Raw genomic sequence first — 288358 nt, 5'->3', positions numbered from 1 at the left:
GCCAGTGTGTGGGTGCTCCTGCTTCTGACCAATCTGGTTCGTGTTTGCTTCTATCAGGTTTATTCTTATGATGAACGGAGTATAGAGCTGTCTGCGCTTCGCGGTTGAAAGCTGTCAAAAACGCCGCCGGGTCTGAGGGATTTCCTTGAATACTGTAGGAGTGCTTATTCGTAAAGAATAAATGTACTAAAACGTTATGCATGATGAGGCATTTTTTCACGTATCTCAGTACTTCTGGCGTCGTATCTCTTGAAAAATGTGTCGCACAACGATATATTTATGTGGGTGCATTCAGAAGCCTATGGAAATATCGTCTGCGAAATTTATTGCGAATAGAGTTAGTAGCACAGGAGTAATAAATTTAAAACGACATGCATGATGCGGTAATTTTTCATGTACCTGAGTGTTTACCTTTGCCGGCCGATGTGGCCAAGCGGTTCTAGGCGCTTCAGTCTGGAACCGCGTGACCGCTACGGTAGCAGGTTCGAATCTTGCCTCGGGCATGGATGTATGTGATGTCCTTAGGTTAGTTAGGTTTAAGTAGTTCTAAGCTCTAGGGGACTGATGACCTCAGAAGTTAAGTCCCATAGTGCTCAGAGCCATTTCAACCATTTTTTTGTTTACCTTTACCTCTTGAACTACGATAGGTAGGTGCTTCTTAAACCCAGTGCCATGTGTTCCACACTGGACTCGCATTCGGGAGGACGACGGTTCAATCCCGTCTCCAGCCATCCTGATTTAGGTTTTCCATGACTTCTCTAAATCGTTTCAGGCAAATGCCGGGATGGTTCCTTTGAAAGGGCACGGCCGATTTCCTTCCCAATCCTTCCCTAACCCGAGCTTGCGCTCCGTCTCTAATGACCTCGTTGTCGACGGGACGTTAAACACTAACCACCACCACCACCACCACCACCACCACCACCACCATGTGTTCCAAGTTTGGTTGAATCGGTCCAGTAGTTTAGGAGGAGATGTGGAACATACACACACATTCATACAGCCATTTTTATAGCTTGTATGGATGGTAAGCTTCACTGATTTTTAACTGATGACACTATTGACCCACAATAACAAACTTAGTGGTGCCAGAAAGTCTAAAAACATCATAATATGGTCGTTTTGGACTGGTATTCTTAATGGTTTCATTTATTGGTTGTGAAACAACTTTTCTTATACCAGTAAAACATGTGAAATGCTTTCTGTGTAAGTTATTAAATGTGCAAGAAGCAAATGCTTATAACAATATCGTGTGTCACTTTCACGGAAAAACACTAGAACGCATTTTCGTTTTCGGATTCATTCATACTGCCCTCGCTGAACATGGAGTTCAGCACCCAAATCCAAGTTGTAATCGAAGCTACGTCATCAACGCCAAATTAAAAGACAAGAACCACGCTTTGATTCGTCGCCGTTACTCTCCCTGCGTTCGTGACGTTTATCTAAACTGCTCCAACATAACACTTACCCGTCCTCATGGAATACGCACTAGATAACGGAGCGACAGCTGGCGCCACAGATAGGAGAGCAGGACCCTACATCAGCGCTCTTAGTGGCCTGGCAGTGAACTTCGAATATGAGAAATTACAATGCGAAAATCCGTATTTGTAATTCGAGATATGCGATGTGGATGACAAAATTTTTCATTATGGCTGAGCCTTGTAGCCTAGTAGCAAAATGCGTGCCTGAAAACCGGAAAGGTTTTGTGATCTTACAAAATCCCCCACATCGATCAATCAACAAAAAAGCTCGGGTTCGCAGCCACGTAAAATTTTGTAAATGATGTTGTGGTCGCCTTCTTATTGTAAAATTTTTAAAACGCTATATTGGTATACCGATCGTGTGGCCAGTATCAACTGGAAATAATTGTATCTTAGCACATGTCAGAACTTAAAAATGATGTGACATGACATGCCACAGGAGTTGGTTTCATCTCATTGTGTTCTTTGTACAAGGTGGCAGACAGTCAAGGAATATTTTAGGGAAGTTGTTTCAGAATTTTATTCCAAAGGGCCCAGTCAACTCTTTACAAGCTTTTTCCCAGAGTAACTTCGGCTGAGTCTATGTGTCGGCCTTTCAGAGAACTGAGGGAGTTCTGTTTAGTTAAAGTTGTTGACAAGAGACATCTTTGGCCCTCTCCTGAAGTTTGCTGGTGAACTCACGTCATCGATTTAGCCAGTAGCATTCGTGAGATGTGGGCCATGTGTGTGGATGCTGGAGAGTTCCGGAGAACAGAACTCAGTCGCTTCTCTCTTGTGATATAGACCTCGAGCAAAACAGACGTCTTTCTTGGGAGACAGAGTCTCTGGCTGTGCACCCCGTGACAAGCCACCAACAGATTTTAGCAATCTGTCCCATTGTCCACTTTCTTTAGTATGCTCAACCTCCTAGATGGGCCTACACCTTATGATTTCCTACCCGAGGAGCATCCTATGTATCCCATATACTTGCTCTGCGTTTGTCCATATTTCCTGTCCTATCATTTAACCTCAACCGTGGACACCCTCTCCCAGTCCCGACTGCTTGACCATATTGATTAGCCGGCCGAAGTGGCCGATCGGTTCTAGGCGCTTCAGTCTGGAACCGCGCGACCGCTAGGGTCCCAGGTTCGTATCCTGCCTCGGGCATAGATGTGTGTGATGTCCTTAGGTTAGTTAGGTTTAAGAAGTTCTATGTTCTAGGGGACTGATGACCGCAGATGTTAAGTCCCATAGTGCTCAGAGCCATCTTGATTACGAGTTCTTGTGTGTATGTATTGCAGTTTTCGAATTAAATTGTCAATATGTTGTGCTTCCTTTTTGCATGCATCCGTAATGTATGCAATAAATGATTCAATATTTGTTTTTGTTTCATATACAACAGAAGCTGGTTTCGTCGGATATTGTTCTGTGGACATTTGTTCTTGCCTACAAATACGTATGTGAAATGCTAGATTTGAATGCATTGTAAGCATTTTGTTTGTATTCTTTCAAAATGGTTCAAATGGCTCTGAGCACTATGGGACTTAACTGCTGTGGTCATCAGTCCCCTAGAACTACTTAAACATAACTAACCTAAGGACATCACACACATCCATGCCCGAGGCAGGATTCGAACCTGCGACCGTAGCGGCGCGCAGTTCCAGACTGTAGCGCCAAAGAACCGCTCGGCCACCTCGGCCGGCCTTGTATTCTTTATTTCAGTTCGCATCCGTATCTAGTACTTTCTCATATTGAACTTCTGTACCATAATCGAACTTCGCTAGGCTCTTGGGCTGGGACATATGTGTCAACCTACACGTCTGGGATACACACACATTCTGTTTTGCAAACTCTGCAGTACGAAATACGAGTTACTGATTTGATCTCTGGTGCCTGAAAGCTTCTGTGAAGTCGTCGATGGTTGCTGGTTTGAACTGGAGAGGGTCCTACTTGTAAAATGAGGCGAAAGCGTCAGTTTCAAACACGGCACTGCCCCTTTGCGATTCGTGACGTAACATGGTCTGGGGTGGGGTAGTTGTGTCTGCCGCTGACCTTTCCTGTTGGTGTCTAATTTCAGCGGCTTTCATGCTTTGTTATTAATATGAAAACACTGACTCACTTGCGGCGTTCAAAAGTTTTACTCCTGGTGACAGCTAAAGAAAGCTTGATGTTATCATGCAGTTTGTGGGAGTTTGAAAACTGAGATAATTTTATTGGCGCATAGACAGACTCTTTGGAAACAAAATCATCATTCTTGTCAGTTGTAACTTAAGAGCTAAACTCAGTATTTTAGGACAATTTCTGTATAGGAAAATGTACGATAGAAGCACTAGCTCTCATGTATCATGAGTGATTACATTATCTCGCATATAATAGATAAACAGTGATAACAAATGTTATCACAACAAACCTGCCATGCCATAAAGACAATGAAACTCTAAAACTCACCATCCACACTTGTTTAGCTTGCCATATATTAAGACAGATTAGAAGTTAAATGAATTACCCATATTTGAAGCTTAACACTTCGCAATAGCTGAAGACGAGAGCTGTCAATAAGATGTGAATGTAATGCTGATATAACAAGAAATTGTGTGTCTCTGAACTGTATTTGGCAAAATAAAACATTTTTAGGCCAAAGTTTTAAAGTGGGGCGCCTTTCCCTATCCATCTTTTCGGTGTTTGGAATCATTCATTTCGCTGCGACAATTCATTATTGCCAGAAAAAGTGATGTAACAATTGTTGCAGATTTGCCATGACACGATGGGAAGATATACATTTTAAACTGATGTTCTTCCTGTTACCTGATGAGACATTTATAAGCAGGCAAGTCGTTCGTATGTGACGCCACACATGACCTTGAGGAGAGATTTCTCTGTTGCTATGGAATTCAAAGCAATGCTAGATGGTAGAGCAGAATATGTCTGTCAATAATGCATTGTCCGCGGTGGCGCTAAGTCGCGTAATCTCGAGAAGACCTTCACTGGTTACTCTCAGATTAGCAGGAGACACAGACATAGCTGCAGGATAAAAGTGACTTTCGCAACATCAGACGGGACCCCTGTTGGATCAAATAACATAGCCTTCACTTAAAAAGATAAATAAACATACAGATACATGTTAACATCAATTGTAATCAAATAAGATATATTATGTAGCTTTGACATTTTCTGTCAATCAAAAATTGAATATAATGTGTACACGAGCTTTTTCTTGTTAGCAACATTGACTTTTAGAGTGACGGTCAACTGTTGGCACATTAAATTCTATCTCACGCAATCGTTAGCATCTCTGGCTACTACTTCCTTCGTGCTCATGTCATTTCGTACCGGTAGTGCGAGAAGCCAGCGCTCTCCACCTGGATTATAGCAAACCGGCAATCACAAAGCTTTCAAGTAGCAATTGAACTTAAATTCGTAGGGTTGCAAAATCTGTCAAATGCACTTTCTACGAAAGCGTGTAAATATTGGCTTATACCGTGTGGACCAGCATGCACGCTTCTCCAGTCACCCCCAAGTACACCACACCCTCTCTCGGAGCCAGTGTCGCGTTGCAAGCAACATGCGTGTCGGCACAAAGTGATCTGTAGCTACTTATTTATTGTCTCTATTGCATAGTGTTTTTCGTATCTCAAACTAATTGCGTGCAATGCAAGCGTTAGTTAGCGTTAGGTGACGTGTAGTTTCACGCCACCAAAGCGCCACAGCCTCTTGACCGAATTTGAGTAGCCAATAGTGCTACCGCCCTTGGCGAGAGAGCGGCAGCCACAAGCGGCTTAGCAATAATACTTGCAATATAAGCAGATACTTCTTGGGCTAGAAGTACATTTCTCGTCGTGTTACTGAGCGCAGGTAAAGATGGTTAGGGAATGTGTGTGTGAGTAAAGACGCTACAGCACTGACGACACTGTCAGTAGAGAGAAAGGAAATGATGTCCTCGTAGCGACGATGGTTACAAAAGCAAGGTCGCTGGATCTCTCCCCAACTGAGACCGTTTGGAGTATTATGGGCAGGGCCCTCCAACCACCTCGGGATTTTGACGAGCCAACGCGCCAATTGGAATTTGGCACGATATCCCTCAGGACGGCATCTAACAACTCTGACAGTCAATGCCAAGCCGAATAACTGCTTGCATCAGGGCCAGAGGTGGACTTGTTCAATCTGTGAAGCTCTTTCTCTTGAATAAACCATAATTTTTTTCTGAAATTGTGATCATCTGTTTACCTGTACGTGTACATCACATCTACCGATTTCCGTCCCACGCGGACAATTCCTTCGTGGTGTGTCCCTTGCTTTTTTTAGTTTTTTGTCTTACGGTGTCCACTATTGACAAAACATGTGAAGCACCACAAGGGGAACAAGAAACGAAACGAAACTTTACGAGTTCAGTGATAAGCCCACTCATCAGTAGGACTCTTGGCTACATTAATATTTTCTGTATCTGTATTCAGTATGCGTTCTGTAATGCATGAGTGTGTCACTGTAGTAAATGTGAGTTACATGTTCGTCTCTCGAAGCATTTAAAGTGGAACAACCACATAAAGACAACTGTGGGAAAGGTAAATGCCAGACTGATTCATTACAAGAATCCTGAGGAACTGTATCCACTCACGTTGGAGATGTAATGTAACAAATGGTTCAAATGGCTCTGAGCACTATGACACTTAACATCTGAGATCATCAGTCCCCTAGAACTTAGAACTACTTAAACCTAACTAACCTAAGGACATCACACACATCCATCCTCGAGGCAGGATTCGAACCTGCGACAGTAGCGGTCGCGCGGTTCCAGACTGAAGCGCCTAGAACCGCTCGGCCACCCTGGCCGGCTGTAATGTAACAACTCTAGCTCTTGTGTACGAGTATATGGTACACAGCTTTTAGTGTACTACCCGATACATTGTATAAAGACTTGTGTTACGGATAACTACAGTTTTATTTAGTCTTTTCGCATGTGTTATGCATTATTTAATATTATACGTCGGAATGGCAGAGTTATCTACATCTACATGACTATTCCGCGGTTTAGACTTGAGTGCCTGGCAGAAGTTTCATCGAACCGTCTTCATATTATATCTGGACTGTTCCAGTCGTAAACGCTAAACACACTGTCATTAAGAAAATTACAGTACTCAATAATTTTGAAATAAATTCTTTAGAAGTTTATTTTCGGTTAAAACAACATTATCAAACTTGAAACAACGATGTCTCAGTTACGTGACTATTATTTTTTGTATAAAATTATCGTTTAGGAAGTTGCAGAAAGTCAGGATTGACATATTGCTACATCCGCAAGTAGCCGAATACCGGTGCACACTTCAGATAAAACAGGAGAGAGACGATGCCTTGCGAGGCGGGAAGGCCGCCTGAGGTCGGGACTCAAATCCACGCCGTGGTCGAGCAAAAGGGCTGACCGAACTGTACGCCCGACACGACAAGAGCAAGTCAGCAGCATCCTATGCAACAATCGAGTGCTACGAACTCGCGGCACAACGCTGTCAACAGATAAGTACGAGCCATAATCCAAACCGACACGCGACAGCAAAACCGATACCCAAGCAAAGTCGTCGGCGAGTAGTCAGCAGTACGGCAGAGATAGCTACGGAAGCTATCAGACGATGCACACAACTGAAAGAGCGGTGGAGGTGCGGCGGTACTCTGCCAGCCGCGAGGGACCCAGCCGGCCGGCGTTATCACGTGGTGGGACGGCGGCGCAGTGCAGCGCTGCGGCTGCACTGTTTTCTACCGTCCACTGAGGTCCATTTGCACTGGCGGGCAAGCCCAGAGCAAACGTGTTACCCACATAGCCGGCCGTTGTGACCGAGCGGTTCTAGGCGCTTCAGTCCGGAACCGCGCTGCTGCTACGGTCGCAGGTTGGAATCCTGCCTCGGGCATGGATGTTAGGTTTAAGTAGTTCTAAGTCTAGGGGACTGATGACCTCAGATGTTAAGTCCCATAGTGCTTAGAGCCATTTGAAGCATTTGATTACCCACATAACCCAAGGCCAGCGGAGTCTCTCGACTGTACTGAATTAGAGCTCAGGACGCTCTCTCCAGCAGGCAGTGGCAGTGGCATTACCATTACATTAACGTATGATCATGAAAGACCCCAAGCAAAATTTTGTTCCACTACAATGAATGTTACTAGAGTATTAACACAATCAAGTTTTTCTGCCTACCTAACTTTGTGCAGGTATTATTCTACTAATGCAGTTAATCCAGTGTAGTAATCCAGTAAGGCCTAGTAGTGGTTGTTGTTGTTGTTGGTCAGTTGCTTCGCGGCAGTACCTGCTGCTAGAAGGGGCGCCAGCGCAGTTCCGCTACACACGAGCCTGCTAGCCTCCATGTGGTGGCTCCTGTGGGCACACCTTCGTGTCGTTTGAACAGTGATTCGACGTCTGCCATTTCAACTTTTGTTCTTCCTGTCGCTTTAATGCACGGCGTTGACATCCACGGAAGCTGCAAACAGGAAACTTCTTTGCTAGGAGTCTGGAAGGCCGTAAGTGTTGGGACACCAGGGCACGCCTCTGAATGCAGCCTCGACGTCGCCATTTCCCTTATCTTTTGCATTTTTCGCGGAATTATGCACATATCTGTCGTCGTCGGAGTCTGAAAACAGGAGACAAATTGATAACTTCTTTATCTGTTGCCTGAAGAAACCCGTAGGTAGCGGGCCGCGAAAGCATACCTTCACGTCATTCACGCAGAGCTTCATCTTAGCCGCTACCTTCATCTTTTGCTGTTCCTGACACTTTATACAGCCGGCTGTGGCGACCAACTCTGGAAACAGTAGGCGTATTCAGCATTTGTTTAGTACACGTATGAGAACCTGTATGTGGCGGGGCAATGAAACGTACCTCTGTTTTGGTCATTTGGAGCTTCGACGTAACCATTTCGCTCGTCTTTTGCGTTTGATGTTGCATTATACAGGGCATCGTCTTCGTGGGGACATCGGTGTATACCTCTGCATCATTCGCAAACAGCTTCGGCGTCATCACCACCCTTATCCTTGGCACTTCGTGCGGTGTTGCATACGGCGGTCGTGCCGTTGGACTCTGTGAACACGACGTAGATTGAGCGCGAGTTTCCCCTTGGGCAGAAATTAATGAAGGAACAATAAATTCATCATAAAATGAGAAGGAAGAACTACCGAAGATTGCATACAGATTTCTGATATCTTTGATGACCATATACAATTACAGCACAAAATTTAATCAGAAACCAAATTATTCCAAATAACGATGTGAAAATCCCCCAAAATGAAAATACAGAGCTGCAACAGAAGTAAGAAACGTAACCAGTAAACTAAAAAATAAAAGATCCACTGGTCCTAGCAGTATCGCAGGCAAGGCGCTAAACGAAGATCAAACATGTTTACGCTTTTCACGGGTATGCTGCGGGATACGATCGTCTTCACTAAACGATATTTCAGCGATCCACCTGGCCGCTATATTCTGGTGCGATCGCCGAGTACATAATCACGCCGGAACTGACCGAACATCTGCTGTTGCTGCTGTAAAACACTGGCGACATCTGCCAGCGCAGCTGCTGCTCCTGCTTTGACCTCAGCGTTGAACTGTGTTGCCTGTCTGATTGAGCTACCCTCAGTGAGCTTCTCTGACTATGGAGACGCACTGAGTGGCGTCATCGACACCGCGGGAGTTTGGCTACTCCCGCAGGAGGTAGGGCCAACGCGTTGTCGGCCTGTGGTGGACCTGGCGGCCCAGCCCACGAATCAGGCGACTGCCAGAGTGTTCTGCAGCGTCGTAGAACGCTCTGGCGACGTGCCGGAAGCGATACCGCAGTAGCGGGACGCCTGCTTCCTCGTGGAGCAGCCTCGTCGGGTAGCGAGGCGGTTTGTGAAGGGCAAGGCGCAGCGCCCAGTTTCGGACGCGCTGGAGCTTCGCGATGTGCGTATCGGCAGCGTTGCCCCACACCACGGCGGCGTACTCGAGTATCGGCCAAACCAGGGCCAGGCACAGAGTGAGGCCGTGGCGTGGAGGGAGTGTGGAGGGAGGGTTGAGCAGCGCCCCACTGCTCGCCCCCTGACGTCACGGACGTGAGGCAGCCACGTCAGGTGCCGATCGAGCGTCACCCCGAGGTATTTGCCGGTCCGCAACCGTGGGATGGGGCCTCCCGGGATCGCGACCGGCTGTAGGTCCGGAGGCAGCCTCTTCCTGCTGAAGACGACGGCCTGGCTCTCCGCAGCGTTAAATTTTAAGCGCCATTTAGTGGACCGGGCACCCAGGACGTCACATCCGAGTTGGAGGCGACGGCGCATCTCGGCCGCGTTCAGGCTACGGGTGAACAACGCAGTGTCGTCAGCACAAAGCGCTTACTCCACGCGTGCCACCCACGGAGCGTCGGCTGTGTAGAGGGAGTACGGCAGGGGGCCGAGAACCGACCCCTGCGGCACTCCGGTGCGAATCGGCCGATCGGTGGAGATGCCTCCGTCTGCTCGGACGTGGAATGTTCGTCCTGAGAGATACGAGCGCAGCCCCCCCCCCCCTTCGTACGAACCGAAGAATTGCAGCGCCGCCGGCGGTAGAAACTGGCGAAAGTGATAAATCGCAAATTAAGACGTAGCGTGTTGAAAACCAGAATGTTGTTGTTTTATATCAGATAAAATAAGGTTCCATATCTTGCTTAAAGGAAAACTTTTATCTCTATTTATAATGTCATCAGATAATAGTATTTCGATGGATTCTTTGAGCACACAATCCCAGTAACGAGAAGGCGGAGTAATAATTTGACCTTCATTGAGACAATGTTCGTCGACGGCAGATTTTTCAGGCTGGAGCAAACGTATGTGACACTGATGTTCCACACATGGTCATGAACAGTGCGAATAGTCATCCAATATAGGCCTTTCCAGAATGACAGGGAATTTTATAAACTCCAGGCTTTCTCAATCCCAAACCATTTAAACAGATCCAAACAGGGCTCTAGTCTTGGCCAAAGGCAAAGGAACATTTTTAATATCGTATTTCCCGAGAATTCTAGAAATTTTTGAAGAAATACTTCCAGCAAAGGGTAGAAAAGCACCTGATTTACTAGTATCCGGCGCTGGTTCATTTGATGGTCCAAACTGAAAAGCACGATTAATTTGGTGATCGGTATATCCGTTGAGCTTGAATACAGCCTTAAGATGATCCAGTTCCTGTGTCAAATTTTTGAAATCAGAAATGGCATAAGCTCTCTTGATCACTGTACGTAGAACTCCCACGCGCTGATGTGGTAGATGACAGCTCGTAGAATGAAGATAGCGGTCCGTATATATGAGTTTATAGTATACCCATGTCACAAGGTACCATTTTCTTTTTTGTGTAGTAGAACATCCAAAAACGATAATTTGGCATCTTTTTCAGTTTCCATCGAAAATTTGATGCGCGGATGAAGACTGTTAAAGTGATCTAAAAAAGCGATCAAAAGCTTCCATTCCATGTAGCCAAACAATGAAAATATCATCGACGTATCTCTAAAAACATGTAGGTCGAAGAAAAGAAGTCCTGAGTGCGATATCTTCAAAATCTTCCATAAAAAAAGACTGGCGACAACAGGGGAAAGAGGACTCACAATAGCCACACCATCAATTTGTTCAAAAAATACGCCATTAAATTAGAAATGTGTCGGTGTCAACACATGGCAACAGACTTCAGTAGTTTTATCATCCAAAAGTTGACCAATTAACAACAAGGACTCTTCCAAAGGTACCTGGGTGAAGGGAGAAACCACATCAAAACTAAAAGGTCACATGTTCCAATACATAAAGACTTCAGCCGTTGAATAAAATCAGTCGAGCTGCATGAATGATGCTCACATTTCCTAACTTTGGGGCTGAGGACGGAAGCAAGATATTTAGCTAAATTATAAGTAGGAGCGCCCGAATTACTAACGATACGACGAAGAGGAGTGCCAGGTTTATGCACCATCGGTAAACCATACAACCTGGGTGGTACGGCCGCCCACAAAGTTCAATCACATTTGACTCACAGCTAATTGATATTTTCAGTGTATCATTGTATTCAGGAATACTCCCACCAAACCTAAAACAGTAGTAGTGAAGCCACTTCACAAACAGGGTGAGATACAAAACGTACAAAACTATAGATCAATCTCGCTGATATCAAACTTTTCTAAAATAACTGAAAGATTCGCGCACGAAAGATTACCTGATTTAAAAAAAAATGCTAGTTAACGCCCTTTATACCTTCAGGTAAAAAAAAAAAAACCTATTGAAAACAGCTGTCTTTGACTTCCTGACGCAAGTGCTAGGTGCTGTAGACCGAGCCGAAGCAGAATTAGGGCTGTTTGGTGAACCTGTCAGAAAGCTTTGTCTGATCAGTCACAGTTACTTCTCTGAAAATGTGCCTCAGACACATGAGCAGTACTCAAGTATCGGTCGAAGAAATGCTTTTCAAGTCACTTCTTTAACTAAGTTTGCATAAGATCCTCCCAATGAACAACGATCCGACAACTGCTTTATCTACACTTTGTGGTACGCAGATGTTCCTCTTTAGGTTAAGTTTTTATGGTAGTTTCTGTTTCTAGTAATTTGTTATCAATACTGTAATTGAATATTAGAGGATGTCTTTGCGTAGTTATGCCCAAAACTTTGTATTTATATACGACCGAGGACCAAACGCCGGTAATTTGCCATGGTGTATTCATCAAATTACCTTCGTCTGTGGATTTTGTTTGTTGAGAACGATATATTAAGATCCATCTGCAAGGAAGTCCTGGATGCAATCGCAAACCTGATCCCACAGGCAGTGAGCTCGTATTTTGTTCGCTAAATGGCTGCGCCTTCCTGAGCTCGAGAAACAAGGCATCAACCTGACCGCCGTTCTCTGCAGCGCTACGGATCTCGTTCAAGTACAGAGCGAGCTGAGCATCGCAGAATATCTGTTTTCTGAATCCAAGCTGATTTCTAGAGGGTAGACTGCTTGAGCAAAAAACAAGTTTCACCATTTTACAACTGACAGACGTCAGTGAGACGGGCATCTGTTGAACTACCTGTGTTGGCAACGGCAATGATTCGTGCTTCTTTTTCCGACCGCTAGGTACTCTTCGTTGCTCCAGCGACCTACGATAATATACTTGCTATAAGGGAAAAAAGTTAATCTGCATAATTTCTGTACAGTACAACAGGTACTTCATACGGTCCGGGTGCCTACCACTGTTGAGGAGTTTTAGTTCATTTTGTGTTCCGCTGCGGCCGCCTACCCCCAATATCTGCCATGTCAGTGTTCTTGCGATGACTGAACGAGCATCCATACTGCGATCTCCGGCCCTGAAACCATACCCTTTCGAAATGACTTATACATATCATTATACAAAATGAGCAAAAGATGAATAACTTTATTATTATATTATTATTATGGGCCTGGAAGTCCAGAAATTGTGGTTTACCTTTATTTCGTTCACATACGACTTCGAAGGAGCTGACTCCCTCGGGTTTTGCGTTTCCTTCCTCTTTATGCATGGCGGCGACGCCGACGGTATCTGCGAAGACGAGACAGATCGTACACTTGTTTAATAGACAGCGAGAGCGCTGTACGTGGAGAGACAGTGAGACATACCTCTGAATCAGTCGCACAGAGCTTCGACATCACCGTGTCTCTCATCTTCTGTGCTTTCTGTGGCATCGCGCACCACGACGACGGCATCGGAATCTATAAACAGAAGACGGCGTGAGTACAAGTTAACTGTGAGGCGCAGGTGCCTCGAACTGGTGAGACGGCAAGCCGTACCTTCCTGTTGTCCACATACAGATTTAGTGGTATCGGTTCCGTGAGTTTTTTGACGTTCTTACACTTTATGCATATAGTGTCACGGCCGGTATCTGCAAACAGAAACTTCGGTGAGGAGGAGCTATCTAGGGGGCCTGGCAACGCGTATCTGGTGCGAAGGTGCGGCTTTCCTCCGTACTGTCCAGACCCTGCTTCCCCAGCTATTCCCATTTCTGAACCTTTATGCTTGCCAACGTCGTCGTTAGAACTTTCAAGTAGGAGATGGAGTCTTCTAGGTGGTCTATTTGTCTCTACGTGGTGGCACATCGGAGCAAACTTCCTTTGCTGGACTGCTGTGACCTTAGTGCCCTCAGCTCTGTTCTTCTGTAACTGTTAACTAATTAATAAATGTAGTCAATTTCACGTGAAAAGTCGGCTCGGAGCCCCAGTATCATACTACTAACGCTGGATGTTTCTCCTGCTTCTGTGGATGTGTCTGGTGTCAGCATTTCTTCACACAGCGTTCAAAATTTTGCTGTCAACATTGTGCATTGTGAATATTTTTATGAAAATATTTTTCTTCTTTCTGCGTGTCTTCTATTGCCATTTCTACACTCTTTCTTAAATATTTTGCCCACGTTCAGCACTGGTCTGAACCGTTATCACTCGTAACATTGTTTGTGAAAATGCTAAATGTTTTTCTTGTTTTTGTGTATATCGCTCGAACCGTCATTTATACGTTCATCGTTCAAAACATGGTACACCGTGCGCTATTTCTAATTATTACTATTATTGATTTAAGCCCACTAAGGAGCGCTTATAACTAGCTCTTCTTCGATGCTCTCTACCGTTCTCAATATCTCTTGAGCCCTGCTGATAATTTCTCCCTCCTCTCCGGTGAAAGGGGCTTGCGACGTTTAGGGACTCTAGGTGGTGGGGTCCGAGACTCTACCGTAGCACAAAATTTGGAACGATCTGCTACCTCAAGGTCAGAGATCCCAGCCTTCAGTACTTCACTGAGCCACAGGTCTCCAGTCTTGTAGCTTTTAACCAATGAGAAGGTTTTCTTGTTAAGCCTATTGTTGTTCATACGTTGCAGGTACCCATAGAACTTGAGCCTCCTACGTAGCATACTGGTGTTAGCTGATTCTAGCTGTTGGTACAGTTCAGAACTGGACTTCAATCGGTAGGTTCCATCTAGGAGCAATCTCGGGCCATGAATTTTTCTGAGAATATGTCTTTCGGATTTCTCCAAGTCATCCATCGTGTTTTCTTTCTTTTTTTTTTTTTTGTTCATCAAGAGGGTCTCTGTGGATACAGAAACTGTGGTCTGACAGCAGTTCTGTAACGACAGACCTTAGCATTCTTCGAAATGCACTTCTTGTTGTATAGATTGTGGGACAGATGGTATGCTGCATTGAGTTTGTTACGCCTTTCTAAGATGGAGTTGCCGTCTCTACCATTGGGGGGACCCGTTCACCAAGATAACGAAAGCGATTGATCCTCCCAATCGTTCCATGTATAGCCGTCAAAGGTGTGTTACTGGGGTGCCGGTTCTCAAAGTATTCGGTCTTGTCATACTATATTTGTAACCCTGACTTCACCGCTACCTCATGCAGGGCTTGGACAGCAATGACAGCATCCTTAGAGTTATTGGTTAAGATTGCAATGTCATATGCGAAAGCAAGGCACCTTATTTCGATTCTCCAATGGTAACTGGTATGGTTCCTATATTCCTCAGCGCACATTCCCAGGTTTTGATGACTTTATCAAGCACCAGATTAAACAGAATGGGTTATAGACCATCACCCTGTCGCACTCCCATTTTGATATTGAAACTCCGATATAGTTCTCCTCTGAACTTCACCTTAGAGGTTTTACCCGTGAGAGCCTGTTTGATGAGGGTGTGTGTTGTAATCCACACCTCGTTCTCGGAGTACTAAGGAGAGGGTTTGACGGTCAATGGAATCATAAGCTTTAGTAAAGTCGACGAAAACCACATGATGTTCGTACTACTTTTTTGTTTTAGTTGGGGAATGGTTTTCAGATTGAAGATCTATTTCTAACATTATTAACACTGATCATTTCATGTGAAAATGTTAATGTTTTGTCCGTGGACTACCTTCCTGCTTTTGTGGGCCTTTCTGGCGTCGGAATTTCTACAATCATTACTCAAAATTTTGTTCACTTTGAACATTGCCGTGAATTTTTGCACTGTGAACATTGTTCGTGAAAAAGCAAGATTTTGCGTTTGTGCATATTTTTACATTCTTTGCTCATCGATCAAGCATACTTCACTGTGAACGGTTTTTAATCGTTATTTCCTGTGAAAATGCTAAATGTTGTGTTTCTATTTCACTTGTTTTTGTGAATGTACTTTGTGTCGCCATTTCTTCGCTCACCGTTCAAAATGTGGTTTTAACATTGTTCACTGTGAACATTAATTCTGATAATTTTAATGTCGTGCTTATGAATCTTTCTCCTGTTTTCGTGGGTTTTCCTGTTGTCGATATTTCTACGCTCATTGTTCGAAATTTTGTTTACTTTGGCCATTACTGCAAACCTTTATCACTGCCGGCATTGTTTGTGAAACGCCAAATGATATATCTTTCTCCGGTTTTGGTGGATGTTTCTCGTGCACCCATTTCTTCGCTTATCATTCAAAAAATCTTTAGTACTGTTCTCTGCGAATATGTTTGTGAAATGCTAAATGTTGTTCTTATGGATATTTCTCCAGTTTTTGTGAATGTTTATTGTGTTGCCATTTATTCATCATCATTCAAGACGTGGCTCACTTTCGATATTTTCTTGTGAAAATGTTAATGTAGTGTTTCTGGATCATTCTTCTGTTTTTGTAGGTTTTTCTCAAGGAGGTTAGAAAATCCCTTGGTTTTTCTGGTGTCAACATTTCTACACTCAATGTTCAAAATTTTATTCACTGTGGACATTCCTGTTCAACTGTGAAAATACTTTGTGAAACGCTAAAAGAGCATACTTTGTGAAGCGCTAAACGTTGAGTTTGAGGATATTTCTCCTGTGTTGGTGAATGTCTCTCGTTTTGCCATTTTTTTTTTTTTTTTTTTTTTTTTTGCTCATCGTTCCAAACAAAATTTACAGTGAACAATTTTAAGATTGTTCTCAGTGAATATTTTTTGTGGAAATGCTAAATGTTATGTATGTGGGTATTTCCCTAGTTTCTGTGAGTATTTCTCTCGTCATCATTATTAAGTCATTAATCGTTCAAAACGTGGTTTCCTGTGATCAATTTTTAACATTGTTCACTGCGATTTTTTTTATTTGAAAACGTCAACTTAAATGCAGTGTTTGCGGATATATGTCCATATTTGTGAATCTTTCTCATGTTGACATTTCTTTGTGCATCGTTCAAAACGTAGTTCACTGCGAACAATTCTTAACGTTGTGCTTCCTTAGATTTTTATTTAATGACGTATTTTCTTAACAAACTAACTGTGTGGCTATGGGGAGCTTCTGGGTATCTCTTCAGGTGCTGCTTGTTTCGCTGTTGTCGGAATCTTGTAACGCTAGATATTTGGCACAGGCACGCATCTCTACGGTTATACGTCTCCCATTTTTCTCTGATTGTGGTTTAGATCCTTCTAGTTTGGTTGCCTTCAGGTTATCGTTTACAGATTGCTGCAGCCTCTTCTTGGGCTGTCTGCATGATGGTGGCCAGCAAGGCTGCTGTGCATATGACAACTTGCCTGCATTCACAGCCGCCTTTATTACAGCGGAAATCTAGTGTAACAAGTGTCCGACGGAGTTCCTCACATTTTCTGTAGCAGCGCAACCAGGCTGGCGGCTGAGCCGCGGCCGAGGTCGGCTCCTCCTGCCTCTTGTGGCTCGGCGAGTGAACAACACCGTCACTTCCGGTTCGGAGGGTTCTGGCTGCCAGGCGACAGCGCTTCGCCAGACAGGCTGTGGACGCTGGACTGCCAATGGCAATGGTAGCTGTCTCTGCCGCCAGGCTATTGTGGTTCTAGACGCCGTCGGCCATCCTAGGAGACAAAGTGAAACAGCAGCTCGTTACAAATCTGAGTGGTACTTGCGTTGCAATTCTACAAGTGTCTGGCAATTGAAGTAATCCAGCATTTCCGTGGTGCTCTCTGTACCGGTCTTCTTTGTGTGTATGCTCAGTATCCCAAACTAGTCTCATTTGGTGTAGGCCCTACACTCTTGACAAGTTCATTGAGGTGACAGAAGTCATCGGATAGCGATATTCATATACACAGGTGGCGGTAGTATTGCGTACACAAGATATTAAATGGCAGTGCATTGGCGGAGCTGTAACTCGTACTTAGGTGAGTCATGTGAAGAGGTTTCAGACGTGATTATGGCCGCACAACGGGAATTAACAGAACGGAGAATGGTATTTGGGACATTCCGTTTCGGTAATTCGTTAGGGAACTCAGTGTTCTCAGATCCACAGTGTTAACAGTGTGCTGAGAATGCCAAATTTCAGACATTATCTCTCGCGACGGACACTGCAGTGGCCGACGACCATCACTTAATGACCGAGAGCACCAGCATTTGTGTAAAGTTGTCAGTGCTAACAGGCAAGCAAAACTGTGTGAAATAACAGCAGAAATCAATATGGGACGTACAAGGAACGTATCCGTCAGAACAGTGTGGCAAAATTTGGGGTTAATTGGGAAGGCAGGAAACGACCGATGGGACTGCCTTTGCTAACAGCACATCAACTGCAGTGTCTCTCCTGGGCTTGCGAATATACCCTTTGGATCCTAGACAACTGGAAAACAGTGGCCTAGTCAGATGGGTCCCAATTTCATTTGCTAAGAGCTGGTGGTAGGGCTCGAGTGTGGCTCAGAGTCCACGAAGCCGTGAACCCAAATTGTAAACAAGGCACTGTATAAGCTGTGGCTGCTCCATAATGGTGTTGTCTGTCTTCTCGAAAGAACTGTGACAGAAGCCCGAACAGCAGGAGATTGGCATACTAAAACATGCATCCATACTACGAAATGGTGCATTGATCCGAAACCTAGATTTTCCGAATAAAACCTGCAAGAAAGGGACAACTGATTGCTGTGCTCTATCATTTGTAGATGTTTGTTGAACTTCCAGTGATTAAATTTCGTCCGTACTATAAGTGTCGTGAATCTCCTCTCCTTGACGTTTGTTCTCATTACACCATGGCACTCTTGGAATTGTGGGATGAATAAGTGCATAGTGGCTGCCTTTGACTTGAAGTCTCCTCAATCATTCCTCCTGACGGTCCGGTGACAGCCGCCTCCTAAGCACGGGTATCATATCTCTGAGAAGAAGTTTTATCATATTTAGTAACTCCGTGTAGAGACGCTTGTTTTGCTAGTACTTCTGCTTGTTCATTTCCAGCTGTCTCAGAGTGGCCTTTCATCCGTACCATCAATATGTTGAGACGATTCTGCTGCACCTGAAACACAACGTCCACAATCGCTGCAACTGTGGGAGTTGATACAAATGTTATGAAGGTGTCTAATCAGTTTCAGAGCTGACATCCTATCAGAGACGATGACTGCTGTGTAGGCTGTGGTCGTCTGTGCGACTAGCAGAGCTTCCAAAATGGCAATCAGCTCGGCTATCATAATAGCGGAGTGTGAATCCAGCTTGTGGAGGTCTTGTCGCTTACTTAGGGGTATGCTATAGCCGCTACCAGCGCCGTCACTGTATTTGGACCCATATCTATACACCACTCATGCATCATGATAGGTGAGCCTGGAGTTCCACAGTCGTTGCGTTTGTTACGGACGACGTCTCCTATGGCTTTCAGACACGGTGCAGCCCCGCCTCTGCTCCTCAACGTCGACGGCTCTGAGGCAGTGACGGCAGGCCTGGCATATCTGCAACCAGAGGAGACGTTAAGATAAGAGCACTGGCAGCGAGCTAGTTAGCAAGTGACGAGCTGTAACGGCATATCTTCAGCTGTTGTGCCTCCTGACACACTACGCGTAGTGGATGCTGCATCAGAATTTGCAAACGGGGCGTCGCGTCGTTCACGCACGGAATCGGCGCCGTCGCGGTCCCCGTGCCGTGCAGTTCCCTCAGTACAACGCACGGCAGAGACGTCATTGTACTCTGCAAACAAGAGGAGGGCCGAGCACAAGTTTACTGAGACCCTTTTGAGCCTGTAAATCTCAGGTTTTCATGGCGTACCTTCTACCTTCAAAGCAGCTAGCTGTTACCATAGTCTTTGCGTTTCCTGCCTTTTAAGCATGAAGGTAGTAATGATGGAATCCCGAAACACGAGATAGACCCAAAATTTATCTCTAGCGACATGCGAGCCTGTAGTTGGAGAGATAGTTTAGACATACGAGGTTTCTACTTGTAAGCTCGCGCGAGTCCATTTTGTTGAGATGCTGCATTATCATTCTTGCCCAATATTTGCTTGATTTCAGTCATTACTGTACTTTACCAAATTTAACTTTCTCTGGTTTTGGAGCTCGCGAACTTTTTTTAAATTTATTCTGCAATCTAAATTCATTCAGACAGTTTTAATACACAAAACTGAGGTTAACTACAACGAATATTTAACTTATTACCTTTGTTTTACATATCGATCCTTGTCGTGCACACTAAACACTCGTGTGATGACGAAGGGTGTACCTATCTATATTCTATCGGGAAGCATTGATGTTTGGATTCAGTGCCTTGTTTTCATTAATTACGGAACATTTGGTACATGCGTCACGAAAAAACCATTTCATACACCAGAGAGCATAGATTCGCTATCAAACTTCCGTATCAGTAACACAGGGCTTCGACACAACCACCTCTCTCATCTTTTGCGCTTCCTTTGGCATTGTGCACAGCAGTGACACCGTCGGAATACGCAAACACGAGACCGATTGGGCACTTCTTTACCGCTACCCTGGAAATTCATTGGTGACGAGATATCAGGAAATCCTCTTGCTGTTCACGTACGCCACTATCTCCCTTATCTCATTCCTCTGTCTGTCCCATTATCCACTTGAGGTGACGTTGTAGCATTTCTCTAATCGTTTAACGGAGTGAGGACAAGGCTTAGGAGACTTGAAGTTGTGAAATATCAAGCCACGCTTTGCTAATGTTCAAATAAAATTCCAGCTGCGCCGATTACCCCAGCCTATTCACATTCTGACACTCTGTACATATGGCGACGCCGTCGAAATCTGTAATCAGGAGCTTAAGTGAGCGGCAGCTGCCGGCCGTTGTGGCCGAGCGGTTCTAGGCGCTTCAGTCCTCAACCGCGCTGCTGCTACAATCGCAGGTTCGAATCCTGCCTCGGGCATGGATGTGTGTGATATCCTTAGGTTAGCTAGGTTTAAGTAGTTCTAAGTCTAGGGAACTGATGACCTCAGGTGTTAAGTCCCATAGTGCTCAGAGCCATTTGAACCATTTTGAGCGGCGGCAGTTATCTAGGCGGCCTCGGAGCCTGTTATACAGTGTGACGGTACACTGCGCCCGAAAACACTCTCGCACCACGCTTTACTCACGTACAGTCGATGATATTGAAACGAGGTTTTCGGCAAATAACATTACGCAAAGTGGCGAACATTTTGTTACACGGTAAATAATTAGAACATCTTCGTCCATCGAAATAAAAAATCGTCCATGGTGCCTTTCAAAATTTAGATGTACTTTTTTTAATGCCGTTCAATGTCGACTATGTATCTGTTCGCTTGTAGTTCACAAGGAATGCATTTTTACATGCAACATCTTTAGCTTCTCTGTTTCAGGCATTTATTGTAATTATCTAGATTATAAAGTCTTTCGTTTCGAGGCCTTACTGTTTGTTTATTTATTTATAACGACTCCGTTAGAGTACTGCACGTGTGTGTTGTGGGTGTATGTGGACTGGACCGTAATGTTTGTAGTGTATGACGATGATGGTAGAAGGAAGAGAGCGAAACCCGGTGCCGGCACACAGCCATCCCTTCGCGAGTAGCGGCAGCAAGGGGGCCGCCGTCCCCACCCGACGGACGGATAGCTATCAACAGGTTCACATGCCCTCACTTCATGACGCACTGCGGAGAGGTTTGATATTTAGAACAACACACTGGTGCAAATTCTGGCGATCAGCAACTTCACGCCACGATCCCTCCTCCTCTTGCCGGCCAAACACAGGCAGTGAAATGTTTTTCCGCTACCAGGATTCAAATCGGCTTACCTCCGGATCGAGCGCCATCGCGCAAACATGCGTTAGCGACCTCGGCCACTGAGGCGGATCTTCCGAGGCCTTATATGTACTATCTGTTTATTTGAGGTAATGAAGCAAAACTAAAAAGCGATAATTTATGCTTCTGCTACGTGAGGCACGAGGTTTGGTCGTAGGGTTCCGTGCCTCAGACTGTAAAAACGGAAGAACCTTAACTGCGATCGCTATGTCGTCCGTCAGTCTGTGTCTCTGTCCACATGTTAAGAACCATTTCTCTCAGGAACGAGTGCATGTATTAAGTTGAAATTTATATCACATGTTGAGGTCTGTGGTCCACTGGCAGTGTATAAATTTTAAGTTCCTAAGTCGGTACAGTGAAAAGATACGGCCATTTATATCTCACACTTTGATACTCAAAAATCAAAACCTATACGTACTTCCCGCTGACCTAGAATCATAAAATTTGGCACGAAGCAAAGTCTCACAGTACAAGTAAAGGTAAAAAATTCAGAATTTGTAATTATATCATATAAAAAATATCTTTTTTCCATTAGAACATACATTGTACTCATCATCCGTCAAACGTATAATAGGCGAACGTTATGTATGCACACATAAAATGTAAGTTGCAGTCATGTTTTAGTAAGTAAATAACAAAATTTGTATCAACTCTTCTACATCTACATCCACATCCATACTCCGCAAGCCACCTGACGGTGTGTACGCTGTATCCACATGTATAAACTCAAGTCCCTGGCTCACTTCTTTTTGTATGTTTGCGCTAGTCTGTGGAACTCCTGTAGAGATTTTGATATTTCTTGGAATTCGTGTATACAGAGTCCGCCAGAAAAATGTATACTCTCTTTGTCAGGCTCTATCGAGATATTGTCGTTCGATTTGAGGTACAAGTGTGTTGTATTATGGACTTTGGCTCAACAGATGTTAGTACTTTCATCTTGGTATTGAGATAACAAGATTACTGGAGCACGCTTGACATTCGAGCAACGAAAATGTATTGTGAAGTGGTTTTTCAAGTTTGATAATGACATCGAAGCGCTACGTAAGCGGAGGCGGGAGTTTGAAATAGAACCGCCAACCTGCTTACCAATTAAACGCATCATTTGAAGTCCTCTGCTTCTTCGCCTCGCTTGTTGGAAACACTTGTTAATTCTCCACACGAGTCTGCTACGCAGTGTGCAGTTTACATTTCACGATTACTGTACGCGATTTACGATGACGATCCTAATCGCCGAATGCAATTTTGCGTATGGTATCAGCAACTGGTAATTGATGACGAACAATTTGTGACGAAGGTACTGTGGAGTGCCGAGGCACAATTTAATCTTAATGGAACCGTGCACCGGCATAACAGTGTGTATTGGGCAACGGAAAATCGGCATGTTTATGTGGATAAAGCGGTCAATCTACGAGGGGTTCATGTGTGGTGTGGTCTATCATCTAGGGTCTTAGTACGATCTTCTCCTTTGATGCTGCTGTCACAGTAGAAGCGTACCTGGAAATGTTACGCACATCAATTTTGCCAGGTATACGTGCGCTTTATGGAGCTGATGAAGAGCTCTTATACCAATAGGACGGGGCATCAGCACACTACCACCTAGCTGTACGAGCTTTTCTGGATGACAGTTTTATAGGGCATTGGATTGGACGAAGAGGGCCCGTTGAGTTCCCTCCACGTCTGCAACCAATGGACGTTTACTTGTGGTAAACTGTGAAACATAACGTCTATCGACGTAAGCCAAACTGGAGGAACTTGGCCAGGAGATTACAGTGACATGTACAGTGATCTCCACAGCCGGCAGCTGTGGCGAAGTGCTTCTAGGTGCTTCATTCCGGAACCGCGCATCTGCTACGGTCGCAGGTTCAAATCCTGCCTCGGGCATGGATGTGAGTGATGTCCTTAGGTTAGTTAGGTTTAAGTAGTTCTAAGTTGTAGGGGACTGATGACCTCAGATGTTAATTCCCATAGTGCTTAGAGCCATTTGAACCATTTGTAACATTGACTGACGTAGTTGCGGCGACCGCTCGTTTTTTTGTTATGTGTACCGACGCCAACAGTGAACATTTTGAATATTTAAAGTAACCATGTGCTAAACTAAAAGTTGTACAACATGTATGATCAATTATTAAATTTAAAATGAACACATAAGTAATATTTTTCGTTTCATAAAGTGTGTATACATTTTTCTGGCGGGCTCTGTATAGATATGGCCAATTTCTTCCTGTTGGTTATCTCCAGTTGTGCACCTCTCAATGCTCTCTTTGACTAGTTGATGTAATTTATCGAAACACTTTTTTCTACATCTGAAAATATTTTTTAAGAAATTCTTCGAGTTCAATACAAAATCGACAGTACTCTCCTAATGTTTTTATCTTGATTAATATCAGCACTGTCCTTTCTTCGATCCGTCTCGCAACGTTAGTATGAGAAGAAGTTGTTCATCCTCGGAACTGCTCCTGACGTCTGACTCATCAGGGCCTGGCCAGACTGGACCCGTGACATCCATCACACGGGGATCGACTGCCTCAGCCGTCGCAATGCGAGAGCAGGCCATAACCGAGTTCTTGTTCCTTTCCATACACTGTCTTTGCTTTGCACAGTAACCCTCACGTGTAAATTTGCAGAGTTCGTCGTACATTCCGAATCATTCCGACTGTTTCTCTTGGGTAGTCTTTCTCAGTAGATTCACATCGTCACCTTTCGAAATATTTACGTTTCACAAATGTTTTTTACGTTTCCTGGTCTATCTGTTGGCTTTCCGCAGATATCTTATCTCTCCACTTTCATCTGTTCACTGACGCAAGTGAATACAAGTATTCACCTTTGTCCTCCTCGATTGAAGAGAAATCCGTAGATTATCTAACAGAAAAAAAACTGACAGAGCTGAGTACTGCCGCTTAAAGAGGAATGAGTACAAAAAGATACTAGTAAAGAAAGTGTCATCAATATGTTTTGTCCTCGGAGTACTGTAATGTATTACAAGTGCTCCATAGTTACATGCTGTTTCTGTCTACTCTGTCCTTAATTATGGCATCAATTTTGGGAGATGCAGTGCACAACATATGGCCACGATATTATACATATATATATATATATATATATATATATATATATATATAACTCCGCCTAAGCCGGTCCCAAGCCCGGTTGTAAAAGGAGGAGGGGGAGGAGTAACACCTCGTAAAAAAACCTTGGTTCACCTGGCCCGGGTGATAGTACCTTGTGAGGGTCCCTTGCCAGGGATACGGCGAAGACCTCAACGGTAGTGAAGACGGAGATGAAGATCATCGGTACGGCGGAACTGGCGGAAGAGGCAAGCATTATCAACAAGATAAAGCATATTGAAAAGCCCAGACACGTCTGTGTGGCAACCACCGGTACTCTGGCCAGCGTCTGTTCACCATGTGAGGTGCGGCTGAACACCAAGCTCCAGGAACTAACAATCCCTGGTTCTAACTACCCAGCATTAGCTGGAACTTAATTACAAGCAGTATGATTCGTACAAGTAAAATTAATATTACCCCAGGTGGCCAATCCACTCGCCCTGTGGCGACAACCAAGCTATCGGATTCTGGGGAGCTTGGGCTCGTACGACAGAGAAAGTCGGAGTTCTCTAGTAAACGTCCACGAAAGTCCCATACATTTATTGGCACTTTTAACATTCAGACACTAATTCAGACAGGCAAACTTCATAATCTTACAACAGAACTCAACAAACAGAAAATTCAAATCCTTGCTCTCCAAGAGACCAGATTCACTGATTCAGAAACAATAGACTACAACAATTACCGTATCTTTAAAAGTAAAACAGACAAGAAAATTGGCAAAGGAGCTGCAATATTTGGCATGGCTTTTATTGTAAATAAGGACACCCTTGACTCTGTTATAGACATGAATCAAATCAGTAACAGACTAATGACCATGCGAATCAAGCACACCAACAAAATATATACATTTATTAATGTTCATGCACCTACCAACATTGCCAACAAAAAAGAACCGGAGAAGACAGAAAAATTTTGGGAAAAACTCGAAACTGAAATGTCCAAAATTCCAAAGGAGGATGTAAAAATTCTTCTAGGGGATTTCAACGCGCAAATTGGCAAAGAGAGGAAATATAAAAAAACAGTCGGTAATTACCCTGCACACAAATTCACAAACAAGAACGGCATGAGACTCATCGAGTTATGTCAGCAAAACAACCTAAAAATCGTGACAACATCACTTCGAAAAGACCCCAAGAAACAAAAAACATAGAGATCACCAAACCTTCAGCTTGGTGAATTTCAAATAGACCATGTTGCGATCTCCTATGACTTCCAGAAAGAAATACACGACGTTCAAGTCCGTAGAGGGGCAAATATAGATTCTGACCACTACCTTACCAGAGTTAAAATTAAATTCACTCCAAAAAGGAAACGCCAAAGGAAATCACCACTAATTCCCAAATTTGACTTGAAAAATATCAAGGAATCAGAAATTACAGAAGCATGGGATAAACAACCAACAAACAACTGGAAAGATTTCCGAACGAAAATTATACAGAAAGCAAGAGATTTGATTCCGTTAAAGAAAATATCCAAGCATCCATGGTGGAATTCGAATTGTGATAAGGCATTAGAAGAGAGACAACAAGCCTTTTTAAATTACAATTGTGACAAATCAGAAACCACACAACAAACATTTTTCAAAGTGAGAAAACAAACAGCTAAAATACTTAGACAAACTAAAAGAAAATACCTTAATGAACAACTAAACACAATTGAAGAAAACTTTAAGAACCACAACACTCAAGATTTTTATAAAATATTCGCAAATCAAATCAAAGGATACACTCCACAAAATCTCTGCTTCCGGAAACAGAATGGAAAATTGGCACTAACTAACAAAGAAAATTGCCAAGAACTAGCTAAATATTTCTCACAACTCCTAAATTGCCCACAACCAAGTACAAGATTCCCCAGATTACAACCAGAACACACGAATGAGACTTCACTACCACCATCTCAAGAAGAAATTTATAGTCACATTAGAAAACTCAAAAATAATAAATCATCGGGAGAAGATGGAATTGTAGCTGAACTACTGAAAAACCTTGGTCCAAATTCGTTAAAAGAGATCACTAGCATCATCAAAGAAATTTGGCAGACAGAAAATATCCCAGAGGAGTGGAAGTGTGCACTAATTCACCCATTGCACAAAAAGGGAGAGAGATCAGACGTAAACAACTACAGAGGCATTTCACTTTTACCAGTTACCTACAAAATTCTATCTGCATGTCTCCTAAAGAGGGCACAAGAACAACTAGAACATACAATTTCAGACTACCAAGCAGGCTTTCGTCCTAATAGATCATGCCCGGAACAGATATTCAACCTTAAAACTATTTTAAAGATTAAAGCAATCAGGTCAAAACCAATAATCTGCACATTCGTTGATTTCAAAAAGGCATACGATTCCATAGACAGACAGTCTCTATGTCACATTCTCGAAGAACGAGGCCTAGACACTAAAACCCGAAAACTAATTGAACAAACACTAACAGAAACCAAATCAAAAATTAAATTCAGAGGGGAAATTTCGGAACCATTCTCAATTAAAACAGGAGTAAGACAAGGAGATGGGATCTCACCACTATTATTCAATATAGTTTTGGACAAAGTTATGAAAGAGTGGGAAGTAACACTAAGGAAACAAAGCTTTTGGAAGCCAATTGAACTAGGAAGAGGTAAAGGAAAATTGAACATCCCTTATTTAGCGTTTGCAGATGACTTGGCAATTATAACTGACAGTGAAGAAACAGCAGTAAAACAAATTGAGACACTTAAAGAATGTGCTGAGAAGGTTGGCCTGCAAATCTCCTTTGAGAAGACGGAATTCATCTGCTCAAAATTAGATATTTCGAAACTAAAAACAAAGTATGGTGAAATAACTAGAGTCAAGCACTTTAAGTATCTCGGTGAAGTTATTGAACCAAGAGGACTTGAGAAAATAGCACAAAAAAACCGATTACAGAAAATCAAGAAAGTATTCGGACTTATTCAAAATATATATAACAAGAAATGTCTATCAAAAGGCACTAAAATCAGACACTACAACACAGTCATCAAACCAACAGTCACATATGCAAGTGAAACACTCTCCCTGAATAGAAAATTAGATTTACACGAAATTAAGAAAGTAGAGAGAAAAATTATTAGAAAAATCCTAGGACCACGATACACACAAGATGGATACAGGCTGCAGACTACCGAGACAACCGAAAAAATATCAAACATCGAGGCAGATATCAGGAAGAGGCGGATGAAGTTTTATGGACATATAGACAGATTACCTGGAAACAGGTTAACTAAACGTCTATTGGACTATATGACATCACTTAAGGCAACAATACCCTGGGTAACTGAAGTTAAGAAGGATTTGAAAAAGGCAAAAATTGACATAACAAACACATCAGACCGGGATACATTCAGAAGAAAAATCGACAAGTGGAAGTTTACTCCAGAGACGGAATCTAAACCTTTCCGACCAAAGTGGACCGAAGAAAGGAAGAAGGCCTTTGGGGAGGCAATGAAGAAATACTGGAGAAATAAGAAGAACATTAAGAAATGTTAATCACCTGCTTATCGTTCTCCCATGGGGACATTCGCTAATAATAATAATAATATATATATATATATATATATATATATATATATATATATATATATATATAATAACTAAACACAATAATCCGGCTCATGGTAAAAATCAGTCCAAAGAGTGGAGGATTCTAACTGCACCAATAGGCTCTATCTACTAAAACATTATTCACTTACAGATCATGGAACAAGGGCCTGACTTAACACACACAGAGAAAAATTAAACACAAACCTCGAAACAATATTCTCTATCAGGAATCCTAGCTGTACAATAAACTGCCCAAAGAAATACAGCTGTCTGGTGGAACCAGTATGTAACGGAGACGCATCTGCTCAGAGTCTTTCACTACCTGTGTTTTTCTTCTCTCGGCTCGAAATGTCGACTCCGCTTTCCATCTATTGCTGTGTTATTTCCTTGTGAGCAACATTATACATTTATTTTTCCACTAAAGGGGTTCCCATTATTATTGTCAAGATCAGACATTGAGCGATTTTGTTTGAGTCGAAGTCGGGGTACCTTCTTTTACCTTATTCCCAGTTTCTTTTCTGAGTCCAAATTCTCAGATGTATGGAAATATCTTTCTAGATTTCGACAGCTGCAAAGTACCTTTTTCGTTATTGCATGAAAAAGCCTTATTTCTTAATAATGAGACAGATTACTGTAACAGTCCAATCTCTGAGAATTTACTTTGTTCTCCAGAGATCCACCCTGATTCTCTTTAAGAAGCATGTCTTACCCTTTAACTTCTTTTTTAACAGTCTGGAATTTGGTTGCTTCCCAACTGTCCTAAGACGCTCTGGGAGCTTCATATAATTGTGAAATCCAGAGTATATTCTTTGTCTTGTTTCAAACACACTAGAGAATAGCTTCCCACTTTTATTATTACTCTTCCTTATCTTTCTCGCAGTTTCCTTCTATCGGTTATTCTTTACGGTGTCTATAAGGTCCCTTACTTGTTGTCTTTTTTACATGCATATCTATCAGCAGCATTCTCGGTTATTCCTAATACAAGAGGTCACCAAATTGTTTTCACAGCGGTCCGAAAATGACGACTGTGGGTCCGCGTCGTCATCATTCTGCATAATACTTGCAAGCCAGAAAGAAAGCTCAGGGAGAAAAGACGAAAAACTGACTTCAGCACTGCGTATTAATCGTGCGTGAGCAGCATGCAATGCGCAGAAAACACTAGGGCAACCAATATATCTATTTACTAAAAACGTTGTCGAAGAAGGTTGCGTCAGCAGAAAGATAGTTACATCACACCTAGTGCGCACATATCCGAATTTCACAAACAAGGCTACAAAAACCGTTTGTGAGACTTGTGAAAGAGATGTTAAGCTCTGAAGATATCATCAATGTTTGATATGGTATTTCTCCATCCAATCGAGAGAACTGCATTCAAATGTTCATTAATCAATCTCGTACGATGTGCTGACTTCATAGACTTCATCTTTGAAAATGTTTGCTCACAGACTAAAGTTATTCCAAACACTGATGTCATACCGGCGTAAATCTCTTTAGTTTCCGAAACTCAGTATGAGGTAAGCAGCGGTAAAATTAATTAAGTTTTCCTTCTCTGTGCTTCTCTTTCAACAAGTCATTTGCTCGCACATCAGTGAGTTCAAATGGCACATCGTCAACGCTACAATCAAACCGATTCTGGAACAGAAGAATGTCAAACTCAGTTCTGTCACGACCTAAAAAAATCTTCAAAATGGCCGAGCGGTTCTAGGCGCTTCAGTCTGGGACCGCGCGACCGCTACGGTCGCAGGTTCGAATCCTGCCTCGGTCATGGATGTGTGTGATGCCCTTAGGTTAGTGAGGTTTAAGTAGTTCTAGGTTGTAGGGGACTGATGACCTCAGATGTTAAGTCCCATAGTGCTCAGAGCCATTTGAACCATTTATCTTCATACTGTTTCTTGGAGTGACGAATAATAATCCGAAAATCTTCGGGGATTGTACCACAAAACCCTTTCAAGCAGTGAAAATGAAAAAAGTTTTCTCCTTCCAGTTGTACTTCATACAATGATAGCTTTCTCCTTTGATGAGTCTGTAGAGATCACAGAGGAGGTTATCTTTTCCCTGAAGTTACAAGTTCAGTTTACCGATGTGGGTCGTGATATCTACAGAATATGACAGCCAGATAGGATCTGACAGCTGTTGATCTGCTCTATCTTTGTCAGTGAGAAAAAAATCTGTTTCGTTTTGGAGCTGATAAAAACGAAACAGGACATTACCACAACTGATCCAGCTCACTTCTGTCTAGTAAGACAAGTCACAGAATTCAGAACCAATTTCTTCAAGAAACGTCTGAAACTGTGATTGAATGCATGTTTTGGATGACGTTCATAGTAGATACGACTCGTTTCGGTTCACTTAGGCTAGGCGCAAATTGAGACGCGTATAGCGCGTGTGGCGCGACGCAGCGCAGCGCGCATTTTCGTAACTCCACAGGTTCAAATGGGACCGCGTAAATTGCGACACGACGCGGCTGGGACGCGGCACGCGGCTGGGACGCGGCACGCGGCTGGGACGCGCGCCGTTGTGGTTGAGGCACAGTTTCTCGCGCAGCGCGTGCCTCGCTAGCACCGTGGGAAACTTGAGGCGGGGAGCGGAAAAGTAGCCCGGCCACATGCTCACATCGGAACGATGCATATGAGCAGTGGTAGTATTGCCCATACGATAAATTTTGCCTTACTGTGTACTAAATTTCATTCTCTTTTGGTAGTGTTTCGTTTTTCGCCATTTAAACGCTCCATCTTTCTTCGTTAGTACATTATACTTTTCTGTTATTTATGTCTGTATAGTTTTGTTTTGTTTTTCTTCTGTCAAGAAAAATACATACTTCAGTAACTGATGAGCCATTGGCCGCTGGAATTGTATCATATGCCTCCGCGATGTTTTCAGAACGCAAGAAGGGACAGAGGGTAGTGAATAAGGAAGTAAGGAATATTATAAAATCATGTGATTAAGAATCAAGGTAGGAAAGTAAAACAAGGTTATCTTCTCGCTGCCTATTATGCTGGCGTATCTGTTACAAAAATTTAGAAAGGGATAATCTCCACAGGTGTGCTCCTGATAAAAAGCGTCCAAGATCTGAAGTACAGAAGTCTCACTGTGATTACTTGGATATGGATGTAATAATGTAATACGACACACCGTACTACATGGATGTGAACATCACATTTCCACTGCAAGCTAGAAACAGTCGAAAAGCAATCACAAATAACAATGTTTTAATTGGTTCGCCGTGATGAGAAAAAGCATTTCAATAGTTACATGCACATTATCAGCATTAATAAACTAATTATACAACAGGCTACACAAAAGAAGAAAATTGTCGGTATTATTACGAAAGTAGGAATATACTAAAAGAGTGTTATGATTTGATATATTTAATTTGTTGAAAAGTACTGCTGACAAAGGCAGATCTACTTTCATGACAATGTTTCTCGAACTCCAACTCACAAGGCAAGCTTGTGCATTCCTGTAGCGCGCATTATTCTCCGCTGCTGACAATACACTGACCATTGTGTTGTGCGACAGATCAGTTGTTTATTTTTCTCAATAACAACTATTTCATTCGCGATCACACATTGTCAGTTTGGCAAGCCGTAGGTGAGTAACCAGTATCTGGCATGTGAATATCATTCCGCCTGAAGGAACGTTCGTCATTATTTTAACACTGCTCAGATCAAGAGAAGGAATAAAATCCTTTGGTAAGTTTCCATTCGAGTCGCTCAGTGTTAAAAATACGATGGGTTACGTGAATTCCACCAAAATTCCAACGGAATTGCCAATCTATTTTTGTGTGAGTTGTTAATCTTTTCTCATTCGAAGAAGCATCACCGTTTGTGAGCAACGGCCACATTTCTCTTGGTGAATGGTTTAATTGCACTTCCTTTGTCACAGTGTAATTTGCCAAACTCATCTCACAGCAGCTATTGAGACAGAATTTCGAAACGGAGTGCCTCATTAAACAAGTCATTGGCAATCACAGAGCTCAATAGCTTACGAAAAACCTCATAGTGTCGGTTTGCAGTAACGTAAAAGCAGAAATTTCATGTTTATTTTCATACTAAGAAGCTCTTGTTTCGCTACCTGTCGATAACTCTCAAAAAATTACAGTCACTGGAGTGAAATAAATAAAAAGGGAAGTATAAGTACTGATATATAGCCATAGATAAGAAAGTTCCGTGTGTTTAAGAATTGACAAAACACTCTCCTCCTTGTGTGCTATCATTCGCCAAACATTCGTTTCGATGTTTAGGAGATACGAGAGATGTTGCGAGTATTTCATTCTCGCGGGCGTGAGATCGGAAGTGAGCGCGCAACATGGGATCCATTTTCTCGAGATCGGAGGCAGATAGAGACCTCCTCCCAAATCTAAACAAAAATTCATCATGTTAGCTACATTTCACACGCAGCAACATATGGTGTAATACGCACCAGACCCAAAATCATAGCGAGCCCTAATTTTCGTTGCAAAGTTTTTGAGTTTTGCGTAGTGTCTTACTGAAATATGTACATCACAATAATAATGGTCATTAGCGAGTTGATGGGCACTTCGTCACGAAGCTGACATATAACGCTACAAGTAAGGCAAAAATCATATATTTTCAGTGAATAGTTTCTGTTTGAGAAAGGTAACAGGTTGCGCGCGCTTCGGTTCTGTGAGCGCAGAGCGTCGCCAGTCGGCGCGTGCGAAGTACGGTGTACGCGTCGCAATATGCGCTGCAGCCGCGCGACCTATGCGGCACGTGCGTGTCGCGCTGTAGTCTAGTGTCACGTCACACGTGCTATACACGTCTCAATTGCGCCTAGCCTAGTCTTTCCCACAGAATGCTTTCGGATGTATAACGCAGTGTATGAACAGAGCACCTGGAATTTGCAAATCTTCCAGCTGAGTCCTCACGAAAGGAAAATATCCTTTTTCGACTTGTTCGACAAGCAGAGTGGATATACCAGATGACTCATCACGAATGCCACACCTCAGCGTTGAAGTTCGTTCTAGTAGTCTATACGCGCGAATTCATGAAAAAAGACTAGAGCAGCAACCATGGAAAAAGAGTGATACTGATTCTAGTTATTACCACTATGACGCAATATTTGCAGTCTAGGATCTTTTTCTCGAAGTTTAATGTTGCCTTAATGCGCTTACCGGGAAGTTAGACTTCAAGTTTCTATGCATACGTAAGACATTACGGGACCATTTCTCTTAAAAGAGCAGAATGGCTTTACCAGAAACTGATCACACGTGGAAAGTGTTCATAGTGTGATACTTTGGAAAGAAGTAAATTACCAGGTAAGAGAGATTACGATGTGTGTATCAGAATATACGTGGTCTTTTTACCCGTTCTTTTCGCGTACGAAAATCAGAAGGCAAAAGTAGTATTAAAAGAGATTTCTACCTTACTTTACGTATTTCCCTGTCTTGTGCTTAGTTTATCTCGTCTGACATCGCCGTTTTCGAAGTTTATTATAGAGCAGGATTCTTTAGCCACAGTGCGTGACTTTGTCGATTCTAAAACTGCGACACCAAATACAGATAGGCGGATTGTCACATGCATTACCTATTAAAAGTTTGTTTTTGTTGATAACTCAGTTTGGATAGATGCAGATTCGTTTTAGTAAAGCATTTACAACGACAACTACTTTAAGAGGACTGCATCGCCTTAGGAATTCTTATGACGCAAAAATTGTAATTTGGTTCTATACTTGTTTGCCGTTTGTTTTTAATTTCTAATTCCTAAATCATTATTTACTTTTTGAGCGACTTCCACACAATAGACTGACGCTCAATCTTTTTCACTTGTTTTCGTTTTAATACATTCATAATTTTATGAGGAATTTGAACAATAGGGGCAGTCAGATCAAAACAAGAGAAATTATTCCAAAAGTAATCGCCATAACTGTTAATACGTATATCCCACTGTGAGACATGATGAATAAAGCCTTCATAGAAAAATGATTGCAGTTCCCCACGGAACTATAATTGTACCCAGGCGTGCTCCTCTTGGTCCGAAGCACATGGACGGCCACGAACACCTTTCTTCAGCAATATTGAAATCGCATGGGACAGAGATCGGAACCTAATAGAGGATGCGTAAGGTCTTCAAAGCTAAACATTTGCAGAGTACTCGAAACTAGGGGCGGGTGGGCCCTCATGTTGACTACGGTGCAGAAGTTTCAGTGGAAAGTCCTTACACGTCCTCCATACAGCCGCGATCTCTCTCCACGCTATTTCTATCTTGTTGGAGCCCTGAAGGAAGACATTCGTGGCTGTCGATCTGCTTCAGACGTAGCGCAGCACGCCCGGGTATAATCAATTTTCTCATGAAGGCACTGGCCTCATTGCCCGACAGTGGGATAAATGCACTGGCAGTTAAGGCGATTACTTTTGAAGTAATTAAGTTTAATTACTTTTTACTATCCATCACGTTTTCGTTTGACTGCCCATGACACATAAAATATATACGAAGAAATTTTAATTATGCATGATTTTTTTTTATTTTGGAAGTATCTATTTTTTCTTAATAGGGTTTATTCATTTCCATTAAATAAGCTCCTTTACTGTGTTTTGCAAAGTATGACTGTAGATGAAGCTAGCACAAGCAAATGACTTTTGATGGTACTCGTGATACGTTTGTAGGATGACAGTGATTTCCTGAACATCCACACCACGCATCTTTAATCATAGACCATTGTAGATGCTCAGGAACAAGAACATGTTCGTCCTAACTGGCTGAATGCACGCATTGAATGTACTGGCGTTATAGCTTCTAGTTGTTACACATTATCTTCCGAATCACAATGTCACAGAACTTTTCTGGAACTCTGAAGGCGGGGGGGGGGGGGGGGGGGGGGGGGGGGGGGGGGGGGGGGGGGGGGGGGGGGGGGGGAACTGATAAAGGATATATCTCGGCAAGATAAGGTTATCCACAATACAACTTTTACAGCGACTATGAGTGGCAGTGACGCTGCTATCGTGTTTTAGTAACGGTAACGTGTACATTCGCAGAGTCTGTTGCGCAGTAGTAATTTGGCTGGCTCTGAGCACTATGAGACTCAACTGCCGTGGTCATCAGCCCCCTAGAACTTACAACTACTTAAACCTAACTAACCTAAGGACATCACACACATCCATGCCCGAGGCAGGATTCGAACCTGCGACCGTAGCAGTCGCACGGTTCCGGACTGCGCGCCTAGAACCGCGAGACCACCGCGGCCGGCAGTAGTAATTTGTTTGTTTTGAACGACCAGTAGCTATTGATAACAGCTCAGTCAGCCGTCGGTCTCCGCTGCTGAAGCACCTGAAGGCTTGCATGTCACACATTTAGTTTCTGTTTGTTTTGGTAGTAGTAGGATAGATAGGGTGTGTGCGTGGTATCTGTGTTGCCGCAGAAGGAGCTGGTCGCAGTTCGCGAACAGCTGAAGACGCTTATGGCCGCCGTTAGCCTTCTGCAGGCTGCTGCCCGAGGGTGTGGCGGCAGCGGAGAACATGGCGCGTCAGACGGGACACAAGTGTCGCTCGTTTCGTCCATTGGGTGAGTGACAATTTGTTAGGCGGTCACGTCGCTCAAGGCACCTGTCCGTTTGGCCTCGCCAGTGGGTAGACGCCGTTCCTTCAACAGGGTCCGAGCAGGAAACGGTGGGATAGGTTTACTAGTTATCGAGACCTCCAATATTAGGCACCTTCTGGAGCCCCTCTGGGAAATCGCCTCCAAGGCGGAAACGCTTCTATTGTGCACTCGGTGCGTCTCCCTGGGGGTCTCGTCCGAGACGTGGACAAAGCCTTTCCTGCAGCTATCGAGGGTGTAGGATGCAGTAGTCTGCAAGCTGATGCTCGTGTAGGGACCAGCGACACCTGTCGCTTGGGTTCTGAGGCCATCCTCAGGTGCTACAGGCAGCTGGCGGAACCTGTGATGGCTGTGGAGTGCAAGCATAGCTCAGAATTTGCGGCATCATACCCAGAGTCGACTGGGGTCCTTCGGTTTGGAGCCGAGTGGAGGGTCTCCGCCAGAGGTTCTACCAATTCTGTAACTGTCGTGGCTGCAGATTTGTGGACCTGTGTTATGGTGTACTTATCAACGAACCTGGGTGCACGAATGGCAAAACGTCATTTTTTCAGATGAATCCAGGTTCTGTTTACAGCAGCATGATGGTCGCATCCTTGTTTGGCAACATCTCGGTCAATGCACATTGGAAGCGTGTATTCGTCATCACCATACTGGTGTATTGCCCGGCGTGATGGTATGGGATGCAATTGGTTACACATTTCGATCACCTCTTGTTCGCATTGACGGCACTTTGAACAGTGGACGTTACATTTCAGATGGGTTACGACCCGTGACTCTACCCTTCATTCGATCCCTGAGAAACTCTACATTTCAGCAGGATAATGAACGACCACATGTTGCAGGTCCTGTACGGGCCTTTCTGGAAACAGAAAATGTTCGACTGCTGCCCTGGCCAGCACATTCTCCCGATCTCTCACCAACTGAAAACGTCTGGTCAATGGTGGCCGAGCAACTGGCGCGTCGCAATACGCCAGTCACTACTCTTGATGAACTGTGGTATCGTGTTAAAGTTGCATGGGCAGCTGTACCTGTACATGCCATCCAAGCTCTGTTTGACTCAACGCCCAGGCGTATCAAGGCCGTTATTACGGCCAGAGGTGGTTGTTCTGGGTACTGATTTCTCAGGATCCATGCACCCAAATTGCGTGAAAATGTAATCACATGTCAGTTCTAGTATAAAATATTTGTCCAATGAATACCCGTTTATCATCTGCATTTCTTCTTGGTGTAGCAATTTTAATGGCCAGTAGTGTAGTTAGACAACCCACAAGCAATCAAAATACGCTTGAACCAGCAACAAAAGAGCATTAGGTTTACATATGCAAAAGGGGGTCATGATATTGCAAACACTGACCAACAACTAACAATTTTACATAATGTTGGAAAAAGTAGATGGACAGTCATTTTGGAACTGGAGAATTGTGTCACAAAATGCAAAGAACCGGATAAACTCCTAAATCAACAAAATGAGTTGCCTACTAAAACATATTTTAATATTTACATTGATTTACTTAGCTGTAGTAGTTGCTGTTTCTTGCATACATGCTCCTTATGGACACGTGCCACAACGTGCAGTCCACACACATCTTTATTCTGTGTCCTAAGCATATGTACAAAGGCGTCAACTGCTAGCAGCCCAAAGCACAGTGCCACTGGACACTGAGGAGAGGGGAAAGGATTGCTGCTCTGTCTCTTTTATTGTAAGGACCTCACTTTGTTCTAAACAGATTTTGCTATTTCAAAAGTTTGTATTTACTTTCATATTTGATGAATAACTGATTGGAATATTATTGTAATAATTGTCATATTTTATGGTTTTTACGACTGAAGATTGACTTACAGAGGATGTTCACATCTACTGCAATGAGTGGAGAAGGAAAAGTAGACTAGGCTGTATGAATATAAATCCCTTATTTCTCATATCCTGTTTAGCTGACAATGCATGAATTCGTGTTCATCAAATGACACCTACGTTTATGAACCACGTGCTTGTTAATAGCACTTTACTAAATCCAGAAGTAGACCTATTGAAAATAACTGCAGTTGTTTTGGATCTTAATTTAAACTTTTCTGTTATCTCCTGTATCATGTGAAGATTGTCTCTGAAGGTTCAAACTGGTTGTAATTGTATCAAAGTGACTGTGACAGAAACAAAAAATAATACCTTGTAATAAGTAAATCACTATCTCCACAAATGGAATGTCATTTTTTTCCAAAAGAATAATATAATAAAATGTTTACTGCAGAACAAAGAAAAAAAATGTAAAACCAAGGAGTTGTGCGAATTTCACGCCAGTCGCATGAGTGGCACAAGTAGTGCCGGCTAAGAGAATGAAAATCAGCTTGGCTTTAAATATAAGGAGCGTTAAAAAAAAAAAGTCAGAGGCATAATTACAGAAACCAGTACCTGTATGTTAGAAGTATTGACCCTGGCTGTTGAGACACTTGTCGCACTGCGGCACAAGACGGTGAATGGCTCTCACACCAAATTCCCAGGGGTGCGATGTTAACCAGTTTCAAACGTACAGCTGGATGGCATCGTCCGAGTTCAATTGTTTGCCCCTCAGAGCCATTTTAAGGGGACCAAAAGACGGCCCTCTTCTGATTCACTTCCTGCAGCACAACAGTGAATGCCCAGCCGTACTCGCAAACCTTGGCCACTCTTCACCAAGTGATCAAATCAAAACGACCAGGCAATCTCACCTGTGGGGTCATTCTGCTCCACGACAATGCAAAGCCTAGTACGGCCAACACAGTCGCAGCTCTCTTGCAGAAATTCAAATGGGGGGTTCTCGGCCACCCTCCATACAGTTCAGACCTCTCTCCCTGTGATTACGCCATTTTTGGTCCCCCGTAAAAAGGTTCTGAGAGGCAAACGATTCGCCTCAGACGATGACGTCCAGCTGTACGTGCTGATCTGGTTAACATCACACCCCCAGGAATTTTATGAGACAGCCATTCACCGCCTTCTGTCACAGAAGGACAAGTGTCAACAGCCAGTGTCAATACTTTTAACATACAGGTACTAATTTCTCCGAATATGCCCCTGGTTTGTTTCTTTTTGAACGCCCCTTATACACGCTATAACGGTCATCAGCATTAGTTACCTTCAGGATTGAATGTGGTGAATTGATGTCAGTCAAGAATGCCTTTCAGGCGACAAAGACACCATTATCAACACTTCACTGAGGTTGAACGAGGTCGTGTAATAGGGTACGAGAGCTGGATGTTCCTTCCGCAAAACTGCAGAAAGACTTAGCACAAATGCAGCCTCTGTTCATGATTGTTGGGAGCAGTGGTCATGAGAATACGTGGTTGCAAGAAGAGCGGGCTCCAGTTGCCAAAATGGCACTACCGAGAGGGGGTACCATCATGTTTGGCGTAAGGCTCTGGCATGTCGTACTGCATCTACAGCAGCAATTCGAGCAGCAGCTGGCACTGTGGTGACACAAAGAACTGTTACAAATAGATTACTTCAAGGAGAGTTCTGAGCCAGACATCCTGTAGCATGCATTCCAGTGACCCCAAACGACCACTATTTGCGACTTCACTGGTGTCAAGTGAGAGGTCATTGGAGAGTAGGTTGTTTCCTAATGAAAGTTTGTTCTGTCTCAGTGCCAATGATGGCTGTGCATTTGTTAGGAGGAGGCCAGTTGAGGGCCTGCAACCAATTTGTCCGAGTGCAAGACACAATACACCTGGAGTTATGGTCTCGCAGCAAGAGCACTTTTCCTTAACTTATGCACCCTGATTGCAAATTTGTTCTGGTGATTGGATCTGTTGTACCACTGTTCATGAATAGTATTCCAAGTGTGTTTTACAACAGGATCACAGTCACCCACATACCACTGTCATAACCCCACATGCTCTACAGAGTGTCAACAAAATGCCTTGGTTTGCTTGATCAGCAGATCTGTTTCTAATTGAGCACTTCTGGATCATCTGGGTGAAACTCCAGCATCATTTACAAACAGCATTAACCATCGCTGTATTGACCAACTAAGAGCAACAGGCATGGAGCACTCTAAGCTTCACAAAACATGTTTATCACACTAAGACAAACTTGTCACAGCTCATGATTGACCAAATACTGCAATGGCAAGCCAAAAAATGGGCATGTGCCATGATTGTTACCTGAAAATACATTTTAAAGATTGGATTATGAACAAAAATACAATGTAGATGATACTTTAACATCCTTCACATTTTCAGATGACACGGTGTAGCGATTTAGACATGTGGCTGATTTGGTTTGGCAGCCACAGGATACATACAATGTAAAATAAATGGTAAAGTGTGGGTGTAATTTAAATAATAATTTTAATATCCAATGTACCATATTTCCTAACCTGAACATCATCTGTATGTAAGCATTTCAGGAAAATAAAAGGAAAAGCCACATTTGTGGTAAACATGTTTGAGTGTTAAATCAACGATTTGTATACTCATAAAAAGGTAGACCCATCCTTAATTCATTACCTTTTGTGGAGGTTTACAGTTTGCATATTAAAAGTTTGAAGTTATTTTGGGTAAAATCGCATGCTATTTTGCTGAAGTACTTATTACATAATATTATCTACTGAGATATTAGATACTTTCCATTTTCAGGTTTTAGACCAACACTTTTGCCACTGGCTTTGTGCTTGTTACATATCTTATGTTCCATGTGGTTTTTTTTTATTATTATATTTTATTTTGGATGGCATCATTAGCCTTCCTTTTGCATCCTCAACAACTTGGCAGATGCATTCATCATTACCCTTCTTCTTGCATCTTTAGCAACGTCATGGCGGATGGTGGTTTGTGGAATTTGGATATAGAGGAATGTTTGGTACAAGTCGTCAGCTTTGATCAGACACACAGGAAACATGTGACAAATGCCGTAAACAATATGGCACGTATAATGTTATGTTATTGGCAATTTTTACAAACAGGGATACCTGTTACCATAGCAAGGATTTTGAGTATCACTTCTGTTGGCTACACAAAACTCTCAACCAAAAAACAGTGTTTATGTGCACCAAAATCTGATGTGACATCAGCCATTAACATTGCCTCACTGACCAAAGCCAACAACTCATATTGAACATTCCTCATGACCCAAGTTTTTTTATAAGAATGCAGAAATCATTTCTTGGAACTGGATATTTTTATGCAAGTTGTAATATAAATTTTTTTCTCATCTGGTTTAAATGTATAATGTGTTAAGTGAGGCGGCTACATCAAAATATTAATAATTATATGTTCCATAATAGTTATTAAACACCTGTTTAATTGAACAGTGGATTCCATGTTTACTGGCTTAATCGATAGCTGAAGTTTTCTATATTACACCACTGAGAGCTCTGCACTCACATTTTGATCCATGCTATTTTTTCTAAACATAATTCCAATGTTAACAACAGCCATATGATTGTTGAAGCCCTTTTCTTCTACTATGAATAAAAATTTGGTCTAATGAAATTTTACAGTACATGGCGATTCTTGGCGACATATTTATTATGAGGAGTAAACTGAAACACTGTCATGTAGAGTAATTACTAATCTAAGTAATTTGCAGTTTTCAAAAAATCAGTGTTAAAATCATCTCAGATGGTTTTGTTTTTTGTTGGTTCAAGAACATTTAACATAATTTCAAATTTAAGGACATCATCAAACACTCCACCAAGAGATTGCACGGTTACAATAGGTAAGCATATGTCAGTATGTCCAGTAGCTGCCATTTGACTTCATTCCTTATCAAATGATGTATTTGGATTGCCTTGTATTATGAATTCTGCCTTGTAAAGATAGCTGTCCCTTCTTGTGGAACAAACTGGTTAGGAGAAATACAGGGACCTTTACAGATTCTATTTGCTGCTTTCTAGCCAGTGTTTTGTTAATTACGTAACATCAACATTTGAGTCAGAACCCACTATTATTTATAAGTCTTAATTTGTTGGCTGGAAACTAAACATAGTATGCTTTATTTGAAATGAGAAAAAGTTGATTTCATTTGCTTATTATTGCTACCACTTTCAGTCATTTCTGATGAACCACTTACCTCCAGTAAGATCCTGACAGTCATTTATCTTGTGTGTTTTTTCTTTGTTGTCTTCTCTACAAAAATAACTCAAATGAGAGGCAGGTACTTTTTCTCTTCTGCCCTCTGTGTTGACAATGTTGTTAACACTGTTCCTTGTGTGTTCATTACCACACGAAACATCAGAACTGCCACAATTGTATTCAGTATGATTGCACAAATTTTTACTGAGTAATCTTCCTTGTGGGTTCATTGGCTTCGTCACTGTGTGTACAGTCAGCTTGGGAATAATCTGCTGGTGCTGCTCTTGTCAGTTGGGACACTTCACTGCACTCAGTATGGGTATGGGTATGGTTTGACCTTTTCAAAACTACCTGCACTATCCTAGACAGAGGAAGGGCAGTTGAACTAGATGGGCTGTGAATACTTCTCAGAATTTCCATGATTTTTTTAATGACTGAAAATTTGTTCGATCCCATTAATGTTCATCCCGGTTCTTATCCCATGTGTAGAGGATGAATGTGTCCTGAAAGGTTTGGCGTATTTGGTAATAGATTCCATTGGTTTTCTCGATTTCTCTGTTCACACAGCTGAACTTTGGAAGGTTATAATATGACCATAGGATGCTTGTTACTTTACAATGATACTGCTGACTTTCTCAACTTCATTAATTCAGCTCTAATGCAATGACTGATAATTTGAGGAAATGGATGATGGGTACTATGAAGAACATTGTTAGCAGAACACGAACGGTATGATTTATTTTTGGAAGCATTACTCCTAGTAAACATAGTTAAACACGCACAATTAAGATTCCACGACATCGATCTTTTCACACAGAAACTCTCAAGTGAAGAAACATGGCATGAATAATCACATTAAAATGGATTAGCAACTTCAGCTAAACAGTGCTGGTCTATTGGTGTTCTCAACCCAACTGTGTCGCTCACACACGACAGCATTGCGTGCCGAGTGAAGGCTGCCCACTGCTATTCAGTGCCTGCATCCGACAATAACAGTCAGACTTGAACAAACATTTTCAATGGGCAGTGATTACCTTAAAATCTTACCTCAGTGAAAGCAGAGGCAGCTGCAACACAGCCATTGTGATTACGCATTTCGACAAGCACACTGTCACGTGTTAAACTGATAGTAGCAAAAACCCCTGTATGGGACTATGTAGAAACTTCATGAGGTCATATCCAGAATTGCCGAAACAGTCATTGTTTGTTTGTCCAGTAACATCAGTACTTTAAGTGTTGTATGGCTTCATTTATACAGATGTTACTAGCACTTGCTATTAATACCGTGTAGCATTCACTATTGATTATTTAGGCATAGGACTTTACTACGGTAAGCGATGAGCACAATTTTATGTTTCTGAAAAGTTAAAGCTAGTTTATAACCTTCACACCACTGAAATCTTATCATGATGTGACTGGATATTTGTGGCTTGTTCTAACTTGTTCTATATGGAGGGCCCCACAGTTGTGAGTAATCAGAGTTGGTTAGCACATCACCAAGTCTAACTCTTATCGAGATACATTTTCATATGTACAAGGAGGGAGCAGTAAGCAAACATTTTAAATATGGGATTGCAGTGAACCCTACCCAAACTGTGAGACAAGATTTGAACAGCTGTTTCCTGCAATGTAAACATTTTATATAATCAACTATGAATTTTCCCCTATAAAACTATTCCATATGCTACAATGGACTGGTAGCACTTTAGAAATAATTCCTAGAGCAAAAAATGCAGAACACTTCTTTCTGGGTGAGATTAATTACATGATCTTTCCACTTTAAGCCTTGGTCAACACATATTCCTAAAAGTCTTGTTCATCATACCCTTTGTAATTCATGTCTGTTAAGTACCAGATGGAGATCTTGGTTTTGACCCATCTTTCCAAATTGTGTATAGTTCAGTTGCTTCACATTTAAGGTCAGCCTGTTGGCATTGAACCATGTATGCAAGGACTTAAGGACGTTGTGTTTTATAGTGGGGAGATACTCCCTGACGTCACTGTTACACTAGTGTTATCTACGAATTTTGAACTTCGTGCCCATTTCCACACTTAAATGAAGGTATCACTTTTGATATTTACAATCTTTTGGGGAACACACCATCAGTGAATCATAAATTTGGAAAGTCAAAGAACTTTATCTTACCATATACTAGTGATGTAATTATAAACAGTGTCTTCCCTGCTCCAACTATCTGTTGTATGTAAATATTTACTACTAAAAATGTAAAAGAATGCATTTTTATGAACTTAATTATTTTCACTTGAAAACCCCCATCCGAAAACTTGAGAATTACACAAAAAAAAAATATTGCCGAGTTAGTACGTCAGAAGTCAGTGTAAACACACAGGGAAACATTTTTCTTTGTAAAGTGTTAAAAATTTTTCCAACATTCTGCACCACTGAATTTCTAGTGCAAAATATGCATGTTAGCAACATTGTTTCCAGCACTCTTATGTTTATAACAAGCGAGTGAGAACTTGCACATAAACCATTCTGCACTGAGTATTGTGTTTGGCTTGAACTTTCTGTTAGATACCATGTCAGTGAGAAAATACAGTAATGAAAGAGTGAGGTGTGTGGACTATGAAAGAGACACAAGAATGTGGTGTTTAACAAAAGTGAAAAACGCTTCACAGTTGTTGGGATTTTGTCAGAGGTACTGCAGAAATATCTTGGTCCTCAGGTAACAGTATTAACATCACATTCATTGTGTGCAAATTATTACACTCGCTGCAAGAAGAAATTTAGTGACAATCCTCCTGAACGATCACCATCCCCGGATTGTGCAACTGAAAGACAGTGCAGATGTTTATATTCCTGGGTGTGAAGTTTTTGATGCATTGAATGTTAGCATTTCTGCTGTATCCCTTATTATGTCCCCCCCTTAAACATCCAGAAAAGGTAAGAAGCACAAGAAGAAAACCGTATGTAAGTAGAAAAATGGAAGAAATTGAAACAAGTTTAACATAAGCAACATCTTCAAAACTTTGTGATGTGTATAATGTAGGTGCACTTTGTGCAGAACCTGAAGAGAGAGTGATATGTGCACAAAATATGATTTGCAATTTCAAAACCTAAATACTGCTATCTCAGCAAACACCTGTACTAAGAAGTTACAGTTGTTGTTGCTGTTGTTTTTTTCAGTCCTGAGACTGGTTTGATGCAGCTCTCCACACCACTATCCTGTGCAAGCTGCTTCATCTCCCAGTACCTACTGCAACCTACACCCTTCTGAATCTGCTTAGTGTATTCATCTCTTGGTCTCCCTCTACGATTTTTGCCCTCCACACAGCCCTCCAATACTAAACTTGTGATCCCTTGATGCCTCAGAACATGTCCTATCAACCGATCCCTTCTTCTAGTCAAGTTGTGCCACAAACTTCTCTTCTCCCCAATCCTATTCAATACTTCCTCATTAGTTATGTGATCTACCCATCTAATCTTCAGCATTCTTCTGTAGCACCACATTTCGAAAGCTTCTATTCTCTTCTTGTCCAAACTATTTATCATCCATGTTTCATTTCCATACATGGCTACACTCCATACAAATACTTTCAGAAACGACTTCCTGACATTTAAAACCTAAACTGGATGTTAAACTTCTCTTCTTCAAAAACGCTTTACGTGCCATTGTCAGTCTACATTTTATATCCTCTCTACTTCGACCATCATCAGTTATTTTGCTCCCCAAATAGCAAAACTCCTTTACTACTTTGTCTCATTTCCTAATCTAATTCCCTCAGCATCACCCACTTAATTCAACTACATTCCATTATCCTTGTTTTGCTTTTGATGTTGTTCATCTTATATCCTCCTTTCAAGACACTATCCATTCCGTTCAACTGCTCTTCCAAGTCCTTTGCTGTCTCTGACAGAATTACAATGTCATCGGCGAACCTCAGTTTTTATTTCTTCTCCATGGATTTTAATACCTACTCCAAACTTTTCTTTTGTTTCCTTTACTGCTTGCTCAATATACAGATTGAATAATATCGGGGAGAGGCTACAACCATGTCTCACTCCCTTCCCAACCATTGCTTCCCTTTCATGTCCCTCGACTCTTATAACTGCCATCTGGTTTCTGTACACATTGTAAATAGCTTTTCGCTCCCCGTATTTTACCCCTGCCACCTACAGAATTTGAAAGAGAGTATTCCAGTCAACATTGTCAAAAGCTTTCTCTAAGTCTAGAAATGCTAGAAAAGTAGGTTTGCCTTTCCTTAATCTAGCTTCTACGATAAGTCGTAGGGTCAGTATTGCCTCACGTGTTCTGATATTTCTACAGAATCCAAACTGATCTTCCCTGAGGTCGGCTTCTACTAGTTTTTCCATTCATATAAAGAATTCACATTAGTATTTTGCAGCCGTGACTTATTAAACTGATAGTTCGGTAATTTTCACATCTGTCAACACCTGCTTTCTTTGGGATTGGAATTATTATATTCTTCTTGAAGTCTGAGGGTATTTCGCCTGTCTCATTCATCTTGCTCACCAGATGGTAGAGTTTTGTGAGGACTGGCTCTCCCAAGGCTGTCAGTAGTTCTAATGGAATGTTGTCTACTCCCGGGGCCTTGTTTCGACTCAGGTCTTTCAGTGCTCTGTCGAACTCTTCATGCAGTATCATATCTCCCATTTCATCTTCATCTACATCCTCTTCCATGTCCATAATATTGTCCTCAAGTACATTGCCCTTGTATAGACCCTCTATATACTCCTTCCACCTTTCTGCTTTCCCTTCTTTGCTTAGAACTGGGTTTCCATCTGAGCTCTATATTCATACAAGTGGTTCTCTTTCCTCCAAAGCTCTTTAATTTTCCTGTAGGCAGTATCTATCTTACCCTAGTGAGATAAGCCTCTACATCCTTACATTTGTCCTCTAGCCATCCCTGCTTAGCCATTTTGCACTTCCTGTCAATCTCATTTTTGAGACATTTGTATTCCTTTTTGCCTGCTTCATTTACTGCATTTTTATATTTTCTCCTTTCATCAATTAAATTCAATATTTCTTCTGTTACCCAAGGATTTCTACTAGCCCTCGTCTTTTTACCTACTTGATCCTCTGTTACAGTTGCTAACACCAATACCAGGTAGCTACTCCAAGCAGCAATACAGAAATACATACTACTTTCTCAGATTATTTGATGTTAAAAGCTCATAAAATAAAGAATGAGAAAGATATTTGGGCATTCCCAGATTCTTACTGTGGGCATCCGTTGCAAGATGGTACACACTTACTGTTGCTCGGAAATGTTACCTAAGTGACGACAAAGATTGCAGCAGACAAAGTCCTAACCAGGCAGATGTTACCTCTGCTAATGAGAAGGGAGAAAAAATTAAAAAGATATGACAAGATCAATAACAGAAGCCTATCTTCTAATGAAACAACCCAAATTTAAAATTTGATCTCTCAAAATTCTACTCCTAATGACCAAAATGGGTAAAATGCCAACCAGTGAAGGAAATATGCACACGTATTTGCTGCACTAATTTGAAATTTGTTTCACCATTAGCAGTGTCACGGGAAAGAAGTATACAGATATGGACTGCAAGATAAATGTTGGTTGTAGGAGTGGACACTGTGTCCTGGTGCTGATGTGGTGACTGTTCGAGGGTTGCACCCACAGGATACTGACAATGGCATAACCTATGCATTGTGGGAGGGAGGAGAGTTTGTGAAGATGACAGTATAGCCAGAGAAGTCTGTTACAGAGGTTAGGCATTGGGTCACCAAAGGAATAGCTCACCATCATATCTGGAGATTCAGAGACGGGCCATAGCAGAAGTAAAAATCAGCCACATCCCAGAATACTGACATTAGTTCTTTTCGACTTGGCTGAGAACTGGGCTGCTGGTTTGCAGAACGAAATTCAAACTTACCACTGGCACACATTACAGGTATCAATATTCACAGGTGTTGCTCACTTCCTTGGAACATCACACTGTTATGTATTGTCAGTGATAATCTCATTCATGACAGTGCACATGAATGCTACACTGTCAGCATGATACCTGATGGCATAGAATCTAGACGCCATGTGTATGTGACTGACAGTACAGAATCTCATTTTAAAAACCACTTTCAGCTTTATGAGGGGTCAACACTGTAGTACACAAATTATGACAAAAAATGCATATATTCAGCAACAGGTGATGGAGAAAGTGCATTTCATGGAGTAGGTGGTGTCTGAACATTTTGCAACTTGATTCAAGCTGAAGCATGAACTTGTTGATGCTAATAGAGATGCTAGTGGATTTGTACACGCCATATTCATGTTAGTACCAAATATTAAACACTTAATTCTAAATGAATGTATATTAAGGGAATTCCATTTAAAAAAGGAAGAAGAGTGGTCTGATATGAAGCCTGTGATAAGAATGAATCAATTCAATACTGGGTTACATCCCAGAGTGGCACATACATTGCAATAATGGGTCTCCACAAAATGCAGCCTGTTACTGTTTATGAAATGTAGAGACCACATTATACATTAGAATACTTTGTAGTGAGCCACTTCGTTTTGTGTATATGACACAAGTGTCATGAGCTGCAAGATATAACTGTCTACTTTATTACACCTCATGGTCCTGCTAATGCTTTCAAATTGCCACCATCAAAGGATCAGTGTGCAGTTCTCTTTTCCCCAGTACTGCCTTGTTGTATCATCCTTGACCGTGTGCAAATTCAGCTCGGCTATCCAGCTTCAAAGAGATGCAGATGGAAAAAACCAAATGAACTCTTTTCAACAGTGCAGTGTTGATTGTTAACATTGTAGGCAATTTCAATCCATGGAAAGTCACTAAGTAAAGTCATGACAGATGACAATAGCAATTTGTGAATAATATCATGAAAAGACAAATGGGTATAAATATTCTGTATTCAATTTTTGTTATCAAATGCTGTCGAAAAAAATGAATTGTTTTCCCACTCACTTATGTTGTAAAGTAATTATTTTGACTCAAAAATACCCATTTTGCACGAAATTTACTTAAGTACAATGACCAACTAACACACCATGAAAATTCTGAACATTTAGGATGGGGGTTTTGGAGAAAATAATTTCTAAATAACCAAAAAATTTCAGATTCTTTCATCTTCATGCACAAATATTTTGACAGTTTAAGAATTTCATGCATTAAAATCATAGCTGACAGTTAGTAGGGCTTCCACTTCATTTTTCAAGACAGTCAACATCCTGTGACTATTCATCATTTCAAAATAATTTTGAAATTTGCAAAACGTTAAATTTTTGTAGTTTGTTTTAAAGAATGAAAAGCTAAGAAGTCTGTGTATTATGTCTTTTAGTATTGGAAAAACAATATTTATTGAAAATAAATTTTGATCTCCATCACTTTTGGTTTCTTTTTTTCAATTTTCCCTATGGTTACAACATTTTCATAAATACTCTCATTTAGAGAGGTTTGTAAAATATCAGAAAATCAAAACATTGTAGTTTTGGAGAGGTACCATGTGGAACTTACACATATATTTTTTAAGCAAAGTTTGAAATAGTGACTTGACACATTCACTCTTGATCTGTACGATCTGAGATGAAATCACCCTCTAGTAGGTTCACAAACTCTTGTTCAGCGGAATAAGAAGCTCTGGCACTTTTTGAAGCAGATGTAGGCTGCCTACTACCAGTAAATTCAGATTTCTTGAAGCAAATCCTGAAAAAGAATTACAGTGACATGTATCAACCAAGGAAGTAAGTTAATTAACTGAATATTTTTGAATGAAAAATTTATCTTTAACAAGATCAAGTTTAAGTCATTCTCAATTTCAGCCTGAACTGCATCTACACATTTAGGATGAGATAAACAGGAGAAACTTATCCACATAAAATGTAAAAGAAAGGCTTACTCAAGAGATCTCAATCAGAAAGGATTCAAGAACGCAGTTCCTGTGCAAAATTCTTAATCTCAAAATTACCTTGCAAATCTGGAAAGACAGACAAACTGGGATCCCATTTATAAATTTAACCCCCACCAGACAGATAGGCGCACGCGTGTGTTAGCACACGCTCACACATGTGAATCAATCAAGCAAATAACACCAAATCCGAACGAACTTGAGTGTGATGCCAACCTTTCGACACTAACAGGAATCCAAGTAATACCATAAAAGAGTGTTGCAACAATACAAGAGAGGCTTCAGGTTACACAAATTTAACATCAGGGTGTACAGGCGGACAAGGAAAAAAAAAAAATACACTTTCTCCCAGATGAAATCGCACTTTTTCCATGTTAAGTGATAGTATATTTCCTCTGGAAACTGCAAAACTTATCAATCCTTTGAATGGTTATGATTATGGTTTTATACACGGGCATAGAATTTCTCGGCACTTTTGGAAACAAAACTATGGGAAAAAAGACGTATTTCCAAAACATCTTTGATGGGCAGCCACATGTACACTGTGTATTTTCGTATTACGAAAGTATACATTGGGATTCCACCAAACACCATGTGTTACTTTCTGAATCATTGAAATGGAGATTGCGATGAGCTTTTGTAAGCCAGCCATAGCTCATGTCACGTGATCTCGCCAGCCAATATTCAGAGCATAGGACACATGATGTAGTCAGCCAACAGCAACATCACATAAGTAGCACAAACACGCAAACAGGGAAAGTTAATAGTTTTAATTAATATACATAATGTTAGGACTACTCAAGAGGACGTCGTTATAAGGAGAAAGAAAAATGGCGTTTTACGGGTCGGAGCGTAGAACGTCAGATCCCATAATCGAGCAGGTAGGTTAGAAAATTTAAAAAGGGAAATGGATAGATTAAAGTTAGATATAGTGGGAATTAGTGAAGTTCGGTGGCAGGAGGAACAACACTTTTGGTCAGATGAATACAGGGTTATAAATACAGAATCAAATAGGGGTAATGCAGGAGTAACGAATAAAAAAAATAGGAGTGCGGGTAAGCTATTACAAACAGCATACTGAACGCATTATTGTGGCCAAGATAGACACAAAGCCCACACCTACTACAGTAGTACAAGTTTATATGCCAACTAGCTCTGCAGATCATGAAGATATTGATGAAACGTATGACGAGATAAAAGAAATTATTCAGGTAGTGAAGGGAGACGAAAATTTAATTGTCACGGGTGACTGGAATTCGACAGCAGGAAAAGGAAGAGAAGGAAACGTAGTAGGTGAATATGGATTGGTGCTAAGAAAGGAAAGAGGAAGCTGCCTGGTAGAATTTTGCACAGGGCACAACTTAACCATAGGTAACACTTGTTTCAAGAATCATGAAAGAAGGTTGTATACGTGGAAGAACCCTAGAGATACTAAAAGGATTCAGATAGATTATATAATGGTAAGAAAGAGATTTAGGAGCCAGGTTTTAAATTGTGAGACAGTTCCAGGGGCAGATGTGGACTGACCACAATCTATTGGTTATGAACTGTAGATTAAAAATGAAGAAACTGCAAAAATGTGGGAATTTAAGGAGTTGGGACCTTGATAAACTGAAAGAACCAGAGGTTGTACACAGTTTCAGGGAGAGCATAAGGGAACAATTGACAGGAATGGGGGAAAGAAATACAGTAGAAGAAGAATGGGTAGCTTTGAGGAATGAAATAGTGAAGGCAGCAGAGGATCAGGCAGGTAAAAAGACAAGGGCTAGTAGAAATCCTTGGGTAACAGAAGAAATATTGAATTTAATTGATGAAAGGAGAAAATATAAAAATACAGTAAATGAAGCAGGCAAAAAGGAATACAAACGTCTCATAAATGAGATCGACAGGAAGTACGAAACTGCTAAGCAGGGATGGCTAGAGGACAAATGTAAGGATGTAGAGGCTTATCTCACTAGGGGTAAGATAGATACTGCCTACAGGAAAATTAAAGAGACCTTTGGAGAAAAGAGAACCACTTGCATGAATATCAAGAGCACAGATGGAAACCCAGTTCTAGGCAAAGAAGAGAAAGCAGAAAGGTGGAAGGAGTATATAGAGGGTCTATAAAGGGGCGATGTTCTTGAGGACAATATTATGGAAATGGAAGAGGATGTAGATGAAGATGAAATAGGAGGTATGATACTGCATGAAGAGTTTGACAGAGCACTGAAAGACCTAAGTCGAAACAAGGCCCCGGGAGTAGACAACATTCCATTACAACTACTGACAGTCTTGGGAGAGCAAGTCCTGACAAAATTCTACCATCTGGTGAGCAAGATGTATGAAACAGGCGAAATTCCCTCAGACTTCAAGAAGAATATAATAATTCCAATCCCAAAGAAATCAGGTGTTGAGAGATGTGAAAATTACCGAACTATCAGTGTAATAAGTCACAGCTGCAAAATACTAACATGAATTCTTTACAGACGAATGGAAAAACTGGTAGAAGCCGACGTCAGGGAAGATCAGTTTGGATTCCGTAGAAGTGTTGGAACACTTGAGGCAATACTGACCCTACGACTTATCTTAGAAGAAAGATTAAGGAAGGGAAACCTACATTTCTAGCATTTGTAGACTTAGAGAAAGCATTTGACAATGTTGACTAGAATACTCTCTTTCAAATTCTGAAGGTGGAGGGGTAAAATACAGGGATTGGAAGGCTATTTACAATTTGTACAGAAACCAGATGGCAGTTATAAAAGTCGAGGGACATGAAAGGGAAGCAGTGGTTGGGAAGGGTGTGAGACAGGGTTGTAGCCTCTCCCCGATGCTATTCAATCTGTATATTGAGCAAGCAGTAAATGAAGCAAAAGGAAAGTTCGGAGTAGGTATTAAAATCCATGGAGAAGAAATAAAAACTTTGAGGTTCGCCGATGACATTGTAATTCTGTCAGAGACAGCAAAGGACTTTGATGAGCAGTTCAACGGAATGGACAGTGTCCTGGAAGAGGGGTATACATTAAGAAGGGTGATGCTGAGGGAATTAGATTAGGAAATGAGACACTTAAAGTAGTAAAGGAGTTTTGCTATTTGGGGAGCGAAAAAACTGATGATGGTCGAAGTAGAGAAGATATAAAATTTAGACTGGTAATGACAAGGAAAGCGTTTCTGAAGAAAAGAAATTTGTTAACACTGAGTGTTGATTTAAGTGTCAGGAAGTTGTTTCTGAAAGTACTTGTATGGAGTGTAGCCATGTATGGAAGTGAAACATGTACGATAAATAGTTTAGACAAGGAGAGAATAGAAGCTTTCGAAATGTGGTGCTACAGAAGAATGCTGAAGATTAGATGGGTAGATCACATAACTAATGAGGAGGTATTGAATAGACTTGGAAAGAAGAGGAGTTTGTGGCACAACTTGACAAGGAGAAGGGATCGGTTGGTAGGACATGTTCTGAGGTATCAAGGGATCACCAATTTAGTACTGGAGGGCAGCGTGGAGGGTAAAAATCGTAGAGGGAGACCAAGAGATGAATACACTAAATTCTGAAGGATTTTTTTTTTGGTTGGGGTTTAAGGGCGCTCAACTACTGGGGTCATTAGCGCCCAGTCACAATTGTGACAGAGAATTGCACAGAGAATCTAGTAAAACTCAAGGGGGGGGGGGGGGGGGGGGGGACACCAGAAAGTTCTTACAAAGATGCAGATAAAATAAGTGAAAGAGTCAGATGTCTTTGGACGAGACAGTCAAAGTAATAAAATGAAGAACACGAGCAGCTGCTCGTCATCAGCTAAAATATCCTGTAAAGTAGATGGCAGAGACAGGACGACACAAGATTGACTAAAACGGGGACACGACAATAAAACATGGCGCACTGTCAAGGCATGACCACAAGGGCACTGCGGGGCTGGGTCACCGGAGAGCAGGTAGCGGTGGCTAAACCGGCAATGCCCAATCCGCAACCTGGTCAGAAGGACCTCTTCTCACTGAGATGGTCGGGAGGAAGTTGTCCAAGCAGTTGGGAATGGTTTTACTGCCCGGAGCTTGTTTCCTTGAAGTGATGGCCACGTATCCCCCCACAACGATACAAGCCTCTTACAAACAAACAACCCCCCTTAATGTCCGATGACGGGACACCATGGGAGGCTGGCCGAGGCAGGAGGACTGCAGCCTTGGCTGCAGCATCAGCAGCCTCATTCCCAGGCACTCCTACATGGCCGGGAACCCACAGAAAGCTGACAGGAGAGCCATCATCAGCAAAAGAATGGAGGGACTGCTGGATCCGTTGCACCAAGGGATGGACCGGATATGGAGCTCCAAGGCTCTGAAGAGCACTGAGTGAATCAGAGCAGAGTACATACGATTAATGGCGGTGGCGGCGGGCATACTGAACGGCCTGATAGAGAGCAAAAAGCTCGGTCGTAAAGCTGGAACACTGGTCGAGGAGCCGGTATTTAAAAGTGACGGCCCCGACGACAAAGGCACAGCCGACACCATCAGCAGTTTTGGAGCCATCAGTGTAAATAAAGGTGTGACTGGCAAGTCGCGCACGAAGTTCGACAAACCGTGAGCAATACACTGCAGCCGGAGTACCCTCCTTCGGGAGAGAGCTGAGGTCGAGATAAATATGAACCGGAGCCTGGAGCCAAGGTGGTGTCGGGCTCTCACCCTCTCTGAAGGTGGTAGGGAGGGCAAAATCCAATTGTCGAAGCAGGCGACGAAAGCAGACTCCAGGGGGCAGCAGGGCAGACACATACAACCCATACTGACGGTCGAGAGAATCGGCGAAGGAGGACTGATAAGAGGGGTGGTCGGGCATTGACAACAGCCGGCAGGCATACCGACAAAGCAGTACGTCGCGCCGGTAGGTCAATGGTAATTCAGCAGCTTCAGCATAAAGACTCTCGACAGGACTAGTGTAGAATGCTCCGGTCGCAAGACGTAACCCCCAATGGTGGATGGAGTTGAGACGGCGTAAGAGGGGTGGCCGAGTAGACGAGGCTCCCATAATCCAGCTTCGATCGGACTATGGACCGATACAAGCGAAGCAGGACAGTGCAATCCGCTCCCCAAGATGAACCACTAAGAACTCTGAGGACATTAAGGGAACGTGTACAACGGGCAGCCAAATAAGAGACGTGCGGAGACCAACAAAGTTTCCTGTCCAGTGTGAGCCCTAGAAACTTAGTTGTTTCCACGAATGGGAGAACAATGGGACCGAGATGTAAGGATGGCGGAAGGAACGCTTTATATCGCCAAAAGTTGATGCAAACCATCTTCTCTTCAGAGAACCGGAAGCCATTTGCCACACTCCATGAGTATAGGCTGTCTAGACAACGCTGAAGGCAGCGCTCCAGGAGGCATGTTCTCTGGGCACTGCAGCAGATCGCAAAGTCATCGACAAAAAGAGAGCCTGAGACATTAGGTGGAATGCAATCCATAATTGGATTGATCGCTATGGCAAAAAGGGCTACGCTCAAGACTGAGCCCTGAGGCACTCCGTTCTCCTGGAGGAAGACGTCGGACAATACGGAACCCACACGTACCCTTAACTTTCGATCTGTTAAAAAGGAATCAATAAAAAGGGGCAGGCGACCGCGTAGACCCCACCTGTGCATAGTGCGGAGGATACCACCTCTCCAACAGGTATCATAAGCCTTCTCCAAATCTAAGAACATGGCTACCGTTTGGCACTTTCGCAAAATGTTGGTCATGATGAATGTCGACAAGGTCACAAGGTGGTCAACAGCGGAGCGGCGGTGACGAAAGCCGCATTGGACATTATTAAGTAGTCATCGAGATTCAAGAATCCAGACTAACCGAGCATTAACCATGCGCTCCATCACCTTACAGAGACAGCTTTTAAGAGAAATGGGGCGGTAACTAGAAGGAAGGTGTCTATCCTTCCCGGGTTTGGGTATAGGAACAACGACGGCGTCACGCCAATGCATGGGGACTTGACCTTCGGTCCAGACGCGATCGTAGGTACAAAGAAGGAAGCTTTTGCCTGCCGGAGAAAGGTGTGCCAGCATCTGAACGTGAATGGCATCTGGCCCCGGAGCAGAGGACCGGGACAGTGCAAGTGCACGTTCGAGTTCCCGCATAGTAAAGGGGGCATTATAATTTTCCAGATTCAGCGAGTGGAAGGAAGGTCGCAGAGCCTCTTCTGCTTCTTTCCTGGGAAGGAAGGCAGGGTGGTAATGGGCGGAGCTTGAAACTTCTGCGAAAAAGCGGCCGAAGGCGTTGGAGACATCCACAGGATCAACAAGGCCCTTATTACCTGAAGTCAGGCCAGGTACCAAGGAGTGGGCCTTAATGCCCGACAGCCGGCACAGGCCACCCCAGATGATAGAAGAGGGAGTAAAACTGTTAAAGGAGCTGGTGAAAGAGGCCCAACAAGCTTTTTTGCTGTCTTTGATGCCTCTACGGCATTGCGCTCGGAGTCGTTTGTATCCAATACAATTCGCCAACGTAGGATGGCGGCGAAAGGTGCATAAAGCACATCGTCGAGCACGGATAGCATCTCTACAAGCCTCATTCCGCCAGGGGACGGAAACGTGATGTGAAGAAGAGGTAGTACGAGGAATGGAACGTTTAGCAGCACTGATGGTAACAGCCGTGAGGTATTCGACCTGACTGTCATAACTGAGAAAATCGTGGTCTGGAAAGGTTGCCAGGGAGGAGTAAAGTCCCCAGTCAGCTTTCGGTACGTTCCAGCTCGAAGGACGTGGGGATGGGGTGTGGTGCAGGAGATGAACGACACAGGGGAAGTAGTCGCTCGAATAGGAGTCAGAAAGGACATACCACTCGAACCGATGGGCAAGAGTGGTAGAACAGATCGAGAGGTCCAAGTGGGAGTAGGTATGAGTGGAGTCTGAGAGGAAAGTCGGGGTGCCAGTATTGAGGCAGACAAGATTGAGATGGTTGAAGACATCCGCCAAGAGGGAGCCTCTCTGACAGGACGGATGGAGCGTCAGACGAAACGCGCCGGGGTGGAGTGGGGGATAAAGACTACTTCTTGGAGGCCTTCTTGGAAGTCCGATTAGGCACGGGGATGGTGGGCTGGACCCGAAGAAGGTCCTCATGCGTGGGGTCCGTTTTGGAAAGCCAGACCTCGGAAGCTGGGGTCCGAAACGTTTCCCCGATGGGCGCCTGAGAAGAGGATCGCTTCTCAGGCGGCGGAGGGGGAGGAGGAGGAGGAGGAGGAGGAGGAGGAGGAGGAGGAGGAAGGGTGGCCCCTGGGGCAGAGGGGGCAGGGACCGCGAGGGAGGAGGATTTGGAAGTGAGGGGGTTTGGGAGGCGGAGGCATAGACCCCGGATGGGGTGAGGAGTTGGAGGGGGGACAGGATAGGGGTGAGGATACTGTGGAAGGAGTGGACACGACTGAGGCAAACGAAGTTGTCAACATCACGGGATGGAGGCGGTCATACTTCTTCCTGGCCTCAGAATAAGAGAGACGATCCAAAGTTTTTAATTCTTGAATCTTCTTCTCCATCTGATACGCGGGGCAGTCTGAAGATCTAGGTGAGTGGATGCCAGGACAATTGACGCACCGAGGTGGTGGGTTGCATGTATGTTCCTCACGAAGAGGACGTCCACAATCGCCACAAAGGGGCTCAGCCTCACACCGTGACGACATGTGCCCAAAGCGCAAACACCGAAAGCAGCGCACAGGAGGCGGGACATAAGGTCTCACGTCGCACCGGTAGCACATCACCTTTACCTTCTCCGGGAGAACGTCCCCCTCGAAGGCGAGGATAAAGGCCCCGGTGTCGATGCGACGGTCTTTGGGGCCGCACTGGACTTGCCGGACGAAATGCACGCCTCGGCGCTCCAGGTTGGCCCTGAGCTCCTCATCAGATTGTAGCAGGAGGTCACGATGAAAAATAACCCCCTGCGTCCTATTCAGTGCCAGATGCGGGACAATGGACACTGGGATGTCCCCTAGTCGGTCACACACCTGGAGCACTGCCAACTGTGTGGCGGAGGTGGTCTTTATAAGAACGGACGCCGAACGCATTTTACTGAGAGCCTCGATTTCCCCGAAGATATCCTCGATGTGCTGGACAAAGAACATGGACTTGGAGGTGGCGAATGTCCCCCCATCGGTCCGAGAACAGACTAAATAGCAGGGGAAGTACTTCGCCCCAAGCCGGCGGGCCTGTCCTTCCTCCCAGGGAGTGGCCAAGGGGGAAAGGGCAGGAGAACCAGAACCAGAGACAGTACCTTTCTTTTTAAAAGACTCGGCCGCAGAGCGACCTGATACATGTTGACGTTTCATCTGCGAAATGTCAGCCCCGATACCACCCACTCCGACCAGGGGCTCTCCCCACGGGCGCCACCCAGCCTCAGCAAGGGCCACCTGGTAGGATGACCGTTGCCGGGAGTCCTGATGCCCCAAGGGGACTGGCATCTACTCCTTGGCCGAAGTGGGGAGGGTGCAGCTCAGGAATCGGCATTACGATCCCTGTGTTGTCAGGGGGCTACAACCTAGAGGGTACATGACGACCCCACCACAACAGGCTGGCTACCGCGCTGGATTTCAGGTGCCATGGAAAGTCCATCATGAGTGTACGTGCAGATGGGGACACACTATGGGCGAACTTGTGCAGCCCATCAGGCGTTTAGGCCCAATTTGAGGAATAGTGGGTGTGGTTACAACGCCGTTACAATGCAGAGTGCCAAGGTCTTAGTGCACTGAGGACCAGTGGTACACCATGTAAGGCGTCCTTCCCCAAAAGGCTCGTATTTCTGTAGAATTTTGAAAAATGGGGGTCAAACCCCAGGGGGGGATCATCACATGGAAGGCCGAAACAGTTGAAACTCCTTTTAGTCGGCTCTTACGACAGGCAGGAATACCTCGGGCCTATTCTTACCCCGGACCCGCAGGGGGGAAATTCAGAAGGATGTAGGCTGCAGTAGGTACTGGGAGATGAAGTTTGCACAGGATAGAGTAGCATGGAGAGCTGCATCAAAGCAGTCTCAGGACTGAAGACAACAACAACAACAACAACAACAGCATAATGTTGCTACAAGAAAAGCAAAGCTTTCACATATAATATTGGTCTCTACGATTAATAAGATGCAATAGAAGCTAAGATTTCACATATAATAAAGATCTTTTTTGCGGGTATTACACTTTAAGATACGTCACACAAACGTGCCAGTAAAATTTTTAATAATGACATGAGCGGCTGCTTTAAGGGTTCGAAATTATTCCAAGTTGCTCATCATCAACGAGTAGATTTTTAAATGAGAGTCAAATGCTCTGCAATTTAAGAAATTCATGGTACATTCTTGCACATAGTTCAACTTACGTACAAGGATATTTACTTTCAAAGTAATGCTTTTCAAAGTGCCATTCCCAATATTTTCCTGCGACCTGTTAGAAATAGGTTTGTTTCAGCAGTTGCCAGAGAGAGCAGATAACAGGCAACACCGCACTTGCACAGCTACCATGATGTAGGAAGCCCATATGTACGTACGTACATGTAAAACATTAAAAGATCATACATTATGTCATAAAAGAAACGAGACATCAGAGAATACTCCAAGAGCATCGGAATTTTGTGAACCATACTACAATGTGCACATTTAAAGTGCACATTCGTATGTCCAGATTCCCAGTGAAGTAGACCCTGACCTGAAGTAAGCTTTTCAGTGTGGTTTTTGGGATGTAGATTTTCTTGGAGCACCAGTACTGTATTATATCTTGTTTGGTTCTTTATTATGGCATAATGCCATACATGCTGGAGGATGAAAACATGCACTTGAAATGCAGCAAACAGTTGAAACTAGCCAGTACTGTTGAATTAATCATTTAGTTTCAAATATATTCACTGCCTCTGTGGAAAAGGTTAATAAAAGTCAAATTTCTTTAGAAAACAGACAAAAATAACTTCATTGCTCTGCAAGGCGACTAATGCTCGACTGTCAGAAAGGCGGAAATAAAATAAAATCTGAAACTAGTAACATATTTTAGCCTTCCATAATTGTGTGAATATATTTTAATTCACTTGATAGCTCCCAGCCACTGATATCCATTTTGTTTTCATTTGACATGAGAGGAAACGAAGGGGAAACAGCGAAATCACTATATGTAAACACGTGTCATGTGGAGGCTACCCGCTGTAATTCAGACTGCTCTGCACACCCGCCCCCAATCTACGATATTTGTGAACTGGGTCAATACTAAGTAATAATAATAAAATAATAGGCCTCCGGTATGTTCTGCCAGTCGTAAAAGGCGACGAAAAGAACAAACCACTAATAGGGCTAACCCCCCTTTTAGTGTGATTACTTGGTTCAGGACAGAACTAAAGAAGCCTCGGACAAGCGCCGTCATGGTCGGGGACAACGCTTGAACCCTATGCCCGCCCACAATGGTAACGACACTGCTAGCCAACTGGAAAATTATTTAAATCCAAATAGAGGTGTTTTGCAGGATATGCTTCCTGCAACCACCCTAGAAGGAAAACAAAGACAGAGGATGAGATGGTCAGATGAAGTTCATCGACACCTCATGTTCTGTTATTACCAAGCAACAAACCTAGGAACCAACACAACTGGACAAAGATCACAAGTATACACAACATTTATTACCAGATACCCGGAATTAAAATTTTTAACAGAACAATGACTAGCTGATCAGATCCGTGTAATAATAAAAAATAACAGGATACCCCAGTCAGAATTAGTAAACATCAAACAACAAGTACAACAAATACTGGAACAAAATAATGTACAATCAGAAGAAGAAAATACAGTAATGGACTTAAACATCCCAGAGCAAAGAAACAAAGAACAACACGCATCAATTAAACAATCAGAGGAAAACGAAACCTTAAGACAGCCACCAGAACAAGCAAAAATAGAACTCTGAAGTAACACACTTATTAGATATAGAAGAAAAACTTCAGCTTACATATATAGAATACAAAGACACAAATACAGACATTAGACCAATCTTGCATAGGCCACCAAATAACCCACAAGTCGAAACAACAATAACAACTATCAACACAATCATACACTACAAAATAAATGAAAATACAACTATGGAACAGTTACAACTACTGGTTTATGTAGGAGCACTCACTACACTAAATATACACACTAGGCAGAGATCAGAACCAACCAACACACAGAAGAAACCCACAAAACAAGATTGGCAACACAGGCTACAGATCAGAATAGAAAAACTAAGAAAATACATCGGACAGCTAACACAATTTACACAATTTATAAGAAATGAAATATCAGACAAAAAATGAAAAAGGTTAGATAAAATCTCACAACAAGAAGCAATAGAGCAATTAGATGAAAAGAAGCAGAAATTACAAGCATTGGCCAAATGACTTAGAAGGTACAAAAAAAGTGAAAATAGAAGGAAACAAAACCAAACATTCAACAGAAACCAAAAGAGATTTTACCAAACAATAGATAACACACGCATTAAAATAGACAATCCACCAAACATAACAGACATGGAACACTTCTGGAGCAACATATGGTCAAACCCGGTACAACATAACAGGCATGCACGGTGGATACAAGCAGAAACAGACTCATACAAGATGATACCGCAAATGCCCGAGGTGATAATTTTGCAACATGAAGTCACCCGAGCAATTAACTCTACGCACAATTGGAAAGCCCCTGGAAATGATAAAATAGCAAATTTCTGGCTAAAGAAGTTCACCTCAACACATTCACATCTAACTAAATTATTTAACAGTTACATTGCAGACCCATACACATTCCCTGATACACTTACACATGGAATAACTTATCTGAAACCTAAAGTTCAAGCAGACACAACAAACCCAGCTAAATATCGCCCCATAACATGCCTACCAACAATATACAAAATATTAACTTCAGTCATTACACAGAAATTAATGACACATACAACACAGAACAAAATTATAAATGAAGAACAAAAAGGCTGCTGCAAAGGAGCACGAGGATGTAAAGAGCAACTGATAATAGATGCAGAGGTGACATATCAAGCTAAAACTAAACAAAGGTCACTACACTACGCATACATTGATTACCAAAAAGCTTTTCATAGTGTACCCCACTCATTGTTACTACAGATATTGGAAATATACAAAGCAGATCCTAAATTGATACAGTTCCTAAACACAGTAATGAAAAAACTGGAAAACCACACTTAATATCCAAACAAATTCAGATAATATCACATCACAGCCAATACAGATTAAGCGTGGAATATACCAAGGAAACTCATTAAGTGCTTTCTGCTTCTGCCTTGCTCTGAATCCACTATCCAACATGCTAAATAATACAAATTATGGATACAATATTACTGGAACATACCCACACAAAATCACACATTTGCTATACATGGATGATCTAAAACTACTGGCAGCAACCAATCAACAACTCAACCAATTACTAAAGATGACAGAAGTATTCAGCAATGATATAAATATGGCTTTTGGAACAGACAAATGTAAGAAAAATAGCATAGTCAAGGGAAAACACACTAAACAAGAAGATTACATAATGAATAACCACAGTGACTCCATAGAAGCGATGGAAAAAACAGATGCCTATAAATATCTAGGATACAGACAAAAATAGGAATAGATAATACAAATATTAAAGAAGAACTAAAAGAAAAATATAGACAAAGACTAACAAAAATACTGAAAACAGAATTGACAGCAAGAAACAAGACAAAAGCTATAAATACTTATGCTATACCAATATTGACTTACTCATTTGGAGTAGTGAAATGGAGTAACACAGACCTAGAAGCACTTAATACACTTACACGCTTACAATGCCACAAATATAGAATACATCACATACATTCAGCAACAGAAAGATTCACATTAAGCAGAAAGGAAGGAGGAAGGGGATTCATCGACATAAAAAAAACCTACATTATGGACAGGTAGACAATTTAAGAAAATTCTTTCTAGAACAAGCAGAAACTAGCAAAATACACAAAGCAATCACTCATATAAATACATTGGCTACACCACTGCAATTTCATAACCACTTCTACAACGCTTTAGATCACATAACATCAACAGATACGAAGACAGTAAATTGGATAAGAAAACACTACATGGCAAGCACCCGTATCGTCAAACACAGCCACACATCGATCAAGACGCATCCAACACATGGCTATGGAAAGGCAATATATACAGTGAGACGGAAGGATTCATGATTGCAATACAGGATCAAACAATACCACAACAGATAAATGCAGACTTTGCAAACAACAAATAGGAACAGTAGATCACATCACAAGTGGATGTACAATACTAGCAAATACAGAATACACCAGAAGACATGACAATGTAGCAAAAATAATACATCAACAACTTGCCATGAAACATAAACTAATAAAACAACACGTTCCCACATACAAGTATGCACCACAAAATGTACTGGAGAATGATGAATACAAATTATACTGGAACAGAACCATTATAACAGATAAAACAACACCACATAACAAACCTGACATCATACTCACCAATAAAAAGAAGAAATTAACACAACTAATTGAAATATCCATACCCAATACAACAAATATACAAAACAGGAGAAAAAATTGAAAAATACATCCAACTGGCTGAGGAAGTCAAGGACATGTGGCATCAGGATAAAGTTGACATTATACCAATTACACTATCAACTACAGGAGTCATACCACACAATATCCACCAGTACATCAATGCAATACAGCTACAGCTACATCCAAACGTATATATACAACTACAGAAATCCGTAATTATTGATACGTGTTCAATAACCCGAAAGTTCCTAAATACAATGTAACATATACCGTACAGTTAAAAGAAAGTCACGCTTGATGAAGGTCTGCGTCACTTTCCATTTTTAACCAGACCTAAGGTCTGAGAAAAATAGAAATAATAATAATAATGAATTTCCAAAAGTATGTTCATCTTGCAGCTCACATATTTCTAAAAAGTCTGAAACATAAAACATGTGTGTTCGAGGAATTGTAAGACATGTTATTTTGTCTTAAGTGTGCTAAAGTGCATTGGCAAGCCTCTTGATACAGCATTCTTCTATAGCACGTCACTATGTTTCGCTCTGTGGAATTGGAACGTGTAAATTTTGTAATGAATACCCTCAAACTATATTCAGGACAGTGGACACTGGAATGTCCTGTGGTGCCTCTCCTGCTCCCAGTTGGCTGGTTTGGCAGCCTGCCTCTCTTAAAAAAAAATCTTGCAGTTTTGTGTGACATAAAATTAAATATAGGGTACATAAAACCAGTAAAGACAAGAAACAAGCAAGAAAGTAAGTACACATTAGCTCCTAGCATTTTTTCCTCTCTAATCTTGCTACAGCTTTACAGGTCGTTCTTTCCTTTTTGGGAAAGGATCTATTACCTGATCATAGTTCGTCAAAAGCCTTGCCACATGAAAAATAAAAATATCGTTATGTAATACTGAAAAAGCTGTTAATACAAATAAGACCCAACACTGGTGTGGTTTCTCAATCTGATTACGTCTATTTTGTCACTTTCTGCTAGAAAGAACAAAATAGGCCTTTCTAATATTACAGCAATTTTGTAACACACACCAAATAAACGAGACTGTTTTGGCACAAATGGTCATTTTTATAACATGACAGAATACATTTTATGAAGTACCAATATCAAATGCCTATTAGGCCTACTACAAGCAAAAAGATTTATGTTAAGAAATAGTTTCACATTTCATTCTTATGCATCAGTTTCTCAAGCACGAGATCAAAAAATAGTATTACGAAATTTTTATATAAATTTGGAATCGTCTTATTCTTCCATAATTTGTGTGATGTCACCGTTTCTTCTCATTCCTCGTTCTAACAAACACTCTTGTCATCAATAATTCTGTAGCTATTCATGCCATTGTCAAAATTAATTTGTTGATTAACTTCACTAACCCTGCCAAAATCACAGGTTTAGTAATCCCGCAATTATTCTCCGGTTAGGCATTGTTACATGCTCCCACAACACATTTTCCGCGTTACTTCCAGAATAGAACTTAAGCGGCTGGTAGCCTGGGACTGTACAACTAGTCCTTACTAGTGTAGCGATTTGGCCAAAAATTATCTGTCAAAATTTCACTTTCTTGGATACACTGAAAAGATAATACGTAATCTTTCCCACCTGTTATTCCTGTTAGTCATTTTATGTACAAGTCAGTCTGAATCTCTGGATTTCACTAATAATTAAAATAACGCTGATCGTTCGCAAACCCAGTCAACCACATAAGCAGACAGAGATTGGCATTCATCTGTTCGCCTTTACTCCACTCAGCTCATGTAGTCTCATTCCCTTTTGTCTGCAGAAAGTTTATTTCTAGATGCGACGAGGATTCTCCTGACAAAGACATCACATACACTATGCTCAAAATGTTCAAAAACCAACAAGGATGCATTTCAAAATTATATGAATAATCGATATACCAACGTGCGCTGGATGCTAGGCGCTTTGTGACAAGTCTTTTTTTCCTCAAGAATACGAATTTGGCGCCACCTTTTCCCGGTAGCATCTAGCTACCTGCTGCAACTGATTGCACAGCAAACAACCATATTCCTGTAATCAGAAGCAGGAGAATCTACTACTGGAACGCGACTCAACTGCGCATATGCACGAGCCCACTCGTAACTGCTAAAATGAATTTAATGTAAACAGTTGTGATTGCACACTCATCAGGGGCAATTTGTTGTTATTAAGCACTGCATATACTTCCTAGAGCCTTTGATACATTTTGCTGTTGGCAGACGCTTGCATGAGCACTGTGTGTGTGTCGTATATGGCGCCTTTCCTTTGCAATTTAAGTTATTTTTGTTTTTCCTTTTGTTTATGTTTTATTGTTGAAGTATTATTCTGTAGTACCGGGATATAGTAATATCCTTTGGCAGAGTATCGGTTCTTACCAGTCAAAATTATAAAAACTTAACTGAAGGAAAACAAAAGAGAAAACATGACAAATTCCCAGAATCCTAAAAAATTCCCGGGTTCTTCCCAGTGTTCTCCTGGATGAAAAAATTATCAGGTTTTTCCTGGATCTCCCGGTTGCCCCGGGTTGTATACACCCTGAACATAGATAGGCTAGTATTATTTATTAAAATAATGATCATCAATGACAGTATGGTGTCCCACAGTCAGCTCTTAGATCCTTACTGTTCAAGTTATATTCTTTAAAGAATCAGACTCCCATGTACAAGTCAGTTTCAAATGTCTGATTACAAATGAGTTAATGCGTTAAAATATTTTACACTTTATGGTTTATAACAGTCCTAATTAATTTGCTTTTGTTAGTTTCATATTTACCCAAGTACTCATGCTCCTTCAAATATGGCGCCGGTAGGATTGTGTGGTGATAGGATGCTCCAAAATCAGTTGAAATTAAATGGTTCTTCGTGCAGAAAGTGTAAAAACGTGTAGTCAAAGGAATTCGATGCATTAAGTGCAACTTTTGGTTACACGAGAAGTGCGCAAACGTGTGTCTGAAATTTATAAATGACGATATTCAGTGGACATGCCTCGACTACACTAGTGATGAAAATGCGCCACTAACATCCGCACTAAGTTTTAAGGACGAAATTATTCATCTACTTCAAAGTGACATTGATGCTCTGAAAGCAGAACTGACGTTACTAAAGAAAGGAAATATTGCATTGAAACATGAAAAGTGTTGTGCATGTGAAAAAACTTCAGTATTAGATGGACCTACTTCGGCAAATACGCGGAGTGATACAACTGACAAACAACGAAAAAATTCTGCCGCCATTGCAAAAGAAAAAGAAACTTAAGAACCAAACAAATATAAGTGGACCAGTTTAATGTACATTATAATGAGACAGAGAGGAGCATTATAATGAGACAGAGAGGAGCATTATAATGAGACAGAGAGGAGCATTATAATGAGACAGAGAGGAGCATTATAATGAGACAGAGAGGAGCATTATAATGAGACAGAGAGGAGCATTATAATGAGACAGAGAGGAGCATTATAATGAGACAGAGAGGAGCATTATAATGAGACAGAGAGGAGCATTATAATGAGACAGAGAGGAGCATTATAATGAGACAGAGAGGAGCATTATAATGAGACAGAGAGGAGCATTATAATGAGACAGAGAGGAGCATTATAATGAGACAGAGAGGAGCATTATAATGAGACAGAGAGGAGCATTATAATGAGACAGAGAGGAGCATTATAATGAGACAGAGAGGAGCATTATAATGAGACAGAGAGGAGCATTATAATGAGACAGAGAGGAGCATTATAATGAGACAGAGAGGAGCATTATAATGAGACAGAGAGGAGCATTATAATGAGACAGAGAGGAGCATTATAATGAGACAGAGAGGAGCATTATAATGAGACAGAGAGGAGCATTATAATGAGACAGAGAGGAGCATTATAATGAGACAGAGAGGAGCATTATAATGAGACAGAGAGGAGCATTATAATGAGACAGAGAGGAGCATTATAATGAGACAGAGAGGAGCATTATAATGACACAGAGAGGAGCATTATAATGACACAGAGAGGAGCATTATAATGACACAGAGAGGAGCATTATAATGAGACAGAGAGGAGCATTATAATGAGACAGAGAGGAGCATTATAATGAGACAGAGAGGAGCATTATAATGAGACAGAGAGGAGCATTATAATGAGAGAGAGAGGAGCATTATAATGAGAGAGAGAGGAGCATTATAATGAGACAGAGAGGAGCATTATAATGAGAGAGAGAGGAGCATTATAATGAGACAGAGAGGAGCATTATAATGAGACAGAGAGGAGCATTATAATGAGACAGAGAGGATCATTATAATGAGACAGAGAGGAGCATTATAATGAGACAGAGAGGAGCATTATAATGAGACAGAGAGGAGCATTATAATGAGACAGAGAGGAGCATTATAATGAGACAGAGAGGAGCATTATAATGAGACAGAGAGGAGCATTATAATGAGACAGAGAGGAGCATTATAATGAGACAGAGAGGAGCATTATAATGAGACAGAGAGGAGCATTATAATGAGACAGAGAGGAGCATTATAATGAGACAGAGAGGAGCATTATAATGAGACAGAGAGGAGCATTATAATGAGACAGAGAGGAGCATTATAATGAGACAGAGAGGAGCATTATAATGAGACAGAGAGGAGCATTATAATGAGACAGAGAGGAGCATTATAATGAGACAGAGAGGAGCATTATAATGAGACAGAGAGGAGCATTATAATGAGACAGAGAGGAGCATTATAATGAGACAGAGAGGAGCATTATAATGACACAGAGAGGAGCATTATAATGACACAGAGAGGAGCATTATAATGACACAGAGAGGAGCATTATAATGAGACAGAGAGGAGCATTATAATGAGACAGAGAGGAGCATTATAATGAGACAGAGAGGAGCATTATAATGAGACAGAGAGGAGCATTATAATGAGACAGAGAGGAGCATTATAATGAGACAGAGAGGAGCATTATAATGAGACAGAGAGGAGCATTATAATGAGACAGAGAGGAGCATTATAATGAGACAGAGAGGAGCATTATAATGAGACAGAGAGGAGCATTATAATGAGACAGAGAGGAGCATTATAATGAGACAGAGAGGAGCATTATAATGAGACAGAGAGGAGCATTATAATGAGACAGAGAGGAGCATTATAATGAGACAGAGAGGAGCATTATAATGAGACAGAGAGGAGCATTATAATGAGACAGAGAGGAGCATTATAATGAGACAGAGAGGAGCATTATAATGAGACAGAGAGGAGCATTATAATGAGACAGAGAGGAGCATTATAATGACACAGAGAGGAGCATTATAATGACACAGAGAGGAGCATTATAATGAGACAGAGAGGAGCATTATAATGAGACAGAGAGGAGCATTATAATGAGACAGAGAGGAGCATTATAATGAGACAGAGAGGAGCATTATAATGAGACAGAGAGGAGCATTATAATGAGAGAGAGAGGAGCATTATAATGAGAGAGAGAGGAGCATTATAATGAGACAGAGAGGAGCATTATAATGAGAGAGAGAGGAGCATTATAATGAGACAGAGAGGAGCATTATAATGAGACAGAGAGGAGCATTATAATGAGACAGAGAGGAGCATTATAATGAGACAGAGAGGAGCATTATAATGAGACAGAGAGGAGCATTATAATGAGACAGAGAGGAGCATTATAATGAGACAGAGAGGAGCATTATAATGAGACAGAGAGGAGCATTATAATGAGACAGAGAGGAGCATTATAATGAGACAGAGAGGAGCATTATAATGAGACAGAGAGGAGCATTATAATGAGACAGAGAGGAGCATTATAATGAGACAGAGAGGAGCATTATAATGAGACAGAGAGGAGCATTATAATGAGACAGAGAGGAGCATTATAATGAGACAGAGAGGAGCATTATAATGAGACAGAGAGGAGCATTATAATGAGACAGAGAGGAGCATTATAATGAGACAGAGAGGAGCATTATAATGAGACAGAGAGGAGCATTATAATGAGACAGAGAGGAGCATTATAATGAGACAGAGAGGAGCATTATAATGAGACAGAGAGGAGCATTATAATGAGACAGAGAGGAGCATTATAATAAGACAGAGAGGAGCATTATAATAAGACAGAGAGGAGCATTATAATAAGACAGAAAGAAGCATTATAATAAGACAGAAAGAAGCATTATAATAAGACAGAAAGTGAATTCTTTATTGTAGGTAACTCATTGTTGAGGAACATAGTTGTACCAAACCCCGAAACACACGTTTGACCTGGAATCAGGATGCATCAATTGCATACACACCTAAACAACGTCTTAAACTCAAGAGAGAACGCAGCAGATAAGCATAGCAGAAGTCCAAAAGGTGTTTTTATCCATGTGGGAACAAATTCACTTCGAAACAACAGTGAGGAAGAAATTGTAAACCACACAAGAAACCTCATCTGACTGGCCAGAAGACTCTACCCGAATTCCAGAATAATAATAAGTGGCATTGCGTACAGAAGATCTGCGAGTGACAGCTATGTGCAGAGAATAAACAGCAATTTTAAAGAACAGTGCAATAAACTAGGAGTCTTTTCATTGATCCCAACAAATTTCTAAGTGCAAAGTGTCTTTCGAAAGATTGTCTACATCTGAATAGGATGGGCTCAAAAATATTCAGTAAGATGTTTGTAGATATTTGCCAGATCATAAAAAATAAGGGAAACTTATAAGTGGTGATGGGGGTGAAAAAACTTGTGTACCATTAAGGAAGACAGAACCAAACCATTATCTGGCAGGAAATGTGCTAGTGATAGTCGAAGTAGGTATGTTATCCACTGGAATATAAATGGCTTAAACATTGGTTCTTCTAACAATAAAAGCTCCAAAAAAGATGAATTGGAAATCATCCTGTCAGAATGTGCAAATATTAAAGTTGTTTGTTTAAATGAGCACTGGTTTACTGAAGACACAATTAAAATTCTAAACAAAATAGGGAACTTCGGATTAACAAGTCGCTTTTGCAGAAGAAACAAGTCATGTGGAGGCTCATGTATACTTCTACATAGTGATATAAATTATGAGTCCAGAAACTGTTTTAATTATTTAAATGAAGAATGTGTGTTCAAGAGCTGTTGTGTAGAAATAGTGGACTCACTAGCAAATGTTATAATAATCTCAATATACAGAATTCCTGGGACGTCAACAAGACAACTATTCTTATCTAAGCTTCAGATTATGCTAGAAGACCTTTGCAGAGGAAAAAAGAAAAAAGTTGTAATAGCTGCTGATTTTAATATTGATATCACATGTGATAGTAGCCATGCGTCAAGTTTCACTGATTCAGTAAAGAAATATGGTTTCAAATTGAATTTGTTTGAATCTACCAGAGACAATGGGAAATCAGCAACATGCATTGACAATGTTCTAACTAATTATGTATATGAAGATGTGTATAAATTTTGTCTAGATCTAGGTATTTCAGATCATTGTGCATTGTTCATTGAGCTGCCACAGACACACAGGAACATTTCACGTATGAGAACCCATATGAGCAGGAACTTTAGCAAAGAAAACTTGCTAACATTTAGTGAGAAGCTAAGAGATAAAACATGACCTTTTGATTATTGTAACTCAAGTGATGAAAACTTTGAGAAATTCCTAAACAGTTTTCTTGGAGACTTTAATGAAACATCTCCACCTAGACTCTGCAGCAGTAAAATAACAAATACAGTAAAGTGGATTACCCAGGGCATAAAAATTTCCAGTGTAAGGAAAACGCAGCTGCACAGAGAACTAAAATATAATAAAGATATTGATTTCATTAAATATGTCAGACTCTATAAAACCATATTTAAAAGAGTTGTCAAGGCAACAAAACAACCAGTAAATAACAGGCTAATTTTAAATCATAAAAATAAGACAAAGGCTATGTGGTCTGTCATTAAATCTGAGTTAGATGTTAAAGCCTGTAACCAAGAAATTTCAAAAGTTGACATTGAAGGAAATACTATTGTAAATCCAGCTCAAATACCAGGGCACTTTAATGAATTCTTTATAAATGTATCAAAGTCTGATGTTGATGTAACAGATTATCACAACAAAGTAAATCCCTTTGGCCTAGGCGAAAACTCTGAAAACTTTACAAAATTCGCAAAAGTTTCTGTGGAGGATGTAGAAAATGCTATTCTAACTTTAAGAAACAAAAAAATCTGCAGGTTGGGATGGAATACCCACCAAAGTTATTAAAGTGGTACACAACAGAATTGCAAACCCACAAGCTCAGATAATAAATCAATGTTTCGAAGAGGGCTGTTTCCCAGAGGCACTGAAATGTGCTGAGGTCAAACCACTCTTCAAGAAGGGATCAAGAGAGATCATGTGAAATTGTTGTCGTACCTCTATTCTCCCAGTCCTATCTAAAATATTTGAAAAACTTGCTGTTGCACAAATCCGAAACTTCATTGCAAAATATTCTGTTATTCTAAACAATCAATTTGGTTTTCAGCAGGGTACAAACACCATTGATGCAGTAAACAGTTTCATTGAGAAAATAAGCACATCATTAGACAAGAGAAATAAGGTGGCAGGAATTTTCTGCGAGCTCACAAAAGCCTTTGATTCCGTAAACCATGCATTACTTGTTCACGAACTTGAAAAGTATGGCATTGGCCACAGTGCCCTAAAATGGCTGAACTCCCACTTACCCAACAGAAAGCAAAGAGTTAGCATTTCTTCAAATGGCACATAATATTTTTCTGATTGGAAAAAAATATCTCGGGGTGTTCCACAGGCTCCATATTAGGCCCAGTCCTATTTCTCTTTTATGTTAATGACTTACCATTAAATATCATCTCCCCATCAGTTCTGTTCGCAGATGATACTTCTGTCTTAGTTGAAGATCAGGACTCAGAAAAAATTCCCAAATCTGTGATCAGTACCATCAGTACCTTAGAAACTTGGTTTCAGCTAAATGGGCTGAATATAAACATATCTAAGACTCACATGATGCAGTTCAAAACCAAACAGTCAAAATGTGAGCAGATTAAGATTGTACACAACAACCAAGGTATAGAATAAGTTGACTCAATCAAATTCTTGCGTTTAAATATAATATAAATTTGAGCTGGCAGGCACACATTGAATACCTGGCAAACGAACTGGGCAGCTTTGCATTTGCAGTGCAAATATTGTCAACTGCAACTGACATGGACACACGAAAAGTAGCATATACAAGCTACTTCGAATCCATTATTAGGTATGGTATTGTTTATTGGGGTAACTCGACGAACATAGTGCAGATACTAAAAATACAGAAAAAATCATATGAAATATGTGCACTGCAAATCACAAAGAATCATGTCGACCATTATTTAGAAAACTAGGGAAACATTCCACGTGGGAAAAATATATCTAAAAACAAAGATGATGTGACTTACCAAATGAAAGTGCTGGCAGGTAGAAACACAAACACACAAAATTCAAGCTTTCGCAACAAACTGTTGCTTCATCAGGAAAGAGGGAAGGAGAGGGGAAGACAAAAGGATGTGGGTTTTAAGGGAGAGGGTAAGGAGTCATTCCAATCCTGGGAGCGGAAAGACTTACCTTAGGGGGAAAAAGGGACAGGTATACACTCTCACACATATCCATCCACACATACACAAACACAAGCAGACAATTGTAAAGGCAAAGAGTTTGGGCAGAGGTGTCAGTCAAGGCGGGAGTACAGAGCCAAAGATGTTGTGGAAAGACAGGTGAGGTATGAGCGGCGGCAAATTAAAATTAGCGGAGATTGAGGCCTGGCGGATAACGAGAAGAGAGGATATACTGAAGGATATACTGAACTCCAGAGATGGGAACTTGCCCTTCAGTATATCCTCTCTTCTCATTATCCGCCAGGCCTCGATCTCCGCTAATTTCAATTTGCCGCCACTCATACCTCACCTGTCTTTCCACAACATCTTTGGCTCTGTACTCCCGCCTCGACTGACATCTCTGCCCAAACTCTTTGCCTTTACAAGTGTCTGCTTGTGTCTGTGTATGTGTGGATGGATGTGTGTGTGAGTGTATACCTGTCCTTTTTTCCCCCTAAGGTAAGTCTTTCCGCTCCCAGCATTGGAATGACTCCTTACCCTCTCCCTTAAAACCCACATCCTTTCGTCCTTCACTCTCCTTCCCTCTTTCCTGATGAAGCAACCGTTTGTTGCGAAAGCTTGAATTTTGTGTGTGTGTTTGTGTGTCTATCGACCTGCCAGCAATTTCGTTTGGTAAATATATATAGTTTTTAATATATTTTTCCCATGTGGAATGTTTCTTTCTATTATATAAAAACAAAGATGATGTAACTTACCAAATGAAAGTGTTGGTATGTTGATAGACACACAAACAAAGATTATTATATTTTTGTATACCAGACATGAATTATTTGAGGGAAACCATTTTGTCCATTCACACAATACTAGAAACAAAGAAAATTTTATGCTCCCCTCTCAGCGCCTCAGACTATATGCCCAGGGACCTCAAAACATGGGAATGAAAATTTGTAATAAATTAAAAGGGAACAAGTTGATGCAGATGAATTTAGGTTCACTTAAAAGACGACTATATGAGGTACTGACACTGAAGTGTCATTACTCAGTGGATGAATTCATGCAGGTCAAACTGGAAATTTGAGCTGGGTACAATGTGTTATCCTTATAGTGATGTTATTTATTATAGTGCTATTATTTATTAATGCAAAAATAATTGTAATTGTTTTATAAATTTTTGACATGTCTCCTGTACGCAAACCAAATGGATTGCAAATGTACATCACGGAGATGAATAAAACACAATACTAATGAAATAGCAAACACCAAAATTTGTAAACAAAAAGTGACAACCCAATGATATAGTTTTGCAGGTACATTCAGTGGTATGTGGATACTATTTGCAAAATATTCTGTGAACATACTTTAAGTAAGAAAGCATCATGCCTCAAGCTTAAGTTGTTCTGCATAAGAGTATCATTAACAAGTTCTTACAATTTTAAATAATTCCTCTGAGGTATAAATTATCTTCACTTGCATCATGTTTGTTTGGGTTCAATAACTAAATATTGAAAAGTTTAATGTGTCCATAACCTTTTGCACCCTGGCCCGCACGATCATGCAGGTCTTATTTAAAATTTGTCCCTCTGTATTGCAATAATTGAGCACCCGGCATGTGTTTGGTAGCTTGCTGGTTTCATAATGCACTGACATAGGGCAGCAGATAACTTCAGAATTTGATGAGAAGACAGAGCCATGTGTCTGTGCTGCGAGGTAAGTACAATGTGTGTTCCTCCATTTCATTAATTTAAGGTAACGCTACATTACTTTAGACTAAGAATGTTTCACTTAACATTCTTAACATGACTAAACAGTGCACGAAGTGCCAGTTACATTTTGTAAATGTTTATATTTGGAGTAGCCTGATTGTGCATCTTAGGAATTAATGTTGCCAAGCTTTGATGCTAACCCGACTTTCACATGCAGGAGGTACAGTAAATATTCGCCCTATGATTTACGAGCTAATAGTACTGCTTTTATTTTTATATACAAATAAAATATCCTTTCGTCTTTTAAGGTTAACAGATGAAGAAATAATTTAACTTATTTTTGGAGGATTCTGATGTGACCGACCTCTCCAGTGACGACAATTTTCAGCCAAGTATATCATCGTGCAGTGTTGTGGATGACAGTGATGATTCTGGTGCTTGTAGGGGTGAAGATAACAGGAGGTACAACAAATTATCTGTTCCAACTTGAAGCAGAATGCTTCTGTTCCACAATCAGAAGTTTGCATTCAAACCACATCATTCTCAATTCAGATTAGTGTCACAGATTCACTGTCAGAACATGCCTAAATAATAGACTGCTTGAATTCATTTAGATCAAACCTTAAAGGTTAAACCTTAATAAACTAATTCTGGACATTTACTTCTAAATTTCAGAATCCACAAATGGTTGGTACATCACAGCAGTATTTGGTTGATTACTTTAGTGACAAATTTTATGACATAGGTGCATTGTATACTATGTATGTACAGTGCAAGAAAGATAGTGACGTCCATAAATACCACTGTTGTGGAACTAAGGTTTATTGACATGAACTTAGCAATGGGCTGTATCCCTTACCCTAGATTACCTGTGTATTGGGAAAATGGTCTGGCCCTATCAGTTTTAAGTGGGTGCCTGTGTAGAGACAGGTTTCCCTGACTCAGATAAAACATTAATTTTGTTGACACGTAGTCGACTCCAGAGAGAGCGCATATAAACAAGCTGTGGAAAGTGTAACTGGTCATTGACACTGAACTCAGTGCCAAAAGTTGCCAAGGAATCACAACTTTTACTCTGCATATGAGCAAATGGTGCCTTCTTGGATTGTCGTTCACTGAAACGGTATGTCAAGAACAGACCAAGGCCTGTTGGACTGAAAAATTGTTGTGGGGTCTTCCTCAGGAATGATGATAGACAGATTTACCAAGTGACAACACTCCACTATGAGACTGAAGTAGGGGTCTAGGTTCTGCATTTGTGTTGAGACTTAGTGAAACATTGCCCCAGAATGTTTTGCATACTTTGACCTATATTTTATTACAATTCCATTGCTAGAGACTATACAGAAAATAGGAATTGTAACCATAGGCACCATCACAATGAATCACATAAAATATGTGAAATTAAAAGGGAAAGCTCAAAGGGTTTATTGCCACTAATATGTCTGTTGTGATGGGATGGGATGGGAAGAAAATCAGAAAGTTATTTAGCATCAACTTGTGTAGGAATAGAACCACTTGCAAACGCAAAAACAAGGTGGCAAGGAGCAGCATGAGTATGTGGCAACTGACTGTCCGAACATTTTCTTGTTTTGAATAAAGTTTTATAACACTCGATCTGTTGATCCAATGGTTGACATTGGATCAACAGATTGAGTGTCATAAAATTTTGTTCAAAACAAGAAAATTGACTCAAATTAATTCTTCACTTTGTGGACTTTAGCACTCTTGGTAGCAATAAAGAAAAGATCGCAGAGGAAAGAAAGTCCCTAAATGGTACTCCTGAGAGACAGAATAATCATGCAGAAAGTGACAATTATAAAAATTAACAACTTGAAAAGAAAAAAATGAAAATTTGCACTCCACCGGCAAAACCAGTTGTAGACATCTGTTACAATGGTTATCTTCACCAAGGTCTTAAGATCTTGCAGATATGAACACTGCAAAAGCAGGACAAAGTCACACTGCATCTAGTGTGACCAACATTTGCGCATGTCCAAAGAAAAAACTGCTTTCATGTAATCCATATTAAAAATTAATGTGTGTGTGTGTGTGTGTGTGTGTGTGTGTGTGTGTGTGTGTGTGTGTCACAAATCTTCCATTTGTTTATTGAAAAGACCATTAAGACAATTTTCAACCACATTTAGCAAGCTCCTCAATTTTTGCATACCTTGAATCCAAGTCCCTGAATGTGACCAGCTGCCTCTTGTATATGTAGCACACAACAGCCGCCAGGCACACCACCAACAGCACAATCACAAGTGCTATCAGCACAGAGGTATCAGACTTTTCACTCAGCCAGTCAGCAACCGTAGTGGTTTTCAAACCACCCACAATTCCTGGGAGGACAAATCGTGGTTCCGAGGCCTTTGCACCCTGCAAACGTTCCAAATTTTCAGCGATGTCACATTTCAGCTAAAAAATTTCTTTAGTGCCAGCAGGATAGGAAATATTTAGAAGCTAAATATTCACAGTAGTGTCAGGCAATATCAAGAACTGAAAGTACTCTAGAAATAGTTTCCGAGAGTTGGAGGGACTAGTACACGTCCCAGGGCTGACAATGCACTGGAACCAACAGTGGTTGTGTTTACCTGTATCTAGTACCGTCAATATGAGCTAGACTACATAGTGGACCAGTAGGTCTTGTTCTCTGATATATTATTGCAGCGCTGTAGTTATTACCAACATGCTGTCACACACCCATTACTGACTGCTTGACACTACTCCAGACTACTGTGCTTGGAGAGTGTCCCCAGCAGAAACTTTACCTCATTCTTGCAGCGGATGTTTTCACCTACAATCTGCCCGTCTGCACACAGGCACTTGGCACCTTGAGGAGTGATTGCACACATATGGGAGCAGTGGTGATGCTTGCAGGGGTTCGTGCCTGCAAATCACAATGGCAGTTAGCATTACTATATTCTATATTTGTATTGGCACATTACATAGTTTAGATTTACAAGGTGACAATTATTAAACCACAAGAAAAAAAATCATAACTTCTGAAAGGTTTGCATTAGGACGTTCAAACTGCACAGCTAGCTGCAGGCAGGATGGGAATTAATATGCCCATGCGCATGAGCCTTGTTGGCCATTTGCACATGAAAATGTCATGGTAAAGTGTGCCTGAGCATATAGTGCTTTTGAAGACCTACTATGTAAGCAATAACAGCCACACTGCAGCTCAAAGGAAGTTGGGGACTGAGTTCAAGCTGAAAACAACTGGCCCAAGAGTGCTAACAATCAAGAATTTGATTTGCAAGTTTGAGAGAATGGGTAGTGCTTGCAATGACAGTGTCAGCAATGCCTGTCATCCAAGAATGGTGAAATGCCTGAAACCATTGAGAAGACATGCACTGTGTTTCAAACCAGCCCCAGAAAGTGGGAATCAAGCGAAGGGGATTGCGACGAATAGTTGAACACCCGCATCTCTTTCCATATAAAATTTAAGCCCATGAGCTATTAAGTCCCTGGGCCATGAACAATGGTGGAGTTTCACCAACACTATTGTCCACAGAATTGACGAAAAGGACTTCAATCTGAATATGGTTTTGGTTTAGCAACTAAACCCACTTTTATTTGGATGGGTTAGTCAATATGCAAAACTGGCGCATTTGGGGTACTGAGAATCCACATTTCATGGTCGAGAAGTCTCTTCATCCTCAATGGGTGACTCTGTGGTGTGCAATGTCCAGTCACGGAATAACCTGTGAGATATTCATTGATAGCACAGTGGCTACTGAACAGTATATGAAGGTTTTGGAAGATTATTTCATTCCCATTATCCAACGCGACCCTGATTTTGACAAGATGTGGTTCATTCACGCCCTTATCGAAGCAGCAAAGTGATGGCTTGGAGGAGCAGTGTGGGGACTGCTTTCTGGCTCTAGGGTACCCAGACACAGCTGGCTTGAGCCTTGACTGGTCGCCATATATTCCTGATCCGAACCCATGCGACTCCTTTTTGTGGGGCTATATTAAACACATGGTGTACAGCAACAACCCCAAAACCATTGCCGAGCTGAAAACAGCCATTCAGGTGATCGACAGCATTGATGTAGCAGCACTTCAGCAGGTCATGCAGAATTTCACTATTTGTCTGCATCACATCATTGTCAATGATGGCAAGTATATCTAATATGTCATAACATGAATACCAATATCTGTAGTGATACGAGGTGTGGCTAGAAGAAAACCGGACTAGTACTGGTGAAACAATAAAACGAATGCAATAAGGCTGAAAGTCGCGTGGCCTGTCATGTGACTCTCGCTCCGCCTACTGCTCGAGTTTCATCTGCCTCCTGCACTCAGTCTGCCCGTGCCGTCTGTTTTAAGTAGTTGACGTTTTGTCTGTGCGTCGGAAAATGTTGAGTGTACAGAAAGAACAGCGTGTTAACATCAAATTTTGTTTCAAACTAGGAAAATCTGCAAGTGAAACGTTTGTAATGTTACAACAAGTGTACGGCGATGATTGTTTATCGTGAACATAAGTGTTTGAGTGGTTTAAACGATTTAAAGATGGCCGAGAAGACACCAGTGATGACACTCGCACTGGCAGACCATTGTCAGCAAAAACTGATGCAAATATTGAAAAAAAAAAAAAAAAAAAAATCAGTAAACTTGTTCAACAAGATCGCCGTTTAACAATCAGAGCAGTGTCTGAATTAACAGGAGCTGACAAGGAAAGTGTTAGGCAGATTCTTCATGAAAGTTTCAACATGAACAAAGTGTGTGCAAAAATGGTTCTAAAGTGTCTCACAATTGAACAGAAGGAACGCCGAAGAATGATTTGTTCTGACATCCTGGAAAACATTGAAAGTTATCCCACCTTCTTACAAAATGTTATTACTTGCAATGAATCGTGGTTTTTTACATACGATCCCGAAACTAAACGCCAATCGATGCATTGGAAAACTCCTGGTTCTCCACGACAAAAAAAAGCACGAATGTCAAAATCGAAATTCAAGGCAATGATGATTGTTTTTTTTGACATCAAAGGGATTGTGCACATTGATTGGGTACCAGAGGGACAAACAGTGAATCAGCATTACTACATTAGCGTCCTGGCTACCCTACGTGAGCGAGTACGGAGAAAACGGAACGATTTGTGAAGAAAAAAGTCATGGATCCTTCACCAAGACAATGCCCCAGCTCACAGTGCGTTGTCAGTGAAGACGTTTTTGGCAAAACACAACATTCCCACCTTAGATCATCCACCCTACTCACCTGATTTGGCCCCCTGTGACTTTTTTCTTTTCCCTAAAGTCAAGTCAGCTTTGAAAGGAACTAGATTTGAGACTGTTGAAGCAGTAAAAGAAAAAGCGACGGAAGTAATGTATGGACTTACCGAAAATGATCTGCAGCATTGCTATGAACAGTGGAAAATTCGCATGGAGCGGTGTAGAGACCGAGGAGGAGAGTACATTGAAGGAGATAACATGAAATTGTAAATAATTGTAAATAAATGTAAATAAATGTTTCTCCAGCATCAGTCTGGTTTTTTCTAGCCGCACCTCGTATAATAGAGGGAAACGTAAACGCTGTAAATTACTGTATACTTGCTCGAGTGTATTAGGAAACAGAACAGCTGTTTTTGTGTGTATGTATGTGTCTGTCTGTGTTTCTATCGACCTGCCAGCGCTTTCGTATGGTAAGTCACATCATCTTTGTTTTTAAATATCTGTAGTGATGTTTACACATTGAATAAAGTGAGTGCACGCCATAGTTTTTAACTAATTTACTTTTTTTTTCATAGAGCTCAATAATTTTCAACCTGTACATTTTGTCCTACAGATCCAATGATGGAGAACACATGAAACAGGAACACAAAAAATTTACAAAAATAAAGAAATGCGATTGTTCCTTCTATGTGAAACATAACAAGGTGGAACGGTTATATTTGTTTTATCACCACTAATGTATTTCTGTTCTGTTCCATATACAACAATATGTAGTACTAACCTGGTCAAACAATGAAAATTGCTTTCAAATTACTGTATACTTGCTCGAGTGTATTAGAAAACAGAACAGCTGTTTTAAAGACGCCACTGCTGCTGCTCTTACATTAATCAGTTGCTGTCTAGCCCTTCAAACAAAGTGTTGGTACAAAACTGACAGTTGTCCGAGTTCTCTTTACGTGTTACTGTGACAGAAAACATGTCATTTCAATGCATGTAGAAATTTTACCATTGCCAGAAACACTCAAACCAATTTTACAAAGCCTGGGCTGCAGAATTACACAGGTTGAGCAACCTTTGTAAATTTGTCACTAGTACCCATCATGAATCTTGCACTCAGCAGGTGGTGCATGTTATTCATCTAATCCCGGCTAGGGAAAAGATTGCAACAGCAACTCTATGTGAGAATCCAACACTTACAGATGTGCTTAATAAAGCACAGTCCTTTGAAGTATCACGGGCCACAGGCGATCAGATTGCTCTATAGGAGGTGGGAGGGGGTGGAGGGGGAGGGGGGGACACGTTTGAAGTAACTCAGTTGACCCCTGTAAGGCATGTTGCAAGTGTTCAGGGTGATGGGGAGTCATGGCAGCAGTACAACCTTCGACTCCGTCACATGGGGCAGTGTCGGTTACGGCCATGGCAGCAACAAGCCGCGTCACAATAGCGGCCGTGTACCCCCCCCCCTGTCTTTCCCATACTGCTTCACTCAAAGTGAGCGTGTTGTGTACCCTACGTATTGGGTTGTTTACAACAAGTGTCTAAAAGAAGTCCACATTACATCTATGCAAAACTACTTCAAACATGGCAGACACAGTAGAACTTGTGGGCAAACTGTATCTCTACAGTGACTGTTTTACCAAACAAACTGTTGATTTGCATGTGTTTAATAAACCTCTAAAAATGCAAGTGGACACAGGAGCTGCAGTGACTAGTAAATATGCAAATGTACGTAGACTCTGGCTCCCCTCACCTCACACAGATTCTATCGTAGCTAACTTCCATGGAACCTAAGTGATATCAGGGAGTGTATTTTTACGAGCAAGAATTAGTGAAAATTCTACACAAACATGTTACCTTAGCAAGCACTCTTGTTGCATGCTTTTGTTAAGTCAATACTTTAACCTCAACTGCACTGAAGTGAAAGTACACAAGCAATCCTGTCTCCTCTTATTATAATGTGAAAGCCTTTCAAGTAAATATGTGGAGGTAACATATTGAGCTACTAACAGAATGCAAACCAAACCTATTTTAACTTGTCTAATGATACAATATAATAAACAACAAATTGTTACCTTTTATTAGGAAATTTGAGGCAGTGAATGAAAGGATATCTCACATTACGATTCAATGCAAATATAAGACTTTAAATGTTATAAATTGCCATGCTCCAACAGAGGATAAAGAGGACAATATTAAAGAAGAATTTTACAACAAATTGGAACAGGTATATGATACATTCTCGAAAAATTCAATTAAAATAATTCTAGGAGATTTCAATGCCAAGTTAGGACATGAAAATCATTATAAACCTACAATTGGACCTCATAGTCTACATCAGCAGAGTAATGAAAACGGAACAAAACTTATTAGCTTTGCCACTTCCAAAAACATGTTGATCAAAAGTACATATTTTGCACATAAAGATATACATAAACAAACATGGGCTTCAAGAGATGGCATCACAAAAAATCAAATTGATCATGTGTTAATCGAAAAACAACATCATAAATGCATACATGATATCAGAAGTCAAAGGGGAGCAGACTGTGATTCGGATCACTTTCTTGTAAAAGCCAAGTTCAAGATCTCACTCTCAAGACATAAATGGTCTAAATTAAATGGTGTTCCTAGGTTTAATACAATGAAACTGAAAAACCCAAACATTCTCAACCAGTACATTAGAGAATTAGAAACACACAAACCTGAAGTGGAAAGTAAAATTAACAATGATGATACTAATCAAGCCTGGAACGCTCTGAAAGAAAATATCACACGAGCAACTACCTCAGTTTTGGGACATTTTACTACAACTAAGAACCCCTGGTTTGATGCCGAGTGCTCGAACGCTATCGAAGATAGAAAATTAGCAAGGGAAAAATTCCTACAAAAACCAATAACACAAAACAAACTTATTTTTGAAGAGAAACAGAAACTTGCCAGGAAACTCATTAGGAAAAAGAAAAGGGATTTTATGAATTACAAATTAAAAAGAGCTGAGAATGACCGTACCACAGACTCCAGAGGATTTTTCAAGAGCATAAATATGTTCAAAAGTGGGAATATAAAAAATTATGGACAGTTCATAACAGACCCAGATGGCTCCTTGCTAACAGAAAGAAGTGACATTGCTAACAGATGGAAGGAATATTTTAATGAGTTACTAAATGCTCCAACTATAAGCGTCTCTCAGGAAGATGACAATGAATATCTTACTGCTGACCCATCGGACGAAGAGCCCAGCTTAGCAGAAATTAAAGAAAGCATCAAGAAGCTGAAGAGACATAAAGCTCCTGGAAGTGATGGTATAGACACAGATATATGGAAGCTCAGTAAATTTCCTTTTGTAAACTGCTTACACAAAATCATCACCAACATCTGGAAGCAGGAACAGGTCCCACATGATTGGAAAGAAGTAGTTGTGTGCCCTATATACAAGAAGGGGGACCCAACAAATTGTTCAAACTACAGAGGAATTGCGTTACTAAACACAACATATAAAATTCTGACAAATATACTGTTAGCAAGGATAAGCCCTTACGTTGAAGACTCCCTAGATGATGCCCAATGTGGATTTAGACCTAACAGATCGACTATTGACAATATATATGTCCTAAGGATGTTGGGTGAAAAGAAATATGAATTCAATCAAAATGTACATATGCTTTTCATTGATTTTAAAAAAGCTTTTGACAGTATCAACAGGGAATATTTATGGAAGTGCATGAGGCAGATTGGCATCCCTAACAAATTGATAAATTTAATAAAATCTTGCACTTTAAACTCAAAATACAAAATAAAAGTAGCTAGCAAACTTTCTGAAGACTTTGAGGTTAAAACTGGAGTCAAACAAGGGGATTCACTCTCACCAGTTCTTTTTAACATAGTAATCAATAGAATAATCCAAAAAGTAAAGCTACTACAAATTGGAGCACAACTGGAAAGCAAAATTAACATTGTAGCATACGCTGATGACATTGCATTATTATCTGACAGTGAGAATGATTTGAAGCTTCTTACAGCACAATTAATTAAAGCCACAAATGGCACAGGCCTCCAGCTGAATACAGACAAAACAATGTACTTTATCTTATCCCGCTATCCATCAAATAATAATGTACTGCAAATTAATAACACAGCTTTCACAAAGACAAATGAATTTAATTACCTTGGTACAATAGTAACCTCTGACAACTCCATAAAAATTGAAATAGAATCACGAATTCAGAAGGCTAACAAATGCTACTATAGTCTCTTGACAGTTTTCAAAAGCAAGTTAATTTCTAGGAACACCAAACTACAAGTATACAAATCATTGATTATACCAGTACTCACCTATGGATCTGAAACCTGGACTCTCACAAAAAAAGAGGAAAACAGATTAAGAGTATTTGAACGAAAAATTTTGAGAAAAATATTTGGACCCATAAGAGATAGGATCAGTGATGAATGGAGATTGCTAAATAACAATGAAATTTACAAATTGTATAAAGACTCCGATATAGTGGCCAAAATTAAAGCCAAAAGACTGAAATGGATAGGGCATGTCATCAGAGCACCACCAAACAGGACCATCAAGAAAGTGACTGAAGAGATTCCCACCGGAAGACGACCTCTTGGACGCCCACGCATGAGATACTTGGACAATATTCAAGACGATCTCAGAAAACTAGGACATGACAGACAGTGGCAAATTACTTGTAAAGACAGAGCAAAGTGGTTCAACATTGTCCATTCTGCAGCAAAAAGCCTTCATGGATTGTAATGCTTAATAATAATAATAATAATAATGATACAAAGCTTGCTTTTTAATTCACTTTGCTAAATTTATCTGGCATAAACACATATTACTGAGTAGAATCAAACAACAGTACGTCCAAGATGGAATGAAAATACTTTAAGGATATATTGCTATTCATCATCACAGAAGCCATTGATCTCTTATTTTTCACTGTATCTGTCCACGACTATTATTTCTCGATGTAGTGAGTAGCAATATAGCATTTCCCTATTGTTAATATTATTAAACAGTATGATAGTATTGTAAACACAGTAAACAAATTACATTTTCAATTTGATTGTATCTCATTAACATATACCAACTTCTTCCATATCCCCATGGTTCTGCTCCCAAATATGATCAAAATGCACACACCCTTGTACTCACCAGCTCTCTGCCGTGACTGCTGCAAGACGGTCAGGTAGTCTCCATCATAGACATTTATGTGGATGCTCCGACACCTCTTTACCTTTGCGAACAGCTTGCATTTCATCACAAAGCCCGAATGCTCTGGCAGCCAGTAGAGCTCATCCTCAAACAGCACCAGCCTTTTGGGTCTCTTTACCTGTGGAATAACGAAGGGTTGAAAAAGCCAAGTACGCATATGCTTCAGTAATGAACTGAGGAAATTTAAGATTTCATGTAAATATCAACCGAAATGGGAATAAGTACTTTAACTTTAATACCAGTCAGGGATTAGGCCTTAAGCTTATCTGTGACTACAGTCTGTAATGCAGTACAAGGAGACATCTACGATTGTGGGATGTGCGATCAGCAAGTTATCAATTCCTTCAGCCATTGTCAGACAAATCCTGGTGATGGTACTGTTACTGCATTTGAACAGCTTATCTGGCCTCAGGGCTGAGTGAATTCTGGTGCCAACATCTGTACCTCAGAAAGGTACCGGGAATTGAACCCGAGTCCTTTTGCACCCGAAGCAGCAGCTAACCATGTGGCTACAGAGGTTTCTGGGAATAGGATCTGTGATGGTTTGCTGAACCAACAATATTGCTGTTTGTCATATAAATGAAACATTTACCTCTGGTCTCTCACCTGCTGGTAATGGCCATTGAATGAGTACGTATAAGTACACTGTATCTACTAGACCGTGTTCTTTGCCAACCAGGCAATTAGACGAAGTTCTGACAATGTGGATATTTGATTTGAGCAATTAGTATCAGTTAAGGTTAACAATAGCAACCAAGTCTTAAGAATTCTTCGTATGTGTGATTACAGTAACAATAGTGTGTCGCAAGTCATCTTTTAATGCATAGTGCTTATGTGTTGTGTTGTGTTGTGTTTTAGATGAAGGCCCAAGTGTAATTTTGTACCTGGGCAACAGCACGAGATCAGCCATCTTAAAAAGTAATGGAATTCTCCCTAAACGAAGACAATACAGGCATCTCATGAGTAAAAGAGTTTGGGAAGGTAGCTTTAAATTCTTATAGCTTTACAATAAATTATGCAGACCTGAACATTACATCATGTATGTTCTTTTTTGACAATTATTTCCCAAAAGTGAGTTGAAAGCAATGCAATACGAAATACAGTGTAGTTTAGGTGTATATTGTGAATAAATTTTCGGTTTCCAGCCAGTAACACTTAAGTTATGTGTGGGCTTTCAAACGTAACATGCAAACGATTTGGCGAAAAAACTAGTGGATTCCAGAAGAAACACATCTTGGATTATCTCAGTTTTTGATTAACCATTCAGACTAGTCAACATTAACCTGGATGATGTGGAACTCTCAGTAAAATACTATAAAGCTGTACTGGCCTGTGACTGCCAGTCCCCAACGTGCCAGACTATACACTACTTGTATGAAATGTCCAGTGTCTAGTGTAAGAGGTCGGAATCTGACCTCCGATGTGAACTCTGCTGTCCTCTCTTTGCCGTCATATGTCGCTGACTCTACAACCTGGAAGGAGGTGTCCGTCCAGTAGATGGTGCGCCGCACCGTGTCCAGAGCCAGGCCACTCAGCAAACCAAGGCCCGACTGCACCAGAACTGTCCTGCTGCCTCCGGCAAGGTCTGCCCTCCTAATGCTGCCAGCCACTCCATTTTTTATCAAAGTGCTCATTTCTGTCCAAAACAGATATCTGGAACAGTGAACACAGGAAAATTGAGTACTTCTGTTGTGGCACCTGTAAGGGGTCGACATACCTTATCCAATGATAAAAATTTTTTACCCTGCACAAGTTGATGTTAGGCAAAATCTGTTGTCAAGCACCACTAGCACTAGGAGTAAGAGTCAGGGAGTTCAAGTTTTGAGCCAGTCATGTCCAGGATTTGTGTCTTACTTGTCGCATTTGCATCAACTTAACCGGCCATATGTTGCAGTGAGGATTGTGTGTGTTCACCATTGTTATAACATGTGCTGAAATATCAAGCATTCTGACAAGACGAGATTAACTGTAATTAGAAGGGTGACACAAAAGTAGTATCTACCTATTATTGTGTCTAAATGAAACACGTAAGTCAAAGGCATAACATTTTGGCATTTGTTATTGCAAATGCTTTACGACTCTGTGAGTATTGCTGACCATCTGGATTCCGATTACAAATGACTCCTGAAGCTGCTAAATCCAATTAGCTCTTATTAAGCCATGGTCACATCAAAATTGAAGCAAGGCTGCTATTTCGGTCAACAATGATCCATGTCATTAAAATTAAGTTTTTCACATTGCAATCCTCAAATGTGAAGGACATTTTCATCAGGCTGCTATTTCATGAAGTTATTTGTTAGATTTGAGGTTTGCCCACTGGTAGGTTTATCTGTAGATGAAACACCGAACATAATAAAGTTCACCTCATCTCCACCGAAAAGTTATTTCTCAAAAACAGTGTCTGAATGATGAACATTTTTGGGTACCCATCCAGGAAGGAAGGTGCGACTATAAGAAGTGGGGGTGATGCTGTCGGGGGGGAGGGGGGGGGGAGAGGGAGGGGGGGAGAGAGAGAGAGAGAGAGAGAGAGAGAGAGAGAGAGAGTACTGAGAGTGACAACTAAATATTTACCTTGTGTGAAACCAGATGTCTTACAGCAAGTCACATTTTATTGTTACACCTCACATGTTCACAAATCCAGCACTGATAGCTCACAACTGCTTTCAAACTCATTACTTATCTATTTGTAATGGGACATTATGTAGATTGGGAAAAAGCAAAAAGAATGAATACAAACCCACTTCTCCCACTGTGGTGATAGAAATGTGACCTAGACTAACATTTTTGCCATTTTAAATGTGCTGTGTGTTTCCTACTATCTTTCACTAATTGCATTGAAAGTTGTATTGTATAATGCTCTTTTATAATACTCTTTTTTTGACAAATTTAACTATTGCAGTAATCATACACAAATCTACATGTTAAGGAGAACTGCATCCCAACAAGATACTGATACCAAAAATAGTACAATGTTCTGAAAACCCTCCACTACATCATATACTTGAGAATTAGAATGAAACAATAGAAAATCCAGGATGGAATAATAACAATATTACGAAAAGGGTAGGATGTTACGATATGGCACAGATGTTGACACACACACACACACACACACACACACACACACACACACACACACACACACACACACACAAAAAAAAAACCTCTGGCTGCTGGAATAAGACATAAGTCTGTCTCCAACGAATGGGCCAAAATCATTTCTGCACGTAGGTGGATCTCAAGAACGGCCAGCTAGGGTAAAAAAAAATGATCCCACTAAAGATAGGACAAATTGTAGAGAATAAAGCACACTTCATATAAGATGGCTAACAACACTAACTATTCACCTGAAGTTAAGGTACAGGAAAGTTAACTACTTTTCCTAATGGAGAACTGAGACTGAAGTAATGTTTTGTTACCAGTATGAAAGTCAACAAATTTTTTATTTCTTGATCTTACTCTTGATTTTACACAAATTGTGAGACCTTACAGCACATTTACTATTTCTTCTTGTATACTCACCCAGCAAGTGGATCTACTGCAATGTTGCCAATCTTACTGCCACGTTCGGCCGTCACCACAACAGCACAGAGCTTCTCAGTCAGGTGGCACACCTGTGGAAGGGAAAAAACACTGGTCAGAAACCAGTCCTGGTCTACATTGTTACTGAAACTACTTGTCATCTGACTCATTTCACACAGTGCTGCAGTGTCTTCACATTGGCTGTTGCCTGCACCTCTCAACGCTTTTGTGAAAGTGGGCTGCAGTTGCAGTGGAGACCACTGAACTGAAAGGAGTTAAATGAGCCGACAGAAATGCTACAGAATTATGCATGCCCACTGCACTACTTATTAACTGCAAGTGAAGCGATGCTTTGACATGACACTTGATGGCAGCCTAATGGTGGGTGCTTGAATTTTAGAACTACTGCGAGGTGTTGAATCAACTGACAAGCAGTTTTAACCAAATTGAGCATCAGTTCCATCCCCCTTGCACTCACCTGTATGTCACTTTGCCCAACAGGCACATCATTCACATAGTAGATGTTCTTTGTGATCCAGTCTATTGCCACCTCTGTTGGGTTACCTACCCCTTCCACGTACGTCCTGTTGTGGGTCTTCAGTGACTGGCAGTAAATTGTTGCCGTTTCCCCTGAAAAGTAAGGAGTTTTAGTGCTCTTTCACACTATTTTAAACCTTTCATTAAGTTTCTCTCAGTAATGAAATAATGTTTATTGCGAGGAATCAGACAGTTTACATAATGACTACAACAATGTGCAACATCAAGTGTGATCAGTTAAAATTAAGTAGTGGTGAATCAGTGGTACTCGTGTAAGTTTAAGAACATTTAAATTTTGTCACATTTTGGACTGTATCGTTATATCTACAAATACTTTATCAATTGCTGGATAATTTATTGAAGGGAAGGGTAGGTGCAGAAATACTGTCAGAAAGTATTAAACAATGGAAGAAAGTATCAATATCTGTTTATAATATTCAGTCTGACAGCTTACAACTTAACAGGAAATTCAGACTCTACAGTCCCACATGTTAAGGAGGGAGCATTTTATATAAAAATGTCACACTAACTACATGTTTCAAAAAACATCTAAGGGAAAATACTGTTTTAGAAGGAGTCAATGTTTTTACTGCATTAAATGTTTCTGGAGTATAGACAAATATGCCAGTTTCAATAAAGTTATGAGGTTTAATACCACTTGACGGAAAATGGTGGGTTATAGTCCTAAATGACTGAAGATGATTGTTTTTATTCATACTCAAGCTTTGGACAGCATATTGCCAGATAAATTGTTTTGTTAATTGCAGGTAATTTAAGGTCAAAATGTAATGCCATTGTTGAAGATATCTGGACCTAAATAGTGGTGATAAGACTACCAATCTGAGAATTTATGTATGAAGTATATTAAACACTGGTGTTGAAAGAAGAAATACTGGACAGTGTATCAGAATTTAGAAGTATTTCAGCTTCATTTCAGCCTTCAGCCTGAAGACACTGCAAAAGAGAAGTCTGCTAGCAAGACCATCATGGTCATCTGGAACTCAATAGCTGGACTGCATAGTCAACTTTATGAAGTTTATGACAATAAAATATACTGTCAATGGGACAGCGTCAACAAACTCTCCATTTTGGCTCATGCCCATGACCAGGAACGAGAGATTTACATTCCAGTCTTAATTTTTAGGCTTTAATTTGCTTATGTTTATTTCACGCACTAGTGCTGTACCTCAAAATTTCTGGTTTCAATAAGCAGACTTCATGACAAATTTTATATATCTTACAGTTACATATTGCTTGGATGTTTCTCTACAGCCTTGAGAAGTCAGTCACTAATAGGTTTGAGGTTTCTAACAGTCCCAACATGACAGAACATGAGATTGAAGTCCTTTAAGGAATTCTATTAGCAGACCAGGCAGCCTCAAACAATGTGAACTGGAACTTAAATTAGCAGGAGCCCACCCCAGCTTCAAAATCACATGTACATTAAACAACCCAATGCATATGAGCTGTTAACTGAATATAATACAAATATTAGAAAGAGAGCAGTTCATATTTACAATGTTGTTTGATACATACTGACACAGTAATCAACTGTTTGTGAAAATGATGGCAATCACCACCACATGAAGAGAGTTGGGGGGGGGGGGGGCGGGAGGGGGGGAGGAAGGTGTGTGTGTGTGTGTGTGTGTGTGTGTGTGTGTGTGTGTGTGTCTTTGTCCTGTACATGTGGGAAATATGAGATGGCAAATTTACGATTCAATCAGCTCTTTTTGGAGGTGGTAGCCCGCAGGTATAGCCATCACTAGAGATGGGCAGTCCACTCCTGAATTCAACCTAAGAGCTGGATCCTTCCTTTTAAGGACTGGATGATCGACGATTCGAAAAAAGGGAATGATAGCTTATCATCTGATCTGAAATGTGTGTCTGGCGGCAGCAATGAGCACACGAAAATTCTGTGGTAGGCCGCTTGCAACGGCACCCCACGCCACATCCTGAAGAAAACATTTCCCGAGCTACAAAAATTGTGCTATAGACCATGTGCACATATTGATTTGCATATCTTACTAATATGTGATGCCTTATAACAGAAAATAAAGAAAGATCAGTTATTCAGGACGCTGCATTAATGTAGAAAACATTTTCAGATTAATATTTTTGTTCTTGATTTGTAAAGAAAATCTCAAATTTCAGAAGCCCAATAAATGTTTATATACTTTTCAGTGAGCTATTACTTCTTATCCTTTGACATATCGTCACACTCAGAATGTGTTGTCAGCGACCGCATAAGCTGCAGACCGCAGCCATGACAACGTGAGAGCGTATCCCGACACGACCGAGGCAGCACTCCCCTCCTGAGGCTCGGCCCTCCACACAACTCTCAGCAGCCAGACCACAAGCTGCCTTGCTAGCTTAGTGCTCCCCACCACTCACTGATCGGATCTCGAGCAGCCTCACCAGCTCACTACTCCCCATCACTCTCACAGATCTGATCACAATGTGGCTCACTAGCTCCATGCTCCCCACCATAACTACAGATCGGATTGCAAGGTAGCTCTGCAGACCACACGGCGACACGTTCTCTGTGCTCTCGGCACAGTGATTCAGCTTGCTGCTTGCTTGCTCGACAGAGTCTCAGCGCCCAAGTTTGGCTCTAGCAGATACTGTTCTTTACAAAAATAACGGTATGTGTATTACACAATTATTTTAACATATATGATAGCGCTTTTACACAGGTTGTCTCAGGAGAAATGAACAATACTTAGGCAAATGACAGGTATGATCATTTGATACAAAGAAACTACATATGGACATATGGCCTATTCCAACCGGTTCCCAAGACAATACATTTAATGTTGCTTTTGTACATTTTTCTTTAATAACTAAATCCACAACTTCTAGCAAAAACATGTCACAGTACAAAACTAAACTACTTTAAAATCCCTATAAAAGAGTCCTATTCATTTTTCTTTAGTTTGCAAGAAGGAAGTGAGAGAATTCTGAAAATCTCAGGTGATGCATACACACTGAGGCATAGGTAGCTTTTCTAAGGAAATTTGAGGTAGTTTTCCGACTTCATAGACCGTGTGTCCGATATCAAATAATTTGTCTCAACTTCGTCAACACTACAGTGGTGCTCTGTGAACAATAGCTGTGTACTGATTAATAAAATAAATAAGAGTGTACACTAAGTATGTTCTATCTAGGAAACCATTCAGATTAGGGCATTTGTCCATATGGAGTTTTTCACTTTGAATGACCATTTGTGTTATATCCCTGAATATTGAGCAGTCTTCCTGGGACACCTTGTATGTTTAATTTTTTTTATTTATTCATTTAATCTGAACAGGTCAATGCCTTTAGGATCCTCCCTAAATCAGACAAGAGGTTTATACATAATTACAAAACTAATCAGTTACTTAAAACATCATAATATTTTTAATGTGTGTCTTCTCTCTCTGTGCACATATTAGGCATTTGCCTGTTTCACCGTCTTGGTTGAAATTGCTTGTATTCCTCATTCTTCCTAAATATCTTCTGTCCACTGGGTAACAATCATCATTAATTTTGATAGGCTATCGTCTTCCATTCTTGTCACATAGTCCTTTCAGTTGTTTCCGTATTCTTTTATACGCACATTTGAGCGTTTCATTATTAGTTCTTTTCTGATGTTTGCATTCATTCTCCTGTGAGACAGAATGCAGCCAGCTACTATTCTTAGTAAGCACATCTCCAATGCTTGTATTCTTCATTCATTTCCTTTTGTTGCAATCCATGACTCACCTCCACATGTTGTAGTCAGCACACCCATTGTCCTATAGAAATCGGCTACAGTTTCCTTTCTTGCTTCAGTTCTGAGCGCTCTACTGATTGTTCCATTAATTTAATTGATCTCTCTATCTACTTCTGTGTGTCCATTTCTGTTATGAATAATATAGTATTTTCTAAGAAGTTGAACGAGTTTACTCTTTCTGTTTTCAAATCATCATTATTTTGCCGATAATTATCTGCTGGCCCCTAAAAGCCATAACTTTAATTTTCTGTGAAGATACTAACAGACTGTATAACTTAGATGTTATGGATACAATATGAACAGCTCTTTGCAGCATGTTCTCACTATTACCAATCACAATTTGATCAGCAGCAAACAGATAATTCCTTTGGCTGAAGTAGAAAATATTAATTTACTTGTCACTTGCTTCAGCATGTCGTCAACATAAATATAAAAAAGAATTGAACACAAACTGCATCCTTCTCTTACTCTCAAGTTTGGCCCAATCATTGATTTTCCATTTCCGGCACTGGAGATTTTTCTTCCTCCGTACATGCTTTTAGTTACCTTTATAACATACAAAAGGTGTTCCTGTTTTGTTCATTATCAGCCACAGTTTTTCTATATTTATCGAAAACCTTTACATTGTCTATGAATAGTAAATGTGTCTTCCCACTGAACTCTGTGTTACTCAATGATTTCTTTAATAGTGAACGTATTGTCTGTGCATCCTAAAACACTTTTGCTCTTATAACAGAATATTTTCATTAATTACTGCTCGTCTCAGTGTTGCTGTTACAGACTATAATTAATACCGTAAGTTTAGCAGAGAAATGCTCTTTTAGTTTTTGCAATTACTTTCATCTACTCTCTCGTAATTGGATAATATTGTACCTAATTTCCATTCATCTGAGATTTTCTTATTTCTCCAACATCTGTTAATATAATTGAAAGATCTGGATATCAGTGTGAGAGACTTATGTTTAATCAGTTCTCTGTTTTTCTATTTATCACTAAACACTGTGTGTCTTCTAATGTTTTCATTTCTGTTCTATCTACTATTATCTCTTCCTCATCTTCATGCCAATCATTTCTGTCCAGATTTTTATTTATGTTGTTTTATTTGCACAATATGTAGTAATGAAATTAAATCAAATTGAAAATGATTTGACAGAAGATCTGAATTTATCCAATGCAATTTAGAATAATAGTACTGCTTAAGAACTAACAGCAATGGTGGTAGCTATACTATTGCTAAAAATATTAACAACAGTAGATGACAGTAAAAAGTATTTGGGAAATGAGGAATGTCTGGTATGGTAATTAACTGTAAAGGGATATTGGGTGCGTTGAGGCAAACATTTTTGTTAGTTTAATAAATATGTCACTATGTTTTGAAGCTGGGTTTTGTTATTCGGTTCTCTGATATCTGGAGGGAGAGTTGGGTTCCTCGTACTGAAAAGGACTTGCATAAGATGGCCGAGTAGTAGTGCTCGAGACAGAGGCTTTCGATCTGATGAGAACAAATGTTTATGCTGTGTTGTTCAGGCAGAGCTTCAGGGTCTAGGGAGCAGCAGTTATGATGAGCAGTAGTGGGTCAACAATAAGCTTTATCATCTGGACTGCAATGCCGTCCTATAGTAAATGCTTATCTGACAGATTTTTCGACGAGGTTGTCAGATCAAGACAATTTTTCACGACAAACTGCCATTTACCACTGTGAAATTATCAGTAAGTTATTTTTTGCTTATGGTTCAATGACGTTTATCACTAAAATCAAGTTCTAGTTTAGTTCCTTGGTTGGGACAATGGGATCAGCTGCAGCTTCTATTTTGCCTGTACTTCCCTAAATCAAAGTTTCCCTGTAGAACATCTGGTCTGTATGTTTTAGATTATGGTATTGACACACCTCAGTTATCTTTCCTCTCAGACTGATTGACTCTTTTCTTTCTCCCTGTAACGAATTTTATTTTTGAGAGTAGCTGTAAGTACAATGTGCAGCGTCCGAGATTCGTGCTCTGTTAGCTCCTCTGCTGGCCAAGATTCAGGTTTTCCCTCAAGGTTTAGGTCTTTGGGGGAACATATTTTTTGTGTAATCTATTTAGTTTGTACTTTTTTCTTTCATGTCTAGGAGTGACATAGAAGTCATCTCCCAAATTATCTATTGTGCCTGTGCTGCAGAAACAGGTACAATGATATATGTCAAGTCTCTGTGTGTAGTCAATTACAGTTTACTGCTTGGATATTTTAAACGCACAATATTCCATATCGCTCAGATAAATGTTCAATCACTTTCAACTCATTCCCATGAACTACGCCATATATTTCAAAATATCGATATCCGTGTACTACTTTTAACGAACTTGGACACCTGGTTCAAGCGAAGTGTGCTCTCCATTTCTGTAAATATACAGGGTGTTACAAAAAGGTACGGCCAAACTTTCGGGAAAAATTCCTCACACACAAATAAAGGAAAGATGTTATGTGGACATGTGTCCGGAAACGCTTAATTTCCATGTTGGAGCTCATTTTAGTTTCGTCCACTTATGCTCAATGGAGCACGTTATCATGATTTCATACGGGATACTCTACCTGTGCTGCTAGAACATGTGCCTTTACAAGTACGACACAACATGTGGTTCATGCACGACGGAGCTCCTGCACATTTCAGTCGAAGTGTTCGTACGCTTCTCAGCAACAGATTCGGTGACCGATGGATTGGTAGAGGCGGACCAATTCCATGGCCTCCACGCTCTCCTGACCTCAACCCTCTTGACTTTCATTTATGGGGGCATTTGAAAGCTCTTGTCTACGAATCCCCGGTACCCCTCTACCAAATGTAGAGACTCTTTGTGCTCGTATTGTGGACGGCTGTGATACAATACGCCATTCTCCAGTGCTGCATCAGCGCATCAGGGATTCCGTGCTACGGTGGGTGGATGCATGTATCCTCGATAACGGAGGACATTTTGAACATTTCCTGTAACAAAGTGTTTGAAGTCACGCTGGTACGTTCTGTTGCTATGTGTTTGCATTACATGATTAATGTGATTTGAAGAGAAGTAATAAAATGAGTTCTAACATGGAAAGTAAGTGTTTCCAGACATGTCCACATAACATATTTTCTTTCTTTGTGTGTGAGGAATGTTTCCTGAAAGTTTGGCCGTACCTTTTTGTAACACCCTGTATACTGCACCATAAGACAACAGAGGTTAAAGACGAGGAGGTGGTGTAGTGACATACAAATGCTGTATTGCCCATGCTTCTCAAATCCAGAAGTCATGAAGACAAATAAGTCAAATATATGTTCATAAATATCAAGTCTCTTAAGAAAATGTGCCTAATCAGCACACTCTACACATCTCTGACAGGAGGGGGGACAGCCTCTTTCAAAACTGACTCTTAAAAATTTGACTTGACATAGAAGCATACAAATAATGCTAGTAGCACTAATATAAATACTCTGCCCCTTCACTGTGAAATTAAAGTGTGTATTTTTTTTCTTCAGATGCAACTCTAAATCAGCTTGCACCTACCCATAATGCAGTTTACATTTACAATCGTTTACATCTATTTGCCGCGAAATCCACAAAAAAGTAATTCATAGCTGGGATATCAGCTCACACCATCATATTCATTTCTACGAGCGTTTCAGGCCTTCTCGTATATGGTACAAACTTTACCATTGTGGGTCTAGAATTTGCAGATCATACAGGGTGTATACGTGAACAAGGAAAAAAAAAGTTCCCAGATTTCCCGATTGAAAATACACTTTCTCCCGGGTGAAAATACACTTTCTCCGTGTTAAGTGACAGTATACTTTTCCTCGGCACTGTAAAACTTATCAATCCTTAGAATGTTTATGGTTTTCTACACAGACTTAGAATTTGATGGCACTTTAGAAAACAAAACCCAGGGGGGGAAAAAAAAAAAAAAAAAAAGAAAAAGAAGAAAAAAAAAAAAAACACGTTTTGGAAGGATCTTTGATGTGCAGCAATATGTACACTGCATGTCTTTGTTTTACAGAGGTATAAATTCGAATGCCACCGAACACTGCATGTTACTTTCTGAAGCAATGAAATCCGGATTGCGACGTGCTTTTGTAAGCCAGTCATAGCTCATGTCACATGATCTCGGCACAGGACACTTAATGTAGTCAACCAATAGCAAGATCACTAAGTAGCGCGAACACACAAAAAGAAAAGTTAATGGTTTAAATTAATATACATAGTTTTGCTAGAAGAAAAACAAAGCTTTCACAAATAATATTGGTCTCTAAGATTAATAAGCTGCAAGAGATGCTAAGCTTCCACATATAATTCAGATCATTTTGCATGTGTTACACTTTAAGATACGTCACACAAATGTGCCAGTAAAATTTGTAATAAGTGTCGGAACTTCTGGGCTCGAAATTCTTTTAGATGGTTGTCCTCAAAGAGTTTATTTTTTAAATGAGAGTCAAACGCTCAGCGATTTAAGAAATTCATTGTACATTCTCTAACATAGTTCCTCTTGTGTGAAAGGAAATTTACTTTGAAAGTAACTCTTTTCGAATCATCATTTGCAATATTTTCCCGTGACCTGTTTGAAATTGGTTCGTTTCAGCAGTTGCCAGAGCGCGCCAGATAAGAGGTGTCATTGCGCCTGCGCAGCTACGATGATGCAGGAAGCTCGCATGTTTTTATGTGTAAAACATTAAAAGATCTTGCATTATGTCGTAAAAGAAAAAAGACATCATAGGATACTTCAAGAGCATCGGAATTTCGTGAACTATACTAAAATGCATAAAGCGGCTTAAAGTGCACAATCGTATGTCCAGATTCGGATGTAAATTTTCTTGAGTACCAGTACTGTATTATCTCATGTTTGGTTCTTTATTATGGCATAATGCCATACAAGCTAGAAGGTGGAAAACGTGCACTTGAATGCAGCGAACAGTTCGAACTAGCCAACAGTGTGAAATTAAACACTTCATTTCAAATAAATTGACTGCCTCAGTGCAAAATATTAATAAAAGCCAAATCTCTTTAGCAAATCGAGAAAAATAACTTCATTGTTCTGCAAGGTGATTAATGGTTGACTGTCAGAAAGGTGGATATAAAACCTGAAACTAACAACATATTTTAGCCTTCCGTAATTATGCGAGCGTATTTTAATTTATTTGGTAGCTCCCAGCCACAGAAATTCTGTTTTGTTTTCATTTAATGTGAGAGCAATAAACAAAGAGGAAGCAGCAAAATCACTAAACATAAGCACAGGTCACGTGGAGACTACTCACCTCCCCCCTACAACTCAGACTGCTCTGTGCATCAGCACCAGATCTACGATATTTCCGAACCGGAGCAATTTAGATAGTGGCGCCCAGCCACACATCTGTAGCCAGAAGCGGGAGAAGGTATTACACATAGGCAATTCAACTGCGCATGCGTAAGAGCCTGCCCACAACTGCTCAAATGAATCAGATGTGAACAGCTGTCATGTCACGCTCATCGGAGGCAATCTGTTGTTAGGAAGCACTGCATATTCTTCGTAAAGCCTTTGACACACTTTGGTTGGCAGACAATTGTATGAGCACTGTGTTTTGTTGTTGTATATGGTGCATTTCCTTTGCGACTTAAGTTTTATTTTCATTTTTTTTCTCTCGTTCATGTTTTTTGCTGCAGCATTATCCTGCAGAAGCGGGATACAGTAATATCCTTCGTTAAAGTATTTGTTCTTACCAGTCAAAATCACAAAAATTTAACTGTTAACTAAGAGAAGGAAAAGTTCCTGGAATTCTAAAAAATTTCCCGGTTTTCTCCCAGATCTCCCGGGTCGTATACACCCTTTCATAGCATACTACATCCCACTCCGTAACTTCTGATTATAGACAGTGCTGCACGTATCGTCAGGTTCTGAACCGAGTCGTGATTTATTTCTTTCATCACACCCTTACTTCCAACTGCTTTCCATTTACAACAAATAACTAAATCTGTTAGTGTTATAAAGCCACTCACACTAAAAAGTATGGCATTAGATTCACAGCTTTTAAAAATGATTTGCAGAGGATACCATCCTTTCTCTAATTGAAGATGCAGAGTTTAAAAAACTTTGTACATATGATTTGCCCAAATTATAATTTACCAAGCCAACAAACACTGTCAGACAATCTGATGCCCGGTTTGTATCACAAATTATTTGATAAAATTAAAAGTGACTTTGCCACAACACAGGCATTTTGCCTTAGGTCTGATGGGTGGGCAAGTGTAAACAACATTAGTTCCTATGCACTCACTATACATTTCATAGACCATAAGAGTGAACTGATGTCATACCTTTTAGAGTGCTTACAATTCAAAGACAGACACACTGCAGAGAACATCTCAAACGGGTGAAGTCTGTTACCGCCAAATACAATGAAGTTTTAAAATCACTGCCATAGTAACAGACAATGCGTCAAATATGAAATTAGCTGCAAATCTTCTGCAAATCACACCTTACTTAAAAAGATAGAGACTGGGAGATAATGTTACAGGCTTCACAGATTTTGAAAGTTTTCGATGAGGTAACCAAAGAAGTACACTCAGAGGAAACACGCTCACTTTCAATGATGAAAAATCTTGCCGAGATCAATGGAATGCCAACTAAAATCTTTTAAAGAGAAAATAAACAGCCCTCAATAAAGAGTGTCATTGGTTGAAAATTTGCTTAAAGAGTTATCAGAGCAACCAACTGATTAGGCAATATTATTAGATCCCAGATTCAAAAGGCAAGGATTTTCAGATGAGAAAACATTCCAGGATTGCTACACAAAAGTTATTGCACAAATGAAAGTGCTGGTTGTTCAACGAACAAACACTGCCAATACCTCAACCAGTTACTACCGTAAGGTGTGAGACTACTTCAGGAGTAGTTTGATGAAACTATTCATCAGTTCCAAGCAAGTTACCACTCAAAGTGTGGCAATTGTCGAATTGGACAAATATTTAGCTGAGGGATATTTGCCTAGAAACATTGACCCCTTAAACTAGTGTGAAACAAGAAAACTGCTGTACCCAACCATGTATCAATTGGTCCTAAAAGTACTATGTATCACAACAACGTAAGTGCCCTGTGAATGAATCTTTTCAAAAGTAGGACAAATATGCACGAAGAAGAGAAACAGATTCACTTCAACTAAAATAGGTAAAATTTTATTTATAAATCACAATATTGATTAATTTTTCTGTTTTAGTTACATATATAGTAACACTGATTGTAAATTATGACTACAGACATACTTGCACCCGACTAACTCCACGCCAATATTTGGAGATGGAGGTCCCAGGAAGAAGACCAATTGGGTGGCCTAGGAAGAGATGGACAGATCTCTAGAGGAGAAGAGTAACGCAAGATTTAGAGGAGAGGGAAAAGCTATACCAGGACAGAAACCAATGGAGGCATATCATTCACCAAGTTCCTATCTGGCTTGCTGGAAGGAAAGCCTGATGATGAGGTACTTTAATTACAGCTATACTATAATTTTTGAATTTTATTTTTCCAATAAAAGTATGAAAATACAACAAGAATTGGTCTTCACTCTTAAAAAATCTTTCCCCTTTATAAAAAATATTTATGATTTTGTTGTAATATTTTTAATTTTTAAAGCAGACGAAGTTTAAAACTTTCCTACCTGAAAACTGCTAGGGACATAATGCAAAATTATTACTCCCTTCATACGTTCTTTCAAAATAGGACCAAATTGGGTAAAAATACAGGTTTAATGACCTTAATAAAAAGGTGACATGCCTTCGTTTTATTTATTTTTGTGAGTGAAGAGCCTGAAAATGAACTAGTCGATTCCAGTGAATGAGCAGTTGTGATCCAATCTGAGGGAGGAGGGGGGGAGTTTTGCATATCTCTAGTCATCACACCAATGATTTGATGCTTAAAATTGCAATTCCCTGTGTATCAACAACAAACTTCTCCCATCTGAACCACCAGGAAACAGTTTGGGGGAAAACTCACGAGTGCTCCAGCAGATGGCGTACTCCCTGGCATCGACATCCAGACCTGTGACCCTCAGGAACTGGTGCTTGTGCAACACATCCACGCTGGCCAGAGACTGCGACACCTTCCTAATCTGGCCCCCTCCCGTCACCAACACATACTCCATGATGGGCCCTGCAGCACAGACAGATACCATCAGCTGGCCTCATGTTTGGGAGACGTTACTGCACTATGCACAGAGCTACTTTTCTGAGTAATTACAAATATTGTTGTGCATACCAGAAGCGAGCCTGTTACACTTGGCAATAACAGAATGGATTCTGTTCTCTTAAACATTTGTTTTGTAATATCCAAGTAGAATTATTGTGTGTAACGGATGGACAGTATTTATCCTATTCTCACTTTTCAGTGCTAAAGCTTATACTCTATTAGAAACAAACTCTTCTAACAAACCAATTTCAAGGCTCAAACATAGTATTTAATATCACAATGAAAATTTATTTAACACACCTAATGCAAGTCACTAGCAAATGTATTGAATTGTGGATCTCATCTTTCTGCATGAAAGAATCTCTCGTTAACTTTTGCACCTGCAACATGTAGAAATCAACTCACACACCTGTTGCCTTGCAGGACACCTTATCCAGGCGGAGCATGAAGCCAGCAACACAGCTACAGGAGAAGCTACCCGGGCTGTTGTTGCAGACCTGTGAGCAGACTGGGGGCCGAACTCGGCACTCGTCCACGTCGTGGCAGCTCTTTCCGTCCTGCCCGAGCTCGTAGCCAGCCGTGCAGTAACAGTGTGGGCCTGCCGGGGTCGCCCGACACTCCCCATCGCACGGGTGCCCCACACAAGCCTTGCCTGCAATGCGATTAACTTAACGAGTGGCCCCGAACCAATTTTGTTACAACTGTACGGAAGGCAACTGATTGCTAGGGGCAGTACAAGTGAAGAGTTACAATAAATACATCTGAGTAAACTTCAGATATGCTGACTGCAGTGTAATACATCTTTCATTAAAGATTTAAATTTGTGACAGACCAACAAGGAATCCATATCACCTGTATCTTTGGTGCATACCTCCACTTGGTTATCAGAGTATGCCTCCAAAGCTAACACACTGATTTTTCCTACAAATTCCATACAATGGTACAGAATGTTCTGTTATCAAAATGTGTGGGAACAGAAGGTGTCTTTTTAGAAGACTGCCACTGTCACTGTTTAAAACAGAAACATTAAGAAAATAAACAAGGAATGCTTTATCAGCCAAACACATTAGCAAGTGACTAGTACTACCAATTCAGAAACAACTACATGCCAGGATCGTATGGAAATCTGCACTGAAAAACCTTGCAAAACTAAAATGTTACAAAAGTAGTTTCAGTAGATAATGGAGAGACTAAAGAATCAACCATACATGCTTCTAATCAATTAGTCGAACATCAACAGTACCCACAAACAGCAGCAAAACAACAAAAATTTCAGCATCAAGCAATAAGTTACATATAACTTATGATCATTTAGCTTAGTACACATAAAGAGTGCTTAGATGTATACAGTTCAAAGTAAATTATACTACAAGCACGAATTCACAGTAAATGCAGGACCACAAAATTATCATTTGCAGGATAGCTGACTGGGGATACCAGCCACTGCTGACATGATTCTGTGTCAACCACATGCCAGTTCACAGTGTGATCTGTTCACATTTTTGAGACTTTTAAACGGAATCAAAATGACAGTATATTACACAGAGTGCCACTCATGTCAACTGTTTACTGTGACAGTGTTTGTGGTAACGTTGAACATTACAGAAATGCATTTCATGTATGGTAGTGCTGCTGGTAATGCACAGGAGGCTGCAAACATACAAAGAAGCTTACCCTGCCTAAGGGCAGCCTGATCGTAATGTTTACAAGGACCCATTAACACATGAAACAGCTTTGCATATGCCGCAGGGTGTAAAGGTCTGCACAAACTACAGCTGTGCTTGAAGATGTGGTGCTGGAAACAGCCTAACAGTCCTGGTATCTGAACAAGGACACATGCCACACCAATTCCTGGAAGGAACCAGTGTTTGGAAAACAAAGCACCACAATGCAATGCACCTGTAACACCTCCACATTTGTCGTCTTAGTGAGGAAGCCTCGTCAGACTAAAAACATGCCAGTGGGTATCACAAGCAGTAGGCAACCATATGTTTCACAATTTTATTTACAGATGAAGCAGGGTTCATTCTATTGTATGCAATTGCCACAATTCTTGTGTTTGGAGTTATCTGTGCTCCAACCCACATGCTGTGCACAAGTCTCTGCATCAGTTATTTCTCACTGAATGTAATTTATTCGGCTGTACATGTTGCCAAATAAACTATTTGCAGAATTACCTTCAGTTTTTGTGGCATCTTTCAGGATGGCTCGAGTTGTTCTCTTACAGCAGTGCCAGAAGATGTGGTACATGCATTGAGCACAGGTAAAATTTGTTGCGATGATGAGACATCTAAGGCACTGTGGGAAAGGAGAACCTGCTGTGGCCTCCAAAATCACCTGATCTGAATCCCATGGACTTCTGCATTTGCAGATACCTTAAAGGTGTAGTTTATCCATTCTAGTTAACACAGTTGAATTGAGACACATACTTCTCAATGCCTGTCACTAATTTTAAAACTATCCAGGCACGTTTGAAAGGATTTGAAACCCTGACCAGTACAACTCTGCAACTGTATACAAACGTAACACTTTGGATACCATCTTTAACTATGAGTACAGTCATGGAACCTTTGTTCTTTCATAACACCTGCATTTGTACCAAAATAACTTAATATTGTACAGCATTATTACCTTTCCCTAACTGGGATAACAGAATAAGGTCAGTTGTGACTGATAACCACAAGGTCAGCATTACCTCTCAGATTATTTAAAGGCCTTAGTTTGTTGAGACTGTTTCTAATATTGTGTGCTTTTAGTTGTGTGGGTATGACAGTTATTATACAACCTGCATGAGCTACAATTAATCTATTGAGACTAACAAAGGGGGAAAATATTTAGGCAAATACTGTAACTGCCTCTCCGTAGATAATATTATTACATTCAGTTTTTTCACTGTGAATGAAATATAGCTGGCACTGAAGTTAGATGTGGCACCAACTTTTTGAAATAAAGTTATTTCAGATTTACCATCAATCGAAACCATGGAAGACACGACTACACTTATCATTTCAGTTACAGATGTTACACACCACATTTGCCGCCTTCGTCACTGCCATCTTCACAGTCTCTGTTGCCATCACAAAGCTGTTCTAACTCTACACATTTGCCAGCGTCACATTCAAATCCTTTGCACACAGCTTTTTCTTCTTCCCCTGAAGAAAAAATGCAAGTTTAAGTTCACTTGTCAAAGAAAATAGCACAAAATATTTTTACAGAGGCTGAATAATCTTAGATGTTACCTCCGACAATTGTCATTGGTGATTTAATGTAATGCCTATAGTGCCAAGGCCAGTGGCCAATATGTTAGTAGTAACTAAGCTGAAAACACTGAAACAGGTAAACTACTCACATATCAAGTGCATCTTTAATACAGTGGTATCACCTTACATTTTATTTTATGGTGCAAAAACAACTAGGGTCATACACACCTATATCGAAACACAGGACAACCGGGAGGGGGGGAGGAATTTAATTGAAAACGACTACACATTATACACAAGCCACAGAATTTTGGGTTTGTTTTGCTTTAGGGCCCAAAAAACAACTGGGGTCATATGCACCCGAGTCGAAACTATAGAGCACGAAGACAGAGAAGAGTTAAAAAACCAACTTTACATCAGTCCCAACTGACATAATAGAACACAGTTAAAAATAGGCACAAGGAAAAAGGGCTACAAAAGACACCATGCATAAATCGAGGTCCAAAATTAAAAATTAAATGACCTTTGCCATATTGCTTTGGTGGATAAAAAATAAAAATCGATCGACAGCGCACGTGTCATTTGCTAAAACAGCCGATAACTCATATGGCAAACCCAAGCGGGAATGTAAACAGTGAAAAAAAATGAGCATTCCATCAGGAAGTGGCAGACAGTTAGAACTTGGGCACAATGTGTACAAAGTGATGGGGTAGCACCACTTATCAAATGATTATGGCTAAAATCCAGTGCGCAATACACAGCCTAGTTAAAACGTCGTCGTCTTGGCGGGAGGCCAAGAGGTGGTCATCCAAGCCACTGGGGAAGGCTTAATAAGCCAGAGCTTAATCCCAAACATTGCACCACTGGTTCCACCAAGAGTGAGCAAGTGAAAGTTTTCCTGGACCCACTTCACTAAGGGAGGGGCAGTGTACAGTGCACATGGACTTTGGAGGGCACTGAGTGAGTCTGAGCAGAGGACAATTGAAAAGGCTGTGTCACCGGCTGTACTCCATCCTCCATGGCATGATGCAAGTTGAAGAACGCTGCTGTAAATACTGAGCAGTATGCCGGAAGCCGATATCGAAAGACACAAGTGCCAATGACGAAAGCACACCTGACCCCACGGTCAGAGACCCATTTGTGTATACAAAGGTACTACTGGTAAGTTCCATGTGAAGGTTGTGAAATTGAAGGCAACAGAATAGTGTCCTTAGGAAGTGAATGAAGGCCAAGGTTAACATGAGCCACTTCACAGAGCCAAAGTGGTGAATGGTTCACACCCACTAGGACAGTTGCAGGCAGTGTGAAGTTAAGCCACTGTAGCAAGTGTCGAAAGCAGAACCCAGGAGGTAACAGAGAAGAGGGACGTACTCGATTCTGGTGATCAAAGGAAGCATCTAAGAAAGAGGCATCTAAGAAAGAGGCATAGAATGGGTGGCCACGCGTGGCAGATAAACGGCATGCATACCTGCTGAGGACAAAGTCACAGCGGTAGGACAGTAGAAGTATAGCAGCTTCAGCATACAGACTCAATCGAGCTAGTGTAAAAGGCGCCCATGGCCGGACGGATGCCATGATGGCGGATATTGTTGAGGCGTTGTAAGAGGGATGGACGTGCAAATGCTTAAACAATGCACACAGTGAAGTTTTGAATGGACAAGGGACCGGTACAAACGGAGGAAGACGGTTTGATCAGCACCCCAGGAAGTACCATTGAGGACCCGTAGGACACTGAGGAACCGAATACAGCAGGGTGCCAGGTAAGACACATGGGAGGACCAAGATAGTTTCCACTCTAGCAGGCACAAGATGTAAAGAAGGTGGGAGAAACCACTTGCATCGCCAGAAATTCATACAGACAGTTTTGTCAGTGGAGAAGCGAAGTCAATGCCCCATGTGTAAAGACGATCAAGACATCACTGAAGACACTGCTCAGTGAGATAGGTCTGTGGAGAACTGCAATAGATGGCAAAATCGTCCACAAAAAAAGGAGCCAGAGATGCCCAGTGGGAGACAGGCCGTTGCAGGGTTAATGGCGGTAGCAAAGACGATGACACTCAGACTGTAACCCTGAGGCTCTCCATTTTCCTGGATAAAGGTGTCCACAACAAGGCAGAACCCACACATGCCTTGAAAAGTCGGTCTTTTAAAAATCCTGGAAGGAAACAGGGCAGCCAGCCACAGAAGCCCCACATGTAAAGAGTACAGAGGATATCAATTCCACAGCAGCTGTCTTAAGCCCTTCTCCAAATTGAAAAACATGGCCAGTCTGGGATTTATGCAGAGAACTATTCATGACATGGATGGACAAAGTAACAAGATGGTCAACTGCAGAATGCCACACTGTGCTTTTGTCAGTAAGTTGTGAGACTTAAGCCACCATACCAGCTGGGCATGAATTATATGTTCCATCACCTTTCAAACACAGCTGGTAAGAGATGGGGCGGTAACTAGAAGGAAGGTTTTTGTCCTTAGGCATGAGTATGGTGGTGGCTTTACGCCGGCGTCCGGGAAATGTGCCCTCTGCCTAGATGCAGTTGTATGTGTTAAGCAACAAGTGCTTGCCCTCAAGAGAAAGGTGCTGCAACATGTGAATGTGGATGACATCTGACCCTGGGGTAGAGGATTGGGATGAACTGAGAGCATAATCTAGCTCCCTCATAGTGAGGGCAGCATTGTAGGAAAAAAAAAAAAAAAAGGAGGAAGGCAGGGTGATAGTGGGAGGAGCTCGAAACTTCTGCAAAATGGTGGCCCAAGGTGTTGGAGATGGCAATAGGGTCCATGATGACAGTGTCTGCTACTGTCAGGCCGGAAATTGCGGAATGGTTCTTGGTCCCAGATAGCTATCGGAAGTTGGCCCACATGACAGAGGAAGGGATGGAACTGTTAAAAGAACTAGTGAATGAAATCTGGCTAGCTCTTTTGCTGTCCGGACACAACTACATTTTGCACACACCTGTTTATAATGAATGCAGTTTGCCATCGTAGTATGGCAGTTAAATATGCGGAGAGCACGTCTCTGTGCACGAATTGTGTCGCGGCATGCCTCAGTCCATCAAGGGACTGGGAAACTATGTGGTAAAGAGGAAGCACAAGGAATGGAACGTTCCGCAGCAGTAAGGGTAACATTTGTGAGATATTCCACCTGGTCATCACAACTGGGGAAATCTTGTTCTTCAGAGGTCGTCAGGGAGGAGTAAAGATCCCAGTCAGCGTAAGCTGCCATTTGGTCGTGCCCTGTTACGGCAGAGGAGGTTAAGTTGGTTAAGAAGGTCAGCAAAGAGGGCATCTCTCTGACAGGCCGTGGGAGAACCCCAAAGGGTATGATGTGCATTAAAGTCAGCCCAATACGCTGAAGGAAGTCTGCCCTGGTGACATAGAATGATGGAGGGACGTAAATGGTAAGAGGGAAAATGTCAGGTATGGAAGGAAAATGTGAACTGCAACATCTTGAAGATGGGTAGTCAGATGGGTTGACTACGAATATTATCCCGTATGAGGAGCAAGACACCCCCATGAGATGAAATGCTGACCTCAGGGGGAAGGTCAAAACGTATCGATAAGAAAGGTGAAGGCTTAAAGTAGTAGTGAGGGCGCAATTTCGTTTCCTGAAGGTAAAGTACAAGGGGACACTGTGCGATGCTAAAAGCAACCATAAATCCTCTGTGGGACCGAAGACCACAAACATTCCATTGGAGGGGAGTCATGATGAGGAAGAGATGTAGTGATGTCAGCTCGGCGGCTGCCGAGTTACAGCCGGTGAAGAGTCGCTATTACAGGTCACAGAAGCAGAAGGATCCTGCTCCATGGGGTCCACAGAAACATCGGCTTGCGCATGTGATTGGTCTGTGGAGTCCAAAGCTGAAAAACAGTTTGTGGTGTGCACCAGCGACATGGAGATCGGCCAGGCTAAGGTAACATGTGGTTACATAATCGAAGAGTATCTTCGAGTTGGCAAAGGAGAAGACCGTTTGCCTTTGGTGGACTTCTTCGAGCCTTTTCGGTTGAAGGAAGACGCAGGTGATGTTTGGCTGGAGAGACAGAGTACGTTTCACAGGGAGGCGAGAGTTTGATGGCTTGTGCAGCTGGATGAGGGGGGGGGGGGGGGGGATGACAATGCTACTTTCAACCTCAGAGCTGAACTGGAGGTCACATGTCTGCATGGCCATGTCCTCCATGGAGCAAGGGGGTAACAAGAACAGAAGTATAGGTGCCAGAAGGGAGAACGCACGGTTTGTGACTAGCCAGTAACTTATGAGCAACTGGGCCACAGCACAGCAGGAAGGGTCTTTGAATCATTAGCCTCATTATGTTTATGTTTCATAGAGAATGATTGGGAAGATGATTGACTCATTGTGAGAAAATACCCCACGATTGCCAGCATCTCCAATGGCGTGCTCCTTCCAACTGGGGGGTGGGGGGGCTTCACAAGGAGGCACACCCGTCTTAGGTGATTGTTCACACCTAAGGTCACACCTCCTGAACACCTGACAGAGGGACCACGCAGCAGTTTGGGAAGGTTGCAGTGCACACAAAAACCCCTTCCTGGACCTAGCTCTACCAGGAGGTACGTGCAAACCCTATCTGTCATCCCAGGGCTGGAAATTACACATTACCCTATCACCTGTTATGCGTCAGACACGTGGGCTGGCCTTTAGGAGCACATGGAGCAAGAAGAAGAGGAACCCCAAATGCTGAAGTGGAGGAACGAGAGAAGGGAAACAAAGAAAGGGAGGGAAAGGGAGCGAAAAACAAAGGTGAGACTGTTCTTATGTCAGTGACTGACAATGCAGAACATTCCCAATACCATGCCAGACATGTTCCCCAAGGGAGGGCAAATAAGACTAGCAAGAGGATTGACATGCAGCACGGAACGGAAAAAAATGCTGCGAAGGCTGGGGCCCCGTGGTAGCCAAGTGCAAACCTGTCAGAGTGGCGAGTCTCCTGGGGCTAAAAACAGGGACTTGGAGAAAGGTCCATAAAATACACCACAGAGAAACAGAGGCCCTGGACTATATATTAAATGTCCTTCGCCACATTGCCATGACGGATAGAAAGTAAAATGTGGCTGACAGCCTGTATGTCGTTCACTAAAGCAGCCGATAACATATGTGGCAAACATAAATGATAAAGTAAGTGGTTAAGAATCAAGCCATTCTGTCAGGAAATGGTGAACTCTCACAAGCTGAGAGGAATGAGCACATGGTGGTGGGGGAGTACCATTAAATGAAGATGGCTAAAGAGACAGTGCCCAATACACAACTTAGCTAAAATAAGGATGTTTCGGTCCTCTCACTGCAAGGTGGTCATCCAAGCAGATTGGAAAAGCTTAATTTCCTGGAGCTTGTTCCCATGAAGGGAGGACCAATGGTGAAGCCAAAATGGCACCACCTGCTCACAGACATCAAAGGGAGAGGAAGAACTAGCAGGCCAAGGTACAAGGACCGCAGCCTCAAAAGAAATGCCAGTGGCCTCATTTCTTGTCAAACCAATGTGGCCAGAAGCCGGAATAAAATCACAGTAGCTCTATCAAGAATGAGCAAGTGACAGCTTTACTGTGCCCACTGTAATAAGGGATGGATGGATTACAGTCCACTGACACTCTGAAGCACACAGAGAGTCAGAAAAGTTGACAACTGCAAAACCTGTGTCGCCGGGTGTACTGAATAGCCTGATACAGGGCAAAGAGCTCTGCTGTAAATGCTGAACAGTGTTCTGTAAGTCAATACTGAAAATCTGTGGCAATGATGAAGGCACAATTGACACCACAGTTAGACCAAAAGCCATCAGAGTACACAAAAGTACTATGGAGAATTTATGCGCGGTCATGAAACTTTGGCAGTAGAATGAGGCCCGAGTAGTGTCTTTAGGAAGCAAATGAAGGCCAAGAGGAACACAGGCCCCTGCCTGAAGCCAAGCTGGTGAAATGTTCACATGCATTGCAAAAGTACAGGCAATGTGAAGTTAAGCTGCTGGAACAAGAGACAAAAGCGAACTCCAGAAGGTAACAGAAGAGGGATGTGCCCCCATACTGTTGATCAAATGAGTCATCAGAGGAGGTGGCATAGGATGGGTGGCCACGCATAGCAGACACGCAGCATGCATATCTCCTGAGGAGAAAGTGAAGGCGATATGATAGGGAACTTCAGCCGCTTCGGCATACAGACTCTCAACCAGGCTAGTGTAAAAGGCACCAGTGGCCAAATGGCTGCCATGATGGTGGATAGTATTGAGACAGCTTAAGAGGGATGGATGTGCAGGTGCAGAAACAAAACACCCATAGTCTAGTTTCGAACGAACAAGGAATGGAGGAGGGTGGTCAGATCCACTCCCCGGGAAGTACCACTGAGGATACGTGGGACATCAAGGAACTGCGTACAGCAGGCAGCCAGGTAAGACACGTGGGAGGACCAAGAAAGTTTCCTATTGAGCACGAGCCCCATCAATTATGCCAGAAATTCATACAAACAGTTTTGTCCATGGAAAAGTGACAGCCACTGTTGATGCTCCACGAGTAGAGACAACTGAGACATCACTGAAGACACTGCTCAAGGAGGCAAGTACGTGCAACATATGGCAAAATTGTCAGCGAAAAGGGAGCCTTAGTGTCTGATTGGAGACAGGCCATAATAGGGTTAGTTGCGATAGTAAAGAGGATGATGCTCAGGACGGAACCCCTGAGGAACACTGTTTTCCTGGATAAAGGTGTCTGACAAGAACCCACAAGTACCTTGAAAACTCTATCTTAAGAATTCCTGAAGGTAAGGGGGCATACAATCACAGAAGCCGTACTTGTGGAGAGTACAGAGGATACCAGCGCTCCGGCAGGTTCATAAGCATTTTCCAAGTCGAAAAACACGGCCACAGTCTGGGATTTCCACAGGAAACCATTCATGACATTGGTTGTGGAAGTGACGAGGTTGTCAACTGCAGAATGGCACCCTAAATCCACAATGTGCAGTGGTTAGTAAATTGTGAGACTCTAGCCACCTGGGGCACGAATTATACGTTCCACCACCTTGCAAACACAGCTGGTGGCAGAAATGGGGTGATAATTGGTAGGAAGGTGTTTGAACTTGCCAGGCTTATGTATGGGTATGACAGTGGCTTCACACCAGCATCTGGGTAACAGGCCCTCTGCCCAGATGCTATTGTATATATGATGGAAAAAGTGCTTGCTCACAAGAGAGAGGATCTGCACCATCTGACTGTGATCATCATCCTGCCCGGCGGGGGGGGGGGGGGGGGGGGGGGGGGGGGCAGAGGATTGGGATGAAGTAACAGCATGATCTAGCTTCCTCATAGTAAAGGTGACATTATAGCACTTACGATTCCGAGAAGAGAAGGGTTGCACCTCCACTGTTTTCTGATGGAGGAACGCAGGGTGATAGCGGGTAGAGCTGGAAATCTCCATGCAATACCAGCCTCAGTTGTTTGAGATATCAATACAGTCCATTATGACATCTGAAACTATCACGCCAGAAATTGGGGAATGGACTATGGTTCCAGACAGCCATCTGGAGGTTGGCCCACATGACGGAAGAAAGGGTGGAACTGTTAAAATAACTACTGTAGGAAATCCAGCTAGCTTTTTTGTTATCCAGAAGAATGTGACAACACTGTGCACACAACTCTCTGTAATGAATGCAGTTGGCCAATGTAGGATGATGGTTAAAAATAAGACAGTTAAAAAATTGGAGAGCATGGCTCTGCACGCGAATTGTGAAGCAGCATGCTTCACTCCACCAAGGGACTTGACACTGTGCAGTAAAGAGGAAGTGCAAGGAATGGAATTTCTGCGGCACTAAGGATAACGTTTATATGATACTCTAACCAGTCATCGCAACTGGGGAAATGTTCATCGAAGGTCACCAGGAAGGAGTAAAGCTTCCAGTCAGCCACAGAAAGCTGCTATTTGAGTATGCATGTAGGTGGGGGTAGGACTCAGCAATCTTATAGCACACAGGAAATGGTCGCTCGAGTACATGTCAGAACGGACCACTTGAAATGTGGGCAAGTGGGCACTGCAAAAGGAGAGGTTCAAATGGCATTAGGAATGAGTGGAGTCTGAAAGGACCAAGGGTGTTTCTGTGTTAAGGCATATGAGGTTAAGGTGACTGGAGGGTCAGCCAAGGGGGCACCTCTGACAGTTTCTGGGCAAGCCCCAAAGGGGATAGTGTGCATTAAAGTCACAGAGAAGCAGAAAGGAGTGAGGGGGTTGTTCACTAAGTTGGAGTAAGTCTGTCCTGGTGACACCAAGTGTCAGACGGATGTAAACGATTTGAAGGAAAAAGGTCAAGTGAGGAAGGAATATGTGGACTGCAACAGTTTGAATCCAGGTAGTCAGGGAGATGGGTTAACTAGGAACGTCATCCCAGATGAGCAGCACGACTCCACCTCAAGATGGGATGCCGTCCTCAGAGGAAAGGTCAAAGAGGACCGGGAAGAAACTTGAGAGCGCAAAGCGGTCATGAGGATGCAATTATGTTTCCTGGAGGCAGAGAACAAGTGGCCACTGTGATTCTAAGATCAGCTGTAAGTCATCTTTGTTGGACTGAGCACTGCAAACTTTCTATTGGAGGAGAATGTTAAAGAAAAATGGCAGGAGGGAAAAAATGAAGGGGTGTCACCTCCGTGACTGCCGAGTGCCAGCCTTTGAAGAGTCACTGCTATAGGGTGCACAGGCTGGAGGATCCTGCTCCATGAGACCTACAGAGGCATCGGCATCAGCAACCCCCCCCCCCCCCCCCCCCCCCCCGACAAGGTGTGTGTGTGTGTGTGTGTGTGTGTGTGTGTGTGTGTGTGTGTGTGTGTGTGTGTGTGTGTGTGTGTGTGTGTTTGCGCGCCCGCCCTGTGCCATTGCCGCCCCTGCCCCCATTTGTGTTCACATTTATAACCTAGTTAGCATTACACCCGTGTCCATGTAATTTAAGAGGCCTGATCTGAATACTGGCCTTCACCTGCATCTACATGGGTATTCTGCAAGCCACTGTATGCTGCACACCAGAGCGTACCCTGAACCACTACTAGTAACTTCCGTTCTTGTTCCACTCTCAAACAGAGCAAGGGAAAAATGACTGTGTCTATATGAGCCCTAATTTCTTGTATCTTATCTTCGTGGTCCTTACAGGGAATGTATGTTGGCAGCAGAAGAATAGTTCAGTCAGCTTCAAATGCTGGTTCTCTAAATTTTCTTAATGGTGCTCCTGGTAAAGAATGTTGCCTTCACCCCCAAGGATTTGCATTCAAGTTCCTGTAGCATCTGTCACATGTTGTTCAAACCTACCAGTTAGAAATCTGGAAGCCCACCTCTGAATTGCTTCACTGTCTTCCTTTAATCTAGCCTGGTACAGATCCCAAACACACTAGCAGTACTCAAGAATAGGTCACACCAGTGTCCTATCTGCTTTCTCTTTTACAGATGAGCCACACTTCGCCAAATTCTCCCAATTAACTGCAGTCAGCCATTCACGTTCCCTACCACAGTCCTCACGTGCTTGTGCCATTTCACATCATTTTTCAACATTACACATGGATATTTAAACCGTGTGACTGTGTCAAGCAGGACACTACTAATGCTACATCTGAACATTACAAGTTTGATTTTCCTACTCATCTGCATTAACTTACATTTTTCCACATTTAGAGCTTGCCACCATTCATCACACCAACGAGAAATTAAGTCTAATTCTAAGTCATCTTGTATCCTCCCACAGTCATTCAACTTACTTTGAACTTCAGCTGATCAAAAATTTAAGTGTTTTTACTAAAATTCCTGACTAAGTATGTTAAAGCTGAGGCAGACAGAAACTACCCTGTGGAGAGGCTCACCTGTATTCAGACTGATGCACCTACTGGGATCCTCATCTGTGGCATCCCCACAGTCATCCCTCTGGTCACACAGCCAGCTGATCGAGATGCACTTTCCATTCTTACACTCGAACTCGTCTGCAGCACACACACAGTCCCGTTCATCTTCTGCCTTCGGGCAGTCCACATTGCCATCACATCTAATCCAGAAGCAAATACAATGTGAAATTAATTTAAATGCACTGAACTAATCTGTGACAACACTAAATTTCTGTACAGATGTGTGTCGTGCTTAACCTCTTTACAATAGAAAATTTGAGGTATACACAAACTGATTTCTTGCCTGTCAGGAGCAGTCACCTTAAACACGAACCTACCTGATCACAATTACAGGTCTCAACTTTTCAGTGTCACTTCTCTATCCCTTAGACAGGGCTTGAGCCTGTTTCGCAATAACATGGAATAATCACTTGAAGTTGAATTGGGTCAGTCATGGGAGTGTGCTAGGATAAAGTCATGCTACAGCCAATGCTTTTGTAAATCAGTGCTACTGGAATCGAGTTCAAGTCACTCTGATTTTCAATTGTCACAACATTACCTACATTTTTCTTTAACAATTTTTCAAATTTTAATCTGCCCAGATAGCCACACATTAGCATGCCATTTCTGGGTATTAGGGATACACACCAACTCCAAATCAAATCTGCCAAGAAGATTAACAATGAGGGCCAGTATGTTTATAGCCTGGATGTGGTTTTCAAGTGGTTTTCCATGTCTGATTAGGTGAATACCACGCTAGTACCCAGTCCCACCTCAGATACACAGTTTCACACAGGATAACACTAGGTGCGAGTAAATCAGGGTGCAATCTTTCTGTCACCTGCGGTAAAGATGTGGTGACAGTTAGGACATCTGGCCACCCTCTATCACAAACACTAGCACCCAGCAAAGACACAGGAAAAATAAGAAAGAACAATTTTTCTAATTTTTAAAACTTATCACTATGCACACAAACACACTTCAACAAATTTTACATTTCAGTTTGATGTGCAAACATTGGAATATTCTTATCACTGCATTCTGAATACATATAAAGTGACCATGAGCTTGTTTTCAGCTATATTCTTCAAGGTATGCCTTTTGGAATATTTTAAGTCTGATCATATCTGTTGTGTTCAGTTACATGTATATTTGTGTACATCTTCCTGCACAGTTCTACATATAAGTGACTGATGTATGGTGGAACTTGCACCTGCAAATTCTGAATTCATTGTTATTCAGTTTTGGGCTTCCATTTAATGTGCTCTCTCGTTAGTACGAGGATATTCACAGTCCATCGGTACGCGCCAAATGTTAAAATAACCACAAAACTGACACTACAGTCAAGACAAAATGGTTCAAACGGCTCCAAGCACTATGGGACTTGACTTCTGAGGTCATCAGTCCCCTAGAACTTAGAACTACTTAAACTTAACCAACCCTAAGGATATCCATGCCCGAGGCAGGATTTGAACCTGCGACTGTAGCAGTCGCGCAGTTCCAGACTGTAACAATCAAGACAGCGTAAAGAAATTCTCGACAGCACTTAGTGTTACCAGCTTTTGACTGTTAAGTGCTGATGGCAGCAGGCACAAACAGTAGCTGTCTACAGAGGTTGACAACACTTAGGCATTCTGTACACACATTTACAAAATCTTTACATTATTGCTCGAGGCAGGTCCGCAAATCTACCACCTGCAACTGTCGGGTATTAACTTATGCCAACTCAACTACAGGTGATATCCCTCACTCTCACCTCTGCCCCAGAGGAACACACAGCCCCTGCCGAGACCAGCAACTGAACTCTTCCTCACTGCACGTGACACTTTCAATTCTTGCACCCGACCGCCGGCAATCACTCTCGTCTGAGTCGTCGCCACAGTCGTCTACCAGGTTACACACCAGCTGCTTGTCCAAGCAGTGTCCATTTCTGCAGGAGAACTCCTCGGGATCACAGGTAGCTGTCGCTGTGAAAGGAAACACATTAGTGACAGTTTTATCGGGCTTAAATGGTATCGATGAATGGATTCCAATGTGCAGAACATGCTGAGAAAGAGTGACTTGAGATTTTGTGGCACATTTATTTAATGCAGTATAGGGATCCCATGCCCCCTGCCACATCCAGTTGTCTGAAACCCACACTGACCTATTTTTGTTCCACTCCCAGACAGCAATGCCCGGTAGGAGCACGAATGCCTCTGCATATGCTCTTTAGGTCAAAATTATTCCTAGTAGATGGCTATATACTAAAACCTCATTTGGAATCTACTCACTTTTACATCCTTGACTTCTAGATAGTTTGTCTATAAGGAGATGACTGAAGTGTGTATAACAGATGCCATCCAACCACAGAAGCCACCTGAAGATGTCTAGCAGTTGCCACACAAACAGTATCCAATTTACATTAGAGAAATGTAGTTATCTAATCAGGAAAACTTATAGATTCTGTTTTGTATTTCAGAATCAGACTTTACACCTGTTAAACAACAGATCACTTGAATGCTTCAACAGGAAAATGAACACTAACTTTCACCCTTCAATTGAGTACTGCAGCTACATAACCAATAACTTACTTACCATTTGAAAAAGCTAAGTGAACAACATAACTGCATTTTTAATTAGTTAATAGTGATTTATCTGTCTTAATGTACACTTTATTATCTAATTAGCTTCTAGGGAACATTTTTGGTAATTTATCTTTTATATTTTTGTGAAATCTGAGTTTCTATTCACGCCATGAGAGGAAAGCTTCAACATAATACAATGTTTCTACTTACTGCAATTCTCATGTTCATCTGTCGAATCTGGACAATTCACTTCCCCATCACATTCCCAGGTGTCCGGTATGCAAGCTCCGGAATGGCACCTGAACTCCGATTCTCCACATATAACTGCAATGTTGCAGATAATTTAACAAAAGCTTTCAGTAAACAAATGCAAGATCACTGCAGGTGAAAGTATTTGATACATTTGTGGTCATTGCAATGCACGAGCATCTTATCCAGGAAGATTATTGGCTATGTCTAAAATTAATAATAATAATAATACTAATAATCCTACTGGTTTACGTAGGAGCACTCACTACACTAAATATACACACTAGGCAGAGATCAGAACCAACCAACACACAGAAGAAACCCACAAAACCAGATTGGCAACACAGGCTACAGATCAGAATAGAAAAACTGAGAAAATACATCGGACAGCTAACACAATTTATAAGAAATGAAATATCAGACAAAAAATGAAAAAGGTTAGGTAAAATCACACACCAAGAAGCAATAGAGCAATTAGATGAAAAGAAGCATAAATTACAAGCATTGGCAAAACGACTCAGAAGGTACAAAAAAAGTGAAAATAGAAGGAAACAAAACCAAACATTCAACAGAAACCAAAAGAGATTTTACCAAACAATAGATAACACACACATTAAAATAGACAATCCACCAAACATAACAGACATGGAACACTTCTGGAGCAACATATGGTCAAACCCGGTACAACATAACAGGCATGCACGGTGGATACAAGCAGAAACAGACTCATACAAGATGATACCGCAAATGCCCGAGGTGATAATTTTGCAACATGAAGTCACCCGAGCAATTAACTCTACGCACAATTGGAAAGCCCCTGGAAATGATAAAATAGCAAATTTCTGGCTAAAGAAGTTCACCTCAACACATTCACATCTAACTAAATTATTTAACAGTTACATTGCAGACCCATACACATTCCCTGATACACTTACACATGGAATAACTTATCTGAAACCTAAAGTTCAAGCAGACACAACAAACCCAGCTAAATATCGCCCCATAACATGCCTACCAACAATATACAAAATATTAACTTCAATCATTACACAGAAATTAATGACACATACAACACAGAACAAAATTATAAATGAAGAACAAAAAGACTGTTGCAAAGGAGCACGAGGATGTAAAGAGCAACTGATAATAGATGCAGAGGTGACATATCAAGCTAAAACTAAACAAAGGTCGCTACACTACGCATACATTGATTACCAAAAAGCTTTTGATAGTGTACCCCAACTCATGGTTACTACAAATATTGGAAATATACAAAGTGGATCCTAAATTGATACAGTTCCTAAACATAGTAATGAAAAATTGGAAAACCACACTTAATATCCAAACAAATTCAAATAATATCACATCACAGCCAATACAGATTAAGCGTGGAATATACCAAGGAAACTCATTAAGTGCTTTCTGCTTCTGCCTTGCTCTGAATCCACTATCCAACATGCTAAATAATACAAATTATGGATACAATATTACTGGAACATACCCACACAAAATCACACATTTGCTATACATGGATGATCTAAAACTACTGGCAGCAACCAATCAACAACTCAACCAATTACTAAAGATGACAGAAGTATTCAGCAATGATATAAATATGGCTTTTGGAACAGACAAACGTAAGAAAAATAGCATAGTCAAGGGAAAACACACTAAACAAGAAGATTACATAATGAATAACCACAGTGACTCCATAGAAGCGATGGAAAAAACAGATGCCTATAAATATCTAGGATACAGACAAAAATAGGAATAGATAATACAAATATTAAAGAAGAACTAAAAGAAAAATATAGACAAAGACTAACAAAAATACTGAAAACAGAATTGACAGCAAGAAACAAGACAAAAGCTATAAATACTTATGCTATACCAATATTGACCTACTCATTTGGAGTAGTGAAATGGAGTAACACAGACCTAGAAGCACTCAATACACTTACACGCTTACAATGCCAAAAATATAGAATACATCACATACATTCAGCAACAGAAAGATTCACATTAAGCAGAAAGGAAGGAGGAAGGGGATTCATTGACATAAAAAAACCTACATTATGGACAGGTAGACAATTTAAGAAAATTCTTTCTAGAATGATCAGAAACTAGCAAAATACACAAAGCACTCACTCATATAAATACATCGGCTACACCACTGCAATTTCATAACCACTTCTACAACGCTTTAGATCACATAACATCAACAGATACGAAGCAAGTAAATTGGAAAAAGAAAACACTACATGGCAAGCACCCGTATCATCTAACACAGCCACACATCGATCAAGACGCATCCAACACATGGCTAAGAAGAGGCAATATATACAGTGAGACGGAAGGATTCATGATTGCAATACAGGATCAAACAATAAACACCACATATTACAGCAAGCATATTATTAAAGATCCCAATACCACAACAGATAAATGCAGACTTTGCAAACAACAAACAGAAACAGTAGATCACATCACAAGTGGATGTACAATACTAGCAAATACAGAATACACCAGAAGACATGACAATGTAGCAAAAAATAATACAACAACAACTTGCCATACAACATAAACTAATAAAACAACATGTTCCCACATACAAGTATGCACCACAAAATGTACTGGAGAATGATGAATACAAATTATACTGGAACAGAACCATTATAACAGATAAAACAACACCACATAACAAACCAGACATCAAACTCACCAATAAAAAGAAGAAATTAACACAACTAATCGAAATATCTATACACAATACAACAAACATACAGAAGAAAACAGGAGAAAAAAATTGAAAAATACATCCAACTGGCTGAGGAAGTCAAGGACATGTGGCATCAGGATAAAGTTGACATTATACCAATTACACTATCAACTATAGGAGTCACACCACACAATATCCACCAGTACATCAACGCAATACAGCTACATCCAAATGTATATATACAACTACGGAAATATGTAATTATTGATACATGTTCAATTACCCAAAAGTTCCTAAATGCAATGTAACATATACCGTACAGTTAAAAGGAAGTCACGCTTGATCAAGGTCCGCGTCACTTTCCATTTTTAAACAGACATAACATCTGAGAAAGGAAAGGAAATAAATAATAATAATGATATGCTACCTTTATGTAGCAAACTCTCAGCCATAACAAATTGTCCTAAAAAGAATATATGGATCAATCAGATGTCTGGTGGGAAAACCTGCCTACACAAACACCACCCACCCTAACGGATTTATTTCATAAATACTTATTTACCAACTGTTTAGAAGTCTTAATCCCTCTGACATTAGCAAAAGAAAATGTATAACTTGACATAATGAATAAAGACACTATCATAAAATCCCTTATCCATGTGTAGTAAAGACATACGAGCTAGAGATTACAGTGAAGCTAATGGAAGATATTTCTGTATAGGGAGATTAACAGTATAAAGGAATTTAAAGAGCAACAGTTAACACTTTGAAGCTGAAGCCCAAGCACAGTGATGGCTGCAGCTGTGTTAGACTGGACTTGCATACAGGTCAAGACGTGATTTTATCAATGTATGAGCTACCTGTCCCTCAAAGTTTATTCGTTTCATATATGAATTATGTGCAGAAATCTTCCAACTGCCCCTTGCCTTCTGTCAATTTATAGAATTATTTTATAAGAAACTGAACATAACAGCTGCTTTTAATGGCTGAGCCAATATGATTGCAGTGATGTAATTTTATGTGTGTACTCTTTAGGTTTCACAGTTTGCTCTAATTTTGCTACAAATACATCGTGTGTTTATGAGCAACTAATTTTGGTAGATCAAGAAGAAGATTTTCAGTAGATCATCTCCCACTTGTTTTTGGAGGAAAATTATACTTTGTCATTTTAAAATTTGTAATATGTCATAACTAAAGTAAACATGTTAAATCTTTACACTTGGCTCTTTTTTAGTATGTGTTACTCTTAAAGACATATACTTTACATACAAGCCAGTAACATGCATAAATGGCCACTTTCCTAGACCCAATATTCTTGCAACTGGCTGATCTGCAAAGTGTTCGTGACAAATTTGAAGTAATTAAATTATGTTTGTCTTAGTAACTATCTCCATGTCTTTTGAATGATTTCAAAGATGCTGACAGAAAACAGTTCATTATACATTGCAACTGACCATATCTACAATAAGAAAAGCATCTCTGAGAATGCACTACAATACTACCATCAAATCAATGCATAACAGTGAATGCCATGTAAACTAGAGCTGGCAAATCTAGACATCTTGGAAAGGAGACATGCAAGAAAAATCTTGGATATATTTTGGGCCCAAGATGACTTCAGTTTCCATCGAAGTCTACCAGAACATTGAAAGGCGATCTTATTGAGGATAATGTAGAGATGATGATCCTTCAACACTTCTAGAGAGCAAAGTATACGTTAACCAAACAATAAGGAAGGAAAACCACAACAGATTAATAAAGTCTCGGAATACTGGAAGAGTTTACCATCATGAAGTCCCAAACATGTAAGTACACTTATTTAAATAGGTATATAATATAATAGATCTAAACTAATGTTGCTTTTTGTGTGTATATTTTCTTCCAACTTCATGAATGTCAAAATTTATGACGGTGGTTTGAAAAGCTCTCTGAACGGAATAGAAAAAATTATTTAAATCACTGAAACTTTTTTTTATTGTTCAATGTAGTTTCCTGGTAGATTAATGCACTTGGTCCAACGATGTTCCAGTGCATTGTTCCCATCTCAAAGATGAGTTTCCTCCAGACCTGCAAAATAGTTGTCAACTCCAGCTATCAATTCTTTGTTTGAAGTGAATCTTCATCCACCAAGAAAAATTTTCAGTTTTGGGAAGAAACAGAAGTGTGACAGAGCCATATCTGGTGAATAAGGCGGGTGTGGAAACAATTCAAGCCTTAGTTCATGTAATTTTGCCATGGCAAAGGCACATGGGTGCAGCACGCATTGTCTTGATGGGAGATGACTCTTTCTTGCTAAACGTGGCCTTTTTTTGCACATCTTTTGTTGCAGTTTATCCAGGAGGTTAGCATAGTATTCTGCAGTAATTGTTTGCTCAGTGGGGAGATATTCTACAAACTGAATCCCCTTCACATCCCGGAACACTGATGCCACGACCTTTCCCGCTTAAGGAAAAGTCTCCGCTTTCTTCGGTGGCAGAGAATCAGCATGCTTCCACTGCTTTGACTGTTGTTTTGTCTCTGAGGTATAGTAGTGCACCCAAGTTTCATCTGTGGTCACAAACCTGGAACAAAATATCTTGTCCATTTCTGCTAAAATTGACCAAACATTGTTCCGATATGTCCATACTCTTGCATTTTTGATCCAACGTCAAGAGTTGTGGCACCCATCTTGCAGATAATTTTTTAAGTTTTAATTCTTCAGTTAAAATGAGATATACCCTTTTAGATGACATCCAACAAGCACGAGCAATTTCACGTACTTACAATCGGTGATCTTCCATGACCATTTTGTGCACTTTTACGATGTTTTTTGGAGTAGTGACACACCTTTGCCAACCACTGCGCGGATCATCTAAGCTCTCCCAACCAAATTTTAATTCATTCATACACTTAGCAACAGTTGAATATGAAGGAGCAGAGTTCCCCAGAGTATTCTGGAAATCAGCATGAATGTCCTTTACTTTCATACCTTTCTTTACGAAATACTTAATCACTGCTCAAATCTCTATATTTACCATCTTCGCAAATCAATATGTGGGAACAACAACAGAGACAGGTCACTGCCACAGTTCTCTTCCAAGAGCACTGACATAGCATGTGTTTACAGGCAACAGTCCAATGAATATCATGTGAACAACTCTTTGCGCTAGCGCTTACCTCTCGTGGTGATTTCGAGAACTTTTCAAACCACCCTCAAGATATTTGACTAAAGTGACATATGTACCCTCACCTTTGTCACAGTTTTCTTCATCAGAGCCATCATTACAGTCCTCTGTGAGGTCACACCGTAAGCTCTGAGCTACACACCTTCCATTTCTACACTCAAACTCTGTCTCTGCAATAAGTAATTTTTGTTAAAGAATTTAACAATGTTATGAAATGGATAGTTGCAACTAACCATACAGCGTGCGCTCTGTATGGTCAGTAGCTTGCGCGACTGACCTGTGTCACATATCCCAACTTCACAATCCCGTTCGTCTGACCCATCGGAGCACTGCACAATGCCATCACATTTCCCCTCCAGAGGCACACATTGCCCGTTACTGCAGGCAAACTCGTGCTCCCAGCACACTTTGCAGTTTTTCTCATCCTCTCCACTCGGGCAGTCATTTACACCATTGCATCTGTTGAACAGACATTCAAGTTGTTTTACAAATAGCAGAACAAACCACTGGAGCAGGGTTGCCACTCTGATCTATTTCAGAGAGGCACGCACAACTGCTCCCCTAAGTAGACATTAACAGTTCTTGATTGTTCCTGAATCTACTGCATTGATATAAACATAAGAATAGAAGGGGAAGTATGTAACTACTTTGTTAAAATTTTCAGAAGTGTATATGTCCTGAGTAAGTGGGAAGAACAACTTTAAAGATGAAGGCTACATTTTGTATCTTCGAAGGGTGCTCTGGAGACCCTTACCTCAGAAGGTAATAACTCAACAAGACTGGGCAAGTGCAACAAACCCTATGTTTGTTGTTAAAGCTGGAAGAATGTTATACCAAAGTTATACTGAAGTTCTGTAATCGTTCAAAAAGCTGATAGACACCATGATAATAGAAATACACTATGCCTATAAATAGAGCACCACATATCACAGCAATCAGTTCTACAACTAAAATGTGAAAGGAAGTTAGCATACCAAAAGAAGATGTCAAAATCCTGTATTCTGTTGAATGTTTTTCTGGTATTGGAATGCCCCATGTTAGAACAGTCTTACAGCAACAAGGCACCTTTTTCAAATGAGAATTAATGTTGCAAAAGGCCGTAAGTAAAAACCGTTTACAAGCGCTTCACCAAATTCCAACATGTAGACACTGTGGCTAATGTCGTGGAGAATGTTGGCCACAGGCAAACTGTGAAGACTCCTTAAAATGTCACCAGTTAATGGAATTATTCAGCAAAATCCGACAATCTGTCATAATAATTTCAGCACAAACTGCTCTGAAGGGATCCAGCATGCAGAAAATACTGAGGTCTTATACATTTTTCCATTCAATATCCAATCTCAAAAGGTCATAACTGTATGAGCTATGTGATAGGGCCAACTGTCAACCATAGCATCGACAAGATGGCTGATGTTGGCTGTATCTAGTTCATAGATGAAGCACACTTCCACCTGAATGGAGTCAAGAGTAAATGAAACTGGCCATTCTGGGATTCCAAAAATTTCCATTTGTGAAGCAAAACCATTGCATTCTTTCAAACTTACTGTTAGGGCTGTGGTGGGTATCATCATTGGCCCTTTTTCATGTGAAAAACTGTCACTAAAATTATGCTGCAATTTTGGAACAACTTTTCACTATACAGCTAGTGTTGGAGGATCAACCAGGCACCAAGTGGTTTATGCAAGATGGGGATCAGACCATATGGCTCCCAACAGTTATTTCACAGTGAGAAATAGTTCATGAACAGTCACTGTATTTGATTATTACAAATATACTGGCACAGTGATGGATTGGCTTCAATATTTGCCCATCTGACTGTGGGGCACATTTAAAGATTGTCTACCAAAACTGTCCCACCGCTCTGGATGAGCTCAAATCGGCAGTCTGTGTGGTATCACGATTCATTACTGCTAGGACACTGCACCATTTAATGGTAAATTTCAATGCTTGTGAGATGTGGATATTTCAAAATATTGTCGTGTGGCAGCAAAAACTGCTTGCAAATGATTAATAATTATGCATGCCACTACTGCGCAAACTGCAAAGCTTAGGAAACCATCTGTTAGCTTTCCATACTATTTTCAAAATTTTGTAAAAAAATTCTTACTGATTTCACAATAAACATACCTTTTGTTGCAGTCTATCCACCTTTGAGACAATTTTGGAATCAGGGACTCAATGGACACCTTTGGTATCTGTATCTTGCAAAACATTGTTTAGTGTTTAACAGAGGGTACATCCCATTGCCCCATTCTTTCCGTAGGATACAGGTGTTGATCTCTAATTAAAAGCCTCTGCCAATCATTGTTTTTCAGTATCTGTCTCACGACAAAGAATGGCGGCACTAATGTTTATAAGATTTATTTTTTCAATATTCTCCATTTATTTGGTATTGGATCTAAACACATTAGAAACATGCTGAAGAGTTGCAAAAGTGTTCTGTATGCAGCCTACTTCAGCACAGTATTTTACCTGTGTGAGCTGGAAGTGGCCTCTAGACTCAATTGCACAATAATATTGTGCAATATTACTCATTCTCTCTCCAGAATACTCTAACATTGTCAATAATAATGAGCAATGTTGTGGTTTGGGATATTGACAAAGACAGTGCTGCTGTTGTGAGAATTGTTCTACTTTTTTTGCAGAAGAAAGTGGATGAAGAATTGGGTCAAGGAGCACTGGGAAACTCAAAATCTTTCAATATTTATGTTGAATGAGGCAAAGGTAACTGTGTCAACGTAGGCATTCCCATACATTGGTGCAAGCTACAGCTTTGCTAAAAATTTGCGAGACCGGTGTAAGTTATTAAATCTTGCCACAGTATCAACTCTTATTTTATTGCAAATTAGTTCAGATACAAGCTCTCTTGGTACTACAATTATATACGAACACTTACAATGATTTTTATATACACCAATAGGAAAATTGGATGTATTATCCTTAATGACTACCTGACTCATCCAAATTAGATTCAGAGACTATGATTTAATGAGTACAAAATGAGCATTTCAGCCTCTCTTAAATGGTTATGCGTAAAGAAGTTATGAAACATTAATCAAATTGAGAACAAGATGGTTAAATTCAGATGAGAAAATTAACTGGGAACTGGATACCTTATACTAAAGATACTAATGGCGATACCAACAAACTAGAGCATCAAGACATTGTGTATATTTAGTGCTAGGCTTCAAGACATGCTAATGCTAGAGTATTATACTGAGCTGTGACTGCAATTGTCTCTTGTGACTTGCACCTAAAAACAAACTACAGTTTATAGTTGGTTGGCTATTTTTTGATTCCATAATACATTAACAGCCTCAAGACACCACAGTGATAATACCAACAGAAGTCTGGACTGCAACCTGAAGCTCAAACTGAGAGATTTCCTGATCTGTGATCACTGCTCCAATTCTTTGGGCAGTACTGAAGCTCAGCACTAAACATGTTAATTTTCCTTTGTTCCAAGCACATGACAAGGAGCTGAATAAGAAGTGTCTAACAGCTGTTGAAGCTCATCAGCAAGTTTTAAGGTAACCTAAGAAGTAAGAAAATTAGTGCAGAGCAGCACATCGGTGAGCACAGCTGCCACTGCGGACAACAGACTGACCTGTGAGAGGCAGGTATGCACCACTTGTCATGTTCGCAGTGGAACTCGTCTGCCCTGCACCCTGCTGGCACGAGGCACGTTACGTTATCCTGCAGCAACATGCCCTCGGGACAGCCACACACCTGCAACCCAGAGCCGCATTCAGTTTCTTCGCACAGTCTGAACTATTACACTGAAACAATTTTCAAAGCTAACAGATTCCCAAGTCATTGCAACGTACCTGGAATATACAACATTCCCTAACAGTTACTGCAGTAATATAACAGCTCACATAAGTTGATCCCTGACAGTTGCAGTGGGCTGGGCACAGCAGCTGAACAGGCCTACCTCAACCAACAACATAACGCACTTTTGAATAAAATCTATTTTTCAAGCCACATCAATGGCTATCTTCGCCATCATCGTCAGGAGTGAAACTACTGACTACTGGGGCCGGCATGATTTTCCACTCGTGTACCCACGATTAAGGTCACTGGCACCAGAGGGCCGAAACGATGCACGCGCGGAAGGTGAGCTGGGCACCTCATAGCAGCTACGGCCCACTGTGGGACCGAGTGACGTCAGGTGGCGTGAGGGGGCTGGCACCGTATCTGAAACTGTCGCTCTCGCCTCCCTCCGAGCGTTAAGCGTCCACCGTTGCTTCCTTTCGACTTCCAAAGCCCACTCCCGTGCCCTACTCAGTATTTACCCCTGGTCTGTTGAAACTGTTGCTGCCTCTTATAATGGAATTCCAGTATGTTAACACACTGGCCAAGACACTCATGTTCTCTGATAATGTTTTGTGTCTTTACCAGGCAATGCTCAGCTACAGCTAACTTGTCGAGCTCCTTTTATTTAATGGGTCTGTCAGGCTTGGAACAACACTGTGCAATTGTGCAAATTGTCTGGCCTATATCAATGCTGCCACACTCTCAAGGAACACCATGCACACTGTGCACACTAAGAGCTTTAACAGGGCACAACATCTCTCTCTTCTTGGGGGCAGGCAGTAACACTGGCTCAATCTGTCTCTCTGCAGTACACATTCTAACTCGCTAATCGTTGCCCCACAGTATGCCAGGAATGTCGCCGACTCTGTTTCTGCCGATTCACAAGGCGTCTCTTCAGTGACACCTGAAAGTGTTTACAGTGTCTCTTGCTATAAGCGCTCTCTCTTAACATGTGTCTAAAGTGCTGCAATTCAGATTTTAGGTGGTCATTGACAGAAATAACTGACTGTGTATTAATGTGTTTGGGACTGCTTTCTTGTGTACAGGGCAGTGAAAACTCTTGGCTTTCAAACACAGATCAGTGTGTGTCAGTTTCCTGTACACTGAATGACTGAGCTGGCCTCCTGCCTTCCACTCAACTAAAACATCCAAGAACGGTAGCTGGCCATCCTCCTCCATTACAGTAAATTTAATGTTGTGCTGGACACTCTTCATCTGATCCACAAACTGCTGCACTATATTTTCACCATGAGGTCATATCAGGAAGGTGTCATTGATGTACCTCAGGAAGCGAGATGGACACAACGCCGCAGAGTTCAGAGCCTGTTCCTGGAAGTGCTCCGCGAAGAAATTTGTGTCTGCAGGAGACAGTGGCAAGTCCATTGCTGTGCCATCAGTCATTCCATAATATTCGTTGCGGTACAAGAAGTAATTCGTCAGACAATCCCAGGTGGAAACTGCTGGGCCCAAAGATACAGCATGTCTTGTACTGGCACCCTCATAAAAAGTGACTACATGCAAACTACTGTAACACCATTTCGGCCTATTCACTTTTTTTTTGTGCGTTTCAACATATTTCTGCATTACACCACAGTGGAGATAGCTATCGAGAGCTCAAGAATTTTATTAGAATTGATGTGACTTGAAAACTGAGAAGATTTTATTCAGACAGGCTGCCGCAAAATATTCGGGACACTTAACGATTTTGTAAATCTTTATAGCAACACCTCAGTGTTGTCTGCTCTGTAGGCTGCTACTGTTTATGCCTCCAGCAATAAGCGCTTCATTTTAACGCTAGCAATAGCACTGAGAACTATCCGGGTTCTAGTTATGCTGCCTAGTACAGTGAGAGGCAGCCGTGACAGAACTATTCGACCTGATATGCGACATAAATATGTTTAATACCATCAGACTTAAAGAAGAATTTAAATATTCCAGTTCCATAGAAGGTACATGCTAACAAGTGTCATTGCTCAGCTATCAGCATTTATGGAATGATAGAAGAAGCTTATCTCAGGGAAGAACTACAGGAACACATGGAAAGTATTAAATCTAGAAACAGTTTGGATTACAGGGAGTATATGCAGACAAGAGTCAGGTTTTCCTGGGTTTCCCCAGGTGAAAGTACACGCTACCCAGGGTGAAAGTCCATTTTTTTCTGTACTAAATGACATACTTTCCCTCTGAGCTGTAAAAGTTTTCAAACCTTTACTTTACACACTAGCATAGAACTTCCTTGCGATTCAGAAAACAAAACCCAATAAAAAAACATTCTAGAATGATCTTTGATGCATGGCAACATGTACACTGCATATTTTCATATTACAAAAGTAAATACACATGTACGAATTGAAATGAATGCATAACCTCACAGCTTTGTACTTTTTGGCATCTGTTATTCTTTAATATGGATCAAACACAAAAGTGCCAATAAAATGTAGCTAATGGCGTAAATGCTGATCTTCTGTGGCCACAATTTTTCTGTGTGACTGGTCATCAAATTGTTAAGTTCTGAATGAGAGCAAACACACTTATTTAAGAAACTCATTGCATGGTCTCTCAGGCTACGTAATTCCTCTTGCATAAAAGAGGAAATTACTTTTCAAGTACTGCTTCTCCAACCATCATGCACAATATTTTCCCAGTAACTGTTAGAAATGTAAACAGATGTGATGTCAGTCTCACAGCAGCAGTTTGTTGTTACTAAATATTGTATAGTCTTCATCATGAAGCCTTTGACATTTTGCTATCAGCAGATGTTTCTTTGCAAACAAAGTTTTTACTTTTGTCTTATTTTCTTACATTTTATTACTACAGTATTATTCTGTACTAGGGGGCTACAGTAAAATTTTTGTTGAGGTATTGGTTCTTACAAATAAACAAAAATTTAACTGAAACCTACACAAAAAATTACCAGATTCTAAATAATTCCTGAAATTTTCCCTAGATTTCTTGGTTGTCTGGGTGTATACACCCTGGATTAACATGCCACTCATTCCACTTTTTTTACAGCTACGTGCGCTTTGTGAATTTAAAACGTCCTTGGGTAATTTTCATCATGAAACTGCAATTTAAATATAATTTTATCTGGAATGTTTGCAACAAATTTTTACTGACCAAATGTAATTTGTCAATGAGAAACTACTTAACCTTAAAATGGTTTCTTTCTAACACATTTTCTTTCTGCACCAGTTCCTGTGCACTATTCATAAAATGTACCCCTTAATCTCTCCAAGTCACTTTAGGAAGCAGAGCTGTATTTTGAATTGTGTTCCAGGCTGAAGGCTCAGAAGCTGTTGTCCCACAAACCTCACCTGCTTCTGCCCCCTCACGAGGCACAGGTGGCTGCAGCCACCATTCCCCTGATGGCACGGGTGGTACGGCAGCAACGCCACTCCCCTCACAGCCGTCAGCACTACACGGTAAGTGTCCTCCGCTGCCACTGCAAAATGACATGACACTTGGTATACCAAAATGTAAACTGATGTGAAGGCAAAACTGAGCAGCACGTGGCTGGCCACTTTATTTTCAGGAGTTGAAATGCGAAGTTTCACAAATCCACATTTGAATGCAGAGAAAGTGCCAATTTTTATCAATTTTCTGGGTTTTTATTCACAGTAGTTACAATTACCATTTCCACTTCTCAGTCTAAATAATAAGTCAGCCGCTCTGTTCATTATACCTGAAGCTTTGGTGTGTATCAGGTTGGTTGGTTGGTTGGAGAAGGGAATAAACTACACGGTCATCAGTCCTCCGACCTTAGATTAACTAAAACTGATAAAATCCCACATTAGGAGAGGGAACTACAATGTCCATAAAACGATAAACTAAAACTAATGACAGGGAAGGAAGGAAAAGGGTGGAAGAAGAGGTGAGGGGAAAGAAGGTGAGTAATTACAGGGACGTGAAGGAAGAAGCACAGGAAACAAGAGAGATGCTTAAGACAAAACAGACCCCACTAGGAAAGGGGTGGGAAGGCAGAGGGCTGGAATGAACCACCAAGCCAATCCAGTCAGGGTGAAGGGGGGTAGCAAGAGGACCTGCCATCCCCTCCACTCACCGATAAGGTGGAAGGTCCCTCCCTTAAATAAAGCGATAAAAACCCCCATCACGAATAAAAGGTAAAACGAGATCTGCCGCTGAGGCATTGTCAGCCAACACCAGGTGTAGCAAGTCTGGAAAGCTAAAAGCATGTCATATGGTGGCTAAGTTGGGGCAGTCCAATAAGATGTGTGCCACAGTCAACAATGACCCACAATGACCCACAATGACAGAGAGCGGAGTCCTCACGACGGAGGAGATAACCACGAGTCAAAAAAGTATGGCCAATGCAGAGCAAGCATAGGACAACAGAGGCTTTATGAGAGGCCCATAAGAAGGATCGCGATGGAGTTTTAGAATCCTTAACTGCCCTGAGCTTGTTCGGCGAAGAAAGAGTGTGCCATTCAGCATTCCAAAGGCCCAAAATCTGACTATGTATGCCGAGCAAAGGTCTATTTCCGGAATGCCAATAGCAAGAGATGGTTTGGTAGTAGCCGATTTAGCCAGTCGATCGGCAAGTTCATTGCCAGGAATCCCAACATGGATTCACACAAACTAAGGATATTTTGATTTTTGGAAAACTTCAGCTACTTTAACATTTGGTTGCTCCAGGATTTTGCCAGCAGTGACTATTTAGGCATCTGGTTAGGATATCTAGTGTCTCTGACTGACCATTCTGAATCAAATTCTGCATTTGCAGGTACTTTTAACAAGTAACTTACAACAATAGTTCACAAAGCACGAAAACTAATGACCTGTTCCTTTCCCCAGAAAAAAATTTTTGTTTTACTGGCACCCAACTGGAAATAAACATTCATGAAGTGTATTTACCATTGCTAAATAGAGTTGCTATCAGCTGTGTAACAATATGACAAAATTTATGTTTGACCTTAACTCAGATCTGGATTTTCCGCTTATTGCGCGAGTAATCCAGCACAAGATTTGTCATTCCATTATACAAGTGATGGCTGTCCACGTTCACATCTGTGAATACATTTGCTGTATTTCATAATATTTGTAGTCACCACAGTGCCTGCTGCTTCAGACATGCAAGCATGTCCAAAGGAACATCATACTTCTGAACACAGGCACTTCAATATCGTAAATATGCTTGGTTGTTAATCATTTTACATATTACAGTTTTAATTTTTACCATAAAAACCCAATTTCTGATTATATGCATGGTGTCTACTCTACTTACTACTGCAGTCTTAAGCATTAATTTGAAATGAAACTAGGTTATTAACATAAATTTTAGACTGCTAGCGTTTAATATAAAATTACACAATACCCCATTCCCACATGAAAAATTTATGTTAACATGTGAAGGCAACACCTGTATCAAGGGCAGATTCACTGCTCACTAGACAAGTCATCCAAGCAAATACTGCATAAGCTGACCATGATCTCTAAGAAGTTAATCCAATTTTCTAAGAAATTCACTTTTATACATTCTTTACATAAAACTAGTGTTATAATATTTATTCATTTAGTCAGGGCTGGAGGAGTGGCAGAGATGATCACAGAACAAAGCACAGTAAACAATACATAGCAGTCACATGCTCAACCACTAAACTATAAGGTCACCCTACTTACCAACAGTGAAACACTAGGAATTTGTGACAGCTTTTAAATGTTTTTATAAGTGCAAAAACCCAAAGTTAATCTCTAGAAGTATTTCTTGATGTTTCCAACATGTGCACAGCACCAGGAATTTATAACTTAGGTATGAGTAACAAGCTTGAGATCTTTCTCATTGGGTGACCTTGGATGGCAATGTAAGGTTTAATTACACACACTTAGAACAACCTTGTCAGGAGTTATTACAGTATCCTTAAGTACGGAGAGAAACTTATTTCTGCCAATCCACAACTGAGCCATGTTAATTTGCAGCCAATGATGACTGGAGGTATTTTTCCAAAGCAAATGAATCCGACATCTCTTGCATAAGTCGCAAAGTGGCACTTAAATGAACCACACATCATGGTTAAAGGATCATCTACCAATACCTTCTTCAGGTGTGGACAATTAAGATCTTAAAACCAACAGAGGCTATCTTTCTGAAGTGAGCTTTAATATAAAAGAAATCAAGCACATATAAAACTACATTATGAGGTACTTTCTAGTTTACCAGGTTTCCATTAGATCCAACTGGTTTGTTGGGTACATGATAATGATAATTTGCTGCACAAGATGAAACACGCCATTACAGTTCTTACCTGTCATGCACACTGTAGTCTTTTAACCTATTCACAGTTGATGGGACATTTTTGAAAAAAATGGGACCTATCTATCTGATATTTAGTGAGAAGCTTTCTGAACTGAGAAAAGTATGATATATTATGGGTTTGATCTATGGATGGCTGAGAGTAGTAAAGGGGGGTTGCATGCTTTAACATCTGGCAATGTGGATCTATCTCTGGAAAATATCTATCATCCAAGGGTGAAGCAATTGCGTTTCCTTTTACATCAACGACTGTTTTGAAACAATACTACTGTTCAGTCATGCTTCCGGTTCACACAATATTTTTAATTACTGTGATGCAGATGTCCACCAAACTTCAAATACTGCAAAAAAATGTGGTACATCAAAGTCATCTTCAAATCTTATGTTGAAAATTTGTGTACAATATTTCACAGCTTTCATTGTTCTGAGAGTGTCTCGGTACCATTGAATTGAAGTTTACCAATTTTGGATTTCAAATTTATTGGTTTCATAAATATTACTGTATTATTTTTCCTTTTTAAACATTCGTATAGAGCTGTAGTAAAATTTGTCTTGTTACCCTTTACTATGACAGATCAAAAGTAAAAAATTTGCATCTCAACTTCACCCCACTAGGGTGAATTTGATCCATTATCTGTTGTGATAATTGTGGATTGTTTGACTAGTGTGACTTGACACTAACAACTGAGAAGTAAATATTGCATAATTAAATTTCTGTGCTTGTCATCCTGATGATACTTTCCAACCAACATTTTACTTTGAGAACCCTAGATTCAAACGAAAACATAGAGCTGGTTAAGTTTGTAAGACTTTGGTTCCACTTCAACTTTCAGAATGAAACTTCATTTCTGTGTGTGAAATCTTATTGGACTTAACTGCTAAGGTCATCAGTCCCTAAGCTTACACACTACTTAACCTAAATTACCCTAAGGACAAAAACATACACCCATGCCCGAGGGAAGACTCGAACCTCCGCCGGGACCAGCCACACAGTCCATGACTGCAGTGCCTCAGACCATAAACTTTATTTTTGTTGGAAGTTTATTAATCATGAAAGGTTTAATACAGCCACAAATGTTATTATTACAGCCCAGTGTGCTTCCAAACCAAAGAGGAGACATGAAAATAATTTCTGTCTATCATTCACACAGCACACAGCTTGAATTAAGTACAATGGACTCCAACAAAGCAAGCAAATCATGGACATGGCCATTGCCGGAAATGCAACAAATAGACAGAGTCACATTCCAATTGATACAATGGAGGCACATAGATAAATGCCAAAACTTGCTCAATGAGGATCTGTGAACACAAGGTCGATAAATGTTGTTGTTAAGGAGGAAATCACAACTTACAAAATGTATTAAAACAAAGTAACAAAACAAAATTGAGCAAATTTGTTTTTCTGTACCAATTTTTATGATTAAATGTGCTTTTGAGTGTTCTGCCACACGTCCATTTAGTTCACAGTATTACGTTGACAGACCTGGGTGCGTTTCAGGAGCTCTAAGTTTCACTGTTGCGTGCTCATTGACTCCAACCATGCTGAATTATTGTATGGTCTCACTTATTTGTAACCAAGTTATTTTCCCACCCCCTTTTGATATTTTTTTAAGAGCTAGCATTGCTATTGTGTCAACTGCAAATTCAGCATTCTCTAGCTGGTGGATGTTATGGCTAGTGACACAAATAAATTGTGTGCCAGATCCCAAGCATTATTTAAACTAATCCCACTGTCTTTGTTTAATAGGTTTTCTGATATCTTCATTTTAATGTATGAACTATGCTGTCCCACAGAGTTCACATCACAATACTGGTTTCATATTTCATTTCACAATTTTATTTGATGCAGTGCTTGGTGACAGCTGGTTTGCTCTTTTTTACTCATATTTCTGGTGCTCCTTACATCTCTCCTTGACTGTTCAGACAGTCTGCCCCGTTAAGAGATGCAACATTCACATGAAATATAATATACACCCAGATTTTGAGGACCTAGAGCAACATTACAAAGCACAGTTTTTATCTTATGAGGATGAAACACCAAGTGCCATGCCCTGATTTCTCAGAAACTTCATTCAGTTGAAGAGGGGTCAAAATAATTGGACACTGTTTACCTGTACATACTCTATCCTTTATGAGTAAACAATGGTAAACTGAGGAAATTCTAGTGCCTTTTAGTGTGTAAATAGTACAATTGAAGCAATGACACAGTAGCTAGTGCAACAGCTTCATATTTTGTGCCCCATGTTTAAAACCCAGTTATTTTTATTTTTGTTGTTCATTTATCCGCCCCCAACCATAGAAGTTTACAACAAGGTGGTTTTCCAGTTTATATTCAAATAGTGTTGGCCATATTTGCCTGGTGAATGAATTATAGGAAGAAGAATAAATCAATGAGAAAAACCCTTCACTGAAAGTCCTGTTTATCTTTACTGAAAATGAACAACAAGTGCCAATTTTTAGAAAAATGATGCTACATTACACATGGTTTGCAGTGAATTTATTACCTACGTGGGGAAATCATCATCAATCATAATGCTGTTTCTTTCCAAAGTGAAATTCATATGGAGAATTTTCAGCAGAAAAAATAATTTAAAATATTTGCTAGGCCTACTATTTTTAGGCAAGTTCAAACCTCTTATTTCTCTGAATGAAATCTAAACTTACATAATATTTATCTGGTGGTGTAATTCTCAACCGGCTGTTATCTGTAGTATTTTTAAAATTTTCCAAACGAATGACTATAGGTGTTTCACTTTCAGAATTCAAAGACTTCTCATTTCCTGTGATGAATTATGGTTTATAAATTTATTTTCCAAAACACTGCAATCACTTTCACTTTTAGAATTTTTAATTAGTATTTTACCACGTCTAGGTCAGTAAAATCACTTGTATTCTGAAGTAAATCATAAATCTCGGCTGGTTTATTCGCATAATTTTTCCCAGAAATGCCATCTTCTATGACTAATGTTTACAAAATTTGTACAAGTTTCTTTTAAACTTTACAGTCTAAACACCTATAATGATGACAGAAAACTTAAATTGAATAAACAAACTTCCCTGTGTATTTTAGTAACTTCGGTTACTCACTAGATGGCTTATCAATATTATAAACTCTGTTTTTCTAAAGGTTGATTATTTCAATGTTGGCAGTTCTAGGAAATTTAAGAGTCATAAATGTTGACACTTTGCAGTTCTAGGGTAATTCTTTGATATTTACACCAAAAAATGTCTATTTCTAACAAGGAGGTTAAGTCGAGATCCATATAAGATTTAACAATATAATTACTACTTTTACCTTTAAACAGTTTTTTGAGCTTTTTTGCTAATTAACCATAATTTGCCAGGAATTTATGAATTTTGGGAATATTGCTGGCAATATTCCCTGGGCATATTTCTTCGCTTTTAAATTCCCGGGAATTTTACAACACTACTAGTGAAGATAAAGTAAAATTGTTTACATGGTATTCAATCTTTGAATATGCCAGGATAAATGAGTTGTGTAAGCATGACGACAGTTTCAAAAACATCCACCAAAATTTATATAAAAATAATCACAGCTGAGGGATTCATGAAGTGGAAAATTCAAATTTATTAATCATTTTAAGTTACACCCAAGTCTTTCCTGAACGAGAATATATGAATGTATATTCTTTGACCACTGCTTTGCAAAGTTGGTCAGCCTGATGCAAAGTGAAAAAGTAACAGCTGAGCATCATTACAGCACTTTTTGTTTTACCCTCAGTGATTTGAAATAGGGTAACACTCATTTCACAATATCTTCTTGGCAGAAAATATTTTGAAATGAAGTCACATTCAACATTGACAAATGCAGGAACTGCGATCTACTTCGTAACAAGGAATCGCATATTTTATTGCTTTTTGTTTCACTCTCAGCAATTTAAACTGTTCTCAGGTTCCTGCCTAACCCCACACTCAAACCGTCATGTGTTCTCTAACCAAACAAACATATGTAACATTTAATATTGCAGAACATTCTTCATTCCCTTCATTCCCTTCATTATGAAGTCAAGAATGTGTTAATGCTAAGAAGAACAAAATATTTTCATGTAGCAGGACGAGAACCTACATTGAACTTCATAAACCACAACATTATCCATTACATTAGCACTTTGTCATGTGATATTAATGCCCTGCATCATCATAGCATCTTTTGAAGGAATAAATCTATAATTTATTAATGACATTTAAAGAGAATTGTAACATTTCAAATTTTCAATGCACTATTATCTTTGAACATGGTACTCCTAGTTTTAACCAAAGTATGTTCCATGCTTCATATGTGAACTATTGATGATAACAGGCTTAACAAACATTAAGTCATATGATTAATTATAATAATAATAATTACAAATTTTTTACCAAGAATGGCATGTTTTTATACAGCATATGCATGCATAAATCTTGCAAGAGTTCCATACCTCGTGCTAATTATAGCAATTCCTGCTGTTATTGTGCTTTATGTCAAAGTGACGTTCGCAGAAAGTCTTGTGAAAAGAGTGTTACCATCTGAAATAGTACTTTATTTTATGAAGTTATCTTTTTGTGCTTATATTTTATTCATGCAGACTGTAAAAATAGCAACAATAAGGAACTTTAATAGAAGATTTAAGTTTAAAAAGCAACAGAGGACCTCTGTGCAGATGCTCCAAGTTGCCATGTATCAGTTCTAGCATAACTGCCGATTAATACAGACAGGACCATCCTCCTACCAATGTCAATAGCAGATTTTAAAACCTATCTATAGATACTTAACTAACAAATTACTTGCTTAAAGCAAGTGTGGGAGAACTCTCACTACAACGAAAGCTTCAATAACTGTGTGTGTGGGAATACTTGCCTATAACAGTATTTGTGGTTTTAAAACCCCTAAAAACTGGTGTGATGGATGCAGTTGTGTGTTTGTACATGGGTCAGACAGTACGCTGAAAGTTTTTCAGAAATATGGGCACAGAACCTGGGGTTAACATCACAAATGCTTGTGTCAGTTTACCAGCTGATGGTGTGAAAAGCTGAGGAAAGTGCCCCAAAATGACAAGATACAAGAATTCCGAAGAGTGCCTCCCAACTTACACTGAAGGATACAGAAATCTGCAAAGATGACAGCTACTGACCTCATGAGTTTTAACTTTGCATGTAGATTGAACAGATTTTCCAAAAATTTTAAATGCATTTTACCAAAAGCATGACTTTTTAGCTTTAAATATAATTTTCTTTGAAACTATGTCAATGAAACTTTGTACAACCATGACAAGATAAAAAGTTGCACCAGAATCCATTACATGGCACACTTACTAAGGTCAATCTTCTTCACTTTGGAAGCACCATCGAATTTGTTGGCCCAGTACAAGCTGCGCTGGCCGTGGATGGTCCAGAACAGATCCTGCCCCAGAGCAGTTACTGACGTCGGAGACCCCGACAGCCTCTTGAAGATGTGGTGGTCAATACCTGCAAATATTCAAACTCTACTGCAGTGTGTTTCTACACGTAGAACTTCTGCCACCCAATACTAAATACTCCTTGTGGCAGAAATCTGATTGCTAGTGAACTTTCATTCTATAATGCCTTACAGCATTATCTTCTAAGGCAATTCAACTAAGATCAGAAGAATTTTTGTAGAATAAATATGTAAAGTTAATACGTTTCAGAAACTCCTCAGAAACTAGGGATTATTATATTCACTGTATGTGTTAATCCACTCACTTTATTTGTGCTTAACAGTAACGGCAAATGTAGGATGAATCATGCAATTCACAACCAAAATATACCAGATGTCCAAATTTCCATGTGAATTATACATCCCTATTTGGGGTTCATAATGGAAACCAGTATACTCCTGCAGATGTCAAATACTCCTAACAGACATTGTAAGAGCAAGGTGGGATGCTCTTATCCATTCTTGTACCACTCCTGATGCCAATTTAATTTTTCCTTTTCTGGTCAATAACACACACGCACACAGTAGTTGCAGGAAATTTATTGTTTACGGGGTAGTTTTCAAACTACTGATGATACTATATTTGGATCTGAAGAACTATTCTTGATCGACTATACATGCACACCGTGAAAGATTTTCACGGTTGTTAGCTTCTTATAATGCATTGGAAAGTCCTCATTTTCTTATGGTCAATAATAACTTTTCCCAAAAACTACATAGTCAAAGCTTTTATCCAGCATCCTCAAATCCTAAAATGTAATTATTTATACATTTCAGTAAAGCAGTTTTTCTGTTTATTATATGTGTACTTTTACTTAACTATCTAAGTCCACTTTCTCACAACTTATTGGTTGATTTTGATAATCATGCACACTGTTCTCCCATAAAATAGTGCCCATAATTTTGCCATTTCTTAGTTAATACAGTTTGGAGTTAAACTTATTTTACCTACTGTATCTTTGTACCCACTAAGTTTGCTATTTTATAGTAACAGCTAAAATGTAGTTCAGAAGTATTTTGCAAATTTATAGTTTGTGTAACTCGTGCCTCTATGAATAGGCATCACACACAAAGTATAAGTCATCTTGCAGTTAATGTACGAACCTATGAGGTTCTAGACCTAGCAATGAACTTTGGCACAATGTGTGTTTCTTCAACTGGCTTGTCAGTGCTGAAGAGTGGAATTGTAAACACGCAGTTTGCAAAGAGTTTGAAGATAGTAATACTTATGCAATGAGTCTAAGCTTTATAAGGCCCATGTTGCCACTTTTACTGGAAAGTACTCTTTACAACACAATCAGAGGTTAAAGCAGTAATGAGTGAAAAAGTGAACTTGTGATATTAAGTCACTGTTTATGGTGAACAAACCTATCAATTCACTAAAGACTTTTCAAAATGAACAACAACTAGGCAGTGTGAGAAGTTAGCAATATTACAACATTAAGTAGAAACTTTCTCCAACATCCACGGATTTTCAGAAATTACCTTACTAGGCCCCCTTTGTGTAATTGCCCTTTTAATTGCATGTAGCAAAAGAAAAAGAATTTTGTAAAGAACCTTTCAGCTGAACAGCAGAAAGACTTTTTTTTTAAAGTACAAGGAAAGTTTCACCCAGCATATTCTGTAGAAGAAAGTGTAACCATATTTGGACTTCCACAACCTCGTGGATTTGAAAATTCAAAATAGTCTCCACATGGGCAAAGCACTGTTGCCTCCACAGTTTAATTTTGCACAGACTGCATTGCAGGAATTAAGGAAGCAGCTCCGTTCATAATATGAAAGAATTTCAATATGTGACAATGTATGAAATTCACTAAACTTCAGAAAAACATATGCACAAACAATAAACACTAAACTTTCAAAATTTCTCTTACAGTACGGTTTTTCTTCAATGACAACAGTAGCATGTAGTGATGGTGTTAGTGTAATGCTAGGTAAGAATTTTAGTACTTTATAACAATTTAAGTATGTGTACAAACTATTCAAATGGCATTATGCCAAAGAATTGAGTTGACTGACCTTAACTGCCAGCTGTTGCACAGGACTTAGGTGCAGATCATATTCTCAGCATGTTCAGTGGCCTCAAGCTTTAAGAGCAGTGCAAGCAGTAAGGGAGTCTTACCAAGGTTTGAACACAGATTTTAACAGATGTTCAAATGACATGAGAAAAATTAAGTATAATGAAATAATTCAACAGGTTGCAGAAAACACTATCAAGCTCAATATTTGTGTGCAACAATGTGTTGCTTTCTTTTTTTCTGTTTTCTTCTTTTTGTTTTTGAGATTAGTATTTTTTCAGTACCTCTGAAAGGACATTGCTGCATTCAGTCATATATGGCAATTATGAGGTCAATATGAGCCATTGAACAATTTAAGAAAATGCCAGGTGTTCAAACGAAGGAAGCCAGGTGTTCAAACGAAGGAAGCCAGGTGTTCAAACGAAGGAAGCCAGGTGTTCAAACGAAGGAAGCCAGGTGTTCAAACGAAGGAAGCCAGGTGTTCAAACGAAGGAAGCCAGGTGTTCAAACGAAGGAAGCCAGGTGTTCAAACGAAGGAAGCCAGGTGTTCAAACGAAGGAAGCCAAGAAAGCTATTTTAGAAGGGCTCTTCAGAAACATTTCTCATGTTCCTAGAAGAGAATCGAGCAAAATGACTTCTCAAATAAATAGTAAACAGTTCTGTCAGAGCTTTAGTGATCCTGAGGCTAAGGCTCATTTCAAATTATAAATTCAAATCCTTTATGAACAACGTCAATATTTTGTGCATTAAGAAATGGCCCTGTGACATTGCAAGCCCACTGCTAGAAGGGCAAGAAAATTATTAGGAATGTGAGAATTTTAAAACGTAACTGAAGGTTTCTGACATTATGCAAACAGCAGAGAGAACATTCCTGAAAACCTGAAACCAGTTTGTTGGTGTTGATTCACTCCCTGGAGTACACCAGGAAAACAGCTTGCCACATATTTGGTACTTATGACAACATTGCTTCTTAATTCATTTTCTGCACTCTACCCTTTAATGTTTGCTTCAATTGCGGGACCTCTGCTACATATATGGAACACCAAAAATTACATAAAAGTAGGGATCAAAACACAGGCTTGCTGAGGATAACCAATGCAGAAAGGCTAATTTGCACGTGGCAGCCATGAGTGATGCTTCAAGTCACAGGATCTTTAGCCAAGTCTTATTTCTGTTAGGAATACAGCACTGCAGATAAGGTACTAAATTAATATTAATAAGTGGTGCAGGTCTGAGCACAACAGGAAGGACACATTCTACCAGCTTTCTGTGTACAAAGGGTCAAAGTCTCCTGGTATTAACAAGCTTATGCTCACTGAAAGTAAGCCTTTGAGAAATTCTAAGACTGATGAACCACAGTCCCAGAGTCTAGTACTGCCGGTTCTTTACCGTAGTTGTCTACCTGTTGTCACATGGAAAGTGCACTTTAACCTTCCAAGTTATTGCCACAGACATGACTTGCACGTAATCAATTTAAACCTATCTGTAGTCCCTGTACCCTCCTGACGATTCGCCGAAGTTCTCTGCACTGCCATCTTAGGTAGAGTCCACAGGTCGACGAAGGCACCGCGGACGCCTCTGAGCTCACGAAACGGCCGAACCTGCAGTTGTACCGCAGATCTCTCCCACACAAATGTGAAAATAAACATCTCTTTCATAGCTATACCCACACTGAAGTCTAGGAGATACATTTTCGGCTTTACTGTAATGTAGGTTATTTCACTGTTTCAGTTATGAAGACAACACATTTAAATTGAGCCAATACAGTAACACTATTTAGGAGTTACTAATGCCATGACAAGTGCACAATTACCTACAGAAAGGGCAAATGAAGAAAATTGCGTATAGATTCTGCTTTGGCAGGACCACTTGAAAGTACCCCTACTCCTTTTGTATAACTTGCTTTTGTTTCAGGTAGTATCAAACAGTTCATGTGTTGGACTTTGGAGAGGAAACATATGCTACCATTGCTGAACCAACTGAGCAGTCACCAATGAAATCTATTCACAGCGCGTCAGCTGAAAACTTACTGATGCAAACAATGCAAGTGACAAAATATTGGATACTGAAATGTGTTTTAATTACCGGGGAGCAGCAAATTGCAGCCTGCAGTGCTTTGTTGGCATAATTTCCAAATTCCATGCCTTGCTCAATAGTGTTATTTTCTAATGAATGTGTGACCTACTGCAGTTCACACAGAAGGAATGTTTTCTGGCTCAGGGACAACCTTCATGATGTTAAAGAGTCAAACGAACTCGTCTCACATGACATGGACCAGGAAGTCCCCACACTTTCACTTTTGAAGTCAACATTAATGGAAACTTTTTATCAGATATGCTGGAAACATTGCTGACACTTCAGGCCATTGTTGACAAGGGAACCACAAGCCACTGTTACATCATCACACTTTACTATTCACAAACAAGAGTTTCTGCATGGAACAATGAGGCCAATGGATTGACTCTCCGGCAGCATTAAAATGGGCACCATAAGCCTGTATCCTGTCTCATCAATCACCTCATTAATGGGTAACAATTAAGTTCTGTACAGCCCAACATCACCGCAAGACTAAGAATTGCACAAGTGTACGACTCTCAGAGCACAACAGATTTTCTCCAAATTGTCAAGGATGACAAGGAGATGCACAGGTACCTAAGGCACAACTGTGTCCATACAGAAGCCACTGAGTATCCAGCATTTTTATCTAACCATTGCAGTATGCAGTATACTGTCAACTTAGTGGTACAGAGATTTATGACACCATCTAAATATGCAGTGCTTGATCAGTCCACACAACAACTGCTACTTCAACCAAATTAACTTATGAAACGAAAATTAAAACACGTGCAGCCATCTCTTGTGCATGTCATTTATATAAGTACTTCTCATGTTTCATTAAACGATCTTCAACTCCCTTGACCAATGTAAATTGGGAGTAATCCAATTTTGGGTGCAGTCACAACAGGAGCCAATATTAAATAATCCATGTCTGCCTCTCATTTACATAACAACCACTTTGTTCATCAAGGGACAACTGTTAGGACAACATTCAAACCAGAATGTCAGTCGGTTGATGAACGAGGGGTAGTGTTTGGTAAGCCTGGGATCTATGGACACCAGTTCTTTAACTACGGCTCCTTTTAGGACTGTACACAAGACTAGATTCCTCCTAATTTACATTGGTCGTAGGGCATAAGGATGGTATTATGGAACATCAGAGCTGATTGCATAAACAACAACCTGCAGCTGTCTCTCATTTAAATTTCATTTCACATTGAACAGCTGAAGCCGTGGCACTTAAAATACTAAATTCCTTCATCAAAAATTTTTATAGCAGGAGTGAATTGTTTATGTAGCTTGGAGAATTGTCCACTTTGCAGAAAGTGCAAATGTCACAGTTACGTGTCAGTGTGAAAATTTTAATGAGCCTACGCTTTCAGATATCTGTTATAAAGTTTTTTTAGGGACACGAATGGTATAAATACACACTGCTTTCCCTGCATCTTGCAACTGGGCCTGTATCCTGACTGCTTACGAGATATTACAAATGACTGAAGCGATTTCATAAATTCACTGTAGCTCCATTCATTGACATATGGTCACGACACACTACAGATACGTAGAAAAACTCAAAGTTTTGTTCAGCTGAAGCCGCACTTCAGGTTTCTGCCGCCAGAGCGCTCGAGAGCGCAGTGAGACAAAATGGCGACAGGAGCCGAGAAAGCGTATGTTGTGCTTGAAATGCACTCACATCAGTCAGTCATAACAGTGCAACGACACTTCAGGACGAAGTTCAACAAAGATCCACCAACTGCTAACTCCATTCGGCGATGGTATGCGCAGTTGAAAGCTTCTGGATGCCTCTGTAAGGGGAAATCAACGGGTCGGCCTGCAGTGAGTGAAGAAACGGTTGAACGCGTGCGGGCAAGTTTCACGTGTAGCCCGCGGAAGTTGACGAATAAAGCAAGCAGGGAGCTAAACGTACCATAGGATGGTGCTCCACCGCACTTCCATCATGATGTTTGGCATTTCTTAAACAGGAGATTGGAAAACCGATGGATCGGTCGTGGTGGAGATCATGATCAGCAATTCATGTCATGGCCTCCACGCTCTCCCGACTTAACCCCATGCGATTTCTTTCTGTGGGGTTACGTGAATGATTCAGTGTTTAAACCTCCTCTACCAAGAAACGTGCCAGAACTGCAAGCTCGCATCAACGATGCTTTCGAACTCATTGATGGGGACACGCTGCGCCGAGTGTGGGAGGAACTTTATTATCGGCTTGATGTCTGCCGAATCACTAAAGGGGCACATATCGAACATTTGTGAATGCCTAAAAAAAACTGAGTTTTTGTATGTGTGTGCAAAGCATTGTGAAAATATCTCAAATAATAAAGTTATTGTAGAGCTGTGAAATCGCTTCAATCATTTGTAATAACCCTGTACATAAAGTGCAGCATGAACATTTACAGGTTTACTTTTATCACCCAATAGCATCCCACAGACACCGAAAAATTGGCAGAATCTTGAGAAACCAGCTATTCACAAAACCCTGCTTAAGAAATATCTGGAATAAGCACTGACAAATTTCAGAATACACCACAGTCTTTTACATGTCACTCCAGTTATGAGCACGAGGACTGTATTATGTGTTTCAAGTACAGAGGTGCTTAAGTAATCATCCACTCAAACACTGACTACTTCCTGTAGTATTTTCATGCAAAGTTGTACAATGGGACATACTTTCTACCCTACATTTATTAACAGTAGTTTGCAGACCATGGATACAAATGTGCCTGACGTTCAGTCACAGGACATACCTACAAATTAAAACCTTGCAATCTCACTGCACAATATTTACAGTGAAGATGTGCTCAGTTTTTCAACTATAGAATAAGGAGAACAACACAGTCTTGGCTGTGATGAAATTATTGTTTGTTTATTCATCAATGAGTCATTTCTTGCATAATTCGAGGCATCTTCAGATTGGTTGATGTTGATAAGCAAGTTGAAAATATCTATGATAAAACATCTACAAAAATAAATTTCGTTCATGAGGATGTTTTATTGATATCCATAACTTAATCTGAAGATGTCTTGAATTAGGCAAAACACACACCACTGATGTACAAATAACCAGTAATTTCAACACTGCAACCGAAAGTCTTCTCATTCTATATACTTGTTGCTGTACCTGAATACCATAGAGCGTGGAAAAACTTTTATACTTTTAGAACAGTTTTGTCACTACTTTATGCAGGTACATTAACAGTTTAGCTATTATTACCATCAGAGGCAAGACTTCCTATGGTGTTCATCCCTGAATCTGCCACAAAGACTCTGTCCAGGCTGCTGTCGTACCAGAGTGTCACATAGGGCCCTGACACTTCCTCCAGCACATGGACACGCTGTCCAGAACCGTCCATCAGGATCTTGTCCACATGCACATGTGAAGACGAACCGAAAGCCACAAACATGTATCTGCAGCACAATACCAGTCACAGTTCATGTTACGTTAGTTTCTTATTTTTATGAGATGTACAGCATTCTTACTAAATCTAGTATTCCTTACAGCAGATTTGAAACCAACAAATTGTACAGGGCAGTCAGCTTCAAATTTTTTAAATTGTTGCCTGCCAAATCATTTGGTTTTTACAATATTTCAAAATACATCAAAACAGACTGCTAGACAACACAGTTAAGACCTGAAGTACTGAGTAATGGAAATGGCTTAGGTCTGGTTGTATGCGCTAACTTAGTACAAACAAAAATGCTAGAGAAAGGAAACACTGAACCAACCAATACCCTGTCCTCTCTCATCCACTTCAAAATGGCAGACATAACTTCTCATGGAATTCCAATATGCACAAAATAGACACTATGAGAATTTTAATTAAGTTCATGAAATTCTAACCAAATTATCACCTATTAATATGAAGGAGACCTTAGCCCATGCTACAGATTCATCACAACTATTTCCATTTCACACAATACAGGAGGAAAATTATCAGGGATCGGTCTCATTTCAGTTTGTGTGGATGAAACCACACAATCCAAATAGGTAAAGGGTTAAAGCTGAGGTTTGGTTTCATGTTCAATCAACACAAGAACAGTTCTGGAACCCCATGTTCACAAAAATAGGAAGTTCATTGCAGCATTTACTATCAAACCCAATGAAAGTGCAAAGATAGTTCCTGGTGCTACATGTTTACACACTTCAGCACTTTATATTTTCCTTCTACGCACTGAGCGCTAGATGAGTTGTCATACTTTGCATGTAATAGTTATGAATTCTGTACAAGGGATGATCAGCAAAGGCATTCTTTCTCGTTGCTTCTGTGACAGTTTCCTATCTGTACCATGAAACAAAGTGAGAGTTTGCATGTATAATGCTCACAGGTGGCAGCACATGCTTTACAGTAGGTTGGTAGTAACGTTCTACAGATGTGATGCAAGAGGAGCAGTATGGCACAATGGAAGTCCATGTTTGTTTAAACAAATGCAAAGCTGCAGCAAGCTTACAGTGAAGATGCACTACTTTGTGCAACAGTTTTTAAATGGTCAACCTGTGTGTTAAACAAGGTGGGCTTTGTGTTTTGGGTGCTACTGTGACAAGTCAATGTCACCAGGGTGCTGTGACTGTCCTTAAGCATCAGCACCTCTATGCAGTGCTGAAAATTTCACATGTCAGTTTCTTTACAATTATAGGATCATATTCCTATGACCCATACTTTTACCTGTTGGGTGGCACATCTTCCAATCCAAACAACAGGCTGTGCCAGTAGAGACAAGCCATGAGGTGCTGCATCTCTTATGATTTGGGGGGGGGGGGGGGGGGGGGGGCAGAGATGTGTGTGTGGAGTCTAATATCACCAATGATGAGTCATGGATCAGATGGATCATGAACCTGAGGGGAAACAAGCCCAGCACAGTGTGGGAATTGCTCAGTTTTCCAACACCAAAAGATAGGTGAAAGTTGTTCCATCTGCAGGGAAAGTGATGGCAATGGCATTTTTTGACTGTCCTGGAATGATTTACCAGTGTGCAGTTCCCTCACACTATTGTTACAGCAGCATACTGCAAATCAGTATTAGCTAAAATGATGAAATGCACTGCAAGAGAAGACCAGAAGTTTCTCTGACTGGACAGCAATGTGTGGATTCATATCACAAACCAAGTCTTGCAGTTTCTGGTTTAGTTAACATTACCTGTTTACTGCATCCATCTTCTAGCCCCAATCTTGTACCACACCATTTTCTTTTCAATTCCTGTCAGTAAAAGCAATTCCTTGGGGCATTTTAATTTAGAAATCTACACAGTGTTCAAGGAAAGTGACAATTCTCAAGGACCTGACAAAAAATGGTCTGCACTGTGTGTTCGAGCACTGGCAGAGATGCTGTAAAGAGTGCATTTCAGTAAGAAGGAAATACTTTGAAATAGATGCTAAACTGAAATTGACTAATAAACATCTGTGAATAAAATTAGTCTCCATCTGTTAATCGGCCCTCTTAATTTGTATGACGAGTGACTCACTGGAGAAACCAGAGTAGTAGATATCAGCTAACATGCTACATGAAAACATTTTCATGCCTTTTACATGAACAAACAGCAGCATTATTATTTTAATGCCACATATTTATACACAGGGGGCAAATCGGCACAGTAAAGCCACAGTCAAAGTATTTAAACAATTGCACAAACCCCAGAGGCAAGAATACATGCTATGAGAAACTCATCACACGCTCCAGTGGTCAGCTGCAGAACAACCACAAAGGTAATGAGGCTTTATGTTGCCTGTGTCATGGCTAAGCATATAAATTTAAATGGACATCTATAGCAGACTAAATTGTTAGGCCATTATAGCACTTATGACAGAGCACTATAACATTGTTACTGCAAGCACACAAAATTCATTAACAACTTTAATGCTATTACTCCTTTCCCAAGAAAGGAATGTCCTGGCAGTAAGAGAAATCATGTTGATTCATACATCTGGAGCAATAATTAATCAAAAGAATGCAAATCATTATAGTCTAGCATTATTTAGGGGAAAACTTTATAATGGTGAGTGAACATGATGTAAGATACAAGTTACATAGAGGGGACACTTCAGGAAGTATGTAGTGTAACTGGAAGAATTCACACCAGGATGAATTAACATCAGCTTTGAATAATATTTGGGAACCCTAGATCAGGAGATTCCATGGTAACGTGGCATAATAGTCTGCTGTTGTTAAAACCAATCCCTAGAACAAGTTTAAATTGGTAAACTGGTAGGACACAGAACTTCAGGAAACACCTCTATAGCTCCGAGAATATGTAATTGTGTGTTTTATACACAGGAGTAAATGAAACTGTTCTGGTTCTATGATGGTAGATCCTGTTAAGTCAGAGTTCAAAATGGCAAAAAAGTATTCTACCAGCTGTCAACAACCAGCCAAGTTCTTACTATTGCGAGATAATTATAGCGAAAAATTCACTGAAGGTAAGAATGAAGTTAAGAACTGCTGACCAAAAACCAGCTTCCAGGAGCCAATCTGAACTGCCCGTAGCCATATACATAAACACACACTAAGTGAAGGTTCGTACTGTCCAGCAAGTCATGTTACTAGTCACATTTACATTTACATTTACAAGCAGACAAAGCAAACTGCCTTGTCGATAGCTCTTTACACCGAGACTGATTAATCCTCACAGCTGATACATACCCCTGATCTGGGACGACGGCTACACTCAGTGGCGGTTCAGCCCCCGTGCTTCTTAACAACACAGCCACAGTCTTCGTGTTCATGCTCATCGCACTCACTGTTGCGAGCTCAGCATCGCTCCAGTACACATTGTTACCATACGAATCTGTGAATGTCACTTGTAAGTCAGAAGAAAGTGCCATTTACTTACATCATCACGATGAAACAGTCCATCCTACTCACCATATGACAAGCTCGTAATCCTCCCAATTCCTTTCTCGAGAAGTGGTCTAATTAAATTAGTAGACATCGCCATTGAGAACAATTTCTTCTCTTCACTCTCGCTCATTATTAGCACATCTAGAAGCAGTAATATTAACATTAAGTTTTATGCATTCACTTTCAACATTTCTGTGGTTGGTTAACATTAAAGGTTTAGAAATTTCTTGCAACACAAGTTCAATAAGGAACCTATCCACTCCATTTCGGCAACTGCATAGTTAAATTCAAATAGGAGTCACACATTAGGTGAACAAAATAAGCTAAATATCAAAATATGGCCAACAGTCAATAGAGCTGCCATGGCGCACTAACAATGAGCTTCTATACTGCATTTTCCAAACACCTTTTTAAGGTCTCATTACACTACAGGTGGGCATTCCCAGCACAAAATTTTAGGAATGATCATAAGACAAAAGGAATGAAACCCTCTGAATCTAAAAATCTAATTGTCAACCACACCTACAAATTACATATAAGGGTTGGAACTAACAGCACAAACCTTTACCAACTATTCAAGATACTAAGGCTTATTTCCCAACGATTTGTACAACAATATAGTAAGTCCCATTATCACATAACAAAATGTTAGTATGGCAATGTTTCTCTTTGCTGTGTGAAAGAGGATACATTGACGTCAATTCTTGCATTCACTCCTTGTTAACATTTCATGAAAATGCTTGCTTTTACAATGTAGGAGGAGTTAAGAGGAAACTTCTAAAAATTTGTGAGCTATTTCAGAAGACTAATCTTACATGGGAAGGTATTTTCACATACCTCCACCCAATCACGTTTTTCAGTGTTATTGCATTAATCCTTATTTCTTGAAAATTAATAACCAAACATCTTGCAATAGTCTCTTCAGGGATCACTGGATTCCTACACCTTAATGCCAATACATACTCCCTAATGGTATGTGGTTAAGAAGGGACTTAGGATGAACTGACCAGTTCACAACTGTAGTACTTGAGTATAAGGGCGCAGAATTATATTTTTAGTTGCAATAGGTAGAATGCTTGCACACCTGCCATTTTAAATAATGGAGTAATCATGCTCAGTGACATATGATTAGCTCGAATAATTTAGTTCTGTATTTAATGCTATTCCGCATTTGGTTTGTGTTGTTCTATGTCCAACATGCTCCTGGGACATTATGGGGCACCATGAGACTACTACCTGACGTGCTTACATTATCACAGGTGTCAGTGTGCATTATCAAGGAGCTCCTCCCCCGTCTGAAGTTCCATGCTTCTCAAGAATGAAGAGCTGAGATGCTGGACACCAAACCAGCAAGACGTGTTAAGCAGACCTTGTCTAATTGCACATTTACTATTCAATTTGGAAAGGTTATCTTAACTCTTACTTCCCAAATAATAAATGGTTGCTTTTGAGAACTTTATTCCTCCACATTCATTCCAATATAAATTGATCAGTACAAGAAGATTAACTTTAAAGTGAGGCTTCCATCAAGTTTCAATCCCGTGGTCAAGACAGTTATTGGTAACCACCTTAACAGGCAGAAATTTCCATACAACTTTTGCATTACAAGCCAAAACAGGCAGTGGATTTTTCTAATCCAGGGCAAAAAAAAAGAGTTAAAGTTTCCCAGTAGATCAGAAAAATTCCCAGACATCCAGAGAAACTGGAAAGAATTCTTTATTCTCTATTGCTCCTCAAAGTAATCAAAATGTGGACTAGAGGACAGTGTTCTGCGAAGAGCTAATTTCCACTGGTAAATACCACTTACACAAGGAAAATGCTGAGGTGACAAGCAGCAGAGTTTTATGATTTCAGTGTACCTGCTTTTCCCCTCATATGCACACAAATAAATAGAGAGACTTGGAAATAATTTCCATATTTACCACTGAAGATATGAACGTCATGCCTAATTGATGGTAAATATTTTTTTCATTGACAGCTTGTAGTGGCCACTTCCTATTTTTTGTATGCAATTTGTTCTATAAATCCAATTATGACGCACCATCTCCAAGGAGGTGAAATATCGTATTTACTCGAATCCAAGCCGCACCTGAAAAATGAGACTCGAAATCAAGGAAAAAAAAAATTCCCGAATCTAAGCTGCACCTGAAATTTGAGACTCTAAATTCAAGGGGACACAAGTTTTAGGCCGCACCTGCAAATCGAAACAAAGTTGGTCCATTGTAATATGAGACACAATTTAGGTCGAATGAATGACAATACAGCAACAGTAGTTTGGTACGAGTCTTAAGCTTAGCAGTTGAGCTTTACCAGGTAGCCATTGCTATGCGTCAGGTGCTCCGTCCCTATTTATATGGGAACCCTTCCTTTTTCACGTGCTTCGTCTGGTTTAAATTGATTGCTTATTTTTCTTTGATCTGATAAGTGCCGTTCTGGAAAAAAAGAAAAAAAAAAAAAAAAAAAAAAAAAAAAAAAAAAAAAAAAAAAAAAAAGAAGAGAGAGAGAGAGAGAAAAAAATCGTCTCGTTAGCGGAACAATGGCAAGACTGCTATTTTTTGTTACTTACACTGCTCCTTTCTTTTATAATGGTCAACAAGAACCAAATAATAGACTGCATATGATAGAAGATGTTCTGAACGAGAGTTTAGCAAAACTTTTTCTCCGTTTGAAAATCTTTGCAGGTGCCTCTTTAACACATTACATTCTGCACAGAAATTAGAGTCATCTTAGATTCAAAAATCTAGTCAATTTTCATGCTTCATTTCTGACTATCACTATCAGGCATAAGAATAATACGAATATAAAGATGACATGATATGATATGTACATTCTTCCATGTTTGCTGTTGTCCCACTCTAGTTTCATAGTTTATTAGGCAGACAGGATTTAAATGAGATAGCAGCAAACACAAAAGAATACATGGCAAAATGTTTATATTCGTATTATTCTTATGGTGAGGAGAATACTGCATGTGATTCACAATTCATAAAATTTCCTACTAGCGATCATCTCTTCTGACAGCTAGGAAAACATTCAGAACGTAGAGTTGGCCATATTAACAAACATCCCAAACAGTCTTGCCAGTAGGATTTTCGTAGTACATTGAAATGCTGCTACATTCGAAGATGAACAATACGGAATTTGCTGGTTGGTTGGTTGGTTCGTTTTGGGGTTTGATGGGGGCTAAACATCGAGGTCATCAGTCCCCAGTTAAAAACAGACATACTTGTAAAAGGCCTATACAGTAAAAGCATAACCTCTGCACCAAGACGGAGGGAACACCAAGGGGTACAGAGCTAAAATACACCGCAGTGACACAAAATAGAGGACACTTAAAAGGAGCACAGCAAATAGTTGACTAGAGTAAAACAGACTACAGTGGTTGATGGATCAGGTAAAAGGTCAACCACTCAACTACAAACAAAGAACCTCCAGCTGGAAAGTGTTGATAGAGAGACCAACACAACTTGTTACCATAAAAGGAAATATTTCGGTATCCACGTCACAAAAGTCTGTGGAGTGGGTGTAGCCTGAGAAACCATGCTAGAGCACCCACACTAGAGCGAGTGATAAAACCCAGCTGCACAGATAAAATGTAAAACTGAGTCAGCTATAGAGGCATTGTCACCGAGAATTAAAGGAAGTGCAGCTGGTAAATTAAAGGACTGCCGCAAGGGGACTAAAAGGGGCAGTCCAGCAGAAGATGGACCACTGTCAGCCCTGCATCACAGCGACACTTGGGCAGGTTCTCACAGCGAAGGAGATAGCTGTCGGTCAACCGCGTATGTCCAATTTGGAGATGACAGAACAACTGAGTCCCCATATGTGCCCCTCAAGGACGAGTTCCACATGGCAGTGGACGACTTGACCGTGCAGAGCTAATTTGGCGTGTTCCAGACAGACCATTCAGAGCTCCAGACATCGCAGACCTTGCGTTGTAGGGCTGATCGGAGGCCTCTTTCCACGAGATCAAGCTCCAGGTGCGATGAAGTGGTGGCCCGCTTGGCCAACCGATCGACACTTTCGTTTCCTGGAATGCCGATGTGGCCCGGGGTCCACACAAACGTCGCCGAACGACCACACTCGGCGAGAGCAGAAACAGCATCTTTAATACCGCGCACCAAAAGGTCCCAAGAGAAACACTGGTCGAGTGCTTGCAATCCACTCGAGGAGTCACTGCATATGACAAATGACTCCCCAGGGCAGGAGAAAAGGTGAGCGAGTGCACAATAAAGAGCAACCAGCTCCGCAGTGAAAACATTGCTCCCACAAGGCAGGAAATGCTGCTCAACGTAGTCGCCGTGGATGAAAGCAAACCCAGTGTGTCCATCGACCACAGAACCATCGGTGTAGACTACATCTGCATCGCAAAATGAGGCAAAAAGAGCCAGGAATTGTTGACGAAGACTGGCAGGTGGAACGGAGGGCTTGGAGTCGCAGGACAAATCCAAGCAAAGCCGCAAGCAAGGGGGGGGGGGGGGGGAGACCAAGGAGGGGTAGAAGAAAAGGGCCAGAAGCATGGGGAAGGGGAAAGGACTCTAGTGACGAGAGAAGGGAACGAATGCGGACCGCGATCAAGAGACGTGACCTAGGCCGCCGTTGTGGGGAGGGGAGTGCAGAAGATGGAAAAAGGAGCCTGTGGTTTGGGTGGTCAGGCGAGGCATAGATGCAGGCGATGTACGACGCAAGCAACTGTTGGCGGTGGAATCGTAGGGGAGGGATTCCAGCTTCTACAAGAAGGCTGGTCACCGGACTAGTGCGGAAGCCACCTGCTGCCAGTCTAAGGCCACAACGGAGAATTGGGTCGAGGATCTGCAACATTGAAGGCGCTGCCGAGTCTTACACCACACTCCCTTAGTTGAGACGGGAATGGACTAAGGCATTGTAGAGTTGTAGGAGGGTTGTTCGTGCAGCCCCCCCAAACGGTGTGGCGGAGGCAGCGAAGGATATTGAGGTGCCGCCAACACCGTTGTTTAAGCTCGCGAAGATGAGGTGTCCGAGTGAGCTGAGCATCAAACGGCATGCCGAGGAAGTGATGCATCTCCTGGAGTTCATTGGCAAGGTAGAGCTCTGGATGGAGGTGGACCGTTCGACGATGACAGAAATGCATCACTCGGGTCTTAGAGGATGAGAACTGAAAACCACGGTTGGATGCCCAAAAATGTGCCTTACGGATAGCTCCCTGCAGCTGTCGTTCAGTGGCACTGATGCTTGGGGAACTGTAATAAAGACAAAAGTCATCGGCATATAGAGAGGAACAGACCAATGAGCCCACCGCAGCCACAAGATCATTCATCGCCACCAAAAAGAGGGGAACACTGAGAACCGAGCCCTGCGGGACACCATTCTCCTGAATATGAGAACAGCTAAAATGTGCGCCAACTCTAACCCGGAAGGAGTGATTGGAGAGAATATTCGGCAGAAAAATCGGAAGTGGACCCCGTAAGCCCCATTCGTGCAGCGTAGCAAGGATATGATGGCGCCAGGTGGTATCGTACGCCTTCCGAAGATCAAAGAAAATAGCAACTAGATGTTCTCACCGAGTAAAAGCTGTACGAATAGCTGACTCTAGCGAGACTAAATTGTCGATCGCAGGGGGGGGGGGGGGGGGGGGGGCGGCCCTGACGGAAGCCCCCCTGTTGCTGTGCTAGGAGGCCCCGAGCTTCGAGGATCCACCTGAGTGTGAGTCACCATCTGTTCCAGGAGTTTGCACATAACGTTGGTAAGGCTGATACGGCAATAGCTATCAACCACCAGCAGATCTGCAACAGGTTTCAGCACTGGGATGGTAATGCTATCCTGCCAATGAGCTGGGAAAATGCCCTCTATCCAGATGCGGTTAAACAGGGCGAGTAATTCACCCTGACAGTGCGCCGAGAGATGGCGAAGAAACTGGTTGTGAATTCGGTCTGGACCTGGAGAGGAATCGGGGCAAGCTGTAAGGGCACTTTGGAACTCTTATTCACTAAACGGGGCGTGCGAAACGACAACTGCGTATGCCCAGCGTGCTCTTTAATGGTGCGGAATTCTGCACTGTAGCCTGCTGTAGCGGAAATAAGAGCGAAGTACTCTGCCAGATGTTCAGCGATGGCGATTGGGTCAGCACAAAGAGTACCTTGAAGAGAAAGGCAAGGGACAGACACTTGAGGGCAACAGCCAAAAATGCACCGAACCCGTGGCCACACCTTAGATGGGGAGGTGTGAGAACCTATGGTGGCAACATATCATTCCCAGCAGTCCTGTTTGCTCCGCCAGATTAACCGCCGAGCCTGGGCCCACAGCCGTTTAAAGGCAACCAGATTCTCTAGGGAAGGATGATGCCGGTGTCGTTGCAGGGCTCGCCGATGGTCCCGGATAGCTTCTGCAATCTCTGACGACTTATGCCTTAGGGTACTGGAAGAGCACGGGACAGTTGCCTCAGCAGCAGAAACAATGGCCATACTGACCTCGTCCACTGCCAAATCAATGTCACCAGGAAGCGGAGCGATGGCCATAGTAGCTGAGGTGTAGGCTAACCAAACAGCTCCATGAAGAGACCATCGTGGCAGCTGGTCAGGTGGGTTGGGATTGAAGAAGAGAAACCAGGATAGGAAAGCGGTCACTACCACAGAGGTTGTCGTGGACCTTCAAACTGAGGTACGGAAGAAGACCTGGGCTGCTAAGAGAGGTCAATGGCCGAGTATGTGCCACGAGTCAAGCTAAAATATGTGGGAGCACCAGTGTTAAGGACGCAAATGTCCTGTACCAAGACAGCCTCAATGTTCCTACCCTGGCCCGAGATCTGGGCCCACCCCATAAAGGGTGGTGGGCATTAAAGTCCCCCAACAGGAGGAATGGCAGGGGGAGCTGGGCGAGCAACGAAGCTAGGTAAGCAAGAGGGACAACCTTATCCGGGGGAAGGTAGAGGGAACAGATGGTAAGCTCCATTCCTGCCCGGATTCTAACAGCCACAGCCTCGAGAGCCGTGTGAAGTGGTACTGGGGTACTAGGAACAGTGGCAAGAACATAAACACAGGCACCACCAGACACCCTGTCATATTCTACACGGTTCTTATAGTAACCCCAGTAGCCACAGAGGGAGGGGGCCCGCCAAACAGGAAACCAGGTTTCCTGTAGGGCCAGGGTTGGCGTTACATCTCAATGACATATGCCCAAACCTCCAGCACTTAAAGCAGCACATGGGAGGACGGATGTAAGGCTTAACATTATATCGATATATCACCACCTTGACCTTCTCGGGCCGGGTTTCTCCCTCAAAAGCCAAGACGAAGGCGCAGGTGGTGACCCTACTATCTTTACATCCCCTGAAGACATGTCGTATAAAGTGGACACCGCAACATTCCAGATTTGCACGGAGCGCGTCATCAGACTACAACAACAGGTCATGATTAAAAGTAAGTCCCTGAACCATATTGAGGCTCTTATGAGGCGTAATGGAGACTGCAACATCACCGAGCTTGTCACAAGCAAGCAATGCTCGTGACTGCGCTGGGGAAGCTGCCTGTATGGGGATTGCTCCAAGATATCATTTTAGACATGCCCTCAACTTCACCAATCTTGTCCTCTAAATTTTCCACAAAAAACTGAGGCTTTGTGGTCAGAAATGAGTCCTCATCTGTTTGGCTGCAAACCAGAAATCGAGGAGAATACGTCTCACCAGGTAATTTAGACCGCCGTTCCTCCCCTGGTGTGGACAGGGAAAGGAACGATTGGGTGTCATACTGTAAAGCATTGAACTTTCCTTTCTTAGAGACTCATGCTTGCGTACTATTCGTACTTCATTTCATGGTGGTCCCATGAGCAGCTAGGGGAAGGAATGTCCACCCAGACAGAGCCCCACTTTTCTGGGTAAGCCTAATACAACGAGGGGGGGGGGGGGGCAGGTTCCCCAGAGGTCACCCACCCGCTAGCAACTGTTCTATCTCAACAGCCATGCGTCTCCTTGGTGCACAGCACACCTTGAGATTGAGGTTTTTTTTTTTTTTTTTTTTTTTTTTTTTTTTTTTTTTATAGAGGTTTATACCATCCTCGCGACCCAGGCAGTTAAGCCAAGATCCCCGGGCTCTGTACTGTACAACATTCCACCGTCACGCCATACGGTGGTCGTTGAAGCACGCTCAGAGCTTACGGTATTGAGGACTGGTGGCGCTTCCCAGTCCCCAGCTCATGGACCCCGGGGTCGCCAAGCCCATACCCAGCAACTAAATACTGAGCCCCCTGAGGGTACGGAATTTGATTTACTTCATTGGGTAATGTATGATAATGCAGTGATCGAAACTCTGGGCGGAGAAAAAGCTTGTCTTCCACCTTTTTTTTAAATTTATTTACTGACGCAGATGTTTTGGCGCCAGTATTTACCTTTGTGCCTGAAAGCATGCCTGTGTAGTGCTACATATATTTGACGGCAGAAGTTACTTGTGGCAGCACCTACCAACATTTTTCAGAACTTCCGCTTACTTTGCACTCGATTCTAAGCTACAGGCGGTTTTTTGCATTGCAAAAGCAGAATAAAAGTGCAGCTTAGATTTGAGTAAATACGGTAATCTGACTAAATTAAAATTTTTTTTCATCTGGGATGCCAGTATCAGGATCTCATGTGGACCATAGAAAGTGCCTGTACCTGGGCTCACTACCGTATTTACTCGAATCTAAGCCGCACCTGAAATTTGAGACTCGAAATTCAAGAGGGGAGAAAAGTTTTAGGCCGCACCTCCAAATCTAAACAAAGTTGGTCCATTGTAATATGAGAGACAATTTAGGTCAAATGAATGATGATAGAGCCACAGTAGTTTGGCTCGAGTCTTAAGCTTAGCAGTAAGCTTTACCAGGTAGCCATTGCTATGCATCAGGCGCTCCGTCCGTATTTATATGGGTACCCTTCCTTTTTCCATGTGCTTCGTCTGGTTTGAATCTATTGCTTATTTTATTTTGATCTGATAAGTGCCGTTTTCTTTGTTATAGGTGTTAACATCACTCTAAGCTGAAAATGCATTAATGTATTGTGTCATGCATTGTTTGTTGCATTTGGATAGTGCGTGTTTACAGCCTGTCGCCGCTCGCGGCATGGCTCGCTTTTGTGCGCGCTACCGCCGCTTACAATTAAAAAAATAGGAATCGTCTCATTAGCGAAACAATGGCAAGAGACTGCTATTTGTTGTTACTTACACTGCTGCTTTCTTTGATAATGATCAACAAGAACCAAATAATAGACTGCATATGGTAGAACATGTTCTGAACGAGAGTTAGGCGAAAATTTTTCTCCATTTAAAAATCTTTGTGGCTGCTTCTTTAGTACATCAAATTCTGCACAGAAATTAGTCATATTAGATTTAAAAATCTAGTCAGTTGCTGTGCTTCATTTCTGAATGTATCACTATTAGGCATAAGAATAATACGAATATAAACATGACACGATACGTATATTATTCCGCGTTTGCTGTTGTCTCACTCTAGTTTCGTACTTTATTAGGCAGACAGGATTTAAATGAGACAGCAGCAAACACGAAAGAATACATGGCAAAATGTTTATATTCGAATTATTCTTATGGTGAAGAGAATACTGCATGTGATTCACATTTCATCAGGTTCCTATTAGCAACCATCTCTTCTCACAGGTAGGAAAAAATTCAGAACGTAGAGTTGGCCATATTGACAAACATCCCAAACAGTCTTGCCAGTCGGATTTTCGTAGTACATTGAAATTCTGCTACATTCGAAGATGAACAAAACTGAATTTGTATTTACTTCGTTGGCTAATGTATGAAAATGCAGTAGTCTAAACTCGGGGGCGGAGAAAAAAAGCTCTTCTTCCACATTTTTTTTTTAAATTTATTTACTGATGCAGAGGTTTTGGCACCAGTATTTATCTTTGTGCCTACAAAGCATGCCTGTGTAGCGCTACATATATTCGACAGCAGAAGTTAGTTGTGGCAGCACCTACCAACATTTTTCAGAATTTTCACTTGCTTTGCACTCTATTCTAAGCCGCAGGCGGTTTTTTGGATTACAAAAACCGGAAAAAAGTGCGGCTTAGATTCAAGTAAATACAGTAATTTGTCAACAAAAGTTGTAATCTCTTGTTGTTGTTGTTGTTGTTGTTGTTGTTCTGGTCTTCAGTCCTGAGACTGGTTTGATGCAGCTCTCCATGCTACTCTATCCTGTGCAAGCTGCTTCATTTTCCAGTACTTACTGCAACCTACATCCTTCTGAATCTGCTTAATGTATTCATCTCTTGGTCTCCCTCTATGATTTTTACCCTCCATGCTGCCCTCCAATACTAAATTAGTGATCCCTTGATGCCTCAGAACACGCCCTACCAAACGATCCCGTCTTCTACTCAAGTTGTGCCACAATTTCCTCTTCCCCCCAATTCTATTCAATACCTCCTCATTAGTTATGTGATCTACCCCATCTAATCTTCAGCATTCTTCTGTAGCACCACATTTTGAAAGCTTCTATTCTCTTCTTGTCCAAACTATTTATCGTCCATGTTTCACTTCCATACATGGCTACACTCAATACAAATACTTTCAGAAATGACTTCCTGACAAATCTATACTCGATGTTAACAAATTCCTCTTCTTCAGAAACACTTTCCTTGCCATTACCAGTCTACATTTTATATCCTCTCTACTTTGACCATCATCAGTTATTTTGCTCCCCAAATAGCAAAACTCCTTTACTACTTTAAGTATGTCATTGCCTAATCTAATTCCTTCAGCATCACCCGACTTAATTCAACTACATTCCATTATGCTCGTTTTGCTTTTGTTGATGTTCATCTTATACCCTCATTTCAAGACACTGTCCATTCCGTTCAACTGCTCTTCCAAGTCCTTTGCTGTCTCTGACAGCGATGTCATCGGCGAACATCAAAGTTTTTATTTCTTCTCCATGGATTTTAATACCTACTCCAAATTTTTCTTTCATTTCCTTTACTGCTTGCTCAATATACAGACTGAAAAACATCGGGGAGAAGTTACAACCATGTCTCACTCCTTTCCCAACCACTGCTTCCCTTTCATGCCCCTCGGCTCTTAAAACTGTCATCTGGTTTCTGTACAAATTGTACATAGCCTTTCGCTCCCTGTATTTTAACCCTGCCACCTTTAGAATTTGAAATAGTATTCCACTCAACATTGTCAAAGGCTTTCTCTAAGTCTACAAATGCTAGGAATGTAAGTTTGCCTTTCCTTAATCTTTCTTCTAAGGTGAGTGTTCCAATATTTCTACGGAATCCAAACCGATCTTCCCCGAGGTCCGCTTCTACCAGTTTTTCCATTCATCTGTAAAGAATTCACGATAGTATTTTGCAGCTGTGACTTATTAAACTGACAGTTCGGCAATTTTCACATCTGTCAACAGCTGCTTTCTTTGCGATTGGAGTTACTATATTCTTCTTGAAGTCTGAGGGTATTTCACCTGTCTCATACTTCTTGCTCACCAGATGGTAGAGTTTTGTCAGGACTGGCTCTTCCAAGGCTGTCAGTAGTTATGATGGAATGTTGTCTACTCCTGGGGCCTTGTTTCGACTCAGGTCTTTCAGTGCTCTGTCGAACTCTTCACGCAGTATCGTATCTCCCGTTTCATCTTCATCAACATCCTCTCCCATTTCCATAATATTGTCCTCAAGTACATCGCCCTTGTATAGACCCTCTATATACTCCTTCCACCTTTCTGCTTTCCTTTCTTTGCTTAGAACTGGCTTTCCATCTGAGCTCTTGATATTCATACAAGTGGTTCTCTTTTCTCCAAAGGTCTCTAATTTTCCTGTAGGCAGTATCTATTTTACCCCTCGTGAGATAAGCCTCTACATCCTTACATTTGTCCTCTAGCCATCCCTGCTTAGACATTTTGCACTTCCTGTCGATCTCATTTTTGCGACGTTTGCATTACGTTTTGCCTGCTTCATTTACTGCATTTTTATATTTTCTCCTTTCATCAATATCTCTTCTGTTACCCAAGAATTTCTATTAGCCCTCGTCTTTTTACTTACTTGATCCTCTGCTGCCTTCACTATTTAATGCCTCAAAGCTACCCATTCTTCTTCTACTGTATTTCTTTCCCCCATTCTTGTCAATTGTTCCCTTATGCTCTCCCTGAAACACTCTACAACCTCTGATTTAGTCAGTTTATCCAGGTCCCATCTCCTTAAATTCCCACCTTTTTGCAGTTTCTTCAATTTTAACCTACAGTTCATAAGCAATAGATTGTGGTCAGTCCACATCTGCCCCTGGAAATATCCTACAATTTAAAATCTGGTTCCTGAATCTCTGTCTTACCATTATATAATTATCTGAAACCTTCTAGTATCTCCAGGGTTCTTCCATGTATACAACCTCATTTCATGATTCTTGAACCAAGTGTTAGCTATGATTAAGTTATGCTCTGTGCAAAATTCTACCAGGCGGCTTCCTCTTTCATTTCTTACCCCCAATCCATATTCACCTACTACGTTTCCTTCTCTTCCTTTTCCTACTACCGAATTCCAGCCACCCATGACTTAAATTTTCGTCTCCCTTCACTATCTGAATAATTTCTTTTATCTCATCATACATTTCTTTAATTTCTTCGTCATCTGCAGAGCTAGTTGACATATAAACTTGTACTACTGTAGTAGGCGTGGGCTTCGTGTATCTTTGGCACACTAAGGCGTCCACTATGCTGTTTGTGGTAGCTTACCCGCACTCCCATTTTTTTATTCATTATTGAACCTACTCCTGCATTACCCTTATCTGATTTTGTATTTATAACCCTGTATTCACCTGACCAAAAGTCTTGTTCCTGCTGGCACCGAGAACTCCGCTAATTCACACTATATCTAACTTTAACCTATCCATTTCCCTTTTTAAATTTTCTAACCTACCTGTCTGGTTAAGGGATCTGACATTCCACACTCCAATCCGTAGAACGCCAGTTTTCTTTCTCCTGATAACAACGTCCTCTTGAGTAGGCCCTGCCCGCAGATCCGAATGGGGGACTATTTAACTCCAGAACATTTTACCCAAGAGGACACCATCATCATCTAATCATACAGTAAAGCTGCATGCCCTTCGGAAAAATTACGGCTGTAGTTTCCCCTTGCTTTCAGCCGCTCACAGTACCAACCAGCACAGCAAGGCCATTTTGGCTAGTGTTACAAGGCCAGATCAGTCAATCATCCAGACTGTTGCCCCTGCAACTACTGAAAAGGTTGCTGCCCCTCTTGAAGAACCACACATTTGTCTGGCCTCTCAACAGATACCCCTCCATTGTGGTTGCACCTATGGTACAGCCATCTGTATCGCTGAGGCACGCAAGCCTCTCCGCCAACTGCAAGGTCCATAGTTCATGGGGGGAGTTGTTGTCTATAAACCTACGATGTTTGTTCTTGGCACCGAGTTGTTAACATTCATTCAAGTCTGAATTAGAATACAGTGCTATTACATCTTAAGTTACTTCAGTGAAGAGCAACCCTTTAGGTTTAACTCATTACTAGCATTATTAGACAAATTAACCCTTTTAGTGTCAAATACGATCTGATCCTGATCCAGATTTTCGGCGAAAAATGCCAGTAACGATCTGATCGTGATGGCTTTCTCATTCGCTAGGATATACTAACAACTTTGCCTTCAAGCGCGGAAAAAATGAATGAGAAAGGCATCACGATCAGATCGTTACTGGCATTTTTCGCCAAAAATCTGGATCACGATCAGATCGTATTTGGCACTAAAAGGGTTAACTATCTGCAGAAATTTTTGAGTCAGAAAGTGTTCGAACTATGTTTAATACACTGCAGTTCTGAAGTGTGAGATGAACAGAATGGATAGTCTCTAGGAAAGAAGTTTTAAAATAGACATCAAACAAAAACTGGGATAACAGAGTATAATTGAATTATGTGATTCTGAAGGAATTTGTAAATGAAACGTTGAGAATAGTGGGTGAAATTTTTCTATTTGGGGACCAAAATGACTGTAATAGAGGACATACAGGTATAATGCAGGCTCTCAGTAATGAGATGTTAATTTCCGAAATGGTAGTACAAACAAATTCCCAGTGTTCAAGTCACAGATTTACTTCAAACTGAACAGATTTATTATGACAATGTTGAAGTAATAAGGCATACTATCAAGGAAATTTCAAGAAAATTGGAACAAGCTTTGTGTGTCAATGATGTACTGGTGCACTGCCACTCAGCACGAACTCTATAATCTGGATCACTGGACTCAGTCCCACCTACTTTTTTTTTATTTATGTTTCTTTAACACTGCTAATTTCATATATATTAAATTTAAAAAGGTAATATGCTTAAGACATGAACTTGCACGAAATTTTCTTCACTTTTCAATGTTTTTCCACCTGTTTATTAATTTTTATTACTACAACTAATTGTTATTTTTCTACAGGCAAGTTAAAAATTATAAAGTGCCTTCAGAGTTGTTCACATTTAATTGACAAATGAGAAATTTCTTCTTTTGATGATTGCATTTAATTGTGCATTGCTAGTTTTTTGACACTATATTTTTGAAAATATTGCATATGGAAGGTTTTCTATCATTTGTCGGGAGAGAAATTTTTCACAATTTCAACAAGCTTTTTTTTTTATGAACTTTAAAGATTCCCTGTGCATGTTGGAAAATTGCATTCCTTACGCAGTAGCTGCTGTTATTTTTCCATGTCCATAATAAAACAATATGAGCAGCACATCTGACAATCATACATTACCATCATACTCAGGAATATTTTAAGACTGTATTATTGTATACAGTTATTTACACATTTATTTATTGATGCAACTGGTTTCTGAAGCCGGTCCATCCTCAAAATCTATGCCTGCAGATTGTGTTCAGGTGCACCCTGATTACAGGTTTAAGATTTCTGAAATCTCAACACGCATACATTTTCAGGAACACTGGTTGTTTCCTTGTCGATAGTTAATACTTGCTGTTACAGAAATTAGCGAATGATCAAATAACATTGAAAATTCAGTTTTATGTTCATGCAAATACGCGTGTCATCGCATTATCTTTTGAAAGACTTATGGATGAAATAATATGACTAGCATTGAAAAAATAATCACTATCAGCACGAATTGATACAACAATCAACTGATTGCAGAGCTTTAATGCTAATGGTCACCATACATTGGTACTTCACCAACACATAAAACTTCTCTTGCAATTTTTTTAAAATTTCCTACATAGTATGCCTTAATACTTTCACATTATGTTGTCCTAATGGACTAATAAAACAGCAAAAAATTGAAAGAAAATCTGTAATCTTGATGTCATGACCTCCCCTTGTAAGAAGGGTACTTTCTGGACTTTCCTTCGTATTCATATTTACAGGATTTGACATGATTGAGGGGACACGAGTTTCCTAATCCAATGTGACACTACTCAAGAAATAATCTACTTTAAGTCGTGAGTGCTGATAAGTTCAAAAAAAATTATTTCAGTTAAATTTGTCAAGTATTTAAGTCCATTATACTGCTTTGGCATAGTGATACCCACACATTATCTTTAAGACCTACAAATATGAAGAGAAGGTTAGAAGGGAGCCCATAAGGTCCCCTTGTAAGATTAGATTATAAGACAGAGATGCATTGAATCAAAGGCAGGCTGCAGTAAGTTGATTCCAGGAAGACAGGCTGTAGTAGCCCCGCAAGGTGGGAGTCTTCTAGAGCAGACTCATGTCGAGAGTGGCATCAAGTGTCAACCGACATGTGGAGACACCAGCCAGGCCTGCCACACCAAGAGATTACTTGCCATCCACGGAGCTGTAGACGACTGCACTGACATGGTGGATGCTCTTGGCCGGCACAACTGACTGAGTGTGCCGGCCCAGCAGCCAATGCTCCACCTTGATTATGCGGTTCCCAGCCACTGCCACCACTACTTCCTTCTTCAGAACAACTGAAACAGTTAACAGCTGTTTTAAGCACTTGGTAATATACAGTGGCTTGTTCATACTGTAGCAATCATATCTATAAATGAAGGCAATGTCCTGACTGCCCAGACCAACCACTAAGGACAAACTTTAAATTTGCAGAGGGCATTTATCTTTTACTGTAGGTGTCTAAGAAGGAATGTTTTGAAATTCCACTCCTAAGGTGGTGGAGTAAGCATGAAAGGTTTTTGAAAATTTGTCACTACTGAGGCAGTTTTCAAGATGACCTCCAAAAATTTTTATTTAGTTCCTCAGGCAGAAATTAGAAACGTGTGTTTCAGCACATTTCAAAATTTAATACTTACAAGAGTGAAATAGGGAATGAAAGTGTTCGAATAACTAAAAACTACAAACATTTCTAAATCTACATCTATGGAAACTGGTGTCTGATTTCTGTTGCAAACAAGTAGGTGTCACTGTTTTTCGGAAATTTAACCCCTTACTGAGTTAAATAGGGGATGAAAATTTTAGAAAATATTTAACAATATGAAAAGGATAGTTGCTACTCACCACATAGCAGAGATGTTTAGTCACAGGTACAACAAAAAGACTTTTGTTGTGTCTACCTGCAACTCAAAATCTCCACTATACAGCGAGTACCAACTATCTTTTTCATAATGTTGTATTCCATCCTGCATTTTCTGTTAGAAAGCAGTCATATTGAAAAATATGTGAAGTTAAATCTATGAAAATTGTTATTTCACTTCTCAAATCTAAGGGAATGTGTGTTGGGGATGAAAGTTTCTATGGAAATACCTCTATGAAAACGCAAAATGCGTGATTAACAGAAACTTTTGACTACAGCTACCAGAATCTTTAGTTCAGATATACACTAAGAAAATACTATGCTTCTATGGCCTTACCAGTGTGGAAAGCTTAGAAGGTGTTGTAATTTGTAAACAAAAATACAATTAAGAAAAAAAAATTCTGTTCAGATCATACAGTCTGTACAAGTGAAGCACCACACACTAAGCTAGTTTAAATGCAAGCTTAAAGCTGTCAGTGGCATCACTGCAATTTAAAGTTGCAGATATAACTACAATACAAGTCACCTTTTAACTTTTTTGTACCTCACCTCTGCATGAATGCTGATCAAAACCAAGTTCCTTTTCCACAGGGCAGGCACATGTGTAAGAGTTGTTAGGGGCCAGCATACAAATATCACTGCAGCTGGCATCTTTGCAGGGATTCTCCATCTGGAAACAAGTTACCAGTTACAGGTCAGGCTTCACAAAATGTTCAGCCAGTCTTCTATGTTACATTTGCTACATTGCAGTAATCACCTAATGTGATTAGGTGATATTTTCAGTAAGGTCAAGGTTTCAGAAAGTTGTTCACACAATGAGATGCATGCCGCAGGAGGAGACCATCCCTTTCTTCATATACCTTTTATAATTTTAATTTCTTGGTCCAATACTTTTTATAGCTTGCAGATGCATTCCACTTTTTGCATTAAAAAAATCTGTCGATTGATTTTTTACTTTTTATGGGGCTAGTTTTTTTTTTTAAATAAGGCCTACTTGTGAAAGTAAGAATGTCAAGCAATCACTGTAGTGAGAATGCATGTCTACTCCTAGCAAACTATTAACACATTTAGACACCATTTGCAGCTGAATCATTTGTGCACCAAGTTTTCGAACTTTGTAACATCTATGAAAATTGATTCACTTAACAGTGGGATACAATCTTTAATATAGTTGGGTGCTTGGCAGCTGTGGATATTTGCCCTGGCTAACCACATCTGATTTCTCAAAATTTGGTTTGTGATGGGAAAAAACTTTCAAGAGGTCCAACAACTCAAAGTGTTGAAGTTGTCAACAGAATTTTCACAGGTTTTAAGGTCAGTTTTGTACATCATTTCAGAGTAACAGAATTTCAGAAAATTCAGTTACTATTGTGTTTCAAGAACAACCAGACCGGGCTGTACTTTGTTGCATTTAATTTCATACAAAAATTTTTTTTGGACATCACTGTTACATGAGGTCAGTGTCACAATTAATGCAAACAAGCAATGAAGTGGCGGCACACATTGTTGCCAACCAAAGAAAGCGATGCAATTTCAGCAGAAAGACCAAGGCAAATGTCTTGGGACATGAAACAGTCACTGAATTTTGTGCCCAGACAAAAATTGTGTGATGCATATTTTGTGACACTGTGTGTGTGTGTGTGTGTGTGTGTGTGTGTGTGTGTGTGGGGAGGGGGGGGGGGGGCGCCTCGCGCCCCGAGTTAACTCCAGGAGGGGCGTAAATCAGCAATATATAAAGTACTCAATACCTGGCAAGCTTAACCCTGAACTCGGTAATCTACATTTATCAGTAAATTCGGGAAATAATAATAATAATAATAATAATAATAATAATAATAATAATAATAATAATATAAAATACATTAGTTTTAGAGATGCTGCAGGTAACACTCATAATGAAGAACCACAATAGTTGCAACCAAGATGTACACTGTAGAGGCACAATAGGTTTAATTTCAGTTACGGCCTAACTCTGCAGACAACTGATGAAACAGTTTTGTCCTAGGTGATTTGCTTTGTATATTCACAAACTTTAGTTTTTGGTTTGTTATTCTTTGGTGTTTACTATCTGACTTACATACTCTGATATGACTGTAAAATATGGAAGCTCTGGGCTTCTGCCTTGAAGTGTGACATTCTGGGATCAGATGTCCCACTTCCCTGTCTTCCTTTGGCCGACAAAAGATGTTTACGAGTTAAGGTAGGTTGTAAGAAGTAACCTACTTCTGAGACATATTTTATGGTCTGTGGAAATTAGAGCTTTACTGATCCGATGCTACCAGGGAGGTGAGCTGTAAACAGGCACTTCTACTTGCTGGGTTGAGTCCTTTGGTGCTGTGGGTGAGGGAAGGGAGAGAATGATCTCCATGTTAAAGAAATGCTCACCACAGAACAAATGTTTATATTTGTGCAAATTGCCTTTAAGGAGTGACAGACACACTTGTCTGACTGGAATATATGCAGATGTATGTTGTCTAGACTTTAATATTATAGACAATACATTGAGTTCAAAGTATCTGCATGTTATTCCAGAAACAATCTCTTTCATTGGTTTTCAACACAAAAGGGTAAGTCTCCTGAGAACAGCCAATCCACAGTTAAAAAGGCACTGGTTAGCAAGAGCCTTCGGGGGGGGGGGGGGGGGGGGGGGGGGGGGGGGGGGGGGGGGGGGGGGGGGGGGGGAGAGGGGGAGAGAGAGAGAGAGAGAGAGAGAGAGAGAGAGAGAGAGAGAGAGAGGCCCCAGATAAATATGTTTTAAGCACTCTGAGGAATTAAACTACAAAATGTCTACAGAATGACTAATTTTTCACACATCACCAAAATAAGGTAAGTAGGAAGAAATATTTCAGTTTCTGCCAATTACTTACCAATGGATGGAGGGCAGGGTGGTAGACCTTTATTCCATAAATGTGGCTTTTGAGTGAGCGTAAGATGACTCTGTAGTTCTTCCCCGTAAACTTGTGACATGAGGCAATCTGCCGGTCTTCCCAGTCCGACCAATATAGGGTGTTCTCAAAGACTGCAATCGAGAATGGGTGCTTCACAGCGGTTTCCAGAATTACCTGCAAGGCAAAATCGTCTCTTAAACTGAGCAGTATGCAGTTCTCTTAGACCAAACCTGTAACAATACTCCTCCATGCTTTGTATCATGATGGAAACAAGAGACATTAAAGGAGTTGGTATTTGTAACTAACTTATGTCTTAACAGAAATCACTGGGAACATATGGTCCCTCATGTAATACAGTCACTCATTTCCGAGTCCAACTCAGGAATATGCAACTCGTCTACACCAGCAGAATCTCCACCTAATTAAATATCCATTTCAGTTTCACATTCCTGTGTATAATCAGCTATGTGCACAGAATGTGGCCACAATACACAAGAGGCCTATAAGAGTTATCACCTCTACATTTTTTACAACCAACTGCACCATCTGAACATACCTAACAATCACATTAAGAGATGTTAGCAATATCTTACTATAATGTTATCTGATACCAGTTGCAGCATAGTGGCAACAAGAATTTAATTTTCAATATTTAAGGCGTATTTTCATTGGTTGAACTGTAAAACTTAAATGCCATTATAAACTGTTCATTAAGAGTACAATCTTATGTTTAAGTAACAAAGATTTATTACAGTTAGAAACTGCCCGTGAGACCATTTACTTGCCACTGCATGAATACCTGGACTTCTTTCTTCCATTATTTGAGGAATTTAAGAGTTTTCCAACAAAACTTACACACAATTTCGAGGCTTCTCATTGACACCTATTTTGGAGTCCGTAGTAGAACAATACAAGCTATGTTTCCTGCAAGAAAGCATATATCTTTAACACTAAAATACGGTGCTTATTACTACTTACACAAAACAAAGGCTAGTAACTGTCAGGAATGCCAAAAGTTTCGAAATAATTCTACCCAATACCTATGATAAATATTGAGGGGATGCTGGTTTAGAATTTGAGACTAATTTAAATACAGGAAGGGTGTAAAGGAGAGAGGTACCTCTGAGGCCCTGATGTCAGCTGGAAGGCTGTGTTTAGGGTGTAGTGATCTTATGTGAATGAACATTAGCATTAGTTTTGTAATTAGACTTTAGTAATTACATACCTATATGTTTGTTAGTTATGTTTTATAATTTGATCTAGCTGACATTTATTATCCTCGTAAAATTGTATTTGAATGAATACAATGTTTTCAAGTATGGCTGGAAGGGCAATTCATGTTTCTTTATGAATTTTAGTGTTTTTATGAAAAATGTTTGCAATAGAAACCTCTTTAATGACAACCTTTCAGTCTACTTGTCTGAAAAACCCATTAATCATAGAATGCAGGCTGTGACAGCATACTTTGTGAATTCTGTGCTTCGAGACATATTTCCCAATGCTGGTGACTTCAGAGGTTTCAATGTCTAAGCCATTACAACAAGCTCGCAAGTGTAACACATCGATATAAAACTCCACGTTCTTGTTTTTATTATTTTGACAGAAAATTAAAATCCTGGGTATACTAAGGCAACTTAATAACAGACCTTCAAAAAAGCAAAACCCTGTTTACATTTGTTTCAGCATTTACAATTGTTCAGCTGCTAGAGGGCATCTGCTATTACATTTGTAGCCTGGCTGTCTTTCAGTCTTTTCCTGTGCTTTTCACACTCTCCTGTATTGTTTAAGCAACACTTTCAAAAAAGGATTGCTATAGTGATCCTGAGTGACACTAAATTTACCGGCCCAGGAAGTGAAGAATGTAATGTCACTTCATTCAATACTGGAAGTGATGACTTTTTCAGTTGAGTGACAAGTGCTCACCAGTTACGGCAAAGCAAGCTGGGATCTCTCCACTTCCTCTCTCGTTTTTTGCCATATGCCTCCTTAAATTCATTTTAATTTTCATTTTGCCCAATTACGTATAATCTGAATTTCCATAAAAGAAAAAGGTTGGGCCCTCAGTTGTAAGAAATATAGCACCAGATCCAGTTTTTGTGCTTAGTTTTGTGCATCTAATGAATATCCCAATTTATTTTGACTATTCCTAGTTACTATCTTTTGTTATAGGGTGAAATCAGTAATTGTTTCGTAACAAATTCTATTGTTGACTTATGTTATGACAGATGGCCACTTCTTACGACTTCTGCACCTATTGTTACAGCCGTTTGCTACTTGTTAGTAGCAGACACAGTGGCTGCGCCAAAGACTGAGACGGCGTGGAGTTTTACAATTATTTATTTAACTTTCTTTACAATTTCTCCCTCATCGTCACTGCCCAGCCCTGCAGATCCCTCCGCCTGGCTGCTGCTGTGTAGATTCTCCGACAATGCGCCCAACGCGCGCCACCGATCGCACTCGGAGCCTCCGGCCACCAGTGCTCCGCTGAAGCCAGGATGCCCTGTGGATGAGATGAACCCGCCGCCGCTCGCCCACGGAGCCGTGAGGTCAGCTGCCGATGCCTGCTGCACCGGTGGCTGGGAAGCTGTCAGTCGCGATGTCCGCGAGGTCCCATTATGGGCAGACCATGCACCGTGGGGCCAGGTGGCCGTGGAGTATGGGCGTCAGTCCCTGGCGGCGCCTGTGACCAAGACCGCGTTGCGGCTGGTCCTGATGGAAGTTCTTGCTGTTGTTAGTCAGCCAAGGTGCTGATCAAACGAGGACCGACCCCCAGAGCTGAAATTGACATCTAGCGGCAAATGGATGACTCCTGCGAGCTGGAACAGACTTCCAGAATAGTCACCTATGAAGATTGAACATTCGGACATTGACCACGTCTGTCCTCAGATCCGAACTGCTTCCTAATGGCTTCTGTCAGTTGCTGCCTGCCCTCCACTATTTATATCCGGCAGGAGGACTTTTTTACCCTCGGTGGTAGCTTTTTGTTATTACTCCCGCAGTATATTGCAGTGTAACTTAGCGTGCTGACCTCACTTGCCCTTACACAGCACTCTCCAGACTTTGCTCGGCGCTCGGTCTGTGTGTGTGTGTGTGTGTGTGTGTGTGTGTGTGTGTCAGCCGGTGGGTAGACTGCTTCTGTCAGCAAGGCTATCTGTGTCGCACTTACTTCGCAATGCCTCGGTCGCCAGCTGCCTTTGTTTTCCCATTCTTCACTGCGTGAAGCAACGCTTACTACATGTGGCCACAACACTTATAAACAAATATAAATTCTGTACTAATTATAAACATTTGGAAAAAGAACCACTAGGATTCTTAAAGTATTTACTTGGCTCCACCCGAAAACATGCTAGAAAAGTCGGCCCTTAATTACAAAATAATTACAGGCATGTCAAAAGCCGTGTGCGCACACAGCTTTTGAAAAGCACGCGTAAGTGTGCGCGTGTGTGCCTATAATTATTTAAACAAATAATTCAGCCTAACCCTTGTAGTAGTAGAAGCAACTGTTAAACAGAAGGAATTTTTCTATATATTCAGTTAATTGAATGAGTTATGTTTTAATTGTAATTTCTGCAAATTAAACATCGAACAATGTTTCAGTACCTATTATTGAGATGATTATTAAGGCCCGATTTTTGGTCCCGAGACAGTCAGGCCACTGTTGATTTTCAGAGGAGAACAACGATGCATCAACTTAACAGTGAAATAAGTGTGACACAAATAGGCTGCGTGTTAAAATAATGACATTGTCTGTTCAATAGTCTCACGTGTACCGTATTATTCTGCAAGAACTGTGATTAGGTTTTTACTGCTCATAGATGTTCAATGGTAAACTATTGTAGCAGTATGCTGACGTTTGCCTGCAAATTATTAATGAGGCTTATCAAAAGTTAACCAACAGTGAACTGGCCATATAACTGGATAATACTGTGGAGTTGTGAACAGTGAGAGTAAAGAACTATGAAAAGCAACTGTGCAACTGTCGGCTACATCATTTACAGTAGTTAGTGTTGAATTTCCAGCCCCCATTTTTCAGCCAGTATAAAAATGCAGTACATCGACGACAATCAACAAAGAAATAAAGCAGGCAAATGTCACACAGTGGCACAAGATAAATACTCCACACTGTGGTCCAGCCGCCAGCAAGATTTATTACCACTTCCGAGATACATGGTTAGACTTCATAGCTACAAACCAACTAAAAATAATTTCAGGTTTTAGGATATTTGTGTCAAAGTCCTGTACACTAGTATACTCCTGATTTAATTATTGGTGATATCCATAATTTTGATATGCATTTTGAACTTCAAAAGCTGTCTTTATGTGTCTATGTGCAATGCCGTTCATGATATGATGATTTTAATTAACAAATGTATTCTTTGGAATAATTTGAAAACATTGCTAAGGGGTTATTTGTCTGTATCCATGCAACTGTGTTAGTTACATCAGGCCAATACTTAAGATCAGAGTCTCTCCAATGTATGTTGTGGATCTTTTAGGGGGAAAAACAGTTGCTGTTTTACTCAGCATTAAGGCACAGCACTTCTCTTAATGCAGTCTTCTACTTCCATTAAAGTAGTTTGTGCTTTTGAATATGTATGTATGTGTGTGTGTGTGTGTGTGTGTGTGTGTGTGTGTGTGTGTGTGTGTCTGTGTCTGTACGTCCTATCTTAATAATGCTTGGATTAAACTACAGTAGCCGTGAAACGAATCCGTGCCTCCTGGCCCCAGTGCATGAGATATGTCTGCTTATCTGTTTTCTGATAAATCCTTTCCCCACAATTACAAGACAGTTTTCCACTGAAATTTCTTTCAAATGTGTGTTCCTACATACCCTGCGATCACTGCCATCCAAGTTGACAGATTCTATTGACTTCAGTTTGGCATCCACCCAGTACAAGCGCTCGTTGCCAATGTCTATAGTTATTCCATTGGGCCAGTGCACACCGAGCACGAAGGCCCGTGGTGAGGATCCATCCATACCAGCTGTCGCAATCTTTGGATTCTTGCCCCAGTCAGACCAGAACATTGACCTGCACAAGAAACAACTATTACCTTACATTTAATGTCAGATTAACAATTTTGAAAATAAAACTGAAACAAAGGGGTGTGTAATTAGAAAACAGGAAATTAAAAGATTATCTTGTTCTGATACGGAAGCAATGGCTTACAGCATCAGACACATAGCAAGCTTCTAATAATCACTTTCTAGTGAAAACTAAGAAACTTGGCACAGTTCAAAATAGAAAGCATTACAGTATATGTGCCGGCCTCTGTGGCTGAGCGGGTCTACGTGCTTCAGTCTGGAACCGCGCGACCGCTACGGTCGCAGTTTCGAATCCTGCCTCGGGCACTGATGTTTTTTTTTTTTTTTTTTTTTTTTTTTTTTTTTTTTTTTTTTTGTGGTTTTCGGGCGCACAACTTCAATGGTCATTAGCGCCCTGACTACTCTAAAAATGCACTGCGAGGCACAAGTTGACAACAACAACTAAAAGGGAAAACACAATAAAAGACAGACTGACAGGCATAGGATTAAAAAACATCATCAAATGTCCTTAGCGAGGTGTGTCAAATTGATAAAACAAAGAACACGAGCAGCTGCTCGTGGGTCATCCGCTAAAATGGCATCGAAAGTATTAGGCAGGTTAAGATCGAGGCGCAGTGTGTTAAGATCAGGACAGGACATTAAAATGTGTCTAACCGTCAGCAAGTGCCCACATGGGCAGAACGGCGCCGGCGCAGCCGTCAGCAGATGGTGATGGCTGAACCGGCAGTGTCCAATTCTTAACCTTGCTAAAACGACCTCCTCCCGCCGAGAAGGGCGTGAGGAGGACGTCCAAGCCACGGGAAGAGGTTTTAAGGCCCGAAGCTTGTTGTCGGTAAGTGCAGCCCAATCGGCATGCCACAGCGACACAACGCGCCGACAAATGACCCTGCTAAAATCGGACGAAGGGACACAACAAGAAGCTGTCCGAGGCTGGAGGACCGCAGCCTTGGCCGCGGCATCTGCAGCTTCGTTCCCAGGGATACCGACATGGCCAGGAACCCACATAAAGCTAACCGGCGTACCGACGTCCACCAGCTGCTGAAGAGAGCGTTGGATCCGGTGTACGAAAGGGTGAACCGGGTACGGATCACTGAGGCTCTGGATGGCGCTCAGGGAATCTGAGCAGATGACATAAGCAGAATGTCGGTGGCGGCAGATGTAAAGAAAAGCCTGGTAGAGGGCAAAGAGCTCAGCTGTGAAGACCGAACAATGGCCATGGAGCCGGTATTGGAAACTTTGTGCCCCGACAATAAAGGAACACCCGACCCCTTCATTGGTCTTAGAGCCATCTGTATAAATGAAAGTCATGTTGTTGAACTTCGAACGAAGTTCCAAAAAACGGGAGTGGTAGACCGAACCGGGGGTGACCTCTTTTGGGAGCGAGCTGAGGTCGAGGTGAACGCGGACCTGAGCCTGGAGCCAAGGTGGCGTGCGGCTCTCGCCCACTCGAAAGGTTGCAGGGAGTGAAAAATGAAGGTGTTGAAGGAGGCGACGAAAGCGAACTCCAGGGGGTAGCAAGGCAGAGACATACAACCTGTATTGAAGGTCAAGAGAGTCGTCAAAAAAGGAACGATATGACGGATGGTCGGGCATTGACAGTAGCCGACAGGCATACCGACAAAGCAGTATATCGCGCCGGTAGGTGAGTGGCAATTCGCCAGCGTCAGCATGAAGACTCTCTACGGGACTGGTATAAAATGCTCCGATCGCAAGTCGTAAACCCCGATGTTGTATGGAGTTGAGGCGGCGTAAGATGGATGGCCGTGCAGAGGAGTATACGAAGCTCCCATAATCCAGCTTGGAGCGGACGATCGACCGATATAGACGAAGTAGGACGGTTCGATCCGCTCCCCACGACATACCACTGAGAACACGGAGGACATTTAAAGAACGGGTACAACGGGCGGCCAAATATGACACATGTGGAGACCAGCTAAGTTTCCTGTCAAAGGTAAGGCCTAAAAATTTGATTGTCTCCACGAGTGGGAGAGCGACGGGACCGAGTCGTAAGGACGGTGGGAGAAACTCTTTGTAGCGCCAGAAGTTAATACAGACCGTCTTCTCCGCAGAAAAACGGAAGCCATTGGCGACACTCCAGGAGTAAAGACGGTCAAGAGAACGCTGAAGACAGCGCTCCAGGACACGTGCACACTGCGCGCTGCAATAGATGGTAAAATCGTCCACGAAAAGGGAGCCTGATACATCAGCTGGGAGGCAATCCATTATTGGATTGATCGCGATGGCGAAGAGAGCGACGCTCAAAACTGAGCCCTGTGGCACCCCATTCTCCTGGCGAAAGGTGTCGGACAGGACAGAACCCACACGTACCCGAAACTGTCGATCCATTAAAAAGGAATGAATAAAAAGAGGGAGGCGACCGCGAAAGCCCCATGTATGCATGGTGCGGAGAATGCCCGCCCTCCAACAGGTGTCGTAAGCCTTCTCCAAATCAAAGAACACAGCCGCGGTCGGGCGCTTCCGCAAGAAGTTATTCATAATGAAGGTCGACAAGGTAACCAGATGGTCAACAGCAGAGCGGCGCCTTCGAAATCCACATTGTACATTGGTAAGTAGGCGTCGAGACTCGAGCAGCCAAACCAATCGAGAGTTAACCATTCGCTCCATCACTTTACAGACACAGCTGGTAAGCGAGATAGGTCGATAACTGGAAGGCAAGTGCTTGTCCTTCCCCGGCTTAGGAATCGGGACAACAATAGACTCGCGCCAGCATGCGGGAACATGTCCCTTAATCCAGATGCGATTGTATGTACGAAGAAGAAAACCTTTACCCGCAGGAGAAAGGTTCTTCAGCATCTGAATATGAATAGAATCAGGCCCTGGAGCGGAGGACCGTGATCGGCCAAGTGCGGTTTCGAGTTCCCGCATGGTGAATGGGGCATTATAACTTTCACAATTCGAGGAGCGGAAGTCAGGTGGCCTAGCCTCCTCTGCCCGTTTGCGGGGGAGGAAGGCAGGGTGGTAATGAGCGGAGCTCGAAACCTCGGCGAAAAAGCGGCCGAAGGCATTGGAGACAGCCTCAGGGGCCACAAGGACTTCATTCGCGACCTTCAAGCCAGAAACTGGGGAGTGGACCTTAGTGCCAGATAGCCGGCGCAGGCTACCCCAGACAACAGAAGAAGGAGTAGAACTGTTGAAGGTGCTTGTGAAAGCAGCCCAGCTGGCTTTCTTGCTTTCTTTAATAATACGACGACACTGAGCACGTAATCGTTTATAATTAATACAATTCGCCACTGTAGGGTGGTGCTTAAAGGTGCGTAAAGCACGTCGACGAGCACGTAAAGCGTCTCTACATGCTGCGGTCCACCAGGGGACCGGTACGCGACGTGGAGAAGAAGTAGGGTGAGGGATGGAATATTCAGCAGCAGCGAGAATGACTTCCGTGAGGTGTGCGACCTGACGATCGCAGCTTGTAAAGGTTTGATCCTGAAAGGTCGCCCTGGAAGAGAAGAGCCCCCAGTCTGCCTTGGAGATGGTCCAATTAGAGAAGCACGGAGATGGGGTATGCTGCAGGAGATGGATAACACACGGGAAGTGGTCGCTCGAATATGTATCAGAAAGTGCATACCACTCAAACCGGCGTGCAAGTTGGGTAGTACATATAGAGAGGTCTAAATGGGAATAGGTGTGAGATGTGTCCGAAAGAAAAGTAGGGGCGCCAGTATTGAGGCAGACAAGATCGAGCTGGTTGAAAAGGTCTGCTAACAAGGAGCCCCTCGGGCAGGATGCTGGAGAGCCCCAAAGGGGATGGTGGGCATTGAAGTCTCCAGTTAACAAAAATGGTGCAGGTAGCTGAGCAATAAGTTGCATCACGTCTGCCCTGGTAACGGCAGATGACGATGGAGTGTAAACGGTACAAAAGGAAAACGTAAAAGTGGGGAGAGTAATGCGGATGGCAACTGCCTGCAGGCCGGTGTGCAACGTGATGGGATCGTAGTAAATATCATCCCGGACCAGCAACATAACCCCTCCATGAGCTGGGATACCTACCACAGGGGGTAGGTCAAAACGCACAGAGGTGTAGTGTGCCAAGGCAATTTGATCGCATGGGCGTAGCTTCGTTTCCTGGAGGGCTACAACAAGCGGACGGTGCAAGCGGAGCAGCAACTTCAAGTCCTTTCGGTTGGAGCGAATGCTGCGAATATTCCAGTGAATAAGTGCCATCGTAAGAAAAGAAAGATGAGAGAAGTGGTCACCTCGAAGGCCGCTTAGGGCCTGGCTTCGAGCGAGCACTGCCGCCGCTATCAGTAGGCGGACAGTCATCGTCCATTGGGTCTATAGGGTCATCGGCCATCTCGGGAGGATGGCCGAGAGGGGGAGCTTCCTCCGCCAGTGAACGGCCAGATGTACGGCGACCAGCGGTGCGGCCAGGCGAAACGGATGACGGCCTGGGGCGGCAGCCGCTGGGTGGCGCAAGAGAAGAAATGCGCCGTGGCGGGGAAGGAGAACTGTGCTTCCTATGCGCCTTTTTGGAAGGACGTGTAGTGGAAGTACCGGTCGAAGGCTGTGAGGTCGAGGTACGGAGGAAGTCTGCACGGGATGGTTCCTTCTTGAAGGCCCGTGCATCTGACTTCGGTGTCTTCGTTTTAGCAGAAGCTGAAGAAGGTGCTCGTGTCTGTGGGGTGATGGGAGGAAGAGGAGACGTCGACCGCGCGATCTTAGCACTGGCCGAACGGACGACCGTGGTGCTGAAGGTCAGATCGCATGTCTGGGTAGCTACCGCCCGGGTAGTCCGAGGAGAGGCGAGGACAGTACTGTATTTCCCCGCTGGGAGCAGCGTGGGCTTCCTACTAGCCAATAGCTTGCGAGCAGCCGAGGTGGACACTTTCTCTTTGACCCGAATTTCCTGGATACAGCGTTCTTCCTTATAGACAGGACAGTCGCGGGAGGATGCTGCATGGTCACCCTGACAGTTCACACAACGAGGAGACGGAGGTGGACAGTCACCCTCATGGGCATCCCTGCCACAGGTGACACATTTAGCCGCATTGGAACAAGACTGTCGAGTGTGATTGAAACGCTGACACTGGTAGCAGCGCGTAGGTGTCGGGATATATGGGCGAACAGAAATAACCTCGTAGCCCGCCTTGATGCGCGATGGCAGCTTAACACTATCGAAGGTCAAGAAAATTGTCCGGGTCGGTACAAGGTCATTGTTGACCTTTTTCATGACCCTATGGACAGCCGTCACACCCTGCTCAGCGAGGAATGATTGAAGCTCCTCGTCAGTCAATCCGTCGAGGGAGCCAGTATAGACCACACCACGAGACGAATTCAAAGTTCGGTGGGCCTCCACCCGGACAGGGAAAGTGTACAGGAGGGTGGCCCGAAGCAGTTTTTGTGCCTGAAAGGCATTCTCAGTTTCCAGTAATAAGGTGCCGTTACGCAACCTGGTACAGGATTTGACAGATCCGGTGATGGCATCTACGCCCTTCTGAATAACGAAAGGGTTGACAGAGGAAAAATCCTTTCCGTCCTCAGTTCGAGAAACTACGAGGAACTGTGGGGCAGGCGGTAGTACTTTTGTCACTGTTGGCTGGTCACGTTTCCGTTTTTGGGTCGAAGTCGAAAGAGATGGAGTAGAATCCATTGCGGAGGAATCCCCCATGATTGCCAGCGTCTCCGATGGCGCGCTCCTTCCTTGTGGGGACCCTCTCAGAGGGCACTCCCGCCTTAGGTGAATGTTTACACCTCAGGTCACACCTCCCGAGAAACAGACGGAGGGACCAATCGGCATGGTCAGAAGGTATCAGCTCAGGCAATCACCCCTCCCCGGGCCTGGCCTTTACCAGGGGGTACGCGCGTGCCTTACATGTCTACCCAGGGCGGGGACTTACGCGTTACCCCGTCACCGGCTACGCGTGCGAACGCGTGGGTCGGCCTTCAGGCACGCACAGGGAGGAAGGAAGAAGAGGAAAAAGAAGAGAGAGAGGGAGAAAGAGGACAGACTGTCTCAAACGCCGAGGCGGAGACCAGAGAAGGCAAGGAGAAGAAGGCAATGAGAAAGCGAGGGGAAGAAGGCAATAAGAAGGCAAGGAGAAGAAGGCAATGAGAAGGCAAGGAGAAAAAGGCAATGAGAAGGCAAGGAGAAAAAGGCAATGAGAAGGCAAGGAGAAAAAGGCAATGAGAAGGCAAGGAGAAAAAGGCAATGAGAAGGCAAGGAGAAAAAGGCAATGAGAAGGCAAGGAGAAGGCAAGGGAAAGAGTAAGGAAGACAGTGAGGTGGAGAAGAGCAAAGAAAGGAACCAACAAAAGGAAGGAAGAAACGAGAAGTGAAAAACCAAAAAGACCACGATGAGAGGTCGTGGAACCGTCCGTCTCCGGACGCAGGCGCTAACTACCCCCGTGAGGGGGATGGACTCCTTTTAGTCGCCTCTTACGACAGGCAGGAATACCGCGGGCCTATTCTAATCCCCGGACCCGCAGGGGGGTCGGGCACTGATGTGTGTGATGTTCTTAGGTTGGTTAGGTTTAAGTAGTTTTAAGTTTCCGGGGGACTGATGACCTCAGATATTAAGTCCCATAGTGCTCAGAGCCAACTGAACCATTTGAACTGTATATGCCACATACATCCAACCAATTCAGGATCACTCTAGTCTCTTCCACTGAGATTACTATGATCAGCTTTCCTAAAATCAAAAATTGCCACAAGATGAGTAAACTACAAGCTAAATATGAAAGTGTGGTGTGCTGTTACAGTTACACACAGCTAATTCATCACTATCACAGGGTGCCTCTCCAGACTTAAGTACGTCATTGTTTGAACACCTCAACTGATTAATGAACTTCGAATATTTTGGGAAGAAAAATTTAATGTTTTGAATGAGCAAGCACATCTGCAATTAGATTCTGAGCCAGCCACCGTCTGTACTCCAGAAGGAACTCACCAGACAGCATTTTTGACTATGAATTACAGTATTTCATTTATCAGGATTCGTGTGGTATGTCCATGGCATTTGCCTAAATCACAATCTTTTTAAGAAGCTTTAACCTTATGGCTTTGAAGGTATAGGGAGTACATGGTTCACTTAACATTTAACTGATCAGAAGCAAAATGGATATGTAGTGTGGCAAAATGGATATGTATTGTGGAAGTCTGAACTGCGTAAAAATAGTTGCAGCAAACAAGTGGTGTGGTACAGTGGAGTGCATTGTCACCCCTGTTTTTCACTGTGATGTTCCATGATTATGGTCACAGCAGGAGAGGAAACTTGAGAAAACAAAAGATTAAAGCAATGGTGTTTGCAGATTACTACAATCTGGGGAAACTGAGGACATTCAGGAACAGCTGCATGCTTAGGAAGAAACCGTAAGAGATGAAATTTAGACATACGAGATCATGGTTACAACTAGAAATATAGAGCAATTAGCAGAATAAGGTTTGGAGGAGCAATTGAAGGTGGGAAGTGAGCAGTACTTGGGAAGTATGACAGAGGAGAAGTGGCAAACACACAAGCATACTTGCCAAGTGTTAGGAACCTGATTTGGAATGAGGATGTCCCACAAATGGAAAGATGTCAGAAATAGAAGTTACTACATCCCAATTTTGACCTATGTACCTGAAACTTGGGTAATGAGAGAGATGTGAGCAGATTACAGGCCTTTGAAGTTTCCCAGAAGTACAAGAGGAGTAACAAAGAGTGGACGAGGAATGGAACAGTAAGGAAAATAGTGAAAGAGGGACCCTTCAAGAGCAGGACAGAATATCAAGACTAAGATGGTATGGGCACTAAGAATGGGAAGCAAGAGGGTGCCCAGGAAGATGTACAAAATGGAGATGCGAAAGAAACAGCCATGAGGAAGACTAAAGGATAGAGGGGTGAAAAATATGAAGGTTGAAAATAAAAGGCAAGTACTAGACTATATTGAACACACAAGCTGTGGGGAAAAAAAAGAGTATATGGCGAGGCTTATGTTTCAGACAGAACCAGACTGGGGCTAGAAATTGTTCAAGATAAGCAAAATGCTTACACAGCTCTGATGGATCTTCTAATGAGGCCAGATTACTACTGACATTCAACATGACCCACTCTTGTTCTTCATACATAAATGACCTATCTTATACCAAAAAAGATAAACTGGGCTCACTTATGGTGCTTATGTGATCAGCAAAGAGCACAGAGCTGCAACAGAAGATAAGCAATTAGTTGAAGTCTTCATCCTCTGTAAATGGAGTTTTCCTTAAGAAAAAGCTGTGCAAGGCAAGAATTGCAATTCAACACAAGATGGAAAGTAAACATTTGAGGCTACTATCTTTGAATGTGCATGTTCCAGAATTAACTGGAAATCACAACCAGATCTTTCCAAATGCTTAATTCCACATCTGCTCTAGGTTTAAGTGCGAATTCTGGTAATTAAAACATCAGAAAATTAATTTACTTTGTGTAATACCATTTTATGTACAATGGACTACTCTTCTGGGACAATTCAAGAGACAATGGACACACTACACCGAAGAATAATGTTCTCTGTGTATCTTTACTTCGTGACACTTGTCAAAATGAATGATGCTATTATGCCTTATTTTTTACTCAAGTCTGCCGTAAAGAATCTTCCATTGTGACTTAAATGTGCTGGCAGATAAATTTTGAAAATTCATATCATTTATTCTTTAAATTTCTTACTCCACTGATGACCTGAATAGAAGGTATGTTATTTGTAGGTCAACATTAAAACAAATCCTGTGAACAGCCATAATGTAACCACATTTCCATAGAGGAAATTTATCTTGTGATTGTACTGATTTTCCACATCAACAGCCAGCATTGCAAATATAGGCCAAGGAACATGTGAAAAGAATGAAACCACATAAATGTTTTAATTGTTACACCAATTTACATGTGCTATTACTGACTAGATGCAGACTGGCTAAATTAGGAGCCATTTCGTATTCCTATTACACATGTGAGCAAAGAAAGCTTAGTAGGTAAATTTGGTCAAAGACTATTTATGTTAACCCTAGGACACCAAAGGTGGTGGTGGTGGTGGGGGGGGGGGGGGGGGGGTTCATTGAACCCACAATTTTTTTATGTCCCCTGCTTTTGCCCAAGTAACTTTCATACTACATATTCCATTTGAGTTGTTATTGTTGGCTATTTTATGAAATGTTAGTGTCAGTATATTTTATAGAAAATTCCTGCTTTGAAAGAAAAAATAAACTTATTATGGGTCCAACAGACCCCCCCCCCCCCCCCCCCCCCCCATTAGGCTTCCATGCTATAGAAAATTTCCCTTAGTAGGATTTTGTATTTCTCATCTCTACAACAATGCAAGTTAGTTTCTTGTTCATTGGTATTCTTGATATTCACAACAATCCGTTTCCTTTCAGAGGAAGTGATTGTTGATGTCAGTCAGCTGTTATTTATCTTGTAAACTTGCAGTGAGTTAGTGCAGTTCCCAACACTTAGGCCTCCAGTAACTTTGGTGTCCTACACAGCAAAAATGAAACCAAGTAAAAACTTACTGATGTCAACAATGCACCAAGATAAAGGCACTGTTGGGGCAGAGAAGAATAAAACCGAGATAAATGCATATTATAATTCCACTAAAGGTGGAATTGATACCATCTATCAAATGGCGCGTATGTACACCTGCAAGAGGGGAACAAAGAGATGGCCTCTATCTGTATTTTGCTCCTTCATCGACATTTGTGCTATCAATGCAACCACCATATTCATCCAGGAACATCCAAGATGGAATGAAAAGAAACACAACAAACGGAAACTTTATCTTCTGCAAGCTGAGATGGAACTAGTGAAATTTGGAAGGTAGGAGACGAGATACTGGCAGAAGTAAAGCTGTGAGTACCGGGCGTGAGTCGTGCTTCGGTTGCTCAGATGGTAGAGCACCTGCCCGCGAAAGGCAAAGGTCCCGAGTTCGAGTCTCGGTCGGGCACACAGTTTTAATCTGCCAGGAAGTTTCAGTGAAATTGAAGGTAGAAGAAAGAAGTGCCAATGTAAGAGGGTTATCTATCCAAATTGTTCAATCAATGTTGACTATTCTACAAAAGAAAATCACAGAAGTGACAACAGAAGCACGTCAGCCTCCTGCAGGGAAAGGTCGGTGCCATATTTGTGTAAGAATAGCTAAAACGAAGAAGCAGAAGTACAACAATCTAAGTAAACCAAAACAGTATTGTGGACAGTGTCACAAACGTGTGTAACACATTCAGAAAAAATTGTGAACTGTGTCTCTTGCCTTGAAGTTGAGGACTCAGAGTAGTCTATTGTATATGAACACATCTGTATTTTGTATTGTAATATGTCCATTTTTTATTCACTCAATCCAATATTTATAACAATTAACAACATTTATAAATCGATGCTTTAGTTAAAATACATAAACCATTTTGAAAGTTCTAATTTTTCATCAGTCAACTTATTTAATACCTGTGGGCTCGCCGAACACCCCCCCCCCCTCCCCCCTTATGCAACCAAGTTGGAAAAAAAGGCTTGGGCATCCTAGGGAATTCCATAAACTCTGGAAAGATGCGTAAGTCTGAACTACAAAAATTGGGACTAATATTTGGTTCAATGCTGCTTTACTGTATAAATTTTGAAAGAACTGAACATTGTTCATAGTTCACACAATTTTGGCAGGTGTTGCAAATGTTTTATGCATCACCAGTATTTGAAATTTACAACAGGAGCCAAATACACACAGATACATATCGCATCTATCTGTTCAATGAATGGTAAGTATGTACCTCTGGAAAACTGTTCTTACGTGAGGGCACAATTTTTGTTGAACAAAATTTGGAATTTTTCCCCAGGAGCACTAAGTTTTCTGTATCCTTATTTACAAAAATGGGGAAATGTGTCAGTAATTTTATATTTAAGGTTACACTTTAAATTCTACACAGGTGTCATTTCTATATATAGGACATTCTCTACTAGTGCAAAATTTTTTATTGCAGATGTACTTTGGTGATACACAGTTCAAGTTCATTAGGAGGCATCTATGTGTCACAAGAAGCATAGCAAAGCAAAAACTATCTCTTAATAGCCAACAATACGTGTGGCCAATGCAGATGAGAAACATCAAAAACTTTCACAGTTATGGCATCTTTAAAGCTCTTATGTGTTTTTCCCACCACCATCTAGGATTTCCTTTTTAGAGTAATTCTTTCAGCCAGTAAAGAATTCGAAAGTGGAGGAAGGTGTCATGTGATGTCTAACTTAAAAAACAACCCTGTTGGAGGAACATCCACAACTAAGCATTATACCAGAGATTGAAAATACCACTTCAGTCGTGAAGTTCTTTTATTATCACACGACTGGTTTCAGGCTCTCATACGCCCATCTTCAGGTGTCTTAACTTGGTGCTGTGACCTCCAAGTGCTGCAGTAGACATGTACAAGGTGCGGTGTGCTACCTACAAGCACAAAGCATTGAGTCTGTGCTCTGGGCTCGTAGGTAGCACACCACACCTTTTACACATCTACCGTGGTGCTCGGGGTCAGAGCACCAAGTTACGACATCTGGAAATGGGCATATGAGAGCCCAAAACGAGTTGTGTGATGATAAAAGTATTTTACAACTGAAGCGATATTTTCAACCTCTGGTCTTAAACTAAATATCTTGTAGGTATGATTTCAAATAGGCACTATAACTATTCCATCTTCATATATAGCTGCTATTCTTGTACAGAAGAAATAATAATGGGGTTTTTGCATCAAGCAAATACTCGAGCATTAAAGTTTAATTGGTTTTCTTTAGCCAAGTTTAAAAAGTCAATTGCAATTGAACTTCAAATTTTTTTACACTCTACTGATTGCATACCAGTTTCTAAAGTTCCGCTGCATTTTCCATTCCTAAGAACAAAATAAATTTTTAGCATCTGCAGAGAAACCAGCACAATTTGTCACTTGATTCAGCTTTATCGTTTGATGTTTCAACACTTCAGTGTTACTACACATTCAATATTTCTCTTGCATTTCTGGAAGTACTTTATGAAAAATACTTGTTTAAGTGATATTGACAACATGTTGCCCACAACTTTAATTTGTTGTGTAATAGGAAAGTTGTTAAGGATTACTTTGTGGCAACTGATGCTATAACTCTTCAAATTCTACCGTTATCTTACAACTTACTGTAAACAGACTGCACACACGAAGGGAAGGTGAAAGGGAGCAATTTTATTTAAATTCCATGAGATGACAAATATTTAAAGACAGTGGTGAACACATTCTTGGAAAGAGGCTTTAATACAAAGGAAAATAAAACCAAGTAGTTGAATGAAGTCTAGTGAGATGAACAGTAGAAACAGTGGTGCTGGAGAGTGACAATTTACTTGTTATCTAATGTTACATTTTTCTCGTGTTTGTGATGTTCATTATTGATCCAAATGGACACTGTTCAAGTATCAGAAACATGCACATTAAAGGTTTACCTTTAGACACTTCAGATAAGCTGATAAACGTATGTCTACACTAAGGGTTGCCCCAAGTTCCTCTAAGTGAAATTCCCTGATTTTTCCCTGATTTCTAGACAAGTCTCACCATTTTTCACTCACAAATTTTGAGATCTCAAGAGCAATTAAACATAAGTTGACAAAAAATGTAAGGACTTCTGTTATTTCTAAACGTGTGAGCGAAAATCTTAAGTACTAACATCAACATCTTTTGTAATGAACTGTTTAGATGGAGAAAGAAAACCAAATGGTATACGTGTTTCATTAAGACCACTGATATTTTATTTCAATAAAGTGAAACATTTGTTAACAAAATTACGCATTTTGTTGGAGTCGCAAGACAGATTTGGAATACCTTTACTGCTTTCAGTAATACCCCCACAAGAAAGTAGGCCTCTTGAAAGAAATGTATAAGGTGGGAAAGAGTTGTATAAACTAATACTATAGATGACCACCAATAAAATGTTGGTTCTACTATGTTTGTAATTGTTGGTTACTACCCAATGTGTTATGTTTATTATTCTACTGGTAATGTGTAATTTTTCTTTCAAGAAATACATGAGTACATAGTGTACAAACTGACAGAGACAGCCACAGTTTTCTTCTTGTAGTCCATACTTTCGAATATATAAACTACTTTCGAAGTGCCAAAATGTACTCAAATAAACAAAATTTCTACAAAATGCCACACTGTACTATACACTTGCAGTGAGACAGTCAATTCCTGAAATCTATCACTTGTGGCCTCTGGCCTGCCAAGGAGCACCACAGTCCAGGGTCTATGGATAAACCATGAAAGTATGCCACATTATGCCCCACACAAACTGACCCAGCCTGCGGGCAGAGACTAAATCTGACTATGGGCTGCAGATCAGCAGGCTCAATCCGTTAGAGATACCAACAGAAATGACCTGGAATTCTGGCCCACTCGTGTGGCCAGCTATTCATGTGTTACAGACACCATGTTGACAAAATGAGATCATAGTGATCACCCATGCAACAGATGACTTATGCAAATACTCTGAGAATCAATACCAATGAGGATAGGTAGGAATTCACCGTAAACGTGATCGCTGAGCCACAGACAGGCACATAGAAAAGACAATCTCATTCTCTCAACTAAGTTTTTGGCCATAGCCTTTGCCAGATAATGACTGTGCACACATATTCACACAATCACTCAGACAACTCATGCACACAGGACTGTTGTCTCTGGCTGCAGCATCAACAAGCTCTGAGAAGGCTAGCAGCATGTAGTGGTGGCAGCACTGACTACAAGCTGAGGGGAGAGGGTGGGGTGGGAATGGGAGAAGCAGCAAGAATGAGAATAGGGAAGTGGCACATGTATTCAGCTGCACACAGCCAGTGGCAAAGCATGACATCTCAGTAAACCATTTCACACTACTGAGACAAAAACACAATTTTTCAAGTGTTTCTCAAATTCCCCCTGATATGTTTGAAATTCCCTGCTATTCCCAGAACCTGTGGCAACCCTGATACTATTCTCTCCTTTTCATGTCTAAAAAAGATGCGAATCTAAGTGTGCATCTTAATGGCATTATGAGGGACCAGGCAGTAGTTTTTCTGGACACCAAGTGTCAAGGAGTAACAGGTGAAAGCTGCGATGTTTAAAAAATCCTAGTGAATCACAGCAAAATTTATTATTAATCTCTGGATAGTGGTATCCAAAATTTGATTCGAGGGACAGAGGACAAAGATCATTTTTTAAAAATTGCTACCCCTGTTACAATTAGTCATCTGTGAATTAACTAGAAGTTATGACTATATACCTGTTTCAACTGATGTGCCACGAATTTCCAAATAAAGATTTTCATCAAAAATTATTGTAGTCAATGTGATCAAAACCTGGTCTGCTGGAGTTTTTTTTATTTTATTAAAATGTCGGCACAAACTAAACTGGCAGAGTACAGTCTCTCAACAAGAGAGAAGCTGAGATTTTCTACACTCATGATCTACAAATGTTCACACAAAATGCAGTTAAATTTATTTGGAAGTGCTACGCACATTAGGTGCTTTATTTGTGACCAATCACTGCACTGTTATTTTGAGGCAATTTCAAGCAATCATCACAACATCTGGGCACATTAGTTGCAATGGGAACTACTACCAATAGATAAATCTCTCTATCACTACACCACTTGATGCATGGCCTTGGGATGCTATTCTTTTAGTTCATTATTCTACGCATTGTAAGGATTATGAAATAAGTGCTATACAATATGGCTCAAGGTTACACAAATAGAGCTGATAACTACTACAGATGACTACTACAGATGAATATGACAAATTGACTAAAGTGTTTACATGGAAGGGCACATACTGAGGCATCAGTAATTTGGTACTGGAAGGAAGTGTAGCGAAGTTGCATCAAACCAGTGTGAACTGGATACAATTTTTGCCCTTCAGGACAAGCAGTGAAGAGAGTGGGCCATGGCCCTTATTAGAAATGTTGAGTGTTAAACAGCTAATAGTATCCTCACATCCACTTAGAAGATACCTATTTATAACTTTAGCTGTAATGTGGTGTGCAAAGAGCAGCATTTTGAGCCTTACCCATCCCGAGTCAGGAGAGCTATTCCCCTGGGCTTACGGATATCCTCATTCACCAGCACAGTGCATTCTGTCCCAGTTTTTGTGCAGACTCCAATGTAGCTCTCCTCACCATCGGTGAAGTATATGTTGCCTGTTATGAGGTCCAATGCCAGGTCTTCCGGTAGACTCAAACCTGTAAATTTTGAATTGTGTCAATTTACACTTCACAGAGACAACTGTGCTAACTTCACAATCCACATTAAGCCAATTTACAGAAATGTTGTCTATGACCCAAATATCCATTTTACTTCTTGAGACAGTAGACCACTGCTTTTTGAACTCTGGTTCATATGGCTCTGAGCACTATGGGACTTAACATCTGAGGTCATCAGTCCCATAGAACTTAGAACTACTTAAATCTATGCCCAAAGCAGGATTCGAACCTGCGACCGTAGCAGCCACGCAGTTCCGAAATGAAGCGCCTAGAACCTCTTGGCCACAACGGCTGGCTTGAACTTTGAACTGAGCAGTTTATAAAGGCTCTTACAGCTCAATATGAACTCCTTATCTCAGAGCAAAATGACAATTCCCATTGATACTGGCGAAAGAAGCAACAAATGAATTTTTGTTTCCTTCAAATGACTGGGTACTGAAAACCCCAAATCTTTGGCTCTGGGCCTACACCCAATGAGCCACCAAGGCACACAGCCTATCTCCATACACTTCACCAGAAATGAATTTTTGCTTTCCAAACACACACAGAAAATGGAATCCAAATATTATCCCTACTTAGTTGGCATGTATTACACAACAGTTTCCTTTAAAGTTTTAACATCAGAACAATGTCACACTAATGCAGCATCTATTGTATTCAATATTCTTTTTTGCAAATTTAAATGTCTTCATTTTTCACAATTGATTTCAATATTTTGACAATTTTCTTATAAGCAACAACAGGAGGCCCTCGTCACATGACATTTACATTTAATTGCTCTGAAGCAGCCATACTGGCAATGTCAGAGATGTTGCTTTGTATAAAGATGAGACTATTCTGAAGAGCAGGGAAGGATACTTGGCATAAGTCTACAGTGACAGTATACAGGGTGTTCCAGAAATTCTTGCTACAAAATCACACAACTTGTAAAGGGGAGTGAATACATAACATTTTGCATAGGAGGCTGTAACCTGAAACTTACCATTTCTGTTTTATGAAAGTTTCAATTCAGATGTTTAACTCTTTCACTTGAATTTAATTACACATGATACTATGTAATTATGATCCCACAAGAAGTAATCCACAGGCAATAGGGAGTCACGCAGTTGAGACTACCTCAGCTTATCCATTTTTCACCATGCCTTCAGATGGTCTGAACCACGTGTCAGGAGTGATGTGGAGCACCATCGTGCTCACACCACATCTCCTAACCAACATTCAGAGGCACAGCTTTGAAAAACTGGTCCAACACATTTTGTACAAAGATCAAGTATGCAAGACCAGTTAGCTTGAGTGGAAGGCACATCTTAACAGAAACTGTTAGAGTGGAAATGTACGTTTCCAGATATAGGTTCTATTCAAAACATTACTCATCTACTCCCTCTACTAGAAGTTTGTCACAGGAATTTCTGAATACCCGGTAGATACCAATTAACTTTAAGTGACAAACGACACCATTGAGTATGCCTCTAGCATGGGGACTGAGTGCAGGAATGCTTTGTGCCTTTGTGAACCAATGCAATTCTGATGGATCAGATAAAGCTAATGAAGCTTCAACAGAATTTTAAAGGAATAGTAGAGTTTGTCCAAAGCATGCTTAGAATTATGTAGAACTGGAAGAACAGCCTCAGTTAACATTGTGCCAAGCTAATATGCGATCAAAAGATTTAGACACCCCCAGAAACATATGTTTTCCACATTAGGTGCATTGTGCTGCCACCTACTGCCAGGTACTCCATATCAGTGAGCTCGGTAATCATTAGATATTGTGAGAGAGCAGAATGGGGTGCTCCACATAACTCACAAACATCGAACGTTGTCATGTGATTGGGTGTCACTTGCTTCATACGTCTGTATGTGAGACTTCCACACTCACGAACATCCCTAGGTCCACTGTTTCCAATGTGACAGTGAAGTGGTAACATAAAGGGACACATACAGCACAAAAGTGTACAGACCGACATCTGTTGACTGACAGCTGAAGAGAGTCATACCATCACACAGGAATTCCAAACTGCATCAGGATCCTCTGCAAGTCTTGTGACAGTTAGGCAGGAGGTGAGAAAACTGATTTCATGGTTGAGCAGCTGCTCATAAGCCACACATCACACCAGTAAACAGCAAACGATGCTTCACTTGGTGTAAGGAGCGTAAACATTGGACGATTGAACAGTGGTAAAACTTGTCTTGTGGCAGCCAGAGCGAGAGCACCAGCAGCAGCGAGTACTGTTTGTATAAAGCGTTTATTTTGCATTTTGTTTACGACCTTCCACTAAGGAAGGGATTCTATTTGTGTTTATCTGCTCTGCATAGTAACTAACAGTTCTTGATAAAACTTTACGTAGTTTTCGTGTTAGATTTCTTAGTGTTTTCTTGATCGTTTAGAACAGAAAGCGCCCTAAAACCGTCTTTTGTTTGTTTCGCGGCCGTTAGCCACTAGTCACTTGAATCAGCAGTTGTCTTGTGACAGCCAGAGCGAGAGCACCAGCAGCAGCGAGTACTGTTTGTATAAAGCGTTTTTGTACTTATTTGCTGCGCTTAGCTTTTAAATAGTTTTTCTGGGAAAACCTAGCGTAGTTTTCGCGTCTCGTATTTCAGTGAGTGTTTCTTGATTATCAGAGTAGCTCATCAGAAGATTATCTTGGGAATTTGTCACCGTATAGAGTAGGGTAAACATAGTCATGTGTAGGGACTGTGGTTGTTGTGAGCGGACGCAAGGAGAATTGGCCACTCTTCGGGGGCAGGTGGAGGCTTTGTCTGTTAGGCTCATCGAGCTCGAGGCGCAGGCGTCGGCTCGTAGTGGCGTTGGGGCAACTGTGGTGAGACCTATGCCTACTTCGGTGGCCTTGGAATCACATGGAACCCCTGATGTCGCTGCGTCTTCCGGCAGTGAGCATCTTACCGGTCAGCCATCACTCCAGGGTGAATGGCGGACAGTGGTGGGCTCGCGCGTGCCTGGCCGAAAGGCGAAGGTGGGATCTGGCCGCGTGGCAGTTGCCTTACCCCTTTCCAACAGGTACGGGGTGCTTCCTAGTGGTGATGACATCGTTTCCGAGCCACCACAGGATGCCTCGCCTGTTGGGCCAGTGGCCGATTCTCCGGCAAGGTCCCGACAGTCACAGAGGGCGGGCCTATTAGTTATAGGGAGCTCCAACGTTAGGCGGGTTATGGAGCCCCTTAGGAAAATAGCGGGTAGGTCGGGGAAGAATGCCAGTGTGCACTCCGTGTGCTTGCCGGGGGGTCTCGTCCGTAATGTGGAGGAGGCCCTTCCGGCAGCTATTGAACGCACTGGGTGTGACCGGCTGCAGATAGTAGCACATGTCGGAACGAATGACGCCTGCCGCTTGGGTTCTGAGGCCATCCTTGGTTCCTTCCGGCGGCTGGCTGATTTGGTGAAGACAACCAGCATCGCACGCGGAGTGCAAGCTGAGCTTAATATCTGCAGCATAGTGCCCAGAGTCGATCGCGGTCCTCTGGTTTGGAGCCGTGTGGAGGGTCTAAACCAGAGGCTCAGACGACTCTGCGACTATAATGGTTGCAAATTCATCGACCTCCGTTATTGGGTGGAGAACTGTAGGGCCCCCCTAGACAGGTCAGGCGTGCACTACACACCGGAAGCAGCTACTAGGGTAGCAGAGTACGTGTGGCGTGCACACGGGGGTTTTTTAGGTTAGAGGGACCCCCCCTTGGGCGAAACGATAAAATACCTGACGGCTTACCAGAGAGGACATTATCATCGTTGATAAAGAACGTCCGTCCTCAGAGACCAAAAACAGGAAAAGTTAACGTAATATTGGTAAACTGCAGGAGTATCCAGGGCAAGGTTCCTGAATTAGTATCTCTTATTGAAGGAAAAAGTGCGCATATGGTATTAGGAACGGAAAGTTGGTTAAAACCGGAAGTGAACAGTAACGAAATCCTAGACACAGAATGGAATATATACCGCAAGGATAGGATAAACGCCAATGGTGGAGGTGTATTTATAGCAGTAAAGAATTCAATAATATCCAGTGAAGTTATTAGCGAATGCGAATGTGAAATAATCTGGGTTAAGTTAAGTATCAAAGGTGGGTCAGATATGATAGTCGGATGCTTCTATAGACCACCTGCATCAGCAACCGTAGTAGTTGAGCGCCTCAGAGAGAACCTGCAGAACGTCGTGAAGAAGTTTCGTGATCATACTATTGTAATAGGGGGAGACTTCAATCTACCAGGTATAGAATGGGATAGTCACACAATCAGAACTGGAGCCAGGTACAGAGACTCTTGTGACATTATCCTGACTGCCTTGTCCGAGAATTACTTCGAGCAGATAGTTAGAGAACCAACTCGTGAAGCTAACGTTTTAGACCTCATAGCAACAAATAGACCGGAACTTTTCAACTCCGTGAATGTAGAAGAGGGTATCAGTGATCATAAGTCAGTGGTTGCATCAATGACTACAAGCGTAATAAGAAATGCCAAGAAAGGAAGGAAAATATATTTGCTTAACAAGAGTGATAGGGCACAAATCGCAGAATATCTGAGTGACCACCATCAAACGTTCATTTCTGAGGAAGAGGATGTGGAACAAAAATGGAAAAAATTCAGGAACATCGTCCAGTACGCCTTAGATAAGTTCGTACCGACTAAGGTCCAAAGCGAGGGGAAAGATCCACCGTGGTATAACAATCATGTACGAAAGGTACTACGGAAACAAAGAAAGCTTCATCATAGGTTTAAGAGTAGTCGAATCATAGCTGATAAGGAAAAGCTGAACGAAGCGAAAAAGAGCGTAAAGAGAGCAATGAGAGAAGCATTCAACGAATTCGAACATAAAACATTGGCAAACAATCTAAACAAGAACCCTAAAAAGTTTTGGTCATATGTAAAATCGGTAAGCGGATCTAAATCCCCTATTCAGTCACTTGTTGACCACGATGGCACCGAAACAGAGGACGACCAAAGAAAGGCAGAAATACTGAATTCAGTGTTCCGAAACTGTTTCACTGCGGAAAATCGTAACACGGTCCCTGACTTCAGCCGTCGCACGGACGCCAAAATGGAAAATATTGAAATAAACGATATCGGAATTGAAAAACAACTGCTATCACTTAGTAGCGGAAAAGCATCCGGACCAGACGAGATACCCTTAAGATTCTACAGTGATTATGCTAAAGAACTTGCCCCCTTTCTATCAGCAATTTATCGTAGATCGCTGGAAGAACGTAAAGTACCTAGCGACTGGAAGAAAGCGCAGGTCGTTCCCATTTTCAAGAAGGGTCATAAATCAGATGCGAATAATTATAGGCCTATTTCGCTTACGTCAATCTGTTGTAGAATAATGGAACATGTTGTGTGTTCTCGTATTATGACGTTCTTAGATAATACAAATCTCCTTCATCATAACCAACATGGATTCCGCAAACAGAGATCATGTGAAACTCAGCTCGCCCTATTTGCCCAAGAAATTCACAGTGCCGTAGACACTGGCGAGCAGATTGATGCCGTATTCCTGGACTTCAGGAAGGCATTTGATACGGTTCCGCACTTACGTTTAGTGAAAAAAATTCGAGCTTACGGAATATCGGACCAGGTTTGTGATTGGATTCAGGATTTCCTAGAAGAAAGAACACAACATGTCATTCTTAACGGTTCAAAATCTGCAGATGTAGAGGTAATTTCGGGAGTACCGCAGGGAAGCGTGATAGGACCTTTATTGTTTACAATATACATAAATGACTTAGTTGACAACATCGGTAGCTCTGTGAGGCTATTTGCAGATGACACGGTTGTCTACAAGAAAGTAGCAACATCAGAAGACTCGTACGTACTCCAGGAGGACCTGCAGAGGATTAATGCATGGTGCGACAGCTGGCAGCTTTCCCTAAACGTAGATAAATGTAATATAATGCGCATACATAGGGGCAGAAATCCATTCCAGTACGATTATGCCATAGGTGGTAAATCATTGGAAGCGGTAACGACCGTAAAATACTTAGGAGTTACTATCCGGAGCGATCTGAAGTGGAATGATCACATAAAACAAATAGTGGGAAAAGCAGGCGCCAGGTTGAGATTCATAGGAAGAATTCTAAGAAAATGTGACTCATCGACGAAAGAAGTAGCTTACAAAACGCTTGTTCGTCCGATTCTTGAGTATTGCTCATCAGTATGGGACCCTTACCAGGTTGGATTAATAGAAGAGATAGACATGATCCAGCGAAAAGCAGCGCGATTCGTCATGGGGACATTTAGTCAGTGCGAGAGCGTTACGGAGATGCTGAACAAGCTCCAGTGGCGGACACTTCAAGAAAGGCGTTACGCAATACGGAGAGGTTTATTATCGAAATTACGAGAGAGCACATTCCGGGAAGAGATGGGCAACATATTACTACTGCCCACATATATCTCGCGTAATGATCACAACGAAAAGATCCGAGAAATTAGAGCAAATACGGAGACTTACAAGCAGTCGTTCTTCCCACGCACAATTCGTGAATGGAACAGGGAAGGGGGAGATCAGATAGTGGTACAATAAGTACCCTCCGCCACACACCGTAAGGTGGCTCGCGGAGTATAGATGTAGATGTAGATGTAGATGTAGAACTGTTGTGTGGAGTGACAATTCACAGTACAGAATGTAGCGATCCGATCGCAGGGTGTGGGTATGGCAAATACCCGGTGAACATCATCTGCCAGCATGTATAGTGCAAACAGTAAATTTCAGAGGCAGTGGTGTTATGGTGTGGTCATGTTTTTCATGGAGGGGTTTTTTTTTTTTGGTTGGGTTTAAGGGCGCTCAACTACTGAGGTCATTAGCGCCCAGTCACTGTTGTTAGAGCACATGGAATCTGTTACAACTCAAGGGGATGGGGGGACACCAGAAGGACCTGACAAAGATGCAGATAAAATAAGTAAAAAGGTTAAATGTCTTTGGACAAGCCAGTTAAAGTTAGAAAACGCAGAATACGAGCAGCTGCTCGAGCGTCATCAGCTAAAACATCTGGTAAAGTAGATGACACGGACAGGATAACACGAAATTGACTAAAACGGGGACACGACAATAAAACATGGCGCACTGTTAATGCCTGACCACAAGGGCACTGCGGGGCTGGGTCACCGGAGAGCAGGTAGCGGTGGCTAAACCGGCAATGCCCAATCCGCAACCTGGTCAGAAGGACCTCCTCGCGCCGAGATGGTCGGGAGGATGTTGTCCATACAGTTGGAAGCGGTTTTACTGCCCGGAGCTTGTTTCCTTGGAGGGATGACCAAGCATCCCACCACAACGACTCAAGTCTCTTACATACATCCCCACGAACGTCAGATGACGAGACACAATGGGAGGCTGTCCGAGGCAGGAGGACTGCAGCCTTGGCTGCAGCATCCGCAGCCTCATTCCCAGGCACTCCTACATGTCCAGGAACCCACAGAAAGCTGACAGAACCACTACCATCAGCGAAAGAATGGAGGGACTGCTGTATCCGTTGAATCAAGGGATGGACCGGATAGGGAGCTCCAAGGCTCTGAAGAGCACTAAGTGAGTCAGAGCAGAGTATGTACGATGAATGGCGGTGGCGGCGGGCATACTGAACGGCCTGATGGAGAGCAAAAAGCTCAGCCGTAAAGCTGGAACATTGGTCGAGGAGCCGGTATTTAAAGGTGGCGGCCCCGACGACAAAGGCACAGCCGACACCATCGTCAGTTTTGGGGCCATCGGTGTAAATAAAGGTGTGACCGGCAAGGCGAGCACGAAGTTCGACAAACCGTGAGCAATACACTGCAGCCGGAGTACCCTCCTTCGGGAGTGAGCTGAGGTCGAGATAAATATGAACCGGAGCCTGGAGCCAAGATGGTGTCGGGCTCTCACCATCTCTGAAGGTGGTAGGGAGGGCAAAATCCAATTGTCGAAGCAGGCGACGGAAGCCGACTCCAGGGGGCAGCAGGGCAGACACATACAACCCGTACTGACGGTCGAGAGAATCGGCGAAGAAGGACTGGTAAGAGGGGTGGTCGGGCATAGACAACAGCCGGCAGGCATACCGACACAGCAGTACGTCGCGCCGGTAGGTCAATGGTAACTCTGCAGCTTCAGCATAAAGACTCTCGACAGGACTAGTGTAGAAGGCTCCGGTCGCAAGACGTATCCCCCGATGGTGGATGGAGTTGAGCCGGCGTAAGAGGGATGGCCGAGCGGACGAGTAGACGAAGCTCCCATAATCCAACTTCGATCGGACTATGGACCGATACAAGTGAAGCAGGACAGTGCGATCCGCTCCCCAAGATGAACTACTAAGAACTCTGAGGACATTAAGGGAACGTGTACAACGGGCCGCCAAATAAGAGACATGTGGAGACCAACACAGTTTCCTGTCCAACGTGAGCCCTAGAAACTTAGTTGTTTCCACGAATGGGAGAACAACTGGACCGAGATGTAAGGATGGCGGAAGGAACGCTTTATATCGCCAAAAGTTGATACAAACCGTCTTCTCTTCAGAGAACCGGAAGCCATTTGCCACGCTCCATGAGTGGAGGCTGTCTAGACAACGCTGAAGGCAGCGCTCCAGGAGGCATGTTCGCTGGGCACTGCAGTAGATCGCGAAGTCATCGACAAAGAGAGAGCCTGAGACATTAGGTGGAATGCAATCCATAATTGGATTGATCGCGATGGCAAAAAGGGCTACGCTCAAGACGGAGCACTGAGGCACTCCGTTCTCCTGGAGGAAGACGTCGGACAATACGGAACCCACACGTACCCTAAACTTTCGATCCGTTAAAAAGGAATCAATAAAAAGGGGCAGGCGACCGCGTAGGCCCCACCTGTGCATAGTACGGAGGATACCTCCTCTCCAACAGGTATCATAAGCCTTCTCCAAGTCGAAGAACATGGCCACCGTTTGGTGCCTTCGCAAAAAGTTGTTCATGATGAATGTCGATAAGGTCACAAGGTGGTCAACAGCGGAGCGGCGGCGACGAAAGCCGCATTGGACATTAGTAAGTAGTCGTCGAGATTCAAGAATCCAGACTAACCGAGCATTAACCATGCGCTCCATCACCTTACAGACACAGCTTGTAAAAGAAATGGGGCGGTAACTAGAAGGAAGGTGTCTATCCTTCCCGGGTTTGGGTATAGGAACAACAACGGCATCACGCCAACGCCTGGGGACTTGACCTTCGGTCCAGACGCGATTGTAGGTACGAAGAAGGAAGCTTTTGCCCGTCGGAGAAAGGTGTGCCAGCATCTGAACGTGAATGGCATCTGGCCCCGGAGCAGAGGATCGGGACAGTGCAAGAGCGCGTTCGAGTTCCCGCATAGTAAAGGGGGCATTATAAGTTTCCAGATTCAGCGAGTGGAAGGAAGGTCGCCGAGCCTCTTCTGCCTCTTTCCTGGGAAGGAAGGCAGGGTGGTAATGGGCGGAGCTTGAAACCTCCGCGAAAAAGCGGCCAAAGGCATTGGAGACAGCCACAGGATCAACGAGGACCTCATTACCTGAGGTCAGGCCAGGTACCGAGGAGTGGGCCTTAATGCCCGACAGCCGGCGCAGGCTACCCCAAACGACGGAAGAGGGAGTAAAACTGTTAAAGGAGCTGGTGAAAGAGGCTCAGAAGCTTTTTTGCTGTCTTTGATGATTCTACGGCATTGCGCTCGGAGTCGTTTGTATTCAAAACAATTCGCCAATGTAGGATGGCGGCGAAAGGTGCGTAAAGCACGTCGTCGAGCACGGATAGTGTCCCTACAAGCCTCGTTCCACCAGGGGACGGAAACATGATGTGAAGAAGAAGTAGTACGAGGAATGGAACGTTCGGCAGCATTGATGATAACAGCCGTGAGGTATTCGACTTGACTGTCACAACTGGGAAAATCGTGGTCCGGAAACGTCGCCAGGGAGGAGTAAAGTCCCCAGTCAGCTTTCAGTATGTTCCAGCTCGAAGGACGTGGGGATGGGGTGTGGTGCAGGAGATGAACGACACAGGGGAAGTGGTCGCTCAAATAGGTGTCAGAAAGGACATACCACTCGAACCGACGGGCAAGAGTGGTAGAACAGATCGAGAGGTCCAAGTGGGAGTAGGTATGAGTAGAGTCCGAGAGGAAAGTCGGGGCGCCGGTATTGAGGCAGACAAGATTGAGATAGTTGAAGACATCCGCCAAGAGTGAGCCTCTTTGACAGGATGCAGGAGAGCCCCAAAGGGGATGATGGGCATTGAAGTCGCCAAACAATAAGAACGGCGGGGGAAGCTGAACGATCAGGTGCATCATGTCAGCCTGACTAACAGCAGATGACGGTGGAGTGTAGATGGTACAAACTGAAAAAGTAAAAGCAGAAAGAGTAATGCGGACAGCTATTGCTTGCAGTGGGGTGGTCAATGGGATGGGATGGTAATAGACATCGTCCCGAACGAGCAACATGACCCCACCATGAGCTGGGATACCGTCCACAGGGGTGAGGTCATACCGCTCCGAGGTATAGTGGGAAAAGGCAATACGGTCAGTCGGGCGCAACTTGGTTTCCTGGAGACCAAGGACGAGCGGACAGTGCAGGCGGAGGAGCAGTTGTAATTCCTCCCGATTAGATCGAATACCTCTTATGTTCCAATGAAACAACGCCATCGCTAGTCAAAAAGTTGGGGGAACGAGACGGGGGAAGAGCGGGTCACCTCGACGGCCGCGGAGGGCCAGGTTGCGAGGGAACAACGCTACAACTGACGGGAGGCGGATCCGGTTCCATCGACTCGTCGCCAGCTGTGGCCACTGTCCCTGGTTGTGTAGAAGGGGCCGCATCATTTGCCGACGAAAGGCCGGCGGAGCGCCTGGCAGCAGAGTGTCCCGGCGAAACTGAGGACGGCCGGGAGCAGCGACTCACGGATGAAGCGTCAGACGAAACGCGCCGGGGTGGAGAGGGGGATAGAGACTACTTCTTGGAGGCCTTCTTGGAAGGCCGAGGAGGCACAGGGATGGTGGGCTGGACCCGAAGAAGGTCCTCACGTGCGGGGTCCGTTTTGGAACGCCGGACCTCGGAAGCTGGGGTCCGGAACGTTTCCCTGATGGACACCTGAGAAGAGGATCGCTTCTCAGGTGGCATGGGGGGAGGAGGAGGAGGAAGGGTGGCCCCTGGGGCAGAGGGGGTGGGGGCCACGGGGGAGGAGGATTTGGAAGGGAGGGAGTTGGCAGGCGGGGGCAGAGCCCCCTGATGGGCGGAGGAGGCGGAGGGGGGACAGGACAGGGGTGAGGATACTGCGGAAGGAGTGGACACAACTGAGGCAAACGAAGTGGTCAATGGCACGGGATGAAGGCGGTCATACTTCTTCCTGGCCTCAGAATAAGAGAGCCAATCCAAAGTTCTGATTTCTTGTATCTTCTGCTCCTTCTGATAGGCGGGGCAGTCTGAGGATCTAGGCGAGTGGACGCCAGGACAATTACTGCACCGAGGTGGTGGGGTGCATGTATGTTCCTCACGAAGAGGACGTCCACAATCGCCACAAAGGGGCTCAGCCTCACACCGTGACGACATGTGCCCAAAGCGCAAACACCTAAAACAGCGCATAGGAGGCGGGACGTAAGGTCGCACGTCACACCGGTAGCACATCACCTTTACCTTCTCTGGGAAAACGTCCCCCTCGAAGGCGAGGATGAAGGCCCCGGTGTCGATGCGACGGTCTTTGGGGCCGCGCTGGATTCGCCGGACGAAATGCACGCCTCGGCGCTCCAGGTTGGCCATGAGCTCCTCATCAGATTGTAGCAGGAAGTCACGATGAAAAATAACCCCCTGCGTCCTATTTAGTGCCAGATGTGGGACAATGGACACTGGGATGTCCCCTAGGCGGTCGCACGCCTGCAGCGCCGCCGACTGTGTGGCGGAGGTGGTCTTGATAAGAACGGACCCTGAACGCATCTTGCTGAGAGCCTCGATTTCCCCGAAGATGTCCTCAATGTGCTGAACAAAGAACATGGGCTTGGAGGTGGCGAATGTCCCCCCATCGGTTCGAGAACAGACCAAATAGCGGGGGAAGTACTTCGCCCCAAGCCGGCGGGCCTGTCCCTCCTCCCATGGAGTGGCCAAGGGGGAAAGGGCAGGAGAACCAGGACTAGAAACGGTACCTTTTCTTTTGAAAGACTCGGCCGCAGAGCGACCCGATACGTGTTGACGTTTCATCTGTGAAACGTCCGCCCCGATACCACCCACCCCGACCAGGGGCTCTCCCCACGGGCGCCACCCAGCCGCAGCAAGGGCCACCTGGCAGGATGACCATTGCCGGGAGTCCTGATGCCCCAAGGAGACGGGCATCTACTCCTTGGCCGACGTGGGGAGGGTGCAGCTCGGGTATCGGCAGTACGATCCCTGTGTTGTCAGGGGGCTACAACCTAGAGGGTACATGACGACCCCACCACAACGGGCTGGCTACCGTGCTGGATTTCTGGTGCCATGGAAAGTCCATCATGATCGCTGGGGCAGATGGAGATGCACTATGGGCGTAACTTGGACAATCCATCAGACGTTTAGGCCCAATTTGAGGAATAGTGGGTATGGTTACAACGCCGGTACAATGCTGAGTGGCAAAGTCTTAGTGCACTTAGGACCAGTGGTACACCACGTAAGGTGTCCTTCCCAAAAAGGCTCGTACTTCTGTAGAATTTTGAAAAATGGAGGTCAAACCCCAAGGGGGGACCAACACATGGAAGGCCGAAACGGTTGAAACTCCTTTTAGTCGCCTCGTACGACAGGCAGGAATACCTCGGGCCTATTCTTACCCCGGACCCGCAGGGGGATTCATGGAGGGGGCTTGCACCTCTTGTCTCGTGTGGCACTATCACAGCACAGGCCTACATTGATGTTTTAAGCACCTTCTTGCTTCCCACTGTTGAAGAGCAATTTGGGGATGGAAACTGCATCTTTTAACACAGTCGAGCACCTGTTCATAATGCACGGCCTGTGGCAGAATGGTTACACAACAATAATATCCTGTCATGGACTGACCTGCACCGAGTCCTGATCTGAATCCTTAAAAACACCTTTGGGATGTTTTGGAACACCAACTTTGTGCCAGGCCTCACCGACCGACATCAATACCTCTCCTCAGTACAGCACTCCGTGAAGAATGGGCTGCTATTTCCCAAGAAACCTTCCAGCACCTAGTTGAGCGTATGCCTGCGAGAGTGGAAACTGTCATCAAGGGTGGGCCAACAGCATACTGAATTCCAGCATTACTGATGGAGGGCGCCACAAAATTTTAAGCCATTTTCAGCCAGGTGTCCGGATACTTTTGATCACACAGTGTATGATGCCAGCAGCTTCACAGTAACATTGAGCTAGGCCTATTTCAGACTCAGTTCTGTCAAAGACTTCCCAGTCTCTGGCAAGTTCTCAGGACAAAAGACTAATTGTATAATGATACTTTTATAGTGGCTATTAACCCATGTAATTGCTATCATAAGCAGATTCCATATTCCCTTATCCTTAGCACTGAATCATTTGAGCTTGAGAAATATCAATTTGAGAGAAAAGTTTAGCTTTCTTTTCTGGCAGTTATTGTAAATTGAGAAAAATTTCCAACTGGTTCAAGTTTATAGTGAATATTTTACTACAACCATGGTCACTAACTTTTTAAAGTAATATTTGATACTTGTTGAAATTACTGAATCTGACAAGAGTGTTAAAATTAATTCTTATCCTAGTTTACAAGCCCTTTTATACATCTTGGTAAATAAGTCTCAGTGTCTTGGTATTTTGTTGCTATAATGTCATTCATACGTATCAAATTAAACTATATGGTTTCACAGACCTTTCAATACTCAAACATCTATGGAGTATACATGCAGACTGAAGTGACTAATGCAAATTTGTACTGAGGCCAGAATTTAAACCCAGGTCACCCGATTAGGAAGATGCACTAACCATTACACCACCGTGATGGCACAGTGCCTTTACAAACCTGCTCAGACTATCTTAACACCTCCCTAAATCCAAATTTCCATTTATATCTCACTCAATACCAAGGTGCTATTCCAGTATTGTTGGAGAGCCTTTGCAATGTTGCTGAAGTTTAGGGGGAATACCAAGTGGGTTGAGGTGTGAAGAGGAATTTGGACTGAGGGAGGCATGCTAGGGTAGTCTGCAGGAGCTCTGGGTTCAAATTCAGGCCTTTGTATAAATTTTCATTTGTCACTTCAGTCTGCACACATACATTCATATTTATGTTTCCAACACTGAATTTTGAGTAATTTGAAGGGTTCAGTAGCCAAAATGAATAACAGCGAAGTTTATTGTAACAATACAATTATAACTGTGCCACAATGCAGTAATTAAATTCTAATTTTATAGAACTTAACTCTAGTGCACAGTATACAACAACTTTATAGATTTGTCAATACAAATCAGCTTCCCATGAGCCATGACTTGTTGCCCACACCCATATTATTCATTTTTATTTACACTTAAATTTAATCAAATGCAACTGGTTTCAGAAGTGTGCCTTATTTCTTTCTATGATTGAAGTTTCACTCAACTGCAGTTTCTTTAATAACTAATTCAGTTATTCAAAATTTATTTGTAATTTTGAATGTTTTCATTCATTAGGACAGGATCCACTCGTGGAGAAGTGGATAACTTCACATTTCAGTTTATTTTCTTTGGAACCTATGCTTTTCTGGTAACTAGGTAAGTTTAATCACATTCATTAACATAAACTGAAGGGTGTGGGTGGATTACAAGGTCACTAGGATTGGCTCCTTACCATTCAATGGCTGTCAGAGTTCCAAATTTAGTATCTTATTGTACACTGAATTTTGACTGTAATTAGGTGTTCTACATTATTACATGAACTAGGCTGTAGGTTTTCCCAGAACACGGAGTGAAGGTTGTCTAATGGCTATACAAATACACCTCCATTCCCTTTGTCACAGCTACTGATTTGGCCACAATAACCAAGATGTTGGTCTTAATAATCTAGTATTCTGCTAACAGACATTTAAATCAATGTTACTGGTTTTCGAGATTACTGCTCTGCCATATGATTTGCTCCAACACTTTGGATTATCTTTTAAAAATAATGTGTGCACCAAAAAAATGGCTAAACATTTGAGGACTATTTTTTACAATTTTTAAATTATCACTGCCTGAACACTGAAAATCAGTTTAGGCACGCATCTGATGGAGAAGCACCCATCTAAGACAACTGTAACTGGTAAAACAAATTCAGAGGAGATCAGTGATTTTCCTGTGCTCTATTTGTTTAGGCAAGTCCAAGATCAACTGTTGCTGATGATAATATTGCCATTTTCTGAGCACTGGTTTAATAACATTGATGTATACATTTATTATTGAAACATTGTGCATTGGTGTGAGAAATCCATAAGAGCAGTTCAATTTGAAAAACCGATGGATTGCCCATAACTGACTAAACACACTGACTAAACACACCAGTTGGAGCTGAGAAATTATGAAGCCACCAAAATGGCACTTCAAATTTGTTTGGAATACTGTTACTGATGATTTTTAAGTGCTGTGATCTTGAAAAGAAGTTATCAGTTCAGCATGTGTTTCCAACAATCTAAGCCTACCAAGCTACTGAATACTGATTAAAGGTAAGAGACTTTGCCAAGCCCTATGTAATGCAGAACTAATGGATCACAACATGCTGGCAGGCTAACCTATGAAGTAGAAGCAATTTTAGAAGCTTGTGTTTAAGTATAATTTTCATGCAACAGCCTGAAACTTCCGATAGTTATTACACTGACTCAGATTTTGGGTATTTTCATTTTTTGCAAAAAAATAAGACACTGATAAAGAAAAATTGTCCTGAGGATAACTTATTAGATTTAATTTTTCACTAAACTCCTTGGAACACTTGATAACTCCCTGGTTTTTACCAGCTTGTGGTCATCTTCAGCAAGTATACAGATGAAAAGTGAAGACTAATGCCTGCAATCAACTGCCAAGCAGTCATGCACGTAAGAAAATCCTACCCTAAAGCAATTTATTTTGTTGACAGTACTGGCAACAGCTTACTAAATTTCAATATTGGCGGAGTAAAACACCTCTACTAAAAGTTTATGTGAACAGAAAAATCTAAATCCAGGATAATGTCAATAACCTTAAATCAAGCAATGCTGTCGAGTATTTCTTAATCTAGAGGAAATACTACAAGACTTATTTGGGCAGTGGGGTATGGCCAGAGAAGTTTCTATGAAAAATTTCTGCCAAAGTCATAAATTTAAATGTTATGAAGTTCTCCCTGAAGAAATTTATTTAGAGCAGCATAGTATGGTACTGAAACATTGTCAGTGCAGAACACACTTTTGAAATATGGAGCTGCAGAAGAATGCTGACAATTAGAAGGGTATATCTGATAACTTAGGAAGTATTTAAATGAGTAATGGGAAAGCAAAAATACAGTGAGGCATGCATCCATTCTTCAGACAATATTTCAATGCAAACCATCGTGAATAGAAGTATTACAACAACACTTAGAAATTGCTAGGGGTCTTGACAAAAGTGTTACAAAGGTTGACAGATAAATTAAGATTTTAAAATGTGAAAGCCTGCAACAAAACTGATTAAACATGCAAATGAATGTAATGAAAATGTTTATATATAAAAATTAAAAATCTGTCCATGAGAGCAGAACTGAAAGAAAGTAAGCAAACTGTAACAGTTTTACCTGCCTTTGCCTGTCTGTACCTGTCTTCTGAACAATTTTTTTACTTTGGTAATCATCGTCAGATTAGATTTTCTCTGCTCCAGGAACATGTCATATTACCACTTTACAATAGCATTACTTGAAAAATATCACTAAACCAAACTAAATGGAAAGACCATAGCCTCTAATGTACGTGTTTAGATCATAAGGTTTGGCAGCCGTATTGAATGTACTTTTTACTGTCTTATACAGGTTGTCCAGAAAAGGACTCCCCGGCTTCAAAATTAAATATCTCGAAAACAAAGATCGATAGAGGAATGCAGTAAACGGTATGTTTATTGTGAAAGCTGTAAGAAGTTTATACAGCAGTTTGAAATAATAGTTACAGAAGCTGCTAACAGATGGCACTGTACGCTGTACAGCTCATATCAGCATACATAAGTGAAACAATCATACGAAAACAATCTTTGCAAACAATCACATCACAATGTTTTCAAAATGTTGACCATTGGCACTACAGATGTGGCGCAAACGAAGAATGAAATTCGCCACCACATTTCTTAGTGTCTCAACCGAAATGGATTCAGATGCCACAGAGATCGCCGATTCAAGCTCGTCCAGCATGGCAGGATGCTTCGCGTAGACCATGTCTTTCACTGTGCCCCACAAAAAAAAAGTCACAGGGAGTCAAATCCGACGAATATGGAGGCCAATCCATGCCTGCACCAGTAAATTTGGGATATTCCAAAGCAATGACTCGATTCCCGAAGTATTCCTCAAGAAAGCGAAACACTTGTTCGGTCCCATGTGGTCGGGCTCCATCTTGCATAAACCATTCAGTACCTGGTTGATCCTCTAACGCTTGCTGTGTGGCGACAAATTGTTCCAAAATTGCAACGTAACGTGCACCAGTGACCGTTTCTCGAATGAAAAAAAGGCCAATAATGCCTCTGCTGCATACTGCAGCCCACACAGTAACTTTAGGAGAATACATGGGTTTCGCTTCACACCAACATGGTGTTTCGGAACCCCAAAATCGCCAGTTCTGCTTATTCACGTATCCATTGAGGTGGAAGTGTGCTTCATCTGTAAACCAGATGCAGCCAACATGAAATCCTTCACTATCAATCATTGTGAGCATCTGATTAGCAAAGGCAACCCTTTGTTGCACAGCTCGTACGGGTATGGCCTGGTGCGTTTGAATTTCGAATGGAAACGTGTGTAGGCTCTTTCTCAGTATTTTCTGCGTGGTGGAACGCTTCAAACCAGTCTCAGATGCAATTCTACGGACGGATGACGTTGGATTTCGCTGAATAATTCCAGAAACTGTGGCGATATTTTCAGGCGTAACTGCGGTTTGCTTGCGGCCAACATGCCCCACTAGATCATCAGTTACGCTGCCTGTTCGTTGAAATTTTGCAAAGAGCGTACGAATGGTTTTCGCATCGGGTCCTTTTGGAACATTAAATCGTGTTTGAAAACTTCGCCTTGTTGCCGTAGGACTCTCTTCTAACCTGTGGTACTCTAGCACCAGAAAAACGCGTTGTTCAATGGAGTACATGGTTTTAATCTCTTCCTTCAGTTCGCTAACCTCCTTTCACGTTTCAATAGTGGAACTGATCGCTCTGGGCTTCGGATCACTATTTATACTAGGCATTATGTATGGCAATTACAGCGCCATCTGTTAGCAGCTTTTGTAACTATTATTTCAAACTGCTGTATAAACTTCTTACAGCTTTCACAAACATACCATTTACTGCATTCCTCTATCGATCTTTGTTTTCAAGATATTTAATTTTGAAATCAGGGAGTCCTTTTCTGGACACCCTGTATTTTTAGACACTACACAATTTAAAAATGTTAGTGCTGACAATGAGTGTTAAGCAGCATTTTTGTACATCTGATGTGTTTATGCTAGTTGAATGAACTGCCATCTTTGTGTGAGAGGTTGGTTCTTGACCAAGAATATGTTAGGAGAACACCAATAATACTTCACTAAGATTCACTGTGCTCAACATCCAGAAGTCAGCCATTTATTCTGCTCCAGATATTTGTCAGTTTCCTGCAATGAGTGGAGAAAATACAAAAATTTGTCCCACAAACTCAATGCAAACTGAATATACAATCAAATCTTAACTGTTGTGTAAATCTTACTTTGGAGGAAAATATGAACTGTGACGTTCATAGCTTAAGACAATATTGGCTTCACAATTAATATGAAACATTAGAACCAAGCACTAACTATGTGGAAAGTTAAGTAAGGGAACAATTCACTTTCTCTAGAAATCTACTATGCTTTGTGTGTTGTTGAACACTTTAAATCATTTTTCAACTACTTATAGGTTTAAATGTAAGTACAAAGTAAATTAAGTATACCTGCACAACACACTTTAGTTCTAGTAGTACAGCTGCAGTATGAGTACCATTAAAATACATGAAACAAAATGATAGCAGCTGTATTGCTTCTTTTTTGTTTCAAAGAGATGAGATCATTTTCTCAACACCATAGCAGAAGGATGCAGTGTGTGTATTCTGAGGCAATGTTTCATCATATTTTGAGCAAACTTCGCCTCTGTATAAATAGAGTTTATATAAATACTACCAATCACTTTTTTATGAATCAAATTAACCTTATTTTCCTGTTTCACAAAATAATAATGGTTCAATCTAAAATTTGTTTGATGTCAATCACCATAACCTGGAGATGGTGTTTGAAGAAATATGACCGTCCTAAAGATGATAAAGGAAGGTGCATGGAAAGAAAAGTGTTACAGAAAGGTTACATATAATGGAATTGGACCACACAAGCTTTTATAGGGAAGATAGGTACTGGTTTACCCCACCCCCCCCCCTCCCTTCAATCCTAACATTTGCTGACAATCTGAAATTTGTCATGCTGTCCATTACACTTTACTCTTTTGACTGCAATTGTTACATCTGCATACATACTGCACAAACTACCATACAGTGCATGGCAGAGGGTACCCTATACCACTACTAATCATTTCCTTTCCTGTTCCACTCGCAAATAGAGCAAGGGAGAAACAATTTTCAATATTTCTCCATATGAGCCCTAATTTCACTTGTTTTCAAGGTCCTTACATGGAATTTATGTTGGGGCACTAGAATCTTTCTAGACAGCTTCAATTTCCTTTAACCTGATCTGGGGAGGATTAAAGCACTGCAGTACTCAAGAATAGGTCATATGGGCATCCTATATGCAGTCTCTTTCACAGGTGAATCACACTTTCCTAAAGTTCTCTAATTATGTGAGTTTCAGAAACTTGTATGACAACATATCAAAAGTAGTTTCTACTTTGCCACTAAGGGTTTATTAGTGTCCAAGACCTTTCCAGGTACAGAACAATTCTTTTACTTCTTACAGGGTGTATACAGGAGAAGGAAAAAATCCCCAGATTGTCCCCACTTAAAAAATACACTTTTCAGGTGAAATTACACTTTTTCCATGTTAACTGATAGCACTTTCCCTCAGAACTGTAAAACTTATCAATCCTTTATATGGTTAAGGTTTTATTCACCACCATAGTACTTCCTGGCACTTTAGAAAACTACACCCCGCAAAATAAAGTCGTGTGCCGGAAAAATCTTTGATCTTTGGAGAGATTTACATTGACTTTTTTTCATGTGACTAAAGTATAAATTTGAATTCAATCAAACACAGCATGTTAGTTTTCAAAGCATGGAAATCAAGATTGCAATGTGCTTTTGTAAGTCAATCGTAGCTCACATCAGGTGGTCTCGGCAGTTTATGACAGCAGATATTCAGAGTGTAGAACACATGATGTAATCAGCCAATACAAACATTACTGTTAAGTAGTGCGAACACACAAAAAGAAAAATTTAGTGGTTTGAATTAATATAGGTAGTGTAACTACAACAAAGGCTAAGCTTTCACACACAATATTGGTCTATTAGTGCGAGTGCGTGCGTTACTTTTAAGATACATCAAACAGATAAGCCAGTAAAATTTTAAATAATGGCCTTATCCTTTCAGTGTTAAGTTTTAAATGAGAGTCAAACACTCATATTTAAGAAATTCAACACACATTCTCACATGTAAATAATTCATCTTGCACAAAACGAAATTTACTTTGAAAGTTATGTTTTTCAAACCACCATTCACAATATTTTCTTGCGACCTTTTAGGAATCTGTTTTTTTAGCACTTACCAGAGAGCACCAGAAACAGGCATGACTGCAGATGCACTGCTACTTTGATGTAGGAAGCTTGTATGTTTGTATGCATACAGCATTAGAGATCTTCCATCACAAAAGAAACAGGTCACCAGAGGGTACTCTTAGAGCATCGCAATTTAATACATTGTACAAAAATGCACAATTCATCAAAGTGCACATTCGTATGGCCAGATTCACAATGAAGTGGGCTCAAACTTGATATTAAGCTTTTCAGTGTGATTTTCAGTATGCAAATTTTCTTTGAGAGCAGTACTGTGTTATCATATGTTTGGTTTTTTATTATAGCATATCGCAAAGCATGCTACAAGATGAGAGCTTGCATTTTAAATTCAATGAGCAGCTGAAACTACCCATGGTGTGGAATGAAACACTTCATTTCAAACAAACACACTGCCTCTACGGAAAAGATAGTTTGATTGATTAATTGAGAGTATGGGACCAAACAGTGAGATGATCAGTCCTATGATTCCAATGGGGGTTACATAAAGTCTGCTAAAAGTGAACGGATTCAGCCAGATGAGTCAAATTATAAAAGAATGAACATTAAACACATACAGTATAAGCATAAAAGGTGAGACTAAATCTAAAAACTGGAAAGGGGGGGCGGGCATGGGGTCACAGACCATGAAGACGGCAAAAGGAGTCCCAATCACAGCCAACCCATCCCTACTCAGAGACGAAAGGAGAATCTTATCTCTGGAAATAAAAACCACTTTCATGGAGGAAACCTAGGACCAGGTCTACCATCCGTCGATCGTCTGCCAGTGTTAAGTTTAAGGAAGCAGGAACACTGTACTTAGCACGAAGGGTCGAAAGAAGGGGACATGTCACCAATGTGTGAGAGATTGTCAGAGTCTGGCACGACAACCACATTGTGACGGTGGGTCTTTTTTTTGTTTAAGGGCGCAAAACTGCTATGGTCATTAGCGCCCGGTCCGTGACTTAGGAAACAGTAAAAACCGAAATTGAAAACCAGCAGCAATGGGAACGAAAGTCATAAAATAGGAGAAACTAAAAGCAGAGGGAAGGCTTAAAAATCCACTACAGAAAGGGGTTGGTGGTCCCAAAAAAAAAAAAACTTCAAATGACTGACGTCATTTCACTGGCAATAATAAACTGGAGAACGCGGTCGGCTGAGCGCGTGTCATCTGCTAAAAATCGACGACAGATCAGGCGATAGCTGTAGACGGGAGCGTAACGAATTAAAATAAGGGCACTCAATTAAAAGGTGTCTTACCGTCCACAGCTGAGAGCAGTGGGGACAGAGTGGGGGAGGATCGCCGCTTAAAAGATGTCGATGGCTAAAAAGACAGTGCCCTATCCGGAGTCTAGTTAAAATTACCTCCTCCCGATGACGCGTTCGGGAGGAAGAGGTCCAAGCGCAAGGAAGAGCTTTCACTTCCCGCAATTTATTATGGGGAAGTGTTGACCAATGCGCGTGCCATAAATGAACAACATGACGACATAAAACGCTCCGTAGATCGCCGAAAGGAATCTATGGAATAGCTGGCCGAAGAAGAGAGACTGCAGCCTTGGCTGCAATATCGGCCGCCTCATTTCCACAGATACCAACGTGTCCCGGGAGCCAGAGGAACGCCACCGAGACGCCTCCCAGGTGGAGCAAGCGCAGACAGTCCTGAATCCGATGGACCAGAGGGTGCACAGGATAAAGAGCTTGGAGACTGAGGAGAGAGCTGAGAGAATCTGAGCAGATAACGTACTGTATCCGCTGATGGCGGCGAATGTAGTGGACAGCCTGGAGAACAGCGTAAAGCTCCGCAGTATAAACCGAACACTGGTCGGGAAGCCGAAAGTGATTTGGGGTGTCGCCAACAATATAGGCACTCCCTACACCTAACGATGTTTTCGAGCTGTTGGTGTAAATAAATGTCGCGTCCGTCATTTGTGCACATAGAGCAGCAAATGCCCGACGATAAACAAGTGTAGGGGTACCATCCTTGGGAAATCGACAAAGGTCACGGAGCAGGCAGATCCAGGGGGCGGAGCCAAGGCGGTGCTGCACCCCAAGTTGTCAAGAAGGTTTTAGGAAAGCGGAAGGAAAGAGAATGGAGCAGTTGACGGAAGCGGACTCCCGGGGGTAGTAGGGAGGAGGAGCGGCAGTGGGTCGTTTCATAGGGGGAAACGATGGGTGAGCCAGGTATGGCCAAAGTGTAAACAACATAAAACAATGGACTACTCCTGAGAGGGGCGGAAATAAGTGCCCCAAACTGCTGTAGACTGATTGTGCGGAGTTTATTACTATGAGCAGTAGCGCTCAAGATGGCATTCCACTGTTGGGCAAAGAGAGATTTGACGTAGATCCGCATATCTGCAGCTCGAATTGTGAAAGGAAAAGGGGGATAAGTACCCGCTTCTCTAGCCAAACAGTCAGTCAATTCATTCCCTGGGATTCCCACATGACTCTAGACCCAGAGAAAGACGACTGAACTGGTGGCACGCTAAAGGGCAGAGAGAAGGTCGTGGATGGCAGAGACCAAGGGGTGATGAGAATAGTTTCTATCGATAGCCTTAAGGCTGCTCATGGAGTCTGAACAAATTAAAACACTATGGAGAGAGGCCCAAGAAACAAAAAGGAGGGCCCTGTAAATGGCTAGAAGCTCTGCTGTAAATACACTACATGATTCTGGCAACACATGGTGCTCTAAGCCAGTAGGAGATGTGAAAGCGTATCCCACCTTATCAGTAGCCTTAGAATCATCAGTGTAAAGGATGGTAGCACCCTGGAACTCTGCAAGGATGGCACATACAAGATGCTGGTAAACCATAGGAGCAGACAGACACCTTATGTAACAAAGACAGGGGGTGCAGTCCAGTGCATGCAGATTGAGATCCCAGCAGAGGGTAGCGAGACTCATACCAACTGGCAAACCAACCCATGGGCGGGTGTTAGGAGGCAGACATCCCTCGTTGGCAAAGAGCACAGGGTATACAGGATGGTCAGGGAATTGGCAAATGGCGACTGCATATGGAACAAGGAGTTGGCTCCGTAAGATGTGTAGAGGGTTGAATCCTTGCTTCTGTGAGGAGACTGTCAACAGGACTAATGCAGAAGGCACCAATAGCCAGACACACCCCACAATGATGGACAGGGTCAAGGAGATTCAAACCAGAAGGGGCTGCTGAGCCATAAACCCGACTACCATAATCGAGTCTGGACAAAACCAGAGCGCGGTAAAGATGGAGAAGAGCGGAACGGTCTGCACCCCAAGATGCGTGGGTCAGGAGGCGGAGGGCATTAAGCTTCTGCATGTATGTACCGTATTTACTCGAATCTAAGCCGCACTCGAATCTAACCTGCACCTGAAAAACGAGACTCGAAAGCAAGGGGAAAAAATTTTCCCGAATCTAAGCCGCACCTGAAATTTGAGACTCGAAATTCAAGGGAGAGATTAAAGTTTTAGACCGCACCTCCAAATTGAAACAAAGTTGGTCCATTGTAACATGAGACAATTTAGGTCGAATGGATGAAGATACAGCTACAGTGGTTTGGTTCGAGTCGTAAGTTCAACATTTACGCTTTATCAAGTAGCCATCGGTATGTGTCAGGCACTCAGTCCGTATTTATAAGGGTACCCTTCCTTTTTCAAATGTTTTGTCTGGTTTGAATCCATCGCTTATTTTGCTTTAACCAGATCAGTGCCGTTCTCTTTGTTATAGGTGTTTACGTCACTCTAAGCTGAAAATGCATTATTGTACTGTGTCATGCATTGTTTATCGCATTCTGATAATGAGTGATTACGACCGGTCACCGCTCTAGGCATGGCTTGCTTTTGTGCGCGCTAATGCCACTTACAATAAAAAGGAGAGAGGAATTGTCACATAAGCGAAAAAAAGACAAGTGACTTATTTGCTATTACTTACACTGCTGCTTTCTTTGATAATTATCAATTGGGTAGGGGAACCGTTGTTTAGGAGACAAATCAAAGTCTGTGATAAGTTGGTCGATATGGATACCCCGAGCAGTTGATGTAACACTGCCCCACAGTGGATGGTGGGCACTGAAATCCCCAAGGATGAGAAACAGGGGGCGGGAGTTGCTGAAGTAAGGTAGATAGTGCAACATAAGCAAGTGGCCTACCTGGAGGGAGGCAGACATTGCAAATGGCGATTGCTGGAGTCGTTTGCACTCTAACTGCTATCACTTCCAAGGTAGTACATAGGAGGATCCAGTCATAAGGGGATCCAGTCACTAAGGACATCGTGGCGAACCAAAGTGCAAACCCCACCAGATGGTATCCCAGGACCAGCACGGTTCCGACAACACCCAATAACCATGTGGAAAATGCGTTTCTTGGAGAACAAGACAGAAAGCAGAATAAGAAAAGAAAAGACGTTGCACTTCTGGTAGGTGACAATAGTAGCCATTGCAGTTCCACTGGATGATCATGTGGTACGAGTTCAAGGTAGGCATGAAGGAGCCAAGGAGGTCAGGTCACTTGGTCAGTAGTTGTCACCGACAAGGATGGGGTGACATCCATAAATAAAATGTCAGACTTAGGTTGCGAGAGGGGAGTTGGCACCTCCGAGGGCAACTGAGATGCCTTCACTTGAGGATGCCTTCGCTTGAGATTTATGTTTTTTTCTGATCCTCCTCCTCTTTCTGAAATGGAGGAGGACAGGACACGGGGGGAGTACAGGCAACTGCAAGATCAGGAACCGAAAGAGTGGGCGACCTTGGGGCCCACAGATGGCGTGCCTCATAGCCAAGTGCTGGTAACTTCTGGCCTGAGAGATGCCGGGGAGAGGGTTCCCAGGAGGGAGCCCAATCACTGGCAGATGCCGAAGAAGGGGGTCACTTCTTCGGCCGGGTGGGCAGGGGGGGGGGGGGGGGGGGAGACGACTCCCTGACAAGAGGTTGAGGGAAAGTGGAGATGAGGGTGTGGGAGGGGATGAGGGAGGGGATGAGGGTGCGGGAGGACGGGAGGAGGGGAGGACGGGAGGAGGGGAGGACGGGAGGAGGGGAGGACGGGAGGAGGGGAGGACGGGAGGAGGGGAGGACGGGAGGAGGGGAGGACGGGAGGAGGGGAGGACGGGAGGAGGGGGGGACGAGGGGACGAGGGGACGAGGGGAGGACGGGAGGAGGGGGGGACGAGGGGACGAGGGGACGAGGGGAGGACGGGAGGAGGGGGGGACGAGGGGACGAGGGGACGAGGGGACGAGGGGACGAGGGGACGAGGGGACGAGGGGACGAGGGGAGGAGGGGAGGAGGGGAGGAGGGGAGGAGGGGAGGAGGGGAGGAGGGGAGGAGGGGAGGAGGGGAGGAGGGGAGGAGGGGAGGAGGGGAGGAGGGGAGGAGGGGAGGAGGGGAGGAGGGGAGGAGGGGAGGAGGGGAGGAGGGGATGAGGGGAGGAGGGGATGAGGGGATGAGGGGATGAGGGGATGAGGGGAGGAGGGGATGAGGGGATGAGGGGATGAGGGGATGAGGGGATGAGGGGATGAGGGGATGAGGGGATGAGGGGATGAGGGGATGAGGGGATGAGGGGATGAGGGGAGGAGGGGAGGAGGGGAGGAGGGGAGGAGGGGAGGAGGGGAGGAGGGGAGGAGGGGAGGAGGGGAGGAGGGGAGGAGGGGATGAGGGGATGAGGGGAGTAGGGGAGTAGGGGAGTAGGGGAGTAGGGGATGAGGGGATGAGGGGAGGAGGGGAGGAGGGGAGGAGGGGAGTAGGGGAGTAGGGGAGTAGGGGAGTAGGGGAGTAGGGGAGTAGGGGAGTAGGGGAGTAGGGGAGTAGGGGAGTAGGGGAGTAGGGGAGTAGGGGAGTAGGGGAGTAGGGGAGTAGGGGAGTAGGGGAGTAGGGGAGTAGGGGAGTAGGGGAGTAGGGGAGTAGGGGAGTAGGGGAGTAGGGGAGTAGGGGAGTAGGGGAGTAGGGGAGTAGGGGAGTAGGGGAGTAGGGGAGTAGGGGAGTAGGGGAGTAGGGGAGTAGGGGAGTAGGGGAGTAGGGGAGTAGGGGAGTAGGGGAGTAGGGGAGTAGGGGAGTAGGGGAGTAGGGGAGTAGGGGAGTAGGGGAGTAGGGGAGTAGGGGAGTAGGGGAGTAGGGGAGTAGGGGAGTAGGGGAGTAGGGGAGTAGGGGAGTAGGGGAGTAGGGGAGTAGGGGAGTAGGGGAGTAGGGGAGTAGGGGAGTAGGGGAGTAGGGGAGTAGGGGAGTAGGGGAGTAGGGGAGTAGGGGAGTAGGGGAGTAGGGGAGTAGGGGAGTAGGGGAGTAGGGGAGTAGGGGAGTAGGGGAGTAGGGGAGTAGGGGAGTAGGGGAGTAGGGGAGTAGGGGAGTAGGGGAGTAGGGGAGTAGGGGAGTAGGGGAGTAGGGGAGTAGGGGAGTAGGGGAGTAGGGGAGTAGGGGAGTAGGGGAGTAGGGGAGTAGGGGAGTAGGGGAGTAGGGGAGTAGGGGAGTAGGGGAGTAGGGGAGTAGGGGAGTAGGGGAGTAGGGGAGTAGGGGAGTAGGGGAGTAGGGGAGTAGGGGAGTAGGGGAGTAGGGGAGTAGGGGAGTAGGGGAGTAGGGGAGTAGGGGAGTAGGGGAGTAGGGGAGTAGGGGAGTAGGGGAGTAGGGGAGTAGGGGAGTAGGGGAGTAGGGGAGTAGGGGAGTAGGGGAGTAGGGGAGTAGGGGAGTAGGGGAGGAGGGGAGGAGGGGAGTAGGGGAGGAGGGGAGTAGGGGAGGAGGGGAGTAGGGGAGGAGGGGAGTAGGGGAGGAGGGGAGTAGGGGAGGAGGGGAGTAGGGGAGGAGGGGAGTAGGGGAGGAGGGGAGTAGGGGAGGAGGGGAGTAGGGGAGGAGGGGAGTAGGGGAGGAGGGGAGTAGGGGAGGAGGGGAGTAGGGGAGGAGGGGAGTAGGGGAGGAGGGGAGTAGGGGAGGAGGGGAGTAGGGGAGGAGGGGAGTAGGGGAGGAGGGGAGTAGGGGAGGAGGGGAGTAGGGGAGGAGGGGAGTAGGGGAGTAGGGGAGTAGGGGAGGAGGGGAGTAGGGGAGGAGGGGAGGAGGGGAGTAGGGGAGGAGGGGAGTAGGGGAGGAGGGGAGTAGGGGAGGAGGGGAGTAGGGGAGGAGGGGAGTAGGGGAGGAGGGGAGTAGGGGAGGAGGGGAGTAGGGGAGGAGGGGAGTAGGGGAGGAGGAGGAGAAAAGGAAGTAACAGTGGCAAAAGTTGAAGACAGTGACACCATATTGAGTGTGTCATACTTTTGGTGACCCTCAGTGTATGACAGGCAATCCAGGGACTTACATTCTTGTATCTTCTTTTCTCTCTTGTAAGACGGGCACTCCGGTGAGTGAAGAGAGTGTCTGTCAGCGTAACACACACAGGTGGCAGAACACAAGGGGTGGCCACAGTCACCACACAAAGGGTCAGTCATACAGCAGGAAGACATAAGCCCTAAACACAAGCACCAAAAGTACCACATAGGTGGAGGGATGTATGGCCTCACGTTACATCTATAGCAAGTAACCTCAACCTTCTCTGGGAGGGTACCCCTCAAAAACCAGGATGAAGGCGCCAGTATCGGTGCAGTTGTCTTTGTGACCCTTTTGCACACATCTAACAAAATGAATGCCACGTCACTTCAGATTAACCCGGAGTTCATCATCAGCTTGCAGGGTGCAGTCCCTATGAAAAATGACTCCCTGGACCATATTCAAAGATTGGTGAGGTGTGATAGACATTGAGACATTGTCAAGACGATTACAGGCATGAAGGGCAGCAGATTGGGTGGCAGAAGAAGCTTTATCAACAGGGAGCCGCACCGCATCGTACTAATAGACTCCACTTCACTTCACCAAACTCGTCTTCAATATTTTCTACGAAAAACAATGGCATTGTGGCAGTGAATGTGTCCCCATCCGTCTTAGAACAGCGATAAAGATTAATAAAAGCCAAATTTTTTTAGCTAACTAACAAAAATAGCTTCAGCAAGGCGATTAATGCTTGACTTCCACAAACATGGAAATAAAATAAAATCAAAAACAAACCAACACATTTTTATCTTCCATAACTATGTGAATATGTTTTAATTCACCTGCTAACTCCTGGACACAGAAATCCACTTTGTCATCATGTGCCATGAGAGTTGTAAACGAAGACCGCCTGAAGACTAGACACGTGCCACGCACAGACTGAGGACTAGACACGCGCCAGCTTAAGTTTAGTTTTAGTTGGGTCATGTTCCATAGATCATTTTCCCAATTATTTTATCGATATGATGTGGAACAAGTCAGATTACAAGACACACACACACACACACACACACACACACACACACACACACACACACACACACACACACACACACACACACACACACACACACACATGAATAATGCTAATATTAATATTACTGAAATGTTGAGTTCTACACATGCAACTACATTTAGAGGTACATTATTCTTTTTTTTTACCATTTCTGAAACAGAAACTCTTCCACCGAGTAGGAGGAGTTGTCTAAAAGAAATGATTTTAAGCTAGATTCAAAACATGATTTGCTACCTGCCAGACACTATCTACATCTACATCCATACTCCGCAAGCCGCCTGATGGTGTGTGGCAGAGGGTACCTTGAGTACCTCTATCGGTTCTCCCTTCTATTCCAGTCTCGTATTGTTCATGGAAAGAAAGATTGTCGGTATGCCTCTGTGTGGGCTCTAATCTCTCTGATTTTATCCTCATGATCTCTTCACGAGATATATGTAGGAGGGAGCAATATACTGCTTGACTCCTCAGTGAAGGTATGTTCTCAAAACTTCAACAAACGCCCGAACCGAGCTACTCTGTTGGATCTTCTCTCTCTTCTGTCAACCCTATCTGGTACGGATCCCACACTGGTAAGCAATATTCAAGCAGTGGGCGAACATGTGTACTGTATCCTATTTCCTTTGTTTTCGTATTGCATTTCCTTAGGATTCTTCCAATGAATGTCAGTCTGGCATCTGCTTTACCGACGATTAATTTTATATGGTCATTCCATTTTAAATCACTCCTAATGCCTACTCCCAGATAATTTATGGAATTAACTGCTTCCAGTTGTTGACCAGCTATTTTGTAGCTAAATGATAAAGGATCTTTCTTTCTATGTATTCGCAGCACATTACACTTGTCTTCATTGAGATTCAATTGCCATTCCCTGCACCATGCGTAAATTTTTTGCAGATCCTCCTGCATTTCGGTACAATTTCCATTGCTACAACCTCTCAATATACCACAGCATCATCCACAAAAAGCCTCAGTGAACTCCCAATGTTATCCACAAGGTCATTTATGTATATTGTGAATAGCAATGGTCCTACGACACTCCCCTGCAGCACACCTGAAATCACTCTTACTTCGGAAGACTTCTCTCCATTGGAAATGACATGCTGTGTTCTGTTATCTAGGAACTCTTCAATCCAATCACACAATTGATCTGATAGTCCATATACTCTTACTTTGTTCATTAAACGACTGTAGGGAACTGTATCGAACCCCTTGCGGAAGTCAAGAAACACGCCATCCACCTGGGAACCCGTGTCTATGGGCCTCAGTCTCTTGGACTAATAGCGCGAGCTGGGTTTCACACGATCATCTTTTTTGAAACCCATGCTGATTCCTACAGAGTAGATTTCTAGTCTCCAGAAAAGTCATTGTACTCTAACATAATACATGTTCCAAAATTCTACAACTGATAGACGTTAGAGATATGGGTCTATAGTTCTGCACATCTGTTTGAAGTCCCTTCTTGAAAATGGGGATGACCTGTGCCCTTCTCCAATCCTTTGGAATGCTACACTCTTCTAAAGACCTACGGTAAACCGCTGCAAGAAGGGGGGCAAGTTCCTTCGCGTACTCTGTGTAAAATCGAACTGGTATCCCATCAGGTCCAGCGGCCTTTCCTCTTTTGAGCGATTTTAATTGTTTCCCTTTCCCTCTGTCGTCTATTTCGATATCTGCCATTTTGTCATCTGTGCGACAATCTAGAGAAGGAACTACAGAGCAGTCTTCCTCTGTGAAACAGCTTTGGAAAAAGACATTTCGTATTTCGGCCTTTAGTCTTTCATCCTCTGTTTCAGTACCATTTTGGTCACAGAGTGTCTGGACATTTTGTTTTGATTCACCTACTGCATTGATGTAAAACCAAAATTTCTTAGGATTTTCTGCCAAGTCAGTACATAGAACTTTACTTTTGAATTCATTGAACGCCTCTCACATAGCCCTCCTCACACTAAATTTTGCTTCGTGTAATTTTAGTTTGCCTGCAAGGCTTTGGCTATGTTTATGTTTGCTGTGAAGTTCCCTTTGCTTCCGCAGCAGTTTTCTAACTCTGTTGTTGTACCACAGTGGCTCTTTTCCATCTCTTACGATCTTGCTTGGCACATACTCATCTAATGCATATTGTACGATGGTTTTGAACTTTGTCCACTGATCTTCAACACTATCTCTACTTGAGACAAAACTTGTGTGTTGAACTGTCAAGTACTCTGAAATCAGCTTTTTGTCGCTTTTGGTAAACAGAAACAACCTTCCTACCTTTTTTAATATTTCTATTCACGGCTGAAATCACCGATGCAGTAACCACTTTACCATCGCCGATTCCCCGTTCTGCGTTAACTGTTTCAAATAGTTTGGGTCTGTTTGTCACCAGAAGGTCTAATATGTTATCGCCACGAGTCGGTTCTGTTTAACTGCTCAAGGTAGTTTTCAGATAAAGCACTTAGAAAATTATATTGGGCAAATGATCAAAGATTTTTGTTGCAGAATAATGTACCACTTTTTGAGCAACTAACAGCTTCAATAACAGATAGAAAAGATCATTTTTCCCTCTAGTGTTGTACGTATCAACATCACTGTTCTTCGTGAATTGAGAAGGATTATTTGTTACGAATTTCATTAGTGAATATATGTACTCTGATGGTGCAGTTAAAATACCTAACTCTTTGAAAAGGTGCCTGCATGATGGGTGTCCTTGGGTGAACACCACTATTGTCACTGCTCTCTTTTGTGCAATCAGTACTTTATGTCTAAGTGGTGAGTTACCCCAGAAAACTATTACATAAGACATTATTGAATGGAAATATGCAAAGTACGTTAGAAGGCTGATCTGTTTATTACCAAGACTAGCCATTATATGAAGAGCGAAAGAAGCTGAACTTAGTTGTTTGAGAAGCTCAGCAATATGCTTCTTCCAGTTACAGTTGGCATCAATGTGATCACCCAAAAATTTGGAGAAATCTACCTTGTTAACTGAGTCCTGTTTATATGCTACATCAATTGTTGGTACGACTCTATTCAGTGTACAGAACTGGATATAGTAAGTTTTTTTTTTTAAGGGAGAGTCCATTTTCGGAGAACCACTTACTAATTCTTCGAAATACATCCTTAACAATATCTTCAGCTGCTTTTTCTGGAATGGGATTTATTATAACACTCGTGTCTGCAAAAAGTACTAGTTCTGCTTGCTGAACCTTAAGTGTGAGGTCATTCACATGAATAAGTAACAGCAGAGGACCTAATATTGAACCCTGTGGGACTCTGATCACTCCACATTCACTAGAATTTATCACCCTCCCAACATTATTTGTGCTATTCAGCACAACTTTTTGTTTTCTGTTCATTAAGTAAGTGGTCTGGAGGAACAGGTAGAGGAAATGATAGACCAAAATGTGGCCATGAGAGTAACCAACAACGTGTCTCCAAATTTGTTTTCTGAACTTAATACCAGGAGAGGTATAGATAATTTGTGTAAAGGATTCACATTTATCCAGGATAGAGTAGAAAACACAATAATGTTACCTGATGATGTGTTACCTAGTAAATTGGTGATTGTTTTGCCATTGGGAAACTTATTTAATGTGATGTACTGGTCTGCACTTGCTCAAGTGAAATTAATATCAGATCCATGGGATCCGGGCGGGGTCACGTATATTCCCCAGAGACGTTAAAATTCCGTGTTAACAGGCAGAGTTATGACTGTCTGTTCCCGAGTTGTTTTCGGTGTTACTTTCACATTAATTTTCCTACACTGAATTCCCTTCAGATCTTAAACTATTCCATAATCCATTCATACATTCATAACCTCTAAAACTATCCTATCATGTTAGTATTTAAGTGACCGAATATGACTACAAGATTGTGACTAAGAGAATCACGAACTAACAACGCTCTCTCAAAACACACACACACACACACACACACACACACACACACACACACACTTTCAGACAACCCTCCCAGACCATCTGTCACTGATTCTTCACCATTTGCCATTCCCTAGGTTGATCAGCCTGGATGATTAACTGATCTGGTCTTTTAACACTAACTAAAACGGTCTCGCTGTGCTGGTACTGCAAATGGCTAAAAGCAAGGGGAAACTACAGTCATAATTTTTCCTGAGGGCATGCAGCATTACTGTATGGTTAAATGATCATGGTGTCCTCTTGGGTAAAACATTCCGGAGGTAAAATAGTCCCCCATTCGAATCTCCGGGCGGGGCTACTCAAGAGGACATCATTATCAGGAGAAAGAAAACTGAAGTTCTACGGATTGTAAGATCACTTAATCGGGCAGGTCGGTTAGAAAATTTAAAAAGGGAAATGGATAGGTTAAAGTTAAATACAGTGGGAATTAGGGAAGTTCGGTGGCAGCAGGAACAAGACTTTTGGTCAGGTGAATACAGGTTTATAAATACAAAATCAAATAGTGGTAATGCAGGAGTAGGTTTAATAATGAATAAAAAAAATAGGAGTGCGGGTAAGCTACTACAAACAGCATAGTGAACACTTTATTGTGAGCAAGATAGACACGAAGCCCATGCCTACTATAGTAGTACAAGTTTATATGCCACCTAGCTCCGCTGATGAAGAGATTGATGAAATGTATGATGAGATAAAAGAAATTATTCAGATAGTGAAGGAAGGAGAAGATGTAATAGTCATGGGGGACTGGAATTCGATAGTAGGAAAAGGAAGAGAAGGAAACATAGTAGGTGGATATGGAATGCGGGTAAGAAGTGAAAGAGGAAGCCACCTGATAGAATTTTGCACAGAGCGTAACTTAATAACAGCTAACACTTGGTTCAAGAATAATGAAAGAAGGTTGTATACATGGAAGAAGCATGGAGATACGAGAATGTTTCAGATAGATTATATAATGGTAAGACAGATTTAGGAACCAGGCTTTAAATTGCAAGAAATTTCCTGGGGCAGATGTGGACTGACCACAATCTATTGGTTATGAACTGTAGATTAAAAATAAAGGAACTACAAAAAGGTGGGAATTTAAAGAGATGGTACCTAGATAAACTGACAGAACTAGAGGCTGTAGAGTTTCAGGGAGAGTATTAGGGAACGATCGACAGGAATGGTGGAAAAGAAACACAGTAGAAGAAGAATGGGTAGTTTTGAGGGATGAAATAGTGAAGGCAGCAGAGGATCAAGTAGGTAAAAAGACGAGGGATAGTAGAAACCCTTTGGTAACAGAAGAAATACTGAATTTAATTGAAGAAAGGCCAAAATATAAAAATGGAATAAATGAAGCAGGCAAAAAGGAATACAAACGTCTTAAAAATGAGATCGACAGGAAGTGCAAAATGGCTAAGCAGGGATGGCTAGAGAACAAATGTAAGGATGTAGAGGCTTATCTAACTAGGGGTAAGATAGATACTGCCTACATATAAAATTAAAGAGACCTTCAGAGAAAAGAGAACCAATTGTATGAATATCAAGAGCTCAGATGGAAACCCAGTTCTAAGCAAAGAAGTGAAAGCAGAAAGGTGGAAGGAGTATATAGAGTGTCTATACAAGGGTGATGTACTTGAGGACAATATTATGGAAATGGAAGAGGATGTAGATGAAGATGAAATGGGATATATGATACTGCAGGAATAGTTTGTCAGAGCAGTGAGTAGACAACTTTCCATTAGAACTACTGACAGCCTTAGAAGAGCCAGTCCTGACAAAACCCTACATCTGGTGAGCAGGAAGAATATAATAATTTCAATCACAAAGAAATCAGGTGTTGACAAACGTGAAAATTACTGAACTATCAGTTTAATAAGTCACGACTGCAAAATACTAACGCGAATTCTATACAGACGAATGGAAAAACTGGTAGAAGCCAACCTCGGGAAAGGTCAATTTGGATTCCATAGAAATATGGGAACACATGAGACAATACTGACCCAACAATTTATCTTAGAAAATAGATTAAGGAAAGGCAAATCTACATTTCTAGCATTTGCAGACTTAGATAAAGCTTTTGACAATGCTGACTGGAATACTCTTTCAAATTCTGAAGGTGGCAGGGGTAAAATACAGGGAGCGAAAAGCTATTTACAATTTGTACAGAAACCAGATGGCAGTTATAAGAGTCGAGGGACATGAAAGGGAAGCAGTGGTTGGGAAGGGAGTGAGACATGGTTGTAGCCTCTCACCAATATTATTCAATCTGTATATTGAGCAAGCAGTAAAGGAAACAAAAGAAAAATTCAGAGTAGGTATTAAAATCCATAGAGAAGAAATAAAAACTGAGGTTCGCCAATGACATTGTAATTCTCCAATGACATTGTAATTATGTCAGAGACAGCAAAGGACTTGGAAGAGCAGTTGAACGGAATGGACAGTGTCTTGAAAGGAGGATATAAGATGAACATCAACAAAAGCAAAACAAGGATAATGGAATTTAGTCTAATTAAATCAGATGATGCTGAGGGTATTAGATTAGGAAATGAGAAAGTAGTAAAGGAGTTTTGCTATTTGGGGAGCAAAGTAACTGATGATAGTCGAAGTAGAGAGGATATAAAATGTAAACTGGTAATGGCAAGGAAAGCGTTTCTGAAGAAGAGAAATTTGTTAACATCAAGTATGGATTTAAGTGTCAGGAAGACGTTTCTGAAAGTATTTGTATGTAGTGTAGCCATGTATGGAAGTGAAACATGGACAATAAAAAGTTTGGACAAGAAGCGAATAGAAGCTTTTGAAATGTGGCGCTACAGAAGAATGCTGGAGATTAAATGGGTAGATCACATGACTAATGAGGAAGTATTGAATAGAATTGGGGAGAAGAGGAATTCGTGGCACAACTTGATTAGAAGAAGGGATTGGTTGGTTGAACACATTCTGAGGCATCAGGGGATCACAAATTTAGCATTGGAGGGCAGCATGGAGGGTAAAAATCGTAGAGGGAGACCAAGAGATGAATACACTAAGCAGATTCAAAAGGATGTAGGTTGCAGTGGGTACTGGGAGATGATGATGATGATTGCACAGGATAGAGTAGCATGGAGAGCTGCATCAAACCAGTATCTGGACTGAAGACCAACAACAACAACAAGGGTTGCTAAGATTCTTTCTACGGGGACTTCAAAGGTGAAGGTGAGAATGTCCATTCTTCAGGAGACATATAACATTATACCTCCTCTGGCTTCTCACTCAAGTACCGGCAAAGTAGGGTTCCTGGGGAAGTGGGGTGAGAAGGGTTTTCCTATCTTTGGGGCTTTTTTTTTCTCCTTCTACCTTGGCAACCATCTCTTTTTCCTTTCTTATTTCTCATCTGAGTACCAGTCTATCTTTCCCTCTTTCCATCTCCATATAGTTCTATCGCTGAAGTCCTCCTCATTCTCCGTGGTTTCCTATAACCTTCAACTTATTTGAAATAAGTAGGCTGAAGAATCAGGCTGCACGAACACACATCGTCATATACACAAAATTGCACTTAAGACACAAACATGAAAATTATGGGCTAGGAACCAAAAGCGATGTAAAGATGGTGGGAGAAACCACTTGCGTTGGCAGAAATTCATGCAGGTGGTTTTGTCAGTGGAAAAGCGGAAGCCGCTGTCGATGCTCTAGGAGTAAAGATGATCGAGACACCACTGAAGACGCTGCTCAGTGAGACAGGTCTGGAGAACTGCACTAAATGGCAAAATTGTCAACAAAAAGGGAGCCAGAGATGCCTGACAAGAGATGGGCCACTATAGGGTTAATGGCGATAGCAAAGAGGATTGAACCCTGACTCCTAGATAAAGGTGTCAAACAAAGCAGAACCCACACGAGCTTTTAAAAATGCCTGAAGTAAACAGAGCAGGCAGCCACGGAAGCCCCACATCTAATGAGTACAGAGGATACCAGTTCTCCAACAAGTGGAGTAGGCCTTCTCCAAATCTAAAAACACGGCCAGTTTGGGATTTCCACAGAGAACTGTTCATGACATGGGTTGACAAAGTAACAAGATAGTCAACTGCAGAATGCCGCACTCAAAATTCACACTGTGCACTTGTCAGTAAATTGCGAGACTTAAGCCACCAGACCAGCTGGGCATGAATCATACGTTCCATCACCTTGCAAATACAGCTGATAAGAGAGATGGGGTGGTAGCTAGAAGGAAGGTTGTTGTCCTTACCAGACTTATGTATGGTTATGATGGCGGCTTCACGCCAGTGTCTGGGAAATGTGCCCTCTGCCCAAATAAGGTTGTACTTATTAAGCAGAAAGTGCTTGCCCACAAGAGAAAGGTGACGCAACATCTGAATTCGGATGACATCTGGCCCTGGGGTGGAGAATTGGGATGAACTGAGAGCATGATCTAGCTCCCTCATAGTGAAGCAGCATTGTAGCACTCAAGTCTGAGAAGGGAAGGGTATTGCCTGAGCCGTCTCCACTCGATCCCTATGGATGAAGGCAGGGTGATAGTGGGAAGAGCTTGAAACTTCTGCAAAATGGTGGCCCAAGCTGTAAGAGAGAGCTATAAGATCCACGATAACATCGTCTGCTACCGTCAGGTTGGAAATTGGGGAATGGATTATGGTCCCAGAGAGCCATCAGAGGTTGACCCGCATGACAAAGGAAGGGGTGGAACTGTTACAAGAAATAGCGAATGAAGTCCAGCTAGCTCGTTTGCTATCCCCAAGAATGCAAAGACACTTTGCACATATCTGTTTATAGTGAATAGAGTTTGCCATCATAGGATGACGATTAAAAACATGGAGATTATGTCTCCGTGCACGAATTGCTTCATGGCACGCCTCAGTCCACCAAGTGACTGGGACACGACGCGGTAAAGATGAAGTGCGAGGAATGGAATGTTCTGCAGCAGTAAGTATAACACTGGAGATATTTCACCTGATAATCGCAACTGGGGAAATCTTGTTCTTCAAAGGTCGCCAGGGAGGAATAAAGCTGCCAGTCAGCCTCAGTAAGCTGCCATTTGGGTGTGCACGTGGGTGAGGTAGGAATCAGCTAACAGATAGCACACGGGAAATGGTAGCTCAAGTATGTGTCAGGAAGAACAGACCACTAAAGATGATGGGTAAGGTGAGCTGTGCAAAAGGATAGGGCCAAATGGGAATAAGTGTGCGAGGGGTTGGAAAGGAAAGTGGGTGCTCCAGTGTTAAGGCAGAAGAGGTTATGTTGCTTAAGGAGGTCAGCAAAGAGGGCAATAAGCTGAAGGAAGTCTTCCCTGGTGACATCAAATGATGGAGGGACATATATGGTACAGAGGGAACAAGTAAGGTGGGTAAGAAAAAGGCAAACTGCAACAGGTCGAAAATGGGTAGTCAGAGAGAGGTGTTGACTGCGAATGTCATCCTGTATGAGCAGCACGATGCCCCCACAAGATGGAATGTCGACCTCAGGGGGAAGGTCAAAACCAATCAGTAAGTAATGTGAATGCTCAAAGAAGATGTGAGGGTGCAATTTTGTTTCCTGAAGGCAGAGTACAAGGGGATGCTGTGATGCCAAAAGCAGCCGTTAATTCTCTTTGTGGGACCGAAGGCCACGAACATTCCATTGGAGCACAGTCATGATGATTAAGATATGTAGGGGGTGTCAACTCAGCAGCTGCCGAGTGACAGCCTTGTAGTCACTATTACATGGCCCAGAAGGAAGAGGATCCTGCTCCATGTGGCCACAGAAGCATCGGCTTGCTCGTGCAGTCGGACCGTGGAGTCCAACGCTGAGGAACTGTGGGTGGAGCGCACCTGCGATACAGAGGCTGGCTGGGGTAAGGTACTGTGCGGCAACACTGTTTAAGAGGATCATAGAGTTAGCGAAGGAGAGCGTTTGCCTTCGGTGGACTACTTCGAGCCTTTACGGTCAGACAAAGACTACTGTTTGGCTGGAGGGCAGGACGACGTCTACACTGGAGTACTTGTGTCCCTCCCAGCCTACCAGTTGGGTAGCTGGTGGCTTTGCCCCTCGAGGCGAGAGTGACAGGTTGTTGCGCAGCTGGACGGAGGGATGGTAATGCTACCTTGGCACTGGGTGATTTCACAACCTCAGAGCTGAATTTGAGGTTGCATGTCTGCATGGCCATGTCCTTCACTGAGCAAGGGGGTAACAAGAACAGAACTGTAAGTGGCCAACGGGAGAACACAGGGTTTGCGACTAGTCAGCAACTTGCAAGCGACTGGGTAAGGCACTTTTTCTCATTAAGACACACAAGACAATCCTGAGAGGAGGTAGCATGCCTGCCATTGCAGTTGATACAGCGGTTAGAAGGAAGTAGACAATCGCCCTCATGTGCATCCCTACCGCCGGATACACATTTTGCTGGGTGTCGACAAGACGACAGTGTGGTTCAAACAATGACACTGGTAGCAGCACATCAGGTTCGTTATGTACGGCCGGACTGTGATAATTTCATGGCCTGCTTTGATCTTGGATTCTTTTTTTTTTGTTTTGGTTTTAGGGCACAAAATTAATATGGTCATTAGCGCCCGGTCCGTGCCTTAGGAAACAGTAAAAAACCGAAAATGGAAACCAGCAGCAATGGGAACGAAAGTCATAAAATTGGAGAAACTAAAAGCTGAAGGAAGGCTTAAAAATCCACTACAGAAAGGGGTTGGTTGTCCCCAAAAAAAGCTTCAAATGACTGACGTCATTTCACTGGCACTAATAAACTTGAGAACGCGGTCGGCTGAGCACGTATCATCTGCTAAAATCGACGATAAATCAGGCGATAGCTGTAGACAGGAGCGTAACGGATTAAAATAAGGGCACTCAATTAAAAGGTGTCTTACCGTCCACAGCTGAGAGCAGTGGGGACAGAGTGGGAAAGGATTGCCGCTTAAAAGATGTCGATGGCTAAAAAGACAGTGCCCTATCCGGAGTCTAGTTAAAATTACCTCCTCCCGATGACGCGTTCGGGAGGAAGAGGTCCAAGCACAAGGAAGAGCTTTCACGTCCCACAATTTATTATGGGGAAGTGTCGACCAATGCGCGTCCCATAAATGAACAACACGACGACATAAAACGCCCCGTGGATCGGTGAAGGGAATCAATTGAATAGCTGGCCGAAGAAGAGAGACTGCAGCATTGGTTGCAATATTGGCCGCCTCATTTCCACAGATACCAACGTGTCCTGGGAGCCAGAGGAACGCCACTGAGACGCCCCCCAGGTGGAGCAAGCGCAGACAGTCCTGAACCCGGTGGACCAGAGGGTGCACAGGATAAAGAGCTTGGAGACTGAGGAGAGAGCCGAGAGAATCTGAGCAGATAACGTACTGTATCTGCTGATGGCGGCGGATGTAGTGGACAGCCTGGAGAACAGCGTAAAGCTCTGCAGTATAAACCGAACACTGGTCGGGAAGCCGAAAGTGATTTGGGGTGTCGCCAACAATATAGGCACTCCCTACACCTAACGCTGTTTTCGAGCCGTCGGTGTAAATAAATGTGGCGTCCGTCAGTTGTGCACATAGAGCAGCAAACGCCCGACGATAAACAAGTGAAGGGGGTACCATCCTTGGGAAATCGACAAAGGTCACGGAGCAGGCAGATCCAGGGGGCGGAGCCAAGGCGGTGCTGCACCCCAAGTTGTCAAGAAGGTTTTAGGAAAGCGGAAGGAAAGAGAATGGAGCAATTGACGGAAGCGGACTCCCGGTGGTAGTAGGGAGGAGGGGCGGCCTGCATACCCTACATCAAAGGAGGTGTCGAAAAAAATGTCATGGGCTGGATTAGCAGGCGTGGAAGACAGATGGCTACCATAACGACTCAGAAGGACTGCTCGCCGATTGGACAGCGGAGGTTCAGCAGTCTCAGCATAAAGGCTTTCCACAGGGCTGGTGTAAAAAGCTCCAGACACTAAACGTAATCCACGGTGGTGGATAGAGTCGAGACACCGAAGAATAGACGGCCGAGCAGAGGAGTAGACTATGCTTCCATAATCCAATTTCGAGCGCACTAAGGCGCGATAGAGGCGGAGAAGGACCACTCGGTCCGCTCCCCAGGAGGTACCATTCAGGACACGGAGGGTGTTAAGGGAACGCAGACAGCGAGCCGAAAGATAGGAAACATGGGAGGACCAGCACAGTTTTCTGTCAAACATAAGACCCAAGAATTTAGCGACGTCTGAAAACGGAAGGTTGACAGGACCTAGATGTAAGGAGGACGGAAGAAACTCCTTACATCGCCAAAAATTAACACAAACGGTCTTACTGGGAGAAAAACAGAAGCCGGTTTCGATGCTCCAAGATTGGAGGCGATCGAGACATCCTTGAAGTCGTTCAAGAATGCTGGTCCGTTGAGAGCTGTAGATCGCAAAATCGTTCACAAAGAGGGAGCTCGAGAGATCAGGAAGGAGACAATCCATAATTGGATTTATGGCAATGGCAAACAGTACAACACTCAGCACGGAGCCCTGGGGTACCCCATTTTCTTGGGAGAAAGTACGGGAGAGAGTAGTGTTCACCTGCACCCTAAATGTGCATTCTGCCATAAATTCGCGAAGAAAAAGGGGCAGCCGACCTCGAAAGCCCCAAGAGAACAGTGTGTGGAGGATGCCTGTCCTCCAACAGGTATCGTATGCTCTCTCCAGATCAAAAAATATTGCTACTGTTTGGCGTTTCCGGAGAAAATTGTTCATGATATAAGTGGAGAGAGCAACAAGATGGTCAACTGCAGAACGATGCTTTCGGAATCCGCATTGGGCAGGTGTTAAAAGGCTGCGGGATTCCAGCCACCACGCTAAATGGTAATTCACCATACGCTCCAAAACCTTACAGACACTACTCGTGAGAGAAATGGGGCGATAGCTAGAGGGGAGATGTTTGTCCTTTCCAGGTTTCGGAACAGGAACGACAATAGTTTCCTGCCATCATCTGGGAAAAGTACTGTCGGTCCAAATTCGATTATAAAGGCGAAGTAGGTAACGCAGACTATGGGTTGATAAATGCAGCAACATTTGGACGTGGATACCATCCGGTCCTGGGGCGGAGGAGCGAGAAGAAGTAGGTGCATTTTGGAGTTCCTGCATGGAGAAAATAGTATTGCAGCTTTCGCGATTTTGAGAGGAGAAAGCAAGAGGTCGCACTTCCGCTGCACGTTTCTTCGGGAGAAACGCTGGAGGGTAATTTGAAGAGCTCGAAATCTCAGCAAAGTGCTGATCCAATGAGTTAGAAATTGCAACGGGGTCCACTAATGTATCATGTGCGACAGTGAGCCCGGAGACCGGGGAGAAACTAGGCATGCCTGAGAACCGTCGAAGCCGACTCCAAACTTCCCAGGAGGGAGTGGAGGTGTTAAATGAGCTAATAAAGAATTTTCAGCTTGCCTTCTTGCTATCGCGGATGACGCGACGGCATCGCGCTCGGAACTGCTTATAGCGGATACAATTCGACAAAGTAGGATGGTGGCGGAAAACGCGGAGAGCATGTCGCCGCTCACGTAGTGCATCAAGGCATGCCGCGTTCCACCAAGGAACTGGGGGGCGCCGGGGCAATTCGGAGGTGCGTGGTATTGAACGTTCCGCAGCTGTAAGAATAATGTCTGTAATATGCGTGACCGCATCATCGATGCTGGGAAAGTGACGGTCATCGAATGTCGCTAGAGACGAAAAAAGTGTCCAATCAGCTTGGGCAAACTTCCAGCATCGCGAGCGCATATATGGCAGTTGAGGCTGCAGTCGAAGGACACATGGAAAGTGGTCACTCGAGTGTGTATCATCAAGGGCGAACCATTCGAAGTGCCGAGCTAGCGGAACAGTACCGACCGCAAGGTCCAAATGAGATAAATTTGTCGTGGAGGCAGACAAAAATGTAAGGACCCCAGTGTTGAGGCAAACTAGATCCGCTTGGTGGAAAACGTCTAGCAATAGTGAGCCACGTGGACAAGGATGTGGAGATCCCCAAAGCAGGTGGTGGGCATTGAAGTCCCCAACCAGCAAATAGGGGGGTGGAAGCTGACCAAGAAGATGAAGGAGATCAGCTCGTGCCATTGGTGTGGACGATGGAATGTATACCGTACAAAGAGAGAACGTGTATCCAGAAAGGGAAAGGCGGACGGCGACTGCTTGGAAGGAAGTGTTTAAATGGATTGGGTGATAATGGAGAGTTTCATGGAGAAGAATCATGAGTCCTCCATGTGCTGGAGTGCCTTCAACGGAGGGGAGATCATATCGGACGGACTGAAAATGAGGGAGAACAAAGCGGTCATGGGGACGCAGCTTTGTTTCCTGAAGACATAAGATGACCGGCGAGTAGGATCATAAGAGGATCGACAATTCATCCCGATTGGCTCGAATACCACGGATATTCCAGTGGATAATGGACGTAGGGTGAACAGAAAATGGAGGAATGTGACCAAGGTTGCTGTCAACGCAACGACTGCTCAGAGCTTGCGACCGACAGCATGGAATGGCATTCAGCCGAAGGCAGAAGATCTTGATCCATAGGTTGTTCAGGAGCAGTTCCTGCCACCAGCGATCGGCCGCCAGCAGTGCGCCTCGGCGACACAGAAGACGGCCGAGGGCGATTTCCGCCAGGTGGTGCTGTAGATGGGACACGCCTTGGCGGAGAAGGAGAGGAACTGGGTTTCTTTGTAGCCTTCTTGGAAGTCTGATGTTTAGATGAAGGAGGAACCGATGGTTGGGAAGTTGCGGTACGTAAAAACTCTTCACGAGTATGCTCTTTTTTCGAAGTCTTGGTGTCTGACTTTTGAGCTCGAGATTTAGCAGAACCCGATGAAGGGTGAGCCATAGAGTGTGCACGCGAAAGTGGTGAGGTTGAACGGGCGATCTTTCCACTGGCCGATCTGACGACCGTGGCACTAAAGGTGAGGTTGCAAGTCTGCATGGCCGCCTCCTTTGTCGGCCGAGGAGAAGCAAGGACAGTGCTGTATTTTCCTGTCTGAGGCACGGTGGGCTGTCGACTGGCGAATAATTTTCGAGCAGCAAAGGTCGACACCTTTTCCTTCACTCTGATTTCCTGGATGAACTTTTCGTCCTTAAAAACGGGGCAATCTCGAGAGGAAGCAGTGTGGTCACCCATACAGTTGATGCAGCGAGGGGATGGAGGTGGACAAGCACCCTCATGGGCATCCTTGCCACACGTAACACATTTGGCCGGATTGGAACAGGACTGGCTGGTGTGATTGAACCGCTGACACCAATAGCAACGCGTAGGGTTTGGGACGTAAGGGCGAACGGAAATTATCTCATAGCCTGCTTTGATTTTCGATGGGAGTTGAACTTTGTCAAATGTCAAGAAGACAGTGCGGGTTGGAATGATGTTCGCGTCAACCCTTTTCACAACTATGAACAGCCGTGACGCCCTGGTCAGACAGGTAGTGCTGAATTTCTTCGTCAGACAATCCATCGAGGGAGCGTGTATAAACGACTCCACGCGAGGAATTTAAAGTTCGGTGCGCTTCAACCCGGACAGGGAAGGTGTGGAGCAGAGAAGTACACAGCAATTTTTGTGCCTGGAGGGCACTGACTGTTTCTAACGACAGGGTGCCATTTCACAATCTGAAACAAGACTTTACAGGACCTGCAATTGTGTCGACACCTTTCTGAATAATGAAAGGGTTGACCGTGGAGAAGTCGTGAGCTTCATCAGACCGAGAAACAACAAGGAACTGTGGCAACTATGGAAGAACTGTCTGTGGCTGAGACTCAGTGAACTTACGCTTGTGAGCAGACATAGTGGAAGGTGAGGAAACCGTTGCGGAAGAATCCGCCATGATTACCGGCGTCTCCGATGGCGCGCTCCTCCCTTGTGGGGGCCCTCTCTGAGGGCACTCCCGCCTTAGGTCATTGTTCACACCTCAGGTCACACCTCCCGACAAACGGACGGAGTGACCAATCGGCACTTGCGGAAGGTATCAGCTCGGGTAATCACCCCTCCCTGGGCCTGGCTGTTACCAGGGGGTACGTACGTGTACTACCTGTCTACCCGGGGCAGGGAATTACATGTTACCCCGTCACCGGCTACGCACAAAAATGCGTGGGTCGGCCTTCAGACCCGCACAGGGAAAAAAAACAAACAAGGGGGGGAAAAAAAAACAAACAAGGGGAAAAAAACAAACAAAGGGAAAAAAAAGAGCAAAGAAAGGGGGAAAAAAAAGAGCAAAGAAAGGGGAAAAGCAAAGAAAGGGAAAAGCAAAGAAAGGGAAAAGCAAAGAAAGGGAAAAGCAAAGAAAGGGAAAAGCAAAGAAAGGGAAAAGCAAAGAAAGGGAAAAGCAAAGAAAGGGAAAAGCAAAGAAAGGGAAAAACAAAGAAAGGGAAAAACAAAGAAAGGGAAAAACAAAGAAAGGGAAAAACAAAGAAAGGGAAAAACAAAGAAAGGGAAAAACAAAGAAAGGGAAAAACAAAGAAAGGGAAAAACAAAGAAAGGGAAAAACAAAGAAAGGGAAAAACAAAGAAAGGGAAAAACAAAGAAAGGGAAAAACAAAGAAAGGGAAAAACAAAGAAAGGGAAAAACAAAGAAAGGGAAAAACAAAGAAAGGGAAAGGAAAGAGGAGAGGTCTCAAACGCCGCAGCGGAGAAAAGGGTAAAGAGAAGAGGTAAGGAAAAGAGAAGGACAAAGGAAGGATGAAGACATACAAGCAGAGAAGGCGAAGAATGCGGTACACTTACGAGCATCCGTCTCCGGATGTAGGCACAAACCATACTCCCAGAGGGGGAGAAAGGGAAGGAAAGAGCCAGAGGTGAGGGGGGGGGGGGGCGAAGATGGGGGACGGGGAAGGATGCGGAAAGGGAAGGGAAGGGAAGGTATGCAGCCCGGAAAGGAAGGAGGGCGACATTAGCTCGGGGTCCCGTGCTCGCTACGCACGTATCCACAAAAGAGTTGTGGACCCCCTGGGGGGTTTGATCATGGATGACAGCACCACTCTATCAAATGTGAGAATAAGAGTATGGATGGACACTAAGAAGGAATATCTTTTTCATTACACGATGGATGGCAATGACACACTGATCAGAGAGCTAAGATTGGATTTTGGGCTCGGTTAGACCATCGAGCAGCTTTATACAAATTACACCATGGGAAGAATTCCAAGTTTTATGGGCCCTGACATGAACAGGGTAGCTGTGGAGAATCGAGGCAGCAAGCAGTAGTTGTGTTTGAAAATCAGAAGTAGGCTCCAAAAGTAATGTGCTAATCTGTAAAGGAAAGCAGGATTTCACAGGGCTGCCAACTGCATCAACACTTTCTGAATAGTAACCTGATTGTCCGCGGCGAAAGACTGACCATCTTCAGTATGTGTGACCACAAGGAACTGTGGTGCAGCAGGAACGGTCTTTGAATCATTAGCCTCATTACGTTTATGTTTTGTGGATGTCAACTGAAGACTATTGACTCATTGCAAGGAAATCCCCACTGTTGCCAGCATCTCCGATGGTGCGCTCCAACTGACGGGGGCCCCCTTCATGAGGGGGCACACCGGCCTTAGGCCATTTTTCACACCTCAGATCACACCTCCCGAACACATGACAGAGGGACCAATCGGTAGTTTAGGAAGATTGCAGCTCGGGCAATGATCCTCCCTGGACCTGGCTTGTACCAGGGGATACACGTGAACTCTACCTGTCGACCTGGGGCTGGGAATTACTCGTTACCCAGTCACCGTTACGCATCAGATGCGTGGGCCTGCCTTCAAGGAGTGCACAGGGAGGAAGAAGAAGAAAAAAGAGGAACCTCAAATGCTGAAGTGGAGGAACGAGAGAAGGGAAACAAAGAAAGGAAAAGCGAGCAAAATGCAAAGGTGAGAGTGTTCTTATGTCAGTGACACACAATGCAGAACATTCCCAATAACATCCCAGACATGTTCCACAAAGGAGGGGAAAAAGAATAGCAAGAGGATATGCATGCAGCATGGAATGGACAAAATGGTGCACAGGCTGGGCCTGTTGTAGCCAAGCACGAGCCCGCCAAAGAGTGGCGAGCCCCCTGGGGGGCGCCTATGGGCAGAGGATGACAATGTGGCCAGTCAGTACTGTTGGGCCTTCAAGCCTGTTCAGACCGAGTTTAATTGTTTTAGTATACACCTTGTATTAACTACATCAGAACAGGAATGCGAAGTAATTTTAGACTGAAATGCAGTAATACAACCAACAAGTAAGACTTGCAACTTCTTTTACTATACCGCAGCCTCAGAATTTCATGCAGTTTGGCATGTATACGTTCACATTTTGCTTAATGTCCTTAAGGACCCTCTCATTTAGAATCTGGGGTGGAATTCAGTTCCCTTTTAAGTATTTTTCCAAAATCCTGCACATCACTGAGAATCTCATCAACAAACATGAGGATAAACCCACTTGCCTGAAGACACCAGCACATCAGTAATGGAACCGTCATGGTTGCTCTGGACGATGGCCTCCTCTCCATTGCGGACGCTCGTCCAGTAGACGTTCAGCCCGTCGTAAGCCACTCCTGCCACATGCTGCAGCCCACCTGCCACCAACTTGTACACCTCGTTCCGCATGAAATACACCCGAACTTCAGTTTTCGTAGAGAACAGCAAGACAGCTTCTCCTTCTGCACCCAACAGCAAGAAATGGCAGAATTATTTCTCAAGATATTATAATATTGTCTACAACACATAGTTATTTTACTACTGCTGAGAATAATTTTTCTGTACATCATATTCAACATACGGTGTACAGATGAATTATCTGCACATACTTTTTCCTGAATCTAAGGACAAAAAAACTGGCATGTGTTGAAGTAATTGTAACAAGACTGGTATTAAGACTTCCAGGCTGATTAAAACTGTGTGCCCGACGGAGACTTGAACTCGGGACCTTTGTCTTTCGCGGGCAAGTGCTCTATCATCTGAGCTACCGAAGCACGACTCACGCCCGGTACTCACAGCTTTACTTCTGCCAGTATCTCGTCTCCTACCTTCCAAACTTTATAGAAGCTCTCCTGCGAACCTGCCAGGAAGTTTCATATCAACGCACACTCCGCTGCAGAGTGAAAATCTCGTTCTGGAAACATCCCCCAGACTGTGGCTAAGCCATGTCTCCGCACTATCCTTTCTTTCAGGAGTGCTAGTTCTGCAAGGTTCGCAGGAGAGCTTCTGTAAAGTTTGGAAGGTAGGAGACGAGATACTGGCAGAAGTAAAGCTGTGAGTACCAGGTGTGAGTCATGCTTCGATAGCTCAGATGGTAGAGCACTTGCCTGTGAAAGGCAAAGGTCCCGAGTTCGAGTCTCGGTCGGGCACACAGTTTTAATCTGCCAAGAAGTTTCATATCAGCGCATACTCCGCTGCAGAGTGAAAATCTCATTCTGAAGACTGGTATTGCTCCCCCAACAAAAGATCCTATTATACTGTAGTGTTGCGACCTCATTCTGACATGTTAGGCGCATATTACAAGTTAAGAAGAGAACATCGGAAACTGCAGCAGGAAGAAAGTACAATGTGAACAAGCGGAAAAAAGAAAAAGAGAGAGAGAGAGAGAGAGAGAGAGAGAGAGAGAGAGAGAGAGAGAGAGAGAGAGAGAAAAGAAACAGTAATGACCTGACATTTTGCAGCCAAAAAGCAAAATGAATATATATATAAAATAGAAAGAAACATTCCACATGGGAAAAATATATTGAAAACAAAGATTCCATGACTTACCAAACGGGAAAGCGCTGGTAGATAGGCACAATAAAAAAACACACAAACACACACACAAAATTTCAAGCTTTCGCAACCAACAGTTGCTATGTCAGGAAAGAAGGAAGGAGAGGGAAAAATTAAAGGATGTGGGTTTTAAGGGAGAGCGTAAGGAGTCATTCCAATCCCGGGAGCGGAAAGACTTACCTTAGGGGGAAAAAAGGACAAGTATACACTCGTGCGCGCACACACACACACACACACACACACACACACACACACACACACACACACACACATATATCCATCCACACATATACAAACACTAGCAGACATATTTAAAGGCAGAATGAGATTTTCACTCTGCAGCGGAGTGTGCGCTGATATGAAACTTCCTGGCAGATTAAAACTGTGTGCCCGACCGAGACTCGAACTCGGGACCTTTGCCTTTCGCGGGCAAGTGCTCTACCAACTGAGCTACCGAAGCACGACTCACGTCCGGTACCCACAGCTTTACTTCTGCCAGTATCTCGTCTCCTACCTTCCAAACTTTACAGAAGCTCTTCTGCGAACCATGCAGAACTAGCACTCCTGAAAGAAAGGATATAGCGAAGACATGGCTTAGCCACAGCCTGGGGGATGTTTCCAGAATGAGGAGACGAGATACTGGCAGAAGTAAAGCTGTGGGTACCGGACGTGAGTCGTGCTTCGGTAGCTCAGTTGGTAGAGCACTTGCCCGCGTGTGTGTGTGTGTGTGTGTGTGTGTGTGTGTGTGTGTGTAGGGGGGGGGGGGGGGGGGGGAGGGATCGTAAGAGGGTCCACAATTCATCCCGATTGGCTCGAATGCCACGGATATTCCAGTGGATAATGGACATAGGGTGAACAGAAAATGGAGGAATGTGACCAAGGTCGCTGTCAACTCAACGACTGCTCAGAGCTTGCGACCGACAGCATGGAATGGCATTCAGTCGAAGGCAGAAGATCCTGATCCATAGGTTGGTCAGGAGCAGCTCCTGCCACCAGCGATCGGCTGGTTGACCGGCCACCAGCAGTGCGCCTCGGCAACACAGAAGACGGCCGAGGGCGATTTCCGCCAGGTGGTGCTGTAGATGGGACACGCCTTGGCGGAGAAGGAGAGGAACTGTGTTTCTTTGTAGCCTTCTTGGAAGTATGATGTTTAGATGAAGGAGGAACCGATGGTTGTGAAGTTGCAGTACGTAAAAACTCTTCACGAGTATGCTCTTTTTTCGAAGACTTGGCGTCTGACTTTTGGGCTCGAGATTTAGCAGAACCCGACGAAGGGTGAGCCATAGAGTGGGCAGGCGAAAGTGGTGAGGTTGAACGGGCGATCTTTGCGCTGGCCGATCTGACGACCGTGGCACTAAAGGTGAGGTCGCAAGTCTGCATGGCCGCCTCCTTCGTTGGCCGAGGAGAAGCAAGGACAGTGCTGTATGTTCCTTTCTGAGGCACGGTGGGCTGTCGACTGGCGAATAATTTTTGAGCAGCGAAGGTCGACACCTTTTCCTTTACTCTAATTTCCTGGATGAGCTTTTCGTCCTTAAAAACGGGACAATCTCGAGAGGAAGCAGCGTGGTCACCCATACAGTTGATGCAGCGAGGGGATGGAGGTGGACAAGCACCCTCATGGGCATCCTTGCCACACGTAACACATTTGGCCGGATTGGAACAGGACTGGCTGGTGTGATTGAACCACTGACATCGATAGCAACGTGTAGGGTTTGGGACGTAAGGGCGAACGGAAATCATCTCATAGCCTGCTTTGATTTTCGATGGGAGTTGAACTTTGTCAAATGTCAAGAAGACATTGCGGGTTGGAATGATATTCGTGTCAACCCTTTTCATAACCCTATGAACAGCCGTTACGCCCTGGTCAGACAGGTAGTGCTGAATTTTTTCGTCAGACAATCCATCGAGGGAGCGTGTATAAACGACTCCATGCGAGGAATTTAAGGTACGGTGCGGTTCCACCCGGACAGGGAAGGTGTGGAGCAGAGAAGTACGCAGCAATTTTTGTGCCTGGAGGCCACTGTGTGTTTCTAACAACAGGGTGCCATTCCGTAATCTGGAACAAGACTTAACAGGACCTGCAATTCCGTCGACACCTTTCTGAATAATGAAAGGGTTGACCGTGGAGAAGTCGTGATCTTCGTCAGACCGAGAAACAACAAGGAACTGCGGCAACGATGGAAGAACCGTCTGTGGCCGAGACTCAGTGAACTTACGTTTGTGAGCAGACATAGTGGAAGGTGAGGAAACCATTGCGGAAGAATCCCCCATGATTACCGGCGTCTCCGATGGCGCGCTCCTCCCTTGTGGGGGCCCTCACTGAGGGCACACCCGCCTTAGGTGATTGTTCACACCTCAGGTCACACCTCCCGACAAACGGACGGAGGGACCAATCGGCACTTTCGGAAGGTATCAGCTCGGGTAATCACCCCTCCCTGGGCCTGGCCGTTACCAGGGGGTACGTACGTGTCCTACCTGTCTACCCGGGGCGGGGAATTACGCGTTACCCCGTCACTGGCTACGCATGGAAGTGCGTGGGTCGGCCTTCAGACACACACAGCGAGGAAAAAAGAGAAAGGGAAAGGAAAGAAGAGGGGGGTCTCAAACGCTGCAGCGGAGAAAAGGGCAAACAGAAGAGGGAAGGAAAAGAGAAGGACAGAGGAAGGACGAGGACTTGCAAGTGTAGAAAGCAAGGAATTTGGAACAGTTTCGAGCGTCCGTCTCCGGACGTAGGCACAAACCATACTCCCAGAGGGGGAGAAAGGGAAGGAAAGAGCCAGAGGTGAGGGGGGGGGGGGGGGGGGGCGAAGATGGGGGACAGGGAAGGATGCGGAAAGGGAAGGGAAGGGAAGGTATGCAGCCCGGAAAGGAAGGAGGGCCACATTAGCTCGGGGTCCACAATTTTCCTCTGTGAAATCCTGCAGTCTGGCAAGCAAGGTGAATGATGCTCTCCACAGCTGACACAGATGGGAGGCAGGGCACATGGAGTATTGGGATGTGATGGATGTCCACAATCTCGACAGGTGGGGCTGGAAGTACAGCAGGAAGACATACGGCCGAACTTCCAGCACTTATAACACCGCATCAGGGGAGGGATATATGGCTTGACATCACAGTAGTAGACCATCACCCTGATCTTCTCGGGCAATGTGTCACCCTCAAAGGCCAAGATGAAGGCACCGGTGTTAACCTGGTTATCCCTCGGACCCCGATCGATATGCTTGACAAAATGAACATCTCGCCACTCTAAATTGGCACGCAGCTCCTCGTCAGGCTACAAAAGAAGGTCCCTGGACCATATTTTAGCTCGTATGAGGCGTGATGGTAACAAACATCCCTAACTTGCCACAAGCGAGTAATGCTCGTGGCTGAGCAGAGGATACTGTTTTTATCAAAACTGACCCAGAGTACATTTTGGACAAGCCCTACACCTCCCCGAACGGTCTACCCAAGGGGAGGCCCTAGTCACACAACATTAATTAATTAATTAACCTCCCCAAACCTCCAGATGCTCCACAAAAAACTGAGGCTTCATGGACATCAAAGATTCCCCATCAACTCTCGTACATACGAGGTACCGGGGCAAATAAGTTTCACTACCATCCATAGCCTGGCAATGGTGTGACCAGGGAGGGGAACGACTTGATGTCATTTCTTAGCATTGTAATTAGACTTTGCCCACATAGGGACTGGTGGCAGCGGACCACCAGGAGATGACATATCACGCTTCATGGCATGTCATCTGCCCTGATGCCACTCACTCTGACCAGGGGCCGTCCCCATGGGTGCAACCCATCCGCAGCGAAGACCACCTGGCAGGATGGCCATTCCCGTGAGTCCCTATGCCGCATGGTGACCGGCATTTACTCCTTGGCATATGTGGGGAGTTAACGGCACAGGCAGAAGCAGAGCGATCCTGTGTTGTCAGGGGGGCTACAACCAAGAAGGTACATGGCGGCCCCACCACAACAGACTGGCTACCGTTCTGGATACGAGATGCAAAGAAGTCAATGGTTATCATCAGCATAGAAAATGACACTGCATAGTGCAAAACGCACCCAGGAAGGCGTCCTCACCCAAGATATGAAGAATGGGTGAGACTGCAATGCGATGACGAGAAAGTGGGTTGAAAATCTCAATGCATGACGGACACGGAGCACCTTGTAAGGTGCCCTCCCCAATTGGCTTGCACTTCGTGAAAATTTTGAAAAATGGAGGTCAAACCATACAGGGGACCATCACATCAAGGCCGAAATGTGTGAGACTCCTTTTAGTCACCTCTTAAGACATGCAGGAATACCTCAGGTCTATTCTAACCCCGTGACCCGCAGTTTTGTGTTTGTGTGTGTGTGTGTGTGTGTGTGTGTGTGTGTGTGTGTGTGTGTAACTGGTGATGGATGAGAGCTGACACTTTAGACAGTATTTTTGAAAGAAACCTATTCCAAAAACAGGAGTGATAGGCATATTGGTGAGAGCAAATCTGAAAGGGTGGATGGACAATGAGCTTGTGGTCAAATGGGTGACTCATGTTTGGCAAAATCGCCCTAGTGAGTTAATTTATGGAACATATTTGTCTGGACAGTTTCCATGGATTTTTAACTGAAGAGGTCCGAGATAAGTTATGGAAAACGAAAAATGACTTATCCCTGGAGGCCTAATATCTGTACTGCAACCACTACATGTGAATAGTAATGAGTCATTCAAAGTTGCACTTACACAGCAATATGCATAATGGATGGCTGATGTAAACAACAAGTTCACAAAAAATGGAAAATCAAGCAGTCTTATTTGTCCCAGATTTGTGAGTGGGTGAAACGTGCATGGGACTCCATATTCCACTAACACTGGTGGAAAAATTCTTAATTAATCACAAATTAAGAGATGGAACTGTGACTTACACTCTTTGGGAAGATGGTGCCAACGATTTTCTTCATAGAATAATAATTCCGTAAATAAAACAAATGAAAGTCAATCTCTCTTTCCTCCTCTAAAATTAGGGTGCACAGATTTGATGGCACAGATTATATGCATATACGTGCTATTTCTGATTTCATATTGGATTGGCCCACATAAGCTGCACTTTCTATTTTTCATTTCTACCAGTATTGTCCATCATGAATTTACCCCTGGAGACAGACTATTAACCAGGAGTACTACAAATGTGTCCTTGAGCAATTGCGCGCACACCCGCACACGCACACGTGTCTGTGTTAAGGTAGATCAAACTGATAATCTAATGTACTCAAAGTTACGAAGTGATTATAATAGAAGTGCAGCTACTCCCTGAGTTCAGTGTGGACTGTAATTATCATATGACAGCAAAACTTGGTAGATATCTTTATGTGGTAATGCAAAATCTATTTTCATTTTACTAAATAATTGCACTATTTTGCTACCAGGTATGGCACTGGTCAGCATCTTTAGGTCTCTGGTGCTCAGAAAAAATTGCACAAGTGGCAATGTTATGCATTTCTCACTTGTTTGACTTTTCTGCTTACATCACGTTCCTAATCCATTAGAAATGGAAACCTTTGTGTGCATCTTTCATGCATTTGGTACCAGATTTACACCTGCTGGCCAAAAAATTGAACTAATGTTTTTCGGGCATAAATCTGTTCTACATTAACATCAAAATAACTACCAATTTTACTGCCATATGATCACTGCAGCCCACATTGGATCTCTGAGTAGCTGCACTCTTACCACCCAGCATATTTAATGTCTTTTCTGAAGTCTGATCAATAAAATTCAAGCAACTGCCACTCTATGGCTAAGGTTTGGATCTGACAAATTTGAGACTGAACCCTTTTGTTTCAGTACACAATCAGTGATCCTAGGGCTGTTATACTGAAGGTATTTAAAATAGAGATGTATGAAAATATTTTTGCTTGCTTACCACAACAGACTTCAAAATTACTTTTTTTGACACGAAGATATGGAAGTAAAATTTTTAAGTACTTTACAATACATTTCTTTCACTTGCCTTTGAAGGGCAGAGGTCTCAAGTTATGTATCAGTCCAGCACACAGTTAATCTGCTATGAAGTTTCAACACCCTTGTCTGATTAACAGATGGAAGATTAACATTAGAAGGAATAGAAGTGATGGAGGTGAGTACAGAGACCTAGTTGTGTTTGCAGAATCAGATAAATAGTTTATGATGGACAGGATGAGAAGTGGACAAATAAGTACAGAATGAATTTCAAAGGTAAGGTGTGAAGAAAATCAAACCAAACCAAATAGTTTTCTCAGAGTATCACTGGAAGATAAGTTCTTTGAACAATTGAAGATCTGAAGTACTTAAGAAGTTGGGAGAGGAAAAATCAACTTTTTGTAAGGTTTAAGGTTCATTGACAGTGTGGAGTGCATAATGTTTTCAATTGTGGCTATGAAGAAAATTTCTGCGAGTGAAATGGGCTGAATTGTGATCAAGAAAATACTTATAGCAACAAGTGGAAATTAATAATAATGCAAATAGTGAGGGAAAATTTCGGATGGGACCTATACTTTTATGAAGAAATCAAAACGTGTACTTTATTCAAGCACTTACCATTGACAGTGCAGGTGTGGTTATCACTTTGCAAAGTGTAGCCCTGGTCACAGAAACACTCATAGCTGCCATGTGTGTTCCTGCACTTCTGGGAGCATATGCCGTACATCTTGCACTCATCAATGTCTGAAAAATTTTAATGACAATACAAACATCTGCATCATTTTGGTGATAATATAAACTCAAGAAATATTTTAGTCTTTTTCCTCTTGAGGCTTCACAAAATTTTTGTTATACAATTAAAATTTTTGTTACTTTGGCTTCTGAGGATACTAATCTTGTGCAGTTAAGCTATGAATTAACCTTAAGATGTTTCCATGTGACTACACTAGGAATTAAGACTGTTTGTTGTTGAGGTCTTCAGTCCTGAGACTGGTTTGATGCAACTCTCCATGCTACTCTATCCTGTGCAAGCTTCATCTCGCAGTACTTACTGCAACCTACATCCTTCTGAATCTGCTTAGAGTATTCATCTCTTGGTCTCCCTCTACGATTTTTACCCTCCACGCTGCCCTCCAATGCTAAATTTGAGATCCCCTGATGCCTCAGAACATGTCCTACCAACCGGTCCCCCCTTCTTGTCAAGTTGTGCCACAAACTCCTCTTCTCCCCAATTCCATTCAATACCTCCTCATTAGTTATGTGATCTACCCATCTAATCTCCAGCATTCTTCTGTAGCACCACATTGTAAACAAATCTAAAAACTTAGCAGCATTTTGTCTTCCAAAGTTTTGGCCAAGGGAGAGGTGGAAGTGCAGCATTTATACAAGTGTATCCCGCATTTTTTGCATGATAAATTGATGGATCTCATTCAATAAGACTTAACACACTCACAGTAGTGGCTGTGACTACTTTTGGATTAGGGTATCTTTGCCAGTAATTTTTCTGTTCATTTTTTTAAGCTAAAACTAAACTGTTTCAGAGCTATGACATCATTCCTAAGGATTACATGCTGGTCATTACATTGGCCTAGCAGTCAATGAATGGCAGTTTTTTGAAAATGTCTCACCTGAGACTAATGAACAAATTAACTATTACCAATAAAGAATTATCTTAATTATTTTAAGATTTGTCAGCTAAATATGAATAACTGAAGTCAAACAGGTGTATAACTGCACACCCATGGGTTTAATGGGGAGGGGGAGGGGGAGGAGGAGGAGGAGGAGGAGGAAGGGGGGGGCGCAGGTGGTAAGACATACCATCAAGACACTGTCCCAGAATTTGAAGTTTTTCTTGAAAGACCATGAGGATGACTAAAGAGGGGAGCCATCCTCTCAAAACTGAAGCAAGTTTCTTAAATTTATCTTTTGGTTTTCGTTTGGGGATTATATAATTTGGAAAGCATTGATAATGCAGGACTATTTCCAATCTAATCAAAAATTGTTCCAACATTATACATGACAAGTCTCATTTTGGCTGAAGACTTCAGGAGCATGCTGCTTCATCTACTTTGTATCTTAATTTAACCCTATAATTAGTCTTCTGCACTAGTGAATAACTTCTGTGTTTTCACTTACAAATATTTTAACTGATTTAAAGTTTATCTACTTGTGATTTTGAGATTTGAGGACATATTAAATGTCATTTTCTGTTTCCATTAAGTAAAATTACTCAGTGGCATATTATTTGTTTTTACTTTCTAGCATACAACGCACTAAGGATACCACATAATATTTTTCACTAAACTTTCTGAACATCTTGTAAAACTGAAACCTGAAGCAGAAATCACACCCAAAAAGTATATGCCTCGAAAACAGAGCTGTACCTCAAGGAGCTATGACTAACAAAAATAAAATTTAGTGACAAGACAATATTAAAAGTGTAAAAATGTCTTAACACAGAAGTTTGAAAAGTTAAACCAGAAGAGAAATAACAATTACACATTACCTGTGCAGTACTTTTCATTAACCAGGTTGAAGCCCATCGGGCAAATGCAGACAGGTCCACTGGGTGTTGGTTGGCATCTGAAGCTGCAGCCCTGGTTGGGGCACAGAGCTTTGCCTGAAACATTTTACACTGCTGCTGAACTGTTAAATGAGGGGAGCACAGTCCAAATATTTTACCACTACGTATTAGCTTACTTTTCTGGCACATGGGGCTTTCATCCGAACCATCCAAGCAGTGCGGGGTTCCGTCACAGGCTTCGGAAATTTCGACACATTTCAACTGGTCATGGCACCCGAATAAGTTCTTGTTCAACATGCAGCCCTCAGTAACATATTTTGGCTTACCTGGAGATTAACATTTGTCAGTTTCATGTGATATCATTTCACTGCAGGAAATACTGCAAGAATTTAAATTAACTACTACCTATACAGTACCATTAACAATTCGACAACCAAGCCTGAGCACAACTGACCACAATACTGTGTTCTGAAGACTGCCCGTGTTTATCAGACCACAATATTTCCTTAAGTCTGAGCCACCTCCCATTAAAACTGGACTGGTTTCATATGGGAACAGTCTACAACATCTCATTAGCAATCCATTGGCAGGTCTTGCCACCTGGTGAGAGTATAGACTTGGAAGCAGTAGCAAATTTAAGAGCTGCTCTCGTGACCAAGTGAGCCTGTGTGTTCTAGAGATTTGTGCCTGTAATTTTATGCTTTTTATATTTTACAATTCTGCTAAAAAATTTTCACATTTGTTGTGGAATTTTCCAAAATTCCTTAATTGTTGATTGGAATGAGAAATATTGTAATTTATCAAAATTTTTAAGGACTCTTCCAGAAAGGTACAACACTGACTCAAGGAATGCTTATGGGACACCACTCTCTTGATAAACTTCTTACAACTGCGATGAAGCAGCATCCAAAATGTGCACAAAATTTGTTTGGAGGAGCTGCACAGTATTATGGCAAACAAGCAGGAAACAACAAGCTGGTGTTTAGTTTAGTGCCACAAAATCAAATGGCTCTGAGCACTATGGGACTTAACATCTCAGGTCATCAGTCCCCTAGAACCTAGAACTTAGAACTACTTAAACCTAACTAACCTAAGGACATCACATACATCCATGCCGGAGGCAGGATTCGAACCTGCGACCATAGCGGTCGCGCAGTTCCAGACTGAAGCGTCTAGGACCGCTTGGCCACACCGGCCGGCTATTGCGACACTGTGCCTGACAATGTTTGAGACTTTTCCCTACAAAAGCCAATTATGCACAAAAAGAATGCACTTCACTTTCTGAAGTACAAGTACACTATTATAATAAGATTTGTAATCAGAACTAAAAGATGAAAACTAAGCTGTTTTACTTCATGTATACTGAAATTTAAATCTCAAAGATGTTCCAGCAACACTAAATAATGGTATAAATGGCTGCTTTTCTGGGCCCAGACTGTTTCTATGTGGCTGGGCTTCATAGCTTAAGTTTTCTTTGAGCATTACTTGTGAAGGTAAATACAGATTTTAAATGCCATCAAACACAAAAGGAAAATTTGAAACAAATTACAATGAAGCAAAATTCTTTGTCAAGACTTGGCTCTAGGAGGTAAAATTTTAAGTATTAGAAATGAACATGTTTAGTGGCACAAACCATGTCAGCTTTCAGAACTGTAGTCCCCTACCTCAGAAAAGGGTGACAGGTTGACAGGAGAAGACACTAATAACCTTCAACTTTTGACATTTCCTGTGTGAAAACCAAACTACTGAATTCCAGTTCAGCAGTATTCCCCACTTAAATGTGTATTCACAGAGCCAGGAATTTAGACTGTACTGGCCAGCCATTCTGTCAGTCCCAAATTTTGAGATTACTGAATTTGTCCATTCTAAGGTAAAATGAAATATTATTTTTTTTAAAAAAACTTAGTATTGCTGTTTGAAGTTTTATAGTAGTATCACTTCACTGTCCTCTCCAAGACAGACTGACAATAGGAATTTTAATAAAATAAAATAATTCATGAGAGGTTTCAAATCAAGCCTTTGCTCACGACGTACTAGCTTGAAGGAATTATTCCTAATTATTTTCTGATCTATCTTAGATGCAAGTTACAAGGAAGTAGAAAATTATGGTCTGCCATTAAATTTGTGCGTTTAAAGACAAACACACCAATGAAGCACATTGGAAGTGTGCAAATCATCTGTCTAGATTATAAAAGACCAAGGTATAGGAGCTGTCACCATGAATTCATCAATTTGTTAATAGCATTAACTGCTATGGCTCATATTCCATAACCTTCACAGAACATTGTGAAGACAGCACAGAATGCTAAAAGTATCAGGGAATGTTCACATGCCTTTGTCAGTCAACTGGGAGGGAGTGAAATGCTCAATACAGATAAGTAATTTAACTAGTGTTTTCCATTCTATTAATGAAGACCACCTACCACTGAGATCTCTCAAACTGCAAGTACTTAGTGTTAACGAAAGAGTTAAATTGGAAGTGTGTATATATAAATATTTATGAAAATTACCAGCATCTAAAAAACGCAACTGGGATTGACATACTTGAGAAGCACAAATCAATATGTTCTTATGTCTTTTTTTGTTTTATTTTATTTTATAGGTAAGACAACATTTGTCTGTCTGAAGCTTTCTAGTGTGAAGCAGTAGTCTAAATAGAACATAGTAAATAATGTCATCATGATCATGTACTATTTTTACATCATATATTGACAAAAATATTTTAGAAGAATGAACGATGCGTAGTTCTGATGCTGAATACATCACCACAATATTCCTATACTGAAGGGTCCTCAAACATATAGGAGTTGAAGAGTGAGTCTGGACCCACGTTTTTAACATGAAGGCATTTAATAAATTTAAATTCAGAACTCACAGTTTACTTCATCACTGTTATCCCCACAGTCATTGTTGCCATCACACTCCCAGGCCTTGGGAATGCAGTGGTGGTTGGAGCATAGGAAGTCTTTGCCACAATCCAACTGTAAATCAAATCAGAAAACAATACTGACACAAACTTAGCAGCTGCCAAGCAAATAGAAAGTCAACTTATTTGTCTATGAATTTTGCAGTTTGTAAGCAAGGAGGACAGATACAAAATACTGAATACTATTCTAGCCATGAACATGCTCCTTCCCCTGATTTTTTACTTCTCTCTGTGCTTAGCTCTGTACAAACTGGTGAAACACTGACCAATGTCCCATCTCTTACTTTGACACCTTTGTCTCCATCTTTGTCTCCCTTCACTTATTACAGGTGGTTCTGAAGAGCACTTTCTTTGACCTTCCCAGCTTACTCCTCTCTCCTCTCACTAAAGAAATATTTGTTCACAAATCTAGCTAGTGTATGTAGCAGCAGAACTAGACTTGCCTCCTGAAATTAAGCACTAGAACCTTCCTTTGGTAAAATTATTGGAGGTGGTTTCAGCCAATTATCTCCACCTATTTATCTACTGTCCAACTATTTGTACCACTTTTTTATAGAATCCTTACATGAAATATGTGAGTAACTTGAATTAATGGATGTGCTAATGGCAATCAGAAAGACATATCGTTAAGAAAACAAACGGGGGGGGGGGGGGGGGGGGGGGGGGGGGGGGGGGGGGGGGGCACTGGGGGTTGTTGTTGTTGTTGTGGTCTTCAGTCCTGAGACTGGTTTGATGCAGCTCTCCATGCTACTCTATCCTGTGCAAGCTTTTTCATCTCCCAGTACCTACTACAACCTACATCCTTCTGAACCTGCTTAGTGTATTCATCTCTTGGTCTCCCTCTACGATTTTTACCCTCCACGCTGCCCTCCAATACTAAATTGGTGATCCCTTGATGCCTCAGAACATGTCCTACCAACCGATCCCTTCTTCTGGTCAAGTTGTGCCACAAACTTCTCTTCTCCCCAATCCTATTCAATACCACTGGGGGTTACGACTAAGAATTTCAGTATTTTAAGAGGCTTGTGCCATGCCTGAAGTAATTGTCTGTACACACTATTCCTCACTTTAGTGTAAGTTTACCAATTAAGTGATCTTACTTAGGGCATACGGAATAAACTATTGCTTTTGTATTCAGTACGTAAATAAGTGAGTAAAAATTTTGAAAAGACTCAGCCAACGAAGACTAAGTTACTGCTATCACCATTCTGACAGTATTACAAGATCCACAAAATTGGATAAGAATGACAAGGTTCGTACTGAAGACAATTTAGGTGTGTTTCACATGTTACAAATTTGAAAGCATTAGAAAACTTCAGTTTTGTGCACTTTGGGTAAAACTGATACATGTTGCAATATTAAATTCTATTACAGTTTTTATCACAATTTAAACTTCATGAACATGTTACACATTTTAGAGCATTATGTACAGGTAAAATACTGTGTTCTCTACACGAACACGTATAGATCCTTTGTGATTTCAGTTACACAGGAATTAGGCTATGGTCTAAGGTGTGTTTATATACCTAGTACTGCATCTTAACACTGGATATGTCCTCAGAGGCCCTTAAGAAAGATATTTTTGAAAACAAGGCATCGTTAGATCTTCAAACTCAAACAAGATTGCACACAAAGCCTCTGAGGATGTGTCTAGCATTAAGAGACTAAAAATTAGGCCCAGAAGCAATCCCACATAGACTGTACCACCAATTTCCTCATGTCAAAATTTAGACCTTACAAATAACTTGAGTAGATTGAAGCCCACACACCATTAGTTCCTATATGCTTTGTAATTAAAAGTACTATGACGCTAAGAGGTATACACATGCCAAGAAAATTAAATATGGGGCAATTTTACAGTTAGTCAAGAGCATTGTCTCCAGAGATCCAGATTCAAGTCCCAATCTTAGTTTTTCGTTAACATTACAAGAGCAGGAGTGTAAATACCTGAACATTTTTTTGTGGAATTATATTCCATTCAATAGATTACCACCATATCTTTGTTCCTGTGAAATCTTAGGCTTTTAGCTGAATGAATATTACATGCAAAAAGTGAGTTGTGCATCAGACAACTTTGAACACTGGTTTGGAATATTACAGAACAGGACAATCAGGGTGTAATTTTTCCAGCTTTTTGTGCAGTTTGAGCACTATTGGTTTACAACCACTTCTGATTTTTTTAAATAAATGGTTCATTCAGTTAAATGATGTTGCTCACTTAATAACAGTTTAATCTTTTGAATTAAATAAGCACATCTTAACATACTATTTAAGATTTACATCCACAAGAGTAAAAGTATTCTATTTTTGCTGCCATACAGCCAGAGAATTCAGTCAGCTACAATCCTATCAATTCCTTCAAACAACGTAATACTTTATTAAGCTTTAATACCTGAAACTCCACAGCTTCAAAAACTATAAATGAGAAGATAACTATCAGCACTGTAGCAAGCCTTACAATATAACAAGTGAGTCAACTGAAATAAATAATATCAGATGTTTACTCCATCTTGTGACCTAAAAATTTGGTGTGATGCCATACATTTAACAACTTGAAGATATAAGAACACTGAGAAGAGTGTGTGTGTGTGTGTGTGTGTGTGTGTGTGTGTTTTGAATACAGGCTGTGGCGTAATCTGTTAGTGTAGCATGAGCTTAGGTTAAGCAGAAATTCATCAAATTGGTTGATCAGGTAAAGCAGATTCACTTAACCCTAAACTTCCAAGATACCAAAACCCAATTCTGTATCAGGCACTTACACCTCAGATACCAAAACTTATCATGCATGACTATTACAGAGCGATATTAGACTAAGTTTATCCACAGCCAAATATGGTCAAAAATGTAGTATATATTCTGAAGGATTTCAACTTTACTATTCTTCAAAAATCAAGTATAAAATGCCATGCCTATTAGGATGAACTACGTAAAATGGATGTTTATTGTATTTCTATACAGGCTTATTTTTAATTCTATACTTCCCACCACAAGGAAGACACTTGCAGGATCTGTTGGATGGAATGAACAGTAACGAGTGTACAACATGGATTGAGAATATACAGGAAACACTGAAGTAATGATGAGCAGTAGAAATGAAAATAGCAAAAAACTTGCCAAAACTGGTGACATGGAGGAATTCTATCACCTTGAAAGCAGAATAATCCATGATGGACAAAGTGAGGATGACAAAACAGACTATTACACAGAATTCTTGGCCAATATCTAAAAATCTCTGTACAGATGCAGCACAGCTTTGTATAGAAGGAAATCCTGGATGTGGCAAAACTTTAAAGGAGAATCCAAGTGCAAGACATGGTGTTACAGAAAGTCACTGAAAATAAGACTGAAGAGACATGTCTCCACAGAATCAACACAGAAATGAATGTGGGAAAAATTGAATAGGGACAGCACAATAGAATATTTTGTTAAGAAACTGGGGAATCATTTCTGTAGTACTCAAGGGAGCTGTAGAGGGTGAAATATGTAGGGGAACATGGAAAACATATCCAAATAATGATTACTGATTGAGTCCTACTCCGAATGTCACTTGAGATGAAGTTTTATGAGGTTTCATCAAATCAGAAGGGAGATGGAAAAGTAATTAGCTTTGTATAAACAAGTTGACAAACTTGACATTGTCCAGGTACTCATTTTACCAGTTTTCTATAAAAAAACAAAAGTGAACTAGTGTAATGGTTCAGTCTGTTCTATGGGCACAGCTGCTTTGTATGTTTACAATATGATCTTGTTAAACATCTATGGCAATGCATCTTTACAGTTCTATACACAGCACTTGTTTGCCTGCAGCATTTGTACTTCAGTTGAAAGCTGCAAAATAGTGCTCCCAGGATTCAGATCACCTTAGTTAGACTACTGTATAAATGTCTTAGTAAAGAATAAATGAATTAAAAATTCCTGTATGTTGCAGTATTTTTCATGGAACTCTGATGTCACACCTCTGATAGGCATGTGGTTCTCACCTCCCGCAGTGCTTGTTTCCCAATAGTAGGTTTCATTGAACACTAGTGGTTTAGTAAAGCGGAAAACACAACAATTCAGGCTAAAGAATTTTTAGGCCACATTGTGACATCTTTTAGAAGGACTGAAATTTCTGGAAGGACTAGGAAATTTGAATAAATCAATTGAATTAGCATGCAAGTGTTTCCACCCCACTATGTGGAAACAACATCTAACTCCTGTGGTAGCACGAGTGCAGTATGTTTAAAAATTAATGCTTAGCGACAGGTAAAATGCTAATTGGGGTTTCTTTGCAGAGGCTTTCATCTAACTGCTCTTTTATAATATACATATATCTCCACAGAATGCTACTCTTATATTATACAGAAGGACTCATGTAGCAGATGAGGTGTTGGTGGAAGTAAAGATGTTGGTTTGGTTTTCTTTTGCTTTAGGGTGCAATAAACAACTAAGGTCATACACACTCTAGTCAAAACTATAGAACATGAAGACAGAGCATAGTTAAATAATGACTATACATGAGTCCCAATTGACATAATAGAAGACAGCTAAAAACAGGAACTTGGAAAAAGGGCTAAAAAAGATACCATACGGAAATGGAGGACCAAACTAAAAATTAAATAACCTTCACCATATTGCTATGGTGGATAAAAAGTAAAACATGGTCAACAGGCCACACATCATTCGCTAAAACGGCAGATAAATCAGACAGCAAATGCAAGCAGGAACATAAATGGTTAAAAAACTGGCATTCCATCAGGAAGTGGCAGACAGTTAAAACTTGGGCGCAATGTGTACAAAGTGGTGGGGTAGTACCACTTAGCAAAAGATGATGGCTACAAAGGCAGTGCGCAATACACAGCCAAGTTAAAATAAACTCCTCCCGGCGGCAGGATCGAGAGGAGGTCGTCCAAGCCGCTGGGAAAGGCTTAATAAGCCACAGCTTATTCCCATAAAAGGAGGACCATTGGCGATGACACAAGGGACACCACCTCCTGACAGACGTCAACACAGAGATCATCTCGGGGAATATAGGTACTTGCAGGCCTCCACCAAGAGTAAGCAAGTGACAGTTTTCCTGGCTCCGGTGCACTAAGGGATGGGCAGTGTACATTGCACAGACACTGAAGGGCACTGACCGAGTCTGAGCAGAGGACACAATTGAAAAGTCTGTGTCGTTGGATGTACTCTGTGGCCTGATACAAGGCGAAGAGCTCGGCTGTAAATATTTAGGAGTGTGTTGGAAGCCGATATCAAAAGAGACAGTTGCCAATAATGAAGGCAAACCTGAGCCCACACTCCGTTCGAGAGCCATCACTGTATACAAAGGTACTATCGGGAGGTTCCACATGAAGGTCGTGTGAAACTGAAGGCAATAGACCGAGGCTCCAGTGGTGTCCTTAGGAAGTGAATGAAGGCTCAGATTAACATGGGTCACTTCACGAAGCCAAAGTAGTGAGAAGTTAAGCCGCCATACCAAGTGTTGAAAGCAGACTCCAGGAGGGACAAGTCGTATACTGACGATCAAAGGAATCGAAGGAGAAACAAGATGGGGGCCACACATGACAAACGGCATGCATACCTGCTGAGAAGAAAGTCACAGCAGTAGGACAGAGGCAATTCAGCACCTCAACCAGGCTGGTGTTGGTTGGTTGGTTGGTTTGGTGTATAAAGGGACCAAACTACAGGGTCGTCAGTCTCATTTTCCTGACACCAGCAAGGCTCAAGGTACATAAACACCCAACACTACACTTAAAATGAAAATGAATGGAATGAACAAAAAACAGGGGAAACATACACCACAAGGAAAAGCAGAAGGTATTAAAACCATAGAGCTTACTGTCTGGGTAGGATGATCACAATAATACAATGAGGATGAGCCAGCCACTCTGCAACACATTAAAATGTCCACCCCAGACAGACAAGTGGGAAAAGACTACAACAACAACAACAACAACAACAACAACAACAGTGCAACAGAGTTAAAATGGATGAAGGTGGCGACCCCAGAGAGAAGGCTAAATGCCCACCCTTAGATGGCACAAAAAAAAAAAAACCCTCATGAATAAAATGTAAAACTTAATCTGCTGTTGAGCAGATTGTCATCCAACACTGAAGATAGGGCGCTAGGAAGGCTAAAAGCCTGCTGCAGAGCAGCAAAAAGTGAGCAGTCCAGCAAGACGTCAACAAGTCATATGTGAGCCATAGTGACACCAAGGTTGGTCCTCACAACACAGGAGGTACACATGTGTTAGCCACATATGTCCAACATGGAGCCAGCAGAGAACCAGGTCCATTCACGTGTACACCCAAGCTGAAGCTTCGCATGAAACTTTCACATGGTCCTAAGGACTCTGTTAACCCCACAGCTCTGCTGTAACTTCCTCTCGATTCTTGACATGTACCAGGACCATGAAGTGGTTTACACTGACTGCTCAGTGGCTGATGGTCACGTTGGCTTCGCATTTGTTCATGGAGGACATATTGAACAGCACTCCTTGCCAGACGGCAGCAGTGTTTTCACTGTAGAGCTGGCGGCCATTTCTTGCACTCTTGAGCACATCCGCTCATGCCCTGGCGAGTCGTTTCTTATCAGTACCGACTGCTTCAGAAGCCTTCAAGCTGTCTTCCAGTGATACCCCAACCATCCTTTGGTAGTGACCGTCCAGGAGTCCCTCTATGCCCTGGAACGGTGCAGTTGTTCAGTGGTGTTTGTGTGGACCCCAGGCCACCTCATAATCCCAGGAAATGAACTTGCCGACAGGCTTACCAAACGGGCTACATGGAAACCGCTTCTGGAGATCAGTATCCTTTAACCCACCTGTGATCATTATTACACTGCAAGGTTTTTCAGATTTGGGAGACGGAATGGCATAATCTCAGTACACACAACAAACTGCATGCCCTTAAGAAGACTATGAATGTGTGGAAGATGTCCATGGGGGCCTCTTGCAGGGACACACTGGTTCTGCTCCATGGGGTCCACTGAAGCATCGGCTTTCTTGTGCAGTCGGTTGGTGGATTCCAATGCTGGAGAATGGTTGGTGATGTGCACTGACAACAGGGAGGCTGGCCGAGCTACGGCACCACTTGGTGACACCGTCGAACAGGATATTCGAGTTGGCAAAGGGGAAGACAGTTTGCCTTTGGTGGACTTCTTTGAGCGTTTCCCATTAGCTGAAGACTCAGGTGTTTGGCTGGAGGGATGGTGGATATCTACATGGGAGTACTTGTGTCCTTTCTGGCCTACCGGTTGTGTAGCTGGTAGCTTCATCCATTGTGGCAAGAGTTTGATGGGTTGTTGCACAGCTGGATGGGGGATGATGATGCTACCTTGACACTGGGCGATTTCACAATCTCAGAGCTGAATTTGAGGTTGCATGTCTGCATGGCCATGTCGTTCACAGAGCAAGGGGTAACAAGAACAGAACTATAGGTGCCGACAGGAGAACACAGGGTTTGCGACTAGTCAGCAACTTGCAAGCGACTGGGTAAGGCACTTTTTCTCATTAAAACACGAGACAATCCTGAGAGGAGGCAGCATGACTGCCATTGCAGTCGATACAGCGGTTAGAAGGAAGTAGACAATCGCCTTCATGTGCATCCCTACCACAGGTTACACATTTTGCTGGTTTTTTTTGGTGGGGTTTAAGGGCGCTCAACTACTGAGGTCATTAGCGCCCAGTCACTGTTGTTAGAGCACATGGGATCTAGTAAAACTCAAGGGGATGGGGGGACACCAGAAGGACCTGACAAAGATGCAGATAAAATAAGTAAAAAGGTTAGATGTCTTTGGACAAGCCATTCAAAGTTATAAAACGCAGAATACGAGCAGCTGCTCGAGCGTCATCAGCTAAAACATCTGGTAAAGTAGATGGCAGGGACAGGACAACATGAAATTGACTAAAACGGGGACACGACAATAAAACATGGCGCACTGTTAATGCCTGACCACAAGGGCACTGCGGGGCTGGGTCACCGGAGAGCAGGTAGCGGTGGCTAAACCGGCAATGCCAATATCCACAACCTGGTCAGAAGAACCTCCTCTCGCCGAGATGGTCGGGAGGAGGTTGTCCAAGCAGTTGGGAGCGGTTTTACTGCCCGGAGCTTGTTTCCTTGGAGGGATGACCAAGCATCCCACCACAACGACAAGCCTCTTACATACATCCCCACGAATGTCAGATGACGGGACACAATGGGAGGCTGGCCGAGGTAGGAGGACTGCAGCTTTGGCTGCAGCATCAGCAGCCTCATTCCCAGGCACTCCTACATGTCCGGGAACCCACAGAAAGCTGACAGGAGAACCATTATCAGCGAAAGAATGGAGGGACTGCTGTATCCGTTGAATCAAGGGATGGACCGGATAGGGAGCTCCAAGGCTCTGAAGAGCACTGAGTGAGTCAGAGCAGAGTACATACGATGAATGGCGGTGGCGGCGGGCATACTGAATGGCCTGATGGAGAGCAAAAAGCTCGGCCGTAAAGCTGGAACATTGGTCGAGGAGCCGGAATTTAAAGGTGGCGGCCCAGACGACAAAGGCACAGCCGACACCATCGTCAGTTTTGGAGCCATTGGTGTAAATAAAGGTGTGACCGGCAAGACGAGCACGAAGTTCGACAAACCGTGAGCAATACACTGCAGGCGGAGTACCCTCCTTCGGGAGTGAGCTGAGGTCGAGATAAACATGAACCGGAGCCTGGAGCCAAGGTGGTGTCGGGCTCTCACCCTCCCTGAAGGTGGTAGGGAGGGCAAAATCCAATTGTCGAAGCAGGCGACGGAAGCGGACTCCGGGGGGCAGCAGGGCAGACACATACAACCCGTACTGACGGTCGAGAGAATCGGCGAAGAAGGACTGGTAAGAGGGGTGGTCGGGCATAGACAACAGCCGGCAGGCATACCGACACAGCAGTACGTCGCGCCGGTAGGTCAATGGTAACTCTGCAGCTTCAGCATAAAGACTCTCGACAGGACTAGTGTAGAAGGCTCCGGTCGCAAGACGTATCCCCCGATGGTGGATGGAGTTGAGCCGGCGTAAGAGGGATGGCCGAGCGGACGAGTAGACGAAGCTCCCATAATCCAACTTCGATCGGACTATGGACCGATACAAGTGAAGCAGGACAGTGCGATCCGCTCCCCAAGATGAACTGCTAAGAACTCTGAGGACATTAAGGGAACGTGTACAACGGACCGCCAAATAAGAGACATGTGGAGACCAACACAGTTTCCTGTCCAACGTGAGCCCTAGAAACTTAGTTGTTTCCACGAATGGGAGAACAACTGGACCGAGATGTAAGGATGGCGGAAGGAACGCTTTATATCGCCAAAAGTTGATACAAACCGTCTTCTCTTCAGAGAACCGGAAGCCATTTGCCACGCTCCATGAGTGGAGGCTGTCTAGACAACGCTGAAGGCAGCGCTCCAGGAGGCATGTTCGCTGGGCCCTGCAGTAGATCGCGAAGTCATCGACAAAGAGAGAGCCTGAGACATTAGGTGGAATGCAATCCATAATTGGATTGATCGCGATGGCAAAAAGGGCTACGCTCAAGACGGAGCACTGAGGCACTCCGTTCTCCTGGAGGAAGACGTCGGACAATACGGAACCCACACGTACCCTAAACTTTCGATCCGTTAAAAAGGAATCAATAAAAAGGGGCAGGCGACCGCGTAGGCCCCACCTGTGCATAGTACGGAGGATACCTCCTCTCCAACAGGTATCATAAGCCTTCTCCAAGTCGAAAAACATGGCTACTGTTTGGCGCCTTCGCAAAAAGTTGTTCATGATGAATGTCGACAAGGTCACAAGGTGGTCAACAGCGGAGCGGCGGCGACGAAAGCCGCATTGGACATTAGTAAGTAGCCGTCGAGATTCAAGAATCCAGACTAACCGAGCATTAACCATGCGCTCCATCACCTTACAGACACAGCTTGTAAGAGAAATGGGGCGGTAACTAGAAGGAAGGTGTCTATCCTTCGCGGGTTTGGGTATAGGAACAATGACGGCGTCACGCCAACACATGGGGACCTGACCTTCGGTCCAGACGCGATTGTAGGTACGAAGAAGGAAGCCTTTGCCCGCCGGAGAAAGGTGTGCCAGCATCTGAACGTGAATGGCATCTGGCCCCGGAGCAGAGGACCGGGACAGTGCAAGCGCACGTTCGAGTTCCCGTATAGTAAAGAGGGCATTATAAGTTTCCAGATTCAGTGAGTGGAAGGAAGGTCGCCGAGCCTCTTCTGCCTCTTTCCTGGGAAGGAAGGAAGGCAGGGTGGTAATGAGCGAAGCTTGAAACCGCCGCAAAAAACCGGCCGAAGGCGTTGGAGACAGCCACAGGATCAACAAGGACCTCATTACCTGAGGTCAGGCCAGGTACCGAGGAGTGGGCCTTAATGCCCGACAGCCGGCACAGGCCACCCCAAACGACGGAAGAGGGAGTCAAACTGTTAAAAGAGCTGGTGAAAGAGGCCCAACAAGCTTTTTTGCTGTCTTTGATGACTCTACGGCATTGCGCTCCGAGTCGTTTGTATTCAATACAATTCGCCAACGTAGGATGGCGGCGAAAGGTGTGTAAAGCACGTCGTCGAGCACGGATAGTGTCCCTACAAGCTTCGTTCCACCAGGGGACGGAAATGCGACGTGAAGAAGAGGTAGTACGAGGAATGGAACGTTCGGCGGCATTGATGATAACAGCCGTGAGGTATTCGACCTGACTATCACAACTCAGAAAATCGTGGTCCGGAAAGGTCGCCAGGGAGGAGTAAAGTCCCCAGTCAGCTTTTGGTATGTTCCAGCTCGAAGGACGTGGGGATGGGGTGTGGTACAGGAGACGAACGACACAGGGGAAGTGGTCGCTTGAATAGGTGTCAGAAAGGACATACCACTCGAACCGACGGGCAAGAGTGGGAGAACAGATCGAGAGGTCCAAGTGGGAGTAGGTATGAGTAGAGTCTGAGAGGAAAGTCGGGGCGCCGGTATTGAGGCAGACAAGATTGATATGGTCGAAGACATCCGCCAAGAGTGAGCCTCTTTGACAGGATGCAGGAGAGCCCCAAGGGGATGATGGGCATTGAAATCGTCAAACAATAAAAACGGCGGGAGAAGCTGAACAATCAGGTGCATCATGTCAGCCCGACTAACAGCAGATGACGGTGGAGTGTAGATGGTACAAACTGAAAATGTAAAAGCAGAAAGAGTAATATGGACAGCTATTGCTTGGAGTGGGGTGGTCAATGGGATGGGATGGTAATAGACATCGTCCCGAACAAGCAACATGACCCCACCATGAGCTGGGATACCGTCCACAGGGGTGAGGTCATACCGCTCCGAGGTATAGTGGGTAAAGGCAATACGGTCAGTCGGGCGCAACTTGGTTTCTGGGAGACCAAGGACGAGCGGACAGTACAGGCGGAGGAGCAGTTGTAATTCCTCCCGATTAGATCGAATACCTCCTATGTTCCAACGTAACAAGGCCATCGCTAGTCAAAAAAGAGGGGGAACGAGATGGGGGAAGAGCTGGTCACCTCGACGGCCACGGAGGGCCAGGTTTCGAGGGAACAACGCTACAACCGGCTGGAGGCTGATCCTGTTCCATCGAGTCGCCGCCAGCTGCGGCCGCTGTCCCTGGTTGTGTAGGAGGGGCAGCATCATTTGCCGACGAGAGGCCAGCCGAGCGCCTGGCAGCAGAGCGTCCCGGCGAAACTGAGGACGGCCGGGAGCCGTGACTCACGGATGGAGCGTCAGACTAAATGGGCCGGGGTGGAGAGGGGGATAGAGACTTCTTCTTTGAGGCCTTCTTGGAAGCCCGAGGAGGCACAGGGATGGTGGGCTGGACCCGAAGAAGGTCCTCACGCGCGGGGCCCGTTTTGGAACGCCGGACCTCGGAAGCTGGGGTCCGGAACATTTCCCGATGGACGCCTGAGAAGAGGATCGCTTCTCAGGTGGCGGGGGAGAGGAGGAGGAGGAAGCGTGGCCCCTGGGGCAGAGGGGGCAGGGGCCACGGGGGAGGAGGATTTGGAAGGGAGGGATTTGGGAGGCGGAGGCAGAGCCCCCTGATGGGCGGAGGATGCGGAGGGGGGACAGGACAGGGGTGAGGATACTGCGGAAGGAGTGGACACAACTGAGGCAAACGAAGTGGTCAACGGCATGGGATGGAGGCGGTCATACTTCTTCCTGGCCTCAGAATAAGAGAGCCGATCCAAAGTTTTGAGTTCTTGTATCTTCTTCTCCTTCTGATATGCGGGGCAGTCTGAGGATCTAGGCGAGTGGATGCCAGGACAATTAATGCACCGAGGTGGTGGGGAGCATGTATGTTCCTCACGAAGAGGACGTCCACAATCGCCACAAAGGGGCTCAGCCTCACACCGTGACGACATGTGCCCAAAGCGCAAACACCGAAAACAGCGCATAGGAGGCGGGACGTAAGGTCGCACGTCACACCGGTAGCACATCACCTTTACCTTCTCCGGGAGAACGTCCCCCTCGAAGGCGAGGATAAAGGCCCCGGTGTCGATGCGACGGTCTTTGGGGCCGCGCTGGATTCGCCGGACGAAATGCACGCCTCGGCGCTCCTGGTTGGCCATGAGCTCCTCATCAGATTGTAGCAGGAAGTCACGATGAAATATAACCCCCTGCGTCCTATTTAGTGCCAGATGTGGGACAATGGACACTGGGATGTCCCCTAGGCGGTCGCACGCCTGGAGTGCCGCCGACTGTGTGGCGGAGGTGGTCTTTATAAGAACGGACCCTGAACGCATCTTGCTGAGAGCCTCTTTTTCCCCGAAGATGTCCTCAATGTGCTGAACAAAGAACATGGGCTTGGAGGTGGCGAACGTCCCCCTATCGGTCCGAGAACAGACCAAATAGCGGGGGAAGTACTTCGCCCCAAGCCGGCGGGCCTGTCCCTCCTCCCAGGGAGTGGCCAAGGGGGAAAGGGCAGGAGAACCAGAACTAGAAACGGTACCTTTTCTTTTGAAAGACTAGGCAGCAGAGCGACCTGATACGTGTTGACGTTTCATCTGCGAAACGTCCGCCCCAATACCACCCACTCCGAATTTTGCTGGGTGTCAACAAGGCTGAACTGTGATAATTTCATGGCCTGCCTTGATCTTTGACGACAGTACCACTCTATCAAATGTGAGAATAAGAGTGCGGATGGGCACTAAGAAGGAATCTTAGTTGTAGCTTTATATGTATGAGTGATAGCACACACACACACACACACACACACACACACACACACATATATATATATATATATATATATATATATATATATATATATATATATATATATATATATATATATATATATATATCCCCCTCCCTCCCTCCCCCCCTCCTCGTACTGCAACATTAATGCATTACATGATACATCATATATGCCCCTCTTGTGGATGAACGTTTTTAGAGAAAACAAACACGAGGGTTCATACAACATTATTTTGATGATTGTTCAGCTGAGCTGAAATAGAATCTGAAGTACTTTCTAATTCTCTGTCCTGAATCTGAAATATTCTGAAGTTGTAAGATGTTCTTAATTTTTATCAGATGCACTACACACTAATCCAACTGGTGATGGCATCTCAACTTTCTTTCAGACGTACCATAACACTTGTCGATGGGCTTGTAACTGCTCAGCATTCGCCTAGTTGGTAACAATTGACACGAAAAAATTTACATACAGAGGTATGTTACAACACTGACACAATTACAAAGCAAATTTCCATTACAAAACATTGAAATAAAGCATAAGCGGGTGTCGTAGCTGAGAACGGGTTAGCCCAGTATGACTTTAGCTCAATGAGTTAAAAAGGATACAAACGTACACCGACATTGTCAAAAGTGACATAAACAAAAAAAAAAAAAAAAAAAAAAAAAAACAAAAAAACAAAAAAAAAAAAACAAAAAAAAAAAAAAAATACATATCTTGCCATAGACCAGATTCATTTGAATCATTAACCCATGGTCATTATGCATTGTGAGAAATGATTGAAGCTATTATTATTAATTAATCAATCTAAAAATTAAAAGAAATCAGTCATATTATAGCTAAACACTCTGCATTCTGGAAAGAAAATTCCTCTACATTGAAAAACAAATACAGCGCTATTACAAATGACCGAAGCGATTTCATAAATTCACCATATGGTCACGACACACTACAGATACGTAGAAAAACTCAAAGTTTTGTTCGGCTGAAGCCGCACTTCAGGTTTCTGCCGCCAGAGCGCTCGAGAGCACAGTGAGACAAAATGGCGACAGGAGCCGAGAAAGCGTATGTCGTGCTTGAAATGCACTCACATCAGTCAGTCATAACAGTGCAACGACACTTCAGGACGAAGTTCAACAAAGATCCATCGCCTGCTAACTCCATTCGGTGATGGTATGCACAGTTTAAAGCTTCTGGATGCCTCTGTAAGGGGAAATCAACGGGTCGGCCTGCAGTGAGCGAAGAAACGGCTGAACGCGTGCGGGCAAGTTTCACGCGTAGCCCGCGGAAGTCGACGAATAAAGCAAGCAGGGAGCTAAATGTACCACAGCCGACAATTTGGAAAATCTTACGGAAAAGGCTAAAGCAGAAGCCTTACCGTTTACAACTGCTACAAGCCCTGACACCTGATGACAAAGTCAAACACTTTGAATTTTCGGCGCAGTTGCAGCAGCTCATGGAAGAGGATGCATTCAGTGCGAAACTTGTTTTCAGTGATGAAGCAACATTTTTTCTTAATGGTGAAGTGAACAGACACAATGTGTGAATCTAGGCGGTAGAGAATCCTCACGCATTCGTGCAGCAAATTCGCAATTCACCAAAAGTTAACACGTTTTGTGCAATCTCACGGTTTAAAGTTTATGGCCCCTTTTTCTTCTGCGAAAAAAACGTTACAGGACACGTGTATCTGGACCTGCTGGAAAATTGGCTCCTGCCACAACTGGAGACCGACAGCGCCGACTTCATCTTTCAACAGGATGGTGCTCCACCGCACTTCCATCATAATGTTCGGCATTTCTTAAACAGGAGATTGGAAAACCGATGGATTGGTTGTTGTGGAGATCATGATCAGCAATTCACGTCATGGCCTCCACGCTCTCTCGACTTAACCCCATGCGATTTCTTTCTGTGGGGTTATGTGAAAGATTCAGTGTTTAAACCTCCTCTACCAAGAAACGTGCCAGAACTGCGAGCTCGCATCAACGATGCTTTCGAACTCATTGATGGGGACACGCTGCGCCGAGTGTGGGAGGAACTTGATTATCGGCTTGATGTCTGCCGAATCACTAAAGGGGCACATATCGAACATTTGTGAATGCCTAAAAAAACTGAGTTTTTGTATGTGTGTGCAAAGCATTGTGAAAATATCTCAAATAATGAAGTTATTGTAGAGCTGTGAAATCGCTTCAATCATTTGTAATAACCCTGTACATAATGTCCGCATACATCTCGAGCATGATGCCTGTAAAGAAAAACTTACTACTAAATTGCAAAAAGAAAGAAAAAATATTCTTAATATGCTTCAGAGTTTCAATGTAAAACTGTCTAATCAATAGTAATTGAGATGAATCTTATTTTCGGTCTTCAGAATCTTCAGTCATCATGAAATTCTTTCAATAAATGATGAGGATACATTCCTTTCACCTTATCGTTCTTCACATCCTTCGGAACACAAGTCCCTAGATAAGGTATTTTTGATACAGTAATTGCCATTTTTTGTTCCTCCTCTGTATAAGTGAAGCCTTAGGGTGAGTTTTTACTAAAACTTTATCTTTCACTTGATATGTTTTTATTCTTCCAAGTGAATTGTCAAAAGAGATTTTTATTTCCTTTGCCTTGTCCATTATATTGAGTAAGGTGTGGTGTACTTTAATTTTTAATGATTTTTAGTGACATTCTGTCAATTGCTGTGTTAGGAATTGGTCGAATCCAGTCATTCTACTCCTGTTTTCCAAACATCAGTTCATACGGGGTGTACTCTGTCGTAGTATGTGTCATGTTGTTCATAATTTCCTGAAAATCGTCAAGATAATAGATCCATTTCATTTGCTGGCTGTGGCTATATGTTCTCATGAACTGGTTTAATTTCCAAAAGATTAATTCCACAGGATTTGCCGATTTTTTTTTTTTTTTTTTTGTGGTTATGAGGCGCACAACTACAATGGTCATTAGCGCCCAGACTAAGTTAGGAATGCACCGCGAAGCACAACGTTAAGACAGCAACTAAAAGGGGCAACACTATAAAAAACATTAACAGGCATAGGATTAAAAAAAAAAGACATAATCAAATGTCCTTAGACAGGTTTGTCAAGTGGATAAAACGAAGAATGCGAGCAGCTGCTCCTGGGTCATCCGCTAAAATGGCATGGCAGGCCAAGATCAACGGGTAGTGTATTACAATTCGGACAGGATGTTAAAATGTGGCATACCATCAGCAATTGCCCACATGGGCAGAATGGCATCAGCGCAGCCATCAACAGATGGCGATGGCTGAATCGGCAGTGTCCAATTCGTAACCGCGCCAAAATGACCTCCTCCCGCCAAGAAGGACGTGAAGAGGTCGTCCAAGCCGTGGGAAGAGGTTTCAAGGCCCGGAGCTTGTTGTCAGTAAGTGTAGCCCAATCGGCATGCCACAGCGATAAAATGCGCTGACAAATGATCCTACTACAATCTGATGAAGGGACACAACAAGAAGCTGTCAGAGGCTGGAGGACCGCAGCCTTGGCCACGGCATCTGCAGCTTTGTTCCCAGGGATACCGACATGGCCAGGAACCCACATACAGGTAACTGGAGAACCTTCATCCGCCAGCTGCTGAAGAGAGTGTTGGATCCGGTGCACGAAAGGGTGAACCCGATACGGATCACTGAGGCTCTGGATGTCGCCCAGGGAATCGGAGCAGATGACATAAGCAGGATGTCGGTGGTGGAGGATGTAAAGAACAGCCTGCTAGAGGGCAAATAGCTCAGCTGTGAAGACCGAACAATGGCCATGGAGCCGGTATTTGAAACTGTGTGCCCTGACAATACAAGAACACCCGACACTGTCATTGGTCTTAGAGCCATCTGTATAAATGAAGATCATATTAATGAACTTCGAACGAAGTTCGACAAAATGGGAGCGGTATACCGAAGCTGGGGTAACCTCCTTTGGGAGCGAGCTGAGGTCAAGGTGAACGCGAACCTGAGCCTGGAGCCAAGGTGGCGTTTGGCTCTCGCCCACTCGAAAGGTTGCAAAAAGTGAAAAATCAAGGTGCTGAAGGAGGCGACGAAAGTGAACTCCAGGGGCTAGCAGGGCAGAGACATACAACCCGTATTGACTGTCGAGAGAGTCACCAAAAAAGGAACGATAAGACGGTTGGTCGGGCATTGACAACAGCCGACAGGCATACTGCCAAAGCAGTATATCGCGCCAGTAGGTTAGTGGCAATTCACCGGCTTCAGCATGAAGACTCTCGACGGGACTAGTATAGAACGCTGCGATTGCAAGACATAAGCCCCGATGTCGTACAGAGTTGAGGCAGCGTAAGATGGACGGCTGTGCAGAGGAGTATACGAAGCTCCCATAATCCAGCTTTGAGCTGACGATCGACCGATATAGGTGAAGTAGGACGGTTCGATCCGCTCCCCACCACGTACTGCTGAGAACACGGAGGACAGTTAGGGAACGGGTACAACGGGAAGCCAAATATGACATGTGGAGGCCAGCTAAGTTTCCTGTCAAATGTAAGTCCTAAAAATTTAGTTGTCTCCACGAATGGGAGAGCAACGGGACCGAGTCTTAAGGACAGTGGGAGAAACTCTTTGTAGCACCAGAAGTTAATACAGACCGTCTTCTCGGCAGAAAAACGGAAGCCATTGGCGACACTCCACGAGTAAAGACTGTCAAGACAACGCTGAAGACAGCGCTCCAGGAAACAAGTAGGCTGCGCGCTGCAGGAGATGGTAAAATCGGCCACGAAAAGGGAGCCTGATACATCAGCTGGGAGGCAATCCATTGTTGGATTGATCGCTATGGCGAAGAGAGCGACGCTCAAAACTGAGCCCTGTGGCACCCCATTCTCCTGGCGAAAGGCGTCTGATAGGAGACAACCCACACGTACCCTGAACTGTCGATCCATTAAAAAGGCACGAATAAAAAGAGGGAGGTGACCGCGAAGGCCCTACGTATGCATGGTGCGGAGAATGCCCGCTCTCCAACAGGTGTCGTAAGCCTTCTCCAAATCGAAAAACACAGCCGCAGTCGGGCGCTTCCGCAAGAAGTTATCCATAATGAAAGTCGACAAGGTAATCAGATGGTCAAAAGCAGAGCGGCGCCTACGAAATCCACATTGTACATTGGTACGTAGCCGTCGAGAATCGAGCAGCCAAACCAAATGAGAGTTAACCATTCGCTCCATCACCTTACAGACACAGCTGGTAAGGGAGATGGGTCGCTAACTGGAAGGCAAGTGCTTGACATTCCCCGGCTTAGGAATTGGGACAACAATAGATTCGTGCCAGCATGTGGGAACTTGACCTTCAATCCAGATGCGATTATAAGTACGAAGAAGAAAACCTTTACCCACAGGAGAAATGTTCTTCAGCATCTGAATATGAATATAATCAGGCCCTGGAGCGGAGGACCATGACCGGGCAAGTGCATTTTCGAGTTCCCGCATGGTGAATGGGGCATTATAACTTTCACAATTCGAGGAGCAGAAGTTAGGTGGCCTTGCCGCCTCTGCCTGGTTTCGGGGGAGGAAGGCAGGGTGGTAATGAGCGGAGCTCGAAACTCTGCGAACAATCAGCCAACGGCATTGGAGACAGCCTCAGGGGCCACAAGGAAGTCATTAGTGACCGTCAAGCCAGAAACTGGTGAGTGGACCTTCATGCCAGATAGCCGGTGCAGGCTACCCCAGACAACAGAACAAGGTGTAAAACTGTTGAAGGTGCTTGTGAAAGCAGCCCAGCTGGCTTTCTTGCTTTCTTTAATAACACGATGACACTGCGCACATAATTGTTTACAATTGATAGTGTTGTGACTTGGCAAGACAGCCAAGCCACTAGGAGGTAGCCGAAAGGCACACGTTTAAGCTCACGCAGGCTGGCATGAGGTCTGGAACAGTTAAAAGAATAGAGATTAGCAAAAAAGGTACGTAGCTTCTGGAATACTTAACTTTAATCCACAATTGGCGAACATCGGTCTGACTGTACATGCATCACAAGATATATAGCAATCGATAATGGTGCCTTGATAGGTCGTAGCAAATGACGTAGCTGAAGGCTATGCTAACTATCGTCTCGGCAAATGAGAGTGTAATTTGTCAGTGAACCATCGCTAGCAAAGTCGGCTGTACAACTGGGGCGAGTGCTAGGAAGTCTTTAGACCTGCCGTGTGGTGGCGCTTGGTCTGCAATCACTGATAGTGGCGACACGCAGGTCCGACGTATACTAAAGGACCGCGGCCGATTTAAAGGCTACCACCTAGCAAGTGTGGTGTCTGGCAGTGACACCACAGATACAATATACCACCGTAGGGTGGCATTTAAAGGTGCGTAAAACACGTCGACGAGCACGTAAAGCGTCTCTACATGCTGTGGTCCACCAGGGGACCGGTACGCGACGTGGAGAAGAAGTAGTGTGAGGGATGGAATATTCAGCAGCAGTGAGAATGACTTCCATGAGTTGTGCGACCTGACTATCGCAGCTAGCGAAGGTTTGATCCTGAAAGGTCGCCCTGGAAGAGAAGAGCCCCCAGTCTGCTTTGGAGATGTTCCAATTAGTTGAGCACAGAGAGGGGGTATGGTGCAGGAGATGGATAACACAAGGGGAGTGGTCGCTCGAATACGTATCAGAATGTGCGTACCACTCAAACCGGCGTGCAAGTTGGGTAGTAGATATAGAGAGGTCTGAATGGGAATAGGTGTGAGATGTGTCCGAAAGAAAAGTAGGGGCGCCAGTATTGAGGCAGACAAGATTGAGCTGGTTGAAAAGGTCTGCTAACAGGGAGCCTCTTGGGCAGGATGCTGGAGAGCCCCAAAGGGGATGGTGGGCATTGAAGTATCCAGTTAACAACAATGGTGCAGGTAGCTGAGCAATAATTTGCATCATGTCTGCCCTGGTAACGGCAGATGACAATGGAGTGTGAATGGTACAAATGGAAAATGTAAAAGTGAGGAGAGTAATTCAGACAGCAACTGCCTGCAGATCGATGTGCAATGTGATGGGATCGTAGTAAATATCATCCCGGACCAGCAACATAACCCCTCCATGAGCCGGAATACCTGCCACAGGGGGTAGGTCAAAACGCACAGAGGCATAGTGTGCCAAGTCAATATGATCGCATGGGCGTAGCTTTGTTTCCTGGAGAGCTACGACGAGCGGACAGTGCAAGCGTAGCAGCATCTTTAAGTCCTCTCGGTTGGAGCAAATGCCGCGAATATTCCAATGAAGAAGTGCCATCCTAAGACGAAAAAGAAAAGGGAGAAGCAAGAAGGGGTCATCTCGAAGGCCCTGAGGGCCTGGCTTCGAGCAAGCACTGCTGCCGCTACCAATAGGCGGAGAGTCATCGTCCATTGGTTCAATAGGTTCATCGGCCATCTTATTAAAATGGCCGGGAGGGGGAGCTTCCTCCGCCGGTGAACGGCCAGATGTTCGGCTACCAGCGGTGGAGCCAGGCGAAATGGATGATGGCCTGGGGCGGCAACCGCTGGGTGGCACAGGAGAAGAAATGCGCCGTGGCGGAGAAGGAGAACTTTCCTTCCTATGAGCCTTCTTGGAAGGTCGTTTAGTGGAAGTACTGGTCGATGGCTGGGAGTTCGGGGTACGTAGGAAGTCTTCACGAGATGGTTCCTTCTTGAAGGCCCGTGCATCTGACTTCTTGGTCTTAGTCTTGGCAGAAGCTGATGAAGGTGCTTGTGTCTTAGGGGTGACGGGAGGAAGAGGAGACGTTGACTGGGCGATCTTAGCACTGGCCGAACAGACCACCGCAGTGCTAAAGGTCAGATCGCATGTCTGCGTCGCCACCTCCCTGGTAGTCCGAGGAGAGGCGAGGACAGTACTGTATTTCCCCACACGGAGCAGCATGGGCTTCGTACTACCAAACAGCTTGCGAGCAGCCGAGGTGGACACTTTCTCTTTGACCCGAATTTCCTGTATACAGCGTTCATCCTTGTAGATGGGACAGTCGCGAGGGGACACTGCATGGTCACCCTGACAGTTCACGCAACGAGGAGACGGAGGTGGACAGTCACCCTCATGGGCGTCCCTGCCACAAGTGACGCATTCAGCCACATTAGAACATGACTGGCAAGTGTGATTAAAACGCTGACACTGGTAGCAGCGCGTAGGTGTCGGGATATAGGGGCGAACAGAAATAACCTCGTAGCCCGCTTTGATGCGCGATGGCAGCTGAACACTATCAAAGGTCAAGAAAAGTGTCCGGGTCGGTACAAGGTCATTGTCGACCTTTTTCATGACCCTATGGACAGCCGTCACGCCCTGCTGAGTGATGAAAGACTGAATCTCCTCGTCAATCAATCCATCGAGTGATCTAGTATATACCACACCACGTGACGAATTCAAAGTGCGGTGAGCCTCCACCCGGGCAGGGAACGTGTACAGGAGTTTTTGTGCCTGAAAGGCTCTCTCAGTTTCGAACAACAAGGTACCGTTATGCATCCTGGTACAAGACTTGACAGATCCGCTATGGCATCTACACCCTTCTGGATAACGAAAGGGTTGACTGACGAAAAATCCTTTCCGTCCTCAGATCTAGAAACTACGAGGAACTTTGGGGCAGGCTGTAGTACTTTTGTCACTGGTGGCTGGTCAAGTTTCCGTTTTTGGGCAGGAGTCGAGAGGGGAAGAAGAGAAATCCATTGCGGATGAATCCCCATGATTGCTAGCGTCTCTGATGGCGTGCTCCTTCCTTGTGGGAACCCTCTCAGAGGGCACTCCTGCCTTAGGCGAATGTTTACAACTCAGGTCACATCTCTCAAGAAACGGATGGAGGGACCAATCGGCATGGTCGGAAGGTGTCAGCTCGGGGAATCACCCCTCCCTGGGCCTGGCTTTTACCAGGGGGTACGTGCGTGCCTTACTTGTCTACACAGGGCGGGGAATTACGCATTACCCCGTCACCGGCTACGCATGCGAATGCGTGGGTCGGCCTTCAGGCACGCACAGGGAGGAAAGAAGAGGAGGAAAAAAAAAGGGAGAGAGGGAGAGAAAGGAAAGACTGTCTCAAAAGCCGAGGTGGAGACCAGAGGGTGGAGAAGGAGGCAACAAGAAGGAGGCAAGGTAAAAAGTAAGGAAGACAGTGAGAGCGAGAAGGACAAAGAAAGGAACCAAACAAAGGAAGGAAGAAACCAGAATAAGTGAAAAACCAAAATGACCACAAATATAAGTCGTGGAACCATCCGTCTCCGGACGCAGGTGCAAACTACTCCCTTGAGGAGGAGGGACTCTTAGTCACCTCTTACGACAGGCAGGAATACCTCGGGCCTATTCTAACCCCCGGACCCGCAGGGGGGTTGCCGAAGGGTCGTACACTGATGTTAGACTGTTTTATACCACAGTTACTTAGTGTTTGCCTCCAACGAAATCCAGTGAATGTTGACCCATTGTCAGAAAGAATAGCCTCTGGTTTGCCTAAATTGACTATATAATCTTTGACCAGTTTCTTGGCTATGTATGAACCAGTAGCTGATTTTAACGCATATAATTTGACATATTTAGTGAATAGATCAAGAAACCCCACAATATACTTGCATCCACCTCTTTATGACGGGTGAGGATCACAGACGTCGACCGAAATGATTGACAGTGGTTTAGTAGGGATAATAGGATGCAGGAAATCCATCACACAAAAATTTCCTGGTTTGGCCGTCGGAGATCATCCACTCGAGTGCTGAAAAGAACGTGTTAAACTTCAGTTACACGATAAATCAGTCTTGTCTAAAAGCTGTAAATTCAACTGAATACCTAGGAACTACAATTACGAACAATTTAGATTGGAAGCAACACATAGAAAATGTTGCGGGGAAGGCTAACCAGAGACCGAGTTTCATTGGCAGGACACTTACAAGGGAACCTCCCCATTGCACCCCCCTCAGATTTAGTTGTAAGTTGGCACAGTGGATAGGCATTGAAAAACTGAACACAGATCAATTGAGAAAACAGGAAGAAGTTGTGTGGAACTGTGAAAAAATAAGCAAAATATACAAACTGATTAGTTCATGGGAAGATAAGCAACACAAGGAGATTAGGAACGGAGGAGCGCCGTGGTCTCGTGGTAACGTGAGCGGCTGCAGAAAGAGAGGTCCTTGATTCAAATCTTCCATTCAGTGAAAAGCTTAATTTTTTATTTTCAGTTTATGTGACAAACTGATGTTTTCATCACTTTTTTGGGAGTGATTATCACATCCACAAGAAAACCTAAATCGGGCAGGGTAGAAGAATCTTTTTACCCATTCGCCAAGTATACAAGTTAGGTGGGTCGACAAAATATTCCTGTCATGTGACGCACATGCCGTCACCAGTGTCGTATAGAATATATCAGATGTGTTTTCCTGTGGAGGAATCGGTTGACCTATGACCTTGCGATCAAATGTTTTCGGTTCCCATTGGAGAGGCACGTCCTTTCGTCTACTAATCGCACGGTTTTGCGATGCGGTCGCAAAACACAGACACTAAACTTATTACAGTGAACAGAGACGTCAATGAACGAACGGACAGATAATAATTATGCAAAAATAAAGAAAGTAAAATTTTCGCTCGAGGGAAGACTTGAACCAAGGACCTCTCGTTTTGCAGCTCCTCATGCGACCACAGGACCACAGTGCTCCTCGAGTCGCTTTGTCCATGATGTTGCATATGTGGCCCATGGACTACTCAGTTTCTATATTTTGCTTATTTTTTCACAGTTCCACACAACTTCTTCCTGTTTTCTCAATTGATCTGTGTTCAGTTTTTCAAGGCCTATCCACTGTGCCAACTTATAACTAAATCTGAGGGGAGTGCAATGGGGATGTTCCTTGTTAGAAAATGTAACAGACCTACTAAGGAGACTGACTACACTATGCTTGTCCGTCCTCTTTTAGACTACTGTTGCACGGTGTGGGATCCTTACCAGATAGGACTGACTGAGTATATCGAGAAAGTTCAAAGAAAGGCAGCACATTTTGTACTATCACGAAATATGGGAGAGAGTGTCACAGAAATGATACAGGATTTGGGATGGACATCATTAAAAGAAAGGCGTTTTTCGTTGCGACGGAATCTTCTCACAAAATTCCAGTCACCAACTTTCTCCTCCGAATGTGAAAATATTTTGTTGACACCAACTTACATAGGGAGGAACGATCACAAAGATAAGGGAAATCAGAGCTCATAGGGAAAGATATAGGTGTTCATTCTTCCCGCACACTATACGAGAGTGGAATTATGAGAATTGTGAAGGTGGTTCAATGAACCCTCTGCCAGGCACTTAAATGTGATTTGCAGAGTATCCATGTAGATGTAGATGACAAATTTTACATTTCCTTAACTGCCGGTGTACTTTCTTGCGAATATTTGGGAAGTACCAATATGCTTGAATCTTTTGAGCACATTTTAATACTCCAAAATGTTCCGGAGTGATGTGTGTGTACAAAATTAAGTCATCCTCATTCTTCTCAGGAACACACACTCCCAATTATCTGAATCAATGTGCCCTCTGAAAAATAAGATGTCCTCCTCAACTTTGTACAGTCACTTCAGATCTCCGCTTCCATGTTTTCCTAAAGCTTCTTTTATTGAAAGCCAACAAGGATCTTCATTTTGCAGTTTTCCCATGTGTTTACACATTCTTAGAAAATGTTTTCTGTATTTTTATTATTCATTAATAGAATTTTGAACTCTAAAGGAATGTCTGTGATGTTAATTGTTGACACATCACAGTCTGGCATTCTTGACAGTACATCGGCAATGAAATTATCTTGTCTGCTTATGTATCTAATTTTAAATTGAAACTCTCTGAGTGAGAACATCCATCTTGCTAATCTTGGATGTAATAACTTACATGTTTGCAAAAAACTTAAGGCTTTGTGGTCACAGTATACTGTTGCCTTTATTCCGTATAAGTAATAATGAAATGACCAGAATAGGGCCAATGCTTCCTTTTCGGTAGTTGTATATGCTCGTTCACATGCAGTTAACAGTCGGCTAGTGAAAGCTATGGGGCAAAGTTTCTTTTTGCCACCTATTATTTTTACTTAGAAGAGGCAGGAACCAATTCCAATTTCCAAAGCACCCGCCATTAATTCAAATTCTTGGCTCATATCTGGATGATATGTGTGAATTAACTAGCCTTAGTTTTATTGCTTCAAATGCATGCTGGCATTGTTGCATCCACGCCTACAGAGTATTTTTTCGTAACAAGCTGTACAACGGTTCTGCATTAATAGAGTGGTCATAAATGAAGCACCTGAAAAAGAAGCAACTCTGAGGAATCCCTTCAATTGCTTTTTAGTTGTTGGAACTGTAAAGTTTTTGATTGACTTTAATTTCTCAGAGTCCCGTAATACTCTTTTTTGTTTATAAGATGACCTAGAAATTTAATTTTATCCCAAGCGAAATGGGACTTTTGCAGATTTGCAGTTATGCCTGCTTCCTTGGAATGTTTTAATACACCCCTCATTAAATCGACGTGTTCCTTCCATGTGGCCGTAGTAATGAGCATGTCGTCCACAAACAAAGTTAAACTGCTTCGAAGTGCAGGTCCCAATGCATAATCTAGAGCATTTACAAGAACTCTTGAGCTCACATTCAGCCTGAAAGGTAGAACCTTAAATTGGTAGCTTCTATCTGCATGTACAAACACGGTGTACTTTTTTGATTGTTCGTCAGGTGCCACCTGCCAAAATGAACTCCTGAGATCAATATTCGGTAAGTATTTCAATCCTTCGAACTTTTGAATTAACTTAACGATATTTTCCGGACGAGTTCACACGGGCACAATAATCTTATTTATTCGCCGTGCGTACAGCACGAGACAAACATTTCCTTCCTTTTTCGGGACAACATGAATAGGACTACAGTATGGACTTGAAGGTTCAATCAGCTCCCATTCAAGCATCTGTTGGATTTCTGCAACAACTGCCTTTCATAGATGCCACGGTACTGGATGAAAAGTACGGCAAAAAACTGTGTGGAATCACATCTAAATGACACGTGTATCCCTCGATTACACCAGGCTTTTCTTTAAAGACTTCATAATATTCCTGTATAAGATCGTATAATTGCTTTCTTTGATGGTATTACAAATATTCAGGTTCTTTTACTTTTTTGTGCACCACATCTTCAGTTTTTAAGACTGGTTGCAAATAATTAATTTGGTATTCCTGTGCAGGTTCACAATGTATCCATTTTATTTGCAGTTTTCGTCCATGGCAATATTTTCCATGACAACTATGTTCCCTGAGAAGATTCACCTGATATCTTTGATCCATTACTGTAAAACTGGCACGGCCCAGAGAAAAATCGATATGCCAATTCCTCTCTATAAATTCATCAATTTCCAAGATACAGCCTTCAACCAGTCTTTCTATTACAAGGAATATGCAATTCTTCTTCTTCTTCTTCTTCTTCTTCTTCAGTCCTGAGACAGGTTTGATGCAGCTCTCCATGCTACTCTATCCTGTGCAAGCTTCATCTCCCAGTACCTACTGCAACCTACATCTTTCTCAATCTGCTTAGTGCATTCATCTCTTGGTCTCCCTCTACAATTGTTACCCTCCACTCTGCCCTCCAATGCTAAATTTGTGATCCCTTGATGCCTCAGAACATGTCCTACCAACGGGTCCCTCCTTCTTGTCAAGTTGTGCCACAAACTCCCCTTCTCCCCAATTCTATTCAGTACCTCCCCATTAGTTATGTGATCTACCCATATAATCTTCAGCATTCTTCTGCAGCACCACATTTCGAAAGCTTCTATTCTCGTCCTGTCCAAACTTTTTATCATCCATGTTTCACTTCCATACATGGCTACACTCCCTACAAATACTTTCAGAAACGACTTCCTGACACTTAAATCTATACTCTATGTTAAATTTCTCTTCTTCAGAAACTCTTTTCTTGCCATTGCCAGTCTACATTTTATATCCTCTCTACTTCAGCCATCATCAGTTATTTTGCTCCCAAAATAGCAATACTCCTTTACTACTTTAAGAGTCATTTCCTAATCTAATACCCTCAAGCATCACCCGATTTAATTTGACTTCATTCCATTATCCTCGTTTTGCTTTTGTTGATGTTTGTCTTATATCCTCCTTTCAAGACACTGTCAATTCCGTTCAACTGCTCTTCCAAGTCCTTTGCTGTCTCTGACAGAATTACAATAGCTATCATCTCCTATGTTTAACTGTAGTTGAGACTGCACTTTAGCCTGAGAAGACTTATGACCAGTCTGGCCCACAATCCCACAACACTGAACAGGGAAAATTGGTGGATTTGCTTTCTGAAGTATTTTTTGAAATAACTTCTCAGAAATGACATTTACTGCTGGTCTGTGTCTAAAGTAACCTGCACACAGTAATGCCTTCAGTTTCCGCTTGAATTTTCGCAACAGGTTCAGTGGTATGTTCCTCTTTACAAGGCATCATATCTTGCTGAAGTTGTTCTATTGATAATATGTCATCATTGTACCTGAAGAAATAGATGCTTAAATTTTCGCCCCTACAAACTTCCTCGACTGCGCCGTCGGGGCTTCTGACTCTCTAATCTAGTTTAACGATTGTCCATTATTGTTAGATGTTTGCTCTGTTATGTCAGTTATTACTGGAGGTTGGTTTCGCCATTCATTTGCATTGACGTTTGGTTCCCAACCTGAAGGTTGTGGTTGGTTGTGATACTCTCAGATTTGTTGCTGATATCTGCGTTTTGGCTGGTAATTCCTCTCTCGGTAATATCCTTTCCTCCTCTTATTATTTTTCATCCATTTCCATTTGTATGTGTGTTCACCTTGTTGGTTTTGATTGCATTTGTCTGGATTTTCATTACAAGATTTCACATTTTTCTGGAAGTAGTTCACCTGTGCGTTTGGTGAATTGTGTGCAAAAGGTTTGGTTCCATACGTTTTGTTGTTACTATTATATTTGTTAGGTTGGTAATTTGGTTGGGTATAGCACACATGTGATTCTTAGAATAGGATGTCTATCAAATCCAATGTGGCAAAAAAAAAAAAAAAAAAAAAAAAAAAAAAAAAAAAAAAAAAAAAAAAAAAATCTTCCACGTGGTGTTCAGGCAAATGTAGAAGTTTTTCCTTTACCTTTACTTCTAGTGGAAGTTTGGCCTTTAATATTTGAATAATATCTTTTGTCAAGATTGGTTCATTCCAGTATTTGCTTTAATTATGTATTTGAGAAATACTTCCTTAAGGTTCCGTTTTTGAAATAAAATGGTTGTGGGTCAAAAACTTCCTTGTGTCATCTTTCTTGCACTTCCTTATTCCAGTATTTGTGCAAGAAAGCGTTTTCAAATTGCTGATATTCTTGACAACATTTGGATGCTTCTGACGCCCACATCGATCCATCCCATGAATGAATCCTGCAATGTACATAATTTTTTGTTGCTCAGTCCATATTCATGGCAATATCCCTCTAAATTGCTTCATAAAGACCATGGGATTGATCGCCTCTTTCGGGGTTAAATATCTGAAATTGACAATATTTAAGCATTATTTCTTCACTCAGTCACAAGTGTATTCTGGTTACTATTTTATGGTGGACGATATTCCTGATAATTTGGTTCCCGTTGATTACGTGAATACGCGCCAATACATGGATATTGTCGCATGGGTTCAGTTTCACTGATTTAGTCAGGAATAATGTCTGCTTTTGATAAACTGCAGGTAACAGGTGCCACTCTAGTATTAACTAAACCTTGCTGGCATGCTTTTAAGTTTAAGTTCAACCTTTGCCTTCCAAGCAGGAAATTCTTCTCCTATATTTTGTTTAATTTCCTGAATTTCTGATTTAAGTGGTCCTTGTGCAGTTTCATTGTTAAGTTGTACATTAGCAACAGTTTCTGCCAATGTTTGATCCACATAATTTCGCACTGTCTCGTTTTGCACTTTCGCCCATTCCCTCTACGTCTTTAGAAAAAGCGAACTTATGTTCGTTGAAACGTTTCTCTATTTGTTTCTCACCTTTGAGACTAAAAGAGTGTCTATCCTCCAAGTAAGATCAATGATTGCTTGCTCGTTTTCATGCTTGTTTGTAGTCATGTCCTGTGCAATGGTGTTCTGTATATGGATAACTTCTTGCACTTTATTATTTAGTTTATCTTGACAATATATCTTCGTATTTGGTTGTTAACTCTTTGTATTTCTGTTCTTGTGTGATGAGTTATGCTAGACTGGCCATCAAGTGACTGTTTTGCTTCCAAATTTTGGAATTTTTCAGTAATATCATTTATTGCTTTTAGTTTCGGCAGTTCTTTTGGTTTCGCGCACAGTTGCGGGCAATTCTCCCTCAGTGAGTGCTTCTGTAACAGACGTCATACTCATGTTTTTATTTGGTTGCTGTGTATGTCTTTGGATTTCACCCGACATATGAATGTCAGATATTGCAATCATTTGTGTTACTGATGTGTGCGCAGAAATTACTGCGAGTTGCTCAGCCATAACAGACACTTCGCTAACTATGCTTGGTTGAAATTCTGTGGCACTATTTGAGGATGTAATTACATTACTTATTTGGTTCTGTGCCATTGTGACATTACGTGCTTGCTTGTTGGCTTTAAACATAGACCTAGTTATCACCATGTAAATAAGCAACAAATAGTTTCTCTACTAAGTCTTCTCACAAGAGCCTATATTAATCTCTACATACACGCAAAATGTTAATGTCGTAATGCTATTGATGTTCACTTTACAATGTAACACCAACACATTACATAGAAAGCACATTAAATACTGTCTTAATTTTTCTACTAAAATAGTGAAATTCTAATCAAAGTTATGGAGAAACTACTCTTTGATGCTTAAAAGCCAATAAATAAAAGGTCATTACAATACATAAATGCTCCAGAGAGCTAGTAATTCAAATGTCTGGCCTTTAAGTTTCAGCCTGGCTGCTAGGACGGCTTACACATTCTCTTCACAAGATACTCCCACACGTTCAGTTAGCATGAATCATACAAAGAACCATGATGTAGTTACACTTTCTAGCTATACATACATGCGCAAAAATGAAACAGTTACTTAATAACATAACTAATTTCCCTAAAGACATGAATTATATCTGATACAAAGTATGCTACAGTTATCAGTAATCACAAATATGTTTAACTGTTAGTGTTGTGTCTAACTGTCATCAGTAAAGTGGTATTGCAGGTTCTAGTTCCTTTTTAGTGCTGTTGTATCAGGATTGAGTCCCGTCTAACAGCAGACAATTATAAAATCACTCAGCTATCTTCACTTACTAAATGTTATTTGTATTTTACCCATACTGAGCCTTTTATACTGACAAGGGAACCTCCCCATTGCAACCCCCTCAGATTTTGTTATAAGTTGGCTCAGTGGATAGGCCTTGAAAAACTGAACACAGATCAATCGAGAAAACAGGAAGAAGTTGTGTGGAACTATGAAAAAAATAAGCAAAATATACAAACTGAGTAGTCCATGCGCAAGATAGGCAACGTCAAGGATAGTGTGAGCTCAGGAGCGCCGTGGTCCCGTGGTTAGCGTGAGCAGCTGCAGAACAAGAGGTCCTTGGTTCAAGTCTTCCCTCGAGTGAAAAGTTTAATTTTTTATTTTCAGACAGTTATTATCTGTACGTGCGATGCGAGGTAACTGAGCCGTAGTATGGGAATGCTACACCTAAACAATCATCGAAACACACAACGTCAGTCGACTACAGCGCACCGAAGAGAGAGCATTCCTGCTAACGACGCTCCGTGGCTGGCAGTTGACTGTTCGCTACTTTGGACGAGGGTGCATTAAATGAGTGAGATGTATTCAGTGGGCAATATGAATCCAGCAAATATAGCTCGCGACTTCAATAACAAGGTCAATGAATATTTTCCGAACTGTAAGGAATCGGAAAGTTCCTTAAGGGATCGAAAGATTGTCGAACATTTGTATGATTATTTCCTACATTTGTTGATAAACAGTATGTGTGATGATGACGACACCTTGCTGATTGCTGCGGGGGCTGTACGTACCAAATGGTTGGATTGTTGAGGATCTGTACGAAGAGGAAATACTGCAACTTCAATCTGATGGTATTTCTTTGGGTTACATGAAGGAAATGCTCCAATACAGGTTACTGTCCAAACCTATTAAAAGAAGCAAATATAGATTATGGAGTGAAGCAACAAATTAATTTAAGAAATTAAACTTTTCACTCGAGGGAAGACTTGAACCAAGGACCTCTGGGGAGGTTCCCTTGTGAGATGTTTCCCAAACCACTTTGTGTTTTAGGTTTATATGTATGAGTAAATTCTCTCTCTCTCTCTCTCTCTCTCTCTCCCCCCCCCCTCCCCTCTTCTGTCCCCCCCCCCCCCCCCTCCCAAAGCCCTGGATGTATTAAACCATTTAAAAATTTAATCAGTTACCTTTCTAGAACAGCCCAAAACTTCATCATTGCCGTTCTGGCAGTCCTTGAGGCCATCACACACCCAGCTATCTGGAATGCAGGTGCCATCACCACATGCAAAATCCTCATCACTGCAGACCTTTTGCACATCGGATACCTAGATATAAAAGTTTAATTACTAAATTCTGTAGACTACATTTAAATGCCTCAACATGTAAAATTATAAATCACCATCCCTTCCTAAAATTTAAGTGGCAAGTTTGTCACTGTCCAAAATGCCACGTAACATCAGTTAATCATGTCACTACATTCTTTTATCACACTAACCCACTTGTCTGTCTAAATACAGATGAGATCATACTTCTTTTGATTTAACATTCACTACATTCATATGAACAAAAAAACAAAGTACAAAATTTTAAAATATTTAGGCCTACTTATATGTTAAGTCAAACATTTCTATAACCATGAAATTACTTTCGGTCAGTAGGCCTAGAACTTAACTAACAAAAGATTGGTGGGATGAAAAATTTGAGCACAAGGTACTAAAATTTGAAGCAGCAAAACAGAGATCCCATACTACACATTACTGTCTGAATAAGAATTATGGAAATAACATCAAGTTATCTTTGATACTGACAAGGTAAACATTAGTCAATTGTAAGCAGGAAAATTTAACATTTATGCCCTATAGAAGCATTATCAGGGCAAATCATTTCCCTATGTCCAATTTCTACCAATTCAGAACTAAGCAGCAAAGTTATCAAGTTGGGCTTCTGACTACACAGTGGCTTCCAAGATAGGATTGCAGGACTAAACACCTGTTTGTACACTTCAGACTTTAAGAGGCTTAAAGTCAATGAGAAATTCATTAAGTTGGCTTAGGCCTATCTGATGGCAAAGAAGAATGTACCTTGGATGCATTACAATCCTTTTCATCTGACCAGTCTCCACAATCATTGTTCCCATCACATTTGAATCTGGTCTGTATACATCTTCCATCTTCACACTTCCAGTACAATGGAGCCTCACAATTTATGTTGTCTGGAAAGTAAACACCATATTATTGCTATCTTAGAAACAATCAAAAATTCTACATTGAGCAGTTCATTAGGGTAATCTCTAATTAAAATGGGGTTTTGAGATTCAAGAAGTAGAACATGAGGAAGTTTAACCTGAACCATTTATAATAATCTGTTACTATAGATTATCCGTCTTGAGCTGACTGCAAGACTTACACAGACGCATTTCGCTATTATTTAAAAAGCATCTTCCGTGGTTATTCTGCAAATTGCATACATTTTTGGTTGTTTTTGGTTCATACCAGCGTTTCGTTTATAAAGTTGGTGTGCAAGTTACTTACAGTGTTTATTTACATATTTTGCTCCTTTCCTTCTTGCTAGCAGCGGTTGGCATCTAAAGACTTCGTTTCACCTTTGCACTTTGCAGTATTTGCCGTTCTACACTTTTTGTTGTACTGCAATATTTACACTCCTCAAACTATTTCCCACTTCGCACTGCAACAGTGTTTAATGTTTATATCTGTTTGTTTTGGTTCACGCTGTGAGTGTTGCCAACCTGGGAAGCTATTGCTCTCTTCCCTACTGTGTGTGTGTGAATTTTTTTTACCTTAATTATATTGATTTACAGTTTGTAGTCACACACGGTATTCGCCGATAACTCAGTTTCTGATGCTGCGGCTTGCAACGTGTAATCTCGAATCCAGCACGACACAAGAATTACGCTCGTCTGAATCGATAATTTGGAGGACTCGAACCACGTACTTCTACAGATGCTGGATCGCTTTCCGCAAAGTCCGCAATGAAATTGCAACGGAATCTCAGCGTACACACTCCTCTTACGAAGTTTTACAGACTTCGCAGCACCACAGTCAACACAATCCCTCCTTTCGTCGTCCGGCAGAAGTCCAAATTTGCGGCAGAAATTCAAACATTTGTCAATGGTGGATATGCATGCAATTAAGAGTTTTCCATGTCACACAATCCGCAGAAGAAACGTGAGAAGCAGCTGACATTACACTCGCTATCAACAAAAACCGCGTCGATTTTCGAATGGAATCACAAATAATAACGGCGGGAATGTAATGTACACGAACTGAAGAAACAACTGATAAAAATGACAATTACAAATAATTCATCATATCGCGCGCCACGAGACTTCCATAATCGATTTACTATCGCACGATCGATATGTGTTTTTTGGAGCCCTCCAGCTTCGATAGGCAATCATTCTTGGAAATTACCAAAAACAGTTCCGCAGGTGCAGCGGAAACTAAGCAAATAGCTCAAAAAATTTGGCTAAACAAAGAGATCAAGTCTCTCTATACCAAACAGCAAACCGTAAATTGAGAACTACATAAAACATTTTAATCTTACCAGACTTCTGAATAACACGGCAGTTGTCTCCCATCTTGTTAACAAGGTTGGAAATCGTACGTATGCAGTTACAGAAAAAAATGAAAAACTCTCAAAAGAAAGATTTCAAATTTAAAAGCTAGTCAAACGACCCCCACAGCCACAATTACACCCAGTCCAACGAAAACCATCACCTACATCCAAGATTGGTCAACCAGGGGATCTATGGTTAGCAACTAAATAAACAACGGCGTTCTTCCTATCGCTCTCAAGAACTTTGAGAAAGGGCGATTATTAACAGTTCGACTCTAAATTGTGTTGTCGGCAGTGAAAAACTTTTCGACGAGCGGGTAACGACAAATTGTTGCTCGCAGTTACGGCAGCCGCGTTGAGCAGTCGTTAGTGCTTCATGCGGTGGCCGGCAGACTCCATCAGGTGTTTTGTTGAACTTAAGCTTTTTTATTGTAATCTACTGGATATTTTAACTACGAGTAGTTAGTAACAAGTGTCAAAGCATCGTCGCTGGGAGATTTCTCTCAGCGGCTATTTTTAAAATGGAAACTAATGACGAAATCCCAGTCGATACCGGTCAAGGGTCGGCTATTGCTTTGCATACAAGTCACAACAACGAGACTGTCATGATGCACCCTCCATCAGCAGTGTTAATTACAAATATGCATCAATTGCGTATCATCAAAATGTCCTCTCAAGATCACTGTCCTCAGAATGATCATATGGAGATGGATCAGTATTCAACAAGTTCAGCTGTCTTCACGCAGTGTCGGACAAACAACACCCAGCGACAAAAGGCGAGACACCGATCACCATCACCCCAGCAGGCAGTAGCTCCTGACGCAAATGTTCCGAAGAGGGCCAAGGCAAGTGAAAAGCACACTGGTAATGTTGAAGGGGACGTAGATATGGTAGATATTGATAATGTTGCACACACTGTGGAAGTTCAAGGAGCAGACAGTAACTTGAGTGTAAATATAGGAGACAGGAATTGCAATGAGCAACCCGCTTCCCAAAAGTCGGGTTAGTCGCAAGAGCTTTGACAATTCGGTCACCACAACGGTACCTCCTATAGGAAATAACACGTTTCCTAGTAACAACAAATATGCTAGTAAAGATAATACATATGAATCAACACACATGGGTCCCTATGTAGTCTTTGTAGAAGGAGAAAATGGTAATGTAGGAAAGTTGCAACTGATGGATCTTGGAAGAATGTTGTTTACAGAAAGTAACACACTACTGGCCATTAAATTTTCTACACCAAGAAGAAATGCAGATGATAAATAGGTATTTATTGGACAAATATATTATATTAGAACTGACATGTGACTACATTTTCACGCAGTTTGGGTGCATAGATCCTGAGAATTCAGTACCCAGAACAACCACCTCCGGCCGTAATAACGGCCTTGATACGCTTGGGCATTGAGTCAAACAGAGCTTGGATGGCGTGTACAGCGATGACAAATACACACTTTCAATGTGCGTTCACCGTGATGTCGCCAAACACGGATGCGACCATCATTACGCTGTAAACAGAACCTCGATTCATCCGAAAAAATGACGTTTTGCCATTCGTGCACCCAGGTTCGTCGTTGAGTACACCATCGCAGGCGCTACTGTTTGTGATGCAGCGTCGAGGGTAATCGCAGCTGATAGTCCATGCTGTTGCAAACGTAGCCGAACTGTTCGTGCAGATGGTTGTCTTGCAAACGTCCCTATCTGTTGACTCAGGGATCGAGACGTGGCTTCACGATCCGTTACAGCCATGCGGATAAGATGCCTCCATCTCGACTGCTAGTGATACGAGGCCGTTGGTATCCAGCAAGGCGCTCTGAATTACCCTTCTCAACCCACCGATTCCATATTCTGCTAACAGTCATTGGATCTCGACCAACGCGAGCAGCAATGTCGCGATAGGCTACAATCCGACCTTTATCAAAGTCGGAAATGTGATGGTACGCATTTCTCCTCCTTACACGAAGCATCACAACAACGTTTCACCAGGAAACGCCGGTCAACTGCTGTTTGTGTATGAGAAATCGGTTGGAAACTATCCTCATGTCAGCACGTTGTAGGTATCGCCACCGGCGCCAACCTTGTGTAAATGCTCTGAAAAGCTGATCATTTGCATATCACAGCATCTTGTTCCTGTCGGTTAAATTTCGCGTCTGTAGCACGTCATCTTCGTGGTGTAGAAATTTTAATGGCCAGTAGTGTAATTTAAGACATGAAACAATATCTCAGCTATTGGTAGAAACAGGAGTAAAACTGAAACCAAAACAGCGCAGTCTGCAAACAGGTTGCTGTCGCTTGATGTTTTTCGGCTGAAGAATATGGAGGCTTATATTCCAAATTTCCTATCAAAGAGAAGGGTAGTTATCCATAATGTTGATACTGCATTATCCCACCAAGACATCCTTGCAGAAATAAAGTCGGAATTTTTAGTAACCGACGTCCAAAGGTTCACAAAGAAAGTAACAGAAAATGGTGAGTTGAAAGAAATTCCCACACATAAATGTGTTGTAGCATTTAAATTTCAATAACTTCCCCAGTATGTATATTTGAGCTGTAAGCGATGCCCTTTTGCACTGTATGCCCAGTCAGTTCGGCAATGTCATAATTGCCTTAGATATTTCCATTTAAGTCTGCAATGTCTTAGTAGTGCCCACAGGAGCCCAGGAGACCTCTTAGTGCTCACATGCCGGAGAGACCAGGTGTTTGCATTGCAACGGAAACCACCTCACTACTTTATCAGCAGCACATGGAAGCAAAGCCTATGGCACTTCTTACGCAATTGCCGTCTCGTCACCGCGACCATCATTTGCGCAGGCTACTGTAAGTGTTACTACAGCACGAGAGGTCTCTCCTAGCCTAAAATATGCGAGAAACCATGCAGGGTTATTCTGATATGATACACGAATTTCAGGGTCCACAGAACTCAATACAAAACAATCCATACCCTCCCACTCCTCCGACAACTTCTTATACTGGTCGAGAAACTACTATTAACAGCCTTTGTGCTTTAATAATGCAGATCTATCTTTCTCTTAGAAATGAAACAGACATGGTAACGACACGGGCTCTTATACGAAATGCTGTTGAGAACTTCTGCAAATCTGACAATAGCTTTTAAAATACTCCAGTGGAATGCAAGGCCAGCAATCTCGAACAGAGAAAGTTTTTATCGGGAGCTTAGCAGCAACAACATACCGGTAACTTGTATTTGGTTTCAGCCAACCTACCGAATACAATTCAAAGGATATGCTGTTCTCAGAAACGACAAGAGACGATGGAAAAAGGAGAAGGAGTAGCCATGTTGATTAATGCACTCCGTCTTCAGGCCCCAAGTGGAGCATCGGGACCATCCGACCGCCGTGTCATCCTCAGCTGAGGATGCAGATAGGAGGGATGTGTGGTCAGCACACCGCTCTCCCGGTTGTTATGATGGTTTTCTTTGACCGGAGCCGCTACTATTCGGTCGAGTAGCTCCTCATTTGGCATCACGAGGCTGAGTGCACCCCGAAAAATGGCAACAGCACATGGCAGCCCGGATGGTCACCCATTCAAGTTCTAGGCACGCCAGCCATGTTGATTAGAGAGACGATTCAGTTTAAAAAAAATTGGACATCACTATTAGGACAACAGAATGCAGGTAGTTGCTGCTGTAATTTACACTCTTAACGGCGCATTCACCATCGTCAGCATTTACAAACCTCCTAAGTGTAAAATACAAGATCTTTCACTGGATCAGATTGTAGATCAGATTCAAACGCCATTTCTCCTTTGTGCAGACTTCAACGCACACTACTCACTGTGGGGTTGCGTAATAGATGACGCGGATGGCGGAGTGTTAGACTTGTTGAAAAGTTCAATTTGATTCTTCTAAATGATGGTTCTCCTACTATGATACATAACCCAAACAGACGACCATTGGCCGTCGATTTGACATTGTGCTCTGTTGACTTGACATAGTGGACGGTCAAATGAGACTCTTGGCTCAGATCAGTTCCATCTGGAAATCACAATAGACTTACCTATAAATACAGTATAAATTATCTACCCAATCAGCAGGTGGAAAATAAGGGATGCTGACTGTCCAAAGTATTCTGCAACAGTCCAGGTGAAGTTGTAATCTTAATTTGTTGGCTCCGAAAGGGGCCTACCAACAGCTAATTTCAATTATTGAAGACGCTGCAGCAATTTCCATTCAAAGAAAAAAGGAAGTCATCGTTTTGAAACAACCAGAGTGCTCTAGACCCACAGCACAGCGCATACTTGCGTACAGTAACTTCTGTAAACAAGAAAATGTAGAAAACTTCATTGCATATCGAAAAATGGCAGCGAAAGTTCGAAGGCGGTTAAAAGACTGTAAAAAGAATAGCTGGCAAAATTTCTGTGAATCTTTAAATAACGATGTAAGTATCGCTGATGTTTGGAAGAAATTAAGATTTTGCAAAAACAAAAACTCCACTATGCGTTAGCCATTAACTGACGCATGGCTTGAAGACTGAATTTAATCTTTAATCAGATTTCAGCCAAACAATACACCTTCCCTGTATTTCATGGTGTATCAACGCAAGTAAAAGTACGTTTTGAGAATTTTTCTAATGCTGCCATTGTTCTTTGCATAATCTACGAGAAATTTGTAGCAAATCTGTGTCACATCTAATTTTCCAGTAAAGAGTAGTAACCCCATGTATTATCTATATTTATGGTAAATTAACTCTCTTCGAGTATGTTAACAACTAACATCAAAATGTTTTAGAAAACCAATAATTTTTCCACAGTTTTATGTGTTGCTTTAATAGACTAGTTTTGTGTATATGGTTTAATTCTTTTAGAGAATTATCAAACTTTTAGTTCAAAACATTAAGAGAATGAGCAGGCTTAATTTAAAGTAATTTGTTCACTGCCTTTTAATACATTGCACCAGCTGAAATTCAGCCCCACTGTGAATGCTGCTCTCAAACACGAGACTAATTGGTTGACGTTCGTAAGCAGCTGAAAATAAGTCTGTCAATCGTCAAACGATTGGCAGCTGCTGCTAAACGGTATCTCAAGAGGTCCCAAGAGTCATGTACCTGTGATACTTGTACCGGAGGTACCTTAAGTACTATCCTTTCCTGTGGATCGTGACCTCTGCAGAAAGTACAGGCTCTGTCATTACCCATCCATTTGAATGCGAGTGGCTTGTCAATGGTAGAACAAGGCATGGCACCCTGTACAAGCTGGACAGGGACCAGGAAGAACTCGGGGTGTTTTGCCAATCCCCCTAACCAACAACTTTAATGTGCTGTCTCATTGAAACAAAGTGATCCAGCAGGACTCATATCACCTGTTTTGGGGAAACCCGTTTTGTCTAGAGTGAGGAGGAAGCAAACAACACGGTATGGTCTATTAATCATCATCTGCTCAAATCTACGGGGAATGACGGCACCCCTTAGGGAAATGGCAGCAATGGACGGGACAGTACACCAGGTGCAGTCAGTGTGCATACCTTTGTGGCGCATCTGGCGTGAAGCGTCATGTCTTTGGACCCAATGATCTTTGACTTTTGTCTATTTCTCTCTGCGCGATATGTTCGTACAGCCATAATGTATTCGTTCGTTCAGTGTTTAAATAAACGTTCATTCGACTGCAAAAGTCGTGTTATTGCTCATCTACGACACGTAATATCCACAGTGGTGACCCCGACATCGTCGTCACGTGTTCGGGAATTACTTTGTGCTTCTTTTCATCATTAACAGGCTGTGTGTGCTGGTCCACATCGTCTCCAGAACAGTGGATCTGCCAGTGTCTTTTGTGCCAATGCCACACACCCCGTTAACTGTTCTTGCATTTTTACTAGTGCTCCTAATGTACATTTGGTTAAAAGTGAACAATTACCTGGACCCAGCCATGCCAGCAACCACTTAAATGTAATTGGCCCAACATGGCCACCGTCAAATGCTACTATGCAGC

At 42.4% G+C, this 288358-nt stretch overlaps 1 protein-coding gene across 1 annotated transcript; it reads right to left on the bottom strand.

The window, feature by feature from the left end:
* Positions 1–48944: 48944 nt before the first annotated feature.
* LOC124612899 (vitellogenin receptor-like) lies at positions 48945–281642 on the bottom strand. The gene is made up of 34 exons (XM_047141363.1): positions 281381–281642; positions 280918–281048; positions 280024–280161; positions 248434–248539; positions 245735–245884; positions 245541–245654; positions 243653–243778; positions 235795–236010; positions 188284–188455; positions 173069–173267; positions 168217–168411; positions 165899–166019; positions 164643–164789; positions 148921–149037; positions 148699–148843; positions 145278–145471; positions 137831–137983; positions 129561–129688; positions 126038–126159; positions 122708–122889; positions 122496–122600; positions 116509–116622; positions 115488–115698; positions 113714–113892; positions 103712–103834; positions 101092–101334; positions 100491–100646; positions 88716–88867; positions 88238–88329; positions 86131–86368; positions 84656–84833; positions 77080–77198; positions 76482–76687; positions 48945–49295 (listed from the first exon to the last, which is right to left on the bottom strand). The coding sequence occupies exons 1-34, from the start codon at positions 281418–281420 to the stop codon at positions 49151–49153; spliced, it is 5157 nt and encodes a 1718-aa protein (XP_046997319.1). The 5' UTR covers positions 281421–281642; the 3' UTR covers positions 48945–49150.
* Between the last annotated feature and the right edge of the window lie 6716 nt (positions 281643–288358).

Source organism: Schistocerca americana, chromosome 4 (genome assembly GCF_021461395.2).
Source record: "Schistocerca americana isolate TAMUIC-IGC-003095 chromosome 4, iqSchAmer2.1, whole genome shotgun sequence".
Taxonomy (NCBI): domain Eukaryota; kingdom Metazoa; phylum Arthropoda; class Insecta; order Orthoptera; family Acrididae; genus Schistocerca; species Schistocerca americana.
This window is presented reverse-complemented; position numbering and strand designations above follow the sequence as displayed.

Bases quoted from the DNA above. Each gene is read 5' to 3' on its own strand.
- LOC124612899 (XM_047141363.1), bottom strand. From the start codon at position 281,420: ATGCCAACCGCTGCTAGCAAGAAGGAAAGGAGCAAAATAT. The intron at 243,779-245,540 runs GTAATGTGTAAT...AAAATTTTTCAG, and splicing joins TAATGAAAAGTACTGCACAG to ACATTGATGAGTGCAAGATG. The intron at 88,330-88,715 runs GTGAGTGCAAGG...TCCCTTCCACAG, and splicing joins TTGGGCAAAGTGACATACAG to GTGTGCCACCTGACTGAGAA.